We start from the raw sequence: 279829 nt of genomic DNA on the forward strand, positions 1-279829 counted from the left end.
GATGAAACATTATATTATGTTTTTAATTTGAATATTTTTTTAAATTACTCTGGCTGCGTAAAATATTCATATTTATTTCGAATTTCTCCGAAAGAAGTTTTAATTACGTTAATTTTATGTTTCCACTTTCCTCTTGCATTTCAGAGAGTTTAACTGTCATAATTAGCGATGACGTCCTTTTATCATGTTTTACAAATTCATCGCTCGTTTCTGCAGCTTTATTTTTGTCATTTATTGCGTGGAAATTTCCATACGTACGATACATTTATATGAAAATGTTCCCTCTGAATTGGTGACACGAGAGAAAAATCGCTAAACTGCTTAACAAAATAACCGAATTGTTGGATTCTAGTGAAAATCTGCCGAGTCTTCTTTAATTTCTGAGATCTACAAAATTGTGTCTGAAATTATGCGACTGTCAATTGTCCTGCGTTGCTAACGATCAGCATTATCAAAGTAATGTTAAATATATATATAAAAAAAAAGTAATATCAAAATCATGCATTATTATGTATTAATAAATTATGCTCGTCTACAAAAGACTTTAAGAAAGATGTTTCTTTTTCTTCTCTCGATCTTTATCTTCACTAACTTACTATAATTTAATGATTGGTATTACTTTATTCTACGTTTTTATACCATTTTTTTTTCATGCAAATTTATTGTGTTTTATATTATATTTTCTTAAATGTTATAAATTTCCTATATTATATTTAATAACTAATATTTTAGTAATATTCATATAGCAGTATTTTACTTTGATAAATAGTATTTCAATAACGCTGTAAGACCTGCACAATTTCATTTTATTTCAATTTTATTTTAAAAAAGCACAAAAGCTTCGCGAGTCTCTTTGGAAATACGCAATAAATTGCGCCGCACGTGCCGACCTCGCTCTCGATTCTTCGCTACGTTTTATTTGTTCATCAAAGCGACGCAGCGCGCGCATGTACGTCACAGAATATTATGCATTGTAACAGAAATATCGTATGACATTATATTTTATATCGAGATCTTTCTTTTACGTCATGCATTATGAAACATGTATGACTGAATTGGAGATGGAAAAGCAAACAAATTTCGAAACTTTATTCTCATTCGTCGTAGTCACATTTTGTTTTTCATTACGTATCATATGTATTAAATATCAACGAAGATTATCACAGTTCTCCAAAAATGAATAGGGTCTGTTGTTACAAATCGCCACTGCAATTTAATCTATTCATGCATAATTGAAACGGTGTCGATAAAACAAAAAAATTCAAAAAATACTTATCTCGTACGTATATTTGAATATTTATCTTTCGCAAAACTTCACCAACTTATAAATTATTTTTCAGATTTACTTCTCTGGCAAGTTTGTTCGTATTGAAATCCTTTTTATTTAATCACGAACATCCTATTCTATCATAAAATCGGAAACATCAACAAACGTGTATTTGTCATGTTTTTCTCCTGTAATCTCCTCTGGAAAGAGTTTGTTACGGCGCGCTAGACGGTCAGTGCGACGTACCTTTCTGTCTGACCGCCGACGCCTATCTCTCATCAAACTGACCTGCAGTAACCTAAGGAACCACCATAAACCGAATCTTTTCAACTTACTTTCGATTCATACAAATATTATTCGGTTTATGGATGGTCATTTGAACAGTCATTAGGTTTATTGCACTCTCTTGTTAATTACGGGGAAAGCAGATGTGTCCCGTTAAATGGCGGGTTTTTTCCCAAGAACAAGGACACCCATGAGCCAAATATGCAGGAGACTTTCTCCTCGCATTATGTGTATTAATATTGGCCAAAAACCAATGGGCATCGCGGATCGTTACCCTCACTATTCTACCTAAAGGTGTGAACAACGAATCCGCGTCCTTAGTTCAGCAAGGGTACACCCACACCGAGCTTTCCTCCTAAACAAGACGAGATGGGTCAATCACTGTTCTACTGCTCTACAATCAGTCAAGTCGACTGTTCAACTGTTCTTCAATCAGTCAAGTCCACTGTTTAAACTGTTCAGCAGTCAGTCAAGTCACTGTTCTACTGTTCCTCAGACAGTCAAGTAAACTGTTCTACTGCTCCTCAAACAGTCAAGTAAACTGTTCTACTGTTCATCAGACAGTCAAGTCTCTGCTCTTCTACTAAGCAGACAGTCAAGTCTCTGCTCTTCTACTAAGCAGACAGTCAAGTCTCTGCTCATCATTCGGCAAGCCATTCAAATACAATTCTAGCCACCGAGGCACTAACTTCAATTGACGCCAACGAGACAGTCAATTCTTGGCGTCAACATACTTCGGACGGTTCTTGCACTCATTCGGCAAGCTAGTCTAATAGTTTCACACGATATCGGGATTCATCGCGTTAACCGGTATCCATTACAACATATTTCTATATACGTTCCAAGTGTTGTGAAAAGTGGCGAAATAAATAAAAATATATAACTGAAGAATACAGTTATTTCAATATAACCACCCCTATTATCGTAACTGAAATCAGGGGATCGCCCTGCTCGCGGTGTCGATCCGTAGATCGTAACGGGAATTTACGACTCCCGTTGACGCGCCTAACGGAGACGCGTCTCCCCGCGACTGGACGAACAAACAGAGTTCATATTAAAAGCTCACGTATTATAGATCAACTAACAATGGTTTAAAACGTCGAGGGAAGAAATCGTGAAAATATTAAAAGATCTTGGTCGGATTAAAAGGAGGATTCCGGCTTCTCGTCGGTGGTGCATTTCTCTCGAGGTCGCTTGAGGAAGGTCGGAGGGAAAAACGTCTGGAAGGCCGTGTACGAACACTCGTTCGTTGAAGATTTTCCAGAGCTACCGGTGCACGTCGATTTCGTTCGCGTAATTTTTCAGTATTTCACCTCGAATATTTTCTGGCGAATATTTCCAGCCGAATGTTCGCGATATTAACTCGTTAAGGACTAAAGTTACGTTAACGCGTCATTTAAAGAATTAGGACATTGGCACTTTGAATTAGAAATGTAATAGGTTCTACAATTGCAAGAGTAAATCGTCCAGACTTTGGACTTCAGAGTTAATTTGGAGTTATTGGACTTTCCAGACCTTTCTACGATTCCTATATTTTCGGACTTTCAATCGAAACTTTCGCGCAAAATTTTCCAACTATTTGTTCAACGTATTTGCTGAACGTATTTGCTGAATATTCGACTGTAGAAACTGCACGGATCTAATATTGATTTAATAACAACATATAACTCGTAATTTCTTTTTAGTCGATTAATATTATTCCATTTTATTAAATTTACAGCGCGTTTATGAAATTGAATTCCAATTTTTTCAATATCTTTTTCGTTACGTACAATAAGTTTATTAGAATCCGTAAAATTATATCCGTAATTATTTCTTAATTTGACCATAACAAGAAACTTTCCAAAAGAGAAATGTCTTTAAAAGAAATAAGATGCAATGAAAAAAGTAAACATGGCGAACGATGCTAACGAATTTTCTTTTTGAGTTTGTAATATTAAATAACTTTAAATTTGACGCGTCTTGTTCGTTGACGGTGTTTGAAAATCTTCGGCGGAGACGGCTTCTTGATCGGATGATCAGCTGCCAATCAAAATCCTAACCAGCACATCTCCGATATTAATTATCGTTGATGATAAAATATATAATACTATCGCTTCATTTTACTAGAAAATGTTCCAATTTTACAACAATTTTACAAAAGTAAAAATAATGGACATGGATCTAAGTAATCTCTGGTGCTGGCCATAAAATAAATACGTAGAAATTTGCAAAACGGACATTGGCCACTGGCAAATTATATCGATAGATTTGTATCAATCACGTAGAAAATTCCATTGAAATACAGAACGTTTTATTTCCTATCAGTCAGTTAGCGAAAGAAGCGGTTGAAGCCGTAGAGTAAGCGTTTTTGATCGCGCTGGCAAAATTATTGCACGAACTTTTCCACAGAAACATGTGACCTGGACGTCATTGACGGATAATTTTTTACATCAGATCCACTTTTGATTGGCGTGATACAGATACCGACGAAAGAAAGTAAACCGTTTTTAAAAGAAATCATAGAAATACCTGTGCCATCAGAAACTCATTACGATGGAACCGTAAGCCACGATGAAGATAAGAAATCATCTGATTCAGAACAGTTTTCGCATTCTATTTCGGATTCTGGTTTCTAAACGTTAAAAACCTTCTAAAGTACTTTTTTTGTTAAATTCAACGATTTATTGAGTTTTGTTTAGATAAGCATTAAAAGGTATTAACAAAATATTATGAAACATTAAGGAAATATTTTTCTTAAAAGAAACTGTCTTGAATGTCAATTAGAAAAATATCGTAAATAAGTTTGGCCAGCCAGCGTCAGGATTGTCGAACTTTTCGTGCGAAACGCGACGTTATCTGTGATTCGTCTAATCTCATTTCCTACTGGCACTCCGAGTGAATCGAATAATTTTTGATAAGACCGCAAATGACGATCGAATAACTAATTACGTGATTTTACGTGTTCCCAAATCAATTATTCTTATGTATTATGTATCGTATTATTACACAGAATGTTAAAACTGTTTCAAACATTTTTGCCAAAAATGTTGCAGGCCAAATAAGTTCAGAGTTTTAAAAGTTCTATCGAACGATCGTATCCGTTTGATTTTGAGTGCAGGAATCACAACGTTATGTCAGTACGTATATTTTTTTACTTTTCATGCTGTATTAAAGCTGTCGGCGAGATTTTTCTGAAATATTGATTGATCGTCTATATGTATTCTATCTATATGAATTTCGGTGGTAGGAAATAATTATTAAAAAGATCCTAACAGATCGATTTTGTTTTTACGATTCGTATTTCGCTTATCAAGTGTTGTAATTATGCAGTGTTTAGAAGTAAATTAAATTAAAGTCTTGTAGTAAAATATCGTATACAACGAGGTTTTACTTAAATACCGCATTTATACACCCGGAAGTTAGATTTCTTAATTACGAGTGATATGCGCTTGTGATTTTCCCAGGCCGCGGAAACATCTTGCTGTTTTATACCGTTTCATTGAAGATACATACACATACCTACACACGTATGTATATCGTTCAACTAGATTCTTCCTGTAAGAGCGAACACTTAATTACCATTTTTCATTGCAACGGACCTCACTGTTATTTCAGCCGATATTAATCAATCGATGATTAATCCTGTGGAATGTTCCGTAATCCAACCCTCGAACCCTGAATAAGGGGAAAGAAACAAACAATCGCATCAACGTAATTTAATTAAAGTTCATCAGACTGTAATCTGATCGTAATTTTATATCCGTTTTAAAGTGTTTTCGTCTGTTTTCCAGCTCAACGTTTACATTTCATTGGATTTCACTTATTATGAAAATGTTAGCAAATGTGTTCTTGTACCATAAACGCAGCATTTTCCAATAGGAGAATACTCGTTTTTTAATATAACTGGCATAATGTAAAAATATCAAAAATCTCTGAAATTTTATTCGTTAGACTACCGATATCTATGCAAATTCATATTTTTATATCTATAAATTAAAAAATATGAAATACCTAATATATATAGCAGCACATGAGTCAGAGGACAATTCAAGTCATATTGTTTTGCCTCGAAGTATTAATATCGTTAGGAAACACGCAGCATAATAATAAATAAACTCCGGGCAAAACAACGTCGCCGTTACGTGCAATCGTCTTTCCCCCGACTGATGCGATTACGAGCGAGTTAATTATCTAGAGCTATCGAGCAGTATCTATCGAGCATTTATCGAGTATTTATCAGCGATCTTATTTTGCGACTTATACGCTGTACGAGCGTCTCGACGACACCATTTATATTTATTTATTTAATTATTTTAAATATATTTGACGGGTTGCAACAGCAAGCTCTCGCTATTCTATCGATCGCTTCCAATCCTACACTGGTAACCCAGTGGTGAGTTGAACAGGACCAACGATTCTCCACAATTAGTGACACCGTCGTGATTTGAACACACATCTACATATATTTTAAAACGTTATTTGCTTCAAATTTCTTATAATGATGCATAAAAATCTGTAGTTTGGTGGTGGCCTAAAAGTTTATAAATTTATAACGATGAAAGAATAAAACTATCACTATGTAAAAGAATAAATCGAAGAAATTAACAATTAAATTCACCAAAGGAATAGAAATTTCCAATTCTTTCAGTTTTGAGGAAACTTTGCTAATAAATATCGATTATTTAGAAAGACGCGATAAGAGAAGCATTATAACTGTTACCCCAGGAATGCAACATCGTTTCTTCGAAAGCATAATTTTGTTTATTTATTTTGTTTATTTTCGTAAATTTATTTCGATTCCTGGAGGATTCCTGGAGCACTATTGACACAGCTCAACGTCTTCTCAAATGATTCGTATATTCTTGTAAACTAAGTGATTCTTGTAAATATACTAAAAGGACTTGGATAATAAATTGTAATCGGATACCAAGTAATAAAAATGTATGTAAAATATTCACTGATCGTAAAGACGCCGTTTTTTTTGCTGATGAGATTGCAAGAGAGAGATCGTGTTCCGTCGCGGTGATATTGCAAAGGAAAATTATAATGGGGTGTGTTTAAGAGCGCGAGATTATCAGATTCGTCGAGGAAAACCTTCGCTCGGAAAGTCAGGGAAATGGACGTTCCTATATTAATTGGTTAATTTCTAGTTGGTGGTTAGAGAAAGATGCTAGTCACCCTCGAGAGAAAATTACTGGCGGGAAGCTTCATTAATAAGACAAGCAGATTTCCCGTACCTTCTTGTAGTGGGTGGTGGATTTAAGGACTGTTAGAATAAAGACTGTTTGCCCGTTTAAAGGACCTTAGTTAACTAAGTCCCTAAGATTTATAGCGAGTCCTCCGCGGCTACATTGGACGACTAGTTGTCGCCTCGAGCCCCCAACCTCATTAGCACAGATCTCAGATAATTATAATCGGGTTAACTTATAGAGATTAAAGTATTGAGGATTTTCTAAAGAGTTCCAAAGGAGAAGCCCGGGTGCTCTTTCATTTCCGACATGATATATTCCATGATATTACGGAAATGAGATTGAAACGCATATAGATGTGGTGCCTCTTAAAATGTTAGTACATAACTATAGAAGTATATTCTTTTCTATGTAGAAGAAAAATGAAATTTATAAACAGTAAATGAATTAATTCATTTTATTTTATTTTAAATCCCCAATTACAATTAATTTAATTTTAACGGAACATAATATTTAACATTCCTCCGTTAATTAATTTCTAACGATGCTTGTATTCAATACTTATATTTATATTATATTATTATATTATATTTAAATACCATTATGTGAACGTTCATATTTTTAATATAAACATCAACATACAATATTCACTATAAACCGGTATTGCCAGTATTTCTCCAATATTAATTCATATAAACTTCTATCGCCATCGTTAATTTTTAAAACAGAAATAAAATTTCGTTTGAACTGCTACGATAATGTTCTCAGTTTGCCCAATATTTTCCCCACTTACAGTTCCCAGAATCAAACAAAACAATATCATATTATCGTATTATCATTCATTGATATCATCATCGTAAACACCTACACCGTGGATATTTATACAAAATTTATAGGCATTCGCTAAATGTATCAGTATCCAGTAACTCAACAAAGGGGAAGTCTGTCAAACAATATAAGCTGCCTATTGAATTCAAAGGAAAGCTTAATAAATCCCCCACGCAATTCCTACGCATATTAAAGCTGTACCGAAGATTGCGAATTATCTGATATCTTTTTTTTTTTTTTTTTTTTTTTTAGTTTATTTTGGTTTTTACAATTTGTCCCGAAGGACATTTGGTAATTTGGTGTTATATCTCATTGGTGATAAACAATATAAAATAAAACTAAATATAAAAAAAATGTCTTCGACGATCGCGTAAAACACGAAAAATTAGATTTATTGCAAATCGTTCGGGCATGTTTCTCGAGCAAAATTGATTTTTGATTGGCCCATCGCGTTTACGAAGCGATTTTGGCCAATGTTCACGCCCTCGAGATTGTCTCGGAAGAAGGTTTCGCAAGAGAACGGCTAACTCCAAGCAATGTATACACATAGAATGAATTATACATTCGTGCGTAAACTGCCTACGGATCACTTTGATACATAAACATGAAGGGAGGCATAAGCGAGCCGAGTTTAATACCATAAGATGAGCGTGCAACACGTAACGTAACGATCTCCTGTCAGGAGGAAGGGCTTTATTGAGAATGAGCGATCTCGATTGTCTGATTCCAAAAATGTTTCGTGCGCGTAAAATATTGAAGTGAAATTTTTTGTTGCTAGACGTATCGTAAGCGAGAACTGCGTAGCATTGTTCTATTCCGCGAATAAAACAATAACGTTGGTTGGTTTTTATACGTTTATGAAAAAGCTAAACATACAAAAATGTAAAGAATACACCTTTAGCAACGTATGCAAAAATAGTATAAAAGATACGAGGTATAATATTTTTTTTTTTTTTTTTTTTTTTTTAGTATTTGGTTCTTTTATCGTGTTAATTGAAATACAGATTTACTTAAATATATGAAATGAAACAGGAACAGCTGATTGAATGCTGTTTTGAAGATATTAGCAAGTATACTACAGCTTTTATAGATATTATTCCACGATGTATGTTATTTTAATTTAATTAAATAACACAGAGTTGAGCTGCACAAAGAACTTTCCTTTGATTTCATGATGAAATTATTTCGCACATTACTTTGAACGCTCTTCGTTACAATTACGGATACATTGTTCTCTCAACTTGTAAAGTTATTGTTTTTCAAACATAAATAGATGAAATTACAAATCGCTACTGTAGAAATTTGAAATGACACAACAGGTACATTAGGTATAATACGATATTAAGGAAAGTTTACGTTATGAGGTCTGCATATATTATAGATCAGATTGATGTTTTAAAAAGCAGTAGAGAAATATATTTCATATTGATATTATAATCCTAGTATTTGTATTACCTTTTTCAGTTTTTTATTACGTAGTCAGAGTTTTTTGCTGTTCAGTAAAATAGTAAAATATAAGAGCAGAGAGAGTAAAGTTGCAAAATAAATTTACGAAGACCGGTAAGGTGAAAGGTTAACAATAATCTGACCTGTTAGAATTATGAGGTTTTAGTTTCACCCAGTGTGGCAGATTGACGTTCGTAAAACAGATCCATCAATTGTAAGAGTTCGCTCAGGCAAATGCGGAAGATGCGCATGATATCGTGATACACACGAGAGATAGCGTGTTCCACGCAAAAAGAGCGCACATTCTAGAGGAAGAGGGAATGTTTGGAATTTAGGAATAATCCTTATTGAAACGCTCCTAATGGATCGTGCGAATGAAGGACGCATGACGCAAGTTAAACGACATTTCTAAGAAAATATATTTTCTTAGAAAGCGTAAATGATAATGAACCGATAACAGAAAAATATTTGCTGTAGCGATCGAGATATAAACGTGTAGACTTCTTGAAGTCTTTAAACTTTTTTCAAAATTAAGGAATATGTATAATGCGTGGCTGGTAAATTATAATACGACTCCTCACTAATAACGCGATCATGAAGATAAGCACGTGTATTTGCCTGAAATATCACATGCGCACGAAGGGCAAGCCCTAGAAATCAATACGTGCTTATGGATGGATACTGCTTTAGGGCAATCAGAACAAAATTACAACGATGGCCAGCTCGTCGATTCACGGAATGTATAATCTTCGACAGAAGAGGATCGGCTCTGTTATGGTCGGTAAAGCGAAAGAATGTCGTCTCTAGTCCTTAAGGTATTGCATAAACGTTCTTTCGCAACTATTCTAAACATCAGTAGCTTGGACGTTTCTTTTGAAGCGTGCCTCCTCGACCGTGTTTGCGGCGGACGATCGATAACTTCCCCCTTCCGTCATCCATACCGCGTTTGCGCATCCTCCAGCTTCTATCCGCGCGTAGGAAGCAACACAGTGAGGGTTGAATTACGGTAGAATTTTACAAGTGAGTGTTGAATTACGGAAGAATTTTACAGGAATTATCAGAGGGTTCGGTACTTCCTGAAAAAATTTCTTTTTTTCTTTTTTTCTTCTTTTTTCTTTTCTTTTGCGTTCACTTATTCGCGTGGTTCGAAATTTCTGTAGTACATTTATCGATAATTATAAAAATATAAGTAAATATTACTAGCATTGATATCGCGAAGTCTTTGTAACAGTTGAGAGCAATATATATATAGTGTATATATTATCTATATATCTATATATAACTTGTTCCTATTTATTATAGTATTTTCATCTTTTTTTCTACACATCTACTTACGCATCTGGTCGTCATATTGTAAGAATCATATGACATTGCTGAAAAACTGCAACAGTCAGTTTTTATATACTACTTTCGAATCCGGTCAATCATTGACTACAGATACGAAAAATCTGCAATTTGTGCACTAAGATTTGAAATTGGAAAGAATAAACAGGCAAAATGTACGTATATGTCTAACTTATAACCAATGGATCTGTCTATTGTAATACGATAATAGGGAGACTATAACGAAAATAATGTACACATAGAAATGTATTCAGATCCATAAGAATGATGACTCTAAAATTAACAATTTCCATAATAGGATATAATAGGAAATAATGTCATAATCAATAATGTTCAATTTTAAAGACGTAAAAATTGAAGAGACGATATACAAATATTTGAAACATTCAAAGTGTAGTATTTTTTATAGTATTTAGCAGGTGTATACGTATAAAAGGGATAACGTAAAAATATTTATTAATATAATATAATATAATATAGAAAAATAATACGCAAATATTAGATACGTATAAATATTATAATACTATGCACATATGGAAATTAGACTTGTGAAAATTTATGAAAATTTATGAAAAATCTTATGAAATTTAGCGGAAAGATAAAAACTAAATTAAAAGTAGCGAGGAGCAAAAATAAATTACATTGGCGGTTTAATATCTGAGGGGATTACGTGTATTGGTTTTGCAGCGGTATTAATTTTCTCTGGTTTTACGTTGGACTAAATTTTCTGATGTATATGCTCCCATATTTGATCGAAAAACACATTCCTCTCTTTCTGCAAATAATATATAATAAATAATAATATTTGCTGTAGCGATCGAGATATAAACGTGTAGACTTCTTGAAGTCTTTAAACTTTTTTCAAAATTAAGGAATATGTATAATGCGTGGCTGGTAAATTATAATACGACTGCTCACTAATAACGCGATCATGAAGATAAGCACGTGTATTTGCCTGAAATATCACATGCGCACGAAGGGCAAGCCCTAGAAATCAATACGTGCTTATGGATGGATACTGCTTTAGGGCAATCAGAACAAAATTACAAATTGTGTGCTAAACAATGGGAATTTGATAACTACACTGTAGACGCTTATATTCATTTATATAAGAAATTTAAAGATACAAAAATTTTCTTTATAAGAAAATTAATACTATTAACAACTTTAATCTGAATTGGAAAGCACAGGTCGTATCTATTATCAGTTATGCTTTAAAAACTTTCTCATTCAACCACAAAAGAAAGGTAAAAACAATTGCATTGGTCAAAGAAGTCTTGTGAAAGAATTAGGTATCGTAAATAATTAGACGATTAGATAGGAGTTTAAATAATTGGATAGAAACAGTTTAAAAAGATAGAAAACGGTCTGAATAAAACAGTTTTAGAAAACTGATTCTCAATTGAAAAGATTTCATATATCGCAGTTTAAAAACGCACATTTAAAGTTTAAAAAATATATTCTACCAAACATGAAACATGCAGGTATGCAAACATGAAACCGGAATTTTTATATAGAAAATACACGTTTATTGTATGAAAATGATTAAAAATATTTTATTCGAAGTATTGTGTTGCCTTTTTTCATATTCTGCTCGTTTTTCGCGCAAAGCTTGATTCAAATCGATCGTTTGTTGCCGGCAGCGCTCGGTATTAACGGTTTCGTCAGGTTTTAACAGCTAGTAATATATCACACCCTTCTTATCCCACCAAACGAATTTGGTCTTGTAGTCGATGTTGATGGTTCTGGTGTTCTGCAGCTGCTCGTCATCTTTCACGCTTAGGATTCTCAAAATATATCGACTTTTCATCGCCAGTCACAATTCGGTGGAGAAATGATTTTCTTCTGTATCCAGCGAGTAGCATTTCGCAAGTGGTTCTTCCGTTTTCCTGCTGGCTTTCAAACGTATGCTTCTCGTGTCACGTTCAATCGATCAGCGAGTCGTTGTCGCGTTTGAGCGTTATCCTCGTCCGACGATGCTTGAAATTCGCTGCTTTAAAACTTTTTCCGTGATTTTCCACGTCATTCGTTCCTAGCGTCAAAATTGTCACTTTTGAATTTTTTGAAGCACTCACAGCAATGTGATTTACCAAGATAATTTACCTGACCGGTAAGCTTCGACAAGCATTCGATGCGATTCTGCAGCAGTTTTCTTCAAATGTGAACAGAAAATCAATGCTGTTCGCAAATCGTAGTTTCCAGGCATAAAATTCGACATATTCAACGCTATTACGAACTACGCTGTTCTATGAAACTTGAATTGGTGTAAGCGGAAAATGTTCGTGAGACGAACAGCTAGGGCCATCTATTGGCCAATTTCGGTTTCATACTTGCAGATAGAGATAAAGGTAAAATCAGAGGTAAAAAGTTATCACATTTAAGAAAAAGCTTAGAAAAAAGTTCAGAAACTTTCGATTATCAAAGGAATAAACTTATTGTTAATATCGAGCGGTATATAAAATTGTTTTAATATTTATATCATTCAATTCCGTTTCGCAACATTGTGATTACGAAAGGAAATTTGAAGGATTTGCATAGTATTTTTTCCGTCGCTATTTCCCCTTTCGCTCAAATTGTACAATTTTATAAAGTTTCAAGAAATTGTGCTGTTAGTGGTACTGCGATCAATTTGTTTATTTTGATATTTGAAATTGCGTTTTCATTACTTATTACTATCATTATTTATTTGAATTTGATACTTGATCCTTAGGAAAAAGGGATTCTCCTTCTAAATAAATGTTTATACATACATTTATACAAGAAAAGATTGAGAAGCAAGTTTCGATTAATTTATATAGGTAATAATAATTTTATTTGACAATATATTACATCTATATTCTTTCATGAGAAAATATATCTCTCATGCATATCACATCGTCTAAACCACCATTTCTTATCTTATTTTATTAACGTTTCTATTTTTATTTTATACTTTTAGTTTTTTATTTTATTCCCTTAAGGTAAATAATAAATAAACAATCAAAATTAGCTCAGGGTATTCAGCCAGGTTAATTATATTTTGATTAGTCAGTTAATTTTAATTAGGAAATTGATAATTAATATAATTATTAATATACTAAAAGATATTATTTATTAATTACTAGATTATGGATGTTTATGCATTTATGGGAAATTTCGTTTAGAAAAACATGGAAAATACAAATCGTATGCAAGAATATATGAAATACTTATTTAAAAATTGAAAAAATTTATCGGTCATCGGACTTAAATTCCAAAAATAAATTGTACAGACAATACAGTTTATTAAGGAAACTGATTCTCCATATTAATTAAAAGCAATTGAATAAATATGGATTGTTAGATTCGTAAAATTTATAATAATATAGAAACGTATATAGAATTTAGAAAATTTAGAAAAATCCGTGAACGAAAAAGCTTTCAGAAAAATAATATATATTAATTCGAAAGAACACGATGACAAATAATGCATGGCATTGAACAACTGCATCTAGCATCTAGGACCATAATACATCAGAACATAGAGTTAAGACCTTAATCTTTTCCTTACTATGAGTTACACCCTTCGCATTCAGCTAGCGTTGAATAATGACAGACTATAGTCACCTTTAACGAAAGTAAATGTTAAAATCAGTACCAATAAAAATGAAGTTTCTTAGCTATAACTATAGATCAACATTGAATTCTAGTTTACTTTTCTCGTAGCAGTTCAGATTTCTACATAACTCGATAAAGTTTTCGACAAAGTTGGTCGATCTAAAACATAAATTAAAGATTGAAAATTGAAAATATTGAAATCTTTAAATACGATAATCGCAATAGCTTCGATGAAGACGGGATATAATTTTTTGTACAACTAAGATAAATACAAAATTTGATTAAAACGACTGTGTTTGGAAGATCTTATTATAGATTTCCAATTCTTTATAAATATGTATAATAACGTGTTTTATCTGTTTTACCTACTACTTTTTTAAATCATTAGCAATTCTGTCGCATTTTCCCATCATTTAATCATTATCAGTTTGTAAGACTGAAGATAAAATAAAAGAATCATTGTTGATATGTTTAATATCAGATTAATTAAATTGAGTGCGTTGAAGTTTTTATGCATTTAAACAAAAGATGCAAAAATTCAAAGAGCGCAGCAAGTTTAATATTTTAGAACGTACAAATATTTTTATCACATTATAGAATTTCCTCAAATTGTAGAATTTATAATATTATTTGTACGCGTTCTCCTCTGACCTGAGCAAGCAACTTTTAAGAAACTTTAAAAAAGAAACTAAAAAAAGCAATTTCTCTATTTTTACTTATAGATCGCTAAAAACCAAGGAATTGCCGCGAATTTTCAGCACAGAATCAAATCAATCAGTTTCGCATCGAACGAGCCGAATAATGTCCGTTTAATCTCAAACTACACGCTTTGATATATAATAATTAGGATAAACGGATTTTTGTGCAATTTCCTATCTTTGTGTACTCGATTAAAAAAATGAAACGAAAATAGCGATTTATTTCGTTTAAATATCTCAAGTACTCTACGAAAAATATTTTACATATTTATATATGTTATGCGTAGGGCGTTCCGTTTTTAAGTTACATAAAGAACTCACAGACATGCTTAGCCTAATTTGCAAGCGTAATTAAAATGGAAAGCAAGCAGGCGCAAACCTTTAGTTCCCGCCCTCGACACGCGCGCACGCTGCCAGCGAACCACGTATCGCGCAAGGATTTCTGATCGGTCGTTGAGCAATTTTAGGGGTGTTCCATGGTGGAAAGAACGACGGCTATTGCACGGAGAGGGGGTCGGAATAGTGGGGGGCAATCACCAGGGGTTATACCTTGATGGAAAAGTATAAAAGGGCGCAGAAAGGTGCGTGGAGTGTTGTAGTCACGAGCTATCCCGAGCGAGAAGACAGCAGTTGCGAGTTGTCCTCTTCGAGCCAACAACGCTCCGACTTCAGTCAGCGATTGGGTGTTGAAGAAGGCGGTCATAGAAGAACATCACCACCAGTCGAGCTCTCACTTTGCACAAGCATCCCTTGGCTTCACGGTCTCAGCATCTGACTGCGATCTGGACCAGGCGCATCCGCAACATCTATACGCATCTATACGCATTTATTTGCATTTATATGCAATTATATGCGTGACTTTCGACCAGTGAGGCGTGCTACGATTCCTTGCGGCCCTATCAACCAGCAACTTCGAACAGCTACATCTATCTGGTACGTATATTCACGAGCCTTTCGCAACTTTATCTGCAACCTACAAGCGCGCGATGTTTTAAAATGCGATATTTCGTTGCTAAAATTCAATTTTCCAATTTTCCAACATTCGAAAAAGAAAGATTTTTTTCTATCAGTTGACAATCCGAAACTTCCAAGCGCCGCGACAGTTTCAATGTTTCTGACGCTGCCATCTTTTGATGAATCGTTCGACGAGTCGTTCAGATAGTGCGAGATTTTTCTGACAAAGAAATGATTCGTTTGTGAAGATCGGGCGATTTTATTCGAGGCTGAGTTCGAAGGTGACGGAATCGTGCGATAGTTAATTTGCCGACGAATGATATTTGATTGGCGGATGATCGTTCTGACAGAGAAAATCAAGTAGAATGGTCGCTCGTTTTGAAAGAGAAAATTTTTTTAGCAGAAGAGATTTCTGATCGTTGGGAACGTTTTAAGCCAAAAAATTAAATCACGTCAAATTTTGCTTCTAACTTGTAGGTTGTTTAACGATAAGAGATTTTTTTTTATAATTTTGATTTTAACAACTATGTACACTGTTGAATAAGAAAGAAAAAGATGTTGGCTTATTATAATCTAGTGAATTATATTGAAAAAAAGGTTTATCGGTAGAAAGATTTTGTTAAATCAGATAATCGTCGTCCTGTGAAATGTTAATTTCAACAGGCACGAAGTTTTTTCGGTTATAAATATCATATTTATTTTTTTAGTGAATTTTGAAACTAGAAATTTATCGGTAGAAATGTTTTGTTAAATCAGATAATCATCATCGTGTGAAATGTTAATTTCAACAGGCACGAAGTTTTTTCGGTTATAAATATGATATTTATTTTTTTAGTGAATTGTGAAACTAGAAATTTACAGGTTTGAGAAGTTAATGAAGTTGTTGTTAATAATTGACAAATTCTTGTTTAAGTGAACTACTATAAGAAGGTTTAGTTTAGCTGTTATTATATGAAATATAAAAATTACTGACGGAAATCGTTGCAAGGAAATTTTAATTGGTCACTAATAATTAGTTTAGATTGGGTTTTGTAAAATAATTTTAATTTTTTGTTAAGTAATAATAATAGCCTGTAGAGTATATTAATTTTGACAGCGGGATAAATTCACAGTAGAAAACGTTTGTAAGCCGACATAGAAAGTATTGCATGTTTGAAGTGATCTGAACAAGTTGTTATTCTGTACTGCAAGATTTGATTTTGCGATATAATAAATTAGATAGGAAAAGAATATTTTTCGAATTAGAAATCCATATTCATAAAATGTTTCTTGCGATCTAATATTAGAAATTTTCAATGAACCGTACGAAGAAGGAGAATGTACAATTGAATCTTTAGAAAATTAAACAGGGATATCGTTGCGATCAAAAGATGTTATTTGATCGAGAAATCCTATAAGATTTCAATTTTCAGATACGTTTAACTTTGAAGAATAAGAGGCATTTATTATATTATTTGGAACAAGTTTGTCGTGAATTTTTATGAAAATAATTTACCTTCAAAATTTTCAAGGGTAGAGATAACACAACCGTAGATAATTAATAAATGTTTAAGCCAAGTAACAAGATCGCGTGAGTTATTCGAGATATAGCAGGTTTGCTAATCGGGGAAATTTTCTTAAAACGAGGAAAGATCTTTATCGAGTTTAAAAGACAAGATTTATTGTTGGTGGATCCTCGGTAATGAAAAACGTAATTTAAGAATAGTGGATTTGGTTCTGGTACAATTTTCCTTATAATTTGGTAAAAGGTCTGTATAAATTATTCTGCGAAAGATATGTATCTATGTATGAATAATTTATCATAGTTCGACAATAAACTACGCGAAATGACTTGAAACATAATTGCTTCGACAAGATTGGACAATCTTCTTTCTTTTTTTTTCTTTTTTTTTTTTTTTTGCGATAACGATTTTGCGGTAACGATTTTGAAATTTTGAAATTTTGAAATTTTGAAATTTAATGCAAAAATACTAATCAGCGTTATGAAATAATTCATATCAATCTAATGTTATACTAAAAAAAAAAAAAAAAAAAAAACTGCCACACATATATTATATATAATCCCAATCCTTTGTGCAGAAAGCATTCGAAACTTGTGGACACCTGTTGTGAACATAGTATGTATATTGCGCGAAGCATTATGAAATTTCATTGGTATTGTTACGAAACTCGACTATCACGACTATATTGGTAGAGTTTGAAACAATTCTGGGAATAGTACGTATACTATTGACAAGATATTTAGTAGAAGTACAATATTATATCTCGCAGAGAGCACAAAACTATTTATTCTATTATAACACTTAATTACTTTTGCTGTATACTGATTGTTATACTGAATATTATATGTGTAAATCCAATATGTGTAAATATCTTGTAACTTGCTTATACGCGTTTTCAGACTGCTTTCTTTTGGTCGTATCTTATTACAGTATCTTAATAAAATTTCAAAGTATCTTATATACACTGACACAAAATATAGACATAAAAGTTCTCTACGGTGAGTGTTCAAATACTTTTTCGCGTACCACTGTATATTATTACTACAGATCGATCAAAGTGTCCCAACACTTGTAAGCTTATGAGCTAGTTTTAATATACAATGCTGGTCAATAACGATTATTTTATTTTTTCTTTAATCTTGTTAAATATCTAACGAAATACGATTGGTTTAAAAATGATTCGATTACATTACAATTTGTATTGATAGCAGAATAACGATAACAGTGACTGCATTGACATTACATCGACTGCAAGATTATTAGCGACTAATTTAGCTTGAACAATGTACATTTATTAAATGGTAATATTATCATATTAATTGTTAATATCATTTATTTTTATTACAATAAGACTTACTACCTTATACGATTTTCGATCATTAATTCTACACTCTGTTTTAAATTTAAACGTTATATGCTATGGCATTACATATGTACATTACTTGCATGTGAACACAATATATCAATTTTAAAGAATACTCTTAACTTAATTTATATTATATTCTTATGTATATATCTTATCTTGGTTCTTAAAACTCTTACACTTCACTCTTCAAATATATGTAATATGTTTCTTATATTATTTTCTATATCTTATAATGTCTTATCCCTAAATATCTTTCATTTGTCTTACTCTTGTAATTCTTTAAGTATTCCTTGAGCAGGATAATTATGATTCTAAAAATATTTTTACTTTTTTGAGCAAAAGGCGTTGAACTTAACAGGTACTTGGCTTTATAATGATAGTACAAATAACAAAATATGAAAGTAAAAATAATGGAAATAATACATCATAAAAAGTAAATATATCCTTTATTAGAAATGAGATTAGGAGATGGTTTAAAAATAATTTTTCTGAATACATAATAAAATAAAATGATTCGCAATTGTTAATTCATTCGTAATAATAAGTTATTTTAATAGACTTAAATGTTAAGAATGTTTGCATGTAAGTTAAAAATGAAATAGAAATATTTGAATAACTTTTTTTACAACTGAACACGAAAATAGCTCTAATTATTATCAGCAAACACAAAGACTAAGATAATCTATCTAATGTATCAAAAATAAAATTGGAATATTGGAGAAAAAGAATTTTTCCTCCACTATATATGATTCTAGAATCATCCAGTTTGCAGCAATTATTTCGTTGAAACGTGAATTATTAATTTTATAAACAGCGAGTTAATATTGCAAGAGAAATATCTGAAAGATCTTTGAAGTTCTAACCAAGTTGTATTAAAGTTCTAATAAAGAAGACGCAGAAAAGTTTATACTTTAAAAGCTAAATTTTAAAAAAGAGGTAAAACAATTAGATATTTCAAATTAGATTAAAAAAATTAGTATTAGTAACTTAATTTATATTATTAATCTATTAATCGAACGATTATCTAATTCGGTATGATAAAGCTGTCTTCCTGTTTAGATTTTCTTTGTGTGTGCGTGCGTGCGCGCGCGCGCGCGCGCGTGTGTGTACACATATATACATATATACATATACATACATATATATACATATAACTAGTTTCGTTATTCCAGATTTATGAGAATTAACAAATTCTTCGAATGAAATTATTTTAGCTGTTTAATAAATTGTGCATCAAAAAATTGCTTGTATAAATTAAAGAACGTTTCTAGCAGCCGCCACGATACTCTTGCTCATACAGGAAAATTAACCGAATATTCTGGTTATTTTAATAATGAGATTTTATTTCCATAAATGTTTTTAACATTGAATATACGTGGTATATAACAAATTTGCTCTTCCGTAATATATTGTTAACGGACAATAGGATAAAATTTAATGGGTAATATTAGTTCGTTAAATGAAAACTTCAAATAAAAGATATTTCATATGCAGCAACTTAATATTTTATATTGAAGTTCTTTTTAGATAGCAATTTAATGAAAATGCATTTACCATGTTTGTTTCTTTTTAATGTTCTTCATACAAACGTATTTATTTTATTCTTATAATTTTCTGTATACGAGATCATTTCTCCTTCCTGCTGATGGAAACTAAATTGATTTCACTATCTCGTTCTTTACTGTTTTATACTGAAAGTATATTTCAATAAAATACTACGCCATGACATAAGTGACCCTTGGTAGAAATCGAACGTTCCTCTTACCGCAACTTCGATACTGTTGAATAAATATCAACAAAGTTGTTGCTTGCTTAATTTACAGATCATTGGCATTCAACGGAGTGTGTTAACCGGATCAGCGACAGCATCTATTGATCTATCAATATGATGTTTGCTTTGCTCGAAAGCTTTATTGGTAAGTCTATTTTTGACACATTTATGGATAATCATTTGAAAAATTATTTCATATTTCATATATGATCAGGTTGAAGTACACAGGCTCAAAAAAATATTCGCACACCTATAGACACGTTTAAGAATATATGTGTGTTACTGTACTTATATGTACTATACGAAACATTTTGGATTTTTAATTAGTATTGGCTATAAATGGCAAACTCGCTTATCATGATTATATTTGTAAAATTTGAAACAAATCTAGGATATATATGTATGGCAATTAAATGATATTTTTTAACATTTTACACATTTAAAAAATTAAAGAAAATTTTCAAATCAGAGTATCTCATATACTTCGTGCTTTTTAATTGGTATTTTAAACTTATGTAATGGTAATCTTATTATACTTATATAACTCTATATACGATTTACATTTATATATTAAAACTTAATTGAATCATATTTTAATTGTTATCATGCTAAAACACATTATAATATAAATCGATTTTAATGTTTCTCAGGTTTGATTACCTTGGTCTTCACAGTTCTACTGACGCCCTATAAGTCTCTCGGCCAGAGTTTGCAGATGTGCGCAGACGGAGTTGCCATTTTGACAGGACTTGCTGGTATTGTTGATGCGTTGATGACGCCGCCCAACAAATTTTCCGGCTTTACCACGGCTTTCCTTGTATTCGACCTCGCTGCCTTTGGCCTTTCGTTTACATCTCTATCTGTGATCGTCGTTCGTATTTCCACAAACGTAGGGATGCCACTGGATGGTGACAAGTCTAATTCGGTACGTATTGTCTGTACTTTCACCGGTACTGTCCTTTCCTATTTCTTTTTCTCTGCTGAACACTATGTTGCACTACTGAAACGTTAATTACTATTTTTCTACGTTACTTTTGTTTTCTTTTCCTTCAGTTAAATTCTTCATTATTTAATAATCTATACAATTATTTATATAGTAAATAACAAGTATTGAAGTAACGATCAAATAAATGTTGGAGAGGACATACATATTTTTATTGAAAACTTTCAATAATTGTGCTGAACTATAGATGATACAATTATAATAATATTTTGTATTACGATTTGAATTATAAGATAACATTCATGTAAGCCAAATCTCACATTGTTGCCAGGACAATGCTAAATTAAATTTCATCCGGATAAAAATTGTATATATTTAAAAATGCTTTTTCATTAAACTAAAATTTATCTATCAAAATAGCTTCGCCTTAGATAAAGTATTCAATGCTTTATTACATTAATTAAATGTTTTTTTTAAAAAGTATTACGAATATTAAAAAAGTAGCTAAAATTGTTATCGAAAATGTACTAATATTTATTACTTACTAATAACAAGTTATTATTGCCTCTACCAGAAGAATTTTAACTAGCTAATGCATATGCACTATTTCATTTGCGAGAAGAGCATAATTCCAGAAAAAATGTCATTTCAGAGCTGTACTGAAAAATTGTTGATCGATCGTATAGAAAAATTCTTAAAGTGAAAACAGAAAGCGATTAACATAGCAAACGTTATATTATATTTCATGCTTAAGCTTGTAGTGCAACGATCGATTCATACGCTAATTAGTAAGCCATAAAAGATATAACTTGGAAGAAACGAAGCTGGCACCCCGCTGAGGGTAGCCACCCACACGCTATATTTATTTTTATTTTAATTTTTTTTTCACCAATAAGATATAACACTTTACCAAATGTCCTTCAGGACAAATTGTAAAAAAACCAAAATAAAAGAAAAATTAGTAAGCAACGTCGGTGGCGCAAATTCGTTTCCGATCGTTTTCTCATTCATCGGTCAGATCGATGAGTTTCGGCGTCGCAAATCAACCAGAACAGGGCTTAAAACCGCTGGAACCGTTCGATCGCCGGAGAAAGTTTCCAATGCCAAGGCTAAAACGCGGTCAGGGCACACACCATCGTGAAATTTCACAAAATTACTTCGCCTCTAGACCCCGATGGAACGCGTCGCGCCTCTTCCGCTCAATGATCTATTTTTCGAGATACATTTTTCGAGATGCAGTAACCTGAATTTTAAAGGAGGGAATCGATGGATCGGAACTGCACTGTTTTAAAGATTAAGAAATCGTTATAGCGTAATTGGAATGTAAAGAAGCTTGGTGAAATTTTCGTATTTTAAATATTTTCTTATTTAATAGATTTTTATTTTCCAATGTGTATATCAGTATATCTTTTCCTGTTTCTTTTAAGAATTTGATGCAGTTTATATGTAAAAAAGCACGATATCTTATTGAAATAGAAACTCAACGATTCAAAATATTTCAATTTCATAAAATTTTAGAAGATCGTACGATGGGAAGAAATGGTAATGAGAAAAATATCGAGGAAATTCCAACTAAATTGGCTGAAATGATATATGAAGGTCTGAGATGAAAACCATGATAATCCATATTATCTATCATTTATGGAAGAGTAATTTAAAAATACGCTGTCAAGCAATTCTATATGAAAATTATACTGTCATTTTATTTTCGAGTTAAATGAGCTTCTAAATCTTGGCTTCTTGGGTAGTTAAAACTTCTTGGACAGTTAAAACTTCTTGGATAATTAAAGCTTCTTGGATAGTTAAAAAATATTAACAAGATCATTTTACAAATAATGTTAATCGTTCCTTACAAATTACTGTGTTTTTGTCATCTATTTTTGAAAGATTCATATCTTTGAATCTGTCAGGTTATTCCCTTTTAACTGTTTCATACTAAACTGTTTCATACTAAAATATTTCTTAAAAAAAAAAAAAAAAAAAAAAAAAAAAAAGAGAAGAACAAAAATTAGAGAATCTTTTCATGTTTTATATGAACTATATAGTTTTATATTATTCTCCAATTCGACATTTATACCTTGAATGTAATATTTTGAAAACGACCACTGTTACTAAATTTGTTAATTTTACCGAAAATTTATACATATCAGCAATTATTCACCTATTCAATTACTATACTTGTATAAATGTCTGTTATTATTTGTGAAACTCAGTTTTCTATTGTAAAAACTTGTTCGTAAAAAGTTAAACTTTAATAATATGTACGTGTGTATTCGTAGAGATCAAAGATGTACTATCTTAAGAATTCATAAATTCTTGTTATGTAATAAGAATCTAAATGTAAAGTTTCGCGAAAGAGCGGATTACAGAATTAATGATGGATCGGAGGTGTACGATCTGAAAGATTCATAAGTTCTTTTAATATAATTTGAGTCTGAGAAACTTTTTAAAAAGCTAGAGCATTGCAAAAGTAATAATTCATCGAAGGATTTATAAATCTTTGGATTTAACTTGAGTTTAAACAGCACTGGAAGAGAGGATTGTCGAAGTAACGATGACTTCAAAGTACACCGTTTTAAAGATGCATAAATCCTTATAAGAGGACTCGAAGCTAGGAAATTTTTCACGAAAGCAGGATTATAAAAATAACAATGGATTAAAAGATTTATAAATCTTCTAAATTTAATTCCAATCTATACAAATGTATACAGGTGAAACGTGAAAAGGTGAAAAGGTGAAAAGGTTAAAAGGAATTAGAGAATTAATGATGGATCGAAAGTATGTTATGTTAAGAAAGTTAAGAAAATTTTTGTTGATTTCAAAAATGGTAATTTGAAAGATAAATGCACTTATCCTTTCTAGTGAAATGATCAAAATATGGTAATAAATGAACAATATTAATATTAAACGATAAGAGTTTTGTGATAATACTAGTATAACAGCACTAATATGAATTTTCAGTAAAACTAATAAATTTAGGGGCAATGTAAATTCTGTAAATGTTATTCAAAGTGTAAATATTAAATAAGAAGGTGGTACAAACATATTTCAACTCGTTTATAAAATAAACACTTTTGACAATAGAAAATACTCAAAGATCCACATTGTCTTAAATTGAAGAAATTCTTTGAATAGAAAATCGTTGATTCTAAAAAATAATGATGCAAAAAACATTCTAAAAAGGATAATAAAATAAATGGAAAAGTTTCTTTAGTTTAGACACGTTTTAACATCGCATCAACTCCATCACGTGGTTATTAGCGATAGCTAATAATAACAATATTAGCAGAAAGGAATTTATTATTATTAGGATATTCTAGTTAAATATCGCTAAATAAGGACATGCCTTTCAGGAAGGATAAGACGCGTGAAACTTGAGTTTTACCATTGAGATTTCCACCTAAAGCTCCTTTGATCTGGTATTTGTTACGAGAGTAATTGTATTTAAGACAATTTACAGAACATGTGTTTGATGGTAATTTGACAATTACAGATATCGTACGTTGGTTAGTGTTAGGTTTTGACGAATTAGATTTTGAGAATTAGATTTGTATGTGCAAGTTTAGTCTGACCAATTCTAAGTTTGTTTAATACAACTTCGTGTCGATGATCGAGATTCCTGAGACCTACGTTCTTGTTAAAAAATTCTTTATTTATTAATTCGACTGCATTCGAGGCTGCTGAGTTTGTCCATTTCATTCGTTTGGCGATTCAAATTAAACATAGCTGTTCCAGTTGAATCGGAGATTTTTCAAACTTTTTTGTTAAAAATAAGGTAGGAACGTCCTTTGCTATCTTCTCCGCCAATTCATTGGAATATTCATCTATGCAAAAATAACTGTTTCACCTTCATTAATTACGGAGTGATTTGTTTCCAATATATCAAATGCGATATCATCAGATCTCTATACTTGATAAATGTGATAGCATCCCTGTTATCGGTGAGAATAGTGTGGTTTTTGATTGGTCAATTATAAGAAGTTGAATTGCTATTAATTCTGCTGATTTAATGCCAATATTGTTAGGTAATATAAATTTTAATATGTCATCTCCATAGACGATAGCACATTCCGATCGTGTTTTAGAAACCGAGCCATTAATATACTTTTATGGATTCTAGATATTTATTTAGTAAGGGTTAATTCCTTTAATGATTCAGGATTTGTGTCCGATTTAGAATAATTTTCCAGATCGGAATTTATCGAAACATGTTTGAATGACCAAAAAAGAATTTTGGAGAATCTATGCCAATAAATTTAAGTAAATTTAACGTCCAATAATCGAACTCTATTCCCCTTTCAATTCTCGAAGATGCTCCAGGCGTAATTCGTGGTTGCGGTCTGAATGCCTACGAGATTCTTGCGATGAATAATTGCAATAAGTGCCTTGTGTATATAAGGGTTATAAGGTGGTTTATTTTGTGATTAAATATGACAACTCTACTGTATTAATTTATTGATGTGTTTAATATAGATTCCATAAAGCTTAATAGTATAATTCTATTTTAATATAAAGGTAAAGAATAATAAATTCTATGCCTTTTTCTATGCTACAGAAATGATTGACCTACTCGTCAATCGCACAGTCCAAACCAGTGTGCCTAGAAACCAGTGTGCCTAAAATTTGCACAGTATACTTCTTTTATGACGTAGACATGAAATAAAGAATAATTTATGGAAACTACAGATCCCAAAGGGGCAAAAAGAGGTCTAATTTTTACAGGGTAACCGTATCTCTATGTCCACTAAGTTTAGAAACCTGAAATTCGACGTACAAACTTTCCACTAGAAATAAACGAACACGTGTTTGGGCGTTTTTCGAAATTGAACCCCTAGAAACTGTTTAAAAAGAGTTTAAAAAAATAAATATAAATTCAAATACTGTTATATTATAAAGTAAATTTAATAAGATCCAAACTCATGTTCGTGAATCACTGTACATGTCAACTATTGTCAAAGCTAACCCTGACAAATGCAACCACATCACATTCACATTGAGAAAACAGATAACACCAAACATCTTCCTGAACGGCACGCAAATAACACAAACAAGGCAAGTCAAACACCTTGGACTTCACATAGATACACACTTCACATGGGGAGCACGAGGCGGGTATGGGTTCTCAGTGCGTAGCATCATGCCCTGAGAAACCCCGATGTATCTGATGTTCACCTATAGTCGGGTAGCGGCTGGTCGGCGCTGTGGCGCCCGTCAGATCGCTGATCCGGTGCGGAGAACTTCGGAGAAGTTGGTGGGCTCATATCTGTCAAGACCACTCACCTCACCTTCACGTGGGGCTCCCCGTCACCCTGCATCGGTCCCGACCGGGGTAGGGTGCGAAAGAGTGAGTGGCACCAAGACGTTTCTATTAATAATATAAGAAATAATATATGAGAATTTCTAAAATGTTTCCAATTTTCCAAATTGTGTAGGAGTCATAGATCACAAGCACGTGAGAATAATAAAAGCAGAAACGTCCACTACGTTGCATTACAATTATAAATAATATTTTTCTGTAGTACCGCTCGGAATAATGGATTATTATATTTCAAATTATATATAATATAATTTTATGTAATTATTCTATAAATTAAAATTAATATTACAATAATATTACATAGATGTAAGAGCTGCCAGAAAATAATCTAACAGTTACATTTTTGAAGGAATTGAATTTTGTAAAAAAAATTACAAGTGTTCCGAATATTCCCAAAAATTAGCCACGTAATGAAACGGAATACAGCGAGAATACGTTAACATAAAGAAAGTATTTTTAATTACCGACTAACTCGAGCCTTTTATTTTGTTGGAACATGCATTTTATCGAATAAATGGAAAGTTTTCCGAAAGCCGCTGAATATAAAATTATCTTTTACTGTAGATGTTATAAAGCGTTGTTGCATTCTACATAATGCGAAGTACGAAGTAGAGATGAGTATCACTAAGAAGATTTAATTATAAAGGGATTGCATAATAAAACTTGTACTGAGAATCAAGACAAACAGGTTTAACCATAAAACAAATAAGAAACAACCTCGCGGACTATTTTGTTAGTGATAATGGAAAAGTGTGCTGACAGAACGAACACATTCAGCGTAATGTTGACGAAGAATTACATCAACATAACGATACTTATTTTGTATAAAACAAAAAAATATACATATGCTTGGATTCGTATCTATCGTAGAGAATTATATTTTTTATAAAAATGTTAAAATATTGAAAAATGCTGAATAATATTAAAACGATCGTCAATTTTAGCATTTGCTTGCAAAATATACTTTTTAAGAAGAAAAAGGCTTACTAGCGCAAATTTTCTCCGCTTCAAATTCGAATGTAAGTTTCTTCGTACTTGTAACCGAGTCAAATTTTCTTTACTTTTGTCATGGCATGGAATGTTGGGTTGTCATGGTATAACGTTTTCACGGTGAATTTTCGGATAATTTCCAACTTCTTCGATAAACAATTCCGTGTTGAAAGAATCCGCTCCATTCCGCTTCTTTTTTGGCCATTACACGCCAGTACGATCGTTTTACAATTTGGCAAAGGGCACACGATCATTGCGACATCGCTTGTTCAATTGCAGTGTCACGGTCGTCGCATGCTCGTGTTTATTGCACGATTAAAAACATACGCATACGTATACCTGTCGAATCGTACACCGTCACCCCGTGGACGATGTCGCGACGCCCTTTGCATCGACCGTAAATAGACCGTGGAACAGCGAGCGAAGCGAGTATCGCGGCTGCAGTGATTGTGTACACATTTCCACGTATACTCGTATGTATAAGTAGAGTGAAACGTAATAGCAGTAATATATTTTTCTTAATAACTCGAAAATTATGAGTTTGCTGCATTTCGTACCACCACCGTTATATTTCTTGAGCAGAAACTTTCGAACAAGGTATCATACGCTTTAATATTCGTCAAGGCAGCAAATTTTTAAGTAGTGTCAAATTTTATTCGCTCCCCTAAGGAATATAAAGGACTTTTACTCTCACATGTATAACTCGGGCAGCTCGAAAATTTCAAAGATTGTGAAATTTTACGTACAAGTAAGCCATCCGTAATATTTTTCGTTGCTGCCATAATTCGATCTTAAGGGGTGAAATCGCTCCTTGAAAAAAAATTCAGAATTTTCTATCTGAAGCGAAATATTTAAAAAACGGTGAAAGATATGTAGGAAAAAATGTGAACGAAAATTGCATCGTTTTATCGTATTCACTTAACTATGTAAACAAATTTTCGAAAAATTCATGATTTTCAAGTTACCACTCTCCGTTCCCCAAACCACCCCATAAAAAAATGCTTGTATATAATTTGTTGAAGTGATCGTCACTTCTGAGAAAACTCAACATCTGGTCTTCGGTTTTTCAACCGCCTAAGGTCTTCGAAGGCGCATAGACAAAAGAATGAGTTTAGGAAAGGCCATAAGCGGTACACGTCCGACCTTGATTGAGGCAGTTGCCTTTAGTCTAAGGGTAACGTTGCTAGAGAGAGGATCTGGATAGGCTTACATAGTACTACATATTTTGTAATTTACTAGTCACAATATATACACTTTCAATACCTTGCAGTTTGCTCACGCACTTATTTAATTCCATCCACTGAATAATCTTAACAGGTTATGGGCCCAGGGCTGTAAATTGTAAGGTAGCAACGCGAAGTGAATAAAGTGTTAAAGAATTGTGCTTAGTAAAGTAAGTGATAGTGCTAAAATGGAATCAGCAAGTGCGAAGATCGAGATGTTACGTGGCGAAGAAAATTGGCTCCAGTGGCGTTTTATTATGCGTACACTTTTGGAGGAAGATGACGACCTGATCAACGTGTGTGAAGGGAATCTGTGTCATCCAGGTAACAGTACAGAAAAGGAAATCGCCCGTGAAAGATTTTTGAAGGCAGATCGGTTAGCGAGGAAATTAATTGTGACCTCGGTAGGAAGAAAACCGTTGGATCTTCTTTTATGCTGCACAACAGCACATGAAATGTGGAAAAAATTAAACGCAGTATATGATATGAAGTCGAATGAGAATCTAAATATGGTCCAGAAGCAGTTCTTCAATTTTAAATGGGAGGAATCTGAAAATGTGTCCCACAACTTGTCGAAGTTGGAACTAATAGCAGCGAAGATGAAAGCCCTTGGAAGTGAAATTGCCGAGAAAATGCTGATAACACGCATTTTATCGGCGTTACCGAGTAAATTTGATCACTTTCACAGTGCATGGGATTCATTGGAAGAAGAAAAGATGACCCTAGACAGGCTTAGTACCAGACTGATGACAGAAGAAAGCAGATGGAAGAAAGACGACCAGGAAACATCGGTGGCGCTGGTAACAAAAAGTAATAATTGTAAAAGGGAACAGCAGAAGCGATCAAATAAAATTGAATACGAGAAACAAGGACGAAGCTGTTTCAACTGTGGAAAAGTTGGACATCTAAAAAGAGATTGTTTTAGATGCTATATATGTAAAAGGAAAGGCCACATCAGCAAAAATTGCTTCAAGAATAAAGGAAACAACAGTAGAGACAACCAGGAACCCAGAAATCAAAATCGTGATGACAACGGAATTAGCCTATTAGGGAGCACCTCAACGATACATGCGGCAAACCACGATGTTTGGATAATCGACTCAGGAGCTACGGATCACATGACAGGACGAAAAGAATGGTTCAGCGTTTTCGAAAAATTCGATAACACGGTGAAGATAGAGATCGGCGATGGTACATTCATGGAAGCATGCGGCAGAGGAAAAATCAAAGTAGAGACTTTTGTGGATGGCAAAGGGGTAGCATGTACAATGAACGATGTATTATATGTACCAGGTATGAAAAGAAATCTGTTTTCCATTAGATCTGTCGCAAGGAGGGGTATAGACTTCTGTATTTTAAAGGATGGGGAAAATTGTATATTTCTACAAAACAAGAAGGTAATAGCAAGAGGTTCGGTTATCGGAAATTTATATAAGGTCGATATGCGAGTTATCGTACCGTCAGTTTGCAATCTTAGCAATAGAGCGGAATCAAACGCGGATACGTTGCAATTCAATAGTAAGATCAAAGAAATTCATAGTGATGGAGGGAAAGAATTCAAAAATAAAGAGGTTAAAGAATTTTTAAGAAGTCAGGGAATTAGGCACACGGTTAACGTCCCATACACTCCTGAACAGAATGGCGTTGCAGAAAGAGAAAATAGAACAATAGTAGAGGCAGGCCGGTCAATGCTACATTCGAAACCAATTCTACCGTTGTTTTTATGGGCCGAAGCCATGAACACAGCAGTGCATGTCATAAATAAGACAGGGCCAACAGGACAAGACAATAAAACACCATATGAACTATGGTACGGGAAATCCCCAGATGTAGAAAAGTTTAGAGTTTTCGGTACTGAATGCTTTGCACACATACCTGCGGAAAAGAGAAGTAAACTTGACAAAAAGGCTAACAAAGGATATTTGGTAGGCTATTTAGATGACGGACGAGGGTATCGAATATACGTGCCGACCGTAAGAAATGTAATATTAAGCCGTGACGTAATATTTAAGCCCGAACTAGAAACAGCAAAATTCGTTAGTATAAATTTACCGAAAATTGTCGAGCGCGAAGATGTGTGTACGCAGAACGATAGAGCATGTACGTATGAAAGCGCAGTGAGTGAACATGAAAAACAACCTCATGTAACCAACGAGAATGTGAGACAATTGAGAGATAGAGACAAAATAAAACGAACCGATTTTTATGGTAGTCCAGTAACGTACGTAGCGGAAAAATTACCGGTGGATTTTAACGAAGCGATGAGATCCGAAAAGAAAGAATTATGGAAAGCGGCTATGAATGATGAAATGAAATCGCACCATGAAAATAAGACGTGGATCCTTGTAGAAAAACCAAAAGATCAAAAGATACTTAGCAATAGGTGGGTTTTAACGATAAAGCAAAATCCGGACAATTCGGAACGATATAAAGCGCGACTTGTGATTAAAGGGTGTTCACAGAAAGAAGGCATAGACTATAAGGAAACCTATAGTCCTATTGCTCGGTTTGACACAATTAGATTAATGCTTAGTATGGCTGCCAAAAATAATTTACACCTTGGACAGTTTGACATTAAAACCGCATTTTTATATGGAAGTCTGAAAGAAGACATTTATATGAAACAACCTAAAGGTTTTGATGATGGTACAAATCGCGTTTGTAAATTGCTAAAATTAGAGAAATTTAATATGAATGAGGCAAACAGTGTTTCTACACCTATTGAGACTAATTGGAATGAAAGTAACATAGGCAATAATGATTGTAACGCACCATACAGAGAAGCTGTAGGAAACTTAATGTTTCTACAAACCGTAAGTAGGCCAGACATTAGCTTTGCAATAAATATAGCGTCGAGACATTTAGAAAATCCAAATAAGCATCAGTGGAAATTAGTCAAACGAATTTTACGCTACATAAAAGGGACCGCGGACATGGGACTCTTATATACAAAAGCAGGTAGTCTCGAAACCTTCAGCGATGCTGACTATGCAGGCGACAAAGACACAAGAAAGTCGACATCAGGCGTTGTATGTAAGTATGCGAATGCGGCCATTACATGGCAATGTAAGCGACAACAATGTATAGCTTTATCTACGACAGAAGCTGAGTATGTCAGTGCAGCCTCAGGAGCGAAAGAAATTATGTGGCTGAAGAAAATATTTCTTGAATGTAAAATAGATATCCTCAAGTATACGCTATATGTAGACAATACTAGTGCCGCGAAATTAATTAAGAATCCGGAATTCCATCAAAGAAGTAAGCATATTGATGTAAGATATCATTTCTTGCGAGATTTATACAATAGAGGCGAAATTGATGTAACGTATGTAATAAGCGAAGAACAACTGGCAGATATATGTACAAAGGCGTTGCCAAAACCAAGATTTGACTATTTGAGACAGAAATTAGGTTTGAAAAATAAAAGAGATATTAAGAGGTAATTTTTGTAAAGATGTAGAGTTTTTAGGGAGGGTATCGAAGTGGTTATTACATGTAAAAAAAAAAAAAAAAAAAAAAAAGGGAAAAACTCTACATGATCTGTTAAGTCCTCTTGTAGTATTTTTTTAGTAATAAATTAATGTGAATAATAAAGAGAAAGGTATTGACGAAATTAAGCTTCGAATATTTACAAAGAGATAATTGTATAGACCGATGTAGAGTTTTAGGGAGGGTGTTGAAGTGATCGTCACTTCTGAGAAAACTCAACATCTGGTCTTCGGTTTTTCAACCGCCTAAGGTCTTCGAAGGCGCATAGACAAAAGAATGAGTTTAGGAAAGGCCATAAGCGGTACACGTCCGACCTTGGTTGAGGCAGTTGCCTTTAGTCTAAGGGTAACGTTGCTAGAGAGAGGATCTGGATAGGCTTACATAGTACTACATATTTTGTAATTTACTAGTCACAATATATACACTTTCAATACCTTGCAGTTTGCTCACGCACTTATTTAATTCCATCCACTGAATAATCTTAACATAATTCAATATAATTAGTTGTATATACCATAACGAGTTTTACTTCTGTTCCTTTCTACAATATAGGATTTAAAAATGTATTTCCTGTACCTTGAAGATTTTATAGATTGTTATAGAACAGCTTTCAGATTATTGTTTCGAGTAATAATCATACCATTGAACAAATTTTTCTATAGCGCGTTTCAATCTATTTTGTTATCACAGAGTTCAATAATTCCAGAAGTTACTTTCTGATATCAATCACTTCTGCAAATTTATCATACTCTTCAAATAAACATTGATATACCGATAAATCTCTAAAAGTAAAACTACGTTTATAATAGTACATTAGTACTTTATCCAGAATAATTATACGCTTTCACGAAAGTATTTCAACACTTATTGCAAAGAACTTTTATGTTCATATTGTATGTTGAAAGTCATTAACATTACAAGATGCCACTATCAGTATTATATCGAATAAATTTGGAACCAATCTAGAAATGTACATAGGAGTTACAAGATATTTATCGTGAACATGCATTTAGTAAAAACTTAGTATACAACATGAAACTATCTTAAGCATATAATAAGTAAGCATTAAATATGGTGCCGCTGAATATTGACGCTTATTAATATAATGGATAATGTTATTGAACGCTTAAATACTTTTCTGGTCTTTGTGAAATATAACTTGGGTATTCAGAAACAGGAAGCGACTTGCGATGTACATATGTAGTTGACAGGCTTTTAAGTTTTATTTTCTCAAAACCGAAACCTCCACGTAATATTGTTATTCTTGATTTCCATATTATCTTGGGTCACAGAATTTCGCTGACTTCACACGGATTTAGAACCATGACGTATATTACACATATATAATATAGATAATATAAGGATAAAGGGAAAATCGAAAGAAAATCGACATACCGTAGGATTTTCTTTTATTTAGCATACAACCATTTTTAAGCGGACACGGGATCCCACGGATACAAGACAGACACAATAGTTTATGGAATGATTGAAAGACGCACGAGAAAAATGAACTGCCTGACCCATTTTCATGAAAATTAAACTATGATTCACGTATATATACAATACTAACTCTTCATTCGTCATTTTCAAAATCAGAAAAACCACACAAATTTAAATAATTCATTTTAACGTTAACGTAATGATTAACATTGTTCAATCTTTACGTATAATTCATATCGATCAACAAATTCCGAATAAGGAAGAAAAGCTTAATAGGTAAAGGCGAAACACGTAGAAGACCGCGATTACGTGAAAGCCGAGTCTCTCGCGAGTCACGCGTTCGAAAATTTCATGAAACAGCCGATAATCGTTCTTTAGAAGTTCTCGTCGATTTCTTAATCCCTGGCACGGTTGAAAATTTCGAAATCGTCTTCTGGTGCGTCCGATATATCTGATGCAAGTGGTATCTTGGGGAGAAGGGGCACGCAGTCCTCTGGCGAACACTCAGCGTGGCCCTCGGATCCATAGCTATACTCATTGCAGTTTCCGGTCGAATGCGGAAGTGGCTCGCTCACACGGTATTCCCTTCCTGTAATCAGTGTTAAGGTTATTCGGTGTATGTGGAATTAAAGAAATGCGTGGGTAAATTGTAAGGTATTGAAAGTATATGTCGGAGATGAAAGGACACCGGGTCCCCCCCGTTGGAATTATTTGGAAAAGCCTCAATACTGTAGCATTTACGAAATAACCCAGACACAGTCATTCGAAATTTGTGACAATGAGCCTTTGGGCTCGAGGCGACCATCGGTCGCCGAAGCGTGGCCACGGTCGCGGGATGAACGTTCCGCTTAACAGAGATATGAAGTTACATAGCTTTCCTTTAAAGAATTGGCAGTACCGACACTTGACAATAAAACATTGTAACAGTTCCGCGGCTCGTCACACAGAGACCGCATTCTTTGAGTAAGATGATCGCCAGATGCCGATGCATCATTCACAGTTTATGCTCAGATAGTCTGAGGAGCCGCTACAAATCTTAGGACTTAGACCTTCCGATTGACAAACAGTCTTTGTTCTATCCGCCCGTAAATCTGTCACCTATTGCGGAAAGATATGGGAGATCAGATTTCCTCACGTGCGACGCTTCCCGCCAGGAACTCTCTCTCAAAGGCGGTTAGCATCTTTTGCTAACCGCCGATATAGAAATTAACCAATTAACAGCAACGCCCATTTCCCTCACCCTCCGTGTGGAGGCTTTCTTTGACGAATCCGATGATCTCGTGCCCTTAGGCACATCCCATATAGTCTTCCTCTGCAGCGTCGTCGTGACGGAAAGTCATTCCCTTTCTGGCAGTCTCATTAGCTATACGCCTAGTGTGCTTGTACGATCGGTGAATAATCTACGAGTCGAATCCGACTTAGACTTCGAAGCAAAGTATATTCGTTATCCCGTGGACCGTGGATTCGCTTTATCGAACCTAGGGCCATTGTCATTAGCGTCCAGCTACCGCGTCCGATTGTCAATCTTGTATCAGCCATACTTGTGTAATAAATATCGGTGCGACAACCATGAACAACATTGGTGAAGATTCATTAAACGCCACTAACGCCAACCCGACATATATATATTGTGAATAATAAAGTACAAAATGTGAAATACAATGTAAGCCGATCCAGATCCTCTCGCTAGTGTCACGAATCAATTTTCCTTTTGCCATGTGGTACGCCAGATGTGACGATCCTTGCGAGATTCCCCGTAGTCCGGACGCCAAGACCTATCTATTGTTCTATTAACTCGCAACAGGCCTAAGAAGACGACATAAACCCAATCTGTTCAGTTTCAGTTTCCTTCACGTAAACATTTTCGGTTTATGTTTGTTGCACGCTCTTACCTAATACGGAGAAAGCGGGTGTCTGGCAAGATAAGAGTTTTCCCATGAACAAGGATGCCCACGAGCCATATCTAGCTCTCCTTGTCTTTACTACCTAATTCATTTACCAATGGGCATCGCGGATCATTACCCTCACTTTTCCACCAAAAAGTGTGGACAACGAATCCGCGTTCTGAGTTCAAAAGGGAACACCCACACCGAGTTTTCCTCAGTAAGAGCAGTAGAGCAGTCAGATAGTCTTGAACGGTCACGTCTAGAGCTCGGAAGTGTATTGTAAACAAAAGAGAAAAATAAAAGTTTCTTTTCTCCTTAAATTCATTATTATTTTACGTGACACTAGCAACGTTACCCTGAGACTAAAAGAACCGCCGAAACCAACGTCGCACGTGTACCGCTTATGGTCTGTCATCGACGCATTCTTTTGTGCGCTATCTACGCGCTATCGATGACCTTAGCGCTTGAGAAACCGAAGAAAGACCAGATGTAGAGTTTTCTCAGAAGTGGCGATCACTTCAACAATAATAATAAACGAGAAGCATTCGAAACAGGTGATCCATCTATCTCCCAATATTACATTTATATTAGCAGAATGCGGAATTATTTTTTTTCTCGAAATAACTCTATTGTAATTTGATTGTAACTAGACTACTGAAACACCGGAATTACACAGAAGAAAACGTAGAGACGAATTAACATCTACAAAAGGGGCTACTCCTATATATGTATAATACGTATCGTAAGTGATTAATGTGCACGTGAGATTAGGAATGTCAGCTATCCTCGAGAACTCACTCCCATTCTATGCTTCTGTTATTTAGACATTCGTTAGTTAATTCTTTCATTAAATCGTTTATCATAAAAGATATAACTTAGAAAAAACGAGGCTGGCACCCCGCTGGGGGTAGCCACCCACTATATTGCTATATTTATTTTTATTTTATTTTTTTTTCACCAATAAGATATAACACTTTGCCAAATGTCCATAAGGACAAATTGTAAAAAACCAAAATAAAATAAAATAAAAAAAAAATTTAATCGTTTACTATCCTAATCGATTCATCTTAAAACTCTGGTATTTTCTCGCTGATAGTTTATTCATTCATGATATGATGCAAATGTACGAGATGTTCGATCTGATTGACACGAACTTTGCATTTTTGCCCGGTGAATTAAAATTTAATATTAATTGAGCATATGTTTCGAATACGTATAAAATTAAATGATATTAATAAAATAATTTTACTATAAATTTTAGTTTCGACTGTTACGATTATTTAGATATATTTATGCCCGTAGATTGATAAAAAATTATTTCTTAATTAAATTAAAAATCGTTACTCATTTTGCAATAGAACTGTATGAAATGTATAATATTCCTTTGCAACGGTATTAACATTTACATACTTTCCCACTAATGTTCGCAGCCAAACAAAAAATATTCACTTGTTTATTAGAATAAATATTCTTATAGGTTGTAAACATAAATGAGTAATGAATTTAAATTCAGAATTTCAAGAAATTTCTAAAATTATCCAAATTTATTCAATAAAAAAGAATGTCTTTTTCATTAATTCAGATCTACAATAAAACAAGCAAACAACAAAATTTTACAATCAAGTATTATTGAGATCTTTAATAAATTCTTCGATTTTAGATTTTTATTAGCGATTTGAAATTTTTACCTTGCTAAACAAACACGGAACATGATTTCTCGCCGATATACAATTTCCAATATCAGCGAAACAGAAGCAAAAAGCACAGCTGGAACAATATTTTATACACAGTAGAAGCTAGATGGATCAGCTCTTGCAAAGATCGTTTCACCAGATTGCCAACTTGCGAGCCACAAGCCAATTGAGTTTGTTCAATAAGCTTTCTGAACGTCTCGTACAGGTCGTGATTTCTTCGTAGACTCAAGCTACAAGGCCGAACGTATCGACTGTGAACAGAATATGGTTACGTCTCAATTAGGATATGACGAAAGATATGAATGACACGAGTATCATCTATGATCTTATAACGAAGATCCAGAAATATTTAAGCTCTGTTATGCTTCTTCCCTTAAGACGGGTACTCGATCCCGAGACCGAACAGGCCGGGTTTCTCATACCCGACTTGTTAATTCGGACGTTGTAGGCTGACGTCTACAGAATTATATAGTTTTGTTCATCGTTTGTGTATCGCTAACATAGTGGGAAGTAACCGATTCCATTCTTCCATTCTTCTCGTAACGCGTACAACATACCGTACAACAGACAAGAGAACTACAACGATTCCTCATTAAGAGAATTAAAGCACGCGGGACCTATCGTTCAAACTTGCGTTTTAACATCTACGGGTGTCTACATCGAAAGCGTGTGGCCAAATTAGCCGAGAGTTCTCACTTAATCACGATACTTAGTGACGATCGTGGCGACGATTCGTCAGTATGAGGATAGATCGTCGGTAGAGAAAAATTGTACCGCTCAAACAAGCTTTTTCGTACATCATTGTGAGAAATAAGAATACCCTGACCCACTTTCATGAAAATTAAACTATGATTCACGTATATATACAATACTAACTCTTCATTCGTCATTTTCAAAATCAGAAAAACCACACAAATTTAAACACTAACAACAAAAAGGAAAATTTCATGTTAAATAGAAAGGGTATAGTATTACGAACATTAATACGAACGTGACTTCTTCGACGCTTTTAGAATTTCGAGATCACACATCAGACTATATTGGCATTTCTATGTATTGTATGATTTTGTTGGGAAAATCATAAACATACAAAATTTTTCTGTATATTCTGTAAATCTAAGAGACTCTTTTTGTTAAAATGTTCTTCCATTGAAAAAGATTTTTATTTTATAGAATTTAGAAAAGTTTATGTAATTTCAGAAAACGAATAAAAATAAGTTTACATAAATCAATAATTTGAATATTGTTTACTTCCTCTTTTTACATAGAATTAATAGTAAAATTATTGTTAATATTCTCCTGTGTGAATTTTTTTCAATTTAAATTGTCGTTTAAATAGAATATTTTTTTGCATTTATGCAACAGTTAAAAAAGATTATGAACTTAAAGACACCTTTTAAAAACTTCAAATTAATTTTCAAACTAAAGGTTTAATATATCTCCATTTACGATTTGAAATTTAAGATAATACCACAACTATCTTTGTTAAAAGCACCACATGAAGCCTTTTATAGAAAGAAACTGAAAGTAACAGATATAGAAGAATTGATAGCATAGAATAGAATAGCATAGATAGTATAGAATTGCATAGCTCTCCTTAAACAGAAACAGTTGTACTGACATCCAACAGTAAACATTCCAACTGTCCTTGCCCCCTGGCTCGCCACACACAGACCCAATTATTCCCGCAACATGATTGCCAGATGTCGATGCATCATTCACAGTATATGTTCAGCTAGCCTGAGGACCCGCTATAAATTTTAGGATTTAATTGACTAAGGTCCTTCAAATTGACAAACAGTCTTTATCCTAACAGTCCGGAAGATACGGGAGATCTGCTTTCCTCACGAACGACGTTTCCCGCTAGCAACTTTCTTTCAATGGCGGCTAGCATCTTTCTCTAACCACCAACATAGAAATTTCTGTTTTAATTAACAGATTATTTGCGACCAACTCTTATATAGAATTTTAAGTAAATACATAGAAATTAACCAATTAACGGCAACGTCCATTTCCCTCACTTTCTGAACGAGGGTTGTCCTCGACGAATCCGATCATCTCGTGCCCTGAGACACACTCCATCATAGTTTTTCTCTGTAGCATCACTGTGATGGAGAGGAACATTCTCGTGCGATCTCATCAGCGAGTAAAACAACGTCCATACGATCAGTGGATATTTCACGTTTTTAGCAAACAGTCCGACTTAGACTTTGGAAGAAAGTATATTCGTTATCCCGTTAACCACGGATTCGTTATTGAACCTAAGAACATTGTTGATAGTATCTCGAATATCTAACTATCACGGTTACTTGTTAAATTCTGTGATCTTGTTTTTTATGTTACAAATATTTCAATTTATATTTTGTAGACTTACCATCTTTTCCAGTTGTCAACCAAATCCATTGATTTATAATGAACGATGGATTTTAAGCAGGTATTATTGCCGAGAACTAGTATTGATTCGTGTTGACTTCCGTTTGCTGTAAATAAGGAAACAACTGTGCCCAAAATAGATCTTCTACTTCTTAGAATGTCTTAGATCCGAAAAATTCGTGAGTCCAACCTGGACCAAAAAGTGCAACAGAAAGTCCTTCGTGTCGTATTTTTTGTAAAGCCTGTAGATTATAATGGTTTAATGAAATATTAAACGATATTATATTATATGCTACAATAAAATAAGTAATATTGTAATTACATATGATGAATTAAATCCACCACCGCCAGGACAACCTCTTCCCCAAATATCAAGTCCTACATAAATATCATAAATATCTCTGCTGTGATTTTTTGCAAGTGCCAAACTGTTTTTCAATTTTGACTTCATCCAGTTATAATTCAAGTAAATGGCATCGCAGTTTAAAAAGAAATCTCTGAAATATTATACTTAGAACATTCAATAAAATTTACAAACAGAAACAATTGTAAAAGTATAAGAGTGTAATAAGCTTACATGTTTTTACTGTTAAGCTCATTTTGCCAATTTAATTTTCCTTCATTGGTTACGCTATCGTACCATATAATTTCAGAATTTCTAATTGCTTCATGAATATTTTCTGTTAGATATTTTACAAAATAAATTAAATTATTAACTTGCTCACTTTTAATGGTATTTTCAATATTTAATAACCAGCCATCAAACTTATAAAATTTTGCAACAAGTATTAGTGCATCTGCAAATCTTCTTACTTCTTCCTGAGATTCAAGTATAACATCCCAGATACCTTCTCTTTCCGTAATTACAGTACCAAGAACTTTTACACCATGATTATGTGCTGCATTAATCCATCCAAAAGGGGGCACAGTTATGAAATGATGACTAAAATACACAAAAGTGTCAATAACACTCCAATGATAAAATAGGTAAGAATTATAAGATTCTGATCCACATATAAATCTGAAAAATCACGGGTATATTATGTATAATATATGAATTAATAAATATAGTGATTTCTATTACCTGTCTTCTAGGTAGCCACCTTTCATATCATGACAGAGCAACGTTTTCGGATGTACTTCTCTATCCAATTTTTCTAACCGCGTTCTTCCTGCGCTTATTTCTAAACCACTGTACACATAATCAGTTGAATCTCGTAGTTCTCCAATTTCTGGCCATGGTTTCAAGTTACCCACGTTATCGAATAATTCTTTTAAGTTTTTGAAAGGTTGTGACTCTGTAACTTCCGTCCTCATCTCTCTGAATTATACTGTTCCACAGATCACTTTCAAATAGTTTTTAATTCATTAACTCAAACAAAGGTTTCTCTTCTTATTTTGGTTCACCGGAAACTTGTATATACATGCGAAGCAGATAGTGTTCCCATCTAACAGAACTGGCATATCAAATTACGTCTCATGATATAATACCATTATCTACCAACTGCTAATGGGCAAAAAGATGTTCATTTCTCTATCAAACAAAGTATACAAAATAAAATTATGAATTTATAATGCTCCTACATCAATGTTTATATGATTGTTTCGACTTTGAAAGTAATATTCTTATTTACGCAAGTATATATTCTTTAATATTTTGCAAAAATTATACCGAAACAAACAATTTGGAATAAACATAACTAAGTAAATACTTTAACTTTTTTTTATATTTAATTAAATATTTTATTTGATTTGAGTAGAATTTAACACCTAACCTTTACGTTTAAAATATTAATCTTTCTCATTCTCTCTTTCAATGTTATTTCTTCTGCTTCCGTTTTATGATATTTATGACATTTCTTAGTTCAGATATAAGTAACTTTTTCGTAATTTATAAAAAATGACACTCTTTTTAATTATCCTACACTATTAATCCATTACATGTAATTTAACTTTGTAATTTAACTTTTAGCAACTTAAGATATGTGCATGTACAGAGTAATTTTCTTCCTAAGAATAATCATTTGATATTACGATAATTCCAAAAACTTAAATTAATTTGCAAATAACGTAATGCACAGCCATACACAAGCTATACAAGTTATACTTATGTCCTTTAAGTCACCAGAAATAAATTTTAAATTTTATATTATATATTAATATATATTATAGGGAGAAGCACTATACAAAATAATAATGTTAAAGACATACATGCAATTTATTAGTATAGATACTTACTATATGCAAAGCGTTCTCTTCAAAGATAATATGTCGGCTACCAAACGATCGACGGCAACCGAACGCATTTCTGGTACTGATAATAATAGTATAGTTACAAGACAGTTGTGTATCTATGTCCAACTATAAAATTTGAAAATCTATGCTTGGTCTCGCGGCATGTCGCATGTCTCATGAGACATAAAATGTATCGTCTACGGTCTACTATGTGAATATATTAATAAACTTAACAAATTTGTTATTATTTTCTCTAGGTAATTTTTCTCCCTCAAGATTCCGAGGAAAGTACTGAACTGTTGACTCGTTACCAGTGTTGACAAAATTTCATCATTTATCACCTTTCCCACTTCGTAGACAGGTTTTTCAAACTAAGAGCCACATATGGTACATTTGTATTGTACGTGCGAGAGTGAAGGAACGTATAGCACAACCACACACAAGTATGTATCCCCTCCATAGTATGTATGCTAGCGTTGTATGATGGCTTTGGACTCCGTTGAGAAAAAAGAGAGAAGCGCAGTGTGAAAATCTTATGCCCTAGATCTCTGGCGAGTATCACACGTGTAGAGCAATTACGTGAATATTAGAATAAAGTTCCTTATAATACCTCTCCAAGTCCTCTCCATATTTTAATAGCCGTAAATTGGCGCAGCAGCGCTAAAATTTGAAAGAATAAGGAAACACATATGTACGTATCTTTCTTTTGTGAGACAGAAGAGCTTTATTTTTCTGGTCTTCCAACGTTGCCGTCTGAAGCGTGCTTTCCATTTGCGACTAGCCACGCGATTATAAAATCCATTGCCGAATATGGCACAATTTTTATTCGTACTACCGCGATTAAGGATCGCGCGCGACTCTAAAGTTGCGACTTACCTCGACAAGTCAGTCGCCTGCAACTACAAAGTATACGGAACATGTACGTGCTATTATATCCATCGTCAGAAGAATCGCGCGGGACCGAACGTCATTTTGCTGCTAGAAGTGTGGGCACTCCTCACTAAGGACGTCTTAATATATAACACTATTAACTTAAAGCACTATATAATATTATGTAGTTATAAATTATAATATTATATACTATTATAGTATATACTATTATAATTTATAATACCGTCAATATAAATAATTAATATTATAGTGATAAAAATGACAAAAACCTAAAATTCAATTATTTTATTTATATTATTCAGCTTTTCCAAAGGTTTTTCGTTCAGTACTAATGGTTTCTCGACATAAAAGTTTACTATCCTTTTATGAGAAATGCGGATTGATTAACAGATTGATTAACGTGTTAAGAAATGGATGGTTCTATTAAAAAGAATATAGCTGATCTTCATTCGGTGTCGCGCGTGATACTAGCCAGAAATGAAAAGAAGCTGAAAGACGTCCTTATTCCTTATTATTGTACATGCGTCGTGCAGTATCATCAAGTCGAGTTATCGTCACACGTGCGTGTTTCCTAAGAATCAATAAGAAGAATATCGGGATCCTTATCGCGAACCGAAACTAAAACATACAGCCAAATTTACACCTTTTCACTTTGGATAATCTGTAAGTAATATACGTTTTACAACGGTTTGTAATATTTCTCAATTATACAATTTGAATTGCATTTGTTCCTAAGATGCTCAGCTGGTCTCTGACTCGATACAAAACGAGAGGAACGACCCTCCTACGAATATTCTGTTTGAAATAAACTGGTATGTGTCGGAGATGAAAGGACCCCCCCCCCCCCCCCCGTTGGAATTATTTGAAAAAGCCTCAATACTGTAGCATTTACGAAATAACCCAGGCACAGTCATTCGAAACTTGAGACAATGAGTTTAGGCTCGAGGCGACAACCGGTCGCCGAGCGTAGCCACGGTCACGGGATGAACGTTCCACCTAACAGAGATATAAAGTAACATAGCTTTCCTTTAAAGAATTGGCAGTACAGACACTTGACAATAAGACATTCCAACAGCCCCGCAGCTCGCCACACACAGACCCCATTCTTTGGATGATCGCCAGATGCCGATGCATCGTTTACAGTTTATGTTCAGATAGCCTGAGGAACCGTTACAAATCTTAGGACTTAGTTAACTAAAGTCCTTCAGATTGACAAACAGTCTTTATTCTATCAGCCTGTAAATCTGTCACCTATTGCGGGAAGTTATGGGAAAACCTGATTTGGTCACGTACGACGTTGCCTGCTAGGAACTCTCTCTCTAGGGCGGCTAGCATCCTTTTCTAACCGCCAACATAGAAATTGACCAATTAACAGCAGCGTCTATTTCCCTCACCCTCCGAGTGGAGGCTTTCTTTGACGAATCCGATGATCTCGTGCCCTTAGGCACACCCCATCATAGTTTTCCTCTGCAGCGTCGTCGCGACGGAAAGTCATTCCTTTCTGGCAATCTGATTAGCTAAGAGTCAATCAAGCGATCCTTGTATTACGAGTAGTAAGCCGATTCCGACTTAGACTTTGAAGCAAAGTATATTCGTTATCCCGTGGACCGTGGATTCGCTATATCGAACCTAGGGCCATTGTCATTAGCATCCAGTTACCGCGTCCGATCGTCAATCTTGTATCAGCCATACTTGTGTAATAAATATCTGTGCGACAACCATGAACAACACTGGTGAAGATTCATTAAACGCCCCTAACGCCAACCCGACATATGTATTCTGATTGTATAATATAATCGAATATAATCTGATTGTATTAGAAACAAATTCCTAATAGAAACGTTTTTGTATCATATGACTCGGAACGATTCAGATTAGATCATATTATTATATAATCTGTATAATCTAATCTACAAGACAAGCAACTTTATAACTTTATAAACGTCATATCGATTAAATAAAAAAAAACGGGATTTTTTCTTACATTTCCTCTGTATCTTAAAAATTATTTATCATACGTGAAAAAGTGTCAATAGAAGATTGTTGTTAATTCGTGCATTCGCGGGGATACGTGTCTCGGTTAGGCGCGTCAACGGGAGTCGTAAATTCCCGTTAGGATATAGGAATCGACACAGCGAGCAGGGCGATCACCTGATTTCTGTTAGGATAATAGGAATGGTTGTGGTAAAATAACTGTCGTCTACAGTCATCTAATATAAGGAATTTATTGCCGTTTACAACACGTGGAACGTATACAGATAAGATTGGATTTCGTCGGACCTTACACTGTTTAACTCGAGAGTTGATGTTGTTAGCGCGTTGACTGTCGATACCGTGTTAGAATAGTAGACTTGACTACCCGATGAGTGTTGTAGCACTGACTTGATTCTCCGATGTGTAGAATAAACGTGATTTGACTCTACGTGGCGTCGTAGAGCAATGTTTGACCGAATGAGCGTAATGACTTGACTCTTCCGCGTTGTTGAAGAGTAGTGTACTTGACTGTCTGCGAAGTATAAGAGCAGAGACTGACCCATCTCGTACTATTTAGGAGGAAAGCTCGGTGTGGGTGTACCCTTGCTGAACTAAGTACGCGGATTCGTTGTTCACATTTTTCGGTAGAATAATGAGGGTAACGATCCGCGATGCCCATTGGTTATAGCCGAAGTTAATAAACAAATCCGCGGAGAGAGGCTCCTGCAGATATGACTCATGGGTGTCCTTGGTCTTGGGAAAAATCAGCTGTTTAGCAGGGCACACCTGCTTTCCCCGTAATTAGCAAGAGTGTGAAATAAACCTAATGACTGTTCAAATGACCATCCATAAACTGAAAATATTTGTATGAATCGAAGTTAAGCTGAAAAGATTCGGTTTATGCTGGTTCCTTGGGTTTCTTGCAGGTCAGTGTAACGAGGGGTAGGCCTTGGCGGCCAGACCGAAAGGGACGTCGCACGGATCGTCTCGCGCGACGTAACAATTGTAGATAATAAAATTATCTATAAAATGAGACTCGTTACGTAACGATAAGCTCAATTTTTATGCTATACATTAGTAAATGGTGCAAAGACTTTTTTCTTAAATCGTTTATGACGTTAGTTAAAATTGTCATACAATATTGAGGTTTTATGGTATCAGTCATATCAAAATAGGATACCAAATTTCAAATCGATTCGTTTGTTAGTTTTTGTAAAATTAATTAATTAATTTACGAAACGGGAAATTTTTAATTTGTAAGAAAATTATGTGAGTTTACCTTAGTTTATGCTCCGATCTTCTACGCTATGTAGAAGACTTACTCCTCTATTACTAACATTCAACAGATATAAGTATAGTTCAGTGATTCTTTCAGTCTATTAATGAATGTAACTATAATGAATGTAATCATAACATTGCGTACAAATTTTTCTGGAAACAGAATAAAATTAGTATTAACGTCGAATGTGTTATAAGATACTAAGAGGAATTTATACGACAAACAATTAATTTAATATATTTTTACAAATAATTAATTTATTTATATAGGTTATGTTGTTTTCAAACGTGCAACAAAAAGTGAATCAACTTCAAAACAATAGTTAAAATGTACTTCATACTGAAATAAGACACATTTGTATTAACGATATGCTGATGTTACATTTGTCACATAAAAAATATATTATTTATATTTTATAAATGTTAAAAAGTTGATTAATTTGAATATATATAATTTTGAAATTAAATGGAACCGCCTTTATTACAAACCGAAATAGTTCAGTTGGGAGAGCGTTAGACTGAAGATCTAGATGTCCCCGGTTCGACCCCGGGTTTCGGCAGTTTTCCTTTTCTTTCATCTATTTTTTTTGTAAATATTTACGTCTTATGTTCAAGTACATGCTATTCAACTAAGAGATATATTTTGTATGTCTTTGGACGAATCATTTTCACATATTTCCGACGATTAACAAAAATTGTTAATATTATTGATAAAAATTATTTAATTTTCGGTCTGATACACGTTTGAGTATTAAAAATATCCAAAAAATTATTTTTTAAATAAAAAGTCAAGGCGACCTTGAGTTTTTAAATGGCATTTTGGACTCCACAGAGTAGCGGCTAACGTCAAGACGAATTCAACGTCCTACAATACTATGACTTTTAGATGACCTTCAGATTTACAAATCCGATTTACAAATACGATATGGAAAATTATCCCATTTCTATTAAAACATATATTAGATATAAGACTAATACTGCCAAATGAATAAGTTTTTAAACTTATCCAACGATTATAATAATATTGTCTTGTACTACATCATTACACGTTAGAATGAACTAATACTGTTAACTTAAACTTGTTAAACTTAAATTTCTGAGTTCAAGATCATCTCAAAATGATCTCAGAATTATAATCAATCATGACGATCTCAACTTTTTATCGGAAAAAAATTTGTAATTTACAAACATGTAGTTGATCGAAAATTATCTAACTTTTGTGCAAAACATTTCTTCCAGAAGTTGTAGGAAATGCCGCTCAGAAATACTTGAGTATCAGAAATATTTGAAAATTGGCGGTTAAACTTACAGGATATACCCTATATATATTATTTGAAACATACGTTTGAGATTGAAATAATACTGCAGTAAGTAATACTAAATGAATATACATATATAAATAATAATAAAATTATTGAAAGAACTAAAAACATTTATTATATATATTTTATTATGTATTTACATATATATTAAGATCTATGTATTTTTGAATGAAATAAGTATGTATAGTAATAATTACATTAGAGATCCTGTTTACCATTTAATAAATAAGATTTCAATAACTTTCTAGCTATTTTAGGTAGTATAACAATTTTTCAGAAGATTATATGCATTCATCTATTACAGATTATCTATGCTAGCATGAACATGAAAACTTATAGCTTTTTGCAAAATATTTAATATTTGATTACATATTTTTTTTGTTTTTTTTTTGTTTTTATGTGATTAGTTTTTTATTTTATTTTGGTTATTTTACAATTTGTCCTTGTGGACATTTGGTAAAGTGTTATATCTCGTTGGTGAAGAAAAAAAAATAAAATAAAATAAAAAATAAATATAGCATGTGGGTGGCTACCCCCAGCGGGGTGCCAGCTTCGTTTTTTCTAAGTTATACCTTTTATGTTTTGATTACATATGTAGATAAAAATATAAGCAACAATTTTTCAATAGTAACGGTAACAGGAAAAAAATGAAACTATAAACTTAGTATCGTAAAAACATCGTATCTATAATAATATTAATTAATATATATTAATTAATATAATTAAATTAATCATTGGTAGAAATTGGTATCAACAAAAATCTATTATATTTACATTTATTGTTTCTAGCCAATATACTAACAATATAACTTTTATATAATATAACTATAATAATTTATTATAATATAACTTTTGGAATATTTAGAATTGGATTTTATTCCAGTTGTTAGTGAGTAATATCCATTTTCCATGTCGTTATTTCGTATAATGTTCTTTTTTAAGTATTTATGACAGTGAAAAGATTTTTCTATGATAGTATTTACGTTAATACGTGATCATGTTTATGGTTGAAATAATAACGTTCTTTGAAACCGATGGGCTACATATCTGGCTAATGCGTCTGACAGCGACGAATACTCTCATGCGAGTAAACACTAAACGACCCGGTTTTCGGACGAAAAACAATACAGATTGGAATTGCTTTGCGTACATAATACACGAAAAAACTGAATCACGGTTGAACGAGAATTTTCAGATAATATATTATCGTTTTCGAATCGGTAAAAAAATTGATGGAAAGCCAATTTGTCTTTTAAACTTATATCGGTATATACACTTATATATGTGGAACGCATAATAATAATATTTTTTAGTGAGTGTTACTGGTGTGCACTTTTCACTCACGAATGAATCCGGCTCGAAGGACCAAATGTTACAACCGTTCGTGGAGAGACGCCGTCGCGAGGGAAACGCGTCCGACGGGAGGCGTAAATTCTCGCTACGATTCGGTTAATCGATGCCGCGAAATAGTCGTTCCCCTTGTTTCGGTTAACATAACAGGGGTGGTTTGATGAATTTAACACTGTTAACAGGTTCATAATCGTCTATATTCAACATACTTCCCCCGTTGAAAGGCTACCGATCAAAATTCTATAGAGATAAAAGATCGAACTCTTTTATCGTGTCATCGACGGAGTTTAACGTGTTGCTCTCTACATTATCAATTATCGTGATAGGACATGGGACATCCTGTAACGAATTCGAATAGGTCAATGGTTGCAACGAATTGTCGCCTGGTGAGGTCTTCTCTTCCTCCCGATTCAGATGATCGTGAATGATTGCCTGATTCAATTCAATGCAATTCAAAGTAATATTATTATTATTATTATTATTATTATTATTATTGTTATTATTATTATTATTATTATTATATTTATAACGATAAGAAATATTACATCCTTGATCATCATATAATTGTCAATCAATAGCACCAATTGCCATTTGTTGACGACTAAATACATTATCTTCAACAATAACGATTACCGCTGAAAATAAAAAAATTAGCAAACTGACAAAAAACATTATTTACAATGGACGCGACTGCCGATGAGAGTTTCAGGCCAGTAGACAAGGATGATTGTCAGGGTGGCCATTATGACGAACTTGATTCCGGCTTCGCGACCAAATAGATTGAAAATTATATGCGAGAAGCGCGGTCTCCAAAGGGGCCCGCTTCTCTTTCTACCGCGAAAGTAATCGCGATCAACCAAGGATTATCGCGTTTATACGCAACGTCGAAATTTTGAATTCGATAGATACGACTGATTTCTTATCGTCTCATAACAACCTAACATTTCCCTAATACAGGGAAATAAAATTTTATAAAGGCAGAGTGATTATCAGAATGTAAAGCGCTTTCGAAAGGAAAACGTAATATATTTCCTTGTAAACGAATTAAAGAAACTATGATGGAAATGACTAATGATGTAGGATCTACACCCTTGGACAAAAAGATAGCACATGTGTGCTATCATTAATTTCTCATAGATAGAGTCCGAATTTCCCAAGTTTGACGAATGGCATATAAACAGTACCTTGTAGTAATAAGGTATATGAGCTTGAAACTGTATCTTCGCTATTCCTCTTGTATTTATCAACAATGATTGTGAAATCCGGTCGGCGAAATGATAGCACACCAAGCATTTTGTTTCCATTCCTTAGTATTTCTGTGTATTCTGAGTGGTGTAGACGTAGTGAAAAGTAGAAGAATTTCATTAGAAACCTTACAAATTTCGATTCAAACAATGGGACGTGGAAAACAGCTAAATAGTGAAGAGATTCAAACAGTTTTGAAATTAAAGAAAGAAAACTTTACTATTTCTAAAATTGCAAAAGTTCTCAGTAGAAGTCGGAAAGTCATTTATAATTTACTGAAAGATGTAAATAATTATGGAACAAAAAAAAGCAGTGGGAGACCTTCCGCGATTAGTACTCGTGAAAAACGTGCAATTTTACGTGCCGCGTCAAATTCGCTTCTCACGTCACGTGAAATTGCAGAAAAAGTTGGCGTAAAAACTAATCCTCGGAATGTCAGACGTGTACTACAACAATCCGCGCACATAAAGCGGATGAAATTAAAACGAAGACCAGCTCTAAAGCAGATTCACAAGGAGCATCGATTATATTTTGCAAAAGAACATATACGGTGGAACAAGAAGTGGAGGAAAGTTATATTTACAGATAAAAAAAGATTTAATTTAGATGGCCCAGATGGATTCAATTTTTACTATCATGATGTAAGAAAAAAAAAATTGTCACAAATACGGCGTCAAATGGGTGGAGGTAGCATTATGCTTTGGGCAGGTATTGGGTATAACGGAAAGACTGATTTAATATCAATTCGCAGCAAGATGAATGCTATAACCTATCGTAATTTGATACAAAATCAAATTGCAAAGTACGCAACACATATTGCGAGACAAGATTTTATTTTTCAGCAAGATAATGCTGCAGTTCACACCGCTAAGGTTGTGAAAGAATATTTTTCAACAGAAAATATTGCAGTTTTGGACTGGCCTGCATGCTCCCCCGATTTAAACATAATCGAAAACTGTTGGAGTAAATTAAGCAATGCCGTTTATAGAGAAAATAGGCAATTTGAAAGTATTAATCAGTTAAAAAAGTGCCTTGAAGAGGAATGGAGAAATATATCGCTGGATTATATTAGAAAACTATATCGTTCTTTGCCGAAACGAATGCTGGAGGTGGTGGAGAATAAGGGAGGATCCACACATTATTAAATTTTAAAAGGTTTTTTATTTTTGTACAATTTAGTAGATAATAAACACTACAACTTTTGAAAGTGTGCTATCATTTCGCCGACCGGATTTCACAATCATTGTTGATAAATACAAGAGGAATAGCGAAGATACAGTTTCAAGCTCATATACCTTATTACTACAAGGTACTGTTTATATGCCATTCGTCAAACTTGGGAAATTCGGACTCTATCTATGAGAAATTAATGATAGCACACATGTGCTATCTTTTTGTCCAAGGGTGTATATGTTCAGATTTTATTTGCTACCGATTGTATGATATAAACATATTATATCATGGAGATAATATGTGGGAACAAAGTGTCTACACTTGTATCTCATTAAATTGATTTGTCCTATTTACTCTTACGTTTGCTTTTTCTATGTTCGTTAATTCTCAATAACTGGAACGAATTTACCGTATCAAATACCGTAAAATCGATTTAACCCTCATTCATCCCTCGTGTAAATTTGACACCTTGCCATAAACGTAAAGAAATATACGTACATGTTGCTTTATTACTGGTGGAGGATGCGTGTAATTTTATATTAGAATGTATACAATTTTTATTTATTTTATTTTTTACTTTCAACAAACACATTCACGAATTTATAACTGTTTATTTCATTAGACAAATTAGCTTAGGAAAATGCCAGTTAAAAATCCACTATTACATATTTCACTTAAAGTTCCATGTGTCAGTGAAATCTTCGTTAGAGTTGTAGAAAATAACTTATCTTGGTGAAATTTTACGTGTACAAATAAGACAAAAAAGAAAAAAAAAAAAATAGAGTTTCACATAGGCAAACTATAATTAATACTATCATTTAAATATATGAATAAGGTACCTAATGTTATTAAAAAATGAAGTTTAATAAATGCATGTGTATTACTTCCTATTGTTCTAGTATTTGCCAAAAGGAATAAAAAAGTTGTTGTCATTATCGTATCGGTATATATTTCAGAAATCAGTCGATACTTTTTGTGGTAAAGTGTACATAATTTTGTATTTCCTGATTGGGGGTCACTTTATATGTTTGATTTACTCATCCACAGTGAATAACGCGGTCAAATCAAAATAAGTGGAACATTTGAGACATTGAGAGAAGGTAGAAAATTGTTTGAAATTGTATAGATATTTAGTTTCATACACATAATTTATACAATGTGAAATGAAAGAAAAATACATCAAACATCTCTTATAAAAATGAAATAAAATAATTGACTATGATCTTTTTCTTAATATCAATAGTAAATTTTTTTTTTATAAATTTTTATAATTATATACTATAATTTCTGCTTTTACTCCCTTACTTATAACATTCTGTAAATCCACTGGCTGCCTAGATTTACAAATTCTACACGTGTCTCGATACCTCTGAATCTGCCAATTTAAATTGATATTTCATTTTAACGAATGCGTAACTTAAATTACAAACTTTGCTAAATGCAAATTTCCAAATTCTCCTATTAATATTTGTCTAACGCTAAGTAATTTCAATTCCAACATACACATCTGCATTTTCTATAAAAATTCTCAACAGTCCAATCACCATTCATCCTATGGTTCGTTCTGTAAACAATATACTTCCGTTGTTTCTGTCAAAATTTCCTGATTTAGGCTCGCGCAGGTTTAGTTCGTCGCGAATTGAAATTCTTCGTAGGCAGAAGGGTTGTATTACGCCGTTCGAATGGTCGATGACGGTTTATGGGAAACTAAAATCGCGCGTCTGCACGCTCCTGCAAGTTGTAACAGCTAACGAGTAGGGTGGAAACGTCCCATCCTCTGAAGTTTCCTCTCTGGCGGTCTTTAAGAAGCGCGTCGCCTCCTAGAACGCTGCACTCGTCCTCGGAAACGTTTGTTTCCATGCTCTCTAGCGGCGAGAGGGCAGGGAAAAGAGCCGAGTAATTTCCAGGGAAATTTTTGAAGTTGAAGTAATGCCGGCACAATTTCAACGATAACCTTTTTTCTCTACTCTCTTTCTCTCTCTCTCTCTGTTCTTTTTTCTTCAACCTTTCTTCCTTTTTTATATTTCCTTCTTTTTTTCCTATTTTCTCTGTTCGAGTTGGAGATTTTCAATTGTTAAGAGTAACAGGTTTCGAAAAAACGAAGAACATTCCATCGAAATCGGAATTGTGAAAATTTAACGTGTTAAAAGTTAGCTCGTTAATTTGAAAAAGGATTGCATCGTTAATTTGAGAAAAAACATCGACTTTGTATAAAAAGGCACAAATATTCGTCCAAGAACCTAAAGCATTCGGATCTTCCTTGGATCACTAGTATATGCGTTAAAATTAAAATTTCTTGTGCGACAACTTCGTCAAAGGAATTCTTCAAAGACCCGTCTAACGATCCTTCGTTAACAAAGCGTGTTCGAAAATCTATTATTAATCCATGAAACCCGTAACTCTATACTCTATACTCTTTGCTAGTGAACAGCAGTGAACAGTACTCGTAAAAAATACGACCACTTGACCCTTTTATAATTAGCGCTCGTTGCTCTTTCCTTCTCCTCTCATTTTCTCTTCGGTATCATCGACCCGTTTCATAATATCGAAATTTACCTATCAAAAATTTATTGTTAGTAAAAAGTTTCAATGTGTGCCGTAGAAATCCGCTAAAAAGAATATCTCTGTCACTCTCGATCCTGGTGAAAATAGCTATAGAAATGTCCCAGAAGAGCCTAAGATATTTCTAATTCTTGAGAAAATTATTATTAGTTATTAGTGATAAGAAAAATTGTGTTATTACAGGACTGTAAAAACTTCCGATTTCGGAAGAATTTAACGCGATAGACGAAGAGATTAATGGAAAATTGCCTTCTTTGAAAAGTAGATTAGAAAAATATGTAGGTGATAGAAATAACAGCGGATGATCATTGAAAGAAATTATAGATACACATAATATAATTATAATATAATGCACATAATCAAGAAATCAAAATGGATAAGCATTCGAGTATTTTATTTTAGATATTGTATATATGTATTTACACAGTCTACCTATGATCTTCCCTAACACGTAAATTAACAGCATTGCATGCGCTTTTATGCGGCAAACGAGCCGCTTATTTCCTAGATTGGTTAACCCCGCGAAGCAAGTTATATATAAGAAATATAGCAAGTTCGCGTCTCGATTTATAAAAAGTCTATGAAATTTACTATTTCCTCATTTTTCGTTGTCGCTTGAGCGTAATCGATTCGTTTCATCTTACGGAATTGCATATATGAAAAACTTATTAGCAAGAATTTCGAGTATATTCCTTAGGAACCGGTTACAAGGAATATCTCTTCGTTATCTAGGCCAAAAAGGACCGCGGAAAAGTCCCAAAGGAGTCTCAGATAGGATAAAGCGTATCGCAATAGAAAGACAGAGGAATTTCTCTGTCGAGTTTGGCCTAATCGACGGGGTAAATTTTAATATTCCGAAATATATCGTCGTGCAAGCGTGAGTAACTCGTAGCTATTGCACACTGCGTCAGAAGATTCTTGCCAGCCACAAGTGTTGATTAAATTGCTTCATTATCTCGTGATTCGTCGGCTATGCGAATGGATGGCGGTTTCAAAGTCGAGCTTTCGTGGCCTTGAAAGTCTGTCCGGCAAATACATAGCTGGTTACGAACTGCAGTTTTCCTTTTTTCTTCTTTTCTTCTTCCTTCTTTTGTTGTGTTGCCTATGGTGATTGTAGCGTCTTTGACGAAGTCCAAAATGTTTAAAAGATCAGAGAAATTCTTGGTTATAAACTCCGATGAATTTACGAATGTCAGAAAACCTACAAAGATGGTCTTATCACGTTTTTGTGATCATTATGCGAAGTAGTTGAAGTAAGCGATTCGAAGATATAAAGCCTTTTGAGAGTTGATAAATGTTTCGTGGGAAACGAATAAGATTGGTTTAGTTATCTATATTAATTTGTCTTTGTTAATATTATTAGTTTGCATATAGTTAATGTTAGTAATACTTTTTAAATGTTCAAGAAATCAATAGAAACGTGCATTTAATTCTGATATGAAATGGAAAGGTAGTTTTAATGTAAAGTCGATTGACAAATTATTATTGAATTTTGAAATTACTCTTCCATAAAAAATGTCACTTAATGTTTCAGAACTCATTTGAAACGTGGAGGTAGATATTGTTGATTTAATATTATTTTAAACCACAGATGATGGAAGCACGTAATAAAGGAAGGGTGAAAAGGTTATAATCTTACAAAATGTGATTGAAAAGTAGGAAAACACGATAAAGGAAATTTTCATAATTCTTTTAGCAAAGAGGAAAAATTCTATGAAGCGATTTTGTGTGACGGAAGAGTTGCAATGCAAAGTATAACTTTATTATTAAGTCATTTTGTATGGAAGAAAGTTTTTTCTGTTTCGAACTTTCAAAATAATACACAGTTTTATTGGATATTATGAAATGCTAGTAACGAAGAATAAACGCATATATAGTTACTTATTTTTAATTCGTATTACCATTTATCATTTTCATTTTTAAATTTATATTATTGCTTACTATCTTCATTTTGTATGAAAAAATGTTTATTTCTTTTTAAATAATTCGCAGTTTTACTAAATATTCTAAGATAACAGTTGAGAAATACAAGAGCACGGTTGCTCATTATTGTCTTTTATCTTCAGTTTTAAATTCGGATACTTATATTTCTTGTATCTTGATTAAAACGTTTACATTTGCAAGTTCGTTGATGCTTCATTTAGAAAAACGAAGGTATTTTGTGCAAACATCTGCAGCTTAGCTTCCGTTTCTTTTCCAAAGTACATATTTTACTTGAGTCGCCTCTTTGTAATTAGCAAATTAATTAACACATTAAGACTTTACTTTTTACATTCTCTATACATTTTTGTGTAAATAAAGGAAGCTGTTGATGCAATGAATTTTTGCGAAAAGTATCATAAGATGTAGTAAGAATGTTACTGAAAAATTAACTTAACTAAAGCTCATCGGATTTAACAATACGTTTATTGATCCACCTCGGTATTTTACATATTATCATTTAATTATGTATATATAATATATATATATATATACACACACTAAATAAATACTGCTGCTAGAAACGTTCTTTAATTTATACAAGCAATTTTTTGATGCACAATTTATTAAACAGCTAAAATAATTTCATTCGAAGAATTTGTTAATTCTCATAAATCTGGAATAACGAAACTAGTTATATGTATATATATGTATGTTTATGTATATATGTATATATGTGTACATACACACACGAAACGTACACGTGTTTGGGCGTTTTTCGAAATTGAACCCCTAGAAACTGTTTAAAAAGAGTTTAAAAAAATAAATATAAATTCAAATACTGTTATATTATAAAGTAAATTTAATAAGATCCAAACTCATGTTCGTGAATCACTGTACATGTCAACTATTGTCAAAGCTAACCCTGACAAATGCAACCACATCACATTCACATTGAGAAAACAGATAACACCAAACATCTTCCTGAACGGCACGCAAATAACACAAACAAGGCAAGTCAAACACCTTGGACTTCACATAGATACACACTTCACATGGGGAGCACGAGGCGGGTATGGGTTCTCAGTGCGTAGCATCATGCCCTGAGAAACCCCGATGTATCTGATGTTCACCTATAGTCGGGTAGCGGCTGGTCGGCGCTGTGGCGCCCGTCAGATCGCTGATCCGGTGCGGAGAACTTCGGAGAAGTTGGTGGGCTCATATCTGTCAAGACCACTCACCTCACCTTCACGTGGGGCTCCCCGTCACCCTGCATCGGTCCCGACCGGGGTAGGGTGCGAAAGAGTGAGTGGCACCAAGACGAGAAGGCACCAACACACGATAAAACATACCCTTGACGATGAAGATAATGATGATACGTCGGAAAATATAAATAATGAAGTTTACGGTGCAGGGGCGGGATACCCCAGTACCGGCGCAGACGTGGGTGGACAAGCGGGCCCCGCTGTGTCGTTAGCTTGTGACCGATGTACCGGTTGTATGTAAATATGAAACCGGAATTTTATATAGAAAATACAATGATTAGAAATATTTTATTCAAAGTATTGCCCATCGCTAGCTATATATTTTCCCCATCTGTTTGGCAATTGCTGGATGCCACGCCAAAAAAACTGTCTCTCTTTTGAGGCAAACCAGTCATCGAGCCATTTTCGTACATTTTCGTAAGAAGCGAAGTGCTGGTCAGAAAGTGCGTGTCCCATCGATACAAATAAATAGTAATCGAACGAAGCCAAGTCTGGTGAGTAAGCCGCGTGCGAAAGTATTTCCCAACTGAACGCTTCGATCGTTTCCTTGACCGGTTTTGCTGTATGCGATGGTGCATTATCATGGAGCAAAATTACTTTGTGTTGCCTTTTTTCATATTCTGGTCGTTTTTCACGCAAAGCTTGATTCAAATCGATCGTTTATTGTCGGTAGCGCTCAGTATTAACGGTTTCGCCAGGTTTTAACATCTCATAATAGATCACATCCTTCTGATCCCACCAAACACAGAGCATCGTTTTCCGTCCATAGCGATTTGTTCTTGTTGCCGATGTCGGTGGTTCGCCTGGAGCTACCCATGATCTTTTACGCTCATGACTTATGGCTCGTTAACCATACGCCATAAAACAAATAGATGATGAAGATGATGATGGAGATAATGATGATATGTCGGAAAATATAAATAATGAAGTTTACGGTGCAGGGGCGGGATACCCCAGTACCGGCGCAGATGTCACGTAATTTTTAAGTAATTACACGACTGTTGATTTTTTAGTATAGTCTTTATTCTTTAGACTCAGAGTTTTATTACAAAGGTCAATATTGTGACTGAATTGGAATTAGAAATAGAACCGGATTGAAATTAGAAATAGAACTGTCTAAACGGACTCGTACCATCAAAGAAGAAAGCTCGGTGTGGGTGTTCCCTTTGGAACTCAGAACGCGGATTCGTTGTCCACACTTTTTGGTGGAAAAGTGAGGGTAACGATCCGCGATGCCCATTGGTAAATGAATTAGATAGTAAAGACAAGGAGAGCTAGATATGGCTCGTGGGCATCCTTGTTCGTGGAAAAACTCTTATCTTGCCAGACACCCGCTTTCTCCGTATTAGGTAAGAGTCGAGTGCAACAAACATAAACCGAAAATATTTACGTGAAGGAAACTGAAACTGAACAGATTCGGTTTATGTTTGTCTTCCTAGGCCTGTTGCGAGTTAATAGAACAATAGATAGGTCTTGGCGTCCGGACTACGTGGAATTTTACAAGGACCGTCACATCTGGCGTACCACATGGCAAAAGGAAAGTTGGTACGTGACATTCCCCCCTCCTTAGATTGAACTTGGTCCCTCAAGTTTTCTTCAGGAGGCCCTTTGTGAAATCGCACTCGATGTGATTTGAAATTGCAGCTGATTCCTCTTCTCTTTGGGGGTGGCATGTATTGGTTGAGGTACAGGTGTTGGGTGTTGGTGGAACTGTTAACTAAGATTTCATTTCGGCGAAAAGAAAAGGTTAGATTGATACATAAATGGTTATTCTGGCAAAGAGAAGTGTCGACCTGGAAAGTAGGGTTTTAAACGATTCCCATGTATTTTTTTTTTCTTGAATTAAATAGTATGGAGTACATACTTTATCAATCGTGTACGGTCCCAACCATTCCACATCAAGTTTGTGTCTTTTATGATCGTTGTGTACTAATACGGAGTCTCCTTCTTTGAAGACTGATTGCGGCTTTATGATTTTTATTATTTATTATTTTGATAATTTCAATCAATTTACAACGTGATTATGTCATCAGGCATCAAGAAGTTTACATATTGGATCATCGAATTGTATTTTTTTTTTTTTTTTTTTTTTTAAGCATCCTACAAATACTATACTGAAGCCTACATTATATAGTACGCCTTTCCGACTCTTGTATATATAAAAAAAATATCGATTCGGAGTGCAACTTTAAATACATACACATGTTTCATCAAATATTTCATTTCAACTTTAATCTATCTCTGTAATGCATTAATATGAATGTGAATATTGTACAAAGCCATGAATACACCTTTTATTAACATATATTTGTCCATTTTAAATTCTACTTAAGTAAAACAAACTTGTATTGAAACTTTGTGTTATTCAATAATAAGGGCATTGTAATTTTTACTGTAATAATAATGTGAAATCAGTTATCCACAATTCATGTTCCAGTCTACAGATATTGTTTCAATAGTAGAAGAAACATCACTTACTGAGCTTAATACTTGGTACATATTATAGTTATAATCTCTAGGCATTATAAGATCCTTGTCTCAAATTTCTACTCTAATTCCTTTATATTAAATATTATTATTATTAATCATTTTTGGTTTAAACATATTATTTATACATTTACTTGCGAATAAAATTACATGTGGCAGTATAGTACTTAACTCATTAATAGAATGTATCTTCTTTGAGAATATATGATCATTATCTTATGATAATCTATCAACTAAAATTTTGTTATTTCTATGTTGACATTGAAATTGTACAAATAATATGTTACCAACTTATAATTGTTCCCAAAATAACTAATTAACAATGATTTAAACTATACAGTTTGTCTTAGAATGATGGATAATATAAAAATTCAAATTTATTAACAATACCTGACAACTTTAGTTGATTTTATGCTAAATAATATTAAATATTTTGATATAAAACACAAATTTCTGTTGTATGATTGCATCAACTAATAATATTCTAGAATATACAACGCTTAAAGATTTGAGTGAAAATAAAATTCAAAAACAATGTCCTTGTAATGTTAACTTATCTGTAAATACTAAAAGAACAAATATCCATCAATATCCATAATGTAAAATTATTTGTTTGTTAAATGCTTCTAGAGTATGGAACTTTATGTATACTCTTTTTATACCGCATCAATGTAATGTACTTAATGTATCAATAGTTCTAGAAATTTTCCGAGAAATATACGCAATATTGAAAATATAATAATCGTTATTCAACGGATTTTATATGTTCATAGTAACAAAAATATCTTTTTTTTCTAGTATTACATTTTAAATAATTCGTGTTTGACTTTTCGATAAAATTGGTTGTTTTGGCTGGGCACTCACCACCATTGATAAAGCATATCGTTGTCCGTCGGATCGTAAAAGTACTGTGGGTAGTCTTCCTGTTGTGGCGTTAATTCGTATGTCTGGTTTATTTGTTCCTCTGTTTCTTCCTTGTGTCTCGAGATTGTGGTGGTCTCGGAAATTGACTAGGTGTTTGATAATTTTTACATTGATTGGAGAAATGTCCGATTCGGTTATTCTTTAAACATTTCATTTGAGTCCTTTGGGCGAGTGGCATTCGTTCGGCTTGCTGGAAGTTCCTTGGTCTTGGTTGTCGATTTCGATCTTCCCTGAAGTATCGCTCGATCTCGGAGGCTCTCTTTTCGGCTTCGGCGATGTTGTACGGTGGATAACCGAGTAATATCCGTCCTATTTCGGGTTTTAGCCCTCGGATGAAGTCTGTTACGGAGTCTCTTAAGATTCTGTCGTTCATTGTACGCCTACTGATTTCGTCATAGTACTCGTTCGTTACACTACACTGTAGTTTATTAAGCACTCTGCGGAACCTGATAATGTAGCTCTGAACACTTTCGTCGTGTCCCTGTATCGTTTCGCGTAGCTGATCTTGTTGTTCCCTAATGGAGGCTTGGGTCGCTACGTTTCGTCTTAGGGCATCGTACCGGTGTCCGTATTCGCGGATTGGTACATTGCAAATGGCCATTGCGGCTTTACCAGTAATTTTACCGGACTTGATCATCTTGAGCGATACTGTCGGTTCATAACACAATGCTCGCACTTCGCGCACTTCACGTCTGAACTCTTTCACTCCGATATCGTCTTCGCCGTTTAGCTGTGGTAAACATGCGACTGCGTCTTTGGCCCGTAACCGCGGAGAGGCGAATTGTGGTGAACGATCTTCGTAGGAGAGGTAGTTATCTGCTTCTGACTGAATTGGAGCGGACGGTGGTGGAGTTCTGTCTCTCGCGGTAGTAACTTCGTCCACGGTAATCAGAGAGCTTGGCTCCGTACTAACGTTGTGTCCTGTCATAACATTCGAGATTTTGTTGTCTAGCACTTCAATCTCTGCCGCAAGCTTCTTCTTTTCATTGTCCGCTTCTTGTATAATAGACACCAGACGTTCCATAATAAGTGCTCTTTGTTTTACTATCGCGTTGAATGTGGCACGAATCGAATTATACGTATCTCCGATTGCGGAAACGGTCTCGGTTTCGTCTTTTCGCGATGTAGACATGATTCTAATTAAGTTTACTGAGTCCGAACTATTTATTTGAGCTCGAAACGCTCGAAACGCTCGAAACGCTTGAGAAACTTGATTTTCTCGTACGGTAATGTACAATCGAATCCAGATTTCTAGCTTACCGTAGTAGCTATAGCCGTTGAGGAGTCTCTGGGGTTATTCCTCTCTGGTTGGTTCTAGATTCCGAATCTTATTCGTAGGCTTGCTCTGCGCTGACCGTAGTCCTCTCGTCTAGTTTCACCGTAGTGGAACGTTGAAAGTTGCTGCAGGGCTTCGTAGTAGCAAAGATTCGCAGTGGTCCGCTGATCCTTCAATCTTCAATGATGCGCGTACGCCGAAATCGTAATTTCGTTTTCACTGAAGCGAATGGATCCTGGCAGTGGATCGCCAAAATGTCACGTAATTTTTAAGTAATTACACGACTGTTGATTTTTTAGTATAGTCTTTATTCTTTAGACTCAGAGTTTTATTACAAAGGTCAATATTGTGACTGAATTGGAATTAGAAATAGAACCGGATTGAAATTAGAAATAGAACTGTCTAAACGGACTCGTACCATCAAAGAAGAAAGCTCGGTGTGGGTGTTCCCTTTGGAACTCAGAACGCGGATTCGTTGTCCACACTTTTTGGTGGAAAAGTGAGGGTAACGATCCGCGATGCCCATTGGTAAATGAATTAGATAGTAAAGACAAGGAGAGCTAGATATGGCTCGTGGGCATCCTTGTTCGTGGAAAAACTCTTATCTTGCCAGACACCCGCTTTCTCCGTATTAGGTAAGAGTCGAGTGCAACAAACATAAACCGAAAATATTTACGTGAAGGAAACTGAAACTGAACAGATTCGGTTTATGTTTGTCTTCCTAGGCCTGTTGCGAGTTAATAGAACAATAGATAGGTCTTGGCGTCCGGACTACGTGGAATTTTACAAGGACCGTCACATCTGGCGTACCACATGGCAAAAGGAAAGTTGGTACGTGACACAGACGTGGGTGGACAAGCGGGCCCCGCTGTGTCGTTAGCTTGTGACCGTGGCCGGATGGGGGTGGACCACCAGGCCCCCATTCATGTTATCACGACTGGTGAGGAGGAAGAAGGAGACATTGAAATGAAAGAGGCTCCGATAGCCGATATTGAACATATAGAGTTCAAGGCATAATAGTTCGACGGTGAGGCGAGCGACCGAGCTGCTTGTTGCCCTTGAGAGTGGAGGAGAACAAGAACTACCAAGATCCCACTGGTGGTCAAGACTGTGCAACATGTCTGCTAATAGGCGCTACTTCCTTTTGTTGATGCTCGAAAGCTTTATTGGTAAGTCTATTTTTGACACATTTATGGATAATCATTTGAAAAATTATTTCATATATGATCAGGTTGAAGTACACAGGCTCAAAAAAATATTCGCACACCTATAGACACGTTTAAGAATATATGTGTGTTACTGTACTTATATGTACTATACGAAACATTTTGGATTTTTAATTAGTATTGGCTATAAATGGCAAACTCGCTTATCATGATTATATTTGTAAAATTTGAAACAAATCTAGGATATATATGTATGGCAATTAAATGATATTTTTTAACATTTTACACATTTAAAAAATTAAAGAAAATTTTCAAATCAGAGTATCTCATATACTTCGTGCTTTTTAATTGGTATTTTAAACTTATGTAATGGTAATCTTATTATACTTATATAACTCTATATACGATTTACATTTATATATTAAAACTTAATTGAATCATATTTTAATTGTTATCATGCTAAAACACATTATAATATAAATCGATTTTAATGTTTCTCAGGTTTGATTACCTTGGTCTTCACAGTTCTACTGACGCCCTATAAGTCTCTCGGCCAGAGTTTGCAGATGTGCGCAGACGGAGTTGCCATTTTGACAGGACTTGCTGGTATTGTTGATGCGTTGATGACGCCGCCCAACAAATTTTCCGAATCATGCTTGATCCTCTGGCAGTATATTGTTATACACTTCTAGAATGTTATACCACTATACTTGGTTAATAGCTTAAAAGTATCTCTTCCTTCTGTAGAACTGTATTCAAGAGTTGCAAGATTATTCTCTTCGTATTTTCCATTAAAGATTTAAGTATTCCTTGAGTAAAACTATAATTCGAGCTTAACAGTGTTAAAAGCCATTTTGAAAAGTCCACATATTAAAAAGAACCAAAAACAGAAAGGGGTTATATTCGTACTATTTATACTTAACGACGAATATAACACAATAGCGATATTGGTTTCGTTACTACAGGATATCCTACGTAAAATCGGTTATTGAAACATTGCTCACTTAAGGAATGTTTTAGATTCCACTTCCGTATTATACAGATTTACACTTGGTAGCGTGCAGTGCAATATCGTTTTCAGAACATCGCCTTCTTGCAAACATTTTTTGTGTTTTTTGGTAGTACTCGATGGATAAAGACGAAATATAACGATTTTATGTTTAGGAATCCATTGGTTCAAAAGCATGCATTGGTTGTGTATTTTTGAAGTCTAACATAACTTGCATAAAGTTTAGTTACTAGTTAGTAGTTACTAAAGTTTAGTTTAACGTGAGAAAGATTTAGGCGGTACACTGTTTTGTTTATTTAATTACATACAGTGTTTAACGTATCGTAATATTGCTTTAAGACGGTTATATTAGTAACGTTTATATAGGCAAAGTTCAATGTACACTATCGAAAGTATTTTTAATAATATCTCGGAAACTACCTTCAAGATTTCCACTTTAGTGATTTCGATGATTTCTGAATATGTTATAGAAATTAACTTTTTGTATAACTTTTGTCTATATATATAATTGCCGTTTGGCCATAGTTTCCCCAATATGCGCAAAAAGTTGTCGAGACCGCTTCAGTGAATTCTGCCTATAATTGTGCGTCTGTGACAACGTACGCGTCGGAATTAGTTGCCGGCAGCCTTATAGCGACAGGTACAATGATTCAAATGAAATCTAACTCTTATCTTTTGTTTATAGTATATTTCTACACACACAATTACACGCGCGCGCGCGCGCACACACACACACACAAAAGTAACTTATACATACCAATCGTTTAAGAGAAATAATTAAAAATAAAGAATATCTAACGAAATACTAAAGAATTATACCGGAGGCATAACTTTTACTTTGTAACAAAGTAATAAAATGCCTCAAATTTTAGTGATATAAAATTTTGCATTTTTCTGATGTTTCTTGAAACATATGTAATAAATCAGTCGTTTTGGTATTCATAGATTTTCTATATTATACTCTAACATACTTGAATACATTTTTCTATATAATTGCACACTTACTCAAAATATAGAGCTTAAAAGACAAAATTATGCTGGTGACCCAACATCTTTGTAATCGACTTTATATATGTCATCGTCACATAAAATTAAGAGGAAAGGGAGACATTCAATGGATACTTCAGTTCATACAGAAACAATTAGATGAAAAATCCCGCATTTATGCCCCTGACATGAACGGGACGATATTTTTTTCTCACTTTTTAATTATATTATCAGTTAATTTGATTTTTGTCAATGAACACTTACGCATCCTTTCGCATGCAAATCTTCCCTTATTTCTGTTTCTTTTAATATTAGTTTTCTTCAAGCTCTTACTTCGACAGTTACTTCATTCTTCTAATTGACTATAATATTTTAGGAAATTATTTGAAGAGTCTGCTGATTGAAACTGATTTCTGAGCAAGTCAAGACTTCATAAATTCTTCGCCATGCTGCTGTCACGTAATTTCTGAATAATTACACAACTGTTGATTTTTAGAATAGTCTTTATTTTTTAGACTTAGAGTTTTATTACAAAGGTAAATATTGTAACTGAATTGGAATCAAAAATGGAACTATTTGAACGGTCTCGTACCATCAAAGAAGAAAGCTCGGTGTGGGTGTTCCCTTTGGAACTCAGAACGCGGATTCGTTGTCCACACTTTTTGGTGGAAAAGTGAGGGTAACGATCCGCGATGCCCATTGGTAAATGAATTAGGTAGTAAAGACAAGGAGAGCTAGATATGGCTCGTGGGCATCCTTGTTCGTGGAAAAACTCTTATCTTGCCAGACACCCGCTTTCTCCGTATTAGGTAAGAGCGTGCAACAAACATAAGGACCATCTGTAAACCGAAAATGTTTACGTGAAGAAAACTGAAACTGAACAGATTCGGTTTATGTCGTCTTCTTAGGCCTGCTGCGAGTTAATGGAACAATAGATAGGTCTTGGGGTCCGGACTACGGGGAATCTCGCAAGGACCGTCACATCTGGCGTACCACATGGCAAAAGGAAAGTTGATTCGTGACACTGCCACGGTAAGTCCGTTTCTTTTATCCACTCTTAATTGTAGGATGCGCTATTCCATTTAAAAAAGGTGATGAATTCCATTTATTCATTACCTTTCCTAATTATTATTTACAAATTTCAAATACAAAAGACAAATTTCATGCTTGTTTAATTTTATATATAAATACTTCAGTATTTATTGTTACGTCTGCCGACTCTCTACCTGAGCCGGACCTCACCTCGCGGACATTATGGACTGCAGCCCACTACAGCAGCAATACCGACCAAAGCCACAGGCACACTGACGCACCGACGGCAGGAGAGAGACGCTACTTTTGCGAACGCCACCTTACTGCAGCGGACGTCGCGGCGCGCTACTTTTGAAAAAAAGGAAAAAAGGTACAAGCGTAAACGGCTAGCTTAAGCTGCCTTTACGCAAATTTCTTTTTTTTTTGCATGTTTGAAAAGCAATACGCCGCTGGACTTTGTTTTTTTTTTTAATTGTATGCTTCAAAAACAATACGACGCTAGTCTCGTAAAAATTTTTCTTGCAAGCTCCAAAGAGCTACGCCGCTTAAGTTAAGCACACTAGATATAACTATCAGTGTCCGGTGCGATAGGCAATACGCCGCAGCCGGACTCTGAGAAAGTCTAGCCGAAAAAAGGTACACGCCGCTGGACTTAATAAAAAAGTCCAGGTCGAAAAACGAATACGCCACTGGACTTTGAAAACAAAGTCTAGGCGAAGAAACGGATACGCCGCTGGACTTAGGAAAAGTCCTGGCAAAAAAGAAAATGAGCGAGCAAGCCCTAAAACAGAGCAAAATGCCAACGCAGGGGCAAACCCCGCCAACAACGAAAGCAAGGGTGGTGCTACACCCCCTGAAAACGACCAAGATACAGCAGAGCACAGAGGGCCGCTCTCCGCAAACACCGGAGAAGCATAGCCCGGAGGAAAGCAAAGACGCAGGAGAGGAAGAAACGCGACCGGTGCCAGAACTCAGGGCACAAGCCGGCGGTATAGAAAAGAAAGTACTAGCCTTCTGCCTGGACCCGGCTAAGAAAATAAACAAGGAACAAACCTCAACCATCATGAGGTTTTTCAGAGATATGAGAGGAATAGTCGAAGAACTATTGCTCCATAACAGTTACTTAACAGGCAAACTGGAAAACAACTCCGGAGAGGAGAAAGGAAAGGATTCGGCCATACTGAAGGCCGTCAATAAGACGCTCCAGGCCAGCAAGCGACTAGAGGTAGCGGTGGCCAAGAAGGACCAAGCCGGAGACAAACACCCCTCGTACGCAGAAAAGGTTAGGATGACCTGCAACAAAGTAGAGGCGAGGGCGGTAAAACCACCGAAGAACGTGGTTATTATCCGCCCAGAAACCGTAGACGGGGGTATACGCACCAGGGAAGAAACGTGCGACGCACTGTTCACCGTGGTGAACCCCCGCAAAAAAAAGGATTACAAGTCGCGACTATAAGAAAGATAGGCGGCAATGGGCTGGTCGTAGAAACGACGAAGCCAGAAAACCTGAAGGCGTTCACTGAGAACGCACAACTAAAGGAAGCCGGCCTAAAAGCCAGCACACCTACAAGGAGAAATCCAAGGATAATTATTTACGACGTCCCGAGGGATAACTCGGAGAAGGAGATCCTGGCCTGCCTTAGAAGACAGAACCAGGAAAGGCTAGGCGAAGAGGACTTAGCGGCCATAAAATTCTGCTTCAGAACAGGCCGCAAAGACCAGAACGAGACGAACTGGGTAATAGAGGTACCCCCCCCCCCCCCAGGTAAGAGACAAGCTCCATAAGGAAAGCTTTACATCTCTTGGAACTCCTGTAAAGGTAAGGACTACGTAGCAGTCAGCAGATGTTACAAGTGCAAAGGGTACGGTCACGTGGCAAAATACTGCCGCGTCAACTATGACATTTGCGCCCACTGCGCCGACCGTGGCCACAGCACCAAGGAATGCCCCAGCAAAAGTAGCCCCCCCCCCCAGCTGTGTTAATTGCAAAAAGGCTGGGAAAAAGGGAGACCACGCGGCCTCCAACCTAAACTGTCCAGCATACAAAAGAGCTCTGGAGTTATATGTAACAAAAACATCATATGAATAAGATGCCAAACGAATCCGAAAACGGACTTGGGAGACATTGGGGATAAGGATCCTGCAACATAACATGCAGAGGTCGAAAATTGTCCCCCATGAAATTAAAGCGCAATTAAAGGCCGACGGGAACGTTATCCTGCTAATGCAGGAGCCCTACAGCCTCGAGGGAAAAATACCTGGGCTCGGCGTAGAGTTCGCGATCGCCTCTCGGGGCTCAAAGCAAGACCCGCCGATGGCCGCGCCGGGAATCAGCAGCAGAAACATGACGGCGCTCGAGATTGCCGGCTTGTGCACAACCCACTGCGTGTGTGTGCAAATAAGCGACGGAGCAACGGAGATCTACGTCGTCAGCCAGTACGTCCCGCCGACGGAAAACATCGAGGTCGGCATTCAACAATTGGAGGAAGTACTGAAGCACACCAGAGGCAAGAGAATCATAATCGGCATGGACGCAAACGCCAAATCGCCGTTATGGAATAGCAGGAGCACCGACGACAGAGGTGAAGCCTTAGAGGCCGTCATTGCACAATACGGCCTCCACGTCCTAAACAGACCAGGACAGGCCCACACCTTTGAAACCACCAGAGGGCGATCCAACATCGATATAACCCTGGCGAGCCCAGAGCTCATACCGCTCGTGGAAGAATGGACAGTACACGAGGACGGAACCTCCAGCGATCATAGAATCCTGGAGACGCGCCTAACTCCTGAGAAGGAAAGCCTCCAGCCGCATCAGCCGGTCAGGAGGTATAACACAAGAACCGCCGATTGGGAGGAGTTCCAAAAAATCCTCCTGGAGGAGAAAACACTCCTCCAAGAATTCACCCCACAGCAAGCAGAAGACGTCGAAGAGATGGCGGAGCGCCTACAGGCAACCCTGAGAAGAGCCTGCGACGCAACCATCCAGAAGAAGAAATGGCACAACAAATCCGTGATATGGTGGACGCCGAAACTCACCAAGGCAAAACGACGCGCCTACCTGGCGAGAAGAAGGTATCAAGCGACCAGAGACCCAGAAGCAAGGGAACTGGAAAAAGCGCGATACCGGGAAACCGTCAAGTCCTACAAAAAAACAGTGACCGAAGCGAAAAATCGGGGCTGGCAAGAATATGTTACCAAAGAAGGCAACAAGGAGCCCTGAGGCATCGTATATAAGACAGTAACAGGAAGAATCAGGAGGGAAGAAACAGTATCCACCCTGCGGACGCCACACGGAGAAACCTCCACCTGGCGATCAACCGCGGAAGCGCTGCTGACAGCCCTCCTACCCGAAGATCAGGAAAACACGGACACGGTAGAGCAAGCCGAGATCAGAAGGGAAATGGACACCCTCCCAAACGTTGAAAACACCGCAGAGTTCAGCATTGAGGAGCTCACAGGAGCGGTCAAAAAACTGAAGAGAGGGAAATGCCCGGGACCCGACCTGATCGAGGTGGAAGTCATCCAACATGCCTGGGGGGTGCTCCACCAGGAAATCCTAAGGACAATGAACGCCTGCCTCGCCTGGGGGATCTTCCTAAAGATCTGGAAAACCGGGAATCTCATCACCATCCCGAAAGGACAAGACCGCGACAGAAGTAGCCCAAAGAATAACAGGCCAATCTGCCTACTCTCAATGGTAGGCAAACTGCTGGAAAGACTGATGGCTACCAAAATGACGAATCTGTTCATTCATCATGAACTGGCATCAAATCGACAGTACGGCTTCCGCCCTGGAAAATCGACGACAGACGCGATAATCCGATTAAGGGAGAAAGCTGAACAAATGAGTGATAAAAAGTACGTCCTTGCAATCGCGCTCGACATATCAGGCGCCTTCGACAACGTCTGGTGGCCAAACGTCAGGCACGAACTAAAGAGGAGAAGTTGCCCCGATAACTTATACAGGCTAACGCGAAGCTACTTCACCGACAGAACCGTGCAGATAGTCAGCAAGAACGAGGTGATTACCAAGCCAGTCACCAAAGGATGCCCGCAGGGATCGGTACTGGGACCAAGCTTCTGGAACCTAGTATTCGACGACCTGTTGGAAGGACTATCTAGATATAATATAGAATGCGAGCCGATAGCATACGCGGACGACATTATCATTCTAGTCGCAGGAAACGCAAGGACGGAACTTCAGAAAGCCGGACAAGATGCAGTCACACACGTGTCCAACTGGTGCTCAAGGAAGAAACTAGCATTGTCGGCGGAAAAGACCGAAATGCTGCTGCTGAAGGGAAAACTGGACGTCGAAAGGCCTCCAATCATCACAATAAAAGAGAGGAGCATCCGCATGCGACAATCCATAAAATACCTAGGAGTGAACCTAGAGAGTGGCCTCAAAATTAACAAACACGTTGAGGAAATAACAGAAAAAGCCAGAAACCTGCTCAGCAGCCTCGCGAGAGTGGCCAAGGCGAAATGGGGCCTCGGGCAAACAGCCATGCGTACCCTGTACAAAGGGCTGTTCGAACCGATAGTCACTTACGCGGCGGCCAGCTGGAGCGACCTGCTGAGAAGCAATTCAAGGAACAAATTAATACGGACACAGAGGATGGCGCTGCTGCAGGTAATGAAAGCCTACAGAACGACATCCACCGAAGCACTACAAATAATAGCAGGAGTCATGCCCATCGATCTCCTGATCGAGGTTAGGGCAAGACAATACAGAATCAAAAGAGGCTACACCGAAGGAAGCAACCCAAAGAAATCGCTCGGGAAGCCATTCAGACGTGGAAGACACGCTGGGAAACCACTCCGAAAGGCAGAACGACCTACGACTATTGCAACAACCCTGAAGCAAGAACAGGCTGCTCGCCCGGAGCATATCCTTATCCCTCTCCCTCAGTTTCCATCTGCGAGGAGGAGGTGGCCCCGGGCGGCCCGGTGCTCTTCCCATGGAATTGCTTCTTCTATTCCTAGCGGGTCGGATGTCCATCAGCACGTAGAGATGGTCGGATAGAGTTTCCATCTCTACTGCCACCCGCCAGTTCTGGATTCTGGGATGGAGCCTCTGCGTTGCCCATGTAAGGTCAATGGCCGATGCTCCTCTCCATCCCACATAGGTGAACTCCGAGCCTCGATTAACTAGGACTACACCAAGACCTGCGGCCCAGTTAGTCAGCTCTCTGCCCCTCGCGGTGGTTCTTCTATTTCCCCATAGCGTGGAGTGGGCGTTGAAGTCCTCCAGCACGAGAACCTGACGAGGGAGGCACCTTCGTATGTATTCCCCCATCTCGTCTAGGAAATCCTCGAACGCCCTTAGGCCGCAATTGGGGGAGATGTACACACCCACCACCACGAGGTCCATCCATTCGACCGCTACAAAGCCGTTACCTCTCTCTACGACGAGTCCCGAGATTCCCAAGGCACACGGCCAGGTGATGGCGACCAATCCACTCACATCCCCTATCCATTGGGAAGATGCGGGAATATTGTATGGTTCAGCCACCACCGCCACGTCAGTCCCCCTCTCCCTGATGGACTGGTAGAGCAGGTCCTGAGCCCTTCTGGCTCTGCCTTAATTGCACTGGAGGACCCGGAATTTATTCCGCAACCTCCATGGCCTCCCCCGAGCCATTTACTCTTACAGTGCTGCTTTCCCCCTTCGATGTTGGGTTACTTGTGATCGTCGTTTGTGCCATAGCCTCGGTAAATACACCAACCGAAGCTATGGCCCCCGCTCTGGCCGTCACTAATCTCCGCACGGCCTTCTTATTGATTGTTCTTCCTACCGGGGGTTTGCACGCCGTGCTTCCCATCCTATGTTTGGATAGGGCCCCCCGTGCCTCGCAGATGGGACACCTTGGCGATGTGACCATGCAGTCCCTGACTCTGTGCCCCTCTTCACCACACCGGAAACACAAGTGTGACCTTTCTTCTGGGGAGACACAGACCGCCGCAACGTGCCCTACTTCCAAACACCGGAAGCATTGCAACGGCCTCTTCGGGAGCGAGATCACCTTCGCCCTGGTCCATCCCAGCACTACCTTACCCGCTTGAGCTAACTTGCGGGCTCCGGCTGCTGAGCACATTACGAAGGCCACTCCCATGCTGGTTCTTGATGTACCGGCATCACACACCTTGATGTCCCCGGGCTGACAGTCCGCCGCCCTGGCTAGCTCTTCCAAAAGCTCCTCCTTTTCCAGGGATATGTCGATCCCCACTATTTTGAGCTCGGCCATCGTTGTCGGGGCCGAAACTCTAACAGTTGCAGGATCTAGTATCCCTGACAGATGAGAGGCCAGTTGGGTGGCCTTGTCCATGTTGGCGTCATCGGGGATGTTAATCACCATCGCTCCGGTGACCGCCTTCCTCATCTGGACGCTTTGGAGCCCACACCTCTGAAGGGCCTTATTCCTTCTGGCTTTGGCCAGGACTTCTTCGTATGACCTGGACGACCCATTCTTAAGAGTGAGGGTCACCGCTGACGACGTTTGGGCCGGCGGGAGCGCAGGCCATGCTGCCGCCGTCCTTCTTACCCCTGTTTTCGCTACCTGCGCGTAGTTTGTAGGGGCTTTTCCAGTTCCCTGCATTCTACTCTTCCTCTTCTTTTTCCCCTTACTGAGCAGAGTAGGAGGCGGCAACCCGGCCGATTCTACTGCCGATCTTGCCCCGGTTGTCGGAGGCGGAATGAGAGGGGGTGCCCCATAACCTGCTTCTTGTCTGGTTAGCTCCCTTGCCTTCCTCCGGGCTCTGCGGAAGACTACCGTTTGCCATTGCTCCTCCTCCGTTCTTCCCACTCCCTGCGGTTTCAGTTGGGGGGGGGGGGATGTTGTGGGGGTTGCGGGTGGGCCACACGGGGGGTGACCTGTTGGCCCACCGTCGCGCCCCCCCCCACCTCTTTTGTCTGCCCGCACTTCTCTGATCTCATTCCTTAAGGCCAGAAGGGAGGAGCCGAGGCCGTTAACCTGCTTCTCCAGCGCCTCCATTCTGGACCTCATGTCATCTTTTGCTTTTCCCTTGACCTGGTTGGCCTGTTCCTCCATTACGGGCGGCACCGCTGTCCCGGCCGCTCCCTTCTGGATCCTGTTCAGTTTCTTCTCCAGCTCCTTATTTTTCACTTCCGTCTCCAATGTCTCTCTCCTCTTTCTTTCTTCCAGAAAGTCCGGCATTGGAGACGAGGTCGTCTGATGGGACCACGCCGCGACTGTATATTCAGCCGCGTCACTAAGGGTCCTGATGTACGTTCCCTTGAGATTGGAGGACGTAACCGCTACCCTAAGGACCTCGGCCTGATGGCGCAGCACCTCAGCGTTGATGTCCCTCGGCGAGGACCCTGAATGATGGCTTTCAGCCGGTCCGACACCTCGGGAGTTACGCTGGTTATTTTCCTCTTCTTTCCTCTAGAGGTAACCGAGGCCATTAACTCCTCGTCCTCCGATCGGGTTCCCAACAGCGACTCTTTCCTCGTTCTGGAGTGCTCTCTAGAGCTGTCTCTAGATCGCCCTCCTTCTCTGGATTTTCCCTTCTCCCCCGCCCTCCTGGGGATTCTGAAAACCTCGCTATCGTCAACTGTAGCCGGAGAAGAGGGGACCGCGAGCCGGGACGATGACGACGCTTCCCTCCCCCCCGACTGCTGCTCCTACTTCTATCCTTGGTTCCTTCCTTCTCCATCCTTCTTTCCTTACTTCGCTCTCTGCTTTTTGTCGAAGTATTATTGTTCTCATCTATCCCCAGGGGGGCTCCTTCTGCTTGAACCACCTTCATTTCAGTGTCCTCTTCCTTACCAGTCATATTGACACGTAAGGGGGCCTACACCGAGAACATCTGCGGTGACTTTAACGCTGAGCGAGGGATCAATGATATCTTATGCGGATATTATAACAACGGCCAGGCAGAACATCCTTCTTGCTGAGATCGGCGTTGAGTCCATGAAGAGGGCCACGACGGGCGCAGTCATATTAAAGGTTCCTGGAGACATGAACAGGGAGAAGGCGCCACTGCCTGCGACGCGTTAACGCAGGGAGGGCATAAGCCTATGGGGGCTGGCAAACCCACGTTCCCGCAGCCAGGAAGGACCGTCGGAACGAGCGTTCCGCTTACGTGAGTCCTCTATGTACTTCGCAGGGAAGATCGCCGGGAGTATGCGTGCGCTTAAGTGCGGCCATACTCTCTCTACGCGGTCTTGGGTAGTAGCGCACCCACGATCCTGATGCGAATGATGGTACAGCCAGGATAATTCTCTGGGTACGAAAGTGCCACAGGTCCCCGCTTGCGTGAAGTCCCATCTTGGTCTGTTGAATGCCCGGTTAACAGGTCGCCGGGCCAGCAGTGACGTGGCCGTACATTCACACGGTGGTTCCACCAGCGACATAAGTTGGTACCATGGGCAGAACGAGTAATAGCCCGGAGGGAGTAGCGACCACTCTGCTTGTCCGAAAATTGGGTATGGACTCGTGGTGGCGGTGGTTTATAGCCGAGTTGCTGGCTAGGCGGCCGGTCTCCCGGATGCGAGGTATCCCCACTCGTACTCTGGAAACGGTTGCGCCGGCGGGTGAGCAGTGTACCAACTGCTCCGGAACCGTCATGGGAGACGGTAGGGCCTAAGGAAAGATGGCCCCGTTTTACCTTAGACGAGCGAAGGTCCCTGCCAGGCCTAGCTATTAAAGGAAGCAAGTGTACTGGGTACCTTGTGCGTCTGTTGGGCGTGAACCCGACCCCGTATGATCCTAGAGGACCTGGGCCCTGTTTGATGTTCGTATCCAGGTAAGGATACCCGTAAAAAGAGAATATAGACTGTATGCCTGCGACGCGTCTGGCTAAGTTACTAGACCCGACCACAGTAAAAGTTGCGGCTCCAGCGAGGATAGCTGAACTAACAGTAATCTGGATAGACATCTCGGTCAAGAAGGAGGAGCTGCGGCAAGCACTGGCCTTCACGGCAGGATGTGACGGCGCGGAGGTGCAAGTCGGAGAGATTGGCGCCTTCAGAGGCGGCCTCGGGTCAGTTTCGATGCCCGGTCGCCGGAGCCCGAAAATTAGCCGAGGCAGGAAAAGTTGCCATCGGCTGGTCCGGCGCGAGGGTAGATAACCATCCCGAAGAGGCCCTTGCAGTGTTTTAAGAGTTTGGAGTTGGGACATGTACGAGCAACTTGCGTGTCCACGGTGGATCGAAGGCACCTGCGCTACAAGTGCGGCGGTAGTGGACATTGTGCCAGAGGCTGTCCTGCCTCTGCACCCGAGTAGCCCCTGTGCGAGTCGCTCGGGGCACCCGCCGACTACAGGATGGGCGGAGAGACATGCGCACCACCCCACGAAAGTCAAGAGGAGACGACCCATTCGCGAGCCAGCTGCTGCAAGGAGCCAGGAAGCACCGCCAAAGCAGCAGTAGATTGCCGGGAGGAGGCCATGGAGTTGGTGCAATAATTCAAGCGCCTCTTCCAAAGTAACCTCGCAAGATATAGACGGACTCAAGACCTGCTCTTCCAGACCATCCAGGAGAGCGAGGTCGCCCTTGCGGTGGTGGCTCAGCCGTATCGCGTCCCCGCCGCCCCCAACTGGGTCGGGGAGCTAGATGGATTAACAGCCATAACATGGATGTCAGCGCTGAGTGCCCCCGGCGTCCTGCTTGACCGTGTCATCGGCAATATCGCGGTGGAGTGGACTGGAATGGTGGTGATGGGCGTTTATGTTTCCCCTAACAGCGGCTTGGCCGCGTTTCTTGGACTGGGTTGGCGAATGCGTCAGAAGATGGCTTCCCCGCCAAGTACTCGTCCTCGGGGACTTCAACGCCCACTCCTAACATCCGGGAAACGTTAGAACAGACACTCGTAGGAAGGATGCTGTCCGATTGGGCTGCAGGTCTCGGGCTCCTACTGGCGAACAGAGGTTCGGTGAGCATATGCGCGGCGTGAAGAGGATTCTCTGTGGTCGACATCACGTGGGCTATCTTCGATGTGTATCGCAGAATCTGTAACTGGAGAGTGGCCGAGGAGATCGAGACTCTATTCGACCACCTCCACATACTGATGGAGGTGGCCCCTGATACTATGTCCACAAGACAGGCTTGCAGCACCCGAGGGGCGAACCGTTTCCGCTTTCCACCAAGGCGGTGTCTCAAAGATAGGGACAAGGATCTACTCCAGGCGGCAGTCACCTTTTCTGTCTGGAGCTGGGACGCACGAACTGCGCGGGGAAGCGCCGAAGAGGAGGCGGAAAGCCTCCGAGAAGACATGAGAGCGACGTGTGACGCCTCGATTCCGCGCTTCGTTCCTGGTGGTAGACACAACCGATGTGTATTCTGGTAAACGCCCGAGATCGCGGAAACCCGAACAAGCTGCATTTGGGCCTGCAGAAGATTTCAAAGGGCACGTCCCTAGGCGAATACGCGACGAGGAAGAGATCTCCCGCTGCTACGAAGCATACAGAGAGACAAGACGTATTTTTCTTAGGTAAGATAGAGTTAGTTGAATCGGACGAATCCGATCCGTGGGGGTGCCCTTATCAAATAGTGACGAAGAAGTTGCGACCTTCGTCGCAAACGTGGATCCGGCGTTGCTTGCAATGTCATCGGGACTTTGTTCCCACGGCAAGACAACAATGCGAGACAGTCACGGCCATTCTCCTCCTCCAGTGGAACGACGATGGAGTGGAGCGAAGAGTTACAAGTCACCCAGGAGAAGCTCTTTAAAACAACAAAGAGGTAGGCATCCCGCGGTGTAGCACCGAGTTCGGATGGAATCCCAGGCCGGGTTTGGGCGGAGTCAATTAACACCTTGGCTCCCCGTCTACGCCACCCGTTCACCAGATGCCTGAGGGAAGGTGTCTACTCTCGGACATGGCGGACCGCGAGATTAGTCCTGTTACGGAAAGATGGTCGTCCGTTTGACTCGCCGTCCGCTTATAGGCCGTCCCTTCTGGACGGCTTTCACCGATGGCTTTCACCGAGGCCGCTCGACTGTAGACGCAATGAAACGAGTGAGGTCCATGGCGAAGGCCATGGTTTCCCGAGAAGGGATGGCGCTGGCAGTTTTCCTAGACGTCACGAACGCCTTGATACCATGTGTCCATAAGGATTTCCCCACGTATAAAAAAGAAAGTCGTTAACTGAGAGTTGAGTTGTAAGGAGTTTGTAAGTTGTGAATCGAGAGTTGAGTCGAGTGAAAGTTGCCGAGTTGTTACATATCATAAACTGTTATTTGTGAATAGATCCATCTATCAATAAATTTATTATATAGGATAGAATTAATTGGAAATCCTAATTTCTAATATTTCTGAATAAATAATCCTCTAATAATAATAGGTTTATTTCGTAAAAGCTACTTAAGATATCATTTAACGTTGCACAGAACAGTGGTATTATCTTCTATAATTTAGAAATTCATCTACATAGCATATAACTGAATTCACTTGTTCATTTGTGCGAACACTTTCGTCTTCAGTTTCCATGAGAATTATAATTATCTGTAACTACATAATTTTTCTTGCGTTTGCACGAGTCACAGCACTTTTTATAATAATGTTTTACAACCGCACATATAGAGAATTTTATTAGCAAAGAAATTTGGTATACGATATCTACGGTGTATGATACTTTTGTATCGATAGCTTTTATCGACTTTTATATATCGATAGCTTATGGGAATTACTCAAAGTAATGAACAACGTGAGAAGCCGGCCGTGTTTAGAAACAGAACTCTTGAAAGTTGTCCTTCCAAATATCTATTTGGCAAGTAATTCCCACAAGCTGTCGATATCGAATCGCTCTTTACGTAGACGTCGTTCTAATTCTAACGGTATTTTTAATTTCCTACCAAGCTCAGCGTTAAAATCATAATTCCATTCACAAGCCACGCAATTGCATAAAATACGTTTCTCTTCTTGTAGGATGACTTGTCATGGTATACATTCGCTTACGAAAGTTGTGGACTTACTTGTTCGTAGAAAATTAGAAGTTACTGCAAAGTACTTCATAAGACAAATCTTTATTTCACAGGTTAATAGCAACTGAAAGACGAAATTTATTACTTGTTCACCTGGTTTCGTGTCTTTAACTGCGCGTACAGCTATCACGCCATTTTTATGTATCGAATACACTGTATTCGCACAACAAAAATGATGAACCAAACTAAGCAAGGAATGCAGGTTCTATACTCCAGTTCTACTGTCTGTATTAACCGATATATACTCTTAGGAAATATATAATTAGTAGCTATTACATGAAAACTTATTCAATGCGTGACTTTTTACATATTGTTGCATGTATTTTACAAAATCATATATTAAACGCACTAGAAAGGCATGTACATCGAAGATGTAGAATAATCGAAATAATAATTTAGTGATACTTAAGATATCGTTGTATCCCTGAGTATAATTGGTCTGATTTCGTAGCAATGAAGCGATATGGGCTGATTTCATTATATTTGTATTTTCGTCCGGTCGCGGGGAAACGCGTTCGCTTTGAGACGCGTCAACGGGAGTCGTAAATTCCCGTTACGATGCACGAATCGACACCGCGAGCAGGGCGATCCCCTGATTTCAGTTACGAGAATAGGGGTGGTTGTGTTTGAATAACTGTAGTCTACAGTTACCTAATATATGTTTATTTAATACCATTAACAAAACGTGGGACTTACAGAAATTATTTATCGATCTGACCCGAGGGTTTAGATATTAGCGCGTTATAGCCCGAGAACCTGACGTAACTCAAATTAATAAACGTGACTACTCGCGAAGTAGAAGAACAGTGTACTTGACTGTCTGCGTACTAGAAGAACAGTGAGTGACCCATCTCGTCTTATTTAGGAGGAAAGCTCGGTGTGGGTGTACCCTTGCTGAACTAAGGACGCGGATTCGTTGTTCACACTTTTCGGTATAATAGTGAGGGTAACGATCCGCGATGCCCATTGGTTTTGGCCAATATTAATACACACAATAAGAGGAGAAAGTCTCCTGCACATTTGGCTCATGGGTGTCCTTGTTCTTGGGGAAAACCCAGCCGTTTCGCAGGGCACATCTGTTTTCTTCGCAATTAGCGAGGAATAAACTAACGGGATTTTGGGACCTTCCATAAACCGGCGCTGTTTATATGACTGTAACTTAATGGTTAACAGATGCGGTTTATGGGGGTCCCTTGGGCCTAAAACGGGTCACCGTGACGATGGGTAGGCCTAGGTGGCCTGACCATAAGGGATGTCGCGCGGACCATCTCAGGCGACGTAACATACTCCCCCCGTTGATCGTATACTGATCAAAACTCTTGACAGGCCTGGGCAATCATGTTTTCGCCTCCTTCGAAATTCTTGGCCGCTCGGTCCTTTCTGTCTCGGGTTGGCATGGCAAAGGAACTAGTTTTTTGACTCCGCGATCCAGGGTGTTGGTTGCTGTCTTGATTGTGGCCGTTCGAATGATCCCATCGGCTCCAGGGTGTACCTTGATTACGCGGCCTAAGGGCCACTGCATTGAAGGAGTATTGACCTCCCGGATTAGGACAATGGTGCCTTCGCGAATACCGTGAGTGCCCTTGCTCCATTTGTTTCGTCTGGTTAACTCCATGATGTATTCGCGGTACCAGCGGCTCCAAAAATGTTGCTTCATTTGGTTGATACGCTGCCAACTGGATAATCGGTTTGGTGGGACGGATCTGAAATCACGTTCTTGCAAACTGATTAGCGCATCACCTATTAAAAAATGGCCGGGGGTGAGGACAGGCGGATCATTGGGATCGGAAGAGATCGGGGTAATGGGACGGGAGTTCAAGATTGCCTCTATCTCAATGATGAGTGTGTTGAGGTGTTCGTACGTCAAGATTTCTGCGCCGACGACGCGTCTTAGATGCCGTTTAAATGATTTGACTGCGGCTTCCCATAGACCTCCAAAATGTGGTGAGTTGGGCGGATTAAAACGCCATTGTATTTTTCTATCTGGTAGGAAATTTTGTACCTTTTCCTTGTGCTCGTCTGATTGTGCGAGCATCTGGAGTTCGTTCAACTCTCCGACGAAGTTGGTGCCGTTATCCGATAGAATGGTCGCGCAATGTCCTCGCCGAATTATAAAACGTCGTAACGCTGCTATGAAGGCGTCGGTGGTTAGGTCACTTACCACTTCGATGTGTACAGCTCTAGTTGCCAGACATATGAAGATGGCGACGTACACCTTGACCTTGTTGCGGTTGCGGTGTCTTCTTTCCTTGATGAAGAAGGGGCCGCAATAGTCGATCCCGACGTTGGTGAAGGGTCTGGATTCGGTGATGCGTGCTTCTGGAAGGTCTCCCATCAGGTATTCTACTGAGGGCGGGTTAGATCGACAACATCGTACACACTCTTTGAGTGTTTGCCATACTTGGCTACGACCGTCGACAGGCCAGTAGCGTTGCCTCACTGCGTACAATGTTGCTTGTACTCCAGCATGATGATTGTGCATATGTTCATTCTGAATGATGCGTTTCGTTATTGGAGCTTTTGGTAGAATGATCGGATGCTTTTGGTGGAAAAGAATCGGTGAGTTGCTGAGTCTCCCTCCGACTCGTAAGATCCCCTCTTTATCAATGAAGGGATTTAGACTTTGTAGCTTCCCTCCCACTCCTTTTAGCGGATCCTTCTGAAGCTTGCGAATTTCACTTGGAAAATACGTATTTTGCACCAAGCGTATCAATTTGTCATGGGACAAATTGACTTCATCTACCGTCAGCGGTGTTGATCGATTTTGTTTGCTTCTCCAACGAAGGCATCGAGCGATAACCCTTACAAGTTTCGGCCAAGAAGAATATCGGTCTAAGATAGACTGTTCTATTTTGTTGCTAGCTAGACAGATCGTTCCCTTTTGTTATGGGATTTCGTCCGCCGTTGGGGGGCTCCAATTCGGCCACTTCTCTTCGGTTTGATTGAGCCACTCCGGTCCGTTTTCCCATATGGCCTGTTTCAAAAATTTCTTAGGCATTTGACCTCGGGAGATTAAGTCCGCTGGATTGTCGCTGGTGGGCACATGTCGCCAGTCATCGAAATTGGTATTGTTTTGAATTTCGGAGACTCTGTTCGCGACGAATGTCTTCAGGGTATGTGGGGATGATTTTATCCACTGAAGCACAATAGATGAGTCCGTCCAGTAAACGGTCCGGGAAATCCGCTTCGCTAGTGACTCTTTGATTACTGCCATCAACGAGGTAAGGAGTAACGCTCCGCTTAATTCTAACCTAGGTATGGTCAGGGTTTTGAGTGGGGCTACTTTGGATCGCGCCGTTAGCAACACAGTCTGGATGATTCCGTCAGCATTGATCGTGCGAACATACACACAGGCTCCGTATGCCTTCTCGCTGGCGTCGCAAAAGCCGTGAAGTTCAATGTGAACGGCGGTTTGAATGATGGTTTTGCGGGGAAACCGGATGTTATTCAACAATGTTAGTTGCGAATAATATCGTTTCCATTCTGAATGTAGATCAGATGGCAGTGATTCATCCCAGTCCATCTTTAATGCCCAGACTCGTTGGAGTAGAATTTTTGCTCGTACGATTACTGGCGCGAGCAATCCAAGGGGATCATATATTCGGGCTATCACCGAACTGATTGACCGCTTAGTAACCTTGGATATGTTGGTTTTGGCGTCCACTGAATAGAGGATTACGTCGTCGTGTGAATCCCAAAATACTCCTAAAGTTTTCAGGGTTGTAGATTCCCCCAGCTGCAGTCTTTTGTGTTTTTCGCTTTCGGAGATTCCACGGAGTATATCTGGGTCGTTGGAGGCCCACTCCCTAATATTTAACCCGGCGGATAGTAATAGTTTGCTTAACTCTCTTCGGATTGATACGACTTCTTCTTTCGTATCAGCCCCGGTGAGCGCATCATCGACGTAGAAATCACGTCTTAGAATCGACGACGCGCGTGGGAATCGATGACCTTCGTCGTCGGCTAGTTGTTTTAGGCATCGTAAGGCAAGGTAAGGTGCTGCCGATAACCCGAAGGTCACGGTGTTGAGTCGATAGGTTTCGATGTCGCCTTCGGAATCGCTCCACAGAATATATTGATATTTCCGGTCTTCGGGTCTCACTTGGATTTGACGATACATCTTTTCTATATCACCCGTTAGGACGTACTGGTGAGAGCGAAATCTCAACAAGATGCTAACTAGATCCTCCTGTAGCTTTGGACCGGTGTGAAGAGTATCGTTCAATGAGACGCCCGTTGTGCTGGGTGCTGAACCGTCGAACACAACTCGGAGTTTGGTGGTATTGCTCGATTCCTTGATTACGCTGTGATGTGGTAAATAGTATCCGTTAGCTGGGGCAAAAGTAGACGTGACCTTACTCATGTGACCCAAATCTAGATATTCCTTAATTACCGCACGATATGCCGTTTCGAATGGTTTATCGCGTTGGAATCGCCGATGAAGTGAGTTAAGTCTGTTCATCGCTACGGCTTTCGATGTTCCCAATGACGGAAGTCTCTCGTTGAAGGGTAGGACTACGATATATCGCCCTTCTTTGGTGCGGCGTACATGATCGCGGAAATGTTCCTCACAGGCCCTTTCGGATTCCGACAAATGCATAATGGAGGGTCCTTCATCGAGTTCCCAAAAACGCGCCAGATCCATTTACAAATCTGTAGTGTTTACATGAAGCGACTGCGTAGCCACTTGTGTGTTAGGGCTCCCCCCGATGACCCAGCCGAATCGTGTCTTTTGTAAACATAACTCGGAGTGGTTTGTTGTATTTAGTTTGATTTGCCCGATGCATAACGATGCTAACGTTGGTCCAGCGCTTAATAGTACTTCGATCGGGCTTGACTTGTGGAAATCTGGGTCAGCTAGTTGTACGTTCTTAGGTACTTGTATTAGGGATCGATCGATGGATTGGTCTGGAACCGCGGGCGATATTGTGGATATGACTAAAAAGGTCACTGTTCGTCGGTAGGTGCCATCTACGGAAGTAATGACAGCCGTGATTTGGCGCTTAACAACGGTAGTTAAGTTGTCTAGCGCTCCGATCGGCACTGAACATTTCCTTTGTTTGAGGGCGAGTAAGCGAGCGAGCTTTTCTGTTATGAAATTCGTACTGGATCCGGTGTCCAACAACGCTCTAGCTCGGATAGGCTGCGCCCGGTTATTTAAAAGGTTAATTTTAGCAGTGACTATCAGATCATGCGTGACTGGGGCTTGTAGGGGGGTATTTGGATCCTCGGTCACTTTTTCGATTTTCTTCTCCAATAGTCACTTACCCTTTAGCTGCAATTCTTTGGTGGATCCGCCAGATTCGATGGAATTAGATCGCGTTGATCGTGGTTGGTGATGGAGAGTAGGCCGTCGCTTCGTTTCGGAAGTGCGTCTCGCTCGGGAAGTATGACGACGTGTAGGTGATCCGTCGGGAGATCGGCTTTTATTAAACCGGCCATTCGATGAATGACTGCTCGACGACCGACCGCTTGATGATCTATCACTGGGTGACCTACTACCGGGTGATCGCGTGTTCACTACCCTTTCCCTTACCTGAATGTCGTTTCGGTGGAGGAGAGTGTGATGGCGTCGTCGACAAATGCTGCATGATCCAGCGGAGCATTGGTTGATGGTGTGTCCCGTGCCTAGGCAGTTGGTGCATAACGATGCCTCCTTCGCTAATTCAATACGTGTCTTTGCCATCCTTGCTTGGAAGAGTTGGCAATTCATTAATTCATGAGGTCCGTGGCAGAGATGACAGGTCCGTGTCCGCTTTGAGGTGGTGAAAGTTTGTCCTCGTGATGGGCGATATCGACGGTTAGGACGGTGATGAATCGACTCCACTGTTTCCAGTGATCTCGTGATGGGCTGATCGCCGTTGGTCCGTGCCGCCAGAAAATCCATCAGATGAGTATACGAGGGCAACCTTTTATCGGGCAAGGTGTGATGCCATATGCTTATAGTGGATGAGGGTAATTTCGAGGTGAGTAGTTCGACCAAAACCACATTTGACGTGACCGGCTCCTCTAGTTTCTCTAATGCGGCTAGGTTCAGTTTTACCGTCTCAATAAAATCATCTATGGCTTCAGGCGTTTCCTTTGATATCTTGGGATAATCAAGTATCAGACGCCAATGCCGCATACATATTCGATGGTGAAAGTCAAATTTGTTCCTTAGCACATTAAGTGCAATTGTATAATTAGACTCGGTTATTTCTAACGAACTTATACTTCTCTCGGCCTTACCGGTCACGGATGATCGCAGGTAGTGGTATTTCTGCACTTGCGTCAGGTTCTCATTTCGATCGATGGCGGATATAAACGTATCGTAAAACGACTTCCAATTTTCGATGGTGCCGTCGAATTTGGGCAACTGGATGTCTGGCAGTTTGACGGCGGTCCGTTCTGACTTGGTTTCTACTTCGCGATTTGATGACGTCAGACAAGTTGATAATTGGTTCTTACCAGCGAGGATTTTGAGTCGCCCTTTCAGCTCACCGACATCCCTCAAGGCCTGCGCTTCCTGCGCGAGGTCCTCGTCATCCAGATCGTCTAACTCTTGTTGGCAGGATTGGAATCGTTGCCACGCATCCTGCAGCTGATCTTGCAGTGTACTCACACACGTGGTGCGTAATGCGGTGGATGGATCAGGGTCATCAATGCACTCCCTTATGTACTTGACGGCAACTTTGAACTGTTTGTCGCGCCTTTTTCGGATGTTGTTGCTTTTTGCCATGGTCGGCATGATTAGTGACGTAATTAGAATTAAAACTTCTTACGTTGCTGATTTCTGACGTCCAAGCGTGTTGTATAATGGCGGTGGGATCACGTGGCACTGTATGTTCACTGTTAGGAGCACCTTTTACTGGCACGTGAATCCAGCTCGAAGGACCATGTATTTTCGTCCGGTCGCGGGGAGACGCGTTCGCTTTGAGACGCGTCAACGGGAGTCGTAAATTCCCGTTACGATGCACGTGTCACGTAATTTTTTAAGTAATTACACAACTGGTGATTTTTTTTAGTATAGTCTTTATTCTTTAGACTCAGAGTTTTATTACAAAGGTCAATATTGTGACTGAATTGGAATTAGAAATAGAACCGGATTAAAATTAGAAATAGAACTGTCTCAACGGACTCGTACCATCAAAGAAGAAAGCTCGGTGTGGGTGTTCCCTTTGGAACTCAGAACGCGGATTCGTTGTCCACACTTTTTGGTGGAAAAGTGAGGGTAACGATCCGCGATGCCCATTGGTAAATGAATTAGATAGTAAAGACAAGGAGAGCTAGATATGGCTCGTGGGCATCCTTGTTCGTGGAAAAACTCTTATCTTGCCAGACACCCGCTTTCTCCGTATTAGGTAAGAGCGTGCAACAAACATAAACCGAAAATATTTACGTGAAGGAAACTGAAACTGAACAGATTCGGTTTATGTTTGTCTTCCTAGGCCTGTTGCGAGTTAATAGAACAATAGATAGGTCTTGGCGTCCGGACTACGTGGAATTTTACAAGGACCGTCACATCTGGCGTACCACATGGCAAAAAGGAAAGTTGGTCCGTGACACACGAATCGACACCGCGAGCAGGGCGATCCCCTGATTTCAGTTACGAGAATAGGGGTGGTTGTGTTTGAATAACTGTAGTCTATAGTTACCTAATATATGTTTATTTAATACCATTAACAAAACGTGGGACTTACAGAAATTATTTATCGATCTGACCCGAGGGTTTAGGTGTTAGCGCGTTATAGCCCGAGAACCTCACTGTCTGTCTGCTCTACTGCTCTTACTGAGGAAAACTCGGTGAGGGTGTGTTCTTCTGAACTAAGGACGCGGATTCGCTGTTTACTCTTTTCGGTAGAATAGTGACGGTAACGATCCGCGATGCCCATTGGTCGTGGCTAATATTAATACATACAATATGAGGAGAAAGTCTCTTGCACATTTGACTCATGGGTGTCCTTGTTCTTGGGAAAAACCCAGCAGTTTCGCAGGGCACATCTGTTTTCTTCGCAATTAGCGAGGATGTGCAATAAACTAATGGAATTTTGGGACCTTCCATAAACCGGCGCTGTTTATATGACTGTAACTTAATGGTTAACAGATGCGGTTTATGGGGGTCCCTTGGGCCTAAAACGGGTCACCGTGACGATGGGTAGGCCTAGGTGGCCTGACCATAAGGGATGTCGCGCGGACCATCTCACGCGACGTAACAATATTTTTTGCATTTTTCTAGTCATTTTTCTTCATCCATATACTCAAATTGAGGACAGATTTCAAATTATTTCCCAAATTATCACGTTTCATACAAAATTCTTCCTTCGAATCTAGTAAAAATTGAAACTATGTTGTTAACGACGAAGTTACGAGACAATACAAATTTCTTCATTGATCGATGACAATGGATGTTCATGTAAGTTCACACTGTAGCGGCACTCGACGACAAAACTTTCCAACGGTTTCGTCAATACAAAGTATATCACCGAAGCGTAAGGCTGACAGGCCTAATCAGCCATCGATATATCCCTACGGTCCTTCCGTCGAATATTTGGAAGAAGACGTACGTTGCAACGGTCGGAGACGCCTAACGAACGCGTGCGTAGTGGGGATATTGGATGGGCAACAAAAAGAAACGAATCGGATCGAGAAAACAGTCGAGTGGGAACCGAGAAGTGAGAATCGTCAGTTGAAATCGAGAATTGTACGAAACGAATCGAAAGTGAGGATTGTTAAATAAATACACTGTTGAACACCGCCGTTTATTTCTTCGGCACCCTACACCAAAATCACCTTAACACTCTTACGAATATAACGAACGAAACAGAATCTAAATCGAGATCTATTTCACCCTTGAAATATTACAATCAGTAATTCTATTTGGAATATGTTGTACAGTTTTTTAATACGTACGTTTAATTTCTCTGTAAATACAGGAACATTCGAAATTTATTAATAAAGCAAGGCCTCTATCGCGGATATATAAAATACACTTACGAGTAAAAGAGAAATTATCAAAATTTGGCACGAAGCGTTAAATACAAAACAGTAATTAACAGAAATAAAAAAGAACTAACGTTGAAGAGTATGTTCTTTCTCTACACAAGCTAATAACTTCAATTCACATTTACGTATATATCGATGATGGCGTAATAGAGAATTACGAATTAATAAATTATCATTACCTGCACTCGTAATATCGAGCTCCTCGCAATATTTAATGGCTTGTGTAAGCTTTTCGCCGTTTTCTGTTATTCTTCATAAGCAAGTTTATTACAAATTGAACGTCATCTGGAAAGTTTTTAGAGCTGCATTGGATTCGATGGTATTCTTCATATACTTTTGCACGGCATTCTTTCGAAAAATATAGCATGCTATTACACTGTTCGCATGGAAGTAATGCTCTGCATCGTTTTAGGCAATAATGACACACTTTTGCAACAGTAATCTGAGGTTCGTGGATAGACGTTACTTTTGGTTTCTCGATTAAAATGACGTTGTCACGTTCCGCGCCCCGCGCGATCCGTATCGCGAAAGTAAAGTTTATAATTTCTTTCAAATCAAGGTTTATTTGAAACCGTGATTACAGTATTTGAAGTGAAAGACAGCTAAAGCCACTAACAGATCTTGCGAAAACTCATCTAACTATGTTTTTATATTTACCTAATTATGTTTTTATAACGATATTAAGACAATTTAAATTGTAAACAAAGTCGGCAGTTGAACAAACGTTGGGGATCTTCCTAAACATTTTCAAAAGAAAGACCTCGACGTTTTTTCATCTTCGACGGATATAAATAAATGTAGCGACTCAGAGAAGTCAGTAACAATAATTATCGTTCGTCAACCGAATAATTACCATTCGAAGAGTTAGTTATCATTTTGTCAACCGAAGAATTTTATATCCGTCAGTCTGTCAGTCAATTGTCAATATCAAAATAGAATAAGATTTTAATAAATCATTACATATTGTTAATTTCCTTTCGAACAACTTTAATCCTCTCCCGTACCAGTATTCCCGTACATAGCAGGTTAGCCGAAAGTGGAGCTCATTGCCAGTTGCATTAAACATCAGTTAATGCTACCGAGCGCGGCAACTAAATAGAACGTGACAGACGTCTCCAGTGTTGATAGGTTTGTCGCTTCAAAATTTACACTATATTTTGTACTATGAATCAAGCGAACAGTGTCACAGACGAAATGTCACAGACGAAATCCGACTAAACAAAGCGATAAGATAGCGAAATTCCAAGCGCCTTAGCGTGAGTGACCATCTGGATAAAATCCGGTCACTCTATCCGATCTCAGAAATATACGATCGAAGCCATTCCCACTCCCACGAATAAAAAAGAATTTAAATACTCTCCCTGAGATCATCCAAGGCAGTCTTGAACAGTCACGCCTAGAGCTCGGAAGTGTATTGCAAACAAGAGAAAAAAAGAAAGTTTCTTTTTTTTCTTAAATTTCTTTTTTTTTTTTTTTTTTTTTTTATTTACGTGAAAACAGCATCGCTCATACCAGGAATATTTTCGTTTTCGTCGTGCGATAGCGATGGTATATCCTCGAAGTGATATCTGTTATTTGGTTTCGTATGCAGACGAGAAGCTTTTTTTCTTAACTCCATCTTTGTATCTTTGAAATGCTTGGTTAATTCGGTAATGGGAGAAATTTCGATCGCCCTATCGATATCGATTAAACTCTCCTGGTACGAATTGAAGGCATCCCAAGGTTTTAGCACGAGTTGAGTATAATATCGCAGACAATTCGGAGTGTGGGACGACCTCTTGTAATCATTTCTGTTTCTGTATAATTTTATTGGGTGAAATCGGCGAAATTGGGAAGTTCAGTGCTTCACAAATCATGCACGGTTGTTTTTTGGGTGGTGGATCTGACTTTCTGTCAAATCTTACAATTCTTTCTTGTATTTTGTTCCTTTTTATCTGATCTTCATATTGCCCCAATAGTCCGATTAAGTCGTTTGTCGATTGTGCCGCTTCTTTATCGATTTTGTCTTGAATGTAAATGGGTAATCCAATCACAATTAAATTTATCCTTATCTCTTCGGGAGTCTTCCTCCTTACTTCCAATATCAACCGTTCTTTTTTTATGGCGTACTCGATGAACGAACCTGAAATGTATCTAAAATTATAAGCGTATCGTACTGCAGACCAATCTTTATTGCTAAAAGCTTTTAGAAATGCCGCCTTCCAATTTTCCCAGTTGTATTTTTCATCCTTCAGCAGATTTGTCTGGTTCCATTCTGATGCTGTTTTTTTCCAAATATTTCTTCAAATTCTTGATTTTTTTCTCATCAATTTGGATTTCGTATTTTTCACATTCCGTTTCATACTCTAATATCCAATCTGTGGCTTTCTGTGTTCCATCAAATTGTTTTATAGCAAAGTCCGTACCTTCTCTCTCATGCTTGTCTCGTTTCTAGAGAATCCCTAAAAATCTTTCTATGTGAAGACCGGGCTTCTCGGTTTCGGTCTCTGTTTTCCTTGTGGGGATGCTTTCTGATTCTTCTAAGTAAGTATCTCGAAATACAAAGTTTAAGTCTGTATTGACGTATAACGCTGCTGTTTCGTCATCCATCGTCAGTGTAATGTTTCTGTAATGGCCTACCTTGGTCAAGCTGCTTGCGGCTTTCTTCGCCATCGATAAACTGAATAACTGCGGATGATGATTCCTTGCTTGATATTCTTGATATTCTTGATATTCTGCTTGATATAAAACATAACACACTTCATATTCTGGTTTTCTTATGGATTCTATGTATTCCATTTTCTCTTCTCTTGCGTTCTCGTTCATGACTATACGGAGCTTTTTTCACTTTTAACGGCATGGCGTAACGAAAGTCGATTTGTAATATCGTAAATCTTGAGATAATTCAGGTGATCGATTCTGAAGTCTGAAAATCGAGAATCGATTTTCAACGTCCTGAACTACCGATCTTTCTCCGTCAGTCTTCAAAATTTTAAATGGTTATTCTGTGTTCTTGTCTGTTTCTGATGTTGCTCTCCGTCCGTCCGTTTGGAAAAAGAGTGTCTCTCAAAAATGGTTGTCCGTAAAACCCTAAGAGGGTCGCTCTGTCCGTGAAACAAAAAAGTCGTGCTACCCGTAAAACAAAAAGAGTCCCTATCCCACGTAAACTCTAGGGAGTTTACATATATATATTACATATTTATTGATAATTTGTAATACAAGCTGCGATGGTCATAAAGCTTTCTGTAATCTGTATGATGAAGAAATTACTAATGAATTTTCATGTGCGGGTGGGACAACAGGAACCATTAGTAGGCATTTGAAGTTCATTCGTAATTTGGAATCTACTACCACTAATTTTGAAATAGGAAGTAGAAGAACTGACAAGGGCACGAAAAGTACATCAATATATAAAGTTGCTTATGATGACATCATGCAGGAAGGATTATTGTATGATGTGTCTTCGACGAGATGTATAAAGAAAAAACAGAAAGGTGTAAAAGAGGGGATGGATAACTTCTCCAATGACAATGCCTTATAGATCCTGGAATATACCTGCTATTATACCGTTTTTCTGGTTTATCTATTGAAGCAATTGATTGTTGCTCCGAAAGCAGTATTATTTTCTCTACCCCGTTGCTCGCGCAAGTTAGAACTACTAGACCGATCAGCATATAGGACACTGCAAAAAACAGGGAAAACAATGAATACCTACCGTATTTCTTCAATGCAACTATAGTTGCTCCATCTTATGTTACTGATAGACCTATTCGTATCTGTTGATAAAAATGTAGCCAACATAACAGAAGAGAACAATATGTGTCACGAATATCTATTGTCGACGTTGACTTTTCGTGACTTATGGCTAATCGTGGCGAATTGTAACAACTTGAATGAAATCCCAGACTTGTCTCGCTTACACGAAGCGCATCCTTGCCTGAAGAATTCCAAACCGTTGTATTCTCTCGATGTTTAATCAGATTTAATTCGTCAAGGTGGATAGCATTAACTAGCGTTTTAGCTTGCAACTGGTAAATAAATTCCACTTTTTGGCTAACCTACTATGCATAGGGATAATGGCACGGGAGAGGATTAAAGTTGTTGAAAGCGCACAATTACCATTGATACGCTGGGTTTTTATTTACTTCGACTCAATTATATTATTATTGACAAAATTTATCTTTATCTATTTGTTATTTTAATTTATGGGCGATGCCGCCTGTAAAGAGTAGGGATGTGGTTCTTCCGGTCTGAGGTATTCACGTTCTGGCTACAAGTCGGCGAGTTACAAGGCGAATAACTTGCTTGCGTGTAGTGTCGATCGCTGTTAGTAGTAATACCGGTTAAATACCAAAGCTGTCAATCGAGTGAACTCGGACAACATTTCGATAGATTAACTAATGTGATTAAATTTATGAACTTTCAACTAACTTTTATCGGCTGAGGACCAACTTTTTCGGCTGACAGGATAACTTGTAGGATGTTGAATAACTATTGGATGCTACTATGTTAATTCTTGATGACTTTAATTATACAATGTTAAACACTTGACTCGATTGTAAAAGACACGACAATAGACTGACAGCACGACGGCAACTGTAAAAATTAGACTCATTGCTCTGAATGTTACCACCATCTCACTAAACTCTATTGGAGATTGCAATATGCAACCCGTAATCACAGAAAATGAGGAAACGTACATCAAACTACTGCAACTCTCAGAATTTGAATTTACCAGTGTAAGGCAATGTAAGATGCAAATAACACGTTGTCTCTCGGTTCGCAATAATTTGCGAATAAAATTGTATTTCAAATCCACTATATCCAAACGTCTTTCCCTTTTCTTTCCTATTCCTCTACCTATATTTTAAATAATCCAGAGCGGTCGAGGCCTGTATGGAATCGATCAAGATTGGTCCCACGTAAAAGTAAGTATAAAACTCAGGAGTTTGTCAGTTGTGTATTCTCTATCATTACTACTCGCACTCCGCACATCCTAGTACAAATCGACAAATTTTTACAATTTATTAATTTATCAACCACAGTTGATCATTTTACAATCCACAGGAAAATGATACTATTGAGAATTTTGGATCTTAATAGCCTAAATAATGGTCTAGAAACACTAAATTTACACTTGGAATTTATATTAAAATAGTTATATATTTATTTGATAAATGATTTCAAAGATATTCATCGATACACACTTGCACGCGCCTCGGCACTTTCTTCCATACCCGACTGTTAACCGACTGAACAATTTACATTCAGTTGTTTTCGAAACGTCGCGGCGAACATACATACTTCCACACACTGATATTTTCATATCTTACGCATCTAACCTAGTCTAGCACATAAAATTATAGATATCTCAATAGATAACGTGCTCGATATTCTAGTTTGTGTTTAAACATATATAAAAATATATATTTATACACTTCCTATACTACATATCTCATTGAACATGTGAAAAATCGTCAGTAGAATATAGGTTATGAATATACATCTAATTCATAAATATATTATGAAAATTATGTAAAGAAATATAAATAGAAGATAAATTTGAGATAACAAAATGATAGCACGCGCCATACAAAATATATTCAAGAAAAAATTAATGATTTGTTATATTAATTATATTAATATTTCATGTCTTACTTCCCTTGTAAAATATCTATTATATTTCGATATATTCAGTTTTTTAATATTTTTATGTTAAATTATATTATTCTTCCAGAGCTGTATAATTTGACTCTTTCATTATTCGAAGTTTCCTTCCACGAAACAATTTCCTTCAACGAAACCATGCCATGCTTTGAAATACAATTTTTAAAAGATTTAATGTAAAAATAAGGAGATCATGATCCATGCCGATATATACATATTTTCCCATTTGGAGTTAACATCGCAAAAAGTTTCTTCTTGCTTAAATTTAATTTACGATAAGTATCTTCTGTTTGTTCTTCAGTCATAATCATGAAAATAAGTGGTCGAAGAGGTAGTGTGTATCGAAATATAATATAATAGACACAAATATACTAAAACTGCTAAAATATTCAATAAAGGCGGCGCTATAGGCAATTGTCATCGAGAACAGATGACTAAGCAACGGTGTTCATCGTAAGTAGCATGGTATTTTTTGTTCTTATTCTGAGATTTAACTTCCCTTCCTTACATTCATCAACTCTTTGTATTCTCCTTATTTCCCCTTCCTTTTTCATCTATTTAGGCGTTCATTTGTTTATCTGCGAGCAGAGTATATATAGCTGATCTTCATCGAACAAACTTGTCCGAATGTCTCACCACTTTGCGGATAATAGCACATAACTTTAATACGCATCTTTATTCATCAAGTTCCCTTTCGACCGCCGAAGAGTGCAGACGTGCCTGGTGCCCGGAGAGGTCTCTCCGTCGAAATTGGACGTGGAAAAAAGTGCCCCCGAAAGTGCGAAAAGCGGGGAAAACAAAGCAATGCAACGAGTGCCACCGCTCAGGATATCAAACAACGGTGAAACATACGCCATATACAAAACCATGGAAATCCATGAATGCACAGAAACCGAAATGGATATGACTCAGATGAGTGACGAGAGAAACACCACCAACAACGATCTAACACAACAAGACGAAAGCTGGAAGGTCGTAACTCCCAGCAAAAAAAGAAAAATTACAACAAACGCAAATACTAGGAGGGCTGCAGAAACAGAAAGTAAGCAGTGGCTCCAAGAAATCCCACTACAAAACCCCTTCAGCATACTACCACAAGAGAAGGAACCAGAAACAACTGAAACAACTGAAAAACCAATAACACACAACCCCAAACCACCGCCAATATACATCGATGCGCAAATAATAGACCCCCTCCTCGAACTGCTAAACAATACGGCAGGCAAAGAAAACTACTCAATAAAACAATTAAAACTGGACCAGGTAAAAGTGCAAACCAACGCCCCAGAAACCTACAGAAAAGTGGTAAAAGTGCTAAAAGAAAAAAACGCCGGGTACCACACCTACCAGCTCAAAACTGACAAAAGCTATAAAGCAGTTATCAGAGGGCTACACCCAAGAACAAACACAAGCAACATATGCGACGAACTAGCCAAAATCGGACACCAGGTAAGAGCAATAAACAACATAACGAGATTTGACACCAAACAACCACTACCGCTGTTCCTAATAGAACTAGAACCGAACAAAAACAACAAGGAAATCTATGACATTAAACAAATCTTAAACACAATAATCACAGTCGAACCACCCAGACAAAAAAAAGACATACCTCAGTGCATGCGGTGCCAACAATATGGGCACACAAAAAATTACTGCAACAGAAACCCGGTGTGCGTCAAATGCGCAGGAAAGCACCTGACAACTTACTGCCCATATACGGGAAAAATAAAAGAGGTAAAGTGCTACAACTGCAACGGAAACCACCCAGCCAGCTACAAAGGCTGCCCAACCAGAAAAATACTCCAACGTAAATTGTTTCCGCCGCTTAGAAGCAGGACATATAACTACCACCACACACAACAAGACAGGGCAGAAGCTGAGACACCAATTAAAGTACAGTACGTAATGAACAACAACCACAACAATATCAACACCACTGGCAGTCGAAGCTACGCGCAAGCAACCAAGGAAGTAACACCCGTAGCCAACCAAAACCACAACAACAACACCAACGACGCTACAGAAATAAAAGAACTATTAAAACAATCCATCAAAAGCACCGACATGTTAACAAGAACGATAAGCGAACTAAACGAAGCATTCAAACAGCAATCATTACAAATCACAGCTATGATACAACTGATAACAACCATGCTAAGCAAAAAGTAAAAACGGACATACTAAAAATAGCTGCCTGGAACTCTAACGGCCTACAACAAAGGGCCATTGAAACCAAAGCATTCCTATACCACAACAACATAGACATACTACTCGTATCGGAGACGCATTTCACAACAAAAAGCTACACAAAAATACCGCACTATACCATATACGATACCAAGCACCCCTCAGGAAAAGCACACGGAGGAACCGCAGTGATAATAAGAAACGACATTAAACACCACCTACACAGCCAAGTTAGTAAAGAACACATACAAGCAACTACCGTTACCGTACAAACTAGCAGCAACCGTCTACAGCTGTCAGCAGTATATGCACCACCGCGACACAAAATTACAACACAAATGTGGGAAGAATACTTCCAACAACTAGGCGACAAGTTTATCGCAGCAGGAGACTACAACTCAAAGCACACAACATGGGGATCAAGAATCACTACAACTCGAGGCAGAACCCTGGAAAAACACATCAGGAAAAACAATCTCAATATATTATCCACAGGAAGACCGACATACTGGCCGACAGACCTGAGCAAAATCCCTGACCTACTCGACTTTGCAGTCACAAAGGGATTAAACGGAAATAAAATAAATATAGCATCCAGCCTCGAGCTTAGCTCCGACCATACACCCATAATAATAACATACAGAAACAAGCCAATACTCTACAACAACTCAGAGACGCTATGCAACAAATCCACTAATTGGCAAACCTATAAAGAAATAATTGAAAGCAAAATCAACTGCAACATCCCACTGAAAACGCCCCAACACATCGAACAAGCTGTAACAACACTTACAAAAACTATACAAGAGGCAGCACGGGCAACCACAAAACCAGCAACTACCACTAGACAAACAAAACAAATCCCATCATACATCCTCGAAAAAATTAAAGATAAAAGAAAAGCGAAAGCAAAATGGCAAAAACATAGAACAAAAGAAAACAAAAAACACCTAAACAAACTCGCAAAGGAAATAAAAAACGAAATAAAAGAGCACAACAACAACGAATTCACGAACTTCATAGAGTCACTGTCTGCACATGAGAACTACAACTACTCACTATGGAAAGCCACAAAAAAAATAAAGAAGGCGATAAAACCAGCCCCAGCAATCAGAAAAGCAGACAACACATGGGCAAGAAGCAACGAAGAGCAAGCCGAAGAATTTTCCATCCACCTATGCAACACATTTACACCACACAACATCAATAACAGCAACCACAATAGCCATACGGACGACGACGCGATAGCCACTAGCACTGCAATCGACAAGCAATACACCATACCCAAAACAACAGCACAAGAAATAAGAAACATAATAGAAAAAACAAAAAACAATAAAGCACCAGGAATCGATCTAATCAATGGCAAAATATTGAAAAACATCCCTCCAAAAGCGATACGGTTAATTACAATAATAGAGAAGGAAAAACTAATACCAGACCATCAATTTGGATTTAGAAATAAACACTCCACCATAGAACAAATGCACAGGCTTGTCAACGAAATAATACACACAATAGAAAACAAACAATATTGTACAGCTCTATTCATGGACATAGAGAAAGCTTTCGACAAAGTAAACCACGAAAGCCTAATACAAACAATCAAGAAACAATTCCCGGAAAAAATATACCAAATAATAAAATCATACATAAGCAACAGAACCTTCACAGTAAAAATCAAGGACGCACACTCCGAAGCAAAAGACATCAAAGCAGGTGTACCACAAGGAAGCGTCCTAGGACCCATACTATACACATTAGACACGGCCAACATTCCAACAACTACCAATAGCAAAATACTGACATTCGCGGACGACACAGCCGTGCTAGTCAGGCACACCAACCCTGTAACAGCAGCCACAATACTACAAGAGCACATCACAAAAATAGAAAAGTGGCTACAGGATAAACAAATCAAAGCTAACCCTAACAAATGCAACCACATTACATTCACATTGAGAAAACAGATAACACCAAACATCTTCCTGAACGGCACGCAAATAACACAAACAAGGCAAGTCAAATACCTTGGACTTCACATAGATACACACTTCACATGGAAACAGCACATCAAATCAATAATAGACAAGATACAGATAGCAAGGAGACAAATGTACTGGCTAACAAGCCGAAAATCCAAACTAAGCACAGAAAACAAACTGAAAATATACAAAATAATCATAAAGCCAATCTGGACATACGGAATTCCACTATGGGGAACAGCAGCAATGAGCCATATAAACAAAATAGAAACAATCCAAGCCAAAATCCTTAGAACAATGGTAAACGCCCCGTGGTACGTTAGAAACGAGGACATAAGGAAAGACCTCGGAATACCAACGGTCAAGGAGGAGATTACCAGATTCGCAACAAGATACAGAACAAGAATAGAAACACACCCGAACCATCTGGCAGCTGAAACGTGCAACACAACAAACATCGTAAGAAGATTAAAAAGGAAACACCCAATAGACCTCATAAAAGATATAACTTAGAAAAAAAAAAAAAAAAACGAAGCTGGCACCCCGCTGGGGGTAGCCGCCCACATGCTATATTATTTTTTATTTATATTTTTTTTTTCTTCACCAACAAGATATAACACTTTACCAAATGTCCGCAAGGACAAATTGTAAAATAACCAAAATAAAATAAAAAAAAAAAAAAAAAAAATCTTTATTCATCACTTACTCATTGAACGGATTTGAGAGACAGCGATTCTGGCGTGTTTCCTTTAAGTATTATCATCTTACGAGTGTTCCTATTAGAGTATATATGTTTCGTAACGGTAATAAATACCTGATGCCAATTCTGATGCCTAGATTTACTACTATAAACCAATGCTTCATTTGATTAAGTAGTTTCAGAAAACAGTCCGAGTTTAATTTTGTAGGATCGTTATTTTAAAGATATCTTCTAGATACGCGAGACAGCGTACTCCATATATTTAGTACAGTTTAAAATGATATCTTATAAGATTGTCAAATCCGATTCGAAATTGTATTCCTGAGTAGCTGCAGTTTTCATACAGGTATGTATGTATGTGAGGTGTTATATAGCATGTAGTAGTAGTGCGCTAATGCCGATAGAGTTTGTGGATGATAATGCTACTGCTCGTGGCTGTGTAAAGGTTGAGACAGGTTCTCCTTCGGATGCAGATGTCGCTCTGCTGGGGGATACTGCTGCATTTTATTTTTCTTCTCATTTTTGACGCCACAGAAGAAAAATCGAACTCCGGTCGCCGGGATTTGAACCCGGGTCCCGAACGTTCGTAACTTAAGGCGCTAACCACTTTTTTTGTGTGTGTGTGTTTATTTATGCCATGATTGTTTTTATACATTGAACGTAATTCACTTAAACTATGAATTAGCATAAGGTGTGTTAGGCAAAGGTACCGATACGCGACGGTACGACGTAGCCATGCTTCATTATGTGTCGTAGTTTTTACAGTTTTTTGTGTTTTTGGATCTAAGACGCTGGGGGCGGAGCTTTTGTGTATTCTTGTTTATGTTGTATTTTTTGTTCTGAAATTTGGCCGCAAAACAGGACGCTTCGGTAGTCTACTTTTTGTGCGCTGTGGGATTTTGGGAAGGGGTGGGATGGAGGGAAGGGGAGGGGGGATGTTAAATAGGTTTATTTACAATATTTACAACATTTACAGAATTTACGTCTAGGTTACACGGTGGCAGAATTGACTTTTGTCGAATTGGTGGTATTCTCTCATATTTTATTGTGGGTTTGGTATCCACCAATATTTTTTTGTGTTTTTTCTGTGTTTGTCTTTAGTGTCTTTTAGGGGGAGGGCCATGTTGTATCTCCACCTGGTTTCTGCGGTCTGTCCGTTTAAGTTTTCCTCGTAGAGTATTGTTTTTATCCCTATTTTTCTTTTTATGTGGAAAATTATCGGGATATTATTTTGCTCTTAGAGGTAATTTTTTTCGTCTAGGTATAGGAACGCTTCTAGGGGGACGTAGCCTATTGCCATTGTGTTTTTGTAATATAGGTCAATTGGGAATACGCTGCTGAAGATTAGGCTGTTTTCTTTTATTTTTTACGCTTGTGCGAAGTGATTTCTTGTTAGTTTTAGGATGTGACAGTCTATGCGGTGAATGTTGGCTAGGTCGTAAATTTTTTTATTTTTTATGTATTTTTTGTATCCGCTGTGTTCGGATCTGTAGGTATTCATTATTATTGGTAGTATTATTGGTATATATCTGTAGGTATTATTGAATTCGTCGTTAAATTCTTTTTGGTTTCCGTGGGTTGCGTAGGCTGCAGTGATGAGTAAGTTTTCCTTTTTATTTATTTTTATTTCTATGATTGTCGTTTCCAGGATTTTGAAACTTCTTATTTTGTCGTTTTGGATTTTTTTGAATTGCAGAGGGTTTTTTATGAGGATTGCCGTTCCTCCTCCTTGGCTAGCGTTCGGTCTGTCGTGTCTTATCATGGAGTAGTTTTTCAAGAATGCTTTGTGTCTTTGTTGTCAAGTTGTTTTTGTTGTTCTTTTAGCGCTTGGAGAATACTTTTTGAAAGTCTTCGAAGGCGTTTAAAATGGTTAGTTGGGGGATGTACTCGGTTGTAATTGGGCTTTGGTTTGCACGAGGGTCTAGGTTTAAGTTTATTGTATGCGGTGTTTTTTCGATTGCCTGTTTTGGCCTTGATTGTTGTTTGACTACGTCCGAGAACTTTAGTTCTGGGGTGTAATTTCGGCTTATCTGGTCCAATCGCTTTATTTTTGCTTCTTTGTCTTTTTTCATTTTTTCGGTTAGTCTTTTGCGCAGCTCTATGATTTTGGGGCACCCCTTGTATGACGCGGGGTGTCCGTAGTTTTTGCAGTCGACGCAGAATATTTTATCCTTGGTGATTGCGTCGTCTTTTTTTATTCTGCACTCGCCTGGGCCATGGGGCTCAGTGCATTTTACACAGCGGTAATTTAGGTTACAGTTTTGCGCTGTGTGGCCTATTCGTTGGCATTTGTGGCATTGAGTAACGTCGTTTTTTCTTACTTTTTCCCACGATACTTTAAAGTAGTTTAGTCTGTTTATTTTTAGTAGTTTTCCTATGTTGCTATTGGGGGATAAAGGCGGTAACCACTGCGCTGCCGTCGTCCGACACTAGTTAGTGTCGAGTGGCGGTATTTGCTGTCGAATGCTGTCACATATGTTTTCACTTAAAGCGTTTTTTAATTAGTGGCATCAGAATTTTCTTTGCACGACGTCTGTTGACAGTTTTGAGTGCAGCGAGATCATATTTGATGCTCTCGAAAAATTAGCGAATAAAGTTATTGCCAGATAGATTGAGAGAAAAGGAGCGTTAGATACTCCTCTTATTAAGTTATCAAACGTTAAAAATTGTTTACTCTTCATGTTTACTATTTATATTATATCTAAAATAATACCGACATTGACAATAAAATTCGATTGGGTTCGACATCTGTGCTTTAGTGATAAATAGTTGTTAAGCAATACATCTGTTCAGTTGAGACGTACTATTGAATTTCACTATACAAATTGTAACTATAATTGTAATTGTAATTATAATTTATAGCGCAACTATGGGTAGATTTCAATGGTAAAATGATTATTTTAAACTCGCACAAGAATATGCCTGTACTCAAAGTGATGAATCTTTATGCTCTTGTTCAGCAACTGATCAAATAACGCAAACTACCTTCTTTTATGCGACAAAAAAACATATACATCTAGAGAAATTGTATAATAAACAACTCTCTTCTAGATAAATATGCGAACACGTTTAAGATGTTCGATCTTTGAATATTTGTCAGATATTCATCCACTTATGTGAAGAACGATTTTCCGCATGAGTCATCTGATTATTTTATTTTCTTTTAGAATTCTGTACATTATATGTGTATTCTGTACATTCCCTGTGAATGCTCGCAGCCCGTCCGGCTTCGTCGTTTTCACGACTAGGCCGTTGCCGCTTAGTTTTTTAACTGGTGTGATTTGTATTCCCCTTTTACGGGGGTTTACTAGCGTGAATAACGCGTCACGCGCTTCTTTGCTTTTTCTTATTTCACCATTCTCCACTTCCGAACGGATTATAACCACATTTCTTAGTAGTTTTACCGCCATTTGTCTACTTTATTGCTGGTCATCTTCACTTTTTCCGCGTACGAGAGCTGTTTTGGCTCGGCCTTCGTTGTTTTCTTAACGGCCGTTTGAAGCCGCTTGCTGACCTTCGGCGACTTACTCACAGCGCATAATATCGCGCTTTCCTTATTCTTAGTTTCAGCCGCGCTTTATTCTAGCCTTCCGGCTAGATAACTGTGGTAGAGCAGGAGCTTCTCGTCTTTAAAGTAACACATTATCGTTACGGTTTGCTCCTTGTTAGTGTCACGTAAAAAATTAAGATAACACAAGAAAACTTGTCAATTTCCGAATAGGAGATTGAGTTCTTTATTTTTTTTTCTCAATTTGTACAATACCGTGATGATACAATTTCTTTTAGTAGTATTTTAGTTAGTTAGGAAATTTTATTTTAGACTGACTGTCTGCTCTACTGCTCTTACTGAGGAAAACTCGGTGAGGGTGTGTCCTTCTGAACGAAAGACACGGATTCGCTGTTTACTCTTTTGGGTAGAATAGTGAGGGTAACGATCCGCGATGCCCATTGGTTATGACCAGTGTTAATAAACATAATACGAGGAGAAAGTCTTCTGCAGATTTGGCTCATGGGTGTCCTTGTTCTTGGGGAAAACCCAGCAGTTTCGCAGGGCACATCTGCTTTCTTCGTAATTAGCGAGGATGTGCAATAAACCAACGGATTTTTGGGACCGGCGTAGCTTAATAGTTAACAGATGCGGTTTATGGGGGTTCCTTGGGCCTAATACGGGTCACTGTTGACGATGGGTAGGCCTAGGCGGCCTGACCATAAGGGATGTCGTGCGGACCATCCCTGCTAGAATTTCATCTGTGACATTAGCTTTGTTGCTCGGGTCGAGCAAAACGCCAGGAACCTCGTTTCTATATCGCTAGCTTGTTCCCTTATGTCAGGTATTGACCGCGTTTCTTCTTTGGTATCCTCGTTCTCTTCATCAGCCCGCTTCTTGACTTCTCTCTCTTTTGCTTTTCCGGTGTAGCGCATACACTCGGATTTTTTAGGGTTGACCCCTCTGCTCCTTTTTCAGGCTTTTGCATTTTCAAGGGTTGCAGAACCACCCTTGCCTTCGTGGCGGGTGGCGTCTGCCTACGTGACGGACATCTGGATTACTTTCGCGGCGTACTGTTTGTACACATGGACAGTGTATGGAGCGACGCGAACGCGCCCTGTCTGCATGCCGTCATCTTGGGTCAACACACGCTGTCAGGAGATCTCTAAAATATGTTCAACGAAGTTGGCCGATGTAATTATCAACAACGACTTGGCTTATTTAGAACGAGGCAGGCAACGGCCAGAGGCAAGGGAGGTGAACAGGCTCTACGAGGATTTGTGGGGTAGAAGTGGACCCTGAAATCCCATAATCCCGGGAAGTGGAGCCTCGGAGTTGTTATTATGTGAATACTTTCTTGTTTCACATGATCTAGTAAACCAAAACATCTTCTTTCAACTTTTTTAAGAAACTCTTTTAAATCATACAACATTTTCGATCGGTTGCGATCTCTCTCACAATTGCATAGTTTTATTTGTGAATATTACACAAGTAAATATTTCGTTTTTTCGTTCAGACAAACTGCAACTTGATATTATTTTATATTATTGTTGCTTGATCGCATTGCATAATTTTTATGCCGAGAGGAACGTGTTAAAATTCTACATTTAATTTTTTTAGAGATGATTGTACATTGAAATCATACAAATATATTCGTCTATAAAATGGTGAAAATTTCCATAATCAGAAGGTTGGTATATGCTGCGTTTCATATCGCGCAGGAATAATTAGCTCCATTTCTTCCAATGACGTTATTACAGAAATTCATACTAACCACATGGTCACCTGATTTAAGTGCACGAACGAAAGAATCCATCCGTTATTATTTTTTTTCCTTTTATATATCTATAAGTATCATTTCTCCACTACCCAGCATGTGCATATTTTCAGCGTATCACGTGTATCTTCTTTCCGTTTCCGTCTCAGAGTTCCTAACGCAAATATATCATTTCTTATCATTTTCTTCTTCTTTTCTTTTATCTCAATAATCGTTTAGTACCGCATGATTGTTAGGAACTTCGTGGATACTCTACAATGTCGCCCATTTTACGTATTGCAGTCAAATTATTTTTCATCGCTAAATACATGCTTTCTTCGATACTTCCTACACTGCATAACGTACTTTCGTAATTTCTATAGTTTTCCTCTACGTTCCTCAAAACACGTTGATCGTTTAATAAAAGATCATTTAATAAGCCTACTATTTTAGCATATCCTTTTTAATCCTTGTTAATACCGGTGATTGCTCTCTGCTCACCCTTGTGTTATATTTTACAGACCTTTCGAAGGATTGTGTTACCATGTTTCAATATTTATTAATGAATTTTGTAATTTTCATGACGATATAGTTATTTGTAATGTGTATATAGTCTTACTTTGATCGACTAATTGATTTACTTGCAAAATTTAATGAGAAATAAAACAATAAAATATTGTGTAGAGCTATACGCCATCATTTTGCTTCGAAAAAACCTTAATAGTAATCAATACAAAATATAACAAGATTCTATTTAGATTTCCTTCTATAACTTTCATATCTTTTCTGCGTCTATATAATTTATAAAATATAACATTTAGAAAATATAAGCTCGTAAAACATATAATATTGAGAACGTTTTCATTTCTCCTTGTACCGTACATCAAACGTAGTGTCAAATTATACTACGATCAGTAAAAATATAGCAGCAGAAAGGGAAACTGTAAATAATCCATGGGAGAGAGGAGGGTATCTCCTGCGAAGACACCACACTCTCATGATCTATTGTCTCAGTCACAATTGACTGGAAGTGGTTAGAATGAAATAATTATGATGATGATGATAATAATGAAATAATAATGAAATAATTACGTAACTGTAACGCTGGCCGTATGTCATGCCAACAATGGGAGCCGAGGCAGTAAAACTCGATAGCGACACATACCCGTGCGGCAGCACGCGCTTGCGTAGCAATTACGAAAAACCGACGGCCCGTAATCGTAGCAAATAAATTTCCGCAGCGACATTCAACGGGCTATGAAACGCAAACCATTTAAATTATAAAGAAGCGTAGTATCCTAGCTTCGTTGAACCCATTTACTGACGGACTTTATGAAGATGGAATTAATACTTAGTTTAAATTAATAATGTTTTGAGAAACCTCGTAGAAACAACGAGGTACGTGTAACGCAACTCGACATTTTGTACACTCCCACGTTGTTTCACTACGTTTCTTATTTTTGTACGTACTATACAAGCTCTTGTTGGATTGTTTTCAATGACGTGGAATCAATATGTTTCTTATTATCGATTTTTAATTTTTTCTTTATATTTAATTACCAATTATTATTGAAGAAATATGCAAATTAAGTTAGGTAAGTTAAAAAGCTTAAGTAAGTTAGAAAGCTACTTGAAATAGATAAAAAACTGGATATTTTTCATTTATTTGCAATTATTTATTTTTTTAACCCCTAAGAATGATATCAAATGTCCGGGTACTGTTTTGGTAAGTAGTCAGTGGTCAACTAGTCGCCGCGAATAACATACGAATATTGCGCCGTTTCTATTGATGGTTCTCTTCGAGAGTGTGCCGCAGCCAAAAGGTTAATCCACGATAAAGACGCTTAAGGAAGACAAAAGGAACAGAATCGTTTCATTGTGTGATAAAGGTTTATCATTGCGGCAAATTGCAGAGAAATCAAAAGTTACGAGAATAAAAAAGACCTATTGATAGTGCATCAATTTCTTCAAGAAATGGTAGACCATGACTTATTTCAGATAGAACGCCACGTGAAATTACACATCGTATTTTTTCTGAGAGCGACAAGACGCTAATGACCGCTATTCAAGAAGTTAGAGTAAGTGCTAGTAAATGAAGCATTCCTCTTAGGTTTTTAAAGAAAATTGGTTTAAAAGCGAAAGAAGAGAAACATAAACCAGCTGTTTCAGATAAAAATATTAAATTACAAAAAACATTCGTCGATAGGTACAAAGAATAGACGACAAAAAGAATAGACGATAAAAAGTTACATGGTCTGAAAAGATTTGAGTCTGGCGGGAAGTCCTGATATTGGATTTGGTCCGAAAATAATGATCAAACAAATGGTATAAGACAAATTATGAAGTTTGGGGATGGTTCAATTATGTGTTGGGGCTACTTTACTCGCAAGGGTGTGGGCCCCCTAGTTCGAATCGGGGAGCATTATTTAAACATTTTACGAAATAATTCAACTTCTGTTGTTAATTCTATTGGATCTGATAAACGAAGTAATATTTCAACAAGGCGAGGACCCCAAGCAGACTGCACAGGTAGTAAAAGCGTTGTTAGAATATCAAAAGTTTTCTGGAATGAAGTGGCCGCCACAAAGTGTGATAATCCATGTTTAGGAGTTTATGAGTAAGGGAGCACGAGGCAGGTGTGGGTTCCCAGGGAGTAGTACCACGCCCTGGGAAACCCCAATAAATCTGATATTCTCCTATAGCTAGGCGGTAGCTGGTCGGTGCCTAAGCGCCTATCAGTTCGTCGATCCGGCGCGGAGAATTTCGGAGAAGTTGGTGGGCCCACACCTGTCAAAACCACTCACCTTACCTTCTTGTGGGGCCTGTCACCCCGAGCCGACTGGGTCCGGAGTGGGGTGCGAAAGGATGAGTGGCACCGGGACTGCAACTCCGTTGACGACAAGGCGAACATACAAAACAATAAAAGGGTTATGTCAAAGAAAGCAACAAAGAACGTTTACGGTGCAGGGGAGGGATACCCTAGTAACGGCGCAGCCGCGGGTTGTAAAGCGAGCCCCGTTGCGTCGTCATCGAGGAACCGTGGCCGTCCGGGGGTGAACCATCAGATCCCCGGACGCGTTCATGAGTCTGGTGAAGAAGAGGTGCAACCGGTGAGGTCTCGAGGAAGACTAAAGGGAAACAATACAACCATCAGCAGCCCGAGATCTTCTTGTGATGGGCTGCTGTTGCGGCGCCACAGTGGCTGCAGGCTGAGGTCCGACGACGAAATGTCGTCGTGTTCTTCCTCTTCGGCCGTTGCGAGCGCGCTCGGCAAGCGGACATACTGGAAGATGACCGCACCGCCTTTGCCGCCGGCGGGGGCGCCGAACGACGAAGTCCACAGGGAAGCGCGATCACGGGGAATTGGGACTCCGCATTATTGCCCGCTCCCGGTGAGAGGAAGAAGTCTCCGCTACCAATCTTCAACCGCTGCAGACGGCGGCGGAGCTGTCGCAGGCGAGGGTGTTTCATTCGCTTCAGTGTAAACGCAATCAGGATTTCGGCGTACGCGCATCATTGAAGATCGAAGGATCAGCGGACCACTGCGAATCTTTGCCACTACGAAGCCCTGCAGCAAGTTTCAACGTTCCACTACGGCGAAACTAGACGAGAGGACTACGGTCAGCGCAGAGCAAGCCTACGGAATCCAGAAGCAACCAGAGAGGAAACACCCCAGAGACTCTTCAACGGCCATAGCTACTACGGTAAGCTAGAAATCTGGATTCATTTGTACGTTACCGTGCGAGAAAACCAAGTTTCTCGAGCGTTTCGAGCTCAAATAGCAACAATAGTTCAGACTCGATAAGCTTGATTAGAATCATGTCCACGTCGCGAAAAGACAAAATCGAAAGCGCTTCTGCAACCAGAGCTATGGATAATTCGACTCGTGACATACTCGATGCGATGCAGAAACAAAACGAGAACTTCACGGAACAAATCGAACTTCTTATGCGACGTATAGAAGAAACACAACGGATAGCCGATAGTGAAAACAAGAAGCGTACAGCAGAGATAGAACTGCTAGGCAAAAATATCCCTAAAATTAAAATAGGACACGACGCTACTACAGAACTAGGCTCCCTTATTACCATGGACGAATCTATTACCGCGAGAGACAGAACTCCCCCACCATTCGCTCCGATTCGACCAGAAGCAGACAACCATCCCTCCTACGAAGACCGTTTACCGCAATTCGCCTCTCCGAGTTTACGCGCCAAAGACGCGATATCATGTATTCCACAGGTAAACGGCGAAGACGATATCAGAGTAGAAGAATTCATACGCGAAGTATGTGAAATGCGAGCCATGTGTAGCGAAGAACATGATCAAGATCGGGAAAATTACGGGTAAAGCCGCAATGGTCATCCACGATATACCGATCAACGAATACGGACATCTGTGCGATGCCCTACGACGAAACGTAGCCACCCAAGGCTCCGTTAGGGAGCAACAAGACCGGTTACGCGAAACAAGACAGCGTACGATGAAACTGTTCACAGCTATATCATCAGGTTCCGCAGAGCGCTCAATTAGCTACGATACAGTATAAAAAACGAATATTGTGATGAAATTACTAGACGGGCAATGAACGATAGAATTCTAAGAGACTCCGTAACCGATTTCACTCGAGGCATAAAAACCGAAATAGGACAAGTATTACTCGCCTATCCACCATACAATATCGTCGAAGCCGAAACGAAAGCCGCCGACGTTGAGCGATACTTCAAGCAAGATCGAAGTCGACGACCAAGACCAATGGAACGATCACGATTCCCCGAGCAGCGACGACCAACTCTAACACCTAATCCAATGCCAAGAAACTTCCAGCAAGCTGAACGATTGCCACTTGCCCAAAGGACTCAATTGAAGTGTTTTAAATGTAATCAAATCGGACATGTCTCTGGTCATTGTAGAAATTTTCAGACACCCAGCCAATTTCCACTAGCCAATTTCCACCAGCAGTCCACAATCTCGAGGCACACAAGGAAGAAACAAAGGAACCAATAGACCAGACTTATGAATTAACTCCACAACAGGAAGACTACCCACAGTGCTTCTACGATTCGACGGACGACGACATAAATTCCTCGTTGACAGCGGAGCAGGAATTAACGTACTCAAACGAAGATGCGTATTACAACCGGGAACAGTAAAACAAAGAAAATTCTCGATGGGGCACTCTAGATTTAAAACTAACGAACGCGACTGGGTAAAATTATTCGGTGAAACTTTAGAATTCTTTGTAGTAGACGATAACTTTTCAATTATAGAGGACGGCACATTCGGTTTGCCAGCCCTATCTAAATTCAAATTTGAACTCTCAAATCAACAAATAAAACTTGAAGATAATATTCCCTTACTACAACAGTGAAACGACGTACCTCCAAAACAAGCAGTGTCAAAAACAGTCTATCTGGAAGGAAAACCGACAACGATATGCTTTATCAATGGTGGTGAGTTCCCAGCCAAAATAACCAATTTTATCGAAAATTCAAACACGTACGATCAAGTCTCCACATTTAAAGATTTAGTCAGACTTTCGCATATAGAGAAAGCTCTCCGCGAACCAATCGAAAAGATATTGCTGTTTTACCTCGACGTATTCAATTTAGAGACCGACCATTTAATATGCACTAACCTTGCTAAACACACAATAACGTTAAAAGAATAAGGTCATTAACACAAAATCTTACCGACCACCCGAATGCCACAAAGAGGAAATTAAGCGACAAATGGACGAAATGCTACGAAAGAACATCATAGAACCATTTGATTCCCCTTACAATTCACCAGTCTGTATAGTACCAAGAAAGGCAGACGCTTCAGGCAAACAGAAATGGCGAATCGTGATAGATTTCAGAAAAATAAACAAACTAACTGACCAAGACGCATACCCATAGACGACATACATTCCAGCTAGTGAACGCAAAATTCTTCTCAGCCCTCGATTTATCCTCCGGATTCCACCAAATCCCAAGGGTACAGACTCTAAGAAATACACGACGTTCTCCACACCACAAGGACACTATTACCATTACAATAGAATGCCATTCGGTTTAAAGAATGCACCTGCAACGTTCCAACGCATGATGGATGCCGCGCTAAGGGGACTCATAAATAAACATTGCTTTGTATATTTCGACGACATTAAAATATTCGGACAGTCGATCGAAGAGCACAGTGGCAACCTCGTCATAGTATTGCAACGCTTACGGGAATTAGGACTCAAAATACAAGCAGCCAAATGCAAATTCCTCGCACCAGAACTAGATTATCTCGGACATATAGTAACTGCCGAAGGTGTAAAGCCAAATCCCAAAAAATTAGAAGCCGTTAGCAATTTCAAACAGCCACGTAATCCCACAGACATCAAATCTTTCCTAGGATTAGCAGGTTATTACCGCAAGTTTATCAGAAACTTTTCCAAAATCGCGAAACCATTGACCGAACTTACAGAAAAGGAGACACCTTTCATTAGACAGACAAAACCCAGGAAGCATTGCAGACATTAAAAGACAAACTCTGTTCATCACCCGTACTAAAATTCCCAGACTTTGCAAAACAATTCACATTAACGACTGACGCCAGTAACGAAGGTATAGGTCTTGTCACAGGACGGACATCCATGTTGTTATATCTCGCGAACTCTAAACCCACCGGAACGAAATTATTCCACTACAGAAAAAGAACTTTTAGCAATAGTATGGGCCGTGAAACGCCTCCGACAATATCTGTTAGGCCGGAAATTCCTCATCCGAACCGATCACCAAGCGCTAAAATAGCTACAGAACTGCAAAGACCCCTCAACACGCTTGATGAGATGGCGATTAAAGTTAGAAGAATATGAATACGACATAGAATATACGAAAGGAAAAGATAATACTGCAGCCGACGCACTATCTAGAATACATGTTCTGACCAGACAACGCGAAGATTCAAACATAGAACTCGATAAATGGTATCACGATTGGGAAAAATCTACCAACGTGTTACCCAAAATCCTCAAAATGACTCCGAACCGTAAATCTTTCTACCAATTATCCAAAACAGAGTTAGGAAATTACGACAGAATCGAGTGGTTAACTAAATTAAACGAGATTATTCGTACAAACGAGAAGACGACAGTTTCACAGAGATCGAGAAGAACGCGATCAAACGAATTTTATTATTCCTGAACGACACCGTAAAAGAATTAAATTTTGCATGGGAACCAATCCAAACCTATAGCGACGAGGAAATAGACGAATTATTAAAAGAAAATCACGATTTAGTAGGACACCCCGGTATACAAAAGACATACGACCGCATTCGTGAACGGCACAGAGCACCAGATTTGATGAAACGCATACAACACCATATAGAATCATGCGACACCTGCCAAACCTCTAAAACTACACGTATCAGACCACGCGAAGAACCTTGTATCACCGACACACCCCTCGAACCAAACGATAAAATTGCTATGGACTTATTAGGCCCAGTGAAAAAGACGAAGAAAGACAATCAGTACATTTTATCCATACATGACGAACTGACAAAATACTTAATACTCGTGCCACTAAAGACTCAGCAAACGGAAACAATTTGGAACGCACTCTTGAATCATTACATTTATATCTTTTCCGCTCCAAAAAAATATACTAACCGACCGCGGACTGAATTTTGTATCTAGTTTGATGCAACAGTACGAAGACGCGTTTAAAATCAAACATATCAAAGTGGGTGGAAGTCACGTTCCGCAAAAGGAAATAGAAGTCTAGACTCCAACCGCTCATGAAACGTTGATCAATAGCAAACAGCGATATCAGCGCGATCAAAAAGGTAAAATTATAAAACCTCAATCAGTGTTCAAAGAAGGAGACTCCGTTTTAGTACATAACGATCATAAAGTGCATAAACTTGATGTGGAATGGTTAGGACCATACACGATTAATAAAGTATGCACTCCATACTACTTGATTGAAAACAAAAAGATACACGGTATTCGTTTAAAACCTTACTTTCCAGGTCAACGATCCTCTTTGTCGGAATGGTATCCGCGCAAATATATATTACACCATTAGAAGGAAACTCTGTATTCGTAGATAACATAAGAAAAGAATACTTGTATAGCGATACAGCCAATGTTATTGTAGGATTGGACATTAGCGATTTATGTATCAATCTATTTGCTGCCGAAATGAAACCGTAATCAACAACCACAATGCGACAGCCCCAACAGCACCAAGCGCCCTGACCGCAACACCCAACATCTATATCCCGAACAACATATGCCACCTCGAAGAAGAAGAGGAATCAGCTGTGATTTTCAAGCCACGTCGAGTCCGATTCCACAAAAGCCTTCTGAAGAAAACTGGAGGGACCAAGTTCAATCTAAAAAGGGGGGAATGTCGCTGGTGAAATTCTTCTCACTATGCGATAAGTTAAAATTCCAAGCGCTTTATCACGTATGACCGTCCGGGTAGCATTCGTTATCAGCCGTCTGGGTGGCATTCGGTCACTCTAGCCATCCTTATAAATATATAAGTACGACCAAAGCCTTCTTCCACTCCGACGAATAAAGAATATAAATACTCCGTTCAAAATCATCCAAGTCAGTCTGAATAAATCCGTGCTAGTCTGAATATTAGAAAGTCTATCTTCGAGAACCACAAATACTATTTGATTGTATAAATTGAGTGAAAATAAAGAACTCGATCTTCTATTCGGAAATCGACAAGTTTTCTTGTATTTTTAGTCAATTGTAGAATTTTTAAGCGACAGCTGCGACAACGCGCGGATAGATGAATCCGAGAGGCCCCGGCCACGGACGCTGCTGCCGTTGCAAAAACCGTGCCATCACGGTTGCGACCGGCGAGAGGCACCTCGCGTTCGACCTTCGAGTCGTCGGGAGACGAGGCAGCAAGTTTCATCACAGTCGTGAGAAGAGGATGCGGGGGAACAAGGAGAAAGGGCAGGAGGTCAGAGGCGCAGCCTTTTCCAACGGTCCACGAGTCGACCGAAAATAAAATACTTTAATAAAGGGCTAACAAGATATAGATTGGAACATAAACGCGACATTGGGCGGCGTAAGTACTACCATGACAGGACAGCGATTGTGTTCCTTTATTTGGAGGCATGATCCTAATGTACATGACATAATGACACACGTTGTGTTAGCAATCAAACCCCGAGCAGGAGCAATGTCGCAGCTACGCGGGTCTGCCTAGCAACGCCGGCTGCAATTTTGTTGGTATCCCCGGCCAATATTCAACAAAACGAACGCGATCGTAAGGAGAGGAAAATTTTCATCATTCATTTATTCTTGCGATCTCCTTGGAGAGTTACACATCGTCTTTAAGGGCAGTACATGTACCGAGCGTCACAGCGACCGTTACCTTGTGCTTCAAAATATATTCTGAGTTTAACAAAGAGTTAGCCCGTGGACCGTGGATTCCTCATATCGAACCTAAGGTCATTGTCATTAGCGTCTAGTTACCGCGGCCACTTGTCGATCTTATATAATCTATATCTGTGATAATAAACGCTATCTCGATTGTACAACAACGATGAACAATCCAGGCGAAGATTCGTTACACGCTCCTAATCCAAGGCCCAACGGCAACCCGACATATATATATGTCGGAGATGAGAGGACACCGCCCCCCCTCCCCGTTTGAATTACTTGGAAAACCTCAATGCTGTAGCATTTACAAAATAACCCAAACACAGTCGTCCGAAACTTGAGACAATGAGCTAGGTTCAAATCAAGATTACCTCGATTGTATAACTACGATGGCCAATTCCAGTGAAGATTCATTACACGCCCCTAACCCCTAATCATAACGTTAACCCGACATATACATATTATGAAACATATAAAATATACGAAATTTACATTATGGAATTTACATTATTAAACAAGGCCAATTAATGATCTAACCAGCATAAATATCTTCCACCTTCGTTCTTGCTCACGGCACTTCAAACCCGCATGTCTGCCACGTCTTCTCGAACCGTTTGGTTTATATCGCTTACGTTGCTCCCTCTTCTTGCGCTAGAAGAAAAGCTTCTCGCTTTTGCACAAGAAAATGGATGGAGAAAAATAAATAGCAACCAAAGAACGAGCGAGGGATAAATTCAGAATGTAAAATTACATGCCTTTACAACTGAATCAGATGTCAAAGGCATAGACGCCTCTGTGTTCATGATTGAAGGTGTCACGTCCCGCGCATCACACGTGCCGTAACGGAAACAAGCGAAAGCTACAGCATGCGAATAGCGCACACATGGTATAACCAAAATAAAATACTTTAATAAACTAACAAGATATAGGTACATACGAATAAAAGGGAAAATACTATAAGACCAACCAAAGAACGAGCGAGGGGCAAATTCGGACTATAAAATTACATACCTTCACCAGATGCTTAAAGACGTAGACGTCTCCGTGTGCATAATTGAAGAACGCTTATCAGAAACAACGTACTATGACCAATAAGTCCACTTCGCACCACTTTTCAGAAAACATTAAACAAAACTTGTGACAAACATTAATGTTTGGTGGAGGAAGACTTTATTGAGGAGCTCGAAGCAACACGTGCTGCACGATCAAAGCCGGCGGAACAATGGGACAGTCATTGGCGTGCACCGCTCTGCATACGCGACCGCCCCGCCACGATTCCTCCCACCACGACATTCTGTGCGACAATCAGACGACGTCTTCTCACGCAGTGTCAGTGGGAAACTAAGAGATCAAGGAAACACATACCAGCGGTACCTTGAGCGTTCCCATTAACGTCAGCATGAAAGGTTCCAGAAACATCGCAGACGAAACTTCAGCAGAAAATACGCGATTACAGTATCCAAATTCTGTTACGTACGAACGATGGGAAACTTGGACAGCAGCACTGCGACTCCCACGGGAGCAATTCGTCACGTAAATATCACTCCGTGGTAGACTTAGATGTAAGTAAGCATAGCATCTTGTTGAAATGGTCGCCACTTCTAAGAAAACTCTACATCCGGTCTTTAGTTTTCTCAAGCACTGCAGCCATCGACAGCGCATAGACGAAAAACTGCGTCGAAGGCAAACCATAAATTGTAGACAGGCAACGTGGGCTTCAGGGTTTCTTAGTCATAGGGTAAAGCTGCTAGCATGCGGATCTGGATCAGCTCAATTGTATTCCGAACTTTGTACTTACACTTTAATATTCAAAATATATATTTTCTACCTTACAATTTATCCACGCGTTCCTTTTTATTCACATACATCCAATAATGTCATCATCCAATGTTTAACATTGTGAAATTAAAAGTCAACAAGAGTGTAACTCCTAAAGTTATAATTTGTCGACCGAAAGGTTCCATCCGACAGTCCGTTAAACAACAGTTAACTACCTATCAACTAGTAGTCCTGACTGAAATCAAATTAGTTAGGAAGTTGTAAGTCTTATTGCGCTATTTGTTAAATCAAAATGAGTTGTAAAGTGCGACCGACCGACAAGCTGTACATCGGGAAGCGATCGACCTCATACGTACACCTAAGGTGAGAATTTCAATTTCTGTATACTTTCTTCTCTGTTAATTTCGGGGTTGTACGATAATCGGCACCGAAATAAAATTATTCTTCGACAGTTACAATTGGCGATTGAAAATATCAAGTGTATGATTAATGGGGAAGATATTCAAGGCATATTGAACTCATAACGACCGTTCGCTGTATTAACTAGTGCTAATCTGATCTGACGCAGCCAAAGACGTTGCGCTGATTACGGTTGTTTTCAATCATCGAAAACACTTACGGGTTTTCGTTCTTCTTTTCCCACTGTTAGTAAATATTGCTCATCTTTGGGCGCCACCTACGAAACCACGCGGGTTATCCACAGAGAACACCGCCGTCGATCAACATATTCGTTCTTGCTTCAAATTTCGCTAAGTAATTACAAATAAAACAATTGTTTCCAAAATCCCATAACTATAGATAATAAAAACGATTATTCGCTGTGTTAACCAGTGATTACGACGCGGCCGAAGACGTTGCGCAGGATTACGGTGTCTTCGATCATTGAAGACACTTACGGATTTTCGCATTCTTCCTCCCATTGCTAACGATTTACCGCTCATCTTTGGGCAAGATTTGCGACATCACGCAGGTCTCACACAGAGAGAATCATTAAGTTCAATTTTTCCAAAAGCAGAGAAGAATCGTAGAGGTAAGGGTAACCTGAGTAAAAAGCGAGCTGAACGTTGTTTCAAACGACTGTTAGCGGCCGAAATCAAAAGATAAGAAAAGAAGCGTAGAGAGGAACTAGGATTAAACAGCGAAAGTTCCGAACCTAGTTTCTCCGCTTTGAACTCACCGATACCCGAACACTCGAGTGCGACCGAATTCGAAGTACCGCACCCTTTTCTGTCTAGAACGCCATCACCAATATTGTACGACAGCGATTGTCATAGTCCTAGCAATGTTATAACCCAGTCGAATTGAATAAATCTTGATGTCGAAACCAATTACGTATTTGAAACAGCTTTGATCCTCTCCCGTGCCAGAATACTGGCACGTACTGCACATAGCAGGTTAGCCGAAACGTGGAATCTACTTGCCAGTTGCATTAGACGCTAGTTAACGCTACACATTCGCATGCATTTTATTGACTGAATCGTTAAAGAGAATACAACGGTTTGGAATCTTCGAATAGTGCAGCGCGAGACAACTTTCGAGATTTCACTCAGTTGTCGCGAAGAGCACGACTCTTGGAATAATTTAAGATAGCGCTGCCGCTTTTAGTACGTGTAACAAGCTTTTAATTCGTTCCTTTCAGTGTTAAGCCTCAACTCGAATAGTGAATAAAACAAATCTAATTGAAATAGTCTTTAGACTGTTTCTGGTCGCAGCAACTACCGTATCGATCGGAATTTCAAATCTAGATTTCAAATCGTATTATCACGTTCAAACAATCGCGACCAATTCCACGTTGAAAACGTAACACAAAAAAGATTTTTTGCAAATGAATGTCTTGCAAAATTCAGCGCAACTCTAATTTTCCTGCAAACATCTTATTCACTGTCGAGACATCATTTAATAGATTTGGGATAGTGAATATATGCAACAAACATTTCTGGATGTGTGAAAATCCACACACATTCAGAGAAGCAAATTCATAAATAGTATTCAGAAAACGTTTGGGTCGGAATTTTAAATGATTAAATCACTTGATCATTTACTTTGCTATATCGCCGAAATGGATCGACATATTTGGAATGGTTAAGCATGTACATAAGCGATTTATTGCACAAAAGCCTCTTCACATGGGTACGAATTTGTGGTTTATACAGGATGGTGTACCACCACATTTCACAAATACAATGCAAGAGCACTTAGACTGGCTGTTTGGAAACAGGTAGATCGGTCGAAGAGAACCCGTGTCTTGTCGTGCTTGGTCTCCAGATCTAAATCCCCTCGATTCTTACTTTTGATGAAACACGAACAGGTGTGTACGCATCACCGGTGTATAACGGCAATAGGCCTTGCTAGAAATTACAACATCGTATTTGCTCTGCAGTGGATGTAGCACAGAATGCTATGGACAATTTGCACAGTATACGACAAAATTTTAAAAGAAGAGTCCAGCTTTGTTCATAAGAAGACAGAAGTCGTATTGAAAACTTACTGTAGTTTATTGTATTTTCTGCAAACACTCGCGGTCAGGACAATCGTGGTGTCTGTGTAACTTTGCTATGGATATTCGCGGTTGGGACAATCGTGGTGTGTAAACTATGTATAAATATTAGCAATACGTGTTTCTATTTATTTATTTTTTATTATAGAAGCAAAGGATTGAAAGCAACATTAATCGTCTCTATTCGGAAATTTCATAGGTTTTCGATATGCCATTACGGATTTCCCTAAGTGAATAAGTTGCTTTAATGTTCAATCTATTAATTTCTCGTGCGAAACGTTGCGCAGAGCCATTTACGTCTCCGAATATCATAGTCCTCTACGACTTGTACAAGATAAGCTGTCGGCCATATGCCGTTTAGTTTGAGGATCACTGTGCTCCCCACAGCTCGACCGATAATTGATAGATAAATCTTAAATTATAACGCAAAATAAATTGTTCAATATCTTAAAAATGAAAATTCCGAAAGGTAGTGATTATATTGCGCGTCACTCAGTATTTTTCACACGGTCGTGCTCAGCATTTAAGTCATCAAAATTAATTACACATGCTCGTATACGCCTTTACTCTGTCGCTTTCGGTATTTCGGGTGAAAATTGGTGCAGCCTAAAAATTAAGATAATTTCTGTTCTTAATTTTTTAATGTTTATTTTTCTGACTGCGCATGTGTGACAATAGACAGAAGTTTCGATCACGTCTAGTTTCGTCTTCGTATCATGCCCTTTTCATGTCGTACTCTCCTTTTTAACTCTCGCTTAATGTGCCAACGGTATGTTTTAAATATCAGTGTTCCTTCGAGACGGGTCTCCGGTCTGTGCGTGCAATACAATCGAGCCTTCTAGATCTCTGCGATACGACAATCGAGTACGCGTCATCGTGACCGACATTATCGCGCAACTAGGCATCTTCTTGCTACATCTCATTTCGCGTACGTACGAGCATTTCAAAAAGCTAGTTTCCACCAAGACCACTCTAGGTACGGTGCGTGCCAAGCTGGAAGCTCTAGAATCGAGATCCTCTGAGCAATAGCATATCACCCTTCTTAGTCATCTCCGTCCAAGAAAGTAAAGAAGTATAGTTATTTCGCGAAAGACCGTTTTTCGATAGCCGATAAAGTCTAACTGGAGAAGAAGGGACGTTTTTTAAATCTCTTCTAAAGCTCCGAGAAGACCGATGCGCACATCTTTTAGAAGCCGATCATCGCGAAAGACTCTGGCACTTGGCGAGAGTAAAGAAAGCGAAGAAAGGAGAGAAAAAGATAGGCCTTCGAACGGATAATACATTGGAGGAGATTACCGATTGTCCCAACAACTAGAAAGGGCAATGTGAAGGAGATGGACCCGTTCAAGCCGGGTCGGAGACTGGCACAGAGTGTAGTTCGAAAAATTAATTAAAATGGGGCACGAGAACGAAATGGACGTCGACTCACCGGTTGAGCTAACGAACCAGACTATTTACCTTACTCCATACACGGAAAGAAATACGAATTACTTAACGACAAAAGTATCAACGAAAAGTTAGCCTGTTAGAAAACTGGGGGCGATAGTGGGAAATGCAAAGAGTATGTGGAGGAAATATCCTCCTTCTCGGAAGAAGAAGATAACAAAGTAATAAGCCCCATGGTAATTAAGGGCTTGGTTAAAATTTTGGAAGCTGTTATCTTAAATACAGCAAGGATTATGAAGAAAATAGAAATCTCAGTCAAGCGAGATTTAGCAATAGAGGAACTAAACGCCGATAGTGCGAAACAACTAAAAAACAACGTATTTACCATTATCGGTGATTCCCAATAGTTCTATAAGAAAACAAATGACCATCTTTTAGATATGTTGTGGCGACACATGAGTCATAGGACGAGGTGAAGCAAGAGCGACTCATGTTGTTGTGCCTCGGATCACGGACACCGCCTCGACATAAGAGATTAGCGCGAGATTATCTCCAGGCAGAAACAATGTTGCCGTTGAGGGCAACCGTTGTTCCAAGTCGAATTTGAACCTTTCGACTCCCCCGACTAGTATAAATAAGCGGACACGATCGCGAGCGAAGCAATTACCAATAATCAATTGTTGAGCGATTATCGAGTATATACCAAGTTGTTATCAAGTTATCCGCGAGCGGGCTATTCTATTTCTTAAACACTTTGTACGAACGTCTATCGATGGTATCGAACTTATTTAATTATTTATTCTAAACACATTTGACGGTTTCATTTCGTTATACCGATCCAAACACCATCCGCCACAATCTTAGTTTTGCCCGCAACAAGATATGGTTTCATCTAGATAGATATATTAACTCGTAGAATCGTCGAACATATACCACTACCAAATTTGAGAGATACCAATGCATACGACTAAGATTGGTGTATGGTGTGCTATATTGCGGATGTGAACAATTGAAGGAGCACGAAAGATATTGCTGATGTTACAGACACGCAAAGTACTGGACCCCGAAAGTCCTGGCGTGGCATTGCACTCTTCACGCCCACCAGTGCAAAATGTAAGTCGGTAGGGCCTGGTAAACACTGGCATGCCAGTGGCTAACGGAGCAATGGCTATCCCACACACCCTTCTCTTCTCCTGTCACCTTATCGCAAACCCTTTCTCGAGCAGCAACCGGAGGCTCCGGAGGAAGGTGCCGACTGTACAAGGATTGCGACGTGGGCTAGAAACCCACTCTTCCCGAGGAAGAGAACAGAGAAATAACGTGGCTTCACACCCACACACAGCGGGGATCCGATAGGTGGTCGTTGCGGGTTAACAACCTGCCGGATCTGCGTCAAGATTCCGACTCGGAAAAGGACACGACTGGGTCCCGGCCGAGAGGCCGGAAGGAGGTATCTTACCGAGGAGCACGGAGGTCACGGGTCTCCCTTTTTTCTTCCACTTCTCCCTTCCCATACCTCCCAACTTCCAATCCCTCAGGGGCTGCGGACTCGCTGGCGAGTCGCAGTACGGGTGTGCGACCCCGAGGAACCCTAGCCCAAATACCCTAACCCATTGATCGTGTCTCAACGGGCCGGGGGTCTTGCCTTCATTTTTCCGTGCCGTGAGGATGACAACCTCTATAAAAAATCCCTAATCCTAAGCAGCGGCGCGCGGCGACAGGGTACCTCGCAGTCGAGGGCACTGCGGGGTGGCTGATGGGTGCATCAGGCATTAACGGCCAACCCCGGGGTACTTGGCGACCCCCCGGCGGTATTAGCCTTCCCACGGTAAGCGGCTCTGCCGGGGGTGACATCCTTTCCGCAAGGAATCGGAGGCACCCAGAAGGCACCCAGAAGCCTCGGTGGATGGGTGCCGAACGAAATAGATGATGACAAAAAACAAGAAAACTATAACAAAACAAAAACCCAAAAAAATCCAGGAAGAAAAAGCGGAGGAAGTCGCGAGCCAAGCGGCGACAAGGATTTGGCTCTGGCCCTGGTGCCTTTTGGGACGGCCACCGGAAATACGAAGAAGGCGAAGTCTCGCAAGGAGGAGATCTACCGCTCCCCACGAAGAACGGGAAATCAATTGATAGAGAATTCTTCGGAGGACGAAGCGTCCGTCCTCGTCAAAGCGCCATGCACGAAGAAGAGGAAGGCCAATGAACTCGCCGGTGCCCAATCGGAACTGGGCGAAGAACAGCTAGCGCGGCGGACGTATGGGCGGAAATGCTCCGGCAAATCGAAGTGTTGCACATGGTTGCCGATACATCGAGCAACCTAAAGGGCACATATGTGAAGGTGCTGAGGCACGCGGCGAACGTACTCGCCACCGGCATACGGGAGTTGATGAGAAGGACGGACACCGCCACCTGCGCCTCAGAAAATCCATGTAGCTCGTTGTAAGAAAATCTAAATCAGACATATGCAGTCTGGTTTTATGAACTACAAGTATGGGATATGGTTGCCAAATCAAATATGAAGAAAAAAGAAACCTTCCAATCAACTACATTAACATCAATACGAAATGCACACAAGATTCCCCAAAGCATATCACAATAAAATAGACAATTACATAAACGCGCTTGCCAAAAATAGTTAGACAAATCTTCCCAGAAGACTCAAAAGAAAACATTCTGCTGAGTTACTCATCCTCAATTATTAACAAGTCACACACCCATACATGCTAATTAAAACGTTAAAAACCTTCCTTATTTTATTTTGTTTTTTGATTATTGGTAATAGTACAGATTGGTAATAGCAATGCTATAGTAATTGGAAAATGATACAAAAATGTAAGTATTTATAGAAACAAATAAGAACGTTTAATAATGAAAAATTAAAATGAAAATGATAGATACTTTTACCTCTCAGAGGGATGAAGCAAAAGGACGAAACGTATCGAGATCTACAGTAAGACACGGTAAACCGCCCTATCTTGTTCGATATCTATGTATTAGTGTCATATTATAAATGTATGGCATAAACACGAACAGCAACAAAAATAATAAATCAGCAATAGCATTCGTAAATGATATGTTAATTACATCAGAAACAATAAACCGTTAGAAATAAAAATCCAGCTGCAAGACCTAGTCAAGAAAGTATAAAATTACTTTCAAACACGGAAGCTAAACATCTACACCTATAAATGTGAAACAATCTTGTTCAGGTTATATATTCCAAAAACTTGAAAAGCAAAGTACGACGTGAGAATAAACTCAAAAATATTCTTCCATACAACAGAAAATACCAACAGAAAAATCTGCGATACAAACAAAGTTAGATGCTTCGGAGTCCATCTAGACTTCAATTCTAAAGTTAAATCACAACGACTACATAAAGACACAGTTATAGAAAGCAGATAAATTCTTCTTATACCTCATAAGAGACTATCTTCCTCGAAAGATTCGCAGAAATCAATAAAACTTCACTGCTACAAAACACTAATTAGACCAACCATTCCAATATATGGTTGTTAAATCTGTTTCAACATAAGTGTCAACACCATGGAAAAATGATGAATCATTGAAAGAAAATACATCACGGCATGCTTAGGAACAATATAGATTGCCAGAATCGGAATTTACGAAATATAGCAAGCCACAAATTATACGAAGAGCCCAAATTAATCTACATCGACTCTTCATTCTTAAATTAGTCGGACCACTGGTCAAAGATACACAAAATAATCATAAAATTCATCATCGCCCACAATCTATAGTCAAACCCGTTATACCATAAACACGTTAAAAAAACAGGTTATTTCCCCCCAGAATACCGGGGGTTTCACCTACTTAGATAGCGTAAAATTAATCCAAAACAATAATAACTTAGCATTAATCTATCACTACATGCAGAAATGCAATAATAAAAAAATACTGTACGATAGCGACATAGACCATAAGGATAGCAATATAAGATTTATGTATAAATTGTCAACCGTAGACTTAAGTGAAACACTGAAAGACAATAAAGATAAATATTGGTGGCTAACCATCGTAGAGAGTTAAATTATAGCAATAAGAGAACCGTATGTTTAGTTAGTAAATCAACCAAAGATTGAAATCAAAGACCACGAAAGAACAATGCAAACACAGTTAAATTGAGAAAATGTTCCCTGCAATTGTGTAATCATATATAGGTAATTATATATCTCATACGTTTATTCTTCTTCTTCCCCCTCCTAAAATATCAACGATCCATAGTATAATATCGGACTTCCTTATATTAGTTTGTGAATAGTTAACTTGTAAGTATACTAGCGTACATTACAGCAAACATTAAAAACTGCCGACAAGCTGAGACCGTCAACTCATAAATCAAATTCTTTTTATTTTCGATTCATTGTAGTAAATGAAATCATTTACCAACATATTTGTTACGCTTTTCTGATTCAGATGAGACCAAACAAGATATAATTTGGAGCATATTTGCTTACCAAAGAAATGATAATTAAATACATATCAATAAGTAAATCTAACATCACAAATATATTAGTGAAAATTTCATTTTAGAAAAGTTAGAAATAAAAAAGTTTTACTTTTAATTCAGCACCTAGATACATTGTCTCCGCGCTATCTGCCACTGGATCATATTACACTACTCGATCGCGGCGGGCCGTCGAGTTTCGCGTGTGCTTGTATATTCTTCCCGTTTTTTGTTTATTCTATTGTTTATTTGTTTTCGTTATTATATATTTTATTGGCATAAGTAAATATATGGCAGAAAGAAAAAGGTTGAGAAATATCCAAATCAACGATACGTACCAGGCGAGATACAGTGCTGGACAAAAGTATTGGCACAGCAAGATTGTTATGATACAAATGCTTATAACTATTAAACAAATTGATTTAAACAAAAAACTTTTTGACGTATTTATTTATTATCTATCCTAGTTTATTACATAACAAGAGCAACAATATAAATAAAATAATACGCAAAATAATAACAAAAATATATTTTTTGAACATTTTATGGGTGGACAAAAGTATTGGCACAGTAGAATATTTACGCTTATAACTAATTACATAATAAACTTCTAATATTTTGTTGGCAGTCCTTTTCTTTTAAGGACTTCCTTTAATCTTCTTAATTATAACACTCGATCAGTGAAACTGGAGACTTCAGTTATTAAACAACAAAAAACCAAGAAAGAGTAATAATGTCTAGAAAAACGAAAGAAACCACAATTGAAGAAAGAAAAATAATATTAAATTTATATAAGATGAATAAATCTTACAACGAAATTGCACAAATCATAAACAGAAGTCGTTTTACTGTGCGTTCAGTCATAAAACGCTTTAAAAGTGAAGAAAATCTAGAGAATCAAATTAGGAGTGGTCGCCCTTCTAAGGTAACAATTCGAGAAAAAAGGAAAATCGTAAATATTGTAAAGAAGGATCCAAAAACTAATTCGACTGAAATTGCTTCGATGTTAAAAGCTGAGTGTGAAAAAGAAGTAAGTACCAAAACTGTACGTAGGGTATTGAAGGATGCCGGTTATTCTGCCCGTGCAGCACGAAGAAAGCCCTACATCAGTAAAATAAACCAAAAGAAAAGAGTGGAATTCGCGAAAGAGTTTGTTACGAAAGATACTGATTTTTGGGAAAAGATCATGTTTTCAGATGAAAGTAAGTTTAATATTTTTAAATCTGACGGCAGAATATTAGTATGGCGAAAACCCAACACAGAGATGGACGAACTGAATCTGCAAGCCACCATGAAACATGGGGGTGGTGGTTTAATGGTGTGGGGATGTATGGCATCATCGGGTGTAGGAGAACTTATATTCATTGATGAGATAATGGATAAATATGTATATTTAAATATACTCAAGCAAAATCTTTTGAAAAGTACTCAAAAATTAAACCTCCCCAGGGATTTCTATTTTCAGCAGGATCGAGATCCTAAACATATGGCGTATATTGTTCGTCAGTGGATAATATATAATACTGCCCACACATTAAACACACCACCTCAAAGTCCCGATATGAATCCCATTGAGCACGTGTGGAACGAATTGGAAAAAAGAATTAGGAAACATAATATCACAAGCAAGTCTGAACTGAAGAAAGTTCTTCTGCAGGAATGGAGCAATATTGTACCTGAATTCACTAAAAAATTAGTCCACTCGATGCCCAGAAGATTAAAGGAAGTCCTTAAAAGAAAAGGACTGCCAACAAAATATTAGAAGTTTATTATGTAATTAGTTATAAGCGTAAATATTCTACTGTGCCAATACTTTTGTCCACCCATAAAATGTTCAAAAAATATATTTTTGTTATTATTTTGCGTATTATTTTATTTATATTGTTGCTCTTGTTATGTAATAAACTAGGATAGATAATAAATAAATACGTCAAAAAGTTTTTTGTTTAAATCAATTTGTTTAGTAGTTATAAGCATTTCTATCATAACAATCATGCTGTGCCAATACTTTTGTCCAGCACTGTATCATAAAGACCACGTGCTATATTATCAAAACAAACACTTGATATTCGATCAATTTCAATTCTTTAAACACTTTCCGACCCAAAATATCCCCAAGTCCTTGTTGGACTCAACATCACTTGTTGGGTATAACATCACATATACTTTGCATATTTACTGCATAGATCTGCGCAGTTTATTTAATTTGTTATAATCATTGTAATAAAAGTTAGCGTTACAATTTCATTTTATTGCATCCTAAGTCAAGTTTTTGTGTGTGCAATAAAATATTGTTATACTACTATCACCAGGAAACAAGTACGAACTAGTTTTTTATTGCTTTTGTTTTTCTACTTCTTTTCTTTTTCACACACAAAAACTGTCCTCTTGGAAAAGAAAGAATAAACTGTCTCGTAATATGATTTTAAACATAGAATATATATATATGTCGGGTTGGCGTTAGGGGCGTTTAATGAATCTTCACCAATGTTGTTCATGGTTGTCGCACAGATATTTATTACACAAGTATGGCTGATACAAGACTGACAATCGGACGCGGTAGCTGGACGCTAATGACAATGGCCCTAGGTTCGATAAAGCGAATCCACGGTCCACGGGATAACGAATATACTTTGCTTCGAAGTCTAAGTCGGATTCGACTCGTAGATTATTCACCGATCGTACAAGCACACTAGGCGTATAGCTAATGAGACTGCCAGAAAGGGAATGACTTTCCGTCACGACGACGCTGCAGAGGAAGACTATGATGGGATGTGCCTAAGGGCACGAGATCATCGGATTCGTCAAAGAAAGCCTCCACACGGAGGGTGAGGGAAATGGGCGTTGCTGTTAATTGGTTAATTTCTATATCGGCGGTTAGCAAAAGATGCTAACCGCCTTTGAGAGAGAGTTCCTGGCGGGAAGCGTCGCACGTGAGGAAATCTGATCTCCCATATCTTTCCGCAATAGGTGACAGATTTACGGGCGGATAGAACAAAGACTGTTTGTCAATCGGAAGGACTAAGTCCTAAGATTTGTAGCGGCTCCTCAGACTATCTGAGCATAAACTGTGAATGATGCATCGGCATCTGGCGATCATCTTACTCAAAGAATGCGGTCTCTGTGTGACGAGCCGCGGAACTGTTACAATGTTTTATTGTCAAGTGTCGGTACTGCCAATTCTTTAAAGGAAAGCTATGTAACTTCATATCTCTGTTAAGCGGAACGTTCATCCCGCGACCGTGGCCACGCTTCGGCGACCGATGGTCGCCTCGAGCCCAAAGGCTCATTGTCACAAATTTCGAATGACTGTGTTGGGTTATTTCTTAAATGTTACGGTATTGAGGTTTTCCAAGCAACTCCAACGGAAACCCGGTGTCCTTTCATCTCCGACACGGCCATCCTGACTATCACACGTCCTCGGGTGTATCTAGAATATTGGGTTTCCCCAATGTTAGATTCGATATAACTGTCGTTATTTACAATTTAGTTAAGTGTCAAAATAGGTCAAGGGTCCAGTTTGACAGCAAAAATTCTGGTCGGACGTTTGATAAAGAAAGAGTTAAAAGAGAGTGGAAATCCGTAACGTTACGATTGATATTCGAAGTGCTAGTCGCATTTTGTGAATCATCAGTCTGGGCGTAATGACATGATGGACCATTCTCGATCTCGCACCTGGACGACCCTCAGTTCTCTGGATCATGATACCACACTGAGCTTTTGTTCAAACACTATGTTAGATGTTATCTCCGTAGTGTTAACGATACTTGAATTGAATTCGGTAACGGTGTGTTGATCCCACACTTACTTTGTTTGGGCCGTATGCCCCCCGTAAGCGTGTGTGTGCCACTATGTTCGATCCGACACCTGATTACTGCACTGGACATGTATGAAGACATTGTCCTTTGCCATATCGCCACACTACGTTAGATGTTATTTCCATGATACTTGAATCGAATTCGGTAACGGTGTGTTGATCCCGCACTTACTTTGTTTGGGCCGTATGCCCCCCGTAAGGCGTATGTGAGCCACTATGTTTGATCCAACACCTGATTACCGCACTGGACATGTATGAAGACATTGTCCTTTGCCATATCGCCACACTGGCATATGCAAACTCTTTCTGCTAAGTGCTGTGGTCAGCATGATCCTCTGGGACCGAGGTACTCGCATCGTCATGGTCACTGTTCTCGTCATCACCGCAGACGTCCAACTCAATAGGAACGCGACTATCTGGCATTTTCTTTAACCTATCATGGCTGTATTTATATGACCGTTTGCCGTCTAGTGTTTTTAAAATGTACCTATCTCCTTCCAGAATTTCCGCTATCACAAATGGACCGCTAAATTTCGGATCTAGTTTCGTTTGGTTCCTTTCCTCGTTTTTCTTTAATACAAAGTCACCGAGATTGAATTTAACTACTTTGGCTTTCGCTTTATCGAATCTTTCCTTATCATACTTAGCGCTATCTTCCATATTTCGTATGGCCTGTTGTCTTACGTTGCAGATATCTATTTCCTTTTCTTCGGTATTTTCAGATAGTAGTAACCCGTAGGGTCTCGCTGTTTTACCAATTAATAATTCTAGCGGACTCGATTTAGTCACACGATGAGTGGTGCAATTTAAAGCTAACTGTATTTCGCCGATCGCGTCTTGCCATGATCGCCCGGTCGTTTCTACCGTTGTAAACATATTCTTTAATGTACCCATAGTACGCTCTACTTGTCCATTCGCTCTACTAGCACCGGTTGCTATTAGGTGGAGTTTAATTTGTCTATCCTTACAAAAATCTTGAAATTCTTTGCCGGTAAAACATCGCCCTTGATCTGCTATTATCCGAGAGGGACTGCCGAATAGAAATATGGCGGACTTAAGTGCCTTAACGGTGCTAAGTGAGTCTATTTTACGAGTGTGGTGTAAATATACAAATTTGGTAAAGGCATCGATCAGGACAATGACGTATTCTTTCGAGTCGTTCTTGCCGCTCAGCTTTCCCGTTATGTCTACGTGAATGGTATGCCAAGGTATGCTGGTCTTAGGTATGGGATGTAATTCAACTTGCACTTTGCCTGAACTCGCCTTAGAAATCTGACAAGCATGACAGTTCTCTACGAATTTGCGAACATATTTCGCCATCCCTTCGAACCAGTAATACTCGTACAGTTTCTCGAGCGTTTTATCCCAACCTAAGTGCATAATTGACTGGTGTATGTGGTTAATGACGGGCCACCTAAACCCTCTTGGTACGATGGGCAGGCAGAGGGTCTTGCCTCTCCTTTGTATTTTACGGTAAAGGGTACCGGATCGTAACTCATACGTACTCGCAATGTCTTCCGCGAGCTCGTCGTTTCGCAGTTTGTTGACGATTTCAGAAATTTGAGGGTCGCGACGTTGTTCCGCTAGTAGCCAATCTTCCGAGATTTCGGCCAGATTAATTTTCTTTTCTTCGATCTTGTTGGTGGGGGCGCGGTCGGTGTCTACAGGATTACGCGAGAAGAAATCCACGCGGGCCATTCGCCCGCCCTCCCGATACATAACGTCGAAAGTGAAAGTTTGCAAGTAAGCCCACCACCTATGAACCCCGTCACTTAGACTTACTTTATTACGAGCTGCCTTCAACGAGTTACAATCAGCGACAACGAGAAACTCCCGTCCGTGTAAATAGTGGCGAAACTGTTTAACGGCGCTTACGACTGCCAGGGTCTCTAGTTCATATGAATGATATCTGGATTCCGCGGGGCTCGTTCTCTTACTGTAATATTCCATTACTCGGTTTCTGCCGTCGATTTTGTGCATTAAAATAGCGCCGTATCCGTCCGAACCAGCGTCAGTATGCAATTCCATCGGGTAATTCGGGTCAAATATCATCAACACCGGCTCGTTGGTCAGGACGGAAATTACCTTTTGCCCTATGGTTTCGTGTCTATCTGTCCAAGTTAGGTTTTTAATACCGGAGGTAAGTGCGTACAATGGTTTCATTACCTGCGAAAATTTAGGGACGAATTTTCGGAAATAGGAGGCTAAACCTATGAACTGCCTAAGTTGAGCGACGGTCGTTGGTGCCGGTAGAGAACTCAAGGCTTGTATTTTACCCGGATTTGGGCGAACTTCTCCGTTATGAACTACGTACCCGAGATAAAGTACAGACGTCTTGAGAAAGGAACACTTCGAAAAATTGAAGGAGAACCCGGCGTTTACGAGGGTACCTAGTACGATGCGTAATCTTTCTAGAGCCTGATCTACCGATTCAGCGATGATTAGGACGTCATCCAGGTAGACAACGACGTACGAGTGGGCGAGGCCGCCCAAGGCATTGAGGATAGCCCTCTGGAAAACGGACGGTGCGTTTTTCAATCCAAACGGCATCGTCGTATACTCGCACTGCCCGTCGGGGGCGACAAACGCCGCACATTCCGTCGAACTGGGATGAATGGGGACTTGATGGAACCCGCCGGCCATGTCGAGGCTAATGAAGTACTTCGCCCTTTGCAATCTCGCGATTTGATCCGCGATAAGAGGTAGAGGACATCGGTCCGCGACCGTACCCCTGTTTAGCTCTCGAAAATCTACGACGCACAACCTATCCGAGCCGTCCTTCCCCCTTACGAGTAACATAGGGCTCGCGAACGGTGAGTTACCAGGCCCTACAATTTCTGCCTTAATTAATTCGCCCATTCGTTCGCGCACTATGCTTCGCTCTGCCTCGCTAAGCCCGTAGGGGCTTCTTTGTACGGTGATATTAGGATCGATCAGACGCATCTCCAACTGTCCCGTATTTACTCGTGCACGCGGGAAACCCGTAATAAATGAACCCCTGAATTCCTCGAGGATGGAGATCAATCGGTCTTTGTCTTTGTCGAACACCTCGGTGTCGACCCCATTAATATCGATTTTACTCTCGGCGGTTACATTGTAAACATTGGCAGCTTTTGCCCTGCAGATACTGAGGCTATTTTGGGTAATATCCACGTTAAAACCTTGGCTCAAAATTTCGCGGCCCATCATGATGTCGTAATTTAGGTAGCCGTCGGCAAGGATGTGAAAAATTACTTCCAACGCAAAACCATTAATACGTACTATGGATGCAATTTGAGACGTGCAACCAATACGGTGATTTCCCATCCCTCGCATTACTACCACTTCGGTCGTTCCCCTGCCGGAAAATTTCGAGGCCACGGACTCTCTGACCAGCGAACATTCGGCTCCAGAATCGAAACAAAACGAGAACGACTCACCCAGATGGCCCAATCCACCAGTTGAAGACTCCACCACGCAGGAGTTGACTCGACGTTCGTTATCGGGGTTGCGATTTGTTTTCTGCTGCAGCGGGCAGTTGGGTGCGATGTGGCCCTCTCCGCGACACCTGAAGCACGACACCTTGGACGATCCAGCCGGTCGGCTTTTCTCCTGTCTCTCGGTTCTCATTCTCGTACGACACTCCGCTATCTTATGCCCGGGAATACCACAGTGACGACACTTGATCCGGGGGTCAGGTAGCTTCTGCCGTTTAACTTCGGGGCCCGTTGATGGATTTCCTGACGAAGGCGCCAGCCTCTTCTTCGCGCAGTGGAAAGCATTCATTTCCGTCCAAAATTGGTCCAGAGTCTTGATGTCACTTGTAAGCGCTAATTTCTCGATACGTTCGTCGCGCAGACTCAGGTGATGAAGAACGGCGGCGTTGATCGTCTCGTCCACGTTCAGATGACCCCACCTTGCCCCGAGGAGGGAACGGAGACGAACACCATAGGCTCCTATGGATTCGTCCTCCTGCTGAGGTTCGGCCACCATCTTTATTAGCGCTGAGGTTGCCGTCTCTTTACCACCATAGCGCATAAAGAAAAATTCCTTAAATTTGGTCCAGGTGAAGCCCTTACCGAACGGTAACCGCGCGAACCATGGTGCGGCACTACCGCCCATTGTACGGCTTAGAATGAAAAATAGCTCGTCGCTACGGATGGGCCTTTCGTCCATGAACTGACTAACAAGTGAGCACCACGCGAGCGGATCGGCGCCCTCGACTTCGGGATTGAAATGCGGCAATGATATTTCCTTAGGATCCGCACTCACCCTTTGCTCTCTCAATTGGCACTTGATGTCCCGAAGCTCCCCCATAATTGTAGGCGGTGGTGATACTCCCTTAGGTTCCGCACTCACCCCTGGCTCCTTCCATTGACTCAAGACAGCCAGAAGCCGCTTCGAAATTGTAGACGGTGGTGATACTTCCTTAGGTTCCGCACCCGCCTCTTGCTCTTTCAATTCACTCGCGATGGCCAGAAGCTGCTCCTTAATTGTAGACGGTGGTGATCCCACTTCTGATGTCGGGTTGGCGTTAGGGGCGTTTAATGAATCTTCACCAATGTTGTTCATGGTTGTCGCACAGATATTTATTACACAAGTATGGCTGATACAAGACTGACAATCGGACGCGGTAGCTGGACGCTAATGACAATGGCCCTAGGTTCGATAAAGCGAATCCACGGTCCACGGGATAACGAATATACTTTGCTTCGAAGTCTAAGTCGGATTCGACTCGTAGATTATTCACCGATCGTACAAGCACACTAGGCGTATAGCTAATGAGACTGCCAGAAAGGGAATGACTTTCCGTCACGACGACGCTGCAGAGGAAGACTATGATGGGATGTGCCTAAGGGCACGAGATCATCGGATTCGTCAAAGAAAGCCTCCACACGGAGGGTGAGGGAAATGGGCGTTGCTGTTAATTGGTTAATTTCTATATCGGCGGTTAGCAAAAGATGCTAACCGCCTTTGAGAGAGAGTTCCTGGCGGGAAGCGTCGCACGTGAGGAAATCTGATCTCCCATATCTTTCCGCAATAGGTGACAGATTTACGGGCGGATAGAACAAAGACTGTTTGTCAATCGGAAGGACTAAGTCCTAAGATTTGTAGCGGCTCCTCAGACTATCTGAGCATAAACTGTGAATGATGCATCGGCATCTGGCGATCATCTTACTCAAAGAATGCGGTCTCTGTGTGACGAGCCGCGGAACTGTTACAATGTTTTATTGTCAAGTGTCGGTACTGCCAATTCTTTAAAGGAAAGCTATGTTACTTTATATCTCTGTTAGGTGGAACGTGAAGTTAGCGCGTATAAAACTAAACAAAAGTGAAATTCGTTCTTTTCATCAATAATTTGTAAATCATGAATAAGGAAGATAATGAATAAATGGAACTTATCACCTTTTTTTTTAAATAGAATAGTACATTCTACAATTAAGAGCGAATAAAAAAGCGGACTTAGATAGCAGCAGAGGAAAGAATTTATAAAATTTGGTCTTGCCCAGGAACAAGTTTTCTTGAATATCACAAAATATATTTACCATAAATTTCTGGCAATGTCGATTCTTGATATAATTTCCTAAAAAATTATAGCCAATCAGGTAAATAAAATAAAAACAACTAATATCGAGAAGCAACTAATATTAACAGAAACTGGAATAAGTAAAAGATTGCATGTGCAACGATGCGTAAAAGTACACTTAAAAGAAAAAAGAAAAATTTATTTCACAGTTATACTTAAATGTGGCATAAAAAGTAATATCTGAAAGAAAATTTCAGAAACATTGATTTCCGGAATTATTTCATTACTTTTCACATACAGTTGTCAATTTCCACAGTTGACTGATGTCACGCGAAAGTAAAATTGATACATTCTCTTAAACCGAGGTAATTTAAAACGTTTATTCGAAACCGTGTTTACAGTATTTGAAGTGAAAGGCGGTTAAAGCCGCTAAAAGCTATATCTTGCGAAAACTCATCTAACTATGTTTTATATTTACCTAATTATGTTTTTATAACGATATTAAGAGAATTTAAATTGTAAACAAAGTCGGCAGTTGAACAAACGCAAACAAACAAACAAAAGTTGAGTCCCAAACATTTTTAAAAGAAAGACCCCGACGTTTTTTCATCTCCGACGGACATAAATAAATGTAGCGACTCAGAGAAGTCAGTAAATTAATTACCGTTCGTCTATCGTATATTATAGATTAATTATTCATTCGATTAATTATTCTATCGAAGAGTAAGTTCTCGTTTTGTTTATCGAAGAGTTAGTTATCATTTTGTCTATCGAAGAATCGTCAGTTGTCAACCGAAGAATCATCCATTTTGTCCATCGAAGAATTTCATATCCGTCAGTCGATTGTCAATATCGAAATCGAGTAAGATTTGAATAAATTATTTTATACTTTTAATTTACTTTCGAACAACTTTAATCCTCTCCCGTGCCAATATTTCCGCACATAGCAGATTAGCCGAAAATGGAGCTTATTGCCAGTTGCATTAAACGTCAGTTGACGCTACCTTCTCGTCGGTGACTAAATAGAACGTAACAGCTGAATCCCACATATAGAGTGTAATAAAAGAAAAACAAGACAAGACGATAAAATGGTGTATGAAACTAGAAATTCTAACGGCGAATTAAATAAACAACCAGAAAAAGATAAAGCAGATAACAGGAAACTACAATAAAAATACAATACAAAGAAAGCTCAAGAAATATAGACGGTTCTAACTAAAATGGCAGAGGAAAGAAACACAAGAGGAAAATTACAAAAACACATCACAAACAGGAAAATGGCGACAAAAGACAAAGAATAGATAACAACAAGTATAAATAAAGAAAATACAGTTATCAACACAGAGAATAAAGGTATGAAATTTGAAATCCTGAAAAAGATAGAAATGTTTAGGGAAATGAGAAATATGAAAGACAAATTAAAGAAGATAAGAAAGACAAATAATATATTTAGTTACACCTAATACAGTACGTTAAGCTAGAGAAAAATAATAGGAGATAAGGAAACAAAATGGATAGAAAAAAGAAGAAAACTTGAAAGTACAAGATAAGATAGATGAACTGAAAGGGATGACGATAAATTAAAAGTGATAAACGAAGCGGGATATATTCAAGAAATAAAAACAAAACACCATTAAGAGCTGTAACAGTTATACTTGCAGACCAGAAGAATAAGATGAGAGTTAGAAGTAAATGAAAAGATATGGAACATTTAAAGATATTAGATATAGCATTGCAAAGAAAGGAAAAGATCATACATGATCTATCACAAACACTACACTTTGAGAAAAATATATTTTTTATCTGTCTTAAAATCCCTTTTAAGAAGGGAAAATGATTTGAAACAAGAAAGAAGATACTTTCAATCATTTTCCTTGCCTTAAATCTCAGTGTAAAAATAAAGATGAAAATTTGGGGAAATTAGGATTACATCAACATGGATTTTAGCAACAGGGTTGGAACCATGCAGGATCTTAAACCTACTATAGAATTTATCATCAATCCTTTTGCGATATAATTTCCTGAAGATGGATTTCCAATATCTTCTTTGGAATTTTGTAAACTTCTACCAGAATAAAAATATCCAAAATTAAAACTTGCGGCTTGTTGAATAACTTTTGACACACCTCATAGCTGTGAATCCTTATATTATAAAATGAAGCTGATAAAAAATAAACGGTGTTCAATGTTGACAAACCAACATTTAACTAAATTGCTGCAAACTGTAACAACGATTGAATACCTGAAATGAAAACAATTAATAAAGCTACTAAAAATATTTCAGAATTTAGGAATAATAATTATTCTAAGAATTAGAGAATACTATTTTTAGTTTGAAAACATAAAAAAAAACAATGCTCAAAATTCCTTTCATGTACTTTTAATGTAATCTATTTCTGTTTTTGACGTTTTCAAATATATGGACATTTTTAAGTGACTTTCAACACTGTTAAGCTTGGCCACTCTTAAACGTAGTCTTACTCAACGACTGCTATAAGTGTTTATTGAAAAATATAAAACAGACAAGCTTGCAACTTTTGAATGTTGAAGTTTTACAGCAAAGAAGACTACCTTCAAGCTAAAAGACATAACATTGCTTTGCAAAGGAGTAGTTAAGTACAATGAAAACAACGGGGGGCATAGCAGCCGAGGGGCTTAGGTAACAGTAACAAGGGCAAAGGAGAAGATATACATACTATTTATGAGCTTAATACAACATTTAATATTTAACAACTTTCAAATAAATAATTTATTAATAAGGAACATAAATAAATAATAGGGGATGTATATTATGCAGACGACTTGGTGATGTCAGGAAACATAAAACATTTATAAGATACAATTGGTGAGTTATAAGAATACTGTATAAGAACCCACATTGAAGTGAATACCAGTAAGATAAAAATACTAGTATATAGCAGAAGAAATAATAGGATAAGAATGAGAAAAACTAAATACAATAGTAGAATGGAGATATACCTTGAATGTATCATTTATAAAAACAGGCACATTCCAAATATTGAAGTAGTAACAAAGTTATTATCAGATGCCACGCAAAAAGAACAATGGACAGTTTAGAAACTGATTATGTCGACAAAATGTGATTTGAATACAGCAATAAAATTTTTTAAAGTGATGAACATTAACAACTCTGTTGTATAGTAGAAGAGTATGGGAATTGCATCATTCAGCAGAAATAGAAAAAAGATACAAACATGTCTCCTAAAAAAGGATATCATACAGATATCATATGTTCTAGATATTATTAATATTAGTACCAGATACTACAGGATATGTGATATGCAAAAAGAATAGACTTGGAACACGAGATAATAAAAAAAGGCATAAACTGTAGGCTAAAGCTAGCAAACAGGAAGAACACGGGAAAACATTGGACATAAAAAGATACACATGGAGGACAAACTCAAATACAACTATAAAAACTCAATGACATAGAAATAACAATAAACTTAAACGGGACAATAATAGAAGAGATAACAAAGAAATTTGTTGTAAACAAGAATAGTGTTACGCCCCGAGGCTTACTGTAGGCCGTGTTTCTAACCGTTGCTCTTGGTACTACAGTGTCGCAGACAGATCGTCTTACATGACAAGTCTATCAAGTGCGTATATGAGGGAATTTTTTTGTTAAGTAAAGTGCATTGCCATTTGATGTGACCGGTTCACTTAATTTCTCAAACGCTTGAAGATTTACTTTTACTTCGGGTGTCTCCTTGGTTATTTTCGAATAGTCGAAAATCAAGTCCCAGTAGAGCATACAGACTTGACGATGGCAGTCAAATTTTTCTTTAAAAACGTCAATAGCGATTGAATAATTGAGATCTGTAATGTCTAATGGTTCGATACTTCGCGCAGCATTTCCAGTCAAGGATGATCGGAGATAATGGAATTTTTGTACTGGTGTTAGTTGTTCGCTTCGATCTATTGTGGACGAGAAGGAGTCGTAAAAGAATTTCGACGACGATGCTGGTGGAGCATTATCCATAGGAGTGTATATTCGTACTATATCGTAATATATAACACCAGATCGTAATATATGTCTGTTATTTCGGAAATGCGCGAGTCTTCTTCCTCGCCTAAATCTTTTAGTTCTTCTTGTAAGAGTCTGTAACGTTTCCACGTGTCGTCGAGTAGTGTCTTGTAGGCCGTTAAAGAGGCCTTATTCGGTTGACTGGATTGTTCGATTTCATCGAGTCGTTTCGATATGGTTGTAAATCGACCGATTTGGAAACCTCGTCTCCGATGCAAGGAGGTAATTTTGTCTGTTTTCCATTGTTATAGCAGATTGTAAAGACAATACAATGAACGAGCTTACCTTGTTGTTGTGAGTTTAAATGTTACTCGTCACCGTGTATGTCTGGTTTGACGTGTAAGACACGTTTCCTTGCGGAAGTTGACCCTCTAGTTGTTGGTATGAGGTTCGTCGCTAACGGTTACTGCGATGCTGATGATAATATGATCAAATGGCATCACTATATCACTGTTCACTTGATCGTCCAGTGCGCGTGATTCGACTCGAAGGACCAAATGTTACGACCCTTCGCGAAGAGACGCGGTCGCGAGGAAAACGCATCAGCGAGAGGCGTAAATTCTCGCTACGATTATGATAATCGATGCCGCGAATCGATCGTTCCCCTGTTTCGATTAGAATAACAGAGGTAGTTCAAATGATTTTAACTCTGAATTAACAGGGTTAATATAAACTTGTATATTTAACAATATTTAAAATTATAATGAAAACGTCACAAGTGATTTAACGATGATACAATTAGTTTGTTACAGTAATTCAACCCCACTGTATGATATTTCTCGACATATTCGTTAGATTAAGCGACTTTGATTTTATTCGTCTGAACCACTCGATGCATTCCGTTTGAATCCTCAAATGATACTGATTGCCCTTTGAATTTTTCCTTTGCCTTCTCTGAGATACGACCACCACCACGCTCGCTCGGGTTTCGCAATCGTTCGCGCCTCTCATCACGTATACCACCTTCTTTGTGCAGATAAAATAACGGACCGAAGGCGAACCGATGTTTCTAGAACTCGCTGCTTGACAACAACTATGCGTTTATCGCTATTTTGTGTATATCTCGACGGTCATGTAAGACAATCTGTCTGCGATACTGTAGTACCGCGAGCGACGGTTAGGAATACGGCCTATAGTAAGCCTCGGGGCGTAACAAATAAAGAGAATAGAATAATCTACAGGATTATCAAGGGTGAAGTATATAAATATAAAGAATCAGAGAAAATAACTGAAGCGAGTTCATGAAACTATTAATAACTAAAAGAATAATAGTATAAATTAGATTAGCAGAGAGACAAAAGTGGTTGTGAAGTGAGTCTAGGAAACAGGATAAAATATAAAGCGGATAAAAATTGAGTATACAATACATATATCCAAGAATATTGGATAGCAGCAGCTAATGCATAATAAAAGAATGTCTGCAATATTTGGAATTAAGAATAAAATTTTTTAAATGGACAACCACCATCTTTATGAACATAGAAAATTGATTATTGAGACTAACGAATTTTATTAAGAAACAACATGACGCTCAGAGCATAATAACTCAAATTATAATAATCTGAGCACAACTCAAAAACTTAGCTATTTGTACTAACTAACAAACAAACATTTCTAACTTAATTAATTATAAACAAGTTACAAATAATTTGACGTAAAATAAAAATAAGATTAATAATAAAATTAAATAAATATAACTTTTTTTATTTAAATGCGACAGTTCATAGTACAAAACACATTTTGTTGCGGAATAAGGTTTTCTGAAAATTTCCAGCGAAAATTTTAGCAAAAATTTCGTAAAGATATTGTAACCTATCAGATAAATGAAATAAAAATATAAAAAGAAACTGATATTAAAAGAAGAATGATTATTTTACAAGATAATATGAAACTGTGCAAGGGGTAATATATGTAACATATTGACCCGATGTACACATATCTGCGAAGCGGCTTACCTCGCATATTTCAGAAACTTCTGCGTTTGCCCCAGCCTTTGCAATTTGAAACTATTTTGTTAAAATTAAGAATTTTCCACATTAGATCGAATGCACTTCTAGTAGGTACCAAACAGTATATATAGCAAGATTTCACATATCTCTAAATTATTCACACAAAATTAATACGGCACATAAATTACTCTGGAATGCAAAAATTAAGAATAAATAATCGATAAAGTTTCAGAAAAATAGAAGGATAAAGATAGAGATAATGGACCAAAAACAACAGTTATTTTTCAAATTTGTATGGAAAGTCCTTAAGAAAATAAATTCCTCTTTAAATTGAAAACAGTTATATGTATAGAAATCAAACTTGCAATAAAAGTAAAAAAGATATAAACGAAGAAAACTGTATTTGTTTTTATGACTCACTTTTACATGTAGTATAATTTCCACCACTATTTTATCATAGAACAAATCTTTAGGTTAAAACTATTCATACGAAGCTAGTACAAACATTTGTGTAAAATATTTACCTCACTAAACCAATCGTTCTTTATAGAAATTTCAGAAATCAACCTTTTAATAATCAAATTTTGTTCTTCACTTATCAGACATTACCAATTAATGCTTGGTAGACAAAAGAATTGTTTCAGTAAATTTCTATACAATGTGCATCGGGTATCCGATACAACACGAAAGACGACTCCTCAACGATGACTGATTCCGTAACACCGTGACTCTGACGACGACGGTGTCACACACCGAAGAGGACCATCCGCTCAGTAACCAGATAGGCCGAACACTCCGCATATCACGCCTGTTGAAACGATAACTAAACGAACCCCCTCCAAAGGGACTAGACTCTCGGCAAAAGGACCTTCCTGAACTAGCGTTAAGTCAGTCCGCTCTAGCATCTCGAATCTGTCTGTCTTAATATTCCGAACCACGCTGTTGTAACCGTCACTCCATCAGATTTCTACAATAAATATCATTGTCGCATACAAAGTCTATTTTCTTCACCCTGTTTGTGAAAGAATCGTTTCGCTCGAACCGCGACGCGAGGAGATTACCGGCGATCCGTTAATTAAGCGATCTTTTGTGTCTCCGACGTGACAACGGACTAATGCTGTATAAATACAAATGACATTGTTACTTTGCGGCATGCTTGTAAAGTCTAGACGTGATTCTTTCGTTAGCTTTTCATGATTCTACTACAAATTTAAGACTGATTAAGTAAATATTTAATAACGGTTTTAATACTTAAAAAGAATGATTATTGTACTACAAATTTTCATATGGATAATAATATAATAAAATTTGTAAAATATGTATATGTCGGTCCAACCATTGCAGCCATAACAATCGAACAGTGTTTCCGTTTACTGTCTCATCTTGTTGAACCGTCTATATATAGACGATAATATTGGGTAGGCAACTAAGTGATTGCGGATTTTGTCAATGCCACCAAATGACAAAATCCGCAATCACCTACTTGCCAACTCAATATGTACATACAAAATTTAAAACATACATTCAAAATATATAGTCTGTTGTACAGTATTTTACATTATGAATGTGATCTTAATCGTGCATAATGTTCTTTTCATAATTCATAAGAGGAACGAATTTTTTTATTGCAAAAGAGCTAATAAAAAGATTTTTTCTAAAATGAATCGCAAAAAATAACCACATAGAAACGAATGAATATATAATTTTACTAAAGGAAAAAAATGAATAAGAAATGAAAATCTAGTAGAAACTACAATTTTATTACGCATTCTTTATACAACAGACTGTTAACGTACGCCTTTATATTTCGTGTCAAATATCTATATCACATTCGGTAAAAAAAAAAAACATTCGAAATTTCCTAAAACTCGTCCCCTACTAATGAAGTTGTCTGCGCCAACACCAGACGAGTGATTCAAACACCTAGAGACAGAGCAGAGGTATTTGAACGCAACCACTAACAGAAACACGAATGTTACCCCGTTCCAGCGGTTGTTTGGAAGGCGGATGAGAATCCGCAGATCAGGCAACTGATCGAAGACGAGTGGGCCGCGATGTTCCAGGAGGGGCGAAATAAGTTGTGCGTAGAAACAAACAGACGGATCGAGAAGATTTAAGCTTAAAACAGGCAGACGTTTAACAAGAGACGTAAAGAGACGACAACATACAAGACGGGAGATCTAGTGGCGATCGAGAGAACGCAGGGCGGTCCTGGGCTAAAGTTGCAGTCGAAGTTCCTTGGGCCGTACCGCGTGATGAGAGTTTTGCGGAATGATCGTTACATGGTACAACGAGAAGGCGAACAGGAAGGGCCGCGAACGACCTCCACGGCGGCTGATCACATGAAATGGTGGGACGTTGTCGAAGTCAGCGATGCGAGTGAAACTAGCAAAGATGAGTACCTCTAAGGGCAGATGTGATTACCAGTACGACCGAGTGTAGTACCGTGGACGAGGGGCCTGGGGAGGAGGGTGTCGTGCGATTTATAAACAAGCGGTTGCTGAGCATGTGCGTGGTGGGGCTAAGACAAAATACAAGGGGTAGAATCTGAGTTGTTAATTTATTATCTAGTTGTCTTAATTATAATACGTTGTTGCGATTAGTTCATGTTAAATAACCATTGTTTTCTGTTTAATTAACATCTGTTTAATCCATTTATTATTAATAAACTAATTATAACAGTTTACGATACTACAATATATTTAAATCATTAACTTTTATGTATATCTGTATTAAAAAACTGTATCAAAATCATCCACGTATATATTGAAATCAGTGACGTTAATGTATATATTAAAAATCTTCCTATATAGACATATAAAGTGATTCAGATCATGCGGGAAGTACGGAGGCCGATTCACCACACTAAAACGGGGAGAAAGGTTTATATAAACATATAGCAAATATAACCGCGGTTTCGAATGACAGCTTATTTTGTGTTGTAGCATGTAATTTTTCACAGAAATGCGACGGAACTGGTGGTTGGTTTAGCGCTTGTTTACGTTACTTGAGTATCATGTAAACATTGTGTCACCGACGTGACACGTGCGTAGTGGTGATATTGAGGGCGACAAAAAGAAACGAATATCATCGAGAAAACAGTTGAGTTGTAACCGAGAAGTGAGAATGTTCAGTTGGATCCTACACGTCCTACACCAAAGATCACCTTATTATCAAATGTTTTTGTAAAGCACTCTTACAGCTACGGATAACACGATACGAGAAAAAGATGGAAAATATTCCGCGACAGATTGGGCCTGTACTAATAAGATGAGATACTTAATTAAAAGCAGCGACGTTTTATGCAACGCATTTTGAATTAATCAAAAAAATTATTTTACCAGCTGATCCAAATAATTCTATTTCGATTGCATCAGCAGAGAAAGTTTCAAGTAACTTCAAGTTGTAGAGACCAGCAGATTTAATGTAAATATATGTCGGAGATGAAAGGACATCGGGGCCTTTCTTTTCAAATGTTTGGGAAGGTCCCCAATACTTTAGTCCAGACTTTTTATTATAGCCGTACTTAAACAATAAAATTGAGAAATAGCTATTTATGAGTTAAGTCAATTATATTTGCCCGAGATTTATGACAATGGGCTTGGACTCGAAGTGACATAACGGGTCGCTGAACGTAGCCATGGTCACGGGAGGGATGTATACCTAACACAGGTATGAAGTAATTAAATAGCTTTCGTTAAAAACAAAGATTAAGTTGAGTGCATATTTATCAAATGTATCCTGCACTTGTACATATATATAACACCCTGCATATTTACTGTATATTGTAATGCATAAACTTCTGCAGCCTAACAAGGAGAAGTCAGCGTCGTTGGGTCATCGGTTCTGACTAATATTTTTCCTATCAATCTAGGACAAAAATAAATCAACCCATATTCTGATGTTTTAGACAATATCCATTATTTGAGAAGATATTACATATAATCAGTCCATATTGTGGAAACAATAAGTTCTTATTAGTTCTAGATTCATGGGGTGGACAAACAAATGCTGCTTACTTTAATAGTACTCTTGCAACTGACGATGGAAATTGTATATCAACGTTCCTATTACCATATCTATGACATTTACTTTTTCCGCCAAGTACACTTTTTATGAACAGATTATAAAATTTGCAATTTATAAATATCAAATAAATTTCCGAAAGATGTTAATAAAAAAAATGTTACCGTTAATTTTTTATTATTTTATTAAATAATATGAATATTCATATATTTAATTGTTAATTTACCTATTAATCCAACATAGGATGCAACTGTTTACTATAGTATTAGTAGGTAGCGGCACATGAGTTATAGGACGATTCGAACCGGGAGCGACTCATACTGTTGTACCTCGGAGTGTTGACGCTGTTTTGGATTTGCGAAGTTCTAGAATAAACGAGCTCCAGACAAAAACAGTATCGCCGTTATGAGTAATCGTCAACCTGAACCAAATACAACCTTCTGTGAGTCCGCCGGATAATATAAACAGACGAGCATTCTCTGTAGGATAGTTTAGAAAGCGAACCAGTATAGTGAAGAATATAGCTAATTATCACGTCGAGTCATACGAACGATAGTTACAACCGACCTATACTATCCCTATACTTGCACTCGAAGTAATTTCAATATAATGGACTATTACAAATTTCCACTCGTCTCTTTAATGACTAACACGTTTAATATCACCTCGAGTATAAGAAATCAGTAAATATATTTTTGTTAATATTTCGAATTTTTTTATTTCTATTGTATCCTCTTATCATTATTGTATGAAAAGCATAAGTACCACAATTGAAATTTTCAAGTTAACCACGACCGAGGAAAGCATGGCAGTGAGATCCAACGTTCAAGTCCTTCTCACAGCTTCTTTTTCGATTACCGTGGTATTGTGTTTCATAAATTTTTTTCATAATATGTTACGATCCATAGAGAATACTATTTGAGCGTTTCACGTCATTTGTACGAAGCAATTCGAAGGATTTGTGAAACGATAACTTGTCGAAATTGTACTATTATAATACATCAGCTGATGCGTCACTACTGACTCGGGAGTTTCTCGCAAAAAATAACATTTACAGTCACCATGTTCATCTGATCGCTCCCTTGCGGTTATTTGTTATTCTCCAGAATGAAAAAATAAAACAAAAATCGTTGTGCGAACTATGCACTATAGAAGAAAGTGCTTTCAGAAATGTGTTAATGACTGAGAGACACACTGACAAAAATATATTGTATTCTGTTGAGGTTGACTGATAGAAGAACGAGGGAATGAATTTGTAATAGAAAAATATAATGAAAAAAATAAGGTATAAGTATAATGTATAAGTTTATGCTGATTCAGATTCTTACTCTCTTACGTTACAATACAATAGAATCGATAGAGAGCACGTTCATATGTTTATACCAAAAGGACACTACCAAGGAAGTTAACCTTATAGCTTTAGCTAAAGGCTAGAAGGAACATAAATAGAAATCTGTTTATTAGTTCCTATGTTCCTAGACCTTGTAACCCAAAACAGATGTATATTCAAGGGTACAATAATATGGATCTCTCCTTATTTAGAATAATTTTGTTTCATTCAATTCTATTTTTAGCGTAATAGAAGTCTCTAGGTCACGGATATACATAAATAAAGATGTAGAGTTTTTCTTGAAGTATTTACTGCCACATATTCAAAGGGAATAACTTAAATGTAGACGAACAAATAAATATTTTCTCAAATAAGAAAAAAATTCAACGATCTTTTTGATCACGCTTCATATGGGGGGGGGGGGGGAGAGGAAACTAAAAAATGATATGCAGCTTGGTAGAGGTACACAATTGTGAAAGGAAAATGTCTGAGATAAAATGTGATGAATAAGAAAAAAGTGGGGCATGAAATATGTTATATAAAATATACTTTATATATTCTATTTTGGTTCATATATATAGTGTAAAAAATGTATAGGTAATACAAAACGAGTGTAGAATATAAGTACTAATGTTTAATCTGAGTTTCTGTAATTTTGATTATTTTGTATTTTTATATTTTCTATATCTTTGTACTTTTGTATTTTTAAACGTTTTCTATAATTCTATATTCAAACAATAGTATAAAAAGAAGAATACGAAAAGTGTGGAATGGCAATGCATGTAACGGTACGTAAATGTTACGCGTGCGCAAGATAACCAGGAGAGGTTATATAGGAATCGAGAGTTCGTTGGACCAAGAGAATATTTTTCAGGAATACGTTATGTTTATGTAAACTATATACCAAAGAATTAAAAAAGTAATAAATAAATAAAATCGGGTAACTAATTAGTTATCAGAAGAGGAAAAGGAAAACATTCGCTAAATGAAATGGCGCGATCAACCTTCGAAAGCAAGATTGCGACGGTTGGCTATAACAGTTGAGTTGCACGACACACACAATTTCAAATTGGAGTTCAACCGCTAACTGCGACAAGGCCACGGTGATTTTTATTCTTTTCTATATGCAGGCGGCACGTTATAAATAGAGACCTCACTCCGCTGGTCCGATGTTTTTAATTACATTTTTAATACAGCGCTTATCGCATCGAGCAGCATTATGGCCATTTGTAAACACTCATTCGTAAAGGCACGCGGTACATCATTTAAATCCGGCATAATAAAAAGGAGAACGCATGATTACATGCATTTCGTAATAAAGATAATAAAAAAAGTCTCACCAGACCAACATAAGAGAAAATTTATAATGATTTACCTTACAGGAGAATAGGTTTAGTTGAATAACACGAAATCCATACACAGGTTTCTGGAGATCCAAAGACTTTGAGCACCCTAAGAAATTAAAGCAAGTTAGATAAATGCAAAAATTAAAATTGAAATATGATGATTTTATAAAAGTATCGTATTGAAATATATATATTTAATGCATACAACTAAGTTAAAATGTTACAATATTTCGTCATTATTTGTTTGAATTTCATCAAATGCTTTTAAGTAAGAAAATGTTGATTAAAACAAATAACATACCGCGTTAAAATAAAAAATTGTACTATTTTTATAACGTAATTTATTGATAAGTTATAAATGAATTAATAGCAATAATATTCAGAATTTCGCAAAATATTCTCAGAATATATCTTGTTTTACTTGCTAAAACTTTCTACTGGATTGTTATCTAACATACATGATCAAAGCACACTCTTCTGTTAATCATTCATCAATCAAATTGGTCCTGTTTCACAATATATAGAAAAAAATAATTTTAATCTGATCTATATAAAAAAAGAACATTCTCAAGTTTAACATTGCAATGTTGTGATATTCTACATTTATAAAAAAAACTTTGACACGTTTAAACAAAATAAACCATCAGCGCTTCACATATTTTGAATTATTAAAATATAATTTCACTTGATACAGTTCTTGGCGGGTCAAAAGTTTTTTAAATTAATGAAAATGTACATTATTGTACATTTAATAACAATAATAATTGTACATATAAGTTATGACAAAAAGTAGAAGGGCAAACAAAGATTAAATACTTCAATGTTTGCTTATCATATATTAATGTTAATACAAACAAAGATAGGTTTTAACATATATTAACGCATTGAAAAATTGTCGTTTGTATATATAAGTAACTATGTGCTTTAAAATCTATGTATCAATATTAGTGGTTTCCTGCCTGTTATTTCATATCTAATACAATTTTATATCTATACTCACAATTTAATTTATGAAATGTAACAGTGATATATTATGAGCAATATGGATTTCATTAACTACTGTTGGAATACATGTGAAACAATCTTGGCAGTTCAATCTTCTGATTCCATAAGAATCTATATATACATCGTATTTTAATTTTACTGTGAAATTTTACAAGACACTGATATAAAAAGAGCATATAAACATATATATACATATTTGCAAATATATACAATTTTCATAGACACCTGAAATCTAGCCCATACCGCTTTATGACTTGAAGCATTGATTTAACGATGTCTTTTCATTTCTTGTAGACATGAAATTTTGTTGTTGTTATATAGTATGATGAAATGTGGTGAAATGGTACTACGACAATGTAGCAAATTTGTAAATTTTAGTTTAAAAAGGAGGAAAAGGAAAATATTTTACAATTAAACATGAACTTTTGAAACCTATTATTTTGTGTCAGTAAGGATAGAAATTAAACAAATTTCGTATATCGCATCGTAAACTGAACTATGAAAATTGCAAAGTTAATCGTTATCGATCGTCATACCGATAATACCATACCAATAATCACAAAGGTATTTTATTACTGAATTTTCTTCGGTTCTGTACATATTCCTAGGTAGTCGTGTATTTGTATTAAATAAAAAAGTACGAACCTGTCCACACAGTTAATAAAAATATAATTGAATTAAGAACATAAATTCCATATTTTATAATACATATTACACGTTTATTTCTCTTATATACGATCTAGATCTACGATCTCATCTATTTATCTGTTATACATATGGTTTGATATATTTGGTATACCACAACAATATAGGTTAAATTATATAAAACATATGTGTTTCATATTAGAATAACTTAAGCAAAATCTTTAGTTATATAAGCATATATAAAATATTTACCTTAAATAAATCAATGGTTGGTCAAGTGTTACATCTTTCGTATTTGTACATTCTCTTCTATCAAAATTTAACAGATTAACTTTATAATTCTTTGTTTAGCATTCATTACTAACTGATATATATCCACATTGCAGGCATCCTTCAACACGACGCACATCTGACCATGTGCGAATCCACAGAACGACTGTGCGGTGCCACGCATCGGCCAACCGCTATTATTTAGAATTGTTTACAGTACTGTTCGTTGATTGGCTGCAACTCAGCAGCACAACATGGAACCTGCGCACATCCTTACACGAATATATAAGAATATAAACGTATAGCATTTATATTTCAAGATTGACTAAATAAATATGTAAGTACGATTTTAACAAGCCGTCTTAACAAGATCTTTATGCACACATCATACATTAAACATGATACACTTAAGATAACATTTAAGATAACATTTAAGATACATGCATGTATGTATAGTGAAAAGCAAAAGTGTTCGTACAATTGGAATGTAGAAATAAAAAGAGCAATATTTCCTACATTATTTAAATATATGTAATTGTACACCATAAGAGACATTTATATAAATAATATAATTGTATAATAAATTTACACAAATATTGACATTATTTATTGTTAGGGAAAAATCGACATACATTTCCTTTATATTGTCGCTTGCAATGATCGGTGATTCATCGGGTCATTCTGTTTTTGCCAAGTACACGCGTTTTTGTGGCTTGGCTGTGAACTCGACTTAGGCAGTTTTTGCATTACCTTGGTTTAGGCTTTAGAATACGCGCAATTTTTGCGAGATATGTAAGTTTAGACCAAAAGGAATGTGTATGTGTGTATGTGTTTGCAGTAAATGCTACGTGAAGACAAGAGAACTTGGTCTGCGGGTTTAAGCGGACGTCCTTGTTTACCTAGCAGTTAAATAATATTTCAATCTCCCGTAACACTCATCCGCTCTATCATACCTACATATACTATAAACAAAATATTGTATCCGGTAGCAACCGACGCATACGTTGTTCGGACTCACAGCTACAGACGGAATTCACTCAAGCGATACCGGCAGTTTTCCGTGAATATCTCGCAAATTAAGCAAGTTTAGTTCTTGTATGTATAGGAAAAAATTGTTCAAAATATCGATTTGCACGACATACACAAAAATCACTGAAATCGAGGTTTAGTCAGTTTCTACAGTTTCAGTATATAATAAACATAGATTAATATCTACGTACATAGTGTAATTAATGTCGCAATCTCGTTATACAAACTTGAACGAACGTATAAAGTGCCAATTTTGAACGATCCTTTAGTTTTACGGTTTCTTTCTTTTCTCGCTGGCCGAACCGCGGACGTCAACCGACATGGCGATGTAAGCATCCCGATAACCGCTACACATGCATTGACACACATACAGCGCGATAGCGCTTTTAGTGTTCACAAAGGCATTTTTTACGACTATTACGGTTTGGTTACATTTTGAAACTTTTATTTCATTTTCTTCTATTTCTCGGTAATTAAGATGTGACGATATGATTTTACGATTTACAGTTTTTTTTATTTTGAATGGCCCTCCTTTTGACATAATAGCTACTTTAGAATAAGAATAATACAAATACATAGATATTCCAAAGACAAACGACAGTGATATGGGTATTTAATGCCTTAGAAACTAAATACGGCAGAGAATTTTTTAGATTAGAAACTAAAAGTACAATGTCAAAGTTTGTCTTTGTAAGGCCAAATAAGTATTACATTTTTCTGAACATTTCTTTTCATTATTTTCTATCATTTTTCATTCGTTATTTTATTTTATACATTAAAATGAACATAATAAATAATGCAAACAAACTTCCGAATAAATAAAAATACAAACTTATTTCACCCCATAATTCAAAACTTCTAAAAAGCTTTTTAAGACATTCAGCTATTCTCCAGATATTAGTTCTTATTAGTATAGCCACGTCGTTATTACCAAAGGTTTATGTATTTCCATTATCCTTGTTCTAAAATAAATGTTATTTTGAAAATCTGTTAAAAAATTATTTAATCCTTTTAGGAGATGTATGGCTAAACTGAAATCACAGGTGAAATCAACTTTTAGATTTTCTGTGAACTTTTGCTAACACTAGATATAGCAAACAGCAATTCATGCGAAATAATTGTGGACGAAATAAATTCAAAATTAATTTCATTCTCACGCAAAGCACGCGATTCACTTTTGATTTGAGAATCTTCTGCTCTTTCACTTAATTTTTCTAATGCATCTTCATTAATCCCTAAAGGGCCGGTATTTTTTCATTGAAATTTTGAATTTGTTTCACTTAGAACGTCCACTGTATACAACTTACATATTGCACAAACTTTGCAAGTTTGTTCCTGAAATTCAGCCATGACGAATATCACTCAGGACCAGTTCACTGAATGATTGCACCGGATCAACCACTGGTCTTCAAAACGGCCTGACAATTATTACTGCACTAGAAGTAATTTTTAGCATACTAAATGTAATATGTATGTAAACACCTTAGAATTCAAGTGTAATAGGAACTCTCTCTGTTTACGGACAGCACGACTTTCTTTGTTTCACGAACAGAGCGACTTTCTTTTGTTTTACGGACAACCATTTTGAGAGACACTTATTTGCCAAACGGACGGCCAGAGAGCAACATCAGAGATAGACAAGAGTACAAAAGAAAGAATAATTATTTAAAACATTGAAGATTTTGAAGAAAGATTGGTAGCTCAGGACGTTGAAAATCGATTCTCGATTTTCAGGTAGACATTGCACAGAACTTGTTATTTATTGTTTACTGTTATAGATTGGTATTAATTGTTGTTTACTCCTGTATTTCGTTTAAGTATTTTCACAATAAACTCGATTTTCAGACTTCAGAATCGATCACCTGAATTACCCCGAGATTTACGACATTACATATATGCTTGTTACATGTTTCTTATTTAGAATAACATCTCAAGTTTGATTTATTTTGTTTATTTCCTTTATCCGTAGAAAGTGCTTTGTATAAACAAATATTGATAACAATTATATTCATTCATTTGCAAAAATTCAGGACTGTGATTTATCGATATTCATCTTGCGCGGCATGTGACACAGAAATGCAAACTGTTCATGTTAAGGAAAATACCAGGTTGGTATGATCACTAGTTCTTACATGCAAAGTTGGTACGACTACTAACGATGCTCTTGTCACAGACGAAATCCTACTAAACAAAGCAATAAGATAGCGAAATTCCGAGCGCCTTAGCATGAGTGACCATCGTATTACATCCGGTCACTCTATCCGTTCTCGGAAATATGCGATCGAAGCCTTTTCCCACTCCCACTAATAAAAGAATTTAAATACTACCCCTAAAATGATCCCAGTCAGTCTTGAACAATTACGCCTAGAGCTCGGAAGTGTATCGAAAACAAGAAAACAAAATAAAGGTTCCCTTTTTTCTAAACGTTTCTTTTTTTTATTTACGTGACACTCTTTTGTTTTGGCGTCCGCCACGTGTTAATTATCTGAGTGTATCCGATGTGTTCATATGTCTATACATGGTGGTGAAATACAGAATATAAAAACTGAATCTGTGTGAATCAATTAAATATCGAACTCCAAAACCTATTTAATGACAGTTCGTCCGAATACGCATATAACATACGCACACGTTATAAGATATAATGTTTGTATCAGTCAGTGCCGTTTCATTACATATTTCATACGTAAGATGCCACGTATTATACATACGACGAGTATTGTACATTCTCAAGCCTTTTATTAGCAATAAAATGACATAAAGTGACAAGAGGGCATTATATATGTTGTCCTCTTTCCACAATGAAAAGTTTGTTAACACGAAACATCTTTATCGCACGCAAAAAATAATTAAAAGACCGAAGTGTGTTGTCGATTATAATCGATTGATGAGAACTGTGGAGCGAATCGCGATACCAGTGCCAGATTTATGATATTGGCCTGTGTGTGACACCATGTTTCGAAAAATACCACACGCAATACCATTATTAAAAGCTATTCGTATCATACAATTATATTATATTATATTATTATATTCTATAATGTTATTTGTTTCCAAATTGTAATTAAAAGTGTGTGTGTTAAAAGGTTGTAAATACCCTGTTTTGAGGAAAGATTTTTTCTTCGAAGAACACTACCACAGCAGCTTGGTTTGCAGTGAGGTGTAAACGTGGCCGCTGATGACCTTTCTCGCGCAGCTTGCACTGTTTTGGCGCGGTGGCTCGTTCAGCGGGAGTACCGCGCCGGAGAAGTCGTCCGTAGCGAAGGGGTTAGTACACTTTGCCAATGATCTTCCGGAAATGCTCGCGTTTATAACACGCTCGACTATTGAGCACACGATAATGGATAATAAATATCATAAAATTTGCTCGAACCTTTTTTATTTTTTTATCTTTGTTATTTTTTATTTTTTATTTCTATCACACTTTACACAAATTAGAATTTATATACGATTACGTTAAGCTTCTTGAGAAGCATGTACCTATAGATATAACTATGATCTTCATATGTATGATATTTCAAGAAAAATACGACAAGTTAATAAATATAGTTAGCTAAGAGTAAATCAAAATAATCGAAAACAGAATAAGCAGGAACAATTAATCTAACATGATTATATTGGTTATTGATTGATATCCAAAATTCAAGTGTTATAAATGTATATTCTGTATATTTCTCCACTTAAGATTCTACACATGTAAATGCATAAATATCCGCAATCGTTGAACAATTATAACGTAGTATTTCACCATTTTAATATTTTAGCAAATTTTCACGCGGCTATATTCAATTTCGATGAAATAGGAAAACTATATTTTCGAAGCCATCTTAAGAAAATGCAAAGTTAATTTTTCTGCTAATACGAAAATATCCTTTTTACGTTATAGAACAGTATTGATATAAAATATTCATTTTACTTGTAAGAAGCAAAACACATTACCAGATATCGGTTTACTGCGTTGCGATAACATACCGGAGTAAGTAAGCATTTCCTTTTCCTTGCATATTTGTCTCCTCCTGTGCCTACTATTGTATCATTCGTATTCAAACACGACTGTGAATGAAATGATTATCTTCGTAACAATATCGAACGTACCTATAGTATATATTATATGTGCAAGCATATAGCATATGTAGCATACATAAATTCGCGTTTTGGAAGCAAATGATAACGAGTATGTCCTTATTACGATGGTCTCCTTACTCATAGAGGGACCGAAGAATTTATATGACTTTCATTACGAATTCCGAACAAAATTTACAAACTTTCTTTCTATCTAGGCTACTTACAATTCTAATGAAAGCAAACCTGCTAAAACTTTGGGAAGGAAGTTTTCATTAAAATATCGAATATTAGTCGAGAGTAAAATATATCATACCATAAGTTTTTATTTATCTCTAAATAATACGATTTTCATAATAATTTTTAGATAATAAATAGTGATTTAATACATGATTCAGTGTATCACAATACCATGTTAACTTGTTTTGCACAGTTAAGACCATTAATTTAAAAAAACATAAAATGGCACGCAAATGCATCTAAAAAATTATCTAATGAAGTTGGAAAACAATGTAAAAATCTTCGCTAACAAGATCGAAATTAAAAGAAAATTCCTTGACTGAAAGCATATCTATACGTGACATACATAAATGCATAATTACATAATATGTTTCCTTTATGATTAGAACTTTAGTAAACCTGTTTTGGCGCTCGAGAAGTTCACACCAAATAAATGAAAGGCTAAATAAGTATTTTCTAAAATATTTTTTATCAACACGGTAACATTTTTCAAGCTACTTTGGATACTGTTCTATTATATATTAGTTTATTACTGAAATAGAGAGAATTAGAAAAATTTGAATGAGTCAACCATTGAAAGTTATGAATTATATATCGTAGAATCACATTGTGAGAATTATGCTATAATTATAAGTTAAACGTATGATTCTCGTTGAAAAATGGACAGTGAATAAATGCTTGTCTGTTACGAGTTACGGAATATTTAGGTAAATAAAACGGTTCCCGGAAAAACGTAAAAGAAATATTTAGAAATATTTTATCACACACACACTCACAAAACTCTGTCTTAATATAAGATTATGTTAAAGTATTGTTTTATTTTAATTATTAATTTAATTACTCACATTATTTGTTTTATAACGTCTGTAATTTGTATTTAATATAGGTAGAAGTCTGTTTATTTGAACCTGCCGTGGTCTTATATAGTGATCTTTCTATATATAGTCTTTCTTATAGTCTATATAATAGATTTTATGTTCGGATAAATGAATTCAATGACCTGAATTAAAGGTTATTTAATCCAGCGTCAACTAAAACTTTGTTATTATTCAAGCGGACTTATGACTAAAATCGTCCCGAGGGGGTGGTATAGATCGTAAAGAGCGTGAGAAGCATTCCGATTTTTCTCGAATTCGATATTTCAGAACATGACATACAAAGTCCCGCATAATGTCACGCCTATCCTATCGCGAATCAGTGCTACTGCTATACTGAATCGATAACATCGCGTGCGATACGAAAATTGTATGGGGGGGGGGGGGGCAAGTGACCATCAAAATGTGGAACACGAATGTTACATTCTATTTAGTCGCCGACGAGAAGGTAGCGTCAACTGACGTTTAATGCAACTGGCAATGAGCTCCATTTTTGGCTAATTTGCTAAGTGCGGGAATACTGGCACGGAAGAGGATTAAAGTTGTTCGAAAGTAGATTATCAATATAAAATGATTTATTGAAATCTTACTCAATTTCGATATTGACAAATGACTGACGGATATGAAATTCTTCGGTTGACAGGTGATGATTTTTCGATAGACGAACGCTAATTAATTTACTCGATAACCGAATGGTAAATATTCTCATATTGACTTCTCTGAGTCGCTACATTTATATCCGTCAGAGATGAAAAAACGTCGGGGTCTTTCTTTTAAAAATGTTCAACGTTTGTTCAACTGCCGACTTTGTTTACAATTTAAATTGTCTTAATATCGTTATAAAAACATAATTAGGTAAATATAAAAACATAGTTAGATAAGTTTTCGCAAGATATAGCTTTTAGCGGCATTAACCGCCTTTCACTTCAAATACTGTAAACACGGTTTCGAATAAACGTTTTAAATTACTTCGGTTTAAGAGAATGTATCAATTTTTTACTTTCGCGCCACGGATCGCGCGGGTCGCGAGACGTGACAACGAAAAAGCATTTGATATCATGTTTACTATATCTCGGTGTAGGCACCATAGGTAATAATGAGAATAAACTGTGATGTAAACAACGGTCGGTATTGTAAGGAAACGCACTAGCGTATGTACACATGTCATATTTATTCGTCAATCTTAACCACTTCTAACCATCTAGGAATTATAAAATAAGCAGTTATCAAAGTGCCTTTTATCATTATACAGGATATATTTTGTCACTGAATACTGTTATTGAAAGACAGGCCTCAATTTAGTTAGACTCATAGGACCTGAATCAATCTTGATGACACACATTTTGTGAGATACAGCTTTGTCATGGCATAACGCTGTGACATAACTACCATACCTAAACTGTTATTGTTGAGATATGTATAATTTTCTGTGCTGGACTGGGTTAAATGCGTAGTAGAGATACTTTATGCGAATATCAGTGTGTGGATGTATGTGGGTGTGCGCAGCGTTTCGAAACAAAGGAATGTAAACTGTTCAGTCGGTTAACAGTCGGGTATAGAAGAAAGTGCTGAGACGCGAGCAAGTGTGTATCGATGAATATATGAGAAATCGTCCATGAAATAAATATATTATTATTTTAATATTAATTCTCAGTATAAATTTAGTGTTCCTATAACATTATTTCTGCTTCAAGGATCCACAATTTTCAACAGTTATCATTCTCCATCCATATCATTTCATCAACGTATTATATTAATCAATGTTTTGGTAATACTGGAACGCTATGCTGTCACATTGCCACATCATATACATTATTGTAATCGAACGAATGGAGTTGAATGGAGAAATTTGTAGAAAGATAATCCACGGTAAATTTATTTAAAACTCTTAATTAATGTATGCAGATATATCCTATACGTGTTGTAAATTTATCGTGCAAAAGATAAAATATCCGAAACAATTTCGACCTCTTTATGCACATTAAAACGTAATTATCGTTATACGATCAAAGCGCGCAGGAGATAACTCTCTATTAACATCTGATTTACAGTTATATGTGATTATCTTATCTATATCATACTTCCAACGATCGATTCAAGTAGTCATGCAGTGCCAGTTAACATTGTGCCCGGAGGTGTGAGATAATAGGATTTACAATAGGTAAGCACCTCAAGGATCAAATCAAATCCTAGAGTAGTCTTTCGAGATTGGTATAGTATTGGTATAGTACATTAGTATAGTATGGTATGGTATTGGTATAGTAGTATAGTATTGGTATAGGCGATGCCAGTGCAAGGCACAGAGTTTAATTCTGGTATTTAGGTCTTTCGTTTGGTTTCTACAAAAAGCTTTTTTTAATTAACAATTATCAAAAACGGTAGCCACTAATTAAGCGTAAAATAAAAAAAGGATTATCTACTTAGTGACAACTTAAAAATTAGCATAACATAGGTGTACTGGTATATAAATGATCCCTCAAACAAAAGAATGCTAGATGAGCAGAAAAGAATGAGATTTCGCGGACGTGAGAGGTTGCCTTGTAAGAAATGCATAGCCTATCATAACTGACAAAGAATATTTCAATGGCATAATTGCGTCGTAATTGTAACACTTTTGTTAAGGAACAATTTTAAACTGATTTCTCCCTGCGATATCAGGAAGTTAGATGAAATCGTGTTAAGTGGTTTTAATTACTTACAAAACTTGGATATCTCCGGTAAGTTTTCACATCGTTCAATGATGGAATGGATGCGCCTGAGAATGTAAACGTTGTTCCATCTCTTATCGTTTTCTTTTCGGTGAAAGGATCTACCAGCGGCACGGATAGTAGCCTTTTACTATATCAACGGCCCTATCGTTAAGGCAACCAATTATTCGCTCATTTTAGTTAACTAAAATGGTTTTTCCAATTAAACAACTTCCTGCATATAATTCAATCTACATTATTTCTACATTTCTGAATAAAATGTTCACTGCCAGAAACCGATTAAACATTCTGCTTGTATACCTTGATTGGTTTATAATAGGATTAACATATAAGCAAAAATTATTTATGTATATATATATAATATATTATACATACATAATATATATACATATGATTGATTATTTATTATACACATTTGAATTTCTACATGACTAATAATGCAATAAGTACAGTCGTAATTAATTTTACATTGAGAACGAAATGGCTAGCAAAGAATCATTTTAACTGCTCTTGGAGATACAGTCACGATGATGGATGCGAAGACTCATTCGTGAGATGTTTATGTTGCTGTACGTACAATATATACGGTCATTTGTAAAATTCAGGAAAGTTAATATCAACTCGGGTAACCGTAACACCATAGATACTAATCTTCTAGGACGGTAAGAGAATTTCTATGTCTGATTGAAATAAAGAGTTTATCGCACTTATTTGTTGCATCTATTCAGATGAGAATGAGAAACCGGCGCTCGTGTAAAGTGGAATTGAATCTAATACCGATTGTGAATTCCTTATAAGAATGCCGATACGGCTCAGTTGAATCCCAGTAGATCCCTCTTCTCGAACTCCCTTCGACGCATGCACACGCGCCCGCGCTTTCCCCTTTACTCTCAGCAAAAAAAAAAAAAAAAAAAAATATCCACGAAAATATTTGAGTAGTGTTTTACACTGTGTTACGTCGCCCGACTCTCTACCTGGGCCGGACCTCACATCGCGGACGGATGGCAGCCAGATGTCCGTACATCCTTATCGCGTACTCTTGAAAATACTCGCAGCCCGACTATAAATCACAGAAAAATCTGGCGAAAGTCTTTCATTGCAAACAAGGACTTTTCCGCGAAAGCGTTTTCCAAGGTTTCTGGTTAGCATCTGGAAAACACGTGAACGCTAAGTGTTCACACGTGCGATGCCTCCTACTCCCAACTTTCCATCGAGGGTGGCTAATACCCTTCCTAGTCCATCGATAGTCTTACTAACCAATAGAAACAATTTCTATTGCCCTCACTTCTCCAACCAAAAACTGTCATCAACAAATCGGATGACTCCGTGCGTTAGACACACCCTTCCTTAGCTCACCTCCGACACAGCATCGTCACGATCAAGTCAGTTCATCTCCGTCGTCAAGTCAATCAACACGTCTACCACGATCGCTCGGTCCAACGAACTCATTGAGAAGTATCGCAAAGTCGCAATCTAACATTCGGCAAGTCATTCAAGTATAATTCTAGCCATCGAGGCACTAAGTAGTAACTTCAATTCACGCGAACGAGACATTCGATTCTTCGCGTCAACATACGTCGGACGGTTCTTGCACTCATTCGGCAAGCTAGTCTAATAGTTTCACACGATATCGGGATTCATCACGTTAACCGATATCCATTATAACATATTTATATATACGTTCCAAGTGTTGTGAAAAGTGGCGAAATAAATAAAAACATATAACTGGAGACTACAGTTATTTCAATAAACCACCCCTATTGTCGTAACTGAAATCAGGGGATCGCCCTGCTCGTGGTGTCGATCATCAGATCGTAACGGGAATTTACGACTCCCGTTGACGCTCCTAACGGAGACTCGTCTCCCCGCGACTGGACGAACAAACACACTGATTGCAGCCTATTCATATTGAACACTGTCAGTGACTTTACAGTTATGCAACTACGGACTATTTGATATTAAATACAGAACCTTAAGATTAATTACAGACGATTGTGCAAAATAGATTTACGCTTTTTTAGGCACGCATTTGATGCACAGCCTGTTTGCTTCCTCGATACCACAGGCTTGTTTTCATAAGGAACTTCTGAAATATTATGACTGTTTCTGGGTAAATCCGAATTACTTAAATTTAAGTTACATAAGCATTGGCAAAGAATATCGTAAATTCTTCTTCGTGAATGAACTCTCTGTCGCTACACTGCCATGTTTTAGCCATTTTGAGGCAAGAGTCTAGAACAGTTTTGGAAGGACAGAATCATTCCGACAGTCGATGAGAAACTTTCAGAGAACTGAATATATAAAGTTAGAGTGTCACTTGGGTGTATTGTGTGTGCAGTGCGCGTAGTGAGTGTTGTATGCAGTATAGCATTGCTATTCGTCGTTCATTATTTAAATCACCATATCTGTTACAAAATATCGTATACATTTCGAAAACATTCGGACATGCCGACGTCCGTGACGATTTCATCAGACGTCATCAGATCCTCTGCCCACACAAATAGGACTATATACCTAACACAAAGATATTTTGCAAAATAGATTATCGATTTCAGGATGTAGGTACATTAAAACCTGGCGGACGAATTCAGCACGATCCGGATTTAGGAGACGGAATATTGCACCGTATTGAAAAAAATTTCAGGTTAATTATGACTGTTATTGCTGCTGAAGAAGGTGTCAGTAGAAGCACCGTATAGTCTGTATTGAAGGGGAAGAATCTACACTTGTATAGCTTCCAGAAAGTTCACGGGTGAAAAACAGAAGAAAAACTCTTTCAAATGGATGAGTCGGAAAGTCCAACGCAATTCCAATTTCCCCGCGAGGATATTATTTACTAATAAGGCAACGTTTAATAAATGTGACACTGGAATAACAAATACACGTAACGAACATTTTTAAGCATGTGAAAATCCACGCGCATTAATGGGATGTCCTGAATTAGAATGTTCTAAAACAGCGCTTTTTTGTGATATTTTTTTAAAAGGGAAAGAAAGAAATGAAGGTATTGAATTTTGAAGTTATTGAATTATGGTTGTATATATATTTAACGAATACAAAAAAATTATTTAAAGTAAAAAAAAAAAACAAATTATAACAGATTTCTAAGCCTATTTTATATAGAAAGATATAAAAGAAAGATTATAGTGAAAGATCCACTTCGTAATTCTTGACTGAAACGAAAAACCAAAAAAGGATTAAATTATTTATTAAATTATTTTTCTTCTCCATGAACTAAAAAAAGGACAGAAAATAGTGTGAAATTAAAAATTTTGGCGGGTTTAAAGAAAAAATGTGTTTTTTAAAAAGAAAAAATAAACTCTATGGTGCTATAACAATTATTTAAATAAACTTTTTGACGAACTTTTTTAGTCTTAAAGGTTCCCAAAGCCTCGAGACGTGCGACAAACGTGTTTATTCTACGACTGTATTCTGTACTTCGTTCCGTCTGTGTGAATCGATCTCAGATGAGATTACATAGAAATATGTTGTCAGTAATTTACCGACCGCAAATGTTGTAGGTCCATCGGATTCAGATAATCATTTCTTTAATCACATTTTAATTTCTTGAGCAATAAGATTCTCATCCTCAACGCTAGAATATAAAACAGATATTTTGACAGATATTTTAACAACCAGTGGTATTTCATAAGCCTTTGACGGAGCCAACAGTAAGTACAAGTGTGTGGGTACGCGTGCGCGTGCGCTCGCGCGCATGTGTATGTATGCACATATTTGCCATGTTCGTATACACAAATTTAAGAATTCCATTAGATTGGGTAAGACTCCTACGGGTCAGAAAATATTTCTCCAATAAGGGACTTCAATCGATTTGTTAGACTTTGTCATGTAGCGCTTCTTGTGTCTGCAGCACGATCGTGTTTATAACTAAATTCTATTGTATTATGTAAAACTACATCTATTTAGACAACATTCTTTTGTATCACATGAAATACTATATATCTGCCTTAAGTATATTGATGAAAATGATGAAAAGCACTTTAGTTTATATTCTTTACCTTCAGTGATAATGTCGACAAAGATGTTAACAAATCGATGCCAGTGCTGCGACTAACGGCCGGTTTGTAAAGCACATTTCCGAATATTAAAAGCATTATCCTCTCTACTGGAGTTTCCAAACTTGTGTATATGAATGCGACAATACTTACAATACTTATGATGCAGGAATAATCAGATATTCATTGACGTGTATTGGTGTTGCTTCTTAGATGCACAAATGTGCATACATATATAACGTGAGTTTTTATAGAAACGTTTTTTTTTTTTAGTTTATTTTGGTTTTTACAATTTGTCCTGAAGGACATTTGGTAAAGTATTATATCTTATTGGTAAAAAAATAAAAATAAAAATAAAATATAGCATGTGGGTGGCTACCCCCAGCGGGGTGCCATCTTCATGTTTGCTAGGTTATATCTTTTATGTTTATAGAAACGTGAACATGAAAATTGTATTGGACATAACGTGAAGTTAGTCAGAAAAACTACTTAGTAACATGCGTGTGCTGTAGCTCCACGAATCAGTTTTTGATTTACCGTTATATGTGAACGTACTATATGATACTGTTTCGTAATTAAAATGCAATTTATAAAATGGATTAGGTAAAATTAGATGAAACTAATATTAAACTAATAAAATAATATTAAACTGTTGAAGAATGATGTATTATAAATAATATAAGATTCTTTATTGTACACTTTCCCTCCATAAATATATTTTCAAGGTTACTACCTTACCGATAATGATCTGAACCTATCTGAACTAAGCGGAATGTTTGTTACTAGTGGAGGATTCCATTTTGATGCCCGTAGTGCTGCTCATGGTGTTGTCCGAGTTTGAACGGTACTTTCTCTCTCTCTGTGCATGTTTATATGTGTATAAATAAAATTTACATTCTATTTTGACGCAAATTATTAACAAAGGAAAACATTTTCTGGATGTAAGTGAATAATAAGAGAGTGTAAATAACTTTTAGGATCATGTATGACAAGTTAACCTGAAATATCTTCCATTGTCTTCTGCTTTTCATTGATTTCATGACTTTTTATCAAATAATTACAGTTTTGTTAAATATATTTGATAACTGTATTTCATACAATTTCTACATTTATTTACAAGTTGTTACTGTTATTGGGCAGTTATGACATATTTTAAGAAAAATGTGAATTATTCTTTGAGGATATTATTAAAATCTACTACTTACTAATCATAGATTTTCTTTATGTACAGGTAAACAGTTTGTCTAATAGCAGTAATAATTTCATAAAGCAAATGGCTCGAGTGTTAGTTTACGTAAGCCCTGTTGATGCAGTCTTCATGGATATAAAATTGGACAGCAAAATAGACGTAAGTACCTCTTGAAACATCATTTAATAGGGGAACTTTAACGGTACTGAATAATATATTTTGGTTATTATAACATATTAAGCTAATGTTTATGTACCACTTTCTTTAACTATTTCAATATGACAGAGTAAGATTTGCTTCTTTGTCCGTTATGACGCAAACTTGTGATTTGTAATAGAAATGAAATTTAATTGTTGAATTAGAAGGAATTTCCACCATCGTACATAGAATTTTGTATAATGTATCTGTCAATTGTAAGATTACTTTGGCCAACGCGCTATGATGTCTTGTGTATGTTTTATATATTATGGCTCAATAATAATACATGGATTGAAAATACTAAAGTAATGCAGAAAGTCTAGTATCGATGCAGCCTTGCTTATTATTATTATCAATATAATATTTAATTGCTCCGTTGTAGAGTAATGAGTTTATACGAATGTGATTATTTTACAGTTAAATTTCATTTACATATTTTATTTCAAAAAATGGAAATATTGAATTATAAATGACTTTCATTAATATGTTAATATTTAGTATACTGATTATGTTTACCATTCGTGTTATTATTATTTGTTATTAATTTTCCTTGGTTTGTAGAATATGAAATTGATATTTATAAATATTTATAATATAAATTGACATATATAAATATGTTTTATGTAATATTAATGTAAATCACTGGTGTATCGTGAAATGTTATCTATTTATTAGTATGATATCAAGTGAATTAATAAAAAGGATGCATGTTACAGATAAGATTTTTATGATAATAATGCGTTGAAGCATACGAGCGTTGAAACAACGTGTGTTGTAAAAAATATATTGCAGTATAATAGATTAAAACTCGCACATGTACCAGGCACGTTCATCACTGGCAACGTGCGTTACCTTTTTACTCATGTATTGATGTTAGAACGGGCATTGGATTCGTCTGATGCATGTTCTGTATTGTATAACCTTAAATAGAGCAGGTCACACGAACGTATCGTTAGTTATTCGTTATCAGTTGGACGAGTACGTATTTTTTAAGTATGTCCAGCGATTATTCTATAGGAAATAGTTGGATCGGAATGGAAACTTTTCTATTTTGTTCTTTTTTTTTATTTATTTTGGTTTTTTTACAATTTCTCGTGAAGGACATTTGGTAAAGTGTTATATCTTATAGGTGAAAAAAAAAAAAAAAAATAAAAATAAATATAGCATGTGGGAGGCTACCTCCAGCGGGGTGCCAGCTTCGTTTTTTCTAAGTTATATCTTTTATGAGGTCTATTGGGTGTTTCCTTTTTAATCTTCTTGCGATGTTTGTAGTATTGCACGTTTCAGCTGCCAGCTGGTTCGCGTGTGTTTCTATTCCTACTCTGTATCTTGTTGCTAGTCTGGTAATCTCTTCCTTGACCGTTGATATTTCCAGGTCTTTCCGTATGTCCTCGTTTCTAACGTACTACGGGGCGTTTACTATTGTTCTAAGGATTTTGGCTTGTGTTGTTTCGATTTTGTTTATATGGCTCATTGCTGCTGTTCCCCATAGTGAAATTCCGTATGTCCAGATTGGTTTTATGATTATTTTGTATATTTTTAGTTTGTTTTCTGTGCTTAGTTTGGATTTTCGGCTTGTTAACCAGTGCATTTGTCTCCTTGCTGTCTGTATTTTGTCTATTATTGATTTGATATGCTGTTTCCATATGAAGTGTGTATCTATGTGAAGTCCAAGGTATTTGACATCCGTGTTTGTCAGTATTTTGCTATTGGTAGTTGTTGGAATGTTGGCCGTGTATTGTGTGTATAGTATGCGTCCTAGGACGCTTCCTTGCGGAACTCCTGCTTTGATGTCTTTGACTTCGGAGTGTGCGTCCTTGATTTTTATTGTGAAGGTTCTGTTGCTTATGTATGATTTTATTATTTGGTATATTTGTTCCGGGAATTGTTTCTTGATTGTTTGTATTAGGCTTTCGTGGTTTATTTTGTCGAATGCTTTCTCTATGTCCATGAATAGGGCTGTAGAATATTGTTTGTTTTCTATTGTGCGTATTATCTCGTTGATGGGCCTGTGCATTTGTTCTATGGTGGAGTGTTTGTTTCTGAATCAAAATTGCTGCTTCTTGTATAGTTTCTGAAAGTGTTGTTACAGCTTGTTCGATGTGTTGGGGCGTTTCCAATGGGATGTTGCAGTTGATTTTGCTCTCGATTATTTCTTTGAAGGTTTGCCAATTGGTGGATTTGCTGCATAGTGTCTCTGGGTTCTTGTAGAGTATTGGCTTGTTTCTGTATGTTATTATTATGGGTGTATGATCGGAGCTAAGCTCGAGGCTGGGTGCTATATTTGTTTTATTTCCATTTAGTCCCTTTGTGACTGCAAAGTCGAGTAGATCAGGGATTTTGCTTAGGTCTGTCGGCCAGTATGTCGGTCTTCCTGTGGATAATATATTGAGATTGTTTTTCCTGATGTGTTTTTCCAGGGTTCTGCCTCGAGGTGTAGTGATTCTTGATCCCCATGTTGTATGCTCTGAGTTGTAGTCTCCTGCTGCGATAAACTTGTCGCCTAGTTGTTGGAAGTATTCTTCCCACATTTGTGCTGTAATTTTGTGTCGCGGTGGTGCATATACTGCTGACAGCTGTAGACGGTTGCTGCTAGTTTGTACGGTAACGGTAGTTGCTTGTATGTGTTCTTTACTAACTTGGCTGTGTAGGTGGTGTTTAATGTCGTTTCTTATTATCACTGCGGTTCCTCCGTGTGCTTTTCCTGAGGGGTGCTTGGTATCGTATATGGTATAGTGCGGTATTTTTGTGTAGCTTTTTGTTGTGAAATGCGTCTCTGATACGAGTAGTATGTCTATGTTGTTGTGGTATAGGAATGCTTTGGTTTCAATGGCCCTTTGTTGTAGGCCGTTAGAGTTCCAGGCAGCTATTTTTAGTATGTCCGTTTTTACTTTTTGCTTAGCATGGTTGTTATCAGTTGTATCATAGCTGTGATTTGTAATGATTGCTGTTTGAATGCTTCGTTTAGTTCGCTTATCGTTCTTGTTAACATGTCGGTGCTTTTGATGGATTGTTTTAATAGTTCTTTTATTTCTGTAGCGTCGTTGGTGTTATTGTTGTGGTTTTGGTTGGCTACGGGTGTTACTTCCTTGGTTGCTTGCGCGTAGCTTCGACTGCCAGTGGTGTTGATATTATTGAGGTTGATGTTCTTTACGTGCTGTACGTTTATTGGTGTCTCAGCTTCTGCGCTGTCTTGTTGTGTGTGATGGTAATTATATGTTCTGCTTCTAAGCGGCGGAAACAGTTTACGTTGATGTATTTTTCTGGCTGGGCAGCCTTTGTAGCTGGCTGGGTGGTTTCCGTTGCATTTGTAGCACTTTACCTCGTTTATTTTTCCCGTGTATGGGCAGTACGTTGTCAAGTGCTTTTCTGCGCATTTGACGCACACCGGGTTTCTGTTGCAGTAATTTTTTGTGTGTCCATATTGTTGACACCGCATGCATTGTGATATGTCTTTTTTGTGTCTGGGTGGTTCAACTGTGATTATTGTGTTTAGGATTTGTTTAATGTCATAGATTTCCTTGTTATTTTTGTTCGGTTCTAGTTCTATTAGGAACAGCGGTTGTGATTGTTTGGTATCAATCTTGTTATGTTATTTATTACCCTTACCAGGTGTCCGTTTTTGGCTAGTTCGTCACATATGTTGCTTGTGTTTGTCCTTGTGTGTAATCCTCTGATTACTACTTTGTAGCTTTTTCCCGATTTCAACTGGTAGGTGTGGTATCCGGCGTTTTTTTCCTTTAGCAGCTTTACCACTTTTCTATATGTTTCTGGGGTGTTCGTTTGCACTTTTATTTGTTCTAGTTTTAGTTGTTTGATTTTGTAATTTTCTTTGCCTGTCGTATTGTTTAGCATTTCGAGGAGGGGGTCTATTACTTGTGCATCGATGTAGATTGGTGGTGATTTGGTGTTGTGTGTTGGTTTTTCCGCTGTGTCTGGTTCCTTCTCTTGTGGTAGTACGCTGAAGGGGTTTTGTAGAGGAATTTCTTGGAGCCACTGCTTACTTTCTGTTTCTGCAGCCCTCCTAGTATTTGCGTTTGTTGTTATTTTTCTTCTTTTGCTGGGAGTTAGGACCTTCCAGCTTTCGTCTTGTTTTGTTAGTTTGTTGTTGGTTGTGTTTCTGTCGTCACTCATCTGGGTGACATCCATTTCGTCCTCTGTGCACTCCTGGACCTCCATGCCCCTGTGTATGGCGTATGTTTCGCCGATGTTTGATATCCTGAGCGGTGGCACTCGTTGCATTTCCCCGTTTTCCACGCTTTTCGCACTTTCGGTGGCACTATTTTTTTTTCCACTTTCGGCTTCGACGGAGAGATCTCTCCGGGTACCTGGCACGTCTGCACTCTTCGGCAAATTCAAAAGGAAACTCTTTTCTATTGTGTGCAAAGATTTTTAGATTTGTTTATTATAAATCATTTGTTCTTGCAAAAGAATTCCTTTGTTGTATATTTGTATGAATCAAATTATTTACAGTTTTTAACGCACTTCGATGTCGGTACAGATTAGAAAGAAATATTTTTTTAGTTTTAAAACACAGTGTCCCGAATGTTCCGTTAAGCATGGTTTACGCCACAGTCGAGAACAATCGCTATTTTTGAGAAATAGAAAATTAGCGCTTCGTGCTGGCATCTGCGTGCCAGCGCTCTGATAGTACGTGAGTAATTCTTCCGCCAACTCTGCAAACCAGGCAACGCTCGTATGTTGTGACTTCTACGTACTTCTACGTACGAAATGACTGTGAAACTTATGTCCGTTTTAAAGCTCGTGTATCCTTATGCTCAAGTTGAAATTTGCATATGCGTTATGAAAACTATTGCTGCTTTGAGTTTACATAGAAAATTTTTCCGCACACAATTATACCAAGCCATAGATATACGTTTGTATTCGTATGCGTGTGCCCACGTGTATATATATTCTTATACAAATTAGTAACATAGTGAAAGGAATGAATTTTGTATATGTCCCTTACTGCCCGAACAGCATTGGGACAATTGTTCTAGTATAGTATAGCGTAGAAAATTCGTTGAGCAGCCTGTACAAGCTGAAACGTATTGTAATGACTCTACGCATAGACTCCAAAGTCTCATGAAATGGCATCAGTATACCAATATATACTTAATATATACCCAATGGCTTTGCTTACCAATTAAGAAAATATATTACTTTCTGCATCGATGCAAGCCAACATACATCATAATAGAACAGAAAACTGTTCTGTTTGACCAGATACTACCATTAACTGTTTTTCACACCGGTTACTGATCGCAATTGATATTACAATATTTTCCACCGAATTGGATAGAAATATTACTAGACAATTCATGGTGATTGTTGTAAACATTTTGAGTTGTTTTTTTATATTTTCAAATGATATGGAATGTTTAGAGCTTTTAATGGTATTTGTTGCTCTGTTGTACATTTTATTTCTCATTTATAATATACAATTTGCTAAACATGTAGAAGGACCGCTCGTTGCTTTGTACTAATTTGTTACCTAGAAGAATACATTCATGAAATAACGTTAAACAACCATGCTAAAAGAATTGTTTGCGAATCTGATTTTTCTTACGTTTGAATATAGTTGAGAGTTGAATATAGTCGAATTCACTACATAACAGTTTGAAAATATCGACCGGCCCTGCCCTATGGTAAATGTTAGGAGTTGAGGAAATGTTTCTTAATAATTCTAATGGAACCGTAAATTTACATAAAATTTGCACCTCTCTTGTTATGTATGTAGTATTCTGGATATGTGCAGTTACGTTTTTTAATGGTAGAACCTGGCGAACTCATAAACATGGCGGCATAAACCGTTCTTTCTAGTATCTAGTTCAATAGCTCTATACGTAGCTTTCTATCCTACCCGTGATATTTATGGCACGATTGAGTTCAATTACTAGACTAGGATTGTTTCATAGATTTTTCGTTTCTTAGGATGTTACATTAGGTTTGTATTTTTTTTTTCTTTTGCAGCCTTCTGAACATGCAATAAGAATAAAGGAAGAGCCAATCGATCCAGAGATCTACGATGATTCGTTCCCAGTTGATACGAATACAGGGAATGAAAATGAAACAGCGACGTTTGAAGGTGAATCTTCGGATGGCGTTTATCGTAGAAATGGAGAATCCGCGTGTCCTCAAGAAAGTACTTATTTAGAAAATAACAAATCGAATCCTGATAAACGAACAAGTAAGCATAAAGTACCTCCAGACAACAGAATAAGTTGCAATGTTTGTTTGTTAAGTTTTCAAACTAAACATTTATTGGAACTGCATAATAAATTATATAACGGTGACGCATTTAAGTGTAATAATTGCACTGCAACCTTCACTATGCGTACTTTGTTGATACGTCATTTGGAGATGCGATGTTGTACGAAGAAATTGCGTGGATATAGATGTAATTTTTGTAACCGAAGGTTTTCCCATAAAAGACATGCTCAGTCTCATTCATTCCATGTACATGGGAATGCAATATGTTCTGGTGAAAGCAAAATTACGAAAACATCTCCTAAATCGTTAGGAAAGTCGAAGCATTCGGATGGTGTAGTCATGGCAGAATCAAATACTTCACACAGTTCCTCCCCAAAAAACGTAAATAGCTCAATAAATATATCTTTGAAACTATCTAATAGTTCAAACGATACACCCACCAAGGGTTCGAGCAGCAAGATCAAGAGCAAGATTCCAACTTCGACGCTCAAGACATTTAGTAACAAGAAATCAACGGCTTCAGAAGTTATTCAAATGTCCACTTCTGTTAAGCGAATCGAATCTCCTGTTAGGAAAAGACCGTTTGTTCAAATTCATGTGAATTTCAAAACAATGACATCTTTATTAAGGAACGAAATAAAAGCTGAATCGAAAAGCTCTAATACCTCGTACAATATGTCTTACAACCTTAGGCCAGTGAAAAGATGTTCTTCTTCTTTATATGACTTTTACGATTTATTGGAGCTTGAGACCTTTGGAAGATCAAGACAATCTTTTAAAAGAAACAAGACTTCCTATATATTTAACCAAAGTAAAAGATCCGAACCTGAAGCTAAGCGTAAAGAATGTGTGGTCCTTTTGGAGAAATACGACAAATTCTTAGAGCCTACTAGTTTTGTGTCAAACGAAAACGAAAACGAAAAGGAAAACAAAAACGAACACAATGAAGCTTTCAAACAAGTAGTATCGAAAAATGTGGAAGAGGAATTTGAAGGTTTTCGTGAAACAAGCTCGGCAGATAACTTGCCTTTGACAGCTGACACGATTGCGTCAAAGCGATTCAATGAATTTGCAAAATCTTTCGCTCATAGATTAATCGTACCTCAACAAGAATCGGTCGAGTTTAAGAAGAACTTTAAGGTCAATCGGCAGAAAAGATTTCAATGTCATATTTGTAAAAAATCGTTTTCTTTGAAGGAGAACCTGCGCCAGCACATGAAATTGTTCCATACGATTTACATATCGAGCATATGCAAAGCGCGTTATACGTCCATGAATAAGTTACTAACTCACTATCTACGTCAGCATATTGTGTTTAAACGAAGGGAATGTTGCGTGTGTTATGAGAAGTTTGACACGTCGGCATTGTTGAAACGACACATGATTTTGCATTGTGTGAAAATCATAAGATCAAAAAAAGACTCTCTACCGGTCGATGTTGAAATAAATTGCAATGTATCGAAAAAACAACACAAATGCAAAGGTTGTCGCAAACGATTTTGGCTATACTCGTGTTTGAAACAACATGAGAATGTATGTCGTCGAATGAAGGTCTTAATACATAAACAACGTGTACGTCGTGTAAACCATTTGTCTCGGTCCTTCAAAGAACTTAGTGACATGGAACTCGACATAGTACAGTCACCTGATTTGAAACAAATGTTGGATGTTCCGGGTAGGACGACGAGATCTTTGAAAAATTATTCGGCTCCTAGTACGCTTATTACGGATGATACTTTCTCTTCGTCGTTCGATACAGCTGTAAAGAACGAAAGGTTACGTAATAGGATTGCGTGCGTAAAGGGTTACCAAGCGGACAAGATGAACGAAACAAAGTTTTCTTGCACTACTTGTGGAACACAATTCCGAACATTTCAAACTTTGTGCAGACACCAGCGCACCTATTGCCAAACAGCCACAAAAAAGTGTAACGTTTGTCAGACGATGTTTTGCACTAGAAGAATATTACAGCTTCACATGCTTGCTACTCATACGCCTTCGTGCTCGGCTACTAAAAACTACAAGTTCTTTTGTAAGTTCTGTAATCAAGGATTTATTAAGAAATCGAATTATAAAATTCACGAACGACACTTACATACTGGGTAGAATCCTAGACTGGTGCTGAATTCCGATTGCGCTTTGAAATATAATCCAATCTGTAATATATGCCATTTGTTATCCGAATCCTACGAACGTGTAGTTGAGCATAACATGTATTATTACAAGGGCAATGATTTTTTGTGCACAATATGTGGTAACTTGTTTCAAGGAATATACAAGTTTTATCATCACATCAAGTTGGAGCATTATCCGGAGGAGCCATGGAAATTGTACCTTTACAAATGCGATACTTGTAGCGAAGGCTTTAGCTACGAATCACATTTCCACGCACATAAGCTACACGTTCATTCGTACGATTCGGCCGCTGACGGGACGTGCGACCGCGATACATCGGATCAGACTTTTCGCATGTGTTCATGATTCTTTGGATAAATTAAGATAATCATAAGATAATAAGCATAGGGAATATTTAATTCTTTGATTTATAGGTCGTTTCAAAATCAATTTTCACGGTACTTTACAGAAGAATTGGCCTAGATTCAGACGTACAATAAACGCGCCAAGTACACATACGCATACGAAGCAAATGATTTCTAAAGTGTTCTTTAAGTCATGTATTCGCATTTTCCATGATACGCATGAAATGTATTTGTTGAGAATTTTAGATCTTAATAGCTGAAATAATGGTATAAGAACACTAACTTTACACTTAGAATTTATATTAGAATATTTATTTATTTATTTGATAAACGATTTCAAAGATATTCATCGATACATACTTGCACGCGTCTCAGCGCTTTCTTCCATACCCGACTGTTAACCGACTGAACAGTTTACATTCCTTTGTTTTCGAGATGACGCACACACACATACTTCCACACACTGACATTCACATACATGTATCGCTACTATGCAGCTAATCTAGTTTAGCACATAAAATTATACTTATCTCAATAGTATTGATTTTTGTTGAAATATACTTTACAAGTCGAATGAACGCTACTAACCTAGTACAAACTGTGCTCGACTCAAACATCGAGCACTGAGTGAAGTTTGGATGTCAGCTTTAAGCGCTTCCTGTTCACTGTTTGCTATGGTCTCAGTTTGTCGAATCAGAAGATGTCAAGTATTCTAGGCTAGACCATCCAAAAAACCAGTGAACTATATATTCCATACTGTCTCTAACTTTATTTAACATATATCGTTTTGTTCAAATAAGAGATAAAGAGATGTAATCGCGTTATCGTGTCGTTTACTAAGTGGCGTTTGAAACAGCTTAATGAAAATTATAATAGATCTATATGCATTAGATAGAGTAATAAATTAGTCTGCTTTTCTTTGAGCGCATTATATTTATGTATTTTTATGTACGTATATATTCTGTGTGTGTGTGTTTGCGCGTGCACATGTGCATTTCAAGTACGTTGATTATTACCCTATTTCATTATTGTAAAATTTCCTGTTAAAGGGAGTTTTTCATTCGGCGTGCGCGTTTGCCGATCTTCATATTTTATAAATTGTTTTTGGTCGGCGTAAAAGTTTGAAAAAGTTAGAAAATAAATGAAGCGAGGGTAAGTAAATGTTGCAATTTCTTTTCTTAAATGCTGATAGTGGTAATTTTTCTTCTATTGCAATGTTTATTTGTCATAATTATTCGTTTAAACGTCCGCTCGATATAATATTTATAACATTCGTTAAAAAATGAACAAACAATTAATGAATCTGATATTGAGATTACCAAAAAATTCATTTCGTTTGTCACACGTGGAATGATTATATGATAAGTTTCATGTTTGACAAATGACTAATTTAAATATGGATCGTAATTACAATTTTCATTATGAAATGATATATTTACTTACCCAGCTATCGATTAATGACGTCGAATGATAATTGTACGGGAACCATAATGCTTTATAATGTGCAATTAAATTATTACGTTAAATATTCAGCGAATTAATATTTCAATTTCCATCACCATCAACTGAATATTTCAATTTCCCGCTCGCACAGTTCGATAATTGGGAGGAATATGAGACCAAGAACAGTATATATCGCTATAAAAGCGCGAATGATAATTGTCGTATTAGAATTTCTATAAAGAAATAAGTATTGACGTTTATATCACAGAATAGTTGCAGCGCGTAATCAAATAAATTGGTTGTTTAACAGCGGGAAAATGAACTATTTTCACGAGCTTTCACCGGTTTTGCCATACAACGAAACGAACAGTTGAGCAATTATGAAAGCTAACCTTTGTATTTTCCAAAAATTCGAAAGCTGGTAAACTTAATAGATTGCTCGAGAAATTTATAGATTTTAGTAGTACGATATGTACTGTTTTTAAAAGTGTATTCTTTAATAAATTACATTTTCCAGAATATAACGTAAACTCTTTCCCTTGTAAACCACGGCATTCGTACAACCTTTGTTGTTGTACGAACCAACGCTCTCGCGTTCGAAACGTTGTGTATGACTCGCGTTTATTGAAAGACGCGACATGAAGTTAAAATTATATCTTTGTATATTCGGGACTCGAAATAGGGTGTACTGGTACCATCGTATACAGCATTTTGATTCGAAACGTTTTGTACAAGTAACGTTAATTAGAAGATCGAAGCTACGTTTTTGTTGAACTATCAACTAGAAAGTAGCGACGTATTTGTCCGATTATGTTTTTCCATCCTGTTTTCGCCACGATGATCAATCAGTAGTGATCTGTGTAGAAACATGAAGCGTCTTTGTGACAGAAGAAATAGAATTTTACAAATTCTGCCAATAACTTGGATTTTGAAATTTAAACGGAAGTTCCTACCGAATTTAAATTGAAGTATGTTAAGATGGATCGTTATTGTGAAAAAGAAGAAAAGAAAGGTACATCGAATTAGAGTAATTCCAAAGAGAACTTCACCAGTTATATGGTAACTTATGCAAAGTGATTCAATGTTACCGAAGATCATCTAAAGTGAAACACGAACGAAAAGTAGAGAATACATTTTACTACGTTATAGATTTTAATGGCAAAATAGAAAGCACTCTAAAGAAAAATGGATCTCTGCCCAATACGTATCCTATGGTATAGGAAATTTTGATAAAATCCAGAGGTGTCTGATCAAAATTGTGGTGAGAGAGAGGCTAGGCATATTTATCAGGTTGACGGTTGTATCGCGTTTGAATTGCAGCACGGTAAGTTAACGAGAATTGAATTTCAACGGAGGAGTTGCGGAGTATGGGTGCCGGCGGCCCATTCTATGCATTACAAATCCCGCTCCGCCTTTGAACGTGTCACGTAAAAATTAAGAAAAAAACAAGAAACTTGTTTTTTTGTGGACAGGAGATCGAGTTCTTTATTTTTTTTTTTTTTTTTCAATTTATACAATACCGTTTTCGGTTCGCGATGATACAATTTTTTTTAGTACTTAAGTTAGTTAAGAAATTTTCTTTTAGACTGAGCTGGATGATTTGGAAGGAAGCATTTATATTCCTTTATTCGTTGGAGTGGGAGAAGGCTTTGGTCTTACTTATCATATATTTCGGAGAAGGGCTAGAGTGACCGAATGCCACCCAGGCGGCTGAGAAAGGATGCTGACCGGACGGTCACACGTGATAAGGCGCTCGGAATTTTGGTTTATCATATAGCTGCTCGAATTTCACCTGTGACATTCCCCCCTTCCTAGATTGAACTTGGTCCCTCAAGTTGTCTTCAGAAGACTTTTGTGGAATCGGACTTGACGTGGCTTGAAAATTACAGCTGGTTCCTCCTCTTCCTCGAGGTGGTATGTGTCGGTTGGAATATGGATGTTTGGTGTCGAGGCCAGGGTGCTCGGTACTGGTGGGGCTGTCGCATTGTGGCTATTGATTACGGTTTCATTTCGGCAGCACAATAGATTGACACATAATTTGTTCGGTATACATTTCCTGATGCATTCGGTTACCCCTATTTTGTTTAATCCATATATACCTAGTGTGCCTAATGCTATGTACCCTAATGTCTGGAGCGTGGTTAGTCCCCAATACTGTACATTTTTGATTCTATGTTCGAAATTAAGGGTTTCTATCTCGTCGCCTATTTTATCGATCGTGGTTTTATAGCCTTGTAAATTGTCTATTACCTTTGGTGCTCGCTCGAGTTTATCTAACAGATGAGTGAAACTATCGTTTGTTTTGAGCGCTAGGGTCTTTGTTTTAATTTCGTATTTGACTTCGTTTTTTATTTCGCCTATACGCATGTGTTCGTCTTTGTACAGTAGATCGCAAGATGTATTGGCCCTTATGATAGAAGCCTGGTCAAGTTTTTGCACGGTATGTTTCATTTGGCAAATTGTCTATTTCTATCGGATCTGCCGGTATCGCAATGTAACAGTTGCTAGTTTTGAGTGGTATAAAGCTAATGTCTTCGATCTTAAGTACAGTTATTTGGCAATGTTCAATGTGAGGTTTGAAGTTTATTATTTCGCTGCGACAATCGGTTTTTGAGTTTCTGTCATGAATTGGTAGTGTTTGTTTGCATATAGTGGTTCCGGCTTGATTCTTACAAAGTTTGTTGAGATATTCGATATCAGTGTTTATAAATAAAAGACCTGAGGTTAAGTATATCTGATGTTCGACTACTGGAGCCAAAAATACTCCATTTCTCTTACTCGGGATAGGATATATCTGTAATATGTTCCATTCTGTGTTAGAGACTAAAGGTACTATGATTTTGAAGAATATTTTGTCGCCTATTGTGAAGATTTTAAGATCACTGATGTCGAGTATAAACTGAAAATGTTCGGTTTTTGCAGAGATCGCGGTGTTGTACATCCGGTTACCTATTATCTTGGCGTAATTTTTTAGAAATTCATCGGAGTCGAGTATTTGTGGACTAATTATTCCTTGTTTGCCTAATATCATGACGTTAAGTATTTCATCTAATTGGAAGTGTAAAGTTTGCATTGCAGTGTCGAGTTGCATGATCATCTTAAGTATAAATCTATCGATATTTGCCTGCCATTGTTGTTTTAATATATCGCTATGTGATTTTTCTAAGTGGTTTAAGTTTTCTGAGTTTACAATTTTTTTGATAAATGCTGTTTGATTCGCTATTATGGTTTTGATTTTATTATTGTCATCGAATAGTTTGTCCATATTCTCGTTTATGAGCGTAAGATCGCCTTCGTCGAGAGTTCCGAACAAACTTTTCGATACGGAACCTATGATGTTGAGTAAACCTCGTTTGCTTCGGGTATGTGTTAACGCTTTTAAGTGTTTCGCGAGTTGTTTTAGATTATTGATACGATTTTGTAATCCGTCTAATTCTTCAGCGTATTCTTTGCTGGTTGCACGTGAGTCTATTGTTAATTTATGTGATTCTATTGTGCTTATCTGCTCGTATATGTCGCTAGTGTCTAATCCTACTATAACATTCGCAGTATCGCTGTACAAATATCCTTTTCCTATGTTTTCTACGAATACAGAGTTTCTTTCTAATGGAGTAATATTTATTTGCGCGGATACTATTCCGGCAAAGAGGAGCGTCGACCTGGAAAGTAAGGTTTTAAACGATTACCGTGTATTTTTTGTTTTGAATCAAATAGTATGCAGTACATACTTTATCAATCGTGTACGGTCCTAACCATTCCACATCAAGCTTATGCCCTTTATGATCGTTATGTATTAACACGGAGTCTCCTTCTTTGAAAACTGATTGCGGTTTTATAATTTTACGTTTTTGATCGCGCTGATATCGCTGTTTACTTTTGATCGACGTTTCGCGAGCGTGTTGGAGTCTAGAGTCCCATTCTTTTTTGCGGAACGTGACTTCGTCTGCGTATGTGCGTTGGGGATTCTTGGATATCGTGGAGGGAAGATTGGCTTGGTGTCCAAATGTGAGTTCGAACGGCGTGTAACCAGTGGAGTCGTGTATCATTGTGTTATATGCAAGGCATACAAAGTTAAGTTGATCGTCCCATTCTTCGTCCGAATTTCGCTGTATCGATTTTAACATGTCTGTTACTACTGCGCGTGTTCGCTCCAACGATCCGTTACTTGGTGGGTGGAAGGATGTCGTTTTGATATGTTTGATTTTGAACGCGTCTTCGTACTGTTGCATCAAACTAGATATAAAATTTTGTCCGCGGTCGGTTAGTATCTTTTTTGGAGCGGAAAAGATGTAAATGTAGTGATTCAAGAGTGCGTTCCAAATTGTTTCCGTTTGCTGAGTTTTTAGTGGCACGAGTATTAAGTATTTTGTCAGTTCGTCATGTATGGATAGATGATCATGTACTGATTGCCTTTCTTCGTCTTTTTCAGTGGGCCTAATAAGTCCATAGCAATTTTATCGTTTGGTTCGAGGGGTGTGTCGGTGATACAAGGTTCTTCGCATGATTCTATATGTTGTTGTATGCGTTTCATCAAATCTGGTGCTCTGTGCCGTTCACGAATGCGGTCGTATGTCTTTTGTATACCGGGGTGTCCTACTAAATCGTGATTTTCTTTTAATAATTCGTCTATTTCCTCGTCGCTATATGTTTGGATTGGTTCCCATGCAAAATTTAATTCTTTTACGGTGTCGTTCAGGAATAATAAAATTCGTTTGATCGCGTTCTTCTCGATCTCTGTGAAACTGTCGTCTTCTCGTTTGTACGAATAATCTCGTTTAATTTAGTTAACCACTCGATTCTGTCGTAATTTCCTAACTCTGTTTTGGATAATTGGTAGAAAGATTTACGGTTCGGAGTCATTTTGAGGATTTTGGGTAACACGTTGGTAGATTTTTCCCAATCGTGATACCATTTATCGAGTTCTATGTTTGAATCTTCGCGTTGTCTGGTCAGAACATGTATTCTAGATAGTGCGTCGGCTGCAGTATTATCTTTTCCTTTCGTATATTCTATGTCGTATTCATATTCTTCTAACTTTAATCGCCATCTCATCAAGCGTGTTGAGGGGTCTTTGCAGTTCTGTAGCTATTTTAGCGCTTGGTGATCGGTTCGGATGAGGAATTTCCGGCCTAACAGATATTGTCGGAGGCGTTTCACGGCCCATACTATTGCTAAAAGTTCTTTTTCTGTAGTGGAATAATTTCGTTCCGGTGGGTTTAGAGTTCGCGAGATATAACAACATGGATGTCCGTCCTGTGACAAGACCTATACCTTCGTTACTGGCGTCAGTCGTTAATGTGAATTGTTTTGCAAAGTCTGGGAATTTTAGTACGGGTGATGAACAGAGTTTGTCTTTTAATATCTGCAATGCTTCCTGGGTTTTGTCTGTCTAATGAAAGGTGTTTCCTTTTCTGTAAGTTCGGTCAATGGTTTCGCGATTTTGGAAAAGTTTCTGATAAACTTGCGGTAATAACCTGCTAATCCTAGGAAAGATTTGATGTCTGTGGGATTACGTGGCTGTTTGAAATTGCTAACGGCTTCTAATTTTTTTGGATTTGGCTTTACACCTTCAGCGGTTACTATATGTCCGAGATATTCTAATTCTGGTTTGAGAAATTCGCATTTGTCCGGCTGTATTTTGAGTCCGATTTCGCGTAAGCGTTGCAATACTATCGCGAGGTTACTCTTCAATAGACTGTCCGAATATTATGATGTCGTCTAAATATACGAAGCAATGTTTATTTATGAGTCCTCTTAGCGTGGTATCCATCATGCGTTGAAATGTTGCAGGTGCATTCTTTACACCGAATGGCATTCTATTGTAATGATAGTGTCCTTGTGGTGTGGAGAATGCTGTGTATTTCTTGGAGTCTGTATCCATTGGGATTTGGTGGAATCCGGAGGATAAATCGAGGGCTGAGAAGAATTTTGCGATGCCTAGTTGGGATAGTATGTCGTCTATGTCAGGTAATGGATATGCGTCTTGGTCAGTTAGCTCGTTTATTTTTCTAAAGTCTATTACAATTCGCCATTTCTGTTTCCCTGAGGCGTCTGCCTTTTTTGGTACTACCCAGACTGGTGAATTGTAAGGGGAATCAGATGGTTCTATGATGTTCTTTTGTAGCATTTCTTCAATTTGTCGTTTGATTTCTTCTTTGTGGCATTCAGGCGGTCGGTAAGATTTTGTGTTAATGATTTTATTTTCTTTTAACGTTATTGTGTGTTTAGCAAGGTTAGTGCATGGTAACAAGTCGGTCTCTAAATTGAATACGTCGAGGTAAAACAGCAATATCTTTTCGATTGGTTCACGAAGAGTTTTCTCTATATGCGAAAGTCTGACTGAATCTTTGAATGTGGAGACTTGATCGTACGTGTTTGAATTTTCGATAAAATTGGTTATTTTGGCTGGGCACTCACCACCATTGATAAAGCATATCGTTGTCGGTTTCCCTTCCAGGTAGACTGCTTTTGACACTGCTTGTTTTGGAGGTACGTCGTTTTCCTGTTGCAATAAAAGAATATTATTGTCAAGTTTCAATTGTTGATTCGAGAGTTCAAATTTGAATTTAGATAGGGCTGGTAAACCGAGTATACCGTCTTCTATAATTGGAAAGTTGTCTTCTAGTACAAAGAATTCTAGAGTTTTGTCAAATAGTTTTACCAAGGCGTGTTCGTTAGTTTTAAATTTAGTTCGTTCGTTGCACTATATTGTAGCTTATTAAGTGCTCTGCGGAACCTGATGATGTAACTTTCCACGCTTTCGTCGTGACGCTGTCTCGTTTCGCGTAGCTGGTCTTGCTGTTCCCTAACGGAGTCTTGGGTGGCTACGTTTCGTCGTAGGGGATCGTAAAGGTGTTCGTATTCGTTGATTGGTATATTACGGATGGCCATTGCGGCTTTACCCGTGACTTTCCCGATTTTGATCATTTTTAATAATAGCGTTGGTTCGCTACACACGACTCGTATTTCACGCACTTCGCGTATGAATTCCTCTACTCCGATATCCTTTTGGCTGTTTAACTGTGGAATGCATGTTATCGCGTCTTTGGCCCGTAAGCTCGGAGAAGGGAGTTGCGGTGGACGATCTTCGTAAGCGGGATGATTGCCTGCTTCTGTTCAAATCGGAGCGCATGGTGGGGAAATTCTATCTCTCGCGGCAACAGATTCGTCCATGGTAATAAAGGATCCTACCTCTGTAATAATGTCGTGTCCTGTTTTCATTTTGGAGATATTTTTGCCTAATAGTTCTATTTCCGCTGTACGCTTCTTATTTTCACTGTCGGCTATCCGTTGTGTCTCTTCTATACGTCGCGTAAGAAGTTCAATTTGTTTGGTAAAGTTCTCGCTTTGCTTTTGTATCGCGTCGAGTATACTACGAATCGAATTATCCGTAACTCCGGTTGCGGAAACGGTTTCGGTTTTGTCTCTTCGCGATGTTGACATGATTTTAATAAAACTTAACGAGTCTGAAGTATCGTTACTTCTTGGCCTCGAAACGCTTGAGAAACTTGGTTTTCTCGTACGGTAATGTACAATTGAATCCAGATTTCTAGCTTACCGTAGTAGCCATAGCCGTTGAGGAGGTTTTTCCTCTCTGGTTGCTTCTGGATTCCGAATCTTATTCGCATCCTTGCTCTGCGCTGACCGTAGTCCTCTCGTCTGGTTTCGTTGTAGTGAAACGTTGAAAGTTGCTGCAGGGCTTCGTAGTACCAAAGATTCGTAGTGGTCCGCTGATCCTTCGATCTTCAATGATGCGCGTACGCCGAAATCGTTATTTCGTTTACACTGAAGCGAATGGATCCTGGCAGGATCGCCAAAAATGTCACGTAAAAATTAAGAAAAAAACAAGAAACTTGTTTTTTTGTGAACAGGAGATCGAGTTCTTTATTTTTTTTTTTCAATTTATACAATACCGTTTTCGGTTCGCGATGATACAATTTTTTTTAGTACTTAAGTTAGTTAAGAAATTTTCTTTTAGACTGAGCTGGATGATTTGGAAGGGAGCATTTATATTCCTTTATTCGTTGGAGTGGGAGAAGGCTTTGGTCTTACTTATCATATATTTCGGAGAAGGGCTAGAGTGACCGAATGCCACTCAGGCGGCTGAGAAAGGATGCTGACCGGACGGTCACACGTGATAAGGCGCTCGGAATTTTGGTTTATCATATAGCTGCTCGAATTTCACCTGTGACAAACGCGTCTCCGTGTCGTGAAATGATGCGATATCGATATTGCGGTATACAGTTACCCATACAACACTCGACAAAGCATTCCAACCTGGGCGACATTATTACGATAACATATACGTTCCCTGATAACGTGACACACGACATGGGTATAATATCAACGACGTGCTCTGACGTACTCTGTCATCCTGTCGTCCTTTGGTCACGCTATTTTCACCTCGGTCCCGAATGAAATTCGCGTGTTGTATTTCTCGTCTGGCGTGTAAGTTGCGGAATAAGAAATACGCCGCTCTTGTCACGTAAATGAAAAAGATATTTAAGAAAAAAATAGAAACTATTTTTTTTTCTTGTTTTCGATACACTTCCGAGCTCTAGGCGTAACTATTCAAGACTGACTGGGATGATTTTAGGGGGAGTATTTAAATTCTTTTATTCGTGGGAGTGGAAAAAGGCTTCGATCGTATACTTCTGAGAACGGATTTAATACTCACCGGATGTAATACGATGGTCACTCATGCTAAGGCGCTTGGAATTTCGCTATCTTATCGCTGTGCTTAGTCGGATTTCGTCTGTGACACTCTCAGCGAGCACACGATGCCTTCCTCGCTGCGGCCACCTGATTGAAAAGTTATGATCGTGCACGGGGCCATCGATATCGCGCGCTTGTCGTTTATAAATGGGAGGTAAGCGACCGACAACCAATACTGATGCGTACGTTGTCATAGACGCCACACAACTATAGGCAGAATTTGCTGTGTGCTGTCGACAGTTTTTTGCGAATATCGCGGTAACTGAGCGACACCGCTTAGTCGGTTATATGTGCAGGAAATGGAAAAAGTTGTCCAGAATCGTGCTTTCACACCCCTCGCAATATATTTAAAAATCACCGAAATCGCAAAGATCGAGTACTATCTGTACATGTACCAGTGTTACCATGTACTATGCCTTACTGGAAAGAGGACTAACAGGACGGCTCAGAGGCAAGAGAGGTACTGCTCTATATTGTTTACGCTTTCCTTATATACGTATAGCTACTTAGGAATTTGCTAAATCCTGAAATTTTGATTCCTCTGAAAATTATTTTTGCCCCAGCGTAATGTCTGCATATATAGCCAAAGATCGGATCTGCGCGTGGCCATATATCCGAAGAGGTGACTGTTTAAGAATTGAATTAAATTACCCGACTCGTACTCACTATGTCGTGTTCTACGGTACCATGCGCGTATCAAAGATAAGAGCGAGAAGCAGGCAGTGCGAATGAGATAGAATATCTAAAGTGTAATAAGATATTATATAAGATAGGGTCCCAGCCTCGTATTACGCATTTCGTTAGTTTAGTTAAAAGCTGTTGGTTAAATATAGCCACGTTTCAATATCATTTTGATCGCACGAATCTCAATAATCTGACTAGGGCCATTTCGTAATATATGTCGGGTTATCGTTAAGATTAGGATTAGGGTTCGAGGCGTGTAATGAATCTTCACCGGAATTATTCATCGTTGTCACACAATCGAGGTAAACTTTATTAACACAAGAATGGATGTTACAAGATTGGCAAGTGGCCACGGTAATTAGACACTAATGACAATGACCTTAGGTTCGATAACGTATCCGCAGTCAATGGGATAACAGGTGTTCTTTGCTCCAAAGTCTAAGTCGGAGTCGACTTCTCGCAATACAAGGATTACTTCACTAACTCTTTATTGAAACGTGGATTATTCACCGATCGTACAGACACTAGATAACTGGCTAATGAAACTGCAAGGAAGGGAATGACTTTCCGTCACGATGACGCTGCAGAGGAAAACTATGATGGGGTGTGCCTAAGGGCACGAGATCATCGGATTCGTCGAGGAAAGCCTCCACTCGGAGGGTGAGGGAAATAGACGTTGCTGTTAATTGGTTAATTTCTATGTTGGTGGTTAGAAAAGTATGCTAGCCGCCCTTGAGAGAAAGTTCCTAGCAGGAAGCGTCGTACGTGAGGAAAGCAGATCTCCCGTATCTCGCCGTAGTAGGTGACAAATTTACGGACTGTTAGGATAAAGACTGTTTTCCCGTTTGAAGGACCCTAGTTAACTAAATCCTAAAATTTATAGCGGGTCCTCAGCCTAGCTGAACATATACTGTGAATGATGCATCGATACATGGCAATCATCTTGCCCGAAGAATAGGGACTGTGTGTGGCGAGCCACGGGGCAAAGGCCGTTGGAATATTTACTGTTAAGTGTCGGTACTTCTATTTCTTTAAAGGAGAGCTATGCAATTCTATATCTCTGTTAGGTGACACGATTATCCCGTGACCGCGGCTACGTTCGGCGACTAGTTGTCGCCTTGAGCCCAAGCTCATTATCGCAAATCTCGGACAATTGTGTTTGGGTTATTTTGTAAAGGCTACAGTATTGTGGGTTTTACGGGCGGAGAGGTGTCCCCCTTTGGAATTCTTTGGAAAATTCCCAATATTTTAATCTTTATAAGTTAACCTTATTATAATTGTCCGAGATTTGCGATAACAATTTAGGAGAACAAATAAGGAGATTTCCTTTTTTGTATTCAATTTCGTAATCATATTCCTCGAGTTCCAATCGCCATCGCATGAATCTCGATGAGGGCTCCTTAACATTTTTTTAGCCATTTTGCAGCTTGATGATCACTTTGAATCTTATATTTTCTACCAAGTAGGTATTGTCTTAGTCCTTTGATTGACCATACTATTGCTAGTAACTATTTCACGGTTACGAAATAGTCTTTCACAGGAGGATTCGAGGTTCGGAATATGTAACAGCGTGGATGTCCGTCTTGGGAGAGTATTGCTCCTAATCCTTCGTTATTTGCGTCTGTTATTAATGTGAATGTTTTTTCAAAGTCCGGGTATTGCAGTACGAGAGCTTCACAGAGTTTTTGTTTCAGTGTGTCAAATGCAAGGTGTTATTTATCGGTCCAGTGGAATGGAGTGTCTTTGTTTATGAGATCTGTCAGTGGTTTCGCAATTTTAAAAACGTTACGTATAAATTTTCTGTAGTACCCAACGGGTCCCAAGAATTTTGTGAGTCGCGGTTTAAAAAATTCGCATTTAGTCGGTTGTATCTGTTGAGATATGTATAATTTTCTGTGTTGGGCTGGGTTACATGCGTAGTAGAGATACTTGTATGTGAATGGAGTTCCCTGTTAACTGACGAAGAGTGCAGACGTGCCAGGTACCCGGAGAGATCTCTCCGTCGAAGCCGAAAGTGGAAAAAAAAATAGTGCCACCGAAAGTGCGAAAAGCGTGGAAAACGGGGAAATGCAACGAGTGCCACCGCTCAGGATATCAAACATCGGCGAAACATACGCCATACACAGGGGCATGGAGGTCCAGGAGTGCACAGAGGACGAAATGGATGTCACCCAGATGAGTGACGACAGAAACACAACCAACAACAAACTAACAAAACAAGACGAAAGCTGGAAGGTCCTAACTCCCAGCAAAAGAAGAAAAATAACAACAAACGCAAATACTAGGAGGGCTGCAGAAACAGAAAGTAAGCAGTGGCTCCAAGAAATTCCTCTACAAAACCCCTTCAGCGTACTACCACAAGAGAAGGAACCAGACACAGCGGAAAAACCAACACACAACACCAAATCACCACCAATCTACATCGATGCACAAGTAATAGACCCCCTCCTCGAAATGCTAAACAATACGACAGGCAAAGAAAATTACAAAATCAAACAACTAAAACTAGAACAAATAAAAGTGCAAACGAACACCCCAGAAACATATAGAAAAGTGGTAAAGCTGCTAAAGGAAAAAGACGCCGGATACCACACCTACCAATTGAAATCGGAAAAAAGCTACAAAGTTGTAATCAGAGGATTACACACAAGGACGAACACAAGCAACATATGTGACGAACTAGCCAAAAACGGACACCTGGTAAGGGTAATAAATAACATAACAAGATTGATACCAAACAATCACAACCGCTGTTCCTAATAGAACTAGAACCGAACAAAAATAACAAGGAAATCTATGACATTAAACAAATCCTAAACACAATAATCACAGTTGAACCACCCAGACACAAAAAAGACATATCACAATGCATGCGGTGTCAACAATATGGACACACAAAAAATTACTGCAACAGAAACCCGGTGTGCGTCAAATGCGCAGAAAAGCACTTGACAACGTACTGCCCATACACGGGAAAAATAAACGAGGTAAAGTGCTACAAATGCAACGGAAACCACCCAGCCAGCTACAAAGGCTGCCCAGCCAGAAAAATACATCAACGTAAACTGTTTCCGCCGCTTAGAAGCAGAACATATAATTACCATCACACACAACAAGACAGCGCAGAAGCTGAGACACCAATAAACGTACAGCACGTAAAGAACATCAACCTCAATAATATCAACACCACTGGCAGTCGAAGCTACGCGCAAGCAACCAAGGAAGTAACACCCGTAGCCAACCAAAACCACAACAATAACACCAACGACGCTACAGAAATAAAAGAACTATTAAAACAATCCATCAAAAGCACCGACATGTTAACAAGAACGATAAGCGAACTAAACGAAGCATTCAAACAGCAATCATTACAAATCACAGCTATGATACAACTGATAACAACCATGCTAAGCAAAAAGTAAAAACGGACATACTAAAAATAGCTGCCTGGAACTCTAACGGCCTACAACAAAGGGCCATTGAAACCAAAGCATTCCTATACCACAACAACATAGACATACTACTCGTATCAGAGACGCATTTCACAACAAAAAGCTACACAAAAATACCGCACTATACCATATACGATACCAAGCACCCCTCAGGAAAAGCACACGGAGGAACCGCAGTGATAATAAGAAACGACATTAAACACCACCTACACAGCCAAGTTAGTAAAGAACACATACAAGCAACTACCGTTACCGTACAAACTAGCAGCAACCGTCTACAGCTGTCAGCAGTATATGCACCACCGCGACACAAAATTACAGCACAAATGTGGGAAGAATACTTCCAACAACTAGGCGACAAGTTTATCGCAGCAGGAGACTACAACTCAGAGCATACAACATGGGGATCAAGAATCACTACACCTCGAGGCAGAACCCTGGAAAAACACATCAGGAAAAACAATCTCAATATATTATCCACAGGAAGACCGACATACTGGCCGACAGACCTAAGCAAAATCCCTGATCTACTCGACTTTGCAGTCACAAAGGGACTAAATGGAAATAAAACAAATATAGCACCCAGCCTCGAGCTTAGCTCCGATCATACACCCATAATAATAACATACAGAAACAAGCCAATACTCTACAAGAACCCAGAGACACTATGCAGCAAATCCACCAATTGGCAAACCTTCAAAGAAATAATCGAGAGCAAAATCAACTGCAACATCCCATTGGAAACGCCCCAACACATCGAACAAGCTGTAACAACACTTTCAGAAACTATACAAGAAGCAGCAATTTTGATTCAGAAACAAACACTCCACCATAGAACAAATGCACAGGCCCATCAACGAGATAATACGCACAATAGAAAACAAACAATATTCTACAGCCCTATTCATGGACATAGAGAAAGCATTCGACAAAATAAACCACGAAAGCCTAATACAAACAATCAAGAAACAATTCCCGGAACAAATATACCAAATAATAAAATCATACATAAGCAACAGAACCTTCACAATAAAAATCAAGGACGCACACTCCGAAGTCAAAGACATCAAAGCAGGAGTTCCGCAAGGAAGCGTCCTAGGACGCATACTATACACACAATACACGGCCAACATTCCAACAACTACCAATAGCAAAATACTGACAAACACGGATGTCAAATACCTTGGACTTCACATAGATACACACTTCATATGGAAACAGCATATCAAATCAATAATAGACAAAATACAGACAGCAAGGAGACAAATGCACTGGTTAACAAGCCGAAAATCCAAACTAAGCACAGAAAACAAACTAAAAATATACAAAATAATCATAAAACCAATCTGGACATACGGAATTTCACTATGGGGAACAGCAGCAATGAGCCATATAAACAAAATCGAAACAACACAAGCCAAAATCCTTAGAACAATAGTAAACGCCCCGTAGTACGTTAGAAACGAGGACATACGGAAAGACCTGGAAATATCAACGGTCAAGGAAGAGATTACCAGACTAGCAACAAGATACAGAGTAGGAATAGAAACACACGCGAACCAGCTGGCAGCTGAAACGTGCAATACTACAAACATCGCAAGAAGATTAAAAAGGAAACACCCAATAGACCTCATAAAAGATATAACTTAGAAAAAACGAAGCTGGCACCCCGCTGGAGGTAGCCTCCCACATGCTATATTTATTTTTATTTTTTTTTTTTCACCTATAAGATATAACACTTTACCAAATGTCCTTCACGAGAAATTGTAAAAAAACCAAAATAAACTAAAAAAAAAAAAAAAAAGAAACCGATTAGGGATGGGTCGCAGAATTTCTTTTTGAGCTGAAGCACGAGGTACTGCACGTAGGAAAACGTTGGGCCAAGCTTATCTTCTTCGGAAATATCAAATTTACGACACCTTCTGTTTTTGACATACGAAGTGCATAGAGAATCTAAAAGTATTGTTCGAAAATACTAAAAAGAATGGTTGCGACCAAGCTAATGGGTCCGATTCAAAAGTAACCTCTTGTATTCGAACATGGATTAGAAAAATACCTATGAATATTTTCACATTTTTGTTTCATCGTATTGGTCGGAACAAAGCTTTCAGAGTAAATTAGAATATTTAGAGTAAGAGGAAAGGCATTGTTTTATTTTAGAATTGAACAGTATGTTTAATTTTGAAATTATTCTTTTGTCCTTCTAGGTTGATTATAAAAGCATTTAATAAATATAGTCTTGATTCCATTATTAGTTTTTTGAGCTTACAAGTTATGGACTTGAGATATTAACTGCATTTTAACCGATTTTATGTATGTACAGAAAGTTAAATAAATATAAGATATGTCATGTCTTTGACAAATGATACTAACCTTCAGATCGTTGGAGATTTGCTAGAAAAGGCTATCGCAAAATTGAATTTCAAGGTCAGAACTACAAAATAACACAAATAATAAGTGTTTCCTGAGTTGGTTTTTAGCATAAGCAACTTAATACTTTCCTAGATGGAATACTGATAGCCCATGAAGCGGTCGTGGATGCCATGCTTAGAGGGCGTCAGGAATACATCGCCGTCTGCACCTTCTGCGAGCAAGTGATGCCGGCAATAGAGCTGGCGGAGAGAGACAGGGAGAGGACGCGCGATCCAGTGAGAGCGACGCGACAAAGGGTCTCCGTGCGCAGTAGGGGGACGGCACCGCCGCCGCCCTAGGTGCGCCACGATCAGAAAACTCGGCGCTAGGGGTGTGGTCCCCCCTAGCGACCCAACACAAACAAAGACACCTCCCTTAATCAAGATCAGTAGGGAGAACGCGACGAGGGGTGCCCCTGGTAGAAATTCGCAAGAGAATCCGGGGCTCCTCTACTAAACGTCAGGCTGGCCACCGTGGAGTTTTAGTCGGTAAGAGTCCGACACTACTCGACCGTTGCGATGTAATGGCGAGTGTCCATGAGGATTTCTCCACGTAAAAAAAAAAAAAAAAAAGAAAACAAAAGATGGAATACTGAGATGCATCAACCAACGTATAAAGAAACGTTATTCTATTTATGAAAAAGTACTTCACCTTTATATGTCCTCTACCTGTTTATCCGAAAAAGAATTAATAACATCAAATCGTGCTTTCTTCGACGCCATTAAACTCTTGCGTAAAAAGTTTTTTCATATAGTAAGCAATTTTGCAACAATGTAAGATCATGAATTTAAGTGCTTCATTCTATTTAAGATGGACTATCTCACGCGCTAAGAAATAATTTGCTGTTTCCTAATTAACATCAAGTTACTTACTTTCTATCTAACTATGAAACGTAAACATATTGTAAGTAATGTCCATGCAATGCATTCATCAGCAAATGAAGCTTTAAAATTATTTTACAATAGAGCGACTAATTTGGAATTCACTTTTTTCCTCATGACGAGCTACATAAGTATATAGCTACACTCTATAATAAAAAAATTTGACTTTAAAATTCACCTTATTTGGATAAACTTCCGAATGTCACCAAAGGCCGATCTAAACAAAATTTGGTGGGAATCATTATATGAGATAATATACTTCAAATATAAAATATCAGCTTCGAGAAATCATGCGTTTCGAATATACAGACCCCTATATAATAACAGATTTGCTAGCTGCTATTGGGTAACGTCGGCAACAGTATTTCCGACCGTGATTTATCTAATCCAAGCCAATTCTGATAACTCTCTTTAAAAAGAGTGGGTCGTTTTTTTCTGTCCATTGAACGTTTTTGAGTTTAAATATTTACATATATATTTGTCCCTCAGTCATATGTATCATTCATACTCACATTGTTATATTAATTACCGAAAAAATATTCTGGACGCATGATTTCCCCATAAGATAAGATTTTATATTTCAAATCTACTATCTCATCCTATGATATCCACCATATTTCGTCTTGATCGACTATCGGTATTCGGAACTACAGCTCTTTTTCTAATAGTTCTCTGCCGATCCGAAAGTGTAGAATCATGTGTAAAAGCTATAACATATGTTTGTTAAACACCCTGTACCAAGTTTTCCCTGATATTATACAGTGCATCACAGGTTTGTACAGTCGAACTTCTTCTAGATATTTTATGGCTATTATATAGAAGTTAAACAACGAGACGTTTGATTAGTTTAGATTATTCTCTTGTTAATCGGTCGATCGAAATTTTTTTATTTGGTATAATATAGTTCGAAGAAAACTTTAAGACGGTTACTGTAAATTTTTTATTAATTCGTTTTTTTTCGAGTTTTCAAGGTTACCTCTAGTTTCTTACAGATAAACCTATTATCTTTTTACACTTATCATAACAAATACTGTGCAATATATTCTTGGATATGCTATCAAATATAAATATGTATAACATATGCATTATGTAAAAAATGCAAATAAAAAATATATATTTAGAAACCATAAAACACATATCTATCGAGGTCGCATTGTCTTATCTGCTTATGTATATACATATGCAGATAAATATGCATATGTATATACATCCGCTATTTTAATAATAATAATTACTAAAGGAAATAATGCCGCGTTTTCAACACACAAAGATAGTCGGAAACGTAGCACATAGTGACATGTTTTGAAAAATTAAAAGTGGTTGTTTACAAACGTAGTATTAAAAACTCATGTTTTCTCACTACTTCTCATAAAAATTTTCATCAAAATAAATCGCAAGGTTAAGAATACGTTATTTGTATGCGTCAGGTCATACTTTCCCGCCAGTTAAAGAGAAAATATTATTCGCAAAATAGTTCCATGTTTGGCATGAGACAAACAACTATCGCAGATTGTTACGTCGAGTGACACTCTCCTCGACCGGACCACCTATCGCGGGCAGGTTGGCAACCAGATGTCCGCACATTATCGCGGCGCGCCTTCAATAATCTCAAGGACCCATCCTTATTGTTTATTTCGGAAATATTCGTTCCGTCGATGGTGCTGTTGCGTCGCGAGGTTTAGTATGGATCGTGTTTCTAACCGTCGCCAGCGGTCCTCCGGCGTCGTATATCAATACAATGCATCGACAAATGTATGGTTGCCGCCTGGCCGCGAATTCCAGAGACTTCGAGTGAGATCTGGTTAGTTTCACGAAAAAGTCGGCCTACGTGATCATCGGCACGTGCGGTGGCGTGATCCTAGGGTAGTGGGGGTTGTCTCCCTGAAAGACAAAGAATCGGTTTAACTCATCAGTCCCAATCGAACAGTCTAACTCCTCAGTCGCAATCTAACATTCTAACCGATCAGTCGCAGTCAAAAACTCTAACCGTACGGTCGCATACAAATCAGTCGTATTTCACAAGGTCTCACTCGAACATTCTATCCGTAACTTCCGATACGATTAGAATCAATACTTTATGTACAAGTTGTAAGTGGTAATCTGATATAAATATAAATATATATATATATATATGTCGGAGATGAAAGGACACCGGGCCCCCCCGTTGGAATTATTTGGAAAAGCCTCAATACTGTAGCATCTACGAAATAACCCAGACACAGTCATTCGAAACTTGAGACAATGAGCTTAGGCTCGAGGCGACAACCGGTCGCCGAGCGTAACCACGGTCACGGGATAAACATTCCACCTAACAGAGATATAAAGTAACATAGCTTTCCTTTAAAGAATTGGCAGTACAGACACTTGACAATAAGACATTCCAACAGCCCCGCAGCTCGCCACACACAGACCCCATTCTTTGGGCCAGATGATCGCCAGATGCCGATGCATCGTTTACAGTTTATGTTCAGATAACCTGAGGAACCGTTACAAATCTTAGGACTTAGTTAACTAAAGTCCTTCAGATTGACAAACAGTCTTTATTCTATCAGCCTGTAAATCTGTCACCTATTGCGGGAAGTTATGGGAAAGCCTGATTTGGTCACGTACGACGTTGCCTGCTAGGAACTCTCTCTCTAGGGCGGCTAGCATCCTTTTCTAACCGCCAACATAGAAATTGACCAATTAACAGCAGCGCCTATTTCCCTCACCCTCCGAGTGGAGGCTTTCTTTGACGAATCCGATGATCTCGTGCCCTTAGGCACACCCCGTCATAGTTTTCCTCTGCAGCGTCGTCGCGACGGAAAGTCATTCTTTTCTGGCAATCCGATTAGCTAAGAGTCAATCAAGCGTTCCTAGTATCACGAGTAGTAAGTCGAGTCCGACTTAGACTTTGAAGCAAAGTATATTCGTTATCCCGTTGACCGTGGATTCGCTATATCGAACCTAGGGCCATTGTCATTAGCGTCCAGTTACCGTGTCCGATCGTCAATCTTGTATCAGCCATACTTGTGTAATAAATATCTGTGCGACAAACATGAACAACACTGGTGAAGATTCATTATACGCTCCTACCGCTAACCCGACATATATATATGTCGGAGATGAAAGGACACCCCCCCCCCGTTGGAGTTACTCGGAAAACCTCAATACCGTAGCATTTATGAAATAACCCAAACACAGTCATTCGAAACTTGAGACAATGAGCTTAGGCTCGAGGCGACAACCGGTCGCCGAGCGTAGCCACGGTCACGGGATGAACGTTCCACCTAACACAGATATAAAGTTACATAGCTTTCCTTTAAAGAATTGGCAGTACCGACACTTGACAATAAGACATTCCAATGGCCCCGCGGCTCGCCACACACAGACCGCATTCTTTGAGTAAGATGATCGCCAGATGCCGATGCATCATTCACAGTTTAGGCTCTGATAGTCTGAGGAGCCGCTACAAATCTTAGGACTTAGTCCTTCCGATTGACAAACAGTCTTTGTTCTATCCGCCCGTAAATCTGTCACCTATTGCGGAAAGATATGGGAGATCAGATTTCCTCACGTGCGACGCTTCCCGCCAGGAACTCTCTCTCAAGGGCGACTAGCATCTTTTGCTAACCGCCGAAATAGAAATTAACCAATTAACAGCAACGCCCATTTCCCTCACCCTCCGTGTGGAGGCTTTCTTTGACGAATTCGATGATCTCGTGCCCCTAGGCACATCCCATCATAGTCTTCCTCTGCAGCGTCGTCGTGACGGAAAGTCATTCCCTTTCTGGCAGTCTCATTAGCCATACGCCTAGTGTGTTTGTACAATCGGTGAATAATCTACATCTTAGCAAAGAGCTAAGCAAGCGATCCTTGTATCACGAGTAGCAAGTCGAGTCCGAATTAGACTTCGAAGCAAAGTATATTCGTTATCCCGTGGATCGTGGATTCGCTATATCGAACCTAGGGTCATTGTCATTAGCGTCTAGTATAGAATCGTAGCAAGAATTTACGCCTCCCGCTGACGCGTTCCCTCAAGACCGCGTCGCTCCGCGAACGGTCGTAACACAGATTGTACAAGAAAGAGCTGTAGACTGTGATCTACACGATTGTGGCGGACTAATTAACTTTCATTAAATATTTCTATTTTAAAAATATTCTTTTATTTAACAAAAATTAATGAAAACGGTTCTATTTTCTAAATAAAAGTTAATAGTTTTTGAGGATCCTTATTTAAATAATATGTTTCATTTAAGGGGGGATTCTAGTTAATTTTAGGAGTTCTGGCTAGGGATTACACATCCATTTTTTAAAAACTCTTTAAGGAAATGAAAAAGGATCGATTTTTCAAAAGTTGACTCCACAGTAGCCGTTAATAGAAAGTAATTACAATTCCGTTTTTATGATAGAATTCGATTGCCAAAAATTGCAAAATTTCTATTTTGATGTATATATTGAGTATTGATAATATAATGAGTTATTAAAACAATTATTTTTAATTAAAATTTCACATTTCAAAAAGTATCTTTATATTAAAGTTGTGAATTTTGATTTCGGCTACGAATATTCACTTTTTAGTCCATTCCAAATGGTTTCTAATACCAAATTGTGCAGCGGTTAGTACGAACAATGTTTTTCTATATATATATATGGAATGAACTTGCTGAGTTTTCAAGATATTCATGAAAAACTGTTGGCCCAACACAGTGTCTTTACCTATAGATGTACGCTGCGGCAGCGACTGCGTCTGTATTCGTTACCGGTCGCCGGCTACTTATCTTACGGTTGGGGGTTGTGCACAATTCTACATGTGAAACTGTAGGAAATGTTCGTCATAACTCAAAAGAATATTATCAATGTATTGGCTTTAGGTTTAGGTTAGACTTTCCAATCCGGCTGTCGCGAGGTGATCGTCAACGCTTGCGTAAAATAATAATGATTATTCTGTTGCATACAATAATATCAATTATTCATTTGCATATTGTTTTTATAACTAATTTGTTACAATTTCACGCAAGTGTCGTCGCAAGCTGCCTTATGGCGACCGGATTGAGAAATCTAACTCAAACCTAAACCCTACATATATAAATACGTTGCCTTACGAGCCCTTTAAGATAAATGACCGACATTCGGTAACCAATACTGAAGCGTAAAATTTAGGCCAACCGTCGGCTATGTATAAAAAAATTCTTCAAAATGTATATATCTATAATATGTTTAAAAATTATCGAAACCAGGGGGATGGTTAACATTTCTACAATTCCCAATTCAAATTTTACCAGGTTAATTTAAGAACATATTTTTGTACAAATTCATAGCACTTAGCCGGTTCGAAATCCATACATACTCCTCCTGTTTGATTCTGTGGTTAGATATAAGGTTATGAAGATGAAATCATGAAATTTTAAGTGAAAGTTAAGTTAATTGTATAGTTATTTGATAGTTATATATTTATATAGTTATATAGTTATAGTTAATTGAATAGTAAAGTTAATTGTTATAATTTCTCATTGATTTTAAAATAAATAAATCTGCAAACATGTTTTCAGCGCCGATCGTGAGGTGACTGGTAACCAATTCACACACACATTGTTGCGACCGTTCGCGGAGAGACGCGGTCGCGAGGAAACGCGTCAGCGAGAGTCGTAAATTCTCGCTACGATTCGGCTAATCGACGCCGCGAAATGGTCGCTCCCCGCGTTTCGTTTAGGATAACCGGGGTGATTTACTGAATGCAACTTATTCTACGATTGTAGAATAAATATATATTTGTATCACAATAACACTTACAGCTTATATAAGGTGTCGGTTTAAATAGTATCGGAAGTTACCACTAGATGTTCGAGTTATATCTTATACAATGTGACTGATTTGGACGCGACCGTACAGAGAGTTTTCGACTGCGACTGATCGGTTAGAATGTTAGATTGCGACTTTACGATGCTTCTCAGTGAGTTCGTTGGACTGAGCGATCGTGGTAGACGTGTTGATTGGATTGACGACGAAGACGAACTGACTTGCTCGTGACGATGCTGTGTCGGAGGTGAGCTAAGGAAGGGTGTGTCTAACGCACGGAATCATCTGATTTGTTGATGACAGTTTTTGGTTGGAGAAGTGAGGGTAATAGAAATTGTTTCTATTGGTTAGTAAGACTATCGATGGACTAGGAAGGGTATTAGCCACCCTCGATGGAAAGTTGGGAGTAGGAGGCATCGCACGTGTGAACACTTAGCGTTCACGTGTTTTCCAGACGTTAACCAGAAACCTTAGAAAACGCTTTCGTGGAAAAGCCCTTGTTTGCAATGAAAGACTTTCGCCAGAGTTTTCTGAGATTTATAGTCAGGCTGCGAGTGTTTTCAAGAGTACGCGATAAGGATGTGCGGACATCTGGCTGCCATCCGTCCGCGATGTGAGGTCCGGCTCAGGTAGAGAGTCGGCCGACGTAACACACATGTTGATACGGGAGCACAATTATAGGCAGAATTTACGAATCGTGGATATCTTGTAAAGTAAAATCTGCGGTCGGTTATACGTATAGGAGCAAATTGTGCAAAAGGTAGAGCTTTACAACATATTTAAAAATTGTGAAAATTGGAGAGGAGGTAGCTCTTCAGAAATTTCATCTAGTTCTGTATTTCATTTTTATTTTAATTTTTAAATATTTGCTCTCTTTTTATTGCACCAATTAAAAATGACATTTTATCTACTTTATAATGGTTACAGAATCATCGCTTGAAATATTTCCAGAGGCGTTTGCCAAATTTTTCGTCATAATAGCCTGAGTTTCCTCCAAACTATTATTTTTCATTCCGTTTCAATATGTTAGGTGTGAGCACCATTTGGTGCCGTAATGAAAGAATTGCGTGTAACACTTTTTCCCTTCACATTAACTTTATCGGCAATCGGTAGGGAATTTAACACTAGAACTACCGACGTTTAAGAGGTAGCTATCTCTACCAAATCTAGTCAAATGACTGGTCTTTAAAAGATACATAATAATGGAATATTTTTATACTTATTGATTTATTATTATCTTAGAAAAGGAACTATGTTTTGAGATCATAAAAACTATATAATAACAACTATAATAACAACAATATGTACAATATTGAAGAATATTTAGTACCCGAATCTTTGGTAACAAGAATATTAAAATAAATTTCCATTGGTAAATATAAAAAGTAAAATATAATAATATAATAATAAACGTAATAGGCATAATAGAATAAATAAAATACAAGTATAACTTAAATTATTAGGTACAAAAGTTATCATTCGTAACATTTCTTATAACTCTTTTCTGGATATCTGCTCACGTGTGGTTTCCTTATATAAAATCCAGACATTTATGCCAGCTAAGTATAAAATATTAAAAAATACTTGAAGTGGCCATCTTCTTGATCCCGATTTCACGCATATATTTTTTAGCCATTTGGTCTGCTATATCTACTCCAAATTTTGTCTTGTTATAAAATTCCTAAATAAGGAAATCCACTTACAACATACTTTGTTTGAACATTAGATGCCAGCCAAAATTTAATTCCGAATTTGTCGGGTTCATTCGGTAAATATTGCGTAAACCTGCATCTGGATTTGGTTGGGAAAAGTAGCTCGTTTATTGTAATGTTCGCGCCAGGTTTATAGCAATTCTGGCTGTTTTCAATAAACTTATCCCATACGGATGATATTAGTGCAAATCTGTCATTTTTCAAACGTCGACTTCTATCATCTTTTTTGTCAAATCGAATAAATATCGATATTTCAAGAAACTCATTCCGACTCATTGTACTGGAAAAGAAGCTTGGTCCCTATTTTGTATTCTACAAATATGAAAGTTTCAAATTTTTTACTTCGTATGCCCTCCGTGCGTACAATATTCCAAGGAATGCTGTCAATTTTGTTTCTCTAAGGGTCCGTTTTTTACCCAAAACACCAGAGGCTTCTGATTCGGTGCAAGACATTATACGTTGCAACATATGGGTATCAATTAGTAGAGAAAACGTGCTAATTACTTTATCTTTCATGATACTTTTTTTCCATATCCCGTGAGGCCGAATGTGTTTTTGATTGTACAATTGTACAAGGATAATCTCCCAGAAGCTGATCCTTCTTGAATTCTTTCCCACTTGGTTCCTTTTACGGCAATTTCATTTGGACTGGCTTGTACATTTTCAGTTTCACTTTCAGAACCACCATATTACATTCACACTGCGAAAACAGAAACTACCAAACATCTTCCTGAACGGCACGCAAATAATACAAACAAGGCAATTCAAATACCTAGAACTCCACATAGATACACAATTCACATGGAAACAGCATATCAAATCAATAATAGACAAAATACAGACAGCAAGGAGACAAATACACTGGTTAACAAGTCGAAAATCCAAATTAAGCACAGAAAACAAATTAAAAATATACAAAACAATCATAAAACCAATCTGGACATACGGAATTCCACTATGGGGAACAGCAGCAATGAGACATATAAGCAAAATTGAGACAGTACAAGCTAAAATTCGTAGAATAATAGTAAATGCCCCATGGTACGTTAGAAACAAGAACATTCGGAAAAACCTGGGAATACCAACGGTCAAGGAGGAGATTAGCAGATTTGCAAGAAGGTGTCGATCGACTCTGCCCAAACTCGGTCTGGGATTCCATCCGGACCCGATGCCACGTCGCGGGATGCCATTCTCTTTGTCGCCTCGAGGAGCTTCTCTTTTGTGACTCGCAGCTCCTCGCTCCACTCCGTCGTTGTCATCGCAACCTCTTCGTCGTCGGAGGAGGAGGTGGGGGAGGACGGCCCTGACTGCTCAGCGTCGCTGCTCTGCCGTGAGAACAGAGTCCCGACGACGTTGTTCAGCAGCACCGGATCCATGTTTGCGGCTAGCGGGAGGAGGGGCGAAGGTCGTAACTTATTCGTCACTATTTTGTAAGGCCGTCCCCACGGATCGGATTCGACCGACTCCATCAGCTTCACCCAGTACCGAGCTTTCTCGATCTTGATCTCCCGCTGAAGAGTGTGCCTCGTCTCTGTGTAGGCCTCGTAGTTGCGGGAGATCTCTTCTTCGTCGCGTGTCCGCCTGCGACGGCGGGCCTGTAAGTGTCTTCTGCGGTCCCGAACGCAACTCGCTTGCAGCTCCGCGATCTTTGGAGTTCACCAGTAAACGCAGTAGTCGCGTCTACCACCCGGGACGGAACGCGGCATCGAGGCGTCGCACGCCGCGCTCATGTATCTTCGTAGGTTTGCCGCCTCCTCGTCGACGTTCCTCAGTATGGTGGTCCTTCGAGCGTCCCAGCTTCAGGCAGAAACGATGGCCGCCGCCAGTAGCATCTCTTTGTCTTTTTCTTTGAGACGCCATCTAGGTGATGGTGGGCCGGAAAGGCTCGCTCCTCTTCTGGTGTCGTTGGTACCCTCGCCGTCGAGAGCCAGCTCCATCCGTATGTAAAGGTGGTCGGACAGTGTCTCGACCCCCTCGCCCACTCTTCTGTTGCGTATCTTCCGATACAGCCCTGGGGTAGACCACGTGACGTCGACCATGGAGGATCCTCTTCACGCCACGCAAGTGCTCGCAGAGCCCCTGTTTGCCAGGAGGAGCCCGAGCCCCGCGGCCCAGTCGGTCAGCTATCTTCCCTGTGTGTTTGTCCTGGCATTTCCCCTTTGCGTGGAGTGGCCTTTAAAGTCCCCGAGGACGAGCACCTGACGGGGAAGGCATCTTCTGACGCATTCGCCGACCCGGTCCAGGAAGTCCCCGAACGCTGCCAAGCCGATGTTGGGGGAAACGTATAGATTCCCACCACCGCTATTCTGGCCCACTCGACCGAGACGTAGCCATTGCCACGGTCGAGCGAGGCGCCAGGGGCCGTCGATTCGTCCAGGTCTCCGACCCAGTTGGGGGCGTCGGGGACGCGATACGGCTCGGCCATCACCGCGAGGGCGACCTCTTTCTCCCGGATGGTCTTTAAGAGCAGATCTTGCGCCCGCCTCGCTCTTCCTAGGTTGCATTGGAGGAGACTCTTGAATTTAGTCGGTCAACTCCATGGCCTCCTCCCGGCCATCTGCCGTTGCTTTGGCGGTGTTCCTTTGTTGTTGCGTTTCCGCGGTGGTTGATTCGCGGATGGGACGCCTCCCCTTGATCTTCGGGGGAGCGCATGCCGCCCCGCCCATTCTGTGCTCGGCGGGTGCCCCGAGCTACTCGCACAGGGGGCACTTGAGCGCAGAGGAGGGACATCCCCTGGCACGATGTCCGTCTCCGCCGCATCAGTAGCACAGATGCCCCCGATCCACGGTGGACACGCAGGTCCCGCGTACGTGTCCCAGCTCCAGGCACCTGTAGCACTGCAGGAGCCTCGTCGGAATGGCTATGATCTTAGCCTTGGACCAGCCCAGCGCGACCTTTCCTTCCCGGGCTAGATTCCGGACTCCGGCCACGGGGCACTTGATTCACGCGGACCCGAGGCCGCCTCTGGAGGCAGAGTTAAGGACCTAACCAACCAAGCACTTAACCCACAAAAATTCTCTACCCCTTCAATCTATTACGCCCAGGTAGTTCAAGGAAATCAAAGCGGTCCGAACATCCATAGTACTCAACCACAAAATAGTGTTCCCAGTTCACAAGACACGGATAACTTCAATAGACTTGAAAAATTAATCGTCAAACAAACAGAACAAATTAATAACTTGCTATCATTACTTACAATCATCGTGGACAAATTAACACGCTCCGACGTAACATAAAACCAATACGCATAAGTCTTTGGAATGTTAACTGTCTATCTCAGCATAAATAGGAACTAGAACTCTTCCTAAAACAACAACAAATCGACATAATGCTCATACCTGGCACTCATTTCACCGATAAAAATTATTTGAAAATAAATGGTTATAACTTTTATCATACCCAACATCCCAGTGGAAAGGCCCACGGCGGCGCCGAAATTATCATCAAGACCAGCATAAAACACTATGAGCTTCCATCATTCCAGAAGGACTACCTCCAAGCCACAAACGTAGCGCTAGAAGATTGGCATGGTCCAATCACCGTATCAGCAGTATATTGTCCTCCTAGACATTCTATTTATACAGAAAACTTCGATAAATTCCTCGAAGATCTGGGCAATAGATTCATAGCTGAAGAAGACTATAACGCTAAACATACGAAATAGCTGACTTATCACAGTAAGAGGCAGAAACCTTTTGAAATCCATAAAAGCCAACAGACTTAATGTTTCGTTTACTCGTGGGGAGACGCGTTCGCGAATTGTCCAATCCCCTACTTCGCTTAGAATAATAGAGGTAATTTGATTATGACACCGATATAACAAGTTATTAGTTCCAGTTTATTATAACAGCTGATGTACAAACAAAAAATGAGTTGATAGAGAGTAATTGTAATTTCTAAGTTCGAGTAGAATAACGCAAGTTCGAATGGTGAAAGGTCGAGAACGGAAGAGCAACTGACTCTCTATGAAAATGATGCTGCGGAGGAAAACTTGTGATGGGTGAATCCACGGACATGAGATGAGCTGATTCGTTAAAGACAGAGTTTCGCTATGATAGTGAGGGAAATAGGCTTCGTTGGTAATTGGATAATTTTCGAGGTTGGTGAGTGAGGAAGGGGCTAACTGTCCCTGAAGAAAAGTGGCGAGTGGGAAGCATCATATGTGAGAAAACGAACTTTCCCGAATCTTCCCTTAGTAAACAGTAAACTGTTAGAAAACGAATTACTAAAGAGATGTTTGTTGGATCTGAAGGGCCTTAGCTGGAATTTGCTAAAATTTCTAATGGGTCCTTGAGGCTATTGAGAGTACGCCGTGAGGATGTGCGGACATCTGATTGCCAGCCTGCCCGCGGTATGTGATCTGGTCCAGGTAGAGAGTCGGCCGACGTAACACTTAACTACCTCAGTACAAACGAACCCACTTACTGGCCCACTGACACTAACAAACTACCAAACTGACCTATTAGACTTCTTCATAAACAAAAACATCTCGCCAAGCTGCATGCCAATCAACTCTTCTGTGGAAATCTCCTCAGATAATTCATCCGTCATAGCAACAATAAACTCAACAATTATCGAAAACCAACCTAATGGCTTTATTCATAACCAACTCACTCAATCATTCAATATCAGCCTCAATATCCCTAAAAACAAACGAAGATATAGAAGCAGCCACGGAATATTTAAACAACAGCATAATGAACGCGATCCGTTCTTCCACCCCTACTAAGTATTTTGTCAATAAACATGAATACTTCCATTACATACTAATAAAAATCGTAGAAAAACGTAGACTTAGAAGAGTATAGCAAAGTCATAAAACTCCTGAAGACAAGCGTAAGCTAAATAACGCAACAAGAAAACTAAACAAAATCATTAAAAATTACAAAAAAGACTGTTTTCAAAAATATCTTGCTATTCTGTCTCCCAGTTCCCTTTCGACTGCCGAAGAGTGCAGACGTGCCTGGTGCCCGGAGAGGTCTCTCCGTCGAAATTGGAGTGGAAAAAAGTGCCCCCGAAAGTGCGAAAAGCGGGGGAAACAAAGCAATGCAACGAGTGCCACCGCTCAGGATATCAAACAACGGTGAAACATACGCCATATACAAAACCATGGAAATCCATGAATGCACAGAAACTGAAATGGATATGACTCAGGCGAGTGACGAGAGAAACACCACCAACAACGATCTAACACAACAAGACGAAAGCTGGAAGATCGTAACTCCCAGCAAAAGAAGAAAAATTACAACAAACGCAAATACTAGGAGGGCTGCAGAAACAGAAAGTAAGCAGTGGCTCCAAGAAATCCCACTACAAAACCCCTTCAGCATACTACCACAAGAGAAGGAACCAGAAACAACTGAAACAACTGAAAAACCAATAACACACAACCCCAAACCACCGCCAATATACATCGATGCGCAAGTAATAGACCCCCTCCTCGAACTGCTAAACAATACGGCAGGCAAAGAAAACTACTCAATAAAACAACTAAAACTGGACCAGGTGAAAGTGCAAACCAACGCCCCAGAAACCTACAGAAAAGTGGTAAAAGTGCTAAAAGAAAAAAACGCCGGGTACCACACCTACCAGCTCAAAACTGACAAAAGCTATAAAGCAGTTATCAGAGGGCTACACCCAAGAACAATCACAAACAACATATGCGACGAACTAGCCAAAATCGGACACCAGGTAAGAGCAATAAACAACATAACGAGATTTGATACCAAACAACCACTACCGCTGTTCCTAATAGAACTAGAACCGAACAAAAACAACAAGGAAATCTATGACATTAAACAAATCTTAAACACAATAATCACAGTTGAACCACCCAGACAAAAAAAAGACATACCTCAGTGCATGCGGTGCCAACAATATGGGCACACAAAAAATTACTGCAACAGAAACCCGGTGTGCGTCAAATGCGCAGGAAAGCACCTGACAACTTACTGCCCATATACGGGAAAAATAAACGAGGTAAAGTGCTACAACTGCAACGGAAACCACCCAGCCAGCTACAAAGGCTGCCCAGCCAGAAAAATACTCCAACGTAAATTGTTTCCGCCGCTTAGAAGCAGGACATATAACTACCACCACACACAACAAGATAGGGCAGAAGCTGAGACACCAATTAAAGTACAGTACGTAATGAACAACAACCACAACAATATCAACACCACTGGCAGTCGAAGCTACGCGAAAGCAACCAAGGAAGTAACACCCGTAGCCAACCAAAACCACAACAACAACACCAACGACGCTACAGAAATAAAAGAACTATTAAAACAATCCATCAAAAGCACCGACATGTTAACAAGAACGATAAGCGAACTAAACGAAGCATTCAAACAGCAATCATTACAAATCACAGCTATGATACAACTGATAACAACCATGCTAAGCAAAAAGTAAAAACGGACATACTAAAAATAGCTGCCTGGAACTCTAACGGCCTACAACAAAGGGCCATTGAAACCAAAGCATTCCTATACCACAACAACATAGACATACTACTCGTATCGGAGACGCATTTCACAACAAAAAGCTACACAAAAATACCGCACTATACCATATACGATACCAAGCACCCCTCAGGAAAAGCACACGGAGGAACCGCAGTGATAATAAGAAACGACATTAAACACCACCTACACAGCCAAGTTAGTAAAGAACACATACAAGCAACTACCGTTACCGTACAAACTAGCAGCAACCGTCTACAGCTGTCAGCAGTATATGCACCACCGCGACACAAAATTACAACACAAATGTGGGAAGAATACTTCCAACAACTAGGCGACAAGTTTATCGCAGCAGGAGACTACAACTCAAAGCACACAACATGGGGATCAAGAATCACTACACCTCGAGGCAGAACCCTGGAAAAACACATCAGGAAAAACAATCTCAATATATTATCCACAGGAAGACCGACATACTGGCCGACAGACCTGAGCAAAATCCCTGACCTACTCGACTTTGCAGTCACAAAGGGATTAAACGGAAATAAAATAAATATAGCATCCAGCCTCGAGCTTAGCTCCGACCATACACCCATAATAATAACATACAGAAACAAGCCAATACTCTACAACAACTCAGAGACGCTATGCAACAAATCCACTAATTGGCAAACCTATAAAGAAATAATTGAAAGCAAAATCAACTGCAACATCCCACTGAAAACGCCCCAACACATCGAACAAGCTGTAACAACACTTACAAAAACTATACAAGAGGCAGCACGGGCAACCACAAAACCAGCAACTACCACTAGACAAACAAAACAAATCCCATCATACATCCTCGAAAAAATTAGAGATAAAAGAAAAGCGAAAGCAAAATGGCAAAAACATAGAGCAAAAGAAAACAAAAAACACCTAAACAAACTCGCAAAGGAAATAAAAAACGAAATAAAAGAGCACAACAACAACGAATTCACGAACTTCATAGAGTCACTGTCTGCACATGAGAACTACAACTACTCACTATGGAAAGCCACAAAAAAAATAAAGAAGGCGATAAAACCAGCCCCAGCAATCGGAAAAGCAGACAACACATGGGCAAGAAGCAACGAAGAGCAAGCCGAAGAATTTTCCATCCACCTATGCAACACATTTACACCACACAACATCAATAACAGCAACCACAATAGCCATACGGACGACGACGCGATAGCCACTAGCACTGCAATCGACAAGCAATACACCATACCCAAAACAACAGCACAAGAAATAAGAAACATAATAGAAAAAACAAAAAACAACAAAGCACCAGGAATCGATCTAATCAATGGCAAAATATTGAAAAACCTCCCTCCAAAAGCGATACGGTTAATTACAATAATATTCAATGCAATACTAAGAATACAATATTATCCTGCATTATGGAAACAGGCACAAATCATAATGTTACCCAAACCAGGCAAAGACCCACATGAAGCAACATCCTACAGACCAATATCACTACTCCCCGTGCTCTCCAAAATACTAGAAAAAGTAATATACGCCCGACTAAAACCAATAATAGAGAAGGAAAAACTAATACCAGATCATCAATTTGGATTCAGAAATAAACACTCCACCATAGAACAAATGCACAGGCTTGTCAACGAAATAATACACACAATAGAAAACAAACAATATTGTACAGCCCTATTCATGGACAGAGAGAAAGCTTTCGATAAAATAAATCACGAAAGCCTAATACAAACAATCAAGAAACAATTCCCGCAAAAAATATACCAAGTAATAAAATCATACATAAGCAACAGAACCTTCACAGTAAAAATCAAGGACGCACACTCCGAAGCAAAAGACATCAAAGCAGGTGTACCACAAGGAAGCGTCCTAGGACCCATACTATACACATTAGACACGGCCAACATTCCAACAACTACCAATAGCAAAATACTGACATTCGCGGACGACACAGCCGTGCTAGTCAGGCACACCAACCCTGTAACAGCAGCCACAATACTACAAGAGCACATCACAAAAATAGAAAAGTGGCTACAGGATAAACAAATCAAAGCTAACCCTAACAAATGCAACCACATTACATTCACATTGAGAAAACAGATAACACCAAACATCTTCCTGAACGGCACGCAAATAACACAAACAAGGCAAGTCAAATACCTTGGACTTCACATAGATACATATTTCACATGGAAACAGCACATCAAATCAATAATAGACAAGATACAGATAGCAAGGAGACAAATGCACTGGCTAACAAGCCGAAAATCCAAACTAAGCACAGAAAACAAACTGAAAATATACAAAATAATCATAAAGCCAATCTGGACATACGGAATTCCACTATGGGGAACAGCAGCAATGAGCCATATAAACAAAATAGAAACAATCCAAGCCAAAATCCTTAGAACAATGGTAAACGCCCCGTGGTACGTTAGAAACGAGGACATAAGGAAAGACCTCGGAATACCAACGGTCAAGGAGGAGATTACCAGATTCGCAACAAGATACAGAACAAGAATAGAAACACACCCGAACCATCTGGCAGCTGAAACGTGCAACACAACAAACATCGCAAGAAGACTAAAAAGGAAACACCCAATAGACCTCATAAAAGATATAACTTAGAAAAAAAAACGAAGCTGGCACCCCGCTGGGGGTAGCCGCCCACATGCTATATTATTTTTTATTTATATTTTTTTTTCCTTCACCAACAAGATATAACACTTTACCAAATGTCCGCAAGGACAAATTGTAAAATAACCAAAATGAAATAAATATTTTAGGATTGTAAAATGAAAAAAAAATTCTGTCTCCCACAGCTTACACCAACTACTCACTATGGAAGGCATCCAGGAAACTCACTCGTCCTCCGCAAATAATCCCCCCAATTCGCTGTCCGCAAGGTGGATGAGTGTGTCACGTAATTTTTAAGTAATTACACAACTGTTGATTTTTTTAGTATAGTCTTTATTCTTTAGACTCAGTTTTATTACAGAGGCCAATATTGTAACTGGATTAAAATTAGAAATAGAACTGGATTGAAATTGGAAATAGAACTGTTTGAACGGACTCGTACCATCAAAGAAGAAAGCTCGGTTTGGGTGTTCCCTTTGGAACTCAGAGCGCGGATTCGTTGTCCACACTTTTTGGTGGAAAAGTGAGGGTAACGATCCGCGATGCCCATTGGTAAAGTGAATTAGGTAGTAAAGACAAGGAGAGCTAGATATGGCTCGTGGGCATCCTTGTTCGTGGAAAAACTCTTATCTTGCCAGACACCCGCTTTCTCCGTATTAGGTAAGAGCGTGCAACAAACATAAACCGAAAATGTTTACGTGAAGGAAACTGAAACTGAACAGATTCGGTTTATGTTTGTCTTCCTAGGCCTGTTGCGAGTTAATGGAACAATAGATAGGTCTTGGCGTTCGAACTACGTGGAATTTTACAAGGACCGTCACATCTGGCGTACCACATGGCAAAAAGGAAAGTTGGTCCGTGACAAGTGCGTAGCCCAACTTGTTTGTAAACCACCTAACTAATGTCTTCAAACCGTATTCCTCCACTATTGCCGCCGAAATAACGGAATACTTGCACTCTCCCTTCCAAATGTCTCCTCCTATTGATTCTTTCTCATCTTTGGAAGTTATTGAATTAATACGTCTCCTGAACCCAAGGAAAGCATCGGGACATGATCAGATAAGTAACAAAGCTATCAAGGAGCTTCCCAAAAAAGGAATTGCTCTCATTACTTCTATTTCTAATGCAATTCTTCACCTTGAATACTATCCCAAGCCCTGAAAAATATCATTAATTACCCTTATCCCTAAACCTGGAAAACCAATACATGAAACTAGCTCTTATCGCCCAATTAGTCCTTTACCCACTTTGTCCAAACTATTTGAGAAGATGCTAACGAAACGACTCCTTCCACTCTTAGACGAGTTGAAAACAATGCCGGATCATCAATTCGGCTTTCGGAAGCAACATTATACGACAGAGCAAATTCATCGTCTAACACATAAAATCACTCAAGACTTAGAAAAGAAAAAATATTGCACTGCGGTATTTCTAGACATTCAACAGGCATTCGACAAAGTATGGCACGAAGGACTTATGTTCAAACTAAAGAAAATCCTACCACACACCTACTACTCCATCCTAAAATCCTACCTAAGCAATAGACGATTCATGGTAAAACACTTGGACGCTATAACTCCAACATTTCCAATAGAAGCTGGCATTCCCCTAGGCAGTGTCCTCAGACCCCTGCTGTTCAACATCTACGCTGCAGACTTATCAACTTCGATAGATATAATCACAGCGACATTTGCTGACGATACAGCCTTATTAGCCTCGCACTCAGACCCGACAATTGCCTCCTCTACTCTCCAGCGAGGTCTCGACTCTATGGAAGAGTGGTTCCACAAATGGCGCTTTAAAGTCAATGAAAACAAATCCAGTCAAATAACTTTCACGCTACGAAAACAAACTTGCCCACAAGTGACGATAATTCCAGATAAAGAGTCAGTCAGATATCTGGGCATGATTCTGGACAGAAGATTGACATGAAAACATTATATTTTAGATAAATCCAAACAACTCAAAGCAAAATTTAAAAAATTCTACTCGGCTCATCGGCCGACGTTCCAACTTAAACACGAAAAGTACACTTGCATTATACAAGGCCATATTAAAACCTGTTTGGACCTATGGAATTCAATTATGGGGAACAGCAAGTAATTCCAACATAGAAACTCTCCAACGATTCCAATCGAAAACCTTAAGATCCCTAATAGATGCATCTTACGTCACCAACGAAACGATACATCACGACCTCACACCACGAAAAGATACCCACAGTCGAAGAAGAAATATTCAAATTCAGCAATAGACATAGCACAAGAGTTAACAACCACCAAAACCCTCTAATTACTCAACTACTCGACTCGTCAGAACAGATCCGCAGGCTAAAAAGACATTACACCTTAGACCTAAGCACTAGATTCAAGTAGAATCAAACATACTATGAACACTTATTAATCATGTCATAGTACCATGCCAGATAAATTTACTTAAAATTCTCTACGAGAATCGATTGTAAATTAAACGCAAATAAAAAAAAAAAAACACAACTCTCGAATCCTCACAACTCGACTCTTAATTGACGACTCCTCATATCTCGACTCTCAACTTACGACTGTCTGTTAATTTGTCCTTCTCCCTTAAGCATCCCTGTGTCTTCTCTCATAAGCCAACCACGCACGTGTTCCGTAAGCGTCCACGGTCATGGTCACGTAGGCCTTCACCCGCGTAACTATTCGACCGAAGGACCAACGACACATTGATGGGCTGCTCGGCTCATTGAAGTTTCCAGATTCTTTTGTTCTGTCGACATTCAGGTTTTCTCGCAACATTGTTTATAATTCACCCGATGTTTCTTAGGCAATTTATCCACGATACTACAATATTAAAGTTGATTATTTATCAAATATCAGGATAAATAGAAGAATAAACTATCTGTTAGCGCAAAACATGCAATAACATCAGTTGTTCGTAGATTCGTGCCTTGAACCTTTTAACGAGTAAACGTCTTTCGCACGTGGCTAGATTTTTATACTTTAACTAGCATTATTAATGCGAGCACATCGAATTGCGTCACCAATTGCGTTACGGACATGAATATTCAATTTTGAAAGTGAATGCAGTATTTTAAGCTGAGTTTGTGCTACGAAATGAGATTTCGGTGAAGAGTTTCAGCACACGAAAACATGAACTATACAGATCATTCGATTTATGTAAGTGTTATTTGAGGGACATTATAAGAGGAGTTTTAAGAACGAGACAGCAGTTGGACTCCTTCAAAGATACTGTACCTGTTGGTAAATTGCAACAAGCATCAACCTTTTCGTGCAGGTTGCAACCTTTCCTTACCTTGGACAGTACAATTTCAAAGATCAATTATCAATATCAAATGTGACGATAACGCATGTTTCTTTTGTTCTGTCGTTGCGGGCCTTCGTCCAATTAACGAACATTCATACCGACAGTTATCGTACCCGCCCTGCTCTAACGTACTCTGTACCGATATTATTCAACTGGCCATATCGCTAAATCAAATTAGCAAACTGCGCAAAAACGGATGCATGTCAATTTGCTATTCATTGAAGATTATTTTGCTTGCATATAATTTGCTATGTATCAATGCAAATTAGCGCTCACTGATATAAGAAATATGCCATCATCGCGAGGTACGATAACATTTATTCTCTCTTTTTTCAGTTACCTTCACTGTTTTATCTCGCAGAAAGAAAAATTAGGTATCTATATCATCGATTGCGAGCGAATGATCTTTCTTTCTCAGTCACAATAGCAGAACAAAATCTGGTTACGCTATAACTGCTATATTATCGACAAACTCGATATGCGATCAACTATCGTTATTTGTCGCAATGTTTAAAACGCGAGATCGAAATTGAAAAATGTACATCGTATTCTTCAGTTTCAACAATCGCGGTGATTGCGGGATTACATCGATTTAAGGACCAGGATTCATACGAACGTTGCAAGCGATTTTTCGAAAGATTTATTTAAATTAATGAATAACGCGATCTTTGGTAAAACGTTGAGTAATTCGCGCAACCATACGGATGTGAAGTTAGTCACGCGTTGAGACCGTGCTGAACGACTGTCAGACAGAATTTCCATAGTCCTTGAGTGTTTGCGGAGTCATGGAATTAAAAAAGGCGATAAATTCAACAGACCTTTGTACGTGGAAATGTGTATCTTAAATATATTCAAAACATTAATTTATTCAGGTACGTGTCGTATTTGATTCAATGTATCGTGGAGAAATGAATGAATAAAATTAAGGATGTATATAGGTAGACGTGCATCTAACATACATTCAAACGTTTACATGTACATTTAAACATCTACATTTAAACATTTCTATAGGCATCACCTCGTACAACTATCTATATGCATCTTTAATTTTAGTAATCTGTGTGTACATTCCTTGCTGTTATCGAAGTACCACAGATGTACATATACAATATCAATTTTGTGGATATTGTTAAAAAGATAAAAACACGGAGTAGTAATAAGTCTCTTTACTTAAATTAAAACATATCCTTTTTGTTTATCCATGAGTTATGAGAAGTATCGGATCCTAATCATTTTACATACATTTTGTTTCCTTTCTTGTATAACCTTCTCCACTAGACGTATATTAGCCCGTCGCTATTTAGGATCATTTTATTTCTGTGTTATTAACTTCTTTGCAGATTCTTTTTTTGTTATTTAATTTGTACCTTGTACCAGAATCTTGTTGACGTGCTTTCTCATAATCGTATCTTCCCGCGAATGGTCGATTAAACAAAAAATGTAAATAATGTACTCTATTATGCAAAGAACGCTAGTTGATGTAAGACATATGTTAATAAACACTGAATATATAAATATTATCTGTTTTAATAGCAACTATAAAATAGAAACTACATTTTTTTTAGAATTTCCTAGCGGCAATCGGTTCCTAGAAGTAAGAAAAATAAGAAGTAAATATAATCCAAATGTATTAATTTGCATAATTGTATTGCTTTTTGCAAATTGCGCAAACATTTTATCGTTAACCATCCAAGAGGAGTGTTTTATTTTAAGTGGAAGCGAGGCACTGCACACTCTACGACACACTGCGTGTGATAATAGTTACCCAGTGATAATCATCAGTGACGATCTTTCTTTGTGGATTATTTGTGCATGTTACTTGTATAACAATTCAGTGCAGATTAAAATCGACTTTTGCTGGTTTCGTCTAAGAAATATCTACACTCGAACTCAATAACGGCGTCGATCATTACCTCGAGGGAAAGAAATTGGTATGGATCGAAATTACTATCATCGAATTTTACTTTCTGATTCAGAAATGAACGCTTCATTTTCAAAAGTTCAGTATATCCTCTAAAATCGAAAACCAAGGTCTTCCATAGCCAAATATGACAATTATGAATAACTTGCTTTAGTAATTAATTTACCAATTAATTAATAAATTATTGACTTAATTTCTAAATTTGACTTAAATACTAAAATTATATTAATTGATTTATTATTTTGAATACCCATTTGAAAACAAATTTCATGTAAAAAATAACAATTCGTTACATTTCAGTTAGGGATACAGATATTATATAAATATGCACATTTCAATCATTTTCTTAGTTTTCTAAAATTTTTTTTAACTGAATAGTTCCTTTTGTGGTTTGTGCTATATAACACACGTTACGTAAATAGACAAATCAATGATATACTACATGTGAAGTGCACACTTTCAGGTCTTATTTCGTATCATATCATTGTTTACGAAGCTGCGAATCGATATTTTGCATTTTATCAAAATCAAAAATATTTCAAACTTCTTATTTCCATTAGCATCATAATTTTTCTAAAGATTTTATACTGTTCAATGGCGAGTGCAGCAATCATATGGTTGTGGTTGGAACATTACCTTCTAATTACGTATTTTATGTTACCACGTCATCATACATTGTTTGCCTAAATTAGAGGTTTGATAGATCTGTCGATCGCATTATTTGAAAAGCTTTGTCAGATCAAACTATTATTCAACCGTTATTTTATCCATTCATGGAAACAGGAAAATTTTAAGTTTTTGTTAAAAATTTTCCGGCATATTATAGTTTTTGAGAAAGTGAGACCTAACGTGGAACACACCTATGAATCAAATGTGAAATACAAATGTAACAGAAGCATTGATTGCAACTTTTCTACAATAATGAAACTTATTTATTTTTGGGGAAAGTTGAAAATGTCATTTCATATGTAGCAACCTCATATGTAAATTTAATGCTTAGTGTATCTTTGGCAATTAAACACTGTAGTGTTAATAATTTTGTAATTAAAAAATAATTATAAATATATTTATATATAAATTTTTTAAAAAAATTTTTAAATTAAATTTATTTTAATTAATTTAATTTTAATTTAATTTCATTATAATTATTAATTTAATTAATTATAATAAACTTAATTTAATTTATATTTATATTTTATATAATTTATATATATTTAATTTATATTTATATTTATATTATATATAAATATTTATATATATAAATATATTTATAGTTATTATTAAATATATAATAATTAAAAAATATTTGGGAAATAACGGTTATTCCTTTCTTAACATATATAACTCATGACGTGCCTTCATTTTTTTTTAATCCTTAGATTAATACTTACTGCAATAGCTAATACTTATTAATTGCAGTTTAACATTCCTTCAAGGATGGCAACTTAAGTAATTTAGCCACATTTCCAAAATGTTTTTTTCTTTGGTTCACTTCAATTGTTTTGTTTTTCCAAAAGAAGGAGTTAAATCTACCCCTAAAAAGAAAATAGTGTGAGTTGAAATTTAATTAAAAGATGTTGGAGATGAGTGGAATGTAATAATAATGTACATATAAACCTGTATATTTTGAGCATACGCGGTAATTGTATACTAGGGTATTACTTCAATTATTGAACTCATATTACTAAAAGTAAAAATTTGGCGGGCTTGTGTTAGTTTAGTTCTAAAGTTTTCTAAATTATAACATTTTCAAAGGCTCTATGTGATTACATAAATCTCGGATTCTTGATTTCAGGCAAATATTTTTTCGTTTTTATCTCGTAATCGTTAGAGAATTGCCTTCCTTGCCTTTATTAGAAATTTCTTTATCCAAAAGATTCGTCAAAGAGAAGTGTTCGCCTAATGGATGGTGCATCTCAAAATTGTAGTGAACACATTAGTTTTTTATTTTTAATAATACGAGTTGATTAATTATTATTACATTCAAGTAATTCATCTCGAAGATGGTATCCCGCTGGGAGTAGCCATTCACATATTGTTTAGCAATAAAGTTACAAAAATTTACTAAATGTTCAGCTGGACAAATTGTAATGTACAAATTAAATAAGTAAATAAAAAAAAGCATTTAATGATAATACTGTTTATGAAATTTAAAATGATTAAGAAATTTTTTTTCTTTCTAGTATATTTTTAAACAAAACCCTTCCCTTTTTAATTGTGTTAATTTTTTGTTTAGAGCAAAACGAAAACGAGGTATAATTATATCGCCATTTTCATTTAGATTATCATTACTTTCGTTGTTCTCATTTTCATTTTCATCGCCATCCATTGCAAATATTAATAATAATTGAAATACATTTTTCATTCCTTTAGCAGAAGTAAAAACGTACATAAGTTAATTTATATTGGTTTTTCTTTTCTGTCCGATATTTTCCGAAGAATCAAACGTACTACTGGAAAATGTTCAGAAAATTCAAATCATGCTGTAATTAAACATTAATAACGTAACAAATTCTGACGGATGACGAAGCTCATAAGAACAGAACAACATCAACAATACTTTGTACTAAATTTTAATTAAATACGATAGACAAAAATAACTAATTTATTATTTTGTATTGTCTATTACTTTGTTTTGAATATTTTACATTATTTTTAATACATCATTTATTAAATATTTCAATTAGTTAGTTTTAAAAGAAAATGTTAACAGTTCTTCTCTTTACATTTTAGTCAATTGACAACGTGGGCGAAAGACTGCGTATTTTCTTTAATTGATGTGCAACCAGTGGATGTAAAAGAAATATTTTACGATGAATAAAGAGGATTCTCCGCAAATCAGTGAACCTACCTACTCGCATGTCTTCAACTTCGAAAAAGCCTACTCTTATCCAGACTCTCAAACATGGTTCCAGAATAATTTTCAGTATTGCTACTACAGCTGTATTATTTACGCGATCCTAATTTTGGGCGGGAAATACTACATGTCGAGCAGACCAAAGTTTGATTTGAAGCGTCCGCTTGCATTATGGAGTGGATTCCTTGCAGTGTTCTCCATTATCGGATTTTGTAGAACAGCACCGGAAATGTTCTCTATATTGAGACATCACGGATTTTACCATAGTATTTGCATACCTAGGTAATACAATTTTCATATTTTACCTTTTAATATATTTTCAGGTGAATGGCGATTTTAAAAAATAATTATTAATGAAACACTATTAATGAAATGAATTGTTATATGAAACAATTTCTTATGCTTGGTATTTAGAGAACGTTGATATGTGGAAAGCGTTAGTGAAATAGGAAATACATTTTTAATAGTTGTTTACGATATTATTCTTATAATAATTCTCTAAAAAGATTTCGCGTATAAATTTGTATCTGAAATGAGTTTTATCGATTGATATAATCAGTTATGTCTAGCAATTCGCAACATATCGACCTACAGTACACATTGTATGATAATATCTTCAAATAAAAATAACAAAGTTCTTATTGTTTCATTGTATGGAACATAATACATGGCTTTGAGTTACATGTCATATTCACAAAATGAATCGATATTTCAAATATGTTAATTTGTGATATACAATAAGAATGGAATTATTTTCTTTTCAGTCACCTTTTGCAAAATCATGTTTCTGGCTTTTGGACATGGGTATTTGTCCTATCAAAGATCGTAGAATTTGGCGATACGATCTTCATTGTGTTACGAAAGCAACCATTGATATTTCTACATTTTTACCATCATTTAATTGTTGTTCCTTACTCTTGGTTCCTATATGTGGAGACTACAGCAGCCTCAAGGTGGTATGCCGTAATGAACTACTTTGTTCATTCATGGATGTATTCTTATTATACTTTGAAAGCAATGCAATACAAATTACCAAAAGGCTTTGCCATGATGATTACTACGATGCAGCTGGTACAAATGGTGATTGGTTGCTTTGCAACTATTGCGGCTTACTATTACCGAGAAAGTTGCGAACTTCAATGCTACACTACGCACAAAAATTTTATATTTAGTTTCATCATCTACTTCAGTTTTTTAATCCTATTTGGAAATTTCTTCATCAAGGCTTATTTTTTCGACAAACGGAAAAACAAAGTCGGAGAGAACGTTCACGTCAATGGAACAAAGGATTGTTATAAACCAAAGACTAGCTGAAGTATATCAAAGTTTTTGAAATTTTTTTCTATAAACGCTTTCTGATAATATTTTATAAAAACACTTATAACGTGTTGTAGGAATCTGTATTAGTTTACAACGATAGAAATTCGTTGTAACATAATGCAAGTGATAAGATATTTATTTAATGTAAAACATTTAGTATATTTGATGTTAAGGTATGGGATATAATGGTTCCCCAAAAAGTTGCTCGTGAACAAGTTAGAATAAATGGAAAATCAAGAGTGAAATTTCGTTAAGCATATCTTCGAAATATGTTTAGATAACAATAGTAAAAAAATGGATTCATAAAAAATAAGATACATTCAGATATGTGATTTTAACTGTATTTTTGTTCACCGAATAAATTTATTCTTAAGTATAGTAAGGAGATGTTTTAATGACAAACAATTTAATATTTCATGTAATCGGTAATTTATGACTTCTTGGAATTTTTTACTTAACTGACACTCTGAATAAATGTCCAATAATATTGAAGGCTGTTACGATGCTTGCCTTAATATCGTCATTATGCTCATTGAAAATCTCTGATCGTAAAATAAATACAGAATGAACAACAGTGCATATCAATGCATAAACATTATGAAAAAAACTTTGTTAATTAAAAAACAAAATTCAGTGTGTCTATGTATGTGGTGTAATCGTGAAATTAATAAAAGCAGAAAGGAAGTTTATATTTTCGACTTCCTTTTACAAATACCTACTTTCACCATCCGTACAAACTTTTAGAAACAAACAATCTTATAAATCTGATTATTTATTTTGTTTATTTCTAAACTATTGTATTATATCACAAAATTTGTTTCTGAACAATATTTTATGCAAATTGTTATGTACCAATTACCCCAGTGACCTAGCTGGGTGGCTTGCCTAAATAGGATCACCTAAATATCTTCCTTATTTATGGAATAACTTTACACGACAAAGTTACACGACAGAAGAGGCACTACAATGGCGAAAAGAATATTTCCTTAAATTAATTTCTTTTTCTTAGAATTTCAAACAGAAGCCTACATTTCCTTATCCATCCATTAATTCGCCTTTTTTATTTTCTATATATTAGGTGATAAGATACTTTTGTCTAAAAATACAAGATTTAAAAGACTATTAATTATCATAGTAGATTATTAATTATTATTATTAAAAGATTACTAATTAATTATTATACTAAAAGATTATTCCAAATTAAAGTAAAGCTTGGCGTATGAAGAATGAGGGAAGACACCAAGTATTGCGTTGGCAACTACCACCTAGTGACAAAATTCACAATCATTTAGTTGCCAACTCAATAGTACATAAAAGATATAACTTAGAAAACACGAAGTTGGCACCCCGCCGGGGGTAGTCACCCACATGCTATATTTATTTTTATTTTATTTTTTTATTACCAATGAGATATAACACTTTACCAAATGTCCTTCAGGACAAATTGTAAAAACCAAAATAAACTATAAAAAAAAACTCAATAGTACTTGTATGTTTATGTTTTCTTCGCTTTCCATACAGTAAATTTGCTGAAATTGAGATTACAATGTTTTTTTAACTAAGCATTTCACGACTTACGTATCCTAATTCAGCTTTCGTACAGAGAACAAAAAAACACATCAATGGTATATAAAAACATGTAGAGTTCTGCAAAAAAAAAGATAATTTTGGAATATCGCCAACACATTTGAAATTACAGCGAACTGTCGTTTAAATATTTAATATTCTTGAAGAAAGGAGTATTCCTGGCGGGAGTAACTATGACTCTCTTAAGGAGCCAAATGCCTCGTCATCTAATTAGTGACGTGATTGTTTCCCTTAATGGGCGAGCGATGTGCCGGGGTGGTGGCGGCGCTTATGCCGGGTATGCTCAAAGCAGAACGCTGCCGTCGCCGCGGCTTGTCGTGGTCCCACAGTGCCCTTAGCGGCCGGTAACTTTATAGCTATCGTGCTGCGGGGCCCTGGGGAGCCATAGATACTCGGGGGCAGATAGGGCCTTTGCCCTGCCTGTCCAAGTCGCACTTCTACCTCCTCGTGGTACCGCCGGTAACATGTTCGCTGCATCAGCGTGGGGATGTTCATACCCCCCGGATAAGGCGAGCATGGCTGAACGGAGTGCGGCGACGAAGAGTCGAAAGAACGAATAGTTCTTTCGACAGAAAATAACATCCGAACTAAAATAATATTATGTAACAGTAATATTATTTAAACGGGAATTCATCCCCTGGCAAAACAGTTGACGACACGGACCCGTCAATGGACATGATTTGGTACGCAATTGGAACCTACCGAAAGATCTCAAAATTCTTTCTAATGATCAAAAAAGCGAATAAAAACTTAGCCTCGGACATGGCACATTTCAGTCCCGGATGCGCCGTGGCGGATTCTTCCGCTCCGGAGGGGACTACTGATGACGACCTGGCACGTCAACGGATAAGAGCCCCAATAATATCGGTACCTTTAGTGGGCGATCGGGTTGCCTGTCCAGTCTGTGAGGGAGAGGGAATTAACCTCTTCTTCATGTCGCTAGCCGACCTGAACAGGCATCTCGACCAGCACCACATAGAAACTAAAGTACAGTGGGGATGCCTCTGTGGGAAAAGTTTTTCAAAGTTACATGGGGCACAGTGCCACATACCAAAGTGTAGTGGCACAAGTCAAAAGAAAGAGGGCAAGTTCAAGTGTGAAGCATGCCCCATGAGCTTTGGAACCCAGAGAGGCCTCTCGACCCACGAAAGGCATGCGCACCCTGCCTTAAGAAATTTCAAACGAAGGGGAACAGACCCCCCTAACAAAGGTTGGACTACAGAAGAGATTAATCTCCTGAGGGAACTGGAAAACAAATTCAGCGCCCATCGATTTCCAAATATAGAAATAAACAAAGTCCTAACAAACAAAACCATAGATCAAATTAAATATCAACGAAAAAAGCTAAAAACAATAAGTGAAATAACAAACCCTCAAGAGATAACTCAAACGACAGAGGGAGGGTGCGATCCCGTTGAACCAGGCAATGCGCTTCAAATAACGCCTGACACAAACAACAGCAACGAGTCTATCAACGAATGGAAACTCAAACTTAAAGACTCAATAGAAGCGCGAACCGACGTGCCTCCCAACTTAAGGGAGGTCAACGATCGGTTAAAAGACATGTGGCTAGAACGGGGAAACGAGGAAACCCTTGCTAGCAATATAAATGAAATGATCGAAAAGCATCTCTATGGAGCTATAAGACTCATAAACAGAGTTGACTCCAATAAAAGAGAAAATAAACCCCAAAACAAGGGGAGTAACAACAGCAAAAAGAATCGCAACGCACGTAAGCGATTTTCATACGCACGGTGCCAAGACATGTTCAAAGAATGTCCTAAAAGGCTGGCAGACATTGTAATGAACGAAGATCTTGCACATCTCGACCAAGCCAGGCAATTGCCGGAGGCAGCAGAAGTCAAAAAATTATACGAGGACTTATGGGGAAAAAATTTACCATCTAGCTTCCCCATAACAAACACAGAAGTCCCAGAGCTGTCTCTAAACGAGTACTTTTCGCCGATAACTGCCGAGGAAGTGGCGGAGAGAATAAAAAGAATAAGAAAAAAGGCTGCGGCAGGGCCCGATGGATTGCAAAAAGGACAACTAACAATACCAGGCCTGCCCGCAATACTAGCCAAAATTTATAATATCTGCTTGTATGGTTCCTACTATCCTTCCGCATGGAAGACTAATAGGACCACTTTAATACCAAAAGCAAACAAACCAAGCAGTCAGGTCGAGAACTGGCGACCCATCACGATCGGGCCGATACTTGGCCGTATTCTCTCCTCCATCCTCGACAGAAGAATAAGAAAAGGAATCGTGTTGAACTTAAGGCAGAAAGGTTTTACATCCGAAAACGGGTGCAAAATCAATATCGACATGCTAAACACTGCCTTAAGCAACAGCAAAATCGAGAACGGGGGGATATTCACTATTGTGGATATCTCCAAAGCGTTCGACACGGTTCCCCATTCGGCCCTGGCACCTTGTCTGGCGAGGAAGGGTGTGCCGACCCCCATAGTAAAATTAATAGAAAAAATGTATCAAAACGTTCAAACTACAATTAGAGCCAATGGAAAAACGGGGGTCGAGATCAAAATCCGCAGAGGAGTCAAGCAAGGCGACCCCCTGTCGCCTTTGCTTTTCAACCTTTGTCTAGAACCACTGCTGGAGACGATCGAAAAATCGACCAGAGGCGTCAAAATAAATTCTACACAAGAAATACCTGTTCTGGCGTTCGCAGACGATATAGTGTTGCTAGGCGCAAATGAGAAAGAAGCGCAACACCAAGTGGACGCGCTCCAAAAATACTTGAATGACTTAGGCATGAAGGCCTCAGTAAGCAAGAGCCAAACCTTCCAAACAGTCTCTAAAAGAGATACCTGGTTCGTAAAAAATCCGGAAGTAAAGCTCGAGGGTCAAAACATTCCAACAGTAGACCCATCAGAAGCATTCAAGTACCTGGGCACAAAAATGGGGCCCTGGAAGGGAATACACTGTGGAATCGTGGTACCCGAGATTTTGAGCGTGATCAGAAGAGTTAGAAAACTCTCGCTGAAACCATGCCAAAAGATCGAGCTACTCACGAGACACGTGTTCCCAAAATACATTTACCATCTTTTAATAAATCCGCCAAGCGACACTGTATTGAAGTTGCTCGATAGCGAAATCAGACAGGAAATAAAGGCAATTTACCATCTAATGCCTTCAACCGCCACTGGCTTCATTTACGCCCCCAAAAACTGTGGAGGGCTAGGAATGCCGAGATTCGAACACATCACCAAACTCGGCATCCTCAAAAGTGCAATAAAAATGAAAAACTCGACCGATCCAGCAGTCTCTAGTCTGTACACAGAAACCTTAAATTTAAACTTAAAGAAAATAGCCAACTCCCTGCGGATCAATTGGCCCGCCTCTTTGGACGAAATCGAAAAGGCAAAAAAGAGATTGAAATACGCCCATGTACAACAATGGGGCGAACTGAAAAGTCAAGGACAAGGGGTACTTGACTTTTCCAAAAACAAGTCTGGCAACGTGTGGCTTCGAGAGTATGAACTGCTCAAGCCATCGAGATTCATCGACGCCTTAAGACTCAGGACCAACACCTTTGGTACAAGAACCGTATTGGCACGGGCCGACAAGAAAATCAGTACAGTCTGCAGAAGATGTCGCGCCCAGCCCGAAACCCTTGGACATATACTAGGGCTGTGCCAATACACCAAAGGCCTGAGAATCAAGAGGCACGACGAAGTAAAACTGACCCTAGCCGAAAGCCTAAGGAAAGACAACGAGGTGTTCATAGAACCAACCATAAAAGTGGAAGGTAATCTATACAAACCGGACCTTGTAATCAAAAACAAGGAAAGGATTCTCGTGGTCGACGTAACAGTCCGCTACGAGAACAAAGATTACTTGTCCCAGGCAGAAAAAGAAAAGGCCAATAAATACCAACCAGGCCTAGAACACCTGAAAAGAAAATTCAAAATCGACAAGGGCCAAGTTTTGCCGGTGGTCTTGGGCAGTAGAGGAACGATCACGCCCAACACAGAAAATAATCTAAAAATAATGGGCATATCAAAGTCAACAATAAAAACCATCGTAATGAACGTCTTAAGAAGCTCTATAGAGATGAGCAATATATTCCTCGATAATTGAAGCAAAAGAAACATAACAAAAGTGTCAAAAGTTATGCAAAAACTAAGCGAACAAAGAATTAAAAGCTAATCCCGTCAATTGACTTATCAATACCTGGGATATAAAATTGCTTACTCAACTTATTAAAATCTTAAATTATTTTTTTATATTATACATTTTTCCCTACGAGGGGGTTCCTCGGAAGTATGAGCCAATTTACAGCTCACAGGTTGTAGCCAAATGACTCGTCGTCTTATTAGCGACGTGCTTGTCTCCCTTAATGGGCGAGCGATGTGCCGGGGTGGTGGCGGCGCTTATGCCGGGTATTTATGTGCACTAATCCGGAGCGTTTGCTTGGACGCACAGTGCTACTGGTCGGTTGCGTACGCTGGAAAAGCAATACTTCGTCTTGCGTAACGTTGTATGTGCTTGAAAGGCAATAAGCGACCGATTCAGCCACATATGCGAAAGAGTATTGCGTCTTGGATTGGCTGCACATACTATTATAGGGTAGAGTCTCGCTGCGTGCAGCCTTGGTTGTGCGTAGCGAGTTTTTTTGCTCTTTCAGTCGATTTCGGCTTATGTGTGGTCCGTCCGGGGGTGCCTCCTGAAGGCAGCGTACTTCTGGATCTGGCTGCGTATGCTGGAAAAGCAATACTTCGCTATGTGCAGCGTTGTATGTGCTTGAAAGGCAGTATGCGGCTACTTCAGTTGGCGTTGCTAGTAAGATGGCGCTCCTGGGCTAGCAGCGCATAGTATAGGGATTTAATCTCGTTGCGTACGGCATTGTCGTGCGTAGCGAGTTTTTTTTCTCTTTCAGCCGATTTCTTGGTCCAGCTCAAAGCAGAACGCTGCCATTGCCGCGGCTTGCCGTGGTCCCACAGGGCCCTTAGCGGCCGATAACTTTATAGCTATCGCGCTGCGGGGCCCTGGGGAGCCATAGATACTCGGGGACAGTCAGGGCCTTTGCCCTGTCTGTCCAAGTCGCACTCCTACCTCCTCGTGGTACCGCCGGTAACATGTCCGCCGCGCTGGCGTGGGGATGTTCCCCCCGAGCGCGGCGTGCATGGCTGAACGGAGTGCGGCGGCGAAGGAACGAAACTGCCCATTCACCTTCCTCGGTTCACCGATTAACGGCATAATATCAATGCCGTGAAGTACTGTAACTATGACTCAATTTTTTTTTTCTAAATTGAAGCGTAACATATTAAGGAACTCGTTCCTTGGCTCAGTTGACGACCCGGCTTGTACATGGTTTCTGAGAAGGAAGTAATCGGAATTGTTGTTCGGAACAAAAATAATGTAAAAATTCGATACAAATAAGGAAACTGCCTCGGACGCGGCGCATCTCGACCCCGGATGCGCTGTGGCAGATTCTTCCGCTCCGGAGGGGGTCACTGATGACGACTTGGCATGTCCACGGACAATGATTAGGAAAATAATGGTGCCTCTAGTGGGAGAGCAAATAGCCTGTCCAGTGTGTGAGGGAAAGGGAATTAACCTTTTCTTCGTGTCACTGGCAGATCTTAACAGGCATATTGACGTGCATCATATTGATGCTAAGATTCAGTGGGGGTGCCTCTGTGGGAAGAGCTTTCCAAGGCTGCATGGGGCGCAATGCCATTTACCTAAGTGTGGTGGCATTGTTAAAACAAACGAGGGCAAGTTCCAATGTGAAACATGCCCCATGAGCTTTGGAACCCAGAGGGGCCTCTCGACCCACGAAAGGCATGCGCACCCTGCCTTACGAAATGCTAAAAGAAGGGGAACGGACCCCCATCTAAAAATTGGACAGAAGTAGAAATCAATCTCTTGAGGGAACTTGATAATCAGTTTAAGAATCATCGTTTCCCCAATATAGAGATCAGCAAAGTACTCACCAGCAAAACAGTGGAACAAATTAAATATCAAAGAAGGAAGCTAAGAGCTGCTGGTGAGACAGTAAACCCTCAGGAGGTTGTCATAGAGACAGAGGGAGGGTGCGATCTCGTTGACCCAGGCAATGCGTATTTTAAGACGCCTGAGGTTAACGTAGATCAAGAATCCACTATTCAGTGGAAATTACTGTTAAAGAATTTAATTGAAATGCCGGCCGACGTGCCTCCTGTTTTAAGTGAGGTTCACGATCGGCTAAAAGGTATTTGGCTCAAACAAGGGGACGGGGAAACCCTTGTAAAAGATCTAGATGTCTTGATCGAGGAACATTTATACGGGGCTATCAAGACATTCAACAAAAATGAACCTAACAGGATTATAAAGCCCAACAAAGATAAAAGTTACGGGAATAAAAATTATAACAAATCTAATAGAAACGCACGAAAGAGATTCTCATTCGCGCGTTGCCAGGACATTTTTAAAGAATGTCCAAAGAGGTTGGCCGATGTCGTGATCAACGACGATCGCGCATACCTCGAGCCAGTCAGGCAGCTACCAGAGGCAGCTGAAATAAAGAGACTATACGAGAAACTATGGGGACAATCGGGACCATCTAAGGTCCCTATTACTAATACAAGAGTCTCCCAGCTGCCTCTCGAAGAGTATTTTGCGCCGATTTCTTCTGAAGAGGTGGTGGAGAGAATCAAAAGACTAAGAAAAAAGGCTGCGGCAGGACCAGATGGTTTAACTAGAGAACACCTCTCAATACCTGGCCTGCCTACCATCTTGGCTAAATTATATAATATTTGTTTATATGAATCCTGTTATCCTTCCGTATGGAAGGTTAACAGAACTACATTAATTCCAAAACCAAATAAGCCTAGCAGCCGGGTCGAGAACTGGCGACCCATTACTATTGGTCCGATTCTCGGCCGTATCTTCTCCTCCATTCTCGACAGGAGAATTAGACAAGGGATCGTGTTGAATCTAAGGCAGAAAGGTTTTACACCTGAAAGCGGGTGTAAAATCAACATTGAACTATTTAATTCTGCCTTAAACTATTGTAAAAGGGATAACGGCGGGATATTCACTATTGTGGATATCTCGAAGGCGTTCGACACGATTCCTCATTCGGCATTAACACCTTGCCTGGCTAGAAAGGGTGTGCCGGCCCCCATCATTGAACTTATTAAAAATATGTATACAAATACAAAGACCATAATAAGATCTAATGGTCAAACGGGGGTCGAGATTAAGATCCTTCGAGGAGTCAAGCAGGGCGATCCCCTATCGCCCTTGCTTTTTAATTTATGCATGGAGCCACTGCTGGACTCGATCGAGGAATCCTCCAGGGGCATAAAAATTAATAATGAAAAAACTATTCCTGTCCTGGCCTTCGCTGATGATATTGTGTTGCTCGGCGCCAATCAAGGGGAGGCGCAGCGCCAGGTGGACGTTCTCCATAAATACCTGAATGGGCTCGACATGAATATCTCCATCGATAAGAGTCAGACGTTCCAGATTGTCTCCAAAAGGGACACCTGGTTCGTCAAAGATCCAGAAATTAGACTCGATGAGCAGGATATCCCATCTACAGATCCTGCTGATGCCTTCAGGTATTTAGGTGCCAAATTGGGACCTTGGAGAGGCGTTCACTGTGGCGTCGTGGTGCCCGAAATTCTGAGCGTGATCAGAAGAGTCAGAAAACTCTCGCTGAAGCCATGCCAGAAGATCGAGTTACTCACGAAATACGTCCTCCCCAGATACATTTACCATCTGCTGATAAATCCGCCGGGCGACACTGTATTAAGATTGCTGGATAGCGAGATCAGGCAGGAAATAAAGGCAATATATCACCTAATGCCTTCTACAGCCATTGGCTTCATTTATGCCCCCAAAACCTATGGTGGATTGGGGATACCGAGATTTGAACATATTGTCAAACTCGGTGTCCTCAAAAGTGCTTTAAAAATGAGGGACTCGGTTGACCCAGCGGTCTCCAGCCTATTCAACAATAGAAAAGCAGAACTGGATTTAAAGAAAATGGCAAACTCCCTTAGGATCAATTGGCCAGCTTCCTTGGACGACATTGAAAAAGCAAGGAAGAGACTAAAAGGCTCCCACATACAACTGTGGGGAGAATTAAAGAGTCAGGGACAAGGGGTACCTGACTTTGCTAAGAATAAAACTGGCAACGTGTGGCTGAGTGAATACAATCTGCTCAAGCCATCACGATTCATTGATGCCTTGCGACTCAGAACCAATACCTTTGGTACAAGAACGGTACTGGCACGGGCCGACAAAAGAACTGATGTTGCCTGTAGAAATTGTCGTGCCCAGCCCGAAACACTTGGTCATATATTGGGGCTGTGTCAGTACACCAAGGGTCTGAGGATCAAGAGGCATGATGAAGCGAAGCTTACCCTCGCTGAAAGCCTTAGAAAGAATAATGAGGTGTTTGTTGAACCGACCCTTACCGTGGATGGTAATCTATACAAACCGGACCTCGTAGTTAAAAACGAGGAACGGATTCTCGTGGTCGACGTAACGGTCCGCTACGAGAATAAAGATTACTTGTCCCAAGCAGAAAAAGAAAAGGCCAATAAATACCAACCAGGCCTGGAACACCTGAAAAGAAAATTTAAAATCGACAAGGGTCAAGTTTTGCCGGTGGTCTTGGGCAGTAGAGGAACGATCACGCCCAACACAGAAAATAATCTAAAAATAATGGGCATATCAAAGTCAACAATAAAAACTATCGTAATGAACGTCTTAAGAAGCTCTATAGAGATGAGCAATATATTCCTCGATAACTGAAGCAAAAGAAACATAACAAAAGTATCCAAAGTTATGTAAAAACTAAGCGAACAAAGAATTAAAAGTTAATCCCGTCAATTGACTTGTCAATACCCGGGATATAAAATTGCTTACTCAACTTATTAAAATCTTAAATTATTTTTTTATATTATACATTTTTCCCTACGAGGGGGTTCCTCGGAAGTATGAGCCAATTTACAGCTCACAGGTTGTAGCCAAATGACTCGTCGTCTTATTAGCGACGTGCTTGTCTCCCTTAATGGGCGAGCGATGTGCCGGGGTGGTGGCGGCGCTTATGCCGGGTATTTATGTGCACTAATCCGGAGCGTTTGCTTGGACGCACAGTGCTACTGGTCGGTTGCGTACGCTGGAAAAGCAATACTTCGTCTTGCGTAACGTTGTATGTGCTTGAAAGGCAATAAGCGACTGATTCAGCCACATATGCGAAAGAGTATTGCGTCTTTGGATTGGCTGCTCATACTATTATCGGGGAAAATCTCGCTGCGTGCAACCTTTGGTTGTGCGTAGCGAGTTTTTTTTCCCTTTCAGTCGATTTCGGCTTATGTGTGGTCGGTCCGGGGGTGCCTCCTGAAGGCAGCGTACTTCTGGATCTGGCCGCGTATGCTGGAAAAGCAATACTTCGCTAAGTGCAGCGTTGTATGTGCTTGAAAGGCAGTATGCGACTACTTCAGTTGGCGTTGCTAGTAAGATGGCGCTCCTGGGCTAGCAGCGCATAGTATAGGGATTTAATCTCGTTGCGTACGGCATTGTCGTGCGTAGCGAGTTTTTTTTCTCTTTCAGCCGATTTCTTGGTCCAGCTCAAAGCAGAACGCTGCCATTGCCGCGGCTTGCCGTGGTCCCACAGGGCCCTTAGCGGCCGATAACTTTATAGCTATCGCGCTGCGGGGCCCTGGGGAGCCATAGATACTCGGGGACAGTCAGGGCCTTTGCCCTGTCTGTCCAAGTCGCACTCCTACCTCCTCGTGGTACCGCCGGTAACATGTCCGCCGCGCTGGCGTGGGGATGTTCCCCCCGAGCGCGGCGTGCATGGCTGAACGGAGTGCGGCGGCGAAGGAACGAAACTGCCCATTCACCTTCCTCGGTTCACCGATTAACGGCATAATATCAATGCCGTGAAGTACTGTAACTATGACTCAATTTTTTTTTTCTAAATTGAAGCGTAACATATTAAGGAACTCGTTCCTTGGCTCAGTTGACGACCCGGCTTGTACATGGTTTCTGAGAAGGAAGTAATCGGAATTGTTGTTCGGAACAAAAATAATGTAAAAATTCGATACAAATAAGGAAACTGCCTCGGACGCGGCGCATCTCGACCCCGGATGCGCTGTGGCAGATTCTTCCGCTCCGGAGGGGGTCACTGATGACGACTTGGCATGTCCACGGACAATGATTAGGAAAATAATGGTGCCTCTAGTGGGAGAGCAAATAGCCTGTCCAGTGTGTGAGGGAAAGGGAATTAACCTTTTCTTCATGTCACTGGCAGATCTTAACAGGCATATTGACGTGCATCATATTGATGCTAAGATTCAGTGGGGGTGCCTCTGTGGGAAGAGCTTTCCAAGGCTGCATGGGGCGCAATGCCATTTACCTAAGTGTGGTGGCATTGTTAAAACAAACGAGGGCAAGTTCCAATGTGAAGCATGCCCCATGAGCTTTGGAACCCAGAGGGGCCTCTCGACCCACGAAAGGCATGCGCACCCTGCCTTACGAAATGCTAAAAGAAGGGGAACGGACCCCCCATCTAAAAATTGGACAGAAGTAGAAATCAATCTCTTGAGGGAACTTGATAATCAGTTTAAGAATCATCGTTTCCCCAATATAGAGATCAGCAAAGTACTCACCAGCAAAACAGTGGAACAAATTAAATATCAAAGAAGGAAGCTAAGAGCTGCTGGTGAGACAGTAAACCCTCAGGAGGTTGTCATAGAGACAGAGGGAGGGTGCGATCTCGTTGACCCAGGCAATGCGTATTTTAAGACGCCTGAGGTTAACGTAGATCAAGAATCCACTATTCAGTGGAAATTACTGTTAAAGAATTTAATTGAAATGCCGGCCGACGTGCCTCCTGTTTTAAGTGAGGTTCACGATCGGCTAAAAGGTATTTGGCTTAAACAAGGGAACGGGGAAACCCTTGTTAAAGATTTAGATGTCTTGATCGAGGAACATTTATACGGGGCCATCAAGACATTCAACAAAAGTGAACCTAGTCGGATTAAAACGCCCAATACAAATAAAAGTTACACGAATAAGAATAAAAATAATAACAAAATTAACAGAAATGCACGAAAGAGATTCTCATTCGCGCGTTGCCAGGACATTTTTAAAGAATGTCCAAAGAGGTTGGCCGATGTCGTAATCAACGACGATCGCGCATACCTTGAACCAGTCAGGCAGCCACCAGAGGCAGCTGAAATTAAGAGACTATATGAGAAATTGTGGGGACAATTGGGACCATCTAAGGTCCCCATTACTAGTACTAGAGTCTCCCAGCTGCCTCTCGAAGAGTATTTTGCGCCGATTTCTCCTGAAGAGGTGGCGGAGAGAATTAAAAGACTAAGGAAAAAGGCTGCGGCAGGGCCAGATGGCTTAACTAGAGAACACCTTTCAATACCTGGCCTGCCTACCATCTTGGCTATATTATACAATATATGTTTATATGAATCCTGTTATCCTTCCATATGGAAGGTTAACAGAACTACCTTAATTCCTAAACCTAATAAGCCTAGCAGCCGGGTCGAGAACTGGCGACCCATAACTATCGGTCCGATTCTCGGCCGTATCTTCTCCTCCATTCTCGACAGGAGAATTAGACAAGGGATCGTGTTGAATCTAAGGCAGAAAGGTTTTACACCCGAGAGCGGATGTAAAATCAACATCGAACTGTTAAATTCTGCCTTAAATCATTGCAAAAGGGATAACGGCGGGGTATTCACTATTGTGGATATCTCGAAGGCATTCGACACGATTCCCCATTCGGCATTAACACCTGGCCTGGCTAGGAAGGGTGTGCCGGCCCCCATCATTGAGCTCATTAACAATATGTATAAAAACACTAAAACTATTATAAGAACTAATGGCAAAATGGGGGTCGAGATTAAGATCCTTCGAGGAGTTAAGCAGGGCGATCCCCTATCGCCCTTGCTTTTCAATTTATGCATGGAGCCACTGCTGGACTCGATCGAGGAATCCTCCAGGGGCATAAAAGTAAACAATGAAAGAACCATTCCTGTCCTGGCTTTCGCTGATGATATAGTGTTGCTCGGCGCCAATCAAGGGGAGGCGCAGCGCCAGGTGGACGTTCTCCATAAGTACCTGAATGGGCTAGAAATGAACATTTCCGTCGATAAGAGTCAGACGTTCCAGATCGTCTCCAAAAGGGACACCTGGTTCGTCAAAAATCCAGTAATTAGACTCGATGATCAGGATATCCCATCTACAGATCCTGCTGATGCCTTCAGGTGCTTAGGTGCCAAAATGGGACCTTGGAAGGGCGTTCACTGTGGCGTCGTGGTGCCCGAGATTCTGAGTGTGGTCAGAAGAGTCAGAAAACTCTCGCTGAAGCCGTGCCAGAAGATCGAGCTACTCACGAAATACGTCCTCCCCAGATATATTTACCATCTACTGATCAATCCGCCGGGCGACACTGTATTAAGATTGCTGGATAGCGAAATCAGGCAGGAAATAAAGGCGATTTATCACCTAGTGCCTTCTACAGCCACCGGCTTTATTTATGTCCCTAAAATCTATGGTGGATTGGGGATACCGAGATTTGAACATATTGTCAAACTCGGCGTCCTCAAAAGTGCTTTAAAAATATACAATAGTAATTCTTAATTGTTGACAATTATAGACGACGAATAATTTTATCCGATTAGTAAATGTGGTACAAGATGGAAATTATTGAAGAAGAGAAGGTTACAATGTTTAGGACTCTTACCTTGCTTATGTGTATTGTCGATCGCACTAAACTGTCTAAATATAATTGTGTAGCGACACATGAGCCATAGGACGAGATGAATCGAGAACGACTCATGTTGTTTTGCCTCGAGACATAGACACCGCCGTGACGCACGAAACATAACGACAAATAAACTCCGGGCAAAACAGTGTCGCCGTTACGTGCAACCGTCGATCAAAGAGAAATTCGAATTTTTCGGCTATCCCTCGACCAGTATAAATAAGCGGACACGAGCGCGAGCGCTAGTTAGTTACGAATAATTTCGAGTAATTATTTTGTAGGCGATTATCGAGACGCGAGCATTTTCGAGTATCTACAAGCAATTTATTTTAGCTGGTTAAAATCTCCTGTACGAACGTCTATCGACGTTATCAGTTAATTAAGTAATTGATTTGAAATACATTGGACAGTTGCAGCAGCAAGCGTCCTGATTATATCTATTATCAATATACCCAAATCTCCATACACCATCCGCTACATATCCATAACAACTCACCGAATATAGCCTGTATATTAATTTATTATTTTAAATATATTCGACGGTTTCAACAACGAGCAATCTCGTCCATTAAACTTCACTATCAAATTTCCTATATACCAGTTCCACAATTGTTTGAAGACTGACTTCTTCATGTTAACTCTGACTTTTAAAAGTCTCAACTTCTTCAAACTACTGTCTGCTCTAAGTGGTTACGCTCATTTATACTAAAAACTATCATGGAATAATTGTCACGCAACGGTTTATTCCACGAATACGTGGACTTTCGGCACGTAATTATTTCTGTGGGCCTTGCAACCTTCGTTCTTCCTGGTGTTCTTCCAACAGTCTTAATATTTCTTTCCTCCGCTGATGTGGTTTTCATGGAAATGTTTTTCAAGTGTAGGATCTTCACTATAATTAATTTATTTACAATAAATGGATTAAACAGATGTTGATGAAACAGGAAACGATGGTAGAGCTAATCACAATACGTATTATAATTAAGACGATTAGATAATTAATTTGTAACTCTTGTCAACAGAAATTTTCTTTTTTTTTTGAACACTAGGTTTATGGGACCCGTCAATTTCATGTATTTCAAATTTCGAAATGAAATACCACAAAATCCACAGCATTAATTTTAACCATTTTGCATGTTAAATTAATCATTTTATGCAAAGAATTTATACACACAATTACTTTTTTCTAAGCTTTCTAATTTTTGAAATTTGTATGGAGTATATCTATCTCGACAAAACCCGCGAAATTGACGAGCTAGCTGATTTCATAAACAATCCTTATATATTTGCTTCGTTCGTAAAATCATTCCTCCAGTAATAAATATAAAAATGAAAGAGAAGTGATGTTCAACGAAATTGCTTATGCCTATCGCCGAAGAAACCCCTGAAGCAAGAGACGACCTTTATGATTGCTGCAGTGACAGTGTAAGAACGTTTCTCAAAAACAGTGTGCAAAAGTTTCAATTATTGTAGACAGTCTCCGCTTATTGTAAGTATTTACAATAGGGTAATTGAATCTGGGCACAGTATTATTTTATTTTGACCAATCTCTCTTTTCTAGCAATCATGAGTAAATCCAAGAGATATAATAAAATATTAAACAAAATTATCAGCATCAATGAGAATTGCTCTGAGGATATCTCCGAAGAGAAGCAGCATAAATTAGGTCAAAGCGAAACTGACAGTAAAAGTGATTTTTTTTTTTATAACGTTTACTGTCCAAGAAGATGAGTATGTGTATGGCTTGTTATAAGCCATATATATAAGTAATATATGCCGAATAAGCCTCATAAATTTGGCATTAAGTTTTGGTTAGCAGTTGACGTCCAAACAAAATATATTTTGAATGGTTTGTCTTATATGGGGAAAGATGAAACTCGATGCTCAAAATCGTTGAGCGAATTTATAACATTAAAATTAGCCAAACTATATTTACAACGAGGCAGAAATATAACGACAGACAATTACTAGATTTGGAAACGCGTGGATATTATGTAAAGAGTGCACCAAATCGAAAATATCCAAAAAAGAGTTCATATTTTGTTTAGCCGAGGATTTAGCTGGAGAAAACAAGGAGAACATTTGCCAAAAATTAGACGCTTCATTTCTGTCACCTTCAACGTTAGAAATGCGAAAAAATTGCTAAGTGGGCTATATATTTCAAACAGATCATATGCGGAAAATGTACAAACAAAGGTAATCGATATCCCTACGGTCCTTCCGCCGAATATTTGGAAGAAGATGTACGTGGTATCACGGATTGAATTTCTGCCTGACACGTATTACGCTAGATACAATGGTCCTTGCGAGGTTCCTGGAGGTCTGGGCGCCAAGGCCTACCACTATTTACGTTCTGTGGGCCCCGCAGGAAACTTAGCCGAATCCCGCTGGGCGACGAACGTGTTAAGGCTCAACATTCTTGTTTTTATAATCTGAGTCACAAGTTTTCGTGACACCGTCGTGGAAATATAACAAACGCGTGCGTAGTGGGGATATCAATGGACAACAAACACATTCGAGAAGCGTGATTTTAATTGTCGATCGTTAATTGTTGATTGTTTACTGTTAATAGTTTAATAAACCTTTTTGTTGAACATCGAGAGTATTTCTTGGGCACTTGCATTCAGCACCACCTCATTAGTTTACTGAATTATGCTCGAACGTAATAATGGAAATACGACGAAATGGATCATAACTAATTCAATAAAATAATATAAAACAGAAATTGTTGTTCATATATCGTAACAATATGAAACAGAAGAAACCTTTAGGACAATCTAATATAACCAACTATCACAAGTATTCATTCGTCTCGTTATTAAATAAATGAACACCTTTGATGTCCACAACAAATTGGTGATCCCAACGTGATAGAAAGCGAAAAGAGGCTAACGCGTGATACTCAATATAGCAAATACCAACGAGGAAAGGCGCACCACCGAGGCTACGATCAGCGGAAACAGTCAGCCGATTGTTCCGCGTGCCTCCACTACAGCCCCAGAGGATGATGCTATGGTTTACCGTGTTGTAGAGGCAATTCGAGTCAGTGTGCATTAGGAGTGATAAAGCTGTTGAGAATTGAGTATCTTACGTGCCGAAATAAAAGTAATGGAACACCAAGGTTACGTCGATATACATTTATACGCGTCTCAGCACTTTCTTTATCTCACCATCTTCTATACCAGACTGCCGACGGAATAGTTACTTTCATCTGTTTTTCGACACGCCGCATACCATATATTTCAACAAGCTCATATTCAGATATGCGTGTCACTACTACGCGGCCAATCTGGTCTAGCACACAAAATTATACATATCCCAATACACTTCCTTAATTTTTGTACTGTATATTCATTTCCTTTTATAAGTCAATCAAACCATTTTTAGAAGTAGTCTAAAGTTTTCAAATTTGTTTCTCTCCAGAGCCTTCGTTAAAATATCAGCTACATTGTTTTCTGAGTCTACTTTTATAATGTCAATCTCTTTATTTTCATTTATAAACATTCATTCACAAAATGGAAGTGAACTTCTATGTACTTAGAATTTTTGTTAAGTTCCCAAATTTTGATACCGCAATCGCTCCAGAATTATCGTAAATTTTCATTGGTGTCTCGATCATTATTTTGAAATCTTTCAATAATTTCCTTACAATTTTATTTCGCCCACTGCTTCTGACAAAGCTACATACTCGGCGACTGTTGATGATTTTGTCACGCTAATGACTCTATGTAACTACTTTGGTCTAATTTCATCTCACATTTCTTGTGATCATATTCAATGTTTATTCCTAAGTAAGTCTTTACTTCACCTAAGTCCTTCGTCTTAAACTTGTTTGACAATTTGTTTTTAATTTCATCCATTTTTCTTTTGTTTCTTCCACATATTAGTAAGTCGTCTACGAATAGAATTAAGTATATAATATCATCGCTCTCATACTTCATGTACAGACAATAATCGTTATCATTTCTTTGAAATCCTAATTTTTCATATACTCGTCGAAAAATTCATACCAAGGGAACAATTCATGGTTGTTCTATTGTAGCGCTCAGCTGTATCATTTAACTCGTGAATATAAGGTGGGCATGGTTCTAGGAGAATTCCCTTTTCCCTTATTAGATAGCACATATCTTTGTTCGTATAGTCTTTTCCATTATGGCATCTTAGTCTCTTTATCTTCTTGCCAGTAAGATTTTCAACTTTGTTTATATAATCAAGGAAACAATTATGAACTTCACCTTTTGATTTCAAAGTATAAATCAATGCGCACTTACTGTAGTCATCTACAGACGTTAAGAAATATTTTGATCCATCATACCCGACATTATTATGAGGCCCATTGAAATCGGTATGTACTAATTCTAAAATTTCACGTGCTAAAGTTAACCTCGACAATTGAATGCACGACCACGTTTAGATAGCAAATCAATAAAAAAATTATCAGCGAGTATGTCTGAGATAATTGAAAAGAAAGCAGAAACGCCAGAAAATTTCAATAAAGGTTTTATGGAGAAAAAAAGCAGAAAATGGAACTGTACAAAATAGACAGCAAAATAAGCAAATTACTAAGAATTCACCTAAGAAGTTTAAAAATGAAAGGAAAAATAATGATTTAGGAATTGTTCAAAATCCTAACAAAATGGAAACGAATGAGCTTCTTTACAAAAATGTAAGAAGAAAACATTAAGTACAGCGGAACTGTTGAAATTGTTTTGTTTGTTACCATTTGTACCATCTAAGTTATCTGTTGAAGACATAAAAATGAAAATTGGATTAATAGAAAGACGAGAAGAACTTACAAGAAGTTCTAAGAGGGAACTAGCAGCACTTAAAAGCCGAAAGAAGAAGTAGGCAAGCTAAAACAAGTCATGAAATAACAGGTAGAAAAAGGAAAAATTTTTCCATGAAAAGTCATTAGACATTGTGGTCAATGCTAATCAATGCAAGAGAAAGTGGAAGCGAAGTCAGATGAAGAAAATAAAAAGAGAGATGCTCGAACATATGTAGAAGAAGGCGATAATGATGATCCAAAATTCTCAACAGAAGCAAAATTCGCGGCCCTCGCCAGATGTCTCGAGGGTCGGTACCTGGGGTTAGGTTAGGGGTTAGTCGAGAACATAGTGACAAGTTCTCTGGCCACGGAACGATATGAGAAATTAAAGAGCGAGCTTATCCGCAAAAGTGGCTGATTCAGACAGTACAAGAGTGCAGATGTTGCTAGAATGTGAAGAAATGTGCAATAGAAAAGCGTCCCAATTTTACCAAGACCTGAAAAAATTGATCAGTTCTTCCATGCCAGACGATTTTATCCTCACGCTTTGGAGGAATCGACTACCAGTTCACGTCCAGCACGTCCTGGTGGTTTTGAAAGACACCGAAACGGAAAATTTAACGCGAGTGGCCAATAGGATACGTTTTGTACAATCGATGTTGTTTCTGTTTTTGCAATTACTTGTTGTGAGGGACAGTTGCTTTAAGTTCTGTTTTGAAGCGATGGAAACTGTTTTCGTTGCCATCGTTTTCTGACTTCGCAGTATTTATAGCTCGCTGGATGGTTTCTATTATAGTTGTAGCATTTTGCTTTGTTTATCTTGTCGGTGTATGGGCAGTTTGTTGTTAAATTGTTTCTTGTACATTTGTTACTATTGTGTTTAAGATTTTTATAATGTCAAAGATTTCTTTGTTATTAGTGTTTGAGTGCAAGTTCTATTAGAAACAGTGGCAATGGCTGTTTCATATTATATCTAGTTATATTATTTATTGTTCTTGCTTGCTATCCGATTTTTGCTAATTCCTCGTATTTATTTTTTGTGTTCGTCCTTGGGTGTAATTCTCTAATTACCATTTTGTATTTTTTTTCTGTTTTGAGCTGGTATGTATGATACTCACTGTTTTTCTCCTTTAATTCTTGCGTCATTTTTCTGAAGATTTTTGGACTCTTTGTTTGTACTTTTACTTATTTTAGTTTTAAGTGTTTTATACTGTAGTTTCTTTACCAGCAATGTTGTTCAGTAACTCGATTAGGGGATCTATTATTATTATTATTAATTTTCCTAATAATAACATTTATACATAATAATAACCTTTATTAATTCAAGAAAGTTTAAAATCTCCTTTAATGCAATCGGAACAAGTTTCTGCGGCAGATATTAGTGCTATTTGTGTGTCGCAGCGCTTGCAATAAACTACGAATGTGTAACTCAAATGTGCTCAAATACAGTGACGTGTCGAATTTTCATGTTATTAATTCAAGAAAGTTTAAAATCTCCTTCAATGCAAAATAACTCACGAGCAGAGAACTTTATTTCTTCATGTACAGGAATATTGTAGGAAAACATGGCTGCCAATCCCTTGAATCCTTTGTATATAAGTGAAGGTACTCGACCACAACGTAGTGCGATAGTAAACGTATTTCGACAATCGTATCCCATTGCCGATTTCCTCGATATTCGTTTCCCTTAAGTTCTTTGCTTTTAGTTCCATTCACTTAGAGTTGTGGCTAGCATTATTCGCGAGTCATGATGATTTCTGTTGACTCGAGATATGACTGTCTCTGCTGTCTGTGCACATTACGTTATGTTACATTACGTTGACATCGCACAATTTCCTTACTTGGAGATTGTTCACTTGGCTTAGATTACATCATTCTTTACTTAGTAAGTAATGTTTATCTTAGCAAGTTATGTTTATCTTGTCTAGATCCTTTAAAAGTCTAATTAATACGGTACCACATTTTCTTCGATTACTACTTGACCTACTACTTACTACTTGAATTGGAAAATTCAGGATTAACGAGAAACAAGCATCCTTTTCATGAAAAGTAATAAGGCAACAATAGCGTATTTTCGATTTTTTACACAAACAATTATGTATGTGCTCACCTTAATATATCAAAGACTTTTTTGTTACAAGAATGAATAAAGTACATGCACATTTATCTTGTATATCTATCTATATGCATACATATAGATATACATGCTCTATTACGTTACGATAAGCCCAATTATTAGGTTAAAAATACGTAAGAAGTATGCAGATTTCGTTTTTCTTAGATTATATGTAATATTAATTGCCGTAGAATAGCGAGACCGGGGCTGATACGAAAGAAGAAGTAGTATCAATCCGAAGAGAATTAACCAAACTGTTACTATCCGCCGGGTTAAATATTAGAGAGTGGGCCTCCAACGACCCAGATATACTCCGTGAGATATCCGAAAGCGAAAAACACAGAAGACTGCAGCTGGGGGAATCTACAACCCTGAAAACTTTAGGGGTATTTTGGGATTCACACGACGACGTAATCCTCTATTCAGTGGACGCCAAAACCAACATATCAAAGGTTACTAAGCGTTCAATCAGCTCGGTGATAGCCCGAATATATGATCCCCTTGGATTGCTCGCGCCAGTGATCGTCCGAGCAAAAATTCTACTCCAACGAGTCTGGGCATTAAAGATGGATTGGGATGAATCACTGCCATCTAATCTACACTCAGAATGGAAACGATAATATTCGCAACTAACATTGTTGAATAACATCCGGTTTCCCCGCAAAACCATCATTCAAACCGCCGTTCACATTGAACTTCACGGCTTTTGCGACGCCAGTGAGAAGGCGTACGGAGCCTGTGTGTATGTTCGCACGATCAATGCTGACGGAATCATCCAGACCATATTGCTAACGGCGCGATCCAAAGTAGCCCCACTCAAAACCCTGACCATACCAAGATTAGAATTAAACGGAGCGTTACTCCTTACCTCGTTAATGGCAGTAATCAAAGAGTCATTAGCGAAGCGGATTTCCCGAACCGTTTACTGGACGGACTCATCCATTGTGCTTCAGTGGATAAAATCACCCCCATATACCCTTAAGACATTCGTCGCGAACAGAGTATCCGAAATTCAAAATAAAACCAATTTCGATGACTGGCGACATGTGCCCACCAGCGACAATCCAACGGACTTAATCTCCCGAGGTCAAATGCCTAAGGAATTTTTAAAACAGGCCATATGGGAAAACGGACCGGAGTGGCTCAATCAAACCGAAGAGAAGTGGTCGAATTGGAGCCCCCCAACGGCGGACGAAATCCCAGAACAAAAGGGAACGATCTGTCTAGCTAGCAACACGATAGAACCGTCTATCTTAGACCGATATTCTTCCTGGCCGAATCTTGTAAGGGTCGTCGCACGATGCCTTCGTTGGAGAAGCAAACAAAATCGATCAACACCGCTGACGGTAGAGGAAGTCAATTTGTCCCATGACAAATTGATACGCTTGGTGCAAAACACGTATTTCCCAAGTGAAATTCGCAAGCTCCAGAAGGATCCGCTAAAAGGAGTGGGAGGGAAGCTACAAAGTCTAAATACCTTCATTGATAAAGAGGGGGTCTTACGAGTCGGAGGAAGACTCAGTAACTCACCGATTCCTTTCCACCAAAAGCATCCGATCATTCTACCAAAAGCTCCAATAACGAAACGCATCATTCAGAATGAACATATGCACAATCATCATGCTGGAGTACAAGCAACATTGTACGCAGTGAGGCAACGCTACTGGCCTGTCGACGGTCGTAGCCAAGTATGGCGAACACTCAAAGAGTGTGTACGATATTGTCGATCTAACCCGCCCTCAGTAGAATACCTGATGGGAGACCTTCCAAAAGCACGCATCACCGAATCCAGACCCTTCACCAACGTCGGGATCGACTATTGCGGCCCCTTCTTCATCAAGGAAAGAAGACACCGCAACCGCAGCAAAGTCAAGGTTTACGTCGCCACCTTCATATGTCTAGCAACTAGAGCTGTACACATCGAAGTGGTAAGTGACCTAACCACCGACGCCTTCATAGCAGCTCTATGACGTTTTATATCCCGGCGAGGACATTGCGCGACCATTCTATCGGATAACGGCACCAACTTCGTCGGAGCTAATAGAGAGTTGAAAGAACTACAGATGCTCGTACAGTCAGACGAGCACACAGAAAAGGTACAAAATTTCCTAACAGATAGAAAAATACAATGGCGTTTTAATCCGCCCAACTCACCACATTTTGGAGGTCTGTGGGAAGCCGCAGTCAAATCATTTAAACGGCATCTAAGCCGCGTCGTCGGCACAGAAATCTTGACGTACGAACACCTCAACACACTCATCATTGAGATAGAGGCAATCTTGAACTCCCGTCCCATTACCCCGATCTCTTCCGATCCCAATGATCCGCCTGTCCTCACTCCCGGCCATTTCTTAATAGGTGATGCGCTAATCAGTTTACAAGAACGAGATTTCAGATCCGTCCCACCAAACCGATTATCCAGTTGGCAGTGTATCAACCAAATGAAGCAACATTTTTGGAGCCGCTGGTACCGCGAATACATCACGGAGTTAACCAGACGAAACAAATGGAGCAAGGGCACTCACGGTATTCGCGAAGGCACCATTGTCCTAATCCGAGAGGACAATACTCTTTCAATGTAGTGGCCCTTAGGCCGCGTAATCAAGGTACACCCTGGAGCAGATGGGATCATCTGAACGGCCACAATTAAGACAGCAACCAACACCCTGGATCGCGGAGTCAAAAAACTAGTTCCTTTGCCATGCCAACCCGAGACAGAAAGGACCGAGCGGCCAAGAATTCCGAAGGAGGCGAAAACATGATTGCCCAGGCCTGTCAAGAGTTTTGATCAGTATACGATCAACGGGGGGAGTATGTTACGTCGCCTGAGATGGTCCGCGCGACATCCCTTATGGTCAGGCCGCCTAGGCCTACCCATCGTCACAGTGACCCGTATTAGGCCTAAGGAACCCCCATAAACCGCATCTGTTCACCATTAAGTTACAGTCATATAAACAGCGCCGGTTTATGGAAGGTCCCAAAATTCCGTTGGTTTATTGCACATCCTCGCTAATTGCGAAGAAAGCAGATGTGCCCTGCGAAACTGCTGGGTTTTCCCCAAGAACAAGGACACCCATGAGCCAAATGTACAGGAGACTTTCTCCTCATATTGTGTTTATTAACATTGGCCATAACCAATGGGCATCGCGGATCGTTACCCTCACTATTCTACCCAAAAGAGTAAACAGCGAATCCGCGTCCTTAGTTCAGAAGAACACACCCTCACCGAGTTTTCCTCAGTAAGAGCAGTAGAGCAGAAAGTCAGTCAGGATCTCGGGCTATAACGCGCTAACATCTCAACCCTCGGGTAAGATCTAAAATTAATATCTGTACGTTCCACGTGTTGTTAACGGTGTTAAATAAATATATACTAGATAACTGTAGACTACAGTTATTCCAACACAACCACCCCTATTATCGTAACTGAAATCAGGGGATCGCCCTGCTCGCGGTGTCGATTCGTGCATCGTAACGGGAATTTACGACTCCCGTTGACGCGTCTCAAAGCGAACGCGTCTCCCCGCGACTGGACGAAAATACAGCCTGCGACATACCCTACACTTCCTACCACCCCACTATAGAAGGAATCTCTGCAGCCGAAGTGGCAGACACGTTCTAAAAACGATTTATTTGTTGTTTCGGCATCCCGAGAGCGATTTTAAAAAATCAAGGAACGAATTTTACATCGTCGTTAATGAAGAATGTAGCAAACAGAATTCCAATAAAATAGTACACTACAATAGTATACCACCCTCAGAGCAATGGACCGATTGAAAGACCGCACCACGTATTGGAATTAGAATGGGTGATAGAAATTAGCATAGATATCCTAGAACACTCCTGTACACGAAGGAACGAAGTTTTCTCCTAATGAATTAATTTTCAATTCAGAGTAAAGTAAATGGAAGGGTAGATATATGGAACATACCTATGTAGAGTATTATTTACTTGACCAAACCAACACGACACAACTCACAGCAGAAGAAGATCTAATGTAGCGGCCTATGGTCATAAAGAACGTACTGACAATAGTTATTAACTACTAAGTAGTTATATTTGGACAGTTTAATCAGTATATCACATAGTACGATATTTCCCAAGTGCGATCGACAATACATATATGTAAAAGAAATGCCGAAAGCAAGAAGGAATTGTAGAGGTAGAGACTATAATCCAGAACGATAGAGCTCTGTATAAGATCGATAAACCCGATATTTTATTATCGAATCTACGATAAGAATAAATATAATGTCCGGGCCCTTCTCGTTGGGGCATCCGATTGTTGCATATTCACTATCGTAATCCTCAGGTTGCAACATACGTTGCCAAATTTTGAACAGATGTTACGATAATAAAATGAGCCGTGACACTTTTGCAATTTATGATTTTACAATCCACGGGAAAATAACATACTCAATATTCTGATTTGTGTCTCAACATAAATGAAAAAACAAATTTATAGAACACTTCTATAAGAACACTTCTTCTCTACTACTGTTGCTGTTTTTAAGATGTTTTCTCGCAGTAGGTCTATAGCATTGTACTATATATTCAACCTTACTCCATGAATATATTATGAAAATTATGTAAGAAAATTGAAATAAAAGACAAATTTGAGGTAACAAACTGATAGAGCATGTTATGTAAAATATATTGTAAAACGAATAAACGATTCACTTTTTATAACATTTCATGCTTTATTTCTTTTGTAAAATGTTTCGACGTACTCATTTTTTATTATTTTTATGCAAATTATGTTATTCTCCCAGAACTTTATAATTTAATTATCTCAAGTTAACTTACTGTTTGAAATTGACTTCCTTCTGCGGAAACATTTTTGACTAAATTTACCCGGATATTTTCTGTATCCAATACTCAGATCCGATGAATATGCGGAGTAGTTCAAGGCTTGAATTTCGAATGAAGTCCGGGTGCAACTCTGTTAGGCGTCATGTAGGCCACCATGGGGTTTTAGTCGCTAAGTCCGACACTACCCCCACACTGTCCATGAGGATTTCCGCAGGAAAAAAAGTTCAAGGCTTGGATATTTTTAGAAAAATAATAATTTCACTAATCTTAGTATCAATTTCAGTAACTTCAGTAAAAATAAAAGTAATTTTCAGTATTACTAACAATTTGTTTTATCCTCTTCTTACCACATTTTGAAATACAAATTTTTAAATCTAAAAGTCAATCTAACAACGAAGGTCATCATCGAGGTTGATACATGTTCCCGTTTCGAATATACATCAAAAGAAGTGTCTCCTTTCTTAAGTTGAGGTCACAATAAGCATCTTCAATCAGTACTCTATTCTTCTGTCTTAATGGTGAAAACAAGTGATCGAAGAGGTAGTATGCATCAAAATATAATACAATATGCTCAAATATACTACAACCTGCTACAACATATTACAAGAGCGATATAGGCAATTGTGACCGAACACAGGAGACCAGGAACGATAGCGTCATAAGCAGCTTGTTCCTTTTTGTTCCTTATTTGGGGTTTTAGCTTTCCACCCATTAATCAGCTCTTTGTGTTCTATCTATTGCATCTTTTCTATCTTTCTATCTTTTTCCACCCACTTAGGGGCTCGTTTCTTGGAATCCGCGGACACAGCACGTAATTGATCTTCATCGAGCAACCTTGCCAATACGTATCGTCATTTGCCACTCGCTCATTTGAAGAGATTCGAGAGACAACGATTCTGATTTATTAACCTTTAAACATCATCATCTCGATAGTATTCCTATTACAGTATGTATATATTTCATTATATGGAATAATATTATATGATGGTAATAAAATTATACATTGACTTCAGCAGACGTTCATATAGATCAAATTTTTGATATCCGAATTTACTACAGCGGCGCAATGCGGCATATGATTAAGTAATTTTACAAAATGATCTGAGTTAAAAATTTGGCAGGAGTTCCATTTCAGGAATAGATTATCGAGAACAATAAACTCTATACATTTTAGGGCAGATCATATGAGATGGTTGTCACAACAGACTCAAATGCTAACGAGAACATCTTACAGGATTTTCAAATCCAAGTCGAAAATGCATTCATAAGCAGTAGCAATTTTCACACAGCAACGATTGATATTAGTCTCGTGTGCAAGCACTAAATATGTTTTCACTTGAAACCTTTTTGACTTCAGGTGTCTTCAGGTTTTTCTTTGCATATTATCTATCGATAGTCTTGAGTGCAGTGACGCTGGTTTGAAAATTTTAGGTGAGCTCGACACCTGTGTTTTGATGAAAAACGTAATTGTTGACAATACATTTGTTCGATTGGAATGTACTACTGCACCGATACATTGTATTGATTGTATTCTCACCTACATCGTGACTATAGCCAGTTTTCAATGGTACCAAGAGTATTTTAACTCGTACAAGGATGACTACAACGACATAAAAGAGGAAATTACGGAGCGCGTTGCCTGCAGCCAAAGCAGTGAAACTTTGTGCTCCTGTCCAGCAACTGGAGGTCAAATTACGCGAATTGCAATTTTCTGTACAAGAAAATGCAAATACGTTTGTAGTAAATGCCGCATATTTATCGAAAAGGTTGTTCATAAGATTTTCGATGTTCAAATATTTTTGAGGTGTTCATTGATTTTCTTCAAGAAGCTTTTGCTTCTTACAACCTTTTTATCGATTGCGATCTCACCGCGTATAGTTTTGTTTGTAAGTATTACATAAGCAAATGTTTTATTTGTTCGTTTATCCAAGTTGAAATTTGATATTATTTTATATTATTGTTGCCATATTATATTACACAATCCTTGTATTAAAAGAAACATGTTGAAATTCTTGATATAGTTTCCTTATAGATAAAGCATGATTTTACATTCGAAGTATACAAATGTATTCGTTTGTGAAATAATGAAAATCTCGTTTTCATGATTAGAAAATTGATATGCTGCATTGCATATGTGACAAAAATAATTTGGTCCATTTCTTTGAGTAAAGTTGTTACAAAACTGCGTACTATTAACGCGGTCATGTAATTTGAGTGCACAAACGAAAGATTGAAATCGTTATAGTTTTCTTCTTTTTGTATATGTATCTATATATAATTTTGCACATTTTAAGCGAATCACGTTCTTCATCTTTTTCGCGTTACTGTGTCAAACCTCAAACCGCAAATTTTTTTCTTATATTTTTTGCTAATAATTATTTACGAGTCTGCCAAATTATTCAAATTCCCTATCACATAAATAGATATCACAAGTTCGAAACGTTGCTGTGTCATTGTCCAATCTGCATAGTCTTTTCGACGATATAATGACCAATAATTATATCTTTAGACTTGCTATAGATATCTCCAACATATGTTGATATACGACAAATTACAATATAGTAGATAACATATATTGTTGGCTAGAAACTTCTTGGATATTCTACAATTTCGTTCATCTGGACGGATTGCATTGGAGTCGGATTCATTTTCATCGCTAAATATAACTTTTCCTTAATGTTTTCTACATTGTATACTGTACACGTATCTTTATGAATTCTATAGACTTTTCTTCACGTTGAGATGTGAATGATACCTAACGTTGCAGTGTTGCATGTTGCAAATGCTCATATCGCTGTAAAATACATTGTACGGTTTATCGCAAGACCTACTATTTGAGCAAATCCTTTTTTTCCAATGCGATTGCTCTCTGCTCTTCTTTGTTTTATATTTTGTTGCACTTCAAAGCAACTATGTTGCTATCTTTCCATCTCTACTAACAAATTTTGTAACTTCTATGACGGTGTAATTAATTGTTTACTATAATAGCAGAATTCTGTCAATTTTATTATTATTTAAAAATTCCCTTGAAGGGGAACTTACTTACTTTCAAAATTTAGCAAGAAATAAAAGAATGAAATTTTTCCTCAATAGTAATTAATAAAAAATGTAATAAGATTCCTTCTATAACTTTAGATTTTCTTCTATAACTTTCATAATTTATTACAGCGATTTTCCATATGCTTTGCATGACATGCACAACTTAGGAAATATAAAATTTAGAAAATATAAACTTGTAAAACTTATATATATATATATAAGTTATATATTAAGTATGTTCTGTATCAAATGTAGCGTAGAAAATAAAAATGAACAATGAAAAAAGGTAGGATATCTCTTGTAAATACAACGCAACCCCTAAACGTAATCTGCTGTTTCGGTGATCGTGCTTTTACATATGAGAATCATTTACAATTAATTACAACCCGTTAGAATGAAATAATTACATAACCATACAGAATGATTTATACAGAGAGTCGCACTTAAAATCGTCCTGTGTGATGTAAGAAATATTTCTAATAGTTTACTCATAAAATATTGTAAATGAAAGAAAAAGGCAAAATAAGGACTTAGAAACTTAAATACAGGGCTTAAGTACTGCATTGGTTATGTTAATTAGCAATAAAGTTAGAAAGTCACCGAACAGAGAAATTGTAAAGTACAAATTAAAGAAATAAATGAAAAAAATATATCTGTAGCGGTACATGAGTTATAGGACGATTCGAATCAGGGATGACTCATGTTGTTGCTATGCCTCGGAGTATTAACACCATTACGAAATTTAATAATAAACAAACTCCGAACAAAACAATATTGCCACTACGTGTAACCGTCAACCGAAATCGAATTCAAACCTTCCGGTACTGCGTAACATTCATATTTTTATGTAATGTAATAATAATTAATGAAACAACAGGAACATAATTTTGGCAAATTTAGTACAATAAAGCATTATAGATATTAGTGCAAAGTCCAAACACGACTGCTTATCCCAAAAAAACAATATCAAAATATTAAACAAGAATATTAAATTTTCAAACAACATGCTGTGACATTCGCTGAAGATTTATTACTAAAATCTTCACTTTCCTGAAATAGAATTTGTTACAGCGCGCTAGACGGTCAGTGCGAGGTACCTTTCGGTCTGACCGCCGACGCCTATCTCTCATCAAACTGACCTGCAGTAACCTAAGGAACCACCATAAACCGAATCTTTTCACCTTACTTTCGATTCATACAAATATTATTTGGTTTATGGATGGTCATTTGAACAGTCATTAGGTTTATTGCACTCTCTTGTTAATTACGGGGAAAGCAGATGTGTCCCGTTAAATGGCGGGTTTTTCCCAAGAACAAGGACACCCATGAGCCAAATATGCAGGAGACTTTCTCCTCGCATTATGTGTATTAATATTGGCTAAAAACCAATGGGCATCGCGGATCTTTACCCTCACTATTCTACCTAAAGGTGTGAACAACGAATCCGCGTCCTTGGTTCAGCAAGGGTACACCCACATCGAGCTTTCCTCCTAAACAAGACGAGATGGGTCAATCACTGTTCTACTGTTCTTCAATCAGTCAAGTAAACTGTTCATCAATCAGTCAGTCACTGCTCTTCTACTCCTTAGACAGTCAAGTCACTGTTCTTCTACCACGCAGACAGTCAAGTCTCTGCTCTTCTACTAAGCAAGTCATTCAAGTATAATTCTAGCCACCGAGGCACTAACTTCAATTGACGCCAACGAGACAGTCAATTCTTGACGTCAACATACTTCGGACGGTTCTTGCACTCATTCGGCAAGCTAGTCTAATAGTTTCACACGATATCGGGATTCATCGCGTTAACCGGTATCCATTACAACATATTTCTATATACGTTCTAAGTGTTGTGAAAAGTGGCAAAATAAATAAAAATATATAACTGGAGACTACAGTTATTTCAATATAACCACCCCTATTGTCGTAACTGAAATCAGGGGATCGCCCTGCTCGCGGTGTCGATTCGTAGATCGTAACGGGAATTTACGACTCCCGTTGACGCGCCTAACGGAGACGCGTCTCCCCGCGACTGGACGAACAAACATTGGTCCTTCGAGCCGGATACACGTGCCAGCAAAAAGTGCTACATACAGTGCCACGTGATCCCACCACCATTCTACGCTTGGACGTCAGAAAGCAAAACGTAAGAAGTTTCAATTTGAACTACGTCAATAATAATGCCGACCAACGCCAAAGCCAATAACGTAAGAAAAAGGCGCGATAAGCAGTTTGAAATTGCCCTCAAGCACCTAAGGGAAAGCATCGAGGATTCCGATCAACCCACCGCATCACACATCACGTCTGTGAGTGTACTTCAATCCCAGCTTCAGTATGCGTGGCAGAGATTTCAATCCTGCCAACAAGAATTAGACGATCTAGATGACGAGGACCTCGCACAGGAAGAGCAGGCCTGGAAGGATTACACTGAGCTGGGCTCGCGACTCCAAAACATCGCAGACAAAAGGCAACTATCAACATGTCGGATGCCATCTAATCATGAATTAGATAACAAATCATCCACTACCGCCAAGCCGGTGACGACTAAGCTGCCAGAACTCCACCTACCTAAATTCGACGGTACCATAGAAAACTGGCACTCATTTTTTGATTCGTTCTCCGCAACGATAGATCAGAACGAACATTTGACACCAGTTCAAAAGTTCCGATACCTCCAATCAGCATTGACTGGAAAGGCCGCACAGAGCATTCAAGCGATGGATCTCACAGATCTTAATTATTCAATTGCCATGGACACTCTTCAGGAAAAGTATAACTGCCACCGCCAGGTGTGCATGCGACATTGGGAATTAATTCTCAATTGTCCAAAATTAAACGAAGAAACACCCGACGCATTGGACGATTTATTAGAAACGTTTAAAATCAATCTTAAGGCCTTAGAGAAACTAGGTCAACCAGTCACCTCAGACGTCGTTCTGATCAGCTTAATTACATCGAAGCTACCAGTATATACCATACGCAAATGGCACGGCACCCTGCTTGATAAAAAAATGCCATCGTATACACACCTTATGGACTTTTTAAAGACAAAGGTGAACGGCGATCGAACAATTTCCAACACAAACGAGAGAAAAAATATGACTTACGACAAACACAATCGTCAGCGACAAAGGGCGCCGCGAACACACACATTTACCACTACAAATAGGATGTTGGTGTGTCCAGCTTGCCGAGGATCACACGAACTTTGGCATTGCAAGGTTTTCAAGTCGATGTCGTTCAAGAATCGCCTTGAAACCGTCAAAAGGGGTGCCCTCTGCACTAATTGTTTACGTCAAGGACATTCTGTGGCTCAATGTACCGCCGGTTCCTGTTGCGTATGTGAACGACGCCATCATACGAACCTACATCAAGCTCAATATCACGGCAAATCACGACCATCGAGCGGTCAATCATCAAGCAATCGATCATCAAGCAGCCGATCATCGAACGGTCGGTCTTCGAGCGACCGATCATCAGGCAGACGATCGATACCTAGTTCACCGACACCGCAAGCACCACCTCACGCGAGACGATTAGACACGTCTCGTACATCACCTCGCCGATCATCTCCTCGAGCATCTCAACAATCATCACGCCAATCATCTCGCCGGGCATATCACCAAACGTCTCGCCGAACGTCTCCCAAACGCGAGGCTCACTCGACACGAACAAGTGTACACGAATCAGATCTATCGATGAGTCCTCAACGACAAGGAAAACAGTGACTATCTCAAACGACGTTATTCGGGACCGAACCACATACAACGGATTCAAGCAACTCACGTCCTGCCAAACCATCGTATCACGATCTGTTAGTGACCTCACAAGCGAGGCTTTCATTGCTGCTCTACGAAGATTCATTGCTCGCCGAGGATTCTGCTCAAGTATCCACACTGACAACGGCACCAACTTCGTCGGCGCAAACAACGAGCTCCGAGAACTACGAAACCTCCTACGATCCGACGATCATAAGGCAAAGGTTCAGTCCTTTTTAGCCGACAGACGGATCGAATGGCATTTCATTCCTCCCAATTCACCGCATTTCGGCGGATTGTGGGAAGCTGCAGTGAAGTCTTTCAAACGACACCTCAGACGTGTCGCAGGGAACGAGCTTCTATCATTCGAGGGCCTTAACACCCTCATCATTGAGATCGAGTCGATCCTCAATTCCCGTCCGCTGACTCCGATCTCCACCGATCCAAACGATCTCCTCGTCCTTACTCCCGGTCACTTCCTTATCGGAGATTCACTGACAGGTTTACGAGATCGAGAGTTCACAGATACTCCAACCAATCGTTTATCCAGCTGGCAACATACTCAACAGCTCAAGCAGCACTTCTGGCGCCGCTGGCATCGAGAGTATCTCAATGAATTGAACATACGCAACAAATGGAGCAAAGGGAGTCACGACATTCGAGAAGGGACCATCGTCCTCCTCAGAGACGATAACGCTCCCCCAATGCAATGGCCACTGGGCAGAATCATCAAGGTCCATCCCGGCGCAGACGGCATCATCCGGACGGCTACCGTTCGAACAGCAACGAATTCCATAGATCGGAGCATCAAGCGGATGGTACCACTAACGAGCAGATCGACGCCAGATGCCTCCGACACAATCAACAGCAACTCAGGATAATGAGAGATCCATCTTGCAAAATAAAACACATCTTTTTGATCGGTACCCTCTCAACGGGGGGGAGTATGTTACGGCGCGCTAGACGGTCAGTGCGAGGTACCTTTCGGTCTGACCGCCGACGCCTATCTCTCATCAAACTGACCTGCAGTAACCTAAGGAACCACCATAAACCGAATCTTTTCACCTTACTTTCGATTCATACAAATATTATTCGGTTTATGGATGGTCATTTGAACAGTCATTAGGTTTATTGCACTCTCTTGTTAATTACGGGGAAAGCAGATGTGTCCCGTTAAATGGCGGGTTTTTCCCAAGAACAAGGACACCCATGAGCCAAATATGCAGGAGACTTTCTCCTCGCATTATGTGTATTAATATTGGCTAAAAACCAATGGGCATCGCGGATCGTTACCCTCACTATTCTACCTAAAGGTGTGAACAACGAATCCGCGTCCTTGGTTCAGCAAGGGTACACCCACATCGAGCTTTCCTCCTAAACAAGACGAGATGGGTCAATCACTGTTCTACTGTTCTTCAATCAGTCAAGTAAACTGTTCATCAATCAGTCAGTCACTGCTCTTCTACTCCTTAGACAGTCAAGTCACTGTTCTTCTACCACGCAGACAGTCAAGTCTCTGCTCTTCTACTAAGCAAGTCATTCAAGTATAATTCTAGCCACCGAGGCACTAACTTCAATTGACGCCAACGAGACAGTCAATTCTTGACGTCAACATACTTCGGACGGTTCTTGCACTCATTCGGCAAGCTAGTCTAATAGTTTCACACGATATCGGGATTCATCGCGTTAACCGGTATCCATTACAACATATTTCTATATACGTTCTAAGTGTTGTGAAAAGTGGCAAAATAAATAAAAATATATAACTGGAGACTACAGTTATTTCAATATAACCACCCCTATTGTCATAATTGAAATCAGGGGATCGCCCTGCTCGCGGTGTCGATTCGTAGATCGTAACGGGAATTTACGACTCCCGTTGACGCGCCTAACGGAGACGCGTCTCCCCGCGACTGGACGAACAAACAGAATTAATAATAAAAATATAAGAAGTAAAAATACAAAAATGAAAATGAATAAATAAACTGAGACAAATAAATTAATAAAACTCTTTTAACATATTGATAAAGATAAGTTAAATACATATAAAAATTAATGTTTTAATCATTTCGCTTCTGCAGTCCAGTCCGCCGAAGTACTGTCATTGAACGGAAGCGCGTGCTAGAAATGCACACAGTGTGTTTTAAATAACAATAATTCTTGTAAGAAACGAATATGAAATATCGTTTCACTGTCAATGGATTTAACAGATTTTTTAGCACGAAACAGCATACGATAGTTTGGACGTTTGAAATATATTGCGTAAAACGTGTCGATGTTCTTTCAAAACTGAGTAACTTTCAAGAAGTGATCAATCCAATATAACAATAAAATCAACAGAAAATGTTCAGTCGATAACGAAAAAATGTATTATTGACTACAGATTGCACTAGTGTATGGGGTGCCGAACCCAGGACTCGTCGTGTGGTCGCCGCCTATATGTAGCGCTCGTACCCACAGGTCAACACAGGGCATCTCGCGGGCGCCGCTTATAAGCGGCACCCGAAGCGAAAGGGTTAAGGAGGGTCAAATTAGGAAAACTCTTTGAAAATTTAGTTTCTATTAAAAGTTTTAATTCGCACATTTAGAAGTTATATCTACGTGCATCTCTAACTAACCATTATTTATAGTTTTCACACGTCATTATAAATAGACGATCATACTCTCCAAAAAGTGAGTATCGAGCAAACTTAAACATTACTTAGTATACGAGTATCGAGCATTCTTATAGCGAGTATATCGAGTGACATTGAGCGAACAACAATTAACTCTGTATTCTATACTTAGAATAATTTCAAATACACTTGATAATATCAAACATCAAGTTGTCTCCTTGTTATATAAAAACAACACGTTTAAAGTTCACCATATATCAACCACCTCCAACTTAATTAAAGAACAGTTGTTTAACCTCTGGAGAAATCGTCTCGTGTATAACACATAAAATCTTAGAAATCAGACAACTGAGTTTATTTAGCAGCAGAACTGGATGTATAATCACATGCGACCGTAATATTATGAAAATAGCAGGATCACACAAAAATATTTCTTACGAAATCAAAATTAAGAGTAGTTCATAGAGTCTCGAAGAAATAGATATTTCAATACTAGAGAAAATATCAGAAACGGCTCCAAAGGCGACTCACAACTTTAACCAATGCAAAGCCAACCTTAATACGTTATAAACACAAGTCAATACTTCTACAAGTAAAGGTACGACACACGAACGAATGTTACGTGAGTACGATTATGTAGAAAGCGAAACTGCGAAAGAAATGCAACAGCTAGAACTTCCTGAAATAATTTCAACAACATTTCCACGAAAAGTACATCAGTGGAGAGAAGATGCCCTAATACTTTTCGAAGGACATCAGCAGAAACAAAGACAACGTCCTAAGAAATAGTTCTCGTTTTCGGACAATAAGTCACCGTGTGGCAATCTCTATCTCATCGTAGTTTTAGCATAAATAAGCGTAGCTACTTAAAGCAGAGGAGCTTAACATCCAGAACTAAAACTGAACAGTTCTTAATTGTATGTCAACAAGTTATACGATTAATCCAACAGTCGATATTTAACGAACGATCGTAGTCTTATTAATGGACAAGAGTTATTAACCATCAAGTAGTTATATTTGGACATTTTAATCAGTATATTACATAGTACAACACGTAATGTAATAATAAATAATACCGACGTCGAACAAAGACGAATTTGAATTTTCCGACTCTAATAAATAAACGGGCGCAACCGAAAAGAGTTTAATTATCTAGAGTTATCAACCTGTTATCTATCAAGTATTTATCAGCGACCTTGCTTTGCGACTTATACACTGTACGAGCGTCTTACCGCGTAATATCCACCAATTAATTTATTTAAACAGTAAAATATTCGACAGCTTCAACAACGAGTAATCTGGTCTAATAAATCTCATGATCAAACATCCTCTACAAAAGTCCTCTACAACAATATTTCTATAGTGCGATCGGCAATACATATAAAAGAAATGCCAAAAGCAAGAAGGAATCGTAGAGGTAGAGGCTATAACAGCAGGAATCGTGCAAAACGTTGATTTAAACGTTTAGCGAAATTAGAAGAGAAGAAGAAAGAATTGAAAAAGAATTATAGATAACTACTTCTCCATCAAATTCATTTATACCTGAACGCGATCCAGGACTAGGAATTTTGTTAATAAATATATGACTAGATAAAATCGAATAAATTACCGGTTACGAGACATTGAAATTATTTATTTATTCCTAGAAAACTTTAATCCTTCCCGCACTAGTACTTCTGCCCATAGTAGATAAGCCTAAACGTGGATTTTATTTACCAGTCGCATTATTACGCTAGTTAACGCTACTCCTACAGTCGGTTATTGATTAGAATATTCAGAATACAACAGTTTGAAAATTTAAAATAGTATTGCGCTTTAGAAAGGTGCGACAAGTCTTGAATCTCCTCCATTCAGTTGTTCGCCTTGTTTAGAAAATAACGAGAGTCAAACTAATTGAAATAGTTTAACGACTATTTCTAATAACAGCACCGCTTTGATATAGGCATCAATTTGAGAAAGTTAAGACACGAAATCGAGAATAATAAGTAGCGGATACGAATACCGAAGATCAAGACCGGATCGTAACAGTAAATAATGATTAGGAAAGATAACGAATAAATGGAATTTGTTAATAATAATGATGATAATAATATAACGGACTTACTATAGCACCATAGTAAAGAATTTACGAAGTTTTGCCTTATTCAAGAATAAGCTTACTTGAATATCATAAAGTGCATCTACCTTAAATTTCTGGCAACGAAAATTCTTGAATTTGATACAAAATGATAGCTAATAAAGCGAATGAATTAAAAGCTTCGAAAAACAACTAATATTAAGAGAAATGGGAATAAGGGAAGGATGCGTAATATACAAGGATTCGTAAAAGTGCACTTAGAAAAATTAAAATAATTGAAAATATAATTAAAACGTGAGAAGAAAATATCACCCGAAAATTGTATATTATTTATTTAGTAATAAATTTCATTTATTTCTATTATATATATCTATGGAGGATTCAGTAGCTAATTAGTGTAATCCCTACTTTCCCTGAAAAGGAGTTACGTAGCTCCAAAATTAAAAATTTTAATTGATAAATCAATTAACTCTCTACTTTCATACATATATAATACATTAGGGTATTGACCACGAAATTACTAAGCACAATTATTCCGAACATAAGCCCAATCAATGAGAATCATTTCGAGGTCGCAATAAGTCTAAACACTGTTGTTTGTTATGTAAAAAATAATTGTACTCTGCTTAACTGAAACATTAAGCAAAAAAGATGAAAATACATGTATTTTCAGGAAATTGCCTTTTTTCTGTTAGCGAATTCGAATATTTATCTAACGAGCAAAATTTATCTGATTGTGATAATGGTGAACGAGACGAAAATTAAAAAAAGATATTGTTATAAGAAAACTCTGCTGAATGATTTTCCACTTTATGAGATCAACGGATCATTAATCAATGTTTTTCAAAATTCATTGTACAGAAGCGTTATGTGTATTTTATGTTTTTTCTTTATTAAACTTCATGATTCATGGTATACTTAAGTTTTAATGTTGACAGCTATATTTTACAAAAAGATTAAATAGGGAATTACTTCCTTTACAGATTTACAAAAAATTTTGTACGAAGATCCGGGTTGTGCCAATGTTCCTGTTTGGCACTGTATTAGCATGAGCGAACAGTCTAACTTTGAGTCGACTTGACAAAAATCGAACGACTAGCACAAAGAACTAGCGACTGCTTATTTTCCATAGCTCGGAATATAGTTATGAACATTGGGACGAAATTGTTACCGGAGAAAATATAAAAGTTATGTAGTTCAATACGACAAGATTTCTACAGGTTTTCTACATCTTATGTATATAGAAACCCAAAATGTAATAAAAATAAACAGCGATGAAAAATAAGAAGATTAAATATAATTGTTTTCGTGACCTACCTTTACATGTAGAATAACTTCCTATCTGGTTACTGCATTACCCTATCTATTATTGAACAAATTTTTAGGTTATAATTATTTACACAAAGCTAATACGCGTACGAATATCTTTTATAAACGTTTATGTATAAAATATCTATCCACGTTAAATCAATCTCTTCTTATAGAAACTTAATAAGTTAATTTTCTAGATAGAAAAATTAAAACTTTCAGGAAATTCTTGTACAACGCGTACTCTACCGCGTCCCGTATACGAATGACTAGTGAACGTTACCGAACTCTACGGCGACCGCTTATACAGTGACGACGACGGATTAGTATTGTTCAGTGATTGGCTATGCTTCGAGCCTATGGGCGGTATCTGTAAGCAATCACTGCGTAAAAATCATTTCGTGGCATGTTCCCTTCCCCCTGCCTTCCTGCCGCCAACGTTCCGCGAAGAACCACAGGAACTAAAAGTAGGCTACCGATCTATCCTGTTTTGCGATTTAGTTTCCAGGACAGAAAAAGAGAGAAAATACAATATCGTATAAAAGATATTAGTATTTTAAATATGAATTATGTCAAGAGTCACAATACAGTTTTAGAATATCATAGATTTGACTTTCACAGTGTACAATTGTATGCACACAATACACAGTGTGTATGCACAGTAAAATTAGTAAAATTGAATATTTATATATTATTCTAGTGAATTAAATGAAGATTCTATGAGAAATGATAGTATAATTTTCGTCTATCACAAAAATAAAATTGGATGAATCTGCATTGGATTATACATAAAAATTAATTCAGCGATTCCTCATGACGAGATTGAGTAAATTTTTTATGTATTTATGAATGTAAAACATACATAAAATATATTCAAAACGTGCGTAATGTAGATCAAATTTCGTATGTTTCTACATATTTCTGCATGAGTCTAGATATTTTTGCATATTTCTTTATATTTAAGTATAAATTAATATTTCAAAACATAAGTAAAGCTAATAATAAGTGAGTTATCGTGTGCCCATATGTTTCATAACAAAATACGTCTGATTCTTAGATACTTGTTGACACGTTTCAAACTTTTTTGCTAGTTATATTTTTCTCACCTTTATACATCTTTTTACACTTGTATTATTAGTTACCATATGTACTGCTGCGAATAATTATAAACTCAATCCTATTTTCAGATTTTTCACGATACTAAAACAAAAATTGAAGGAATCGTTTGTATAATTTCATATTATAATATAAAACAAAACTGAAGATATAACAAACAAAAATTGTTTTCTTTCGAACTCTGGAAAAAATTAAATTTTTGGCTCTTAAAATTGTATTTTTGGCTGTGAAACAATGTAAATTCAATGTTAATTTTGTTATCCTTTCATTTAATATTTAGTGGATTTTCCTTTATTTTTTATTAGTTCTATCAATCTGTGACGTACACCATCCACTAATTTATTTAAAAAACAGGAGAGATATTATCCAAAGAAGTTATTGCTTTTTTTTAGAACTTGATATATATATATATATATATTAATTTATAAGTGAATATATGTATTAAAAAATAATATTGTCGTACTCAAATGGAAAGATTCGTGAGATTTATCAACAAAGCACACTTCAATCATGGTACCAAGTACAAGAAATATTCGTAACATTCAGGCTGCTTCTACAAGCCAACAGTCATCTGGAAAATTGAAACCACTAGCTGCTCTTGCATACAATAAAGGATAGTGTGGTATACATTATTCTGATCAAATTGTTGATCAGAATGCCACAAAAATGCCACTACAATTAGAAAAGGACTCAAACGGTACCGGAAATTTGGCATTCAATTTCTTCTCGGAGTTACAATTATAAACGTTTTAATAGTTTACAAGATTACAACAAAGAAGGATAAAAATATCAGAAAATTTAGAGAATTATTAGTTATGAAATTATTAGGGCTGACTAATAATGTATTGAAATCTTCTGTTTAACGTAGATATCATAATATTGTCATCCGAAAAAGTGCTTTTGCACTGTTGAGGTTATCTGATAGAGGAACGCGTGGATAAATTTCTAATAGAAATATATATTGAAGTAAGTATAAGCATAGGTATAGTATATGCTGATCCAGATCCTCATTCTAGCAGTGTTACATTACAATAGAATATAATAGAGAGCAGGTTGATACATTGACAGCGAAAAAAATTAACCTTGGTGTGTAACTCTAGCTGAAAGTTACAAGAAACATCAATAAATGTCTACTTATAGCTCTTTTGTTTCTAGACCTTGTGGCCCAAAAACAATATTCATATTCAAGGACACAATAATATGGACTTCTCCTTTTCGTTAACTTTCTTGCTTCACTAAGTTCTGTTTTCATCGTAACAGCGGTGTTCAGGTCACGGATATACAAAAGAAAAAGATGTCGAGTTTTTCTAGAAGTAAACACTTCAACAAGGACAAATCATCACATTACCATAATAATAAACCATGTTTCTATATTACTTTTATAATAGTTTAATAATCTTATTATTGTTGGGAATTGTGGATCTTAGTCACCGAAATAAACATATAGTAACATTCACATTACACGTAGAAATGATATTGAAATAGTTTCATACTTATTTAATATGTGATTTACAAGATATTCGTAGATACACATTCCACATGTTTCAGCACTCTTTCTTACTCACCATCTTTTTCACTATTCTTTTGTTCTACGAGACGCTGCGTACGCATATATTCTCAAACACTCATACTCATATATGTATGTCACCACTACGCGGCTAATCCAGTGTAGCGCAGAAAATTACATATATCTTAATAATTATATTCTGTGAAATATCTTTACAAATAACTTTCCTACTAACTTACCTGGTAAGTACTCAAATAAGCATTGTCCAGAATTTTGATGGTAGAAAACACATCATTCCACTAACCTAATAGCAAGTGAAACTAGTTTTGTCCGCATGGAAAAAAATACGACCACTCAGATGGCACTGGTGAAACAGATGGAATAAAGAATATCTCAACCAACTAATGATTAGGAAAAATGGCATCAGCATGGCGAAACAAATTCCAAGGAAAGCATGATGGTCGCATCAAGGGACGACAACACAACAAATGCCAGTATTTGCCCTAAGTAACCTCCAATCTACTCATAAAAGCAAACGAAGTAATTCGACGTTCGACTTGCCGATATTTTTGACTCTGCGCTTTCTTTTCCAACTAGATTTAATACATTGTTACATTTCATTTTATAAAGTAGGGAAATTCACGATTAAATACGAGATACAATCGGATAATTCTAACAATCAATAATTATTACGCAATTTTACATATTAATCGTTTCGAAACGCGAAACAAAGTATTGAACTTACTCTAGGAATATGAGAGAAATTTATGATAAATCCATTTTGTTACTTAATTTTATTAGTTTGAACGAATGAACATATTTAAATCTGTATTTAATCGCAAATTTAAACCACGATGAATAATGTTCGGTTAACGATGTTTGTTACGTATAATAGTTGTATTATTATGATCGACTTCCTGGTTTGTGAATGAAAGAAGAAATAAGAGAAAAGAGGAATATGGTTGCGTAAATGAAAGAAGCAGGCGTGTACAGTATGTATGGCTTCCTATTAGTTTAACAGTTCAATGTATGTATATTAAGATGCGTACGATAATTTTATTCATTGCATTGTAATAGTCGACTTTCTATCAGCAAGTTGGCAAAAACTATCGACGAATGGTTATACAGATCTCTGTATAAAAGATGTAGAATGTGCATAAATGTTAGAATGTAAGATGTTCGTTACACATTCGCACACTTGTAAACACACGTCTGTATAACGCAGACTTTTTGATTATGATAAATAAACGTGTTAAAGTTTCGTTTTGAATAGCCGCTCGCGTGAATTTTTTCCTTTTTTTAAGTTTCACGATATCTTCTATAGATGACCTCCCCTGATCATAAACCATACTTACTAGAATTTCTCACAGAAAGTTACTATTCTGGTTATTAAAAGCAAAAATTCACTGTCTAATATCTCCTGATGTCCGATAATCTTCAATTTACCCTTTAATTTAAAACAATTTCATTTAACATGTCGAGGCATGACCAGTGGTTTCTTGAGAATATTTAGAAAATAATACAGAAAATGTGTTTGAGTTTATAATTATCCACAGCACTGCATTATGTATTATTTATTATACCTTGCATCTTCTATTACAGTTTAAGGGCATGTAAAGGTATTACAGTACATTACATTTTCTCCGCATATCAGAGACTTTTACTTTTTAAATTTTATATTGCCGAAATTGCAATCCGAAGCACTGTAAAATCTTAGGATTCTCAAAACTGGAAACTCTTGAACTCCCGGAATACCTACCTTTTTCTTCTTTGTTCTGTAGTGGCAGATGAGTCATAGGACGATTCGAATCAAGAGTGACTCTTGTTATTTTGCCTCGGGACATTGACAATGTTTCGATGCGGATGTAAAAGTAAACAATCTCCGGACAAAACTATATCGCGAAATCGAATTCAAACTTTCCGGTACCGGGTAACATTCATATTTTAATGTAATGTAATAATAATTAATGAAACAACAGGAACATAATTTTGGCAAATTTAGTACATATTTAGTACATTATAGATATTAGTGCAAAGTTCAAACACGACTGCTTATCCCAAAAAGACAATATCAAAATATTAAACAAGAATATTAAATTTTCAAACAACAATAAGTAATCTTCAATAATATTAATAATAAAACAACAAAACACGCTGTAACATTCTCTGAAGATTTATTACTAAAATCTTCACTTTCCTGAAATAGAATCAATAATAAAAATATAAGAAGTAAAAATACAAAAATGAAAATGAATAAATAAACTGAGACAAATAAATTAATAAAACTCTTTTAACATATTGATAAAGATAAGTTAAATACATATAAAAATTAATGTTTTAATCATTTCGCTTCTGCAGTCCAGTCCGCCGAAGTACTGTCATTGAACGGAAGCGCGTGCTAGAAATGCACACAGTGTGTTTTAAATAACAATAATTCTTGTAAGAAACGAATATGAAATATCGTTTCACTGTCAATGGATTTAACAGATTTTTTAGCACGAAACAGCATACGATAGTTTGGACGTTTGAAATATATTGCGTAAAACGTGTCGATGTTCTTTCAAAACTGAGTAACTTTCAAGAAGTGATCAATCCAATATAACAATAAAATCAACAGAAAATGTTCAGTCGATAACGAAAAAATGTATTATTGACTACAGATTGCACTAGTGTATGGGGTGCCGAACCCAGGACTCGTCGTGTGGTCGCCGCCTATATGTAGCGCTCGTACCCACAGGTCAACACAGGGCATCTCGCGGGCGCCGCTTATAAGCGGCACCCGAAGCGAAAGGGTTAAGGAAGGTCAAATTAGGAAAACTCTTTGAAAATTTAGTTTCTATTAAAAGTTTTAATTCGCACATTTAGAAGTTATATCTGCGTGCATCTCTAACTAACCATTATTTATAGTTTTCACACGTCATTATAAATAGACGATCATACTCTCCAGATGGATAAGTATATAAGTAAATTTTAATGGAATCATTAACAACGCAGTTGAATAAGTAATCGAAGATTTGAAGTTTATTTTTGATTTCAAAGGAAATTTCTTTTAAAATTAAATAAAATTGGCAATTTTGTAAATATGTGTTTTAATGTAATATCTTTTTCTGTATATATTACTTCGTCATATGACATTCGCTAATTACAATCAGATAGAAGCCTATAATTTCCAAGTCGTATTTGTAATTTTTCAGTCGTGAATTATCTTACTAAGAAATAAGATACGTAAAAATTTTGAAAGCAAAATGGTAAAAAAACTGTAATATCTTGATGGAGAGCTTTAAAAGTATCTAATGTTAAATGACCATTTGTCTTTAAATTTTAGCAAGAATTTAATTTTTTCACATTTCAAATTTCTTTAAAAATTTATACCTAAAGTAATTAAAAATCGGTTTGTAAATTTCGTTTCTTTCTCTGTTGTCTTTCATACTACTTGTAATATCCGTAATGCGAAATATTTCTAGAAAATAAGCTATATAAAAATAATTGAAATCTTTCAATTGCTACTATTGTACATTGATGAAAAATATTATTAACGAGGAGTACCTTTCGTCGGCCAAAATTATTAGAATATGATTTATAGATCAATTTATAAGCTTTCCTGGCAATTGAATTTTTTTCTAGATCCGCACATTATCGTACGATATCGTACGTAATCTGCACGTAAACCATAGGAAATCATTAAATCTAATTTTTAACTATTAATTCGTCTATATAGTAGTCGATGGAAATGAATATTTTATCTAAATTTGTTATATTTAACCATTTATTTCTTACGTGTACATTTCATTGCATGAACGAAATCGAAAGGAACATAATTTTATTAGATTCTGAAGGATTAGGAAAACCTATTTTTCCATTGCTTTCCATTGTTTTTGATGATATAGTAACGAGATAATGTTCGTTTTTTATAATATTATAAGATATAGTGGCCATATTTAACGAAACATAAAAATAAAAGACTTCTTAATAAATTGTATTGAGCCAATGGTTAGCTATATAACGTAAAGACCATAATAATGGTACATGAACTGTATTTATTTTTTTATTTTTTATTTGCCTTATTTGATCTGTAATCATCTCAACATGTTTGGTGCAAGTGAATTCGATTGATTATCAATGCTCATATCGAGTTGAGTGCACTTATTCTCGTCGCACTATTCGACCTTGTTAACGGGGCGAGACATGGACAAGGTGACATGCGCATAGTCCAGTACGCCAGCTCTGAATTTATCTTATCCTGACCTATATTTCACCGCGAATCTTCATTTTCTAGCAGTATGCAGTGGGCAAGTGAGTGTTACATAAAACAAAATAGGGGTAAGATAAAACAACGATCTATCGACTATCCTAGGAGAGGGTAATAACAAAAGTGAAGATGAAACACGTGGTATCGGTAAGATGGTGAGACACCTTAACAATAAAAAGAGAACCAAAGCTGGAAACGAAGAAGATGGTATGGAAAATTAGTGACTTTCAAATATCTGCAAAAAATAGATACATGTTATTGTGCGACGATGATGACACTGATATGAGATAAGAAACGGAGACACGATGACGACCGAAGGGGAACCGAAAAAGCCAAAAAAGCCACAAATTAGTGTGTTACAGGATAAGATGCGAATGTGTGAAATATAGTATATAAACAGTACTCGTATAATACGATACTTACAATATGACAGGGAAATATCGGGTTGGCAACTAAGTGATTGTGGATTTTGTCATTACGTGGTAATCCAATAGAATCAAATAGCAAGTAGATTTTTCTTCAATCGTATCTTGCCAAAAGATACGAACCAGTTGCCATGCTACTGCAAGGAATAGCTAACAAACCAACAACATGTAACATTGAAAATTACAATTGAAGGTTTACAAGCAGAAATTTTTGTGTATACAAGCCTCGGACAACTCCTACGTTGATGTAATATATAATATATTTATGTATTTGTTATAGAAGTAAAAATTTTAAATGTCCTTGTTGTTTCTTCTATTCTCCCCAATTATTTTTTTTAGTATTACCCGCGAATGTTAACGTTATGCTCAGCCACCTGTTCCTCCATAATTTTGTTTATGCAATCAAGTACGTTTGTGTGCTTCTTATAAATCGTTGTGTAGCATATAAGCATAATTTCGTGAACATTATACACAGAACTGTGAGCTATAATTCATGAGCATCATTAAAAGAAAATTATGCCTATGTTCTGTTTTAAAGTGGTATATAAGATAGTTTAAATAAGTTTTAAGCAAAGATTCATGCATATAAGTAGAATTACATAGAAAAATAAAAATACTATAGAAGAAACAGAACTAGATTTCGAGCGTTTTATTAATATATTAATCCTCTGGTATTGTTATATATTGTTATCAACACTGCAGCCGTTTATTCGTTTGCTTGGTGTCTTCCTTGACATGTGGCGTTCGTTGCGTTATTTATAAATTGGAATGCCTTGTGAAAATAACTTCCTGATACATGAAAGGCAATGGCAGATGACCTTTGTCTTGAAGATAGAGGATATGGTTATACTGTAAAAATACCACGAGACGAACGAATGATGCTGAGAATAACATCTAATTCATATTGGATGGATATTAACACTTTGAGTGCCATGGACACATATAAGCGAAAGCTATCTATGTCAACTGAGGACGCATGTATGCGTTTATCAACTTTTTCGACTTGCCTCGCGTTTGAGATACTTTCATCAGCATATGAAATGGTACATGTGCAATCCTTAGCAACAGTAATAAACAAGAAGAATGAAAGTCCATTTATCGTAATTCTTATCACTCCGCGGGAGTTACGATTGCGAATAATATTATAATAGTGCCGTATATAAATCATTATATTACTTTTTATTTTTAATGCCCTAAAAAAGGCGAAATAATCTTGATGAATGTATTACAAGGGATGACAGTGAAATAGATGAAGATGACAATTCATGGGAGGCTGAATATGTGGAAAGCAATATAAATAATAAATTAGTTACACATAGAAATAAAAAAAGAAAACAGCACAGAACATTGAGTACCTCTTCAGAGAAGGAAGATACGGATTAAACTCAAAATATTGAGAATTGTGAATGGACGAGAATGTCTTGTGATCAGAGAAGAATTTGACGCTCATATTACATATCTTTGATGACAAAAATTCTGAAGAAGAAGGGCGTCCGAATGCGCAGTCAATACCTTTTGAAGCTATTCGAATTTTTTTCTCTGAGGAATTGGTCTCTCAAATCGCCGGACAGATGAAAACCTGTGCATTGACGAAAACCTTTCAGTATACGAAGGCAGATGTTATGTTGAACAGTTTATACCCTCTAAGAGAAGTAGGTTTTGCATCAAGATATGTGTATCTTCGTCCAATCGCGGGGAGACGCGATTACGATGAAACGCGTCAACGGGAGTCGTAAATTCCCGTTACGATTATAACAATCGACACCGCGAACAGGTCGATCCCTTTATTTTTTGTGAGATAATAGGGATGTTTGTTGTGTAATAAAACTGTAGTCAACAGTTCTATAATATATATGTCGGATTATCCCTTCCCCCTCCCTATCATCCTGCCACCCCCCAAAAATCCCACAGCGCACAAAAAGTAGACTACCGAAACGTCCTGTTTTGCGGCCAAGTTTTAGGACAAAAAATACAACACAAACAAGAATACACAAAAGCTCCACTCCCCAGCGGCTTAAATCCAAAAACAAGAATAAAAAAAAACACAAAAAACTGTAAAAACCGCGACACATAATATAGCATGGCTACGTCGTACCGTCGCGTATCGGTACCTTTGCCTAACACAACTTATGCTAATTCATAGTTTAAATGAATTACAATCAATGTATAAAAAAACTATCTTGGCTAAATAAACACACAAAAAAATATATATATATATGTCGCATTATTGTTAAGACTTGGGTTAGGGGCGTGTAATGAATCTTCACAGGGGTTATTCATCGTTGTCACACAATCGAGGTAGCGTTTATTAACACAAGTATAGATGTTACAAGATTGGCAAGTAGCCGCGGTAACTAGACACTAATGACAATGACCTTAGGTTCGATATGACGAATCCGCGGTCAACGGGATAACAGATATACTTTGCTCCAAAGTCTAAGTCGGACTTGACTTACTCCTCGCGATACAAGGATTACTTGACTAACTCTTTATTGAAACGTGGATTATTCACCAATCGTACAGACACTAGGTAACTGACTAATGAGACTGCAAGAAAGGGAATGACTTTCCGTCACGATGACGCTGCAGAGGAAAAGTATGATGGGGTGTGTCCAAGGGCACGAGATCGTCGGATTCGTCGAGAACAACCCTTGTTAAGTGTCTATTAAGTGTCGGTACGGCTAATTATTTAGAGGAGTTTATTATGCAATTCTATACCTCTGTTAGGTGGAACGTTCATCCCGTGACCGCGGCCACGTTCGGCGATTAGTTGTCGCCTCGAGCCTAAGCTCAAGATCTCAAGTCTCGAACAATTGTGTTTAGGTTATTTTGTAAACGTTACAGTATTGCGGGTTTTCCAAGGAATTTCAACGGGGGGGGGGGCGGTGTCCTTTCATCTCTGACATATATATTTTTAATAACTTATTACCCTTGATACTACGTCGTCTAAGTATATAATATATTAACTTGATGTCGCGTAGACCGCGGTGATGATGATATCCTGTTATTGGATCAGGAGTTGACTGACTTTATGAGATGATTGACTTTCCGCTCTTATGCCATTACGGAGGAAAACTCGGTATGGGTGTGTTGTTCTAACGAAGAAAGCGGATTCGTGGCTCACGCTTTTTGTCAGTAAAAGTGAGGCTGCCGATCTGTGATGCCCATTGGTTCTAGTCCTCATTAATGAATGATGATAGGAGGAGAAAACCTCCTACCATCGTTGCTAGTGGATGTCATTATTCTTGGGAAATCCCAGTTTTTCCTTTATGTAAATACTGCTTTCTCCTTAATTTATCAGAGCATAATAAACCTAAGGACTTTTCTACGAGCTAACCATAAACCGAAAATATTTCTAGAATAAATAGATTAATTTAAGGGCATTACTAACAAGTAATTAAACTAAAAATTTAAGGTTTATGGTGTGTTCTCAGGTATATGGAGGATCGGATTAGCGGTACATGTGTCGCTGTCAGCCAGGCAGGAAATGATGGCGTGCTGATTGTTTCACGTGACGTAACATACTCCCCCGTTGGGAGGGTACCGATCAAAATTCTATATGCTGATTTAGGGATTTATTTTCTCCATCTCCTTCGCTCTTCTTGGTTGTTCGGACTTTTCTGAGTCAGCTTGACAGGGTAAGGGAACCAGTCATTTGACGCCGCGACCTAAGGTATTCGCTGCTGTCTTTGTCGTGACTGTCCGGGTGATCCCATCTGCTCGAGGGTGGACCTTGATTACGCGGCCTAAGCATTGAATTGCATTGAAGGAATGTTATCCTCCCTGATTATTGCGATGGTACCTTCGCGAATATTATGAGTGCCCTTGCTCCATTTATTACGTCTGGTCAACTCGGTGTTATATTCTCGGTATCATCGTCTCAAAAAATGTTGTTTCAATTGGTTGATCCGCTGCCAGCTGGATAATCGGCTTGGTGGAATGGCCCTGAAGTCTCGTTCTCGTATACTGGTTATACTGGTTATCGCCTATTAGAAAGTGACCGGGGGTGAGGACAGGAGGATCATTAGGATCGGATGAGATTGGGGTAATAGAACGGGAGTTCAGGATGGCTTCTATCTCCATGACAAGTGTGTTGAGATGTTCAAAAGTTAAGATCTCCGCGCCGACGACGCGGATGAGATGACGTTTAAACGATTTCACCGCGGCTTCCCATAGACCCCTGAAGTGTGGTGAATTGGGCGGATTAAAACGCCGTTGTATTTTTCGATCTGTGAGAAAGATCTGTACCTTTTCGTTGTGGTCGTCTGACCGTAAGGGGATCCGGAGTTCTTTCAACTCTTTATTAGCCCCGACGAAGTTGGTACCGTTGTCTGAAAGAATTGTCGCGCAATGTCCTCGCCGAGAGATAAATCGGCGTAAAGCGGCAATGAAAGCGTAGGTTGTAAGGTCACTTACCAATTCGATATGTACAGCTCTAGTTGCCAGACATATGAATACGGCGACGTAAACCTTGACCTTTCTGCGGTTGCGGTCCCTTCTCTCCATGATATGGAATGGTCCGCAGTAATCTATCCCGACGTTAGTGAAGGGACGTGACTCGGTAATGCGCGCCTCTGGAAGGTCTCCCATCAAGTATTCTACTGGGGGTGGGTTAGCTCGGCAACATCGTACACACCTTTTGATAGTTCGCCATGCTTGGCTACGACCGTCGACAGGCCAATAACGTTGTCTAACAGCGTATAATGTGGCTTGTGTTCCTGAGTGATAGTTATTTAGATGTTCATGTTGAATAATAAGTTCTGTTATCGAAGCTTTCGGCAAAATAATGGGATATTTTTGCTGGAAAGGAATCGGTGAGTTACTGAGTCTTCCTCCGACTCGTAATATCTCCTCCTTATCGATGACGGGATTTAGACTTTGGAGCTTCCCTCAAACCTCTTTGATCCGATCCTTCTGGAGCGTGCGAATTTCACTCAAGAAATGCCTGCTTTGTATTAATTGTATCAACTTGTTATGGGATGACTTTATTTCGTCTATTGTTAGAAGTGCCGCTAGGTTTTGCTTGTGTCTTCATCGAAAACACTGAGCGACGACACTCATAAGTTTTGACCAGGAAGAACTACTGTCTAATATAGAATGGTCGATCGTATTAGTAACTAGACAGATCGTTCTTTTTTGTTCCGGGATTTCGTCAGCCGGTGTGAGGCTCCAATTTGGTCAATTTTCTTCATTCTGATTAAGCCACTCTGGTCCGGTTTTCCAAATGGTAGGGTGTAGGAATTCCTTGGGCGTTTGACCTCGGGAGATTAGATCCGCTGGATTGTCACTGGTGGGCACATGACGCCAGTCGGCGATATTGGTTTTGGTTTGGATTTCGAATACGCGATTCTCCACAAAAGGTTTTAGCGTATGTGGTGAGGACTTGAACCACTGGAGCACGATACTGGAATCAGTCCAATACACGATCTGAGAAACCTTTATCGTTAAGGACTTCTTTATAATTGAGATCAAAGAGGTAAGGAGTAATGCTCCGCTTAACTCGAGTCTTGGTATGGTCAGAGTTTTTAGCGGAGCTACCTTGGATCGCGCCGTGAGTAGTAGAGTCTGCATGATTCCGTCAACATTAATTGTACGAAGATATACTCAGGCTCCGTACGCCTTCTCGCTGGCGTCACAAAAACCGTGAAGTTCAATGTTAACAACTGCTTTGATTATGGTTTTTTGTTTAAACCGAATGTCATTAAGTAATGGTAAAAGTAATGGTAATTGCGAATAGTATCGCGTCCATTTTGAATGCAGATCTGATGGAAGTGATTCATCCTAGTCTGCCTTCAGTGCCCAAACTCGTTGAAGCAAAATCTTTGCTCGAACGATCACCGGCGCGAGCCATCCAAGTGGATCATAGATTCGTTTTTTTTTCCGTGTAGGAAATCCGCAGGGTCACCCGCCGTTTCTAGGAGGAAGAGCGGCGTGGTAGTGTCGGACTCCAACCGACTAAAACCTCCACGATGACCGTCCCTCTTGCGATCGAGGGGCGCCCGGGAACCGCTGAGGCGACACACCAGGCGCCCCCGCGCACAACGTTCGGTCCATAAATGGCGCGGCGTGCTGCCATGACACGTCGCGTCCTCTCCCAGGGGCCGTCCGGATCCCCACCCGGACTGCTTGGTGGCTCCTGGGTGCTGGAGGATCCAGCACCTAATTTCAATCCCCTTCGGAGGTCGCGACGGCCCTTGCGCGCCTCGTGTAGGCGCGTCCACGGGCACCGCCGCGTTCTCGTCAGCCGATCCTCTCGGGATGAGAAACCCGCTCCCTCACCCGCTCCGCAGCATAATTAGCTCGCAGAAGGAGGCTACGGCCTTCCTGCCTCCCTCGCTTGCTTTTTTATAGACACTCCTTCTTTCTTTGTATCAGCTCCGGTGAGGGCGCCATCGACGTAGAAATCTCGCGCGTGGGAATCGATGGTCTTCGTTGTCTGACAATTGTTTTAGGCACCGTAGGGCCAGGTACGAGGCTGTTGATAACCCGAATGTCACGGTGTTGAGCTGATATGTTTCGACATCACCTTTGGAATTGCTCCACAGAATATGATCAGAATATGATCAGAGTAGTATCGCTCGATTCCTTGATCACGCAGTGATGTGATAAATAATATCCGTTACTTGAGGGGCAAGCAGTTGTGATCTTATTTATATAGTTCAGATCTAAGTATTTTTGAATTACCGCACGATATGCAGTTTCAAATAGTTTGTCGCGTTGAAATCGACTTTGAAGAGAGGCGAACCTGTTCATTGCTACGGCCTTCGATGTTCCAAGTGAAGGAAGCCTCTCATTGAAGGGCAGGGCGACGATGTATCGCCCTTCTTTAGTGCGTCGGACATGGTCTCGGAAATGCTCCTCACATATTCGTTCTGATTCCGACCAATGTGTGGTGGAGGATCCTTCATCGAATTCCCAAAAGCGTGCTAGATCTGCATGTAAGTCAGTCGTGTTTACACGGAAAGAATATGTAGTCAATTGGGTGAATGATCGACCGCTCGATGATCGCATGTTAAAAACCTGAGCACTGACCTGAGTTTTATCCCGATGGAGAAGAGTATGGTGTCGTCGTCGACATGTGCGACATGATCCGGCGGAACATTTGGTAATGGAATGTCATTTGCCTAGGCAATTTGTGCAGGATGATGTCTTTTTTACGCGTTCAAAGGGTGTCCTTGCCGACTTTTCTTTGAAGACTTGGAATTAGAATTCCTTATGGCATGGTGTCCTTGGCATACTGGACATATCCACGTCCTATTGGTGGTAGTGAATGTTTGTCCTCGTGACGAGTTATATCGATGACTGGGACGTTGGCAAGACGACTCTTTTGTCTCCTTTGATCTAGCGTTTGTTTGATCGCCGTTTGCCCGTGCATTCAGAAAATTTATTAGATGTATATATGAAGGCACTTTTTTATCAGGCAGTGTATGATACCACTTGCGGATAATGGACAAGGGTAACTTGGATGTGATTAAATCGATCAGGATGACATTCGACGTGACCGGCTCTCCTAATTTCTCTAATGCTTTGAGATTCATCTTAACTGTCTCAAGAAAGTCATCTATGGCATCTGGTGTTTCCTTCGTTGGACGCATGCATACTTGACGATAACAATCAAATTTATCTTTAAGAACATTGATTGCAATGGAATAGTTGGACTCTGTGACGTCTAACGACTGTATGCTTCTCGCGGCCTTGCCAGTCACGGATGATCGAAGATAATGATATTTTTGGACCGGTGTCAATTTCTTATTACGGTCGATGGTGGAGACAAAAGTATCGTAAAAAGAATTCCATTCTGTTGAAGTGATAGCCACTTTTGAGAAAACTCTACATTTGGTCTTCGGTTTTCTCAAGCGCTGAAGCCATCGATAGCGCATAGACAAACGAATGCGTCGAGGACAACCATAAGCGGTACATGTGCGACGTTGGCTTCAGGGTTCTTTTAGTCTCAGGGTAACGTTGCTAGCGAGAAGATCTGGTTCGGCTTACATTGTATTTCACATTTTGTACTTTATTATTCACAATATATATACTTACAATACCTTACAATTTACCCACGCATTTCTTTAATTCCACATACACCGAATAACCTTAACATTAATAAAGGCAGATTCGTACGCTGCGCAAGTGTCCATGCGCCGATTGTATTTCAATTTTACTATAATACAATAACGACTTTACATCTCGAAAATTGTCACTATTACGCTGCAGATTTTTATTTAGATATTATATATCAAAGTGTATAAAATATGTAAATGCAGAATATATTCAAACTATGTAATAATTGTACAATATTTTATATTATGAATACGATCTTAATTGCTCATCATGATCTGTTATTACAGTTTGTCTACTGATTTTCAAATTCAATCTAAATAAAAACCTCAATTAATATATATAACGTATGGAATATATGTACATATAATATGTGTATAATATATGGTATAGTATATGTATATATTATCTTTATAATAGTAACTAAATTATGTCTATAATATATATACATAATAAAATATAGAATATATGTGAATATACATATAACGAATAGAAGAATTGTTCAATAAAAATCAAAAGTTTTATTTGATAGCATACAACGTAATAGTCTTTTAAACAAAGTTACTTTTAGGCTGCTATGAATAATTTGAAAATCTGGAAAAATCTACGACCAACAAAGATAGTTCGAATCTATGGATATATGTATATGCTACCCTGGAATCAGTGTAAAGAAGGAAATAGTTAATTAACTGATTGTTCTTCTCTGAAACATAAGTAATGCTAGAAATATTTGGCAAAAGATGGAGGCTACATCTGCAATCGCCACTGAAGATTGTGAAACTGCTACACATATACGTAAGTATAATGTCATAAATCGCTACAATGCTTATAGCTATATCGAAGAAGATACTCTATATGTAACAATTCTTTATCCTCGACAGGACTAAACTATGAGCCTGGGAAACAGTATATACAAAGGCATATTATATATGTCGATGTATATGTACATATTTTGTTCACTGTCAACAATATACAAGGAAGGTATTTTCACGTGTTTTCACAACAATGTTTTAAAAGCAGTTTCTTGCTTTCCTATTTAAATAGAGGATAAAGGATCAGACAGAGGAGAGAATACTAGAATTCTACAGGATATTTTGTTGTACGTAACGAGTATAGCAAGGACAAATTTAGCATACTAAACGATAAAAAAATTTATATAAATATACATATACGCGATGTGATTTTATTATTGAGTTATTTATAGTTATTAGAAACCCACATCTAAACTAATTCAAAATCGGTTTACAAACTTTATTTCTTTTGTGGCGACATATGAGTCATAGGACGAGGCGAAGCGAGGGCGTCTCATGTCGTTGTTGTGCCTCGGAACAAGGACACCGCCCCGACGCACGAAAATAGCGTTAGACTACCTGTAGGCAAACACAATGTCTCCGGTTGATGATCCGGACGGCCCCCGGGGTGGGACGCGACGTAACATGGCAGCACACCGCACCATTTGCGGACAGATTGTTGTGCGCAGGGGGCCTGGTGTGTCGCCTCAGCGACTCCCGGGCGCCCCTCGATCGCAAGAGGGACGGTCAACGTAGAGGTTTTGGTCGGTTGGAGTCCCCTAGAAGCGGCGGGTGTCCGTGCGGATTTCCCCCACGGAAAAAAAAGGCAGAAACAATGTCGCCGTGAAGAGCAACCGTCGTTCTAAGACTAATTTGAATCTTCTGACTCCCCCCGCCCCCAAAGTATAAATAAACAGGCACGATCGCGAGCGGGCAATTATTATCATCGAATTATTACCGCGTCATTATTTTGCGAATTAACGGAGTATACGAGTCTTTGAGTTATCCGCGAGCATTCTATTATCTATCTTCACGACTTCGATCGTCGAGCGTCTATCAACGGATCTTATAAACTTGTATAATAATATCTATTCGAAATATACTTGACGGTTGCAACAGCACTCTTTTCGGCGTTATAATTTAAATTCAATCTCCTCTCACCCATCCGCTACACTATTAGCTTTCACACTACCTGCAGTATCTACAATGTGAAATATTTCTAGAAAATCAGCTGTATAAAAATAATTGATATCTTCCAATTGCTATTATTGTATATTGATGAAAAATATTATTGACGGGAAGGATCTTTTGTCGGTCAGAATTATTAGGAAATGATTTTTAGTTTAATTTATAAACTTTTCTGGCAATTGAATGTTTTTCAAGATTCGCACATAAATCACGAAGTCGTACGTAATCTGCACATAAACCGTAGTAAATCTAAATTTGTTATATTTAACCAGTTATTTCTTACATGTACTTTCCGTTACATGAACAAAATCGAAAGAAAGAAAAATAATTTTATTAGATTCTGAAGGATTAGGAAAACTTATTTTCCCATTGCTTTCCATCGTCTTTGATGATATAGTAACAAGATAATGTTTGTTTTTTATATTATTATAAGATGTAGTGGCCATATTAGACGAAAGATAAAAATAAAAGACTTTTTAATAAATTGTATCGAGCCGATGATTGGCTATATAACGAAATGACTATAATAATGGTGCACGAACTGTATCTACTTCTTTATTTTTTATTTGTCTTATTTGATCTATTACTATTTCAACATTTTCGCAAGAAAATTCAATTGATTATGCAATGATATATACGTTATCCAGTTCTTCTAGGAACTTCTCAAGATGTTCTTTAAGAAGAAGATAAATCAGTTTTAGAATGTGCCTTACATAATATTTTATGTTTAGTTAATAGGTCCTGAAGTTGAGACCGCTTTTATTGGCAATTTCTTGCCAATGGACAGTACTCATTGCAAATCGTTAATAAAGGATTATCGTTTCCTATTGAGAAACTTGTAATATCGTGTCGTCTTATGTATTAAATACCAAAAAATCAGGATGATTACTACATACAAGCAAGCAAAAAGGAAAAGTCAAGCAGAGTAAACATGGGGTAGCAGCTAATTTTTATTTTAGTTCTTTGTTAAACAATGTCCTTTGCCTGAAAGGCCATTTCGTAAAATTTCCGATTTCTGCTGTTACATTCTATTTCGTAGCCGACGAGAAGGTAACGTCAACTGACGTTTAATACAACTGGCAATAAGCTCCACTTTCGACTAACCTGCTATGTGCGGGAATACTGGCACGGGAGAAGATTAAAGTTGTTCGAAAGTAGATTATCAATATAAAATGTTTTATTGAAATCTCACTCAATTTCGATATTGACAGTTGACTGACGAATATGAAATCCTTCGGTTGACAGGTAATGATTCTTCGGTAGACAAATGATAACTAATTCTTCAATAGACAAAATGATAACTGACTCTTTGATAGACAAAACGATAACGGACTCCTCGATAGACGAACGCTAATTAATTTATTCAGTATTTATTTATTTACTTATATCAGTATTCCACAACTTATAGATGACTTGCAACATTTAATTACAATACTAAGCATACATATTACGCTGTTGGCATTTTCGACGTACTCGTGAGTGTGGGTTCCGAGTTACGTAGATAACCCTGTATATATGTCTATAGAGGATGCTTATAAAAGTTGGTGCCTAATTTGAGGAGCCGTATGAGTACTCGATAAAACCAGCAAAAACGTCTTAATATACGTGGATAATAGAATAAAAAGAATAATATTAAGAATATTAGTCTGAAGAATATTAGTTATTAGAGTTAATAGTATTTAATGTATAAAAGCACAGATCATAGTAAACCAGTTGGTTCGTTAAGTGAGTTGATACAATGACTTCTTGTGACATTGGCATTTTAGAAAGGCATCGTTTTATAACTATTATGTTTGGCATTGTATTTCATGCCTATAGAGGTTTATGTAGAGGATGGTTGGTCGGTAAGGTTTAATGACGAGATAGTTCGTTGTTGAAACCGCCATGTATATTTCAAATGATTAAATAAATTAATATACAGACAATGTTCGCTGAGATATTCGTACTCACAGATTCGCTGAGACAGTGTATATGTCACAAAATAAAATCGCTAATGACCCGTTAATTAGATCGCTGATAATGATAATTCGTTTTTGGTTGCGTCCGTTTATTTATACTGGTCGGGGAGAGCAGGAAAATTCGAATACGTCTTCGTTCAACGGTTGCACGTATATTCGGAGAGGCGAATTGCGGTGAACGATCTTCGTAGGAGAGGTAGTTATCTGCTTCTGATTGAATTGGAGCGGACGGTGGTGGAGTTCTGTCTCTCACGGTAGTAACTTCGTCCACGGTAATCAGAGAGCTTGGTTCCGTACTAACGTTGTGTCCTATCATAATTTTCGAGATTTTGTCGTTTAGCACTTCAATCTCTGCCGCACGCTTTTTGTCTTTATTGTCCAATTCTTCCAGACGTTGTATAATAAGTGCGTTTTGTTTCAATATCGCGTCGAGTGTGGCACGAATCGAATTGTCCGTAACTTCGGTTACCGGAGCGGTTTCCTTTTTGTTCTTTTGCGGCACGGACATGATTTCAATCAAGCTTATCGAGTCTGAATTATTCGAGTTCGAAACGCTTGATTTTCTCGCACGGTAACGCGAAAATGAATTTATTTTTTTTCTTTTTGTAGCTTACCGTAGTAGCTATTGCCGTCGAGGAGTCTCTGGGATGTTTCCTCTCTAGTTGTTCTTGGATTCCGAATCTTATTCGGCTTGCTCTGCGCTGACCGTAGTCCTCTCGTCTAGTTTCACCGTAGTGGAACGTTGAAAGTTGCTGCAGGGCTTCGTAGTAGCAAAGATTCGCAGTGGTCCACTGATCCTTCAATCTTCAATGATGCGCGTACGCCGAAATCGTAATTTCGTTTTCACTGAAGTGAATGGATCCTGGCAGGATCGCCAAAATGTCGCGTAATTTTTGAATAATTACACAACTGTTGATTTTTACAATAGTCTTTACTCTTTAGACTTAGTGTTTTATTACAGAGGTCAATATTGTAACTGGATTGGAATTAGAAATGGAACTGTTTGAACGGTCTCGTACCATCAAAGAAGAAAGCTCGGTGTGGGTGTTCCCTTTGGAACTCAGAACGCGGATTCGTTGTCCACACTTTTTGGTGGAAAAGTGAGGGTAACGATCCGCGATGCCCATTGGTAAATGAATTAGGTAGTAAAGACAAGGAGAGCTAGATATGGCTCGTGGGCATCCTTATTTATGGGAAAAGTCTTATCTTGCCAGGCACCCGCTTTCTCCGTATTAGGTAAGAGTCGAGTGCAACAAACATAAGGACCATCTGTAAACCGAAAATGTTTAAGTGAAGAAAACTGAAACTGAACAGATTCGGTTTATGTCGTCTTCTTAGGCCTGCTGCGAGTTACTAGAACAATGGATAGGTCTTGGCGTCCGGACTACGGGGAATCTCGCAAGGACCGTCACATCTGGCGTACCACATGGCAAAAAGGAAAGTTGATTCGTGACATACGCGTCGGGATTAGTTGCCGGCAGCCTTATGGCGACAGGTATAATGACCCAAATGATATCTAACTCTTATCTTTTGTTTATAGTATAATTCTACACACACACACTTACACACGCGCGCACGCACACACACAAAAGTAACTTATACATACCAACCGTTTAAGAGAAATAATTAAAAATAAAGAATATCTAACGAAATACTAAAGAATTATACCGGAGGTATAACTTTTACTTTATAACAAAGTAATAAAATGCCTCAAACTTTTGTGATATAAAATTTTGCATTTTTCTGATGTTTCTTGAAACATATGTAATAAATCAGTCGTTTTGGGATTCATAGATTTTCTATATTATACTCTAACATACTTCAATACATTTTTCTATATAATTACACACTTACTCAAAATATAGAGCTTAAAAGACAAAATTATGCTGGTGACCCAACATCTTTGTAATCGACTTTATATATGTCATCTTCACATAAAATTAAGAGGAAAGGGAGACATTCAATGGACACTTCAGTTCAAACAGAAAAAATTAGATGAAAAATCTCGCATTTATGCCCCTGACATGAAGGGGACGATATTTTCTTCTCACTTTTTAATTATATTATCAGTTAATTTGGTTTTTGTCAATGAACACTTACGCATCCTTTCGCATGCAAATCTTCCCTTATTTCTGTTTCTTTTAATATTAGTTTTCTTCAAGCTCTTACTTCGACAGTTACTTCATTTTTATAATTGGCTATAATATTTTAGGAAATTATTTGAAGAGTCTACTGATTGAAACTGATTTCTGAGCAAGTCAAGGCTTCATAAATTCTTCGCCATGCTGCCACGGTAAGTCCGTTTCTTTTATCCACTCTTAATTGTAGGATGCGCTATTCCATTTAAAAAAGGTGATGAATTCCATTTATTCATTATCTTTCCTAATTATTATTTACAAATTTCATATGCAAAAAACAAATTTCATGCGTGTTTAATTTTCTATATAAATACTTCAGTATTTACATTAATTAACTAGATTCTATTGTGTTCAGTATTGTGCATGATGTTAATACTATACCAAGTCTTATAAGAACAAAATTATCTAAAGTCTCTAAATTTTTTTATATTGCTATATATTTCTATATATCAATGTGATATGGTGCAAGGTATACCACGTTTGAAGTCATATTAACAGTTTAACCTTTTCAAAAAGAATAGATAATATTCATTATAGAAAAGGAAAGCAGTAGAAAACCATTACAATGGTATTTGATGCCGAACAGCCGGCATAATTCGTCGAATAGTTTTGATTCAAATTGACGTCCTTGATCGGTTGTTATTTTCGAGGGTACGCCAAAACGCGGTATTGCATCACGATAATGACTCTGTGTATATTGTTGATTGGTTAATACGTTTTTTGAATGTTACAACGGGCGTGGATATGTGCCTGGTGACCTTACATCGCTGGCACGGGATACATTGCCGTGTCCTACTTCGACAATCCTTGTTTATCGACTGCCAAACGAAACGCGTCGTCACCAGATTTTGCGTGGTGCGTATCCCTGGATGGGAAAGCCCGTGCAAGGAATCAAATACATTGCATTGGCTTGGTCGGGAAATTGTATCTTTTTTAGCTGAAATGCGCGTGTGGCGGAGTTGACGATTCCGCGTAATTCGGTATCGTTCTCTTGCACGGCTGCTAAAGTGCGGTGGTCGACTGATTTCCCTATCGCCTACATTGTTATCTAACCCCTTCATAAACCGGATATCGGTTGTAAATTGACCAATATAGTCTAATCGAAACTGTTGTGGTGGCACTTTTCTAGATTTTGGTTGGACGCATATGTCAAGGGCTTATGATCGGTATATATTGCAGAATATTTGCCTTCTAACTTTATTACTTCTAACTATACTATAACTTTAGTATAACTACAGTATAACTTTAAGTACAACTTTCATTTAATACTATTGTGATAATTAAAGTTTACTCATTATTGTACAGATAGAATTATATTAAATTAAAAATTATATTCAAAAAATTACCTCAATAGCATCTGTTGTCGTCGTTGTACTGAATGGCTGTATTCCGTTATTCTGGTAATTCTACTAATTCTGGTAATTCTGGTTATTCTGAACGTCGTTTTGCACCAACTGAACATGATTAAGAACATTATTTGTGAACTTCTGAAGCATTCGTAAGCATTGTTCTTGACCAATTAAGCGGTCTTTTATGACGTTCACGCCTACTGGTAACTAAGAGTTTCAATTTAGATAATGATTTAAATAAAAATTTATTCAATACTGCTCAATATTACTCGCAACGGAACAAATGCCGTTCGTAACATTTTCGGAAAGATAAATTTTATTAATAAAATAAATAAATTTTAATAATAAAATGAAAATAAAAATGAGTACGCATTGCAATATTTGCTCGTAACCTTATGCTTGTATTCGCAGTATTTTGGAGATAAAAATTAAAAATATTTTTCGTATTGCTCTGATTTTAAGTGAAGCTCGCTATATAAATTATTCTGGACGTAATTATTTCATCGTAATCGCCTGTAATTAATTTTAAATGATACTGATATGTGAAAACGCGGCGACTGAGATTACGTATAGAGCTTGTATTTTCTTCACAATAGATGTTTCACTCATTTTCCATTATTTAATTGCATTTCCCCTTTTTTTGCTTAATATTGATTATAGTATAAGTTGTCACTTCATTTGATGCAAAGTTCAAGAAGAAATGAGAATGCACTTAATATTTATACAAATTTCACAAGTTTGTATTTTCTAAATTTTACATTTTGTAAATTATATATCTTCTATCATACGTAAACATACGGAAAATCGTCGTCGTAAATTGTGAAAAAGCTAGAAAAATTTACCGAATGTCCAGCTGGACAAATTGTTAAGTACAAATTAAGTAATAAAAAAAAAAAATAAGTTATGAAAGTTATAAAAGGAAATCTGAGTAAAATATTGCTATATTTCTTACTAATTTGTGTCAAAATGTTTTAAAAGCAAAGTAATAGAGTACAGGTCTACTCATTTTTTTTTGTTTTATTTTTTACTAAATTTTGGAAATCAAAAAAGTGTTAAATATTAATCACGAAATTGACAGAATTCTGCTATTGCAAAGAACAAATAATTATATCGTCATAGAAATTACAAAATTTTTTAATAAAAATCGGAAGATAGCAATATAATCATGAGAAAGTTTTGCGAAATATAACACAAGAATGAATAGAGAGCGATCGCCGGTATTAACAAAGCAGGATTTGCTAAAATAGTAGGTCTTGCAATAAGATGTTCCACGTTTCTTACTACATGTACATAATGTAAACATCTGAGACATCCAATTCTGAAACCTTGCATATTATTCACGTCTTATCATAGAGAAAAACGTAGAGAATTGGCGAAGATACGAGTACCGTGTACGGTGTAGAAATCGAAGAAAAGTTGTATTTAGTGATGAAAAAAAATTCGATTCCAATGCGTTAGTTGGGCGGAATTGCAGAATATCCAAGAAGTTCTTATTTCATAATGTTCTATGAATTATATAATATTTGCACCGCATCAACATATGTCGAAAATATTTGTAACATATCTGAAAATATGAATATTGGCCACCATATTGTCGAAAATTTGGCGCAGAGTGGTCACTGCCACCATAACGTTTAGAATTTGTAATATCTGCTTACATGATGGGAAAACTGAATAATTTAAAAGACTTGTACTCATAATGATCAAATAATAAAAATGAGTGGTGTAATACAGAATAATTATTGACAAAAAAGAAGAAAAGGGGAAGTAGAAACGGAAACATGGAAAGATTAGAAACGATGAACTTCATTTCGAAGTTGCAGTCGAAAAAGCGGAAATCGGAAGAAGATCCATGCGATGCCAGTGTTAGAAAAATGAAAATGAAAATGAGAAATATATAGATATATAAGAAGAAGAAGAAATTATAACGATTCCATCCTTTCCTTCGTGTATTAAGTATGATGACCACGTGATTAATTTGTAACTACGTTACTGAAAGTATTAGACTCCAATCTAATTCTAATCTAATTCTATTGGATTGTAATGCTAATTATTCCTATACAATGTGTAATGCAGTACGGTTCAATTTTCTGATAGTTGAGATGAGGTTGTCTTCATTTCACAGACGAATACATTTGTATACTTCGAATACAGAACATATGCTTCATATGTAAAAAAAACTGTATCGAAAATTTTAACTTCAAATTTTTAAAATTTAATTATTAAAATTAAAATTTTAACTTTAACTTAAAATTTCTCTTCACATAAAGATTTGGCAATGTGATGAAGCAACGATGATAGATAGATTTCATTATGATTCCAATACAGAAGTGCTACTATTTGAGTAGAGCTATTTCATAATCTTGTAATGTAGCTATTACAGACAATCTGAATTTATACAACTATTCACCTTCTATACTACAGCTCACAACTCATAACTGACGACTAACTTACTTTCTCCACGTCCTTTTATACCACAGGCTTCGGCTACCAAGCAGGAACCGTTTTGCAGCTGTTGTCGGACTATGATGGCCACGTACACGTTTTTCGATCACTTATTGTCCTAGAGGGCCTATTGCGGGCATATTGCTGGGTCCACACGGCCCATTTTGATTTCCCATCCTTCCCGACTCGTCAGCACATTCACTTTTCTTTACCTTAGTTCAGTAGGATTTCCTCAAATGGCTTTTCCACGATACTACAATATGAAATAATATCAACTTTTAGTTTAACTGAACGAACGGATGAAACATCTTTTGTATACTCATAAATAAAATTATGCAATAGTGAGATCGTTGTTGGAAGGAAGGAGCGTCTAAGTCACGTAGCGTTATGCTAGACTTCACAGCATCGACTCTACTGTTTTTTTAGATCCTTCATGAGCAGTACAGAATCAGACGAAGAAAGAATCTCGACGCGTCTTCTAAACGAGAAAAGGCAACTAAACCTGAACGCATATCACAAGTCGTCATCCGGGATTTGCTGGAAATGTTATCCAATTGAATCTGTGCTGTATTGCGCTTCATTTTCCAAATAGTGTGATAATTTATAGATTCGTTCAATTTTACAAGTATATCCAGATAATATGTACAATATTGGTATTATGTTCTGAAATAGATGCAATTACCCTCTGTTTATGTGCCCACCGGTTACAACGAAATAGCTTGTCCTTATAGGTGATTGGGTCAATCCGCAATTCACCTACGTCGTAATACTTCATAGTGAATGCGCAAGGAAAATCTGTATTTACATACTTATAGTGTACAAAATGTAGAATGAAATCAAAATAATCAAATGAATTGTCTGGGGAGATATCCTGCATATAAACGCATGAAACGCATTTATGAAGAAGTGTGATTTTTATTATATAATTTCTGCAGATGCATTTGCGTTTTCCTGCAAAGAAGAGGGTAATTCAAGTAAATGGATCTCCAGTTCCAAGATCTCCAGATCATCAGCACGAAGTTTCTCCGTTTTGGCAACGCACTCCTCGTACCATTGACTGCCAATCATAGTCACAGAATAGTGGACAATAAAATCAATACAATACAGTGCAGCCATACGTACTACTGTCATAAAAAGAAGACTGAAGAGAGAACACCCCACTGATCTCACTAGAGAAATAAAATCATACAGACTCAAAAAAAATGGACAAACTCGAAGATGGTATCCAGCTGGGAGTAGCTATCCTCATGTTATTTAGCAACTAAGTTAGAAAAATTTGCCATATGTCCAGCTGGACAAATTTAAAGTACAAAATAAATAATAATAATAAAAAAATACGTACTGTCAACAGCTGCTTTTCTCCCTAGAGCATAAGTGTCGAGCTTACTCAAATTTTATAGCCAATAGCAACGTTATTTCAGAAATAGTATAAGTAAACAGTATAAAAACTTTTTAATACTAGTAATCATACAATGGAAGACTTGAAGACACTCAGTTAAAAAGGTTTTAAACGAAAGCATGTAGTGTTTTCACCCAAGATTGAAATCCTTCAAGAAGTTATTTTTGTAAGAAAATTGCAACTGCTCATGAATGCATTTTTGACACGGATTTTAAAATCTTACAAGATATTCTTTTTAAGATTTGAGTCTATTGCAACAACCGTCTCAAATAAACTCCCTTCAAATACATGGAGTATATTGTTCCGTATATCGAGAACGTTTTTGTGAAGAGGGAGTGCCGCCAAATATTAAGCACAGACGTTTTGTGGAACTAAGTTTTTGGACTAAGTAATCAAACAAAATTAAAAAATAAGAATTGGAAGTCAGGGAACAATTGTGGCCAAACATTTTGAATCTGTAACTAACACCACAAAAGAAACCGCGAAACCGAGAAGCAGGGATCGTATACCAGTAACAAGCTCATCCGAAATGATATTTGATTCTGACAGCGATAACGATGAAGAATACCAAGGCTACGATGAACGGCGACAACACCAGACTATGTTATCAGCGAAAGACGCGATAAGTTACATTCCATTTTAAACGGTGACGATGATGTTGGAATGGAAGATTTCATAAAAGAAGTACATGCTATGCGAATGCGTTGTTCACAAAATGATTTGTTATTGAAAGTCATTAAAATCGATAAAATAATTGGTAAATCCAAGTATTCGGAACATACCTATTGAAAATTATGCAGATTTTCATGACGCTTCGAGATCCAACGTAACAGTTTAAGTAACATCTGACGAATACGGTGAACAATTACGCGATTTGAAACAAGGACGCGGCGAATCTGTTCAAAGTTTCAATATCCGATTCCGCCGCATATTAAATAAACTTACGTATGCCACAGCTAATGTAAATCCACAACCACTTACACGACGAATAGTGATTGAAGCCACCATGAGAAAAGTAGGTCGAATTCATTTGAAAGGACTTCGACACGACATAGGACGCATACTGTTAGCAAACGAACTAGTTTCATTGAGTGAAACAGAAAAGAAAGCCGCCTACATTGAAAAATACCTACGAGAAGAACAAAAGGAATGGAATAGGACAGCTACTCGACCAACAGCAACGTATGTATAACCGACTTAGTAACAAACCAATGCAGACAAACAACCGACCACTACCGGTCACGCGTAATAATCCAATCAACAAAAATGTTTTATCATTTTATAAAACGGTACGTATACCATTTGCTGAGTGACAAGTAAAATGTTTTAAATGTGGTAAACGGCTGGAACATGTTGCACCGCAATGTCAAAATTTTCAATTAACCAGCCAAAGAAACCTTTCTTTTTTTGTACTTGGAGAAATCCTCGTGGACACTCCGCCGCTGTAAGCAGCAGCAGAGCAGTGTCGGACTCTTACCGATTAAAACTGCACGATGGCCTGTCTCGGTCTCTTGTGAATTACTACCGGTGCACTCCCTGCGTCCTCTTGATCGAGCCGGTTCTAAAATCTGCTAACTGATGAATTGGCGCCAGAGGAGGTCATTGCCCCTGGCGCCACCCTCCCCCCTGCTAGTCACAACCCGTCGTGGGTGAGCCAGAGAAATCTACCGCCTCCACGAGTAAACCAGGTCGGAACAAAAAGAGAACGAGAATCAACAGCAGCAGAAAGAAACGACAACGGAATACCAGGAATACCAAGGGTATTATTAACACAACAACCAGACGACTACTTACAATACCATTCAGAGGAATTGCAGGAGAACGAGCTCATCTAATTGATATCGGAGCAGGGATAAATTTGATTAAAGAAAATAAATCGGACACTAAGATATTCAAATCAGATGAACCTCACACTTTTTATATGGGACAAGAGAAATATTTCACTGATA

The 279829-nt window shown here is 38.0% G+C and overlaps 3 protein-coding genes, 1 long non-coding RNA gene and 1 other non-coding gene across 13 annotated transcripts; 3 read left to right on the plus strand and 2 right to left on the minus strand.

Moving 5' to 3' along the window:
• Positions 1-33562: 33562 nt before the first annotated feature.
• On the minus strand, positions 33563-42154 carry LOC132911541 (cytosolic endo-beta-N-acetylglucosaminidase-like). 5 transcript variants are annotated; one of them, XM_060968251.1, is made up of 7 exons: positions 41802-42154; positions 40648-41020; positions 40141-40506; positions 39886-40060; positions 39565-39805; positions 39212-39451; positions 33563-34199 (listed from the first exon to the last, which is right to left on the minus strand). In XM_060968251.1, the coding sequence occupies exons 2-5, from the start codon at positions 40878-40880 to the stop codon at positions 39716-39718; spliced, it is 864 nt and encodes a 287-aa protein (XP_060824234.1). In that variant the 5' UTR covers positions 40881-41020; positions 41802-42154; the 3' UTR covers positions 33563-34199; positions 39212-39451; positions 39565-39715. The 5 variants fall into 5 exon arrangements, with proteins under 5 accessions (XP_060824234.1, XP_060824233.1, XP_060824230.1 ...); XM_060968250.1 differs by having other exon boundaries at positions 40648-41070; XM_060968247.1 differs by having other exon boundaries at positions 40648-41097.
• Positions 42155-46428: 4274 nt separating this feature from the next.
• Trnaf-gaa (transfer RNA phenylalanine (anticodon GAA)) lies at positions 46429-46501 on the plus strand. The gene has a single exon. It is a non-coding gene; the product is annotated as a tRNA-Phe (tRNA).
• Positions 46502-58943: 12442 nt separating this feature from the next.
• Positions 58944-212805, plus strand: LOC132911162 (elongation of very long chain fatty acids protein 6-like). Of its 3 annotated transcripts, XM_060967575.1 has the most exons (4): positions 58944-58947; positions 211065-211391; positions 211874-212424; positions 212504-212805. In XM_060967575.1, coding segments are annotated over exons 1-3 (879 nt in total). In that variant the 5' UTR covers positions 58944-58945; the 3' UTR covers position 212424; positions 212504-212805. The 3 variants fall into 3 exon arrangements, with proteins under 3 accessions (XP_060823558.1, XP_060823557.1, XP_060823560.1); XM_060967574.1 differs by having other exon boundaries at positions 211874-212805; XM_060967577.1 differs by lacking the exon at positions 58944-58947 and adding an exon at positions 208085-208262 and having other exon boundaries at positions 210986-211391; positions 211874-212805.
• LOC132911302 (uncharacterized) lies at positions 88705-89293 on the minus strand. Its single transcript, XR_009658957.1, has 2 exons — positions 89212-89293; positions 88705-89123 (listed from the first exon to the last, which is right to left on the minus strand). It is a non-coding gene; the product is annotated as an uncharacterized LOC132911302 (long non-coding RNA).
• Positions 159458-170784, plus strand: LOC132911151 (zinc finger and BTB domain-containing protein 41-like). Of its 3 annotated transcripts, none has more exons than XM_060967551.1 (3): positions 159458-159593; positions 159981-160097; positions 166110-170784. In XM_060967551.1, exons 2-3 carry the CDS (start codon positions 160023-160025, stop codon positions 168453-168455), a joined length of 2421 nt encoding a protein of 806 aa, XP_060823534.1. In that variant the 5' UTR covers positions 159458-159593; positions 159981-160022; the 3' UTR covers positions 168456-170784. The 3 variants fall into 3 exon arrangements, with proteins under 3 accessions (XP_060823534.1, XP_060823536.1, XP_060823535.1); XM_060967553.1 differs by having other exon boundaries at positions 159580-159711; XM_060967552.1 differs by lacking the exon at positions 159458-159593 and adding an exon at positions 159602-159732.
• Positions 212806-279829: the final 67024 nt, after the last annotated feature.

Source organism: Bombus pascuorum, chromosome 10, assembly GCF_905332965.1.
Source record: "Bombus pascuorum chromosome 10, iyBomPasc1.1, whole genome shotgun sequence".
Lineage (NCBI taxonomy): Eukaryota > Metazoa > Arthropoda > Insecta > Hymenoptera > Apidae > Bombus > Bombus pascuorum.

What these genes read in the sequence shown, in the direction of transcription:
- LOC132911151 (XM_060967551.1), top strand. Translation starts at nt 160,023, where the DNA reads ATGGCTCGAGTGTTAGTTTACGTAAGCCCTGTTGATGCAGTCTTCATG. An exon ending in AATTGGACAGCAAAATAGAC is followed by an intron (nt 160,098 to 166,109) that starts GTAAGTACCTCT and finishes TTTCTTTTGCAG; the next exon opens with CCTTCTGAACATGCAATAAG.
- LOC132911162 (XM_060967574.1), top strand. An exon ending in CATAGTATTTGCATACCTAG is followed by an intron (nt 211,392 to 211,873) that starts GTAATACAATTT and finishes TTTTCTTTTCAG; the next exon opens with TCACCTTTTGCAAAATCATG.
- LOC132911541 (XM_060968251.1), bottom strand. Translation starts at nt 40,880, where the DNA reads ATGAGGACGGAAGTTACAGAGTCACAACCTTTCAAAAACTTAAAAGAA. An exon ending in GAGCTTAACAGTAAAAACAT is followed by an intron (nt 40,061 to 40,140) that starts GTAAGCTTATTA and finishes ATAATATTTCAG; the next exon opens with AGATTTCTTTTTAAACTGCG. An exon ending in GTGGATTTAATTCATCATAT is followed by an intron (nt 39,806 to 39,885) that starts GTAATTACAATA and finishes TATAATCTACAG; the next exon opens with GCTTTACAAAAAATACGACA.